Source organism: Pseudonaja textilis, chromosome 11 (assembly GCF_049901715.1).
Source record: "Pseudonaja textilis isolate UNSWEBS1 chromosome 11, rPseTex1.2, whole genome shotgun sequence".
NCBI lineage: Eukaryota > Metazoa > Chordata > Lepidosauria > Squamata > Elapidae > Pseudonaja > Pseudonaja textilis.
The window spans coordinates 13088793-13375453 of record NC_142000.1 but is presented as its reverse complement, the minus strand read 5'-3'; the positions used below and the strand labels follow the sequence as shown (position 1 = coordinate 13375453).

General features: G+C 40.9%; 13 protein-coding genes and 1 non-coding gene across 18 annotated transcripts in view; 10 read left to right on the top strand and 4 right to left on the bottom strand.

Annotated features, from left to right (window-relative positions):
- DPY19L3 (dpy-19 like C-mannosyltransferase 3) overlaps positions 1 to 7452 on the top strand; it is a 28132-nt gene extending 20680 nt beyond the window's left edge. For all 3 annotated transcript variants that reach the window (XM_026719073.2, XM_087940645.1, XM_026719075.2), the window contains exons 17-19: positions 3438 to 3570; positions 5105 to 5263; positions 6169 to 7452. In XM_026719073.2, the coding sequence (XP_026574858.1) occupies positions 3438 to 3570; positions 5105 to 5263; positions 6169 to 6339 (463 nt within the window). In that variant the 3' untranslated portion in view covers positions 6340 to 7452. The remainder of the gene's footprint in view (positions 1 to 3437; positions 3571 to 5104; positions 5264 to 6168) is intronic.
- A 14213-nt stretch (positions 7453 to 21665) lies between these two features.
- On the top strand, positions 21666 to 28356 carry PDCD5 (programmed cell death 5). Its single transcript, XM_026719040.2, has 6 exons — positions 21666 to 21837; positions 23721 to 23761; positions 24513 to 24574; positions 25592 to 25683; positions 26384 to 26455; positions 27134 to 28356. Exons 1-6 carry the CDS (start codon positions 21772 to 21774, stop codon positions 27173 to 27175), a joined length of 375 nt encoding a protein of 124 aa, XP_026574825.1. The 5' UTR covers positions 21666 to 21771; the 3' UTR covers positions 27176 to 28356.
- A 371-nt stretch (positions 28357 to 28727) lies between these two features.
- On the bottom strand, positions 28728 to 73765 carry ANKRD27 (ankyrin repeat domain 27). 3 transcript variants are annotated; one of them, XM_087940642.1, is made up of 29 exons: positions 73211 to 73765; positions 68323 to 68463; positions 67244 to 67354; positions 66513 to 66669; positions 65846 to 66000; positions 64270 to 64329; positions 64120 to 64173; positions 63964 to 64029; positions 62845 to 62921; positions 62142 to 62263; positions 60911 to 60989; positions 58737 to 58869; positions 52785 to 52877; positions 51904 to 52031; positions 51256 to 51338; positions 49276 to 49391; positions 46794 to 46886; positions 43600 to 43797; positions 42612 to 42671; positions 42370 to 42495; positions 41410 to 41454; positions 37586 to 37708; positions 36749 to 36946; positions 35773 to 35892; positions 34971 to 35132; positions 33906 to 34005; positions 32300 to 32381; positions 30863 to 30935; positions 28728 to 30209 (listed from the first exon to the last, which is right to left on the bottom strand). In XM_087940642.1, exons 1-29 carry the CDS (start codon positions 73763 to 73765, stop codon positions 29952 to 29954), a joined length of 3768 nt encoding a protein of 1255 aa, XP_087796768.1. In that variant the 3' UTR covers positions 28728 to 29951. The 3 variants fall into 3 exon arrangements, with proteins under 3 accessions (XP_087796768.1, XP_087796770.1, XP_087796769.1); XM_087940644.1 differs by lacking the exon at positions 73211 to 73765 and adding an exon at positions 73019 to 73147; XM_087940643.1 differs by lacking the exon at positions 73211 to 73765 and adding an exon at positions 72668 to 72959.
- On the top strand, positions 73764 to 79307 carry RGS9BP (regulator of G protein signaling 9 binding protein). Its single transcript, XM_026719035.2, has one exon. The coding sequence runs from the start codon at positions 73764 to 73766 to the stop codon at positions 74475 to 74477; it is 714 nt and encodes a 237-aa protein (XP_026574820.1). The 3' UTR covers positions 74478 to 79307.
- Positions 79308 to 88267: 8960 nt separating this feature from the next.
- NUDT19 (nudix hydrolase 19) lies at positions 88268 to 92455 on the top strand. Its single transcript, XM_026719034.2, has 3 exons — positions 88268 to 89139; positions 90300 to 90507; positions 91080 to 92455. Exons 1-3 carry the CDS (start codon positions 88474 to 88476, stop codon positions 91283 to 91285), a joined length of 1080 nt encoding a protein of 359 aa, XP_026574819.2. The 5' UTR covers positions 88268 to 88473; the 3' UTR covers positions 91286 to 92455.
- A 3185-nt stretch (positions 92456 to 95640) lies between these two features.
- On the top strand, positions 95641 to 123364 carry TDRD12 (tudor domain containing 12). The gene is made up of 32 exons (XM_087940649.1): positions 95641 to 95784; positions 95870 to 96028; positions 96726 to 96862; positions 97289 to 97408; positions 97761 to 97816; positions 99468 to 99553; positions 99913 to 100093; positions 100344 to 100361; positions 101229 to 101311; positions 102271 to 102344; positions 103095 to 103166; positions 104373 to 104430; positions 104745 to 104852; positions 106066 to 106248; positions 107084 to 107240; positions 108000 to 108127; positions 108780 to 108971; positions 109774 to 109902; positions 110162 to 110279; positions 111127 to 111266; positions 111525 to 111745; positions 112589 to 112688; positions 113076 to 113263; positions 114186 to 114396; positions 114814 to 114906; positions 115958 to 116127; positions 119099 to 119283; positions 119751 to 119805; positions 120854 to 120967; positions 121051 to 121204; positions 121289 to 121355; positions 122054 to 123364. The coding sequence occupies exons 1-32, from the start codon at positions 95761 to 95763 to the stop codon at positions 122167 to 122169; spliced, it is 3897 nt and encodes a 1298-aa protein (XP_087796775.1). The 5' UTR covers positions 95641 to 95760; the 3' UTR covers positions 122170 to 123364.
- On the bottom strand, positions 123320 to 143462 carry SLC7A9 (solute carrier family 7 member 9). The gene is made up of 13 exons (XM_026719004.2): positions 143204 to 143462; positions 139440 to 139580; positions 137347 to 137494; positions 136341 to 136583; positions 135422 to 135547; positions 133989 to 134088; positions 132580 to 132624; positions 131092 to 131215; positions 129600 to 129703; positions 127727 to 127823; positions 126119 to 126268; positions 125828 to 126002; positions 123320 to 124592 (listed from the first exon to the last, which is right to left on the bottom strand). The coding sequence occupies exons 2-13, from the start codon at positions 139536 to 139538 to the stop codon at positions 124528 to 124530; spliced, it is 1476 nt and encodes a 491-aa protein (XP_026574789.1). The 5' UTR covers positions 139539 to 139580; positions 143204 to 143462; the 3' UTR covers positions 123320 to 124527.
- An 8095-nt stretch (positions 143463 to 151557) lies between these two features.
- On the bottom strand, positions 151558 to 180908 carry CEP89 (centrosomal protein 89). The gene is made up of 19 exons (XM_026718987.2): positions 180760 to 180908; positions 179182 to 179288; positions 177373 to 177534; positions 176566 to 176761; positions 175330 to 175423; positions 174861 to 174889; positions 174595 to 174646; positions 173766 to 173981; positions 172389 to 172531; positions 171223 to 171273; positions 170927 to 171010; positions 169910 to 170019; positions 169313 to 169428; positions 168501 to 168681; positions 168013 to 168180; positions 166838 to 166979; positions 166320 to 166409; positions 158896 to 159065; positions 151558 to 154740 (listed from the first exon to the last, which is right to left on the bottom strand). Exons 1-19 carry the CDS (start codon positions 180796 to 180798, stop codon positions 154506 to 154508), a joined length of 2385 nt encoding a protein of 794 aa, XP_026574772.2. The 5' UTR covers positions 180799 to 180908; the 3' UTR covers positions 151558 to 154505.
- On the top strand, positions 159089 to 162524 carry LOC113448335 (E3 ubiquitin-protein ligase RNF182-like). Its single transcript, XM_026718988.2, has 2 exons — positions 159089 to 159226; positions 161657 to 162524. The coding sequence occupies exon 2, from the start codon at positions 161673 to 161675 to the stop codon at positions 162396 to 162398; it is 726 nt and encodes a 241-aa protein (XP_026574773.1). The 5' UTR covers positions 159089 to 159226; positions 161657 to 161672; the 3' UTR covers positions 162399 to 162524.
- Positions 180909 to 181160: 252 nt separating the features above from the next.
- On the top strand, positions 181161 to 185596 carry FAAP24 (FA core complex associated protein 24). Its single transcript, XM_026718991.2, has 5 exons — positions 181161 to 181320; positions 182536 to 182680; positions 183439 to 183578; positions 184206 to 184358; positions 185216 to 185596. The coding sequence occupies exons 2-5, from the start codon at positions 182572 to 182574 to the stop codon at positions 185456 to 185458; spliced, it is 645 nt and encodes a 214-aa protein (XP_026574776.2). The 5' UTR covers positions 181161 to 181320; positions 182536 to 182571; the 3' UTR covers positions 185459 to 185596.
- A 3913-nt stretch (positions 185597 to 189509) lies between these two features.
- RHPN2 (rhophilin Rho GTPase binding protein 2) lies at positions 189510 to 231686 on the bottom strand. Its single transcript, XM_026719051.2, has 15 exons — positions 231366 to 231686; positions 217114 to 217229; positions 214887 to 215015; positions 210074 to 210149; positions 208178 to 208255; positions 206104 to 206228; positions 204915 to 205081; positions 199553 to 199740; positions 198330 to 198486; positions 197501 to 197620; positions 196355 to 196549; positions 195680 to 195750; positions 194248 to 194394; positions 193346 to 193501; positions 189510 to 192252 (listed from the first exon to the last, which is right to left on the bottom strand). Exons 1-15 carry the CDS (start codon positions 231432 to 231434, stop codon positions 191998 to 192000), a joined length of 2049 nt encoding a protein of 682 aa, XP_026574836.1. The 5' UTR covers positions 231435 to 231686; the 3' UTR covers positions 189510 to 191997.
- Positions 231687 to 237839: 6153 nt separating this feature from the next.
- GPATCH1 (G-patch domain containing 1) lies at positions 237840 to 259493 on the top strand. The gene is made up of 20 exons (XM_026718999.2): positions 237840 to 238004; positions 239324 to 239458; positions 240197 to 240282; positions 240651 to 240811; positions 241923 to 242020; positions 242625 to 242680; positions 243674 to 243913; positions 245350 to 245497; positions 245603 to 245682; positions 247070 to 247274; positions 248143 to 248430; positions 249230 to 249408; positions 249753 to 249880; positions 251102 to 251241; positions 251556 to 251722; positions 253059 to 253278; positions 254508 to 254612; positions 256160 to 256245; positions 256991 to 257136; positions 259206 to 259493. The coding sequence occupies exons 1-20, from the start codon at positions 237929 to 237931 to the stop codon at positions 259234 to 259236; spliced, it is 2775 nt and encodes a 924-aa protein (XP_026574784.2). The 5' UTR covers positions 237840 to 237928; the 3' UTR covers positions 259237 to 259493.
- A 3965-nt stretch (positions 259494 to 263458) lies between these two features.
- WDR88 (WD repeat domain 88) lies at positions 263459 to 278202 on the top strand. Its single transcript, XM_087940629.1, has 11 exons — positions 263459 to 263647; positions 265044 to 265154; positions 265567 to 265655; positions 266598 to 266661; positions 269991 to 270129; positions 271256 to 271385; positions 272333 to 272517; positions 274323 to 274405; positions 275890 to 275958; positions 277243 to 277335; positions 277958 to 278202. Exons 1-11 carry the CDS (start codon positions 263558 to 263560, stop codon positions 278093 to 278095), a joined length of 1191 nt encoding a protein of 396 aa, XP_087796755.1. The 5' UTR covers positions 263459 to 263557; the 3' UTR covers positions 278096 to 278202.
- Positions 278203 to 282663: 4461 nt separating this feature from the next.
- On the top strand, positions 282664 to 282737 carry TRNAT-AGU (transfer RNA threonine (anticodon AGU)). The gene has a single exon. It is a non-coding gene; the product is annotated as a tRNA-Thr (tRNA).
- The last annotated feature ends 3924 nt before the right edge of the window (positions 282738 to 286661 follow it).

Genomic DNA, 286661 nt, shown 5'->3' with positions numbered 1-286661 from the left:
AGGAATAACAGTTGGCAACCAATTTACGCCTCTGACCTGAAGTTGGGAGTCAGACTTAATAAGATCTCAGTAATTCAGTAGCACAGGTAGTAAAATCTTTTCTGCGGCAGTCGTTAAGAGAAGGCAGTAGTTGTATAGTGGCCACTGTGGTTGTAAAAGGGGTCAAAAAGCAAGCCCATGATTCATTCCGGGCGCGGTTTTGCCCAAAACTGGAAATAAGTGGTAGTTTTCATAATTGTTACAAAACAAGGTCAGGTGAGTGTGGGAGGTTGCAGATGTCTGTAAATGCCACCATGTTGCCAAGAGCTAAGAGATTTAGTCACGTGGTCGTGGAAGGGTCCTGACCGTGGGAACTTTGGCGCTGCTTGTAAGTAGACCATGTTCAAGGTAGGTCTGTCATAACTTCGAATGCTCACTAATCAAGCCCGTCATAAGTCGAGGAGTGCCAGTATTTCATCATATTCAACAGCTTGACTCTTTAAAAAGAGACTGTGCATCCACTTGTCTGAAATGGTATAGGGATTGGACTGAGCAGCAGGTTGGACTACATGACCTCCAAGGTCCCTTCCAGCTCTATCCCAATTCATATAAGTTTCAGTCTGACTTTGCCTTGTCTCATTCAGCATTTCTGTACACAATCCTTTGACTTCTGACATGCAGTTTTTCTATCTTCCCAGGTGTGTTTTTTCCCTTCTTTTTTTAAAAATCAAAAGCTTAAGCTTCTTAAACAGTTTTTTTTTTCCTTTTAGGTATGTCCTAGGCTAAGCTTCATATACAGCATTTTTTTGTTCTTATGCACCATCAGGAAACATTCAATCTGTGTCAAAGTAATGCCAAATTAGGAGAGTTTAGGGTTGCAGTACCTGCATTTGTAACACTGGCGATTAAATATTGTCAAATGAGCACAGAAATACTGCCTTCTTTCCTCTAATGTTGAAATGAATCTTTATTTTTGAAAAGATCCAAAGGAAGGGAAAACTCTGTCTTTTCCCCCAAATTCCTGTACTTCCCATTGAAGCTTTCTGTTGCAAATGAGTTATTTTATAATAATTCTACAATACTGGAAAGTGTAGATAAAACAGAGGCTCCCATTTTACATTATACTCTGCTCAGCTTACCCCCCATTAGTTTAACAGTAATTAACTTGTTGAAGCTTGGAGCTTCCAAAATAAATGAGATTATTTGTTCAAAATGCCATCAGGTCTGCTTGGAGTGACATTTAAATTACATAATGTAAATCAGTTTGACCTCTAAGTCCTTGTCATTATTTAGTGACATTTCTTGCAGAATAAATTGCATGAGGGTTGAGCAGCCTGGATATGAAGCTTGGCAGAAACCTATAAAAACAAATTATCCTTTCATTTTATACATCATTTATCCAGACATTTGTAAAAATTGCTTCGTCTTTCTGTAATGGGAAACTGCCGTTTGGTCGTTTGAAGCACATTAGCTGAGGAAGGCTGGAGTAGAGCATTTGAGGGGCTGCTTCAGGGTGAAAGATTTGAGGAGTAGGGGACAACCTGTGTCAGCAATGCTTGATCTGAAGCAATTTTGTTTATTTGGTTATTTACATCCCACCTTTCCAGCTACTCTGATGTAACTCTCCGTGTCGTTCTTGGTCCCTTGGTCCCGACAACTGGTTTTAGAAAAGACTGGCCGTTGGCAATATCCAGAAGGCCACGCAACCGACAACCCCTGCTATGCCTTCTTTCATAACAAATGCTGTCCTTCAAGATCACATAGTCTGTGCCAAAAGATCTGAGGATCTTATGAACATCTTTGGGTGACCTTTTGGCATACACCGGATAAACCTGAGTGAAAGAATTGAGTTGAATTGCTTTATTAATTCATTAAATGTGGGAATAAAACATGACTAAAGGATGGGACACGGGGGCTCAGTGGCTAAGACGCTGAGCTTGTTGATCAGAAAGGTCAGCAGGCCGGCGGTTTGAATCCCTAGCACCGCGTAACAGAGTGAGTTCCCGCTGCTTGTCCCAGCTTCTCCCAACCTAGCAGTTCAAAAGCATGTAAAAAGTGCAAGTAGAAAAATAGAGACCCCTTTGGTGGGAAGGGAACAGTGTTCTGTGTGCCTTCAGTGTTTAGCCATGCCGGCCACAGGACCACAGAGACGTCTTCGGACAGCGCTGGCTCTTCGTCTTTGTAATGGAGATGAGCACCGCCCCCTAGAGCCGGAAACGAGTAGCACGGATGTGCGAGGGGAACCTTTATTTTTCACTTTACCTACCCAAGGGCTATGCATCAGATCATCTGGAGAACATCTCCAGTAGATGATTATGAAGTGGCTACCTGGGGGCAATGCTTTAGTACAGGTGGTCCTCGACTTACAACAGTTCCTTTAGTGACCACTCAAGGTTACAGCGTCGCTGAAAAAGGTGACTTATGACCGTTTTCCACATTTAGGACCATGGCAGCATCCTCATGACCATGGCAGCAGGACGATAAAAGAGGTGTACTGTGCCTGGTTATTTGGCAAGATTGCCCTTCAGGAGTTTCCCCACGTCAGACAGGGTTTTGGAAGGACAACGTGTCTGTTTTTCTGTGTGCAAAAAAGCTTTGATGAGACGAAATGTCAAACAGATGGCCAGGCTGTGTGTCTGTCTTTCAAGTGCATTTTTTCCCCTGGAAGGAAGAACGCGGAGACAGAAAGATAACTCTTTTCATTTCAATCAGAATAGAGCTGGACGGGACCATGGAGGTCTTCTAGTCCAACCCACAGGTCAAGCAGGAGACCCTATCCCATTTCAGGCAAGCGGCTGTCCGGTCTCTCCTTAAAAACTTCCTGTGATGAAACACCCACAACACCTGAAGGCAAAGCTATTCCACTGGTTAATTGTCCTCACTATTAAGAAGTTCCTCCACAATCCCAGGTTGCTTCTCTCTCCTTGATTAGTTTCCACCCGTTGGTTCTTGTCCTGCCTCCAGGTGCTTAGGAGAATAGCCTGACCCCCTTTTCTTTGTAGCAGCCCCTCAAATTTATGTTCCTTTATAGAAGAATATCTATCCACTGCTTCCCTATAGATTTCCAGACTAACTGAATTTAATAAGTGGTCGTAGAGGTGACATCTTGAGATCTCATCATTGCAAGTGAACCCTGATTTATTTTTTTTTGTTAATCATTTGATTTTTGCCTGAAAAAACTTGCCAGCCCTTGCTGTAAACTGTCTAGTGACCTGAATTTCCTTGAACCAACTTGGGAAGTAGGCATGGAACTTTGTTGATCTCAACCGTCTGGATTTTGATGGTTTCTGGTCTCCTTCATGACTGCAATCTTCGTAGGTTGTACTGATAAAGGCCGTAGTAAATCCAAAATTCGATATTATACCATTATCTGCTCCTGGATCGTAAGCTGGTCAAAGTAGCAAAGAGGTGAATCCTATCACTGTGCCCTTCTGAAGTGAATCTCAATGTTCCTTCAGGTCCAACACTCCAAAGGAAGCAGTGATTGCAGGAAGTATGCAGCTCTTAGCCGGGGTTAAGCTTTGCACTGGAAGAATTTTAACCAATCACCCCCATTATGAAGACAAGAGTCTGCGAGAAAGAACAAAGCAGGTAAGAGGATCTGACCTTCGCCAGCTTCTTGGGTTGTCCTTGTTTTTTAGCAATGGTGGATAACAGTTCTATTTTTTTCCCTCCTCCCTCAAACAAATATCACCAACATAATTTTCCTTCCTTTCTTTCATGCTCATTGCAATGAAGACAAATTTTATAATATAAAACTTATTAACATTGGTGTATTTACCGAGGTGTTAGAAACATTTTGGCCCCTAAAATCCAGAGTCAACACAATTTTTCCTAAAACAGATGAAGCACACACACACACTATATATATATATATATACACACATATATATATATATACACACACACATACATACATACATACATACTGTATATTTGCCTTTTTTTTCAATTATCCAGCATGCATCAGCAATAATATCCCATCTTCCTCAGCTTTCTCTAAAGCCACCCCGAACATCTCACCTTGCTTTTTAACATGTAATCTGCATTCGAGGATCCAAAACAGTATTTTTCTAGCAGGTGATATTAAGGCTATCGATCGGGGGTGGGCATTTAATTTTCCCAAGGGGCCCTATGAGAAATTGGGACTGTTGGGGAGAGTTGATGCCCTGTCCCCAGTCATCAACATTGTGCCAATGTCCTGCCAGTGGTGGGATTCAGCCGGTTGGCAGCGGTTCGAATGAACCAGTTGTTAAATTACCCACTCATCTGCTATCAAAGTGGATCCTACGTACTGTGCTGCAATGGAGAAATGGGCAACGGAGCAGCTGGTGCAAGGGAAGGAGACGGCCGCTTTCCCTCTTTCTTCTCCATACTCCTCCTCCTCCCCTCGTGCCGGCTGCTCCGTTTCCTGTTCCTCCATGGCAGCGCAGCGCCTAGGATCCACTTTGATGGCGGTGGGGGGTGCAATTGTACAACCGGTTCATCCAGGGTCAGGTTGACCATCGCAGGAGGCTTATCCCACATGTGTGGCAGAGCTGGAGGATGGAGATGGGTCATGCCTCCCACAACAGCCAAACTTACCCTGGGCAAATTGGTTGCTAAATTATTTTCATCCCATCCTCTGCGATGCCACCCCGCCCCCTCCGCTGATGCCACACCGATGTTCCAATCCCATAAGACTATTGTGACTAAACTTGACTGATCTCCATGTGTGTATAGCTTGTTCCCATCCTTTAAAGGTTCCCCTCGCACATACCTGCTAATCGTTTCTGGCTCTAGGGGGCGGGTGTCATGTCCGTTACAAAGCCGAAGAACCAGCGCTGTCCGAAGACATTTCTGTGGTCATGTGACCGGCATGACTAAACGCCACAGGTTTACAGAACGCTGTTACCCTCCCACCAAAGTGGTCCCTATTTTTCTACTTGCATTTTTTACATGCTTTTGAACTGCTAGGTTGGCAGAAGCTGGGACAAGTAACAGGAGCTCACTCCGTTATGCAGCACTAGGGATTCAAACTGCCAACCTTTCCAATCGACGGGCCACCACATCCCGTCCTTTAGTCATGTTTTATTCCCACATCTAATGAATTAATAAAGCAATTCAACTCAATTCTTTCACTCAGGTTTATCAGGTGTATGCCAAAAGGTCACCCGAAGATGTTCATAGGATCCTCAGATCTTTTGGCACGGACTTTGTGATCTTGGAGGACAGCATTTGTTATGAAAGAAGGCACAACCGGGGTTGTCGGTTGCGTGACCTTCTGGATATTGCCAACGGCCACGTAAGTCTTTTCCAAAGCCAGTTGTCTAGTTGCTAGGGTGGGTCCACCTTCGCCCTTTTCCTGCATAACAAAGATTCCAAGCGTTTTGTCTTTTTGCTCCGTGGGACTCCAAATCTGGACTAGATTCCACCAACATCAGTGCTCCGAATTGCATTTAAGTAACTCCAAGAATTCAATTATTCTTTTACGTGTCCCTGGAATACCCTTTATGAAATCCTTCGTGAACCAGGAAACAAAGCAATTACATACGGAGTCCCCAACCTTTTTGGCCTGGTAGACACATTTGAAATTCGGAAAACAGGCGAGCGCTGTTGCAGGATGGATGTGGGAAACCAATCCAGTAGCGGCATATTTGTTTAATAAATAAATAAATAAAACTAATAAATAATCAGGTGGTTGGAAGGTTGACATAGTATACTATTTTAGTTTCCTTGCTTGATCTAAATGAGCCAGTTTGGTCTAATAATGTAGATACCAGGCTAGATGACTAGAAACAGTGAATTCTAGTCCCACCTTAGCCATGAAAGCAAGCGGGGTGACTCTGGGCCAATCACCAGAAGACAATGAGTTATAATCCCACCTTAGGAAAGCTGGCTGGGTGACTTTGGGCCAATCACCAGGAGACAGAGAGTTCTAGTCCCACCTTAGGCACAAAGGTCAGCTAGATGAATTTGGGCCTCTCTGTCTCTCTCTCTCTGTCCCTCGCTCCCTCTCTCTGTCCCTTCCTTCCCCCCGCCCTCTCGTGCATGTGTATACGCGCCAATTCACCTTGCAGGTGTAGTACGGAAAATAGGAGGAGGAAGGTGTGTTAGATATATTCACCACCTTGAGTTATTTGTAAAAATAATAAAACAGGATACAAATAAATAAAATAAAAATGAACACCCTTGCACTTTCTGTTACAGATGATGGATGGTCCAGGAGAAGATGATCTTGATCTCAAACCTTCACCGTTCCCTCGATTCTGTGAGGAAATCAAAAGAAACCTGCCCTCGTACACGATGTATTTTACTAAAGTCTTTCACAACAAAACATTCCATGTTTACAAACTGGCTCGACATCAAAACATCACATAGCTTTTGCTGCAGCAAGTCACAGAAAGCGCTAGTTTATAAAAATGGCTTTTTTTTAAAAAGGGAAATTGTTTTCAATTGGTTGAAACTGTTTACTTTTTAATTACTCTGACAACGCAAGAACGTTCCCTTTTGTAAACATTTTTACATGTCCCATAATCTATGTAAGTTATCAAAAACTAGTTGACAGAGGCCGCTGATATATATAGAACAGAGATCACGAAAGGCAAATATTTCATAAATTCTACCCCAATATTCTATGATTTTAAAAAAAGATCTAAAGATGGGGAAGGGTCTTTTAGGGCAATACCACCCCCTACTCATCTACATCCCATGCATTAAGGGCCTCTGTGAGTCTTCTCTTCCCATTTAGTCTTTAGGGAATTCTGTCACAGTTTGATGTACTCGTGAGCCTTATAAGTTGGAAGTCTTTTCGACCTTTTACAATTCCCTATCCTTGTTAAGGACTGAGAATAGGAATGGACTATTTAGAGCAGTGTTTCTCAACCTTGGGAAATTTTAAAATATCTCGACTTCAACTTCCAGAATTCTCCTGGCTGCCTGGGGAATTCTGGGAGTTGAAGTCCACATGTCTTAAAGTTGACATGGTTGGGAAAGACTATTATAGAAGGAAACTCTCTCGGTTCCTTGGTCTTCAGTATCAGCTGTAGTAGATGGATCCATTTTCATCAAAGCTTTAGCAGGGGAAGCGTTATTAACAATTAAACACTCAATCCAGCAAAAAAAATTTCAGGAACACCCAAGTGCTTGTGGTCACTGCACTCCTACCCATTTTCAGTGTCTGTGGTTCTTCAAACCATTATTACTAGCAGGGCTTTTTACACCGTATGTCAAGTCTATGAGTAGCAATTTGCTTTCTTTCCTTTCATGCTTAATTGTTGATTTGTCTAGGCATAGAATGTTGTAATTGAGATTTGATAGAGTGCAGTAAAATACAATGACCTATATTTCGAGGAGTTCAAGAATCTGTTCACATGAAAATGCTCTGATATAAAACCATGTTCAGTTTCTGTATTCTGCTTCCACCTCATTTTGAGTGTGTAACGTCCTAAGGAGGATAAAGAAATACTATAAAGAATTATCCTAAAAAAGCCACATACTTGGTTTTTAATGGAAAATATGATTTTGTGGTTCCAAAGACTCATCCATACGCCACTCAGCACAAACCTTTTGTGAATCATTGATGTACGAGAAGGTCTTATTTGGGCACCTTTTGAAGTTTAATGAAGTCATCGATCTTGGGTCCTTGGTGGACTCTGAGTTTAGTTGCTTTCCTGCAGATATTTCATTACCCAACTAAGTAACGTCATCAGTGCTTACAAGGAGTGGGATTTGCTATCTGTTTATGTACAAGTAGCTTGTCCTGTCAGTATTGGTAGAGTATTCCTGGTGTTTCCTTGATTAAGCTATTGTTTACTGTTAGATTGTCTGAGCTGGTAGTTCCTTGGCTGGGATATCGTTCCTTAGTTGGGTAATGAAATATCTACAAGAAAATAAGCAAGAATACAGCAAGGACCCCACAGTGCAACCGTGACCTGTAAACATTTTCTATTTTACCATCAATTTTGTAATGCGTTATTTTTAAGAAAGTCGTTGGAATTATCGCTAATTTGAACATTGCATACAGAACTGAAGAAAAGAGTTTGCTTGATGCAGAACTTCTCCAGGTTTTGAGTAGCCGCCCATCCGCTGTGGGCACAACTTCTCTCAGGATGTCCTCGTAAGCAAACCCTATTGAAATGGATGGTAAGTAAAGAAGGCAACGATCTCTCTGCCTTCCTAATTTAAGCACTAAAAGTAACTCCCAGTGGAACGCAGCCGGTGTTACAAATTGTGGTGGCTGCCATATGCCTTTGGAAAGCCATCAAGGGGATCCTTAGGGGTATCTTTGCCCGATTTGAGTAATTCATGAAAGAAAATTGCTACAATTAATTTCTAAATACAAGAAACTCACAGGGTTTAGACTAGCACCTCCCAGATTTAATTAAATGAAGATGGGTAATGAGATTAAAGCTCCCCAACAAAGCTATCTTCCATTTCCCAATTAATGAAAAGGTTTCCTCTTTGCAATTGTCCTTGGGAATATCCTTGGGATAGTTGCGATTGTGTCAATCCCACACCAAATTCAGGTAGGCGGGAAGTTCTGCAACGAAAAAGAACAAGGTTATAAGTCAAAGGTGTATCTGGACTGTGCTTTTTGTTTTAAGAGTGTGAAAATCCCTTAATAATTTCTCTCCTTTCCCTTAATGAGGTTGGAGTCCCCTGCCAGTTCAGCAGAATTCAGTAATAAAGTGTTTCAGTAAAGTACTAAAACTTTAATTAAGCCTACAGGGATGCACGCTTGATCTTGCCAAGAAAACAGTCTCTAGATTGGTCAATGGGAAAGGTAAAATTTAATTCCTGCTAAATTCATAGGGTAGCTGACTCAGTGATGCCTACATTTCTCCCAAGTTGCCTACACAGATAAAGGTCAGCTCGGCAGAGTTCACATAATACATTTAACCCCATTTACTAAAAAAAACCCATTTTCTAGCTTCTCAAGAGAGAGCTATCATTTGGACTACCAGTTCTGTGGGTGTGGCTAGGTGGGTGTGGCCATATGATTGAGTGGGCGTGGCTTCTTTTGGGGTGTGCAGCACACACGCGCACTCCATTGGAGCAAAATCTGAGGCCCAGGAGGCTTCCCTGAGGCCCAGGAAGGCAACAAACAGTGCAGTGGGGGTGTGCAAGATTCCTGGGTAAGCGGTAAGACAGCGAGGGGGATCCCGGCACAGCTGATTGTCATAACAGCTGATCACTGGGAGGAAAAAAAAAATTACCAGTTCCCTTGAACTGGTAGCTGTTTTTTTACTACCAGTTCGCCCGAACCGGTAGAATCCCACTACTGATTTCGCTCACTACTCACTCACTCAACATAACTGCGGTTCAGTGAGTTTATTAATATTCCCTAGCAATTCCTTTCACCAAAACCCAGAACTGTCCCAATTAAGTCCAGCCACGAGCAGACCAAGGTTAGTCCACAGAGTGATGGCCCAATAGTCCACACAGCACTTGAAAGTCGTTCAAACAAAATTAACTCCCCCAAACAAATCCACCAGGCAAAACAAAAATCCACGCACAGGAGAGCTCACCAGGGAAGAAAAGTCCAGAGTTCCCAAGGCATGATTTGATTCTAAACATGGTGTCAGTCCAGAGTGAGGCAGGAATCACGAGTAGAAAACATTCTTCCCGGCCACATCTCCATCTGTCTGCTGTGATAAATAGCCAGCTTTCCAGTGCAGCCCATCAAGATGGAGAGAGCTTTCTCGTCTCCAGTAGTCTAGCTGACCTTCTCTCCTCCTGTCTTTTTCTTTGCGCTACATGTTCTCGGATTAGGTACAGAAGGCAGTTCCTCCTCCTCTTCGCTGGCCACCTGCCACTGCAAGCTTTCCCCGGCTGGAATCTCAGCCAAATCCCTTCCAGAGGGCCGTTGAGAGCCATCAATCAACTCGGTCTTCCACAAAGCTTTTAGGGTGGCCAATGACGGCTTGAACTTTTAACTAGTACATGTCTGCTGTCATTGATCAAAAGTAATACTTTGTTTTGTTTTTGTTTTCTTTTTGACAGGAAAAAAAAGTGGTATGGAATATTGCTTAATTAAAAACAGGCATGAAAACAAGCAGTTGTCCTGGAAAAACACCTCCCCAATTGACTAACAGGGGTCCTTGAATAAAATCCCTTTCAGGAAACATTCCGTTAAATCCTTGAGCATATACTTTAACCAACAATGCAGAGGAATTTTAAAAATGCAAATCCATCTTTCATCTGCTTTGTGGAGGACACACAGAATTTGTGTAATAGCTGTGCCAAATGTGAAAGAAAGCTCTGTATACCTGCTTTGTTACAATCAATCCTGTCCCAAATCTTAGAAAGGCAATTGGAATTTAAACCCAGCAGCAAAAACTGGTCACTACTGTGAAACACAACTGATGGTTGAACCTCGAGCACACATCATGGATGCAAAATACAAATTTAAAAAGAAAACCCAACTACAATCCCATCTTTGTACATATAATACAAACAAGGGCTTTTGTTTAAAAAAAAAAACAATTACAGACACATAAATATTAACTATTACTCCAGCTGACACCAATATACTCTTTATTTGTGCATTTTTCTTTCCAAGGCAAATGTTTTATTGTCCCAGTCATCCTGATCGGCCACAAAAACTTCCCCAAGCGCTAACCGTTGACTGGGGTTTTTTTCCCTGCTAAAATAAATTATAATAAATCTGCATTAATTTCTCTCCTTTTTTCAAAGAGCTTTATATTCTGCAGGATTTATCGCCACACTTATCATTTTTATTGCGGCTTAGCGTTTCTCAAAGGTTATGATCCAAGCCGTTTTCAGCAATGCTGCAAACAAAATCCCGGCTTTTTTATGTTGTTGTTGTTGTTTTTTGTTTTAACCAAAGTAGAGCTAAAATTGAGGTCACAAATACCATGCGCAGAATTGCCTTAAATAAAGAAAAATAGCTACGCCCGTGATTTATTTGAGAAATTCTGCCCCAGGAAAAGTTGACTTCTGAATACATTACATTGCTGAAGATGAGGAGAAATGCAGGCATTTTCTAGCCTTGTCTGGATTTTTTTTTTTCTGTCTTCCAATAAAACGAGCAATTCCCATGTTCGTACATCAATACCTGATGTCTCCAATTAAAAAGAATCTTACAGATGCTAGGAAAGATACCTACATAATCTCTAGAGAGATGCTCCAAGCTTCACGAGAAGTTCCTGTCGACATGTTGGCTTCCCTTCCATTGTTTTCCTAAGATGTTATTTAAAAAAAAAAGATTGTATTGAAGTTTATCTTAGTGTAAAATACAAATTGAAATAAAGGCCGGGAAAGTGAAGTAGGAAAAGGAAAGGGAAAAGAGATGTTGATAGGAAGAAAAAAAGAAAAAAGTAGTAACTTCCAAGTTTTTTCAGTGCAGTAAATTACAAAGTAAAAAATTGCAGTCTCCACTTTTTACTTTCGTATAATTAGTAGCTACTAGCCGTTTGTATAACAACAAGTTAAGCTCATCATCCAAACCCCAAAGCCAGGGTTAGCAGGACAAATTTTCTTAAGATAGTTTACTTTTGCCATGTCTGATAATTCGATCACATTTCCCCATCCATCTGTTGTGGGAACTGACATATCTTTCCATATCGGCACATATAAAATTCTCGCCGCACCTGGTTTTGCTAAGATGTCAGATGACTGCATGGACTGAGCTGAAAGGATTCTTAACGAGCCTGTCTAGGTCTGTGTTGATAACAGTATTTTAGTTTTTCTTACATGCATCCAAGGAGAATTGGAGGGGCAAGATCTTTTCTGTAATTCCCCCTGTAAACATCTCAAAAGTTTGTCTTCTCCAAGTCAAACCAACATTATAGCGTAATAGAGGGATATCTGTAACTGAAATGTGAAGATTGGGAACACCAGGCACATCTCTTATATTCTATCATATTTAATAAGTGAAAAAGTTATTCACCGCTAACAGAGGTGGCATTCAGCAGGTTCTGACCAGTTCTGCAGAACTGGTAGCGGAAATTTTGAGTAGCTTGGAATACCACCTCTGACTGCTCCTGCCCCCATCTATTCTCTGCCTCCCATTGAGTCCCAGCTGATCAGCTGGGTCTTGTTTTGTTGCCCTGCACAGGAGAACGGAGCTGGAAAGCAGGTTAGTGGGTGGGGAGAGATGGGGATTTTGCAGTAACCTTCCCCTGGAGTTGGGTAGAATGGAGATTTTACAGTATCCTTCCCCTGCCACGCCCACCAAGACACACCCACAGAACCAGTAGTAAAAAGTTTTTAATTCCACCACTAACCGCTAACCCTAACCTAGCCCTAACCCTCCCATTGTCTATCAGAACCCAACAGTCATAATCCAACTGTGCTTTCTCATGATCAAATTCATGACTTGTAAACCGTTTTTACATGTTAAATAACAGATGGTTAATAGAGGGATTTGATTAGTGTAACATTTAGCCTAACCTGTTGATGTACGTACATACGTATGTATTATGATTAGATCTTGGGTTGATTTGATTATCACATATGGAATATTTCTTATTTAACATAATATTCTTGTTAAATAGGGATGGGAAAGCTTATAACTATTTGTAGACTTGTTATGTAAAGGGGAGGAGAATTCATCGTTGCTTTTTTTTCAGCACCCAGCAGGAGTGGATTCTATATGTTTAATGTTAAATTTATTTGATACTTGGGTCATTTTGTTGTTGTTGCTGTTAGTGCTGGAGGTATTTTTTGTTGTTGTTTTTCTATTTTCCATTTTATTTTTGTTGATAAAACAAAATCAATATGTATTTAAAATCAATTCACGAATCATGAAGGAGTGGTGCAGAGGTGGAGCTCTTGCCTCTCACGATCAGGAAGCTGTGAGTTTGATCCTAGGTCGCGGCAGATATTTCTCTCTCTGGGCACAATGACAATATATCTGCTGAACGAAACTCCGCATTGGTGACAGGAAGGGCATCCAGCCAGTAAACACCCAGCTCCATTCAGTTTCCCCGACTCCATCCCGATGTAAGGGATTATGGGGTCATTAAAAGACAAAAAAAATATATTCATGAATCGTGAAGATGACCCCTGTTTCTAATTTCAATTTCAAAGACTCCTCCAATGTTTTCACTTTGTTAGGCAGAACTTTGATTTTGTATTGATTCCTGAAACTGAGGAAATGGGAAAAATACATTTTACACCTGGGGAGTGTTGTGACTATATGAGTAGATACAGTTACTTGTTTTAGAGATTTTTAAGGATATGCAGAAGCAAACAATGTCTTGTGGAAAAGGAGAGGAATCTGATTATTAGTAATCAATATAATTATTAGCACTTATAATCAACAATCTACATTAATTCAGACAATACATTTCTGTACTTATTAAAGCACTTGTCTATATTAATGAAGTTTTATTTAATTTCCAAAGATGTATTGATTGGCTGTCAGGAGGTCATAACAGATCTCTTAATAGTGGGCTGAATGTATTGATCTACTTAATCATTCAATAAATATATGCGCTACCCCCATCCACATAGCTCTCCGCTGCTTACAAAAATGCAGAATCACAGAAAATGGTTTAACTAACCTGGAACCCTTTTGATGCTTTCATTTTCCATAAATATTTTATAATTGAATTATAGTAAGAGACAAGCTGACCAATTTCCATAGCTTTAACAGCAAATGAGTATTCACCATTGAAGAGATTTATCTGAGATAGCATCTGAGTGGTGCCAAGAAGTGGAGCTCTCATCTCACAATTAGGAGGCTGTGAGTTCGATCCTAGGCAGTATTTCTCTCTCTGCATACCATGAATATATTATCTGCTGCAAACTCTGCATTGGTGACAGGAAGGGCATCCGGCAAGTAAATGCTCAGCTTCATTCAGTTGCCCCAACGTTACACCAATGCAAGGGATTATGGGGACATTAAAAGACAAATAAAATAAAATAAAGAGACAGCATCTCAAGAAATGGCTGAAATCTCTGGGGAGGTGAATTTTGATGTGAATGGACTGTGGGAAAGGAGTGAGAAAGAAATGTGTATCAGGTTTTACAAACTTGGTGGTTACCATCGCATTTTCAGACCAGGTGAGTTCTGGATCAGGATCAATATATATTGTATCTGCCAGCATCCTTCCAGAAAGATCTAAGGTTTCCCTCTCTGGTAGACCTTAATATATGCACCAATGGGATCACTGCCCAGCTCAAAACTTGCTTAATGCATAGTCTGTATAATTCAGAGGTGACTATACAGGTAACCCTTGGCTTTTGACTGTAATGGAGACTGCCTAGAATGGTTGTAAGTCATGACAGTCGTAAAGCAGGTCACCCACCTGACCAACCCTATTTTACAATCGTTTTCGCAACTGATATTAAGGAAACACAGTGGACATTAAGTGAACCCATTGTTTGCTACGGGGCGTTTTTTCCCCAAACTGGAAGTATATCCAAGTCTTCAGGAAATATATATATATATATATATATATATATATATGGATTTTTGGTTGTTCGGGTTTTCTCCCGCGTAAGATTCAAAGTGTCTAGGCAACGTTTCGATGAAGTCTCATTCATCATCATCAGGCCTCTGTCTTTGGCTCTTGCTTTTCAGAGTGATGTGAGGTTGCAGCTGCTTTTTTCTTTCTAACTGTCAGTGGGGTGGGATTTGAATGGGTGGGGGCTTGGCTGTGTTCTGATTGGGTGGGGGTGTCTTCTCATTGGTGGGGGCCTGGCTGTGTTTTGATTGGTTGGGGGTTGGCCGTGTTCTGATTGGCTGGATTTCTTGCTGCCCGGCTTCTGAGTTCCGAGGTCGCGCTGCATCTCCATAGTTGGTGTCGGCTTGCTTCATGTATGGCTCGGAGGGGTTTGGAGTGGGCAGTGGTGAGGTTGCAGGTATTCGTCTGTTCATGAGGGCGGGTTTCCAAATGGCTGGGAGGCGGGAGGTGTCATCTCGTTTGTTCATGCTGTGTGGGCGTTTTTCTATTTCTATGGCTTCTCTGATTATTCTGCTGTTGAAGTGTTCGGTTTTGGCAATAGTTCTGTATTTTTAAAGTTAATTTTATGTCCTGTGGCTTTGAGGTGTTGGACCAGGGAAGAGGTCGTTTCTTCTTTTTTGATTGAGTTCTTATGTTCTTCAATGCGTGCACTAATTCTTCTGTTAGTCTGTCCAATGTATGTGGCAGGGCAGGCAGTGCAGGGATTTCGTATACTCCTTGGTTTTCTAATTCGACTCTGTCTTTGGGGTTTCTTAGGATGGTGGATATTTTCTGTTTGTGCAGAATGCTGTTTTAATATTGTGTTTTTGGAGGATCTTGCTGATTCTGTCTGTAGTGCCTTTTATATATGGGAGGAGGGCTTTGCCGTTTTCTTGTTCTCTGTCTTGGATTTTGGTTGGGGTTTCTTTTTGGATTAGGTGGGTAATCTTGTGTCTTTGGAATCCATTGGCTGTAAAGTACGTTGGTGAGGGTGTGTAGTTCGGCTTTTTGGTGTTGTTCATCGGCTAAGCATTTTGTTCTGGAGATGAGTGTTTTGGCTACGGAATTGATCTGTGCTGGGTGGTGGTGTGAGAGTGCATGTAGATAGCGGTTTGTATGTGTTTTCTTTTGGTAGATGGTGTGTCCTAGGGAGCCATTGGATCTTTTGTATACCAAGACATCTAGGAAGGGAAGTTGGTTGTTGGTTTCTGTTTCCATGGTGAATTGTATCTTGGGGTGTAGGCTGTTGAGGTGTGTGAGGAACTTGTTTAGTTTTTCTTTCCCATGTGGCCAGATTATGAAGGTGTCATCTACGTATCTGAGCCAGAGTTTGGGTTTGTGGTCGTATTTTTCTAGAGCTTGTGTTTCAAAGTGTTCCATGTAGAGGTTTGCGATGACAGGTGAGAGGGGTGATCCCATGGGTGCTCCTTCTATTTGTTTGTATTTTTGTCCATTGTAGGTGAAGTATGTATTGGATAGGCAGTGGTTGGTCAGATCTAGGATGTGCTTGGGGGGGTTGTATTTGTTTTGGATGGCTGTCAAGGCTTCTTTTATTGTTGCCTAGACACTTTGAATCTTACGCGGGAGAAAACCCGAACAACCAAAAATCCACGTACAAATACCCGCGAGAACCTCAGAAAACAAATATATATATATATATATATATATCATGGTCACATGACTGCAAGACATTGCAAATGGTTGTAAACGCAGGCTGGATGCCAAGCACTCAGAAAATGCAGTCACACCATCATGAGGAGGGGTAGTTGTTGTAATGTTTGGAACCGGGTTGTAAGTATCTTTCGGGGAGGGGGTTGGTCGTAACTTCAACCCGTCACTAAATGAGCAGTCATAAGTCAAGGACAATCTATAGGGCATGATAAAAAAGACGGACATGGTAACTCAAAGTTCGACCTATTTTTATGAACGTTACGGTTGGTGCAAAGAAAGCCCACTCATCTTTTTGTGTGGGGAAAAAAACGATGGCTGCACTGCACTTGCCTTTTTTTGACCCCTCCCTGCAGATGCACACACACACACACACACGATAGAAACGTATGATTCTCTAACCATAATCCCTCACAGGCCTCTTATAAAACCAACATTTACAAGCTGTCAAGCTGAAGAGAGAGAGAGAAAAACGCCTTTAGATATAAAAGCAGAGCGAGAGAGTCATTTTTCTCTCCCTTCCTGGCGCTCCTAAAATATGATCTTCCGAACTCTTTGAAAAATTATTTCATTAATATTTCAAATGGCGCCCTCGAAAGCATCCCCTGTCTCTTCATCATTAACACTGACAGCCGCAACAATAAAAGCTACCTCTTAATTCTTCATCCTGATCATCGGAGATGCTCTTCCCCAGACACGTCAGCTGTCACTCACATGATAAAAACATGCTCCTGGGCGGCATCTAGAGAGACAAGGAACAGGAGATTAAAATACTCGAGTGTGGAATTTGCGTCGGCTGCAATTCCTTAAACTGTCTTCTCGCCCGTTAAATGAAGACGAATCACTCAGGTGATACCAAAACAAACTCTTTATAATCCTAAGATCACTCCAAAAAAAAAAAAATAACCCACCCAACCTCCAACCCTTTTTGATATCAAGTCATGTCACGTTAAATTTGTTCAAGCAGGTAATATCTGAATAACAAATGACCAACGCTGCTACACTACAACGGATTGTAACTTTACTATCTTGTTCTTCCTTTCCAGGCCTTGAGCTGGTACCTAAGGCTGGTGGTGTGGGAAAAATCAGTTATTTGATGAGTGCAAGGGATGAAATTGAGATATATATATATAAAAATGAAAATACCACTCACACATCATTACAAAATCTCCAAAACCGTAAAGCCTACAAACTTGAAATTTGGCATTTATGTTCCTCTTGACTTCTAGGTGCTCACTAAGAAAGGATTTTTCAAAATGACCATCGGAGTATTAGTATTTAGCATATTATTATTAACATGCTCTGATGCTAAGGAGTTTTAATCCCCCTCCCCACCTGAAAAGAAATCTGTTCCAAATGCAAAACACAAGCAGAGGAGGGGAGTTTCAGTTTTAGTTTCACAGCACCAAGCAGTTTTAGTACAGAACAGCTGAGCTAAGCCACGCCCAGGCTCCTTGCTGTTTCCTTCTTGCTCACAGAGCAAATACTGTTGCAGTTTCCAAATGGTCCTCAACTCTCACACATTGACAAGACGCTAACCAGATGAATACCGATGGATCTTGGTAGGCAGAGGCAGAATTTTCCCCTTATTTTCCTCCCCCAAAACTAAGCCCGACCACATAGTTTTGTAACAAAGCACGGCTATCGAGCTAGTAGAGATATACGGCCAAAGTTTGTTATCTTATTAGAACAATTCCATAGAGTCGCAATAGGATTTTTTTTTTCTTACTCCCTGACATTCGCTTATGGCTCCTTCCTCCTGATGTATGGGAGATGTTTTCCTCCCTGTTTGATTGCATTATAGGTAGTCCTCGACTTACGACTACAATTCAGCCCAACATTTTTGTTGCTAAGTGAATCAGTTGTTAACCAGGTTTTGCTCCATTTTATGAACTTTCTTGCCACCATTGTTAAGTGAATCACTGCAGTTGTTAAGTTAGTAAGTGAATCTGACTTCCCCATTGACTTTCCTTGTCAGAAGGTCGTAAAAGGGAATCACGTAACCCTGAGACGCTGCAACTGGCATAATTATGACCCAGTTGCCAAGCGCCCACAAATCTCGTTCCCATGACCATGGGGCTGTTGCACCGGTCGTAAGGGTGGGGAAACGGTCATAGGTCACTTTTTTTCAGCGCTGCAACTTTGAGCCGTCAGTCAGTGAACCATTGTAAGTCAAGGATTACCCGCATTTTGTTTTTTGAAGGAAAACAGCCACGGGAGCTAATCTCAGCTCCCATTCATCAGGAGGAGGAAGCAGTTAGGGAACATCAGGCACTAAGGAAAAAAATATCCTATTGCCAATCTATGGAATTGTTCTTAATAAGATAACAAACTTCGGGCTTATATCTCTCTATATATCAGTTTAATCCCTTCCACTCATCTGAGAACTAGGAGGAGTGCGATGGCCCAGAGGTGGAACCCTCACCTCACAGTCAGGAGGCTGTGAGTTCAATCCTAGGTAGAGGCAGATATTTCTCTCTCTGGACATGATCAGAATATATCTGCCGAACAAAACTCCGCATTGGCGACAGGAAAGGCATCCGGCCCTTAAACACTGCTAGCTCCATTCAGTTGCCCAGGCTCCACCCTGCAAGGGATTATGGGGTCATTAAAAGATTATGATGATGATGATGATGATGGAACTGATTTTTTCCCACGCCACCAGCTTTAGTTCAAGCCCTGGAAAGGAAGAATGGAATAGTAAAGTTACAACCAAGTGTAGTGCAGCAGCATTGGGCATCTGTTCTTCAGATATTATCTGCTTGAACAAATTTAAACATTGAACATTGACTTGATATCAAAAAAGGATTAGAGGCTGTTGTTGTTTTTGAGTGACATTAGAATTATAAATAGCCCGAAGAGTTTGTTTTGGTTCAATCAGAGTTATTCGTCTTCAGTTCAACTTCACTTCAACTTTTAGCAGTCAAGAACTAACTTGTATTCCTCCCTTTTTGGTTTTTGAAGGAAAACAGCCCCAGCAGCTAATCTCAGCTCTATTACCTATAGCAACTTGCAATCCTTCTTCCCCCTTCCCTCCCCACCACCTCGTATCCCCCGCTTCTCCCCCACCAACTCCATTTCAGCCTTCCTCTCGCCCCTCTACCTGCCTTCTCCGGGATCCAGCTCGCCTAGCCAGTTGCGCAGTCCCTCTCAGGTGCCTCGAGAACTGCCAGGAGAGCTTGGAAGGGCGCAGGGTCCATCCTAAACGGGGGGGGAGGGGCAGCAAGGGGGCACTCCAGCCGCGCAGGCGACAGGATCGCGGTCCCAAAGCCCAGCGCTGGTTTTTGGGGGGGCAGAGCGGGGATCGCGCCTTTAGCCGGGAGTGGAGGAGGGAGGGGTCAAAGCTGCAGCTCCGAGCGTCCTGGATTCCCCCGAGCGCACCAAGGATGCTGAAACCGCTCGCCCCTTTAAAGGCAATTTTCCGCCCCAATTTCAGCCACGATTCAAGATGCGCCTTAACCGAGGTGAGGTGAAAGAGAGTGGGAGGGGCCCTGGGGGCGGAGCGTTGGGTGGGAGATCGACCAATCAGCGGCCAGGCGGGCGGCTTCAATGAACGCGCACCTGGCTCATCGGCCATTCATGAGAATCGTCGCCTAAGTGTGCGGTGTAGGACGTACCTGGCGAGATGGGGATGATGGTTTGTTGGGTCGGGAAAGGAAAAGGGGAAGGTAAGACGGGTCTCTAGGAGGAGGAGCAAACTATATACATGGTTCATGAATATTTTTAGAAATGTACTTCTACAGTTCTTATGTCTGGGGTTCAATTGCAATGTATTGACTCGCATGTAATTCCAAGATCCTTAAACACAAGTTTATTTCTGATTAATGTTTCCCTGGCAGGGAAAGGGCTAAAACGATAGGATAAAGGTTTGTCTCAAAGATGAGTGGCTGTACTAAATCTGTCATTTTATTTACAAGCAAAACAAATCTCAGTCGTACACAGGTTTGCAGCTCAGCTGAACTCCTAGAGTCCTTAGGTGAAGGGGTTTTTTTTTATTTTAAAACCCTGATCTGCTATGTCCTGCCTATATTTCTGATATCTTGATTGGGATCCCTATGGTAACTGTAAGATGGGCACTACATAAAAGTGTATGTAACAGGGCCAGGGGTTGGATCTCCAGCCTTGAATAAACCCAGCATAATAGAAATTTAAGTTCTTATAAAACTTGGAAGAAACCTCAATAGCACTGAAGGAGATGTGAAGCTATACTTCTGGAACAAAATGCCAAGACCACTGCTGCGTGTTCAGGGAGAATCAGAGCATAGGGCCACATCCTCAAACTCCCACTCCTTTAACCTTAAACTATCTACTATTGAGCTCACCCCATAACTAAGAGGGCCTGTAAGGGGCGTGCATAAGTGCACAATCGTGCCTACCGACCCTGTCCTACTGTCCCCATTTATTCGTACCTATTTCCTGCATTCATACTTATGTTTATTCTTATATCTTTTATCTTGTAAACAATTGATGAATCAGATAAATAAGGGAGCCTCATAGATTTACAGCCTCAGAAATGCCTGCTGCCTAACAGCACAAAAACAGGGATAAATTGCATTTGGTTCCTTCTTATTCCACAGCACAAAAATAATAATTTTGGATAGAGCCGGGGCTCCCTCTGGTGGCCAGTACCTGGCCATTTCAACAGACAGGTTATAAAATTTGGGAGGGGGGGGTTTCTACCAGACCAAACAATACATAAGGATTTTTTTTGGGGGGGGGCACTCCGCAATCTAACAGTTTCCCATCCAATCGTTCATCTTGAAGGTTTTTTGGCAATACTTTAAAATAATTTAAAATGCAAGAAAATGCCTGTTAGCTAGCCTGTGCAACAATACTGCAAAAAAAAACAACAACACCATATTGCAAGTATTACAAAGTCCATCTCTCCTGGCCCTCTCCCTGCTTGGTTTGCCAAGATCAACGAGGCGCGCTCACCTGCTACCCTCTATAACAGAAGTCTCTAAACTTGGCAACTTTAAGATTTGTGGACTTCAACTCCCAAAATTCTCCAGCCAGCAAAAGCTGTTCCATCGGTTGATTGTTCTCACTGTCAGAAAGTTTCTCCTTATTTCCAGGTTGAATCTCTCCTTGTTCAGTTTCCATCCATTATTCCTTGTCTGGCCTTCAGGCGCTTTGGAAAATAACTTGACCCCCTCCTCTGAATATTTCTTTCAGTGTTTTTCTCCCTGTATTTTTATGTTTTATCTCTTTTCGTATCTTTAAAGTATATACCTGTGTGATTTTTGGTTGGGCTTATGTAATTTTTTTTAAAGGATAATTCTTACTTAAAACTAATTCCTATTGGGCAATATAGTAATGTACTGTATGTTACTACAGCAATAAACAGAGCATTTATAAATACTGCTATGCTGGCTGAGGAATTGTGGGAGTTGAAGTCCACCAGTCTAAAAGTTGCCAAGTTTGGGGAGCCTTGCTCTGAAATGTAATATCCGAGCCTTCTTTAATTCCAGGATTCTGGTGATGGGTGATCGAGCCGTTAGGCCTGGCAAGCGGAACCCTCGTCCTGTTCGAGGTCCGTCGCCGCCCGTGTGCGCGCTCGGCGTTCGACTCTTGGGGTCTAGTAGAAGGCGGTCCGCGCAGGCGCAAAGGAGGCGGCCTGACAGGCGGGACAGAAGCGGCGGGCGCGGTCGTCGCTGCTGCTGCTTCTCCTCCTTCTCCCCTCACGCGCCGCGGGGCTGCTCCGGCCCGTCTCCCTGCCTCCGAGGCGATGGCGGACGAGGAGCTGGAGGCGCTGCGCAAGCAGAGGCTGGCCGAGCTGCAGTCCAAGCATGGGGTGAGGCGAGGTTTCCCGGCCGACCCGCGCGGAGCTTTTCTCCTCACGACGCCCCCCACTTCAGCCTCCCCTGAGGGGATCGCGCGTCTCGTCAGAACGGGGCCCCGCAGCTCCCCAACAGGGAGGGGGAAGAGGCCTAGGCCTGCCTGCCTGCCTATCTATTTATTCATTATTACTATTTTATTTATTTGTTTTATTTTTATGCCTCCCATCCCCCCCCCCCAAATCATAATGCGCATGGACTGGAGTGCACAAAAAAGAACCCCTCCCGGTGTTCCCCTCATACATTTCTTCACACACACACACACAAATTGTCGGTTCGCACAACCTCCTGACCCGCGTGTATGGTTTATGACTCGGAGCGAACGCCGAACATGCCATAAAATTGAGGGATCCGGGTTTAGCTTGTCGGGTGGGAAACTGGGGCCTCTGATTTTGGCCTCTTCTCCTACCAAGCTGCGATTTGCCTTAAGGTGGTTCGGGGGAATAAACCACGTTTGGGGTCCCCTGGCTACCAAGCTGAGCCTAAGTAAGCTTTGCAGGGATGTAATATGTCTATATATATAAAAGGGAAGAGAATAATCTTCTTCCAGAGGCTTCTCTTCCTTCTTACTCGTGGCTGTTATTAATTTTTATCCTGCCTTTTTAAAATACAGGCAGTCCTTGATTTACAACCGCAGTGGAGACCAAAATTTCTGTCGCTAAGCAGGAGTTTTGCTCCATTTTACCCCCTTGCTTGCCACATTTGTTAAGTGAATCACTGCAGTTGTTAAGTTAGTCATATGGTTGTTAAGGGAATCTGGCTTCCCCATTGACTTTGCTTATCAGAAGGTATCAAAAAGTGACCCCGGGACACTGCAACCGTCATAAATATGAGTCAGTTGCCAATCAATCTGAATTTTGATCACATGACAGCTGGGGATGCTGCAATGGTCCTAAGTGTAAAAAATGGTCGTAAGCCATTGTTTTATTGCTTGATCACTAACACAGAAGTTGTAAGTTGAGGACCACCTATATATAACTAAAGGCAGCAAACAGATTTAATTGTCCTACCTTTTCTTCTCCGTACAAGAATTAACCCTGTAAGATCAGGTGGGCCAAGAAAAAGTGACTGGCCCAAAGTCACCCAGCTGGCACTTATTTATATTTTTCTTTATTCTGCCTCAAAGGTGCCAAATGTATTTCATTCTTTTCCTCCTCCTGTTTTCTTCACCACAACCCAATGAGGTGGGTTGGGCTGAGAGAGGGAATGGCCCAAGCCACCTAGTCGGCTTTCATACAGAGAAAGGACTAGAACTCACCATCTTCTGGATTCTAGGCCAGTGTCTTCACCACTATACCAAATTAGCCCTGAATGGAGAAACTGCATTGTTTTGTTTTCCAATAAAGGAGATTTAGTTTGCTAGTTTATTTTTCAGTTTCTGTGTAGGAAAAGCCAGCATCTTTCTGGGCTACCCCATTTCAGAGAAATACTAAACTTAGATGATTTTCCAGTTGGAAAGTACAAAATATTTGCAGATAAACTAAGAATTGAGTATATACAGTAGTTTTGTTTCTGTACAAAACATGAAACTACTTTTGACATAGAAGCACTGAAGATTGCATATATTTGCAGTTTATATGTTCTAAAAGGGATAGACACTGGCTGATTAAAACACCCAAATAAAATGTACCTTCCTTTGACCCTTAAATTCTTTCTTGTTAAGACGCTAATATTTGTGCATATAAGCGTCAATTGATGTTGAGCAATTCTATCCTTGAAACTCTTGTAATATTAAGGCGATAGCATGCATGATTTAGCATTTTGCCAATCAGGGCTCAGAACAAACATCTTCAGTTTATTGTTTCAGTTATCAATAACCTGATTATTTCTAACCTTTTAGGATCCTTCCAGTGAAATTGCACAACAAGAATCAAAACAGAGGTATTGCTGTGTTATTTCAGAACTTGTTTCTAGAACTTATTCTCTTTCTCTAACAACGGGGCATATCCCAAACTTAGGACAACAGCTTATGAACATTCAGTTTAAATTCTTGTGGCTTTAAGAATATTTAGATCATATAAACATGATTTTGTATGCTTTTGCAAACATTTCATGATAGAGTATATATTTTCTTTCAAAAAATGCATTGCAGCATTTTAAATGGCATATTATTGAACGTTTGGAAAATCTTTAGGAAAGAGAAAGTTGTAATGGGTGTGAACTAACTTTTATGATTCTCTACAAACAGTGGAATCAATGGTTTCTGTTCTCTTGTTTAAAATTTCTCCAGTATTCTGTTGTTAATACATTTTACTTTTCAATGCTAAAAGATATATTCATGATCAAGCTGGTAATGGATGTTATGTTTTACCAGTTAACTTATTATTAGGATATGAGCTTTCTGGGATAATTTGTAATGTCATCCTGTTTTAAAAAATTGCTCTAGCAATTACTTATAAATGGAAAACTGATTTGATTTTCAGTTTTTGAAGAATTGTAAAAAATAAACATATGTTAATGTTAAAAATTAATATGCTGGAATAATTAATGGAAAATTCCAAAAAATGATATAATAACTAAGTCATGCATTGCTTTATAAAATTAACAGATATAATTAACATTTTATCAGAAAGCAAAAGTCTTTGGAGCAATTTTTTATTTTCTGCTGTGTAAAATTATTTCATTATTACAGGGAAGTTGAAATGCGAAATAATATTTTGGCTCAGGTTTTGGATCAAGCAGCACGTGCCAGATGTAAGTATTTATTTAACATTGTTTGACTTGCTGTATATGACCATTCAGTTTGCAGAAAGCAATTTTGGGTGACATTTGTAAGAGATTCAAATAAGGGACTAGAAAACAGAATACAATAAACTCTTGAATGGAAGAGAAATAAACAGAGCAACAAAACTAACAAAATTCACAGGCCAATCACAGTTTCAATCAAGATGGATACATCCAACATTCATGCCCAATGCCCAGGGAAGAACCAGGTTTTCAAGAAAGACAGAAGAATCTTGGTATAGACCTCTAGGTTAAAAGTCTTATTTCATTGCAAGGAAGTGTCATGGGCTTGTAATACCATCCATGCCTAAATGGTACTGACATTGTATGCATACTCCGAATTTCATGGGTCAGCAGTCCTCCACTTCCTCACCAGCTTTTTGCTACTGGTGTCATACAGTATGCTATATTTAATATCCTTAATTATAGCAATATTTATATACTACCTGTAGGTATTTCATTTTGTCTTGATTTTGGCATCTGAATATTTGCGGCAATTACTTGATCTCGTTACTTGAAAAAGTGGTGCATGTATAACTAAAGCAAACATTGTAGAGTTGTCCTAAGATCAGTTAAAATACAAACTACTCCTTGAACCTCTATACCATTCCCTAGTCGGTCAGCTTTTACAAATAGATTTTATTTAAACAACAGTAAGTATAAGGGTTGCCCTTCTTAATTCAAGATTAAGGTGAAAAGACTGGGATGGATGTAATAAATCTTTTTGTTCCTGAATATAGAGTTGTGAGAGCCAGCATGGTACTTAAAGTATTGGACTAGGGCTGGAGAGATCAGATTCAAGTCATATCAACATTGGAAATTTACTTGGTGATTTTGGGCCTCCACCAAGCCAAGGCCAGTTTTGCTGTGGGGTTAAAATGAAGGGAAGATTTTCTTGTAGTCTTTAGCTCTTAAGAGAGCAACCCAGATATATCTCTAACAAATGAATGACGTTTAATTTGCCAAGTACCTGTTTTCTTCTTGCAGTAAGCAATTTAGCACTTGTAAAGCCAGAAAAGGCAAAGGCGGTTGAAAATTATCTTATACAGATGGCAAGATTTGGACAGCTAGGTGGAAAAGTAAGTTTATTTCTTGTTCTTAGTCCCTTGCAATATTGCTCTCTAGCAAAGTGTTCAAAGTAATAGAGTTAGGGCACTATATGCTCCCCAAAAACCTGATTATTTTTTTCCTATTTGGAATTTGGATGGTATAACGGCCTGCCAAAAATTTTTTTAAAAAAATGTTCACTGCTATTAGGGTGGTCCTTTATCTGTCTCCCTGGGTAACATCCTCTCTGGTTTCAGAGAAGAAGAAGCTGTTTATATTCATATAAAGGAGGATATAGATGGATCACTTGCTCCAAGAGAACTTCTGCTGGCGATGTTGCTAAACAGGAATGTTTCCTACCTTCTCTAGAACTTGCTTCAGTGGTGGAAGAAGCAGCCTGTCTCCTAAGCCCCCTGAGCATTCTGGAGAATGAAGAGATTAGTGACTTGAACAACTAATATAACTAGTAAAGCAAGCAGTTAGCTATTCATAATATTTTGATGGTATCCCCACCTTTTCTTCTGCTTCTGTTCTTTGCTACTATGCTATTGTATGTGGAGGACAAAGTCGTAAATATAGTACAGTTGATTGTTGCTATTCGTAGCTTAATAAATAAGGAACCAATAATTCAAAATGAGAGCTGTAAATATTTTAAAACCATGCATTTTTCAGCAAGAGCTCTGTGTACCATACTACCAAGTAAATATTCTTTCTATTCTCCTGACTTCTTAGGTATCAGAACAAGGGTTGATAGAAATACTTGAAAAAGTGAGTCAGCAAATGGACAAAAAAACAACAGTAAAGGTAAGAGGTCTTAAAACTAATTTAAACTAATTATATCTGCTTCGTACAGAAAAGAAGAAATGCAGAAGACACATCATAGCTGGCATTGGGTATTTGATGTAGGTCTTTATGTAGAATAGAGCAAATTACATCACTGAAACTGGCAAGAGATTATTTACAGATATATACATTGCAGATTTTTTCTTTGCCCTTTTTTAATGTTTTCCCTCTTTACTCTTCATCTTTGAATTGTTCCCGCTCTTAATATTCCAGAAACTGACTGTTCTTTCAAGTTTAGGGTTAGGATGGTGGTTGACCATTTGTATGTTTTGTTTTTGCTATTTGGTTCTTTGGATTTTGACCCTGGTCAGTTGTCTTTTTTCCTCTTTTTGACTTGCCTTGTTATCTTTTATCTGCAAACTGTCCAGATTCTTCCTTCTGCCTCCTTCCCCACCCCCCTGCTTAGATGCTATGAAGGATTTAAGTAGATAAGTTTTAAAAGTACATTTTCATTTTGTGCACCTTCAAAATTGTATGGAAGACTAGCAAGTAATCATATGGGATTACACATCAGTGCTAGAATTGCTGTACATGTGTGTGTCCCATAAACATTCGATATTGTTACTGTAAATCAACTACTGACAATTTAGCCTCAAACTATTTAAGCCTGATTTCACCTATATTCTATCATTCTTCTAGTTCAATAGAAGAAAAGTGTTGGATTCTGATGAGGAAGATTAATTGATGAAATATGAAGACAGTTGCCAACTGCTAATCACCTGGAATATGTCAAGGAAAGTATGTTCTATCATAGACGAAAGTTTACAAAACGTTCTGTATACATTTTTATAAAAAGTAAAACCAATAAGCTTGCCTTCTATACAATTAAGTGAAATTGTTTTCTTAGATAAGTTTTATATAATGAGTTTTCAGCTTTCCTTTGACAATGTGTGGTTAAATTTACTGTGCAACTGACAGATGTGAAAATATGTTTGCCTCTCCTATAGGTGCTTCATGTCCCATAGGAAATGAAATTCTACCTTGCCAACAAATACCAATTTAAGTCTGCAGGCTAAATTACAAATTGGAAAGAGAATTTTGTTTTTATATTTAAATGGGGGGGAATACATTATAGCCACACAATCTTAATTTCTTAAACCATGAATAAAAAGTTGAGGAGCAGCCATCAAGTTTATTCTTTCCCCCCCAAGTAGAAATTATCACCTACTTTTCAATTATTTTAACTCTGATTAATGCCAAATAGGATTCCCTGACAGTTATGTTTTTGAAACTGGCTTTGAAGCCTGATTAGCATTACTATGGTTTCAAAGAATCACAAATATTATGTGTACGTTACATGTCAGAACCCTTCCTAAAGTTTTGCTAAACTTGGTTTGGAACCAAGCAAGACAGGATTGTTCACAAAAAATATGGCTGTGTAATGTATTGTTGACTGATTTGCTGTATTGCAAATTCAGGATGCTTTGCTTAGAACATCATGAAATTTAATTAAAGTCTGCTTGGGAAAAGAAAACCTTCAGCACGTAGTTTTTATACAGAAGCGGATTAATAAATGCTTCAATTTTTGAACATAATTTAGCCAAAGTTAATTTTAAAAAGGAGATTTTGTTGAAATCAATTAAAGGCTGGTTTCTGGATTTCGTCTTGGTGCAATCCACCACCACATAAACACATTCACTTCTGAAATTATTTCCCATTTTCAGAGTTGTAAGGCAGCTCAAAGATCATCTTTCATGCATGATGCCACTGTAAACAATGTTATGCCTTTATGTTACTGAACATAAGTGTTTGATCCATGCATACAATCTATCCTATGTAAGTCAGAGTGTTAAAAGACAAATTCTTTTTCTGGCTTGTATGGGCTCTGAAATCTATTAAAATCTTTCCATTGAGCAAAGTTAGCCATGACCAATTCTTGTCTATTCCTGTTCCACAAAGTGTTTTTTTCTTAATACATGTTTTGTACAACATTGGAAGTCCTCTATCTCTCTAGGATGGTATCTGTAAATATGCAGAGTTCTCCATGTAGTTTTGAGGGGCAGCTGTAGCTGTATTCATAGATTGTGTTGAGACAATTTGATTAGCTTGTTGAATAAGCCATTATAGTTGGGTTTACATAAAACATTAAAGTGAATCCAAGCATAACCAAGCAGGTGAGATTTCATCCTATGTTCAAGTATCACACTGCTCCTCAAGAAATACCTTGTGTTCCAAATATATGGGCATCAGCAACATTCTGAACATTTAAGGAAACTGCTTTGACACACATAGATTAGCTTACAATTGTAATTTTGAATTAGAGTCAGATATAAGAACACAGAACTGTTAATTTTTACTACTATAGTTTACATTATTTGGCACAAGTCCAAGGCACATATGAAAATTAAGTGAATTACTTAGTAGAAAAATAAAGTTTTTCAGCAGCAAGCTAAGGCTCAGTTTTTAAACCGTATATTAGTGAACAGAGAAATTCTAAGACAACCTTAACTACCTAAAACAAGTTAAGACATATTAAACCAATTTAAAAAGCACACAAATTTGTATACAAACGTTATATAAACACAAATATGAAATGAAACTATTGCGCTATTCACCATAATAGACTTGAATGTTCACCTAAAGTTGACATTCCATTTCTAAAAGTGCACAACAGACTAGAAGTGCCTTTGAAAGTACGGGCAATAAAGCTGCTTTTCAAAAATTGCAACTTAAATGTGTTCTGCTTAACTAGGCTCATTTTAAGTAGTCCTGTTTTGTGTGCCACAAATACATAATTTAAAATAGCAAATGTGGTTGGGCTGCTCAGTTATGTGGGCATTTTGTAGAATACAAATATGTTCTGAATAGAAGTTTCAACTCTACTCACAGAGGGAATTCTCTTTTTAATTGGGTGTCTACTCTCTTTCACAAGGTATAATGTACCTTTTGTTAAAAGCTATTACTCTTAATTTCCCTGTTCCAACCTTCATTGCAATCAATTTAGTGAGCACTAAACGAGCTATACAATTTTGCCTCTTTTAACTTTTAAACACACCTCGTACTGTTGGGAGTACTGTAAGCATTCAATCAAACTCCAGTTCAATTAAAACCACTGCTTTTTCAGAATAAAAATAGAATAATCCTTCAAAATTCCATAAAACATTTTGCTCTCACATACCTATTATTACTAAAATTGATTAGAGAGTGCAATACTATAGAATATAGATTCTGACATCTCAATACATTTCTAGTTTGTTTGTTTTTTTAAATATTGATCTACTGTACAGGATTTTAATGATTTATTCTATAAAATAAACAGGAGTGTCAGTCTCCAGAAGTGCAAACTCCATGACAAGTCAGAGGGGGAAGCGTCTCTTCCTGCTGAACGTCCAATGTAATTTTGAAAACATTAATCCCAAGTAGTCTCTTCAATGCTGAATGGAAAAACCACTCTGTCTGAATCTCATGTTCCTTGTTTAAGACACCCAGATTTCCTTATTCATCTTGTTTTAGAGCATCAATCTTCCGGACAGCTGTCAGTGGAAGCAGCACTTGCATCTCTGGGCAAACTGTAGAAGTCACTGCTATCTGTTGTTGAAAGTGCCACGCTAATAGTGTGACTCCGATGTACTTCTCTTTTTCTCAAAGGCACTATCCCTGCATCACCTTCAACTGTTACAGGTCCATCACAGCTGTTGGCATCAAGATTATGAGTCTGGATTTTCTCTAACACATCCACTGGGTTCTGCTTGTTATTACAGTTCTTGATAGCTAGCTTAAAGAAGAAAGGGAGGGAAGGATGGCAGGGTTTATCTTGTTGAAATGCAAAGAATTCCATCTCAAAAAAAAAAAAAAACCCAGCCATTCTGACTGTTTCATGTCCTGCAAAACAGCATTCATTTCGTACTTGTTTTATAGATTTCCAACCTATCTCTCCTTTTCAAAGAGTTTTGTTTCAAATTGCTATTGTTTCTTACTACTACCGTAAAATCTTTTGAAAAGGTGTTACATTTTGTTCCAAGCTTGAAATGATTGCATGCCCTAATTGGAGATACATTTAGAATCCCTGGTTGGAGAATATCAATCCCTGGTTGGAGAATATCAATGCCTTGATAAGATTTCACAAGGCTGAAATTAAAATTGTATGTTGAAAGAGAATTAAATCTTCGCTGCTAATGCTGTTCATTTCCCCTTTTTTTCTGCAGTAAAGAGAACATTGGCAAATCTTACTCTAGGTCCTGACAGCCAGAAAGGTTTTTGCCTTAGCTATACAAACATCTTTCCCTTTTACTTTTTCCTCTTCTACCCCAAATGTTCATGTTTTTATTCTATAAAAAAGAGCTAAACGTTTTATCCCATGCAGAATTTATTCGTGTTTTTAAAAACAAACAGAACTGCAGTGGTATGAAACTCTTACTGTATGCTTACCTGGTGCAATAATTCTTCATCAAAGTTAGGCACACTTTTATCTTTTGTTATGGCTTTGCGCAGGTCTCTTGATCTAAGGGAACACAAGATGAAAATTAAGTTACTCCATGCTTCAGTCTATGTCACTAGGTTCCTCAGGCCAGCCGCCAGATGGCAATATTTCAATAAGGACGAGCCTTGCTTTCACTTCTAATGCTTGAGCTTTCTTGAAAATAAATGTCAGGACATCCCCTTTGAAGTTTGTAAACTTAAAGCTCTGAAACCAAACAATTTAAAGGTATTTTCTGGACTATAAGCCATTCCTCCAATTGTCTAAATTAGAGATAGCTAACTTGCATTTTATATGTCAGAAGCACTTACGACCAGTCTTAACATGTACCAGCTGTCACAGCATTCCTGTGGTTGCATGATCAAAATTTGAGCATTTAGTTGGCATGTATTAATGATGGTTGCAGTGTCCCAGAGTCACAGCAGTGCTATTTGTGACCGTTCCAGATGGCGCTCAAGAAGCCAAATCCATGAGGAAACCAGGATTCATTTAACTACCATATGATTCACTTAACGGCTGTGTCAAAAAGCCTATAATATTGGGCACAATCTAAGTTGAAGACTACCGGTAATTCCCACAGAAGTTAATAACTGATACGCTATAACATGTCCCCATAATTCAGGGAAGATCATCAAAAGATTCAGTCCTTACTAGATGCCAATATCTGAGGTAACGTCAGTGTTCTGACCAAGGCTTCCTGAGACAATAACAATCACATGCTTAGTCCCCAAAACCCTCTTTATTTCAATGGCTGTGGATTATATTCATTCATAGCCCGTAATGAGTCCAAACAGTTTGTGAATAGTCCAACAGAAGTCTCCCACAGTCTTTTTAGGATAAGGCTGATAAGCACCCACCTTTATCTCCCTCAAAATGCTGCCAATGATTAAATTGCCAATTAGCTGTACAAGGCCAAACGGAGCACAAAGTCAGCATGAAGCTTCAGAGTTTAAACTGACCAGAACGAACAAAGTTGCTTCCTGCAAAGGCTCATGTCACTTTAGTCTTTTATGTCTTATGGGAGGGGCCAATCATCTCCAAGCCTTACTCCTGAGTCACCCCTTTTGTCTTAACTGTTCTCATCTTCTGGCAGCTCTGCACATGCGCGTGCTGGGAACTGGCTCCCCTTGTTCCTCTGCCTCCCTGATGTCAGATTCTGGAGGCTCCGTAGTCAGCACACAACTCCCAGATGGCCCTGGCCCCATCTCTGGGTCGGATGCAGATCCCTCATCCGAGCCCTCCCCAGACTCCCGGACTGGCCCATGTTCTTCTCCAATGTCCGGCTCTGCAGGCCGCTGGCAGACCACAACGGTCAGCTCTTCTCATTTACTCTGGCAATATTTTTTAGTATCGGCATTTTAAATACCTCACGAAAAGTTGAAGCTTACTTGTTAAATCGGTGGATTGACTCGAGTAGTTGAGGGTGCTGGGCAATGATGTCATCCGTTGTCTCAGGAGTCTTAAAACTGACTGTAGATTTAAAGCACAAAAATTCATGAAATGGGCAGTATTCTTGACCACTTGACTAGGCAGTCCTCAGTTAAAATGAACCATCAGCGTAATCTCTTTTTTTGACAAGCAAAAGAAAGGCCTAAGTAGGTTCAGCGTCATGGTGACACTGCACCTTGTAAAGCTGAATGGGTTATGGATGGATCAATACTTCAGGCAGAATGAGATCTGGAACAGACTATATAATTTTCAGCAGCAAGTACAGGATATGTTTGGATGCTCACTTTACAAATAATAAAACTTCCATTGCGTATAGAAAACAAACTACAGTTAGTCCTCATTTAGCAACACAATTGAGACCCATAACTTGGTTATTAAGTGAAATGGCTGCAAAGTAAAACCACAACTTGTGCTTAATCATCTCCAGCTTTCTTTTGCTTAACCTGCAGAGGTCATAATGCAAAGACAGTTTTACTTTATCACTGTCCTAACTGCAAATGGTTACTAAAAGAGTCAAGCCACTAACTGTAGAGGTTTCTCACCGTTACGTACACCTGCAGTTGTAGGTATGTACAGGCACAAAGATCACTGCTATGGGAAACAGTTTTAAATACCACAGCTCTGTAGGCCAAAGAATTTTTAATGCTAGCTTTGCCATTTACGTTTTGTTAGGTGCAAGCTGAAAATAATGCCCTGTGGAAGTTTTCTGTAGAAATCACAACAGTCCAAGGACGGTCTACCTTGAGATAGGACCCCAGACAAGAACAGCTGTGTAAGGATTGTAACTTTTCTACAAAGTTCTTCCAGGCTATGTAAGAGAAGAGTCACTGGAATAAATGGACTTTCAATCTGATTTACAGCAAGGAATTTTTAAGGAGGATGAATTCCTTAATCCACCAATCAGGGGTAGAAAGCACCCGTCTTAGAGACCCATTTGCAGGATGAACGAGGGTGGTCAATTGCTCTCATTCTGAGTAACGAAAGCCAATGAGATGCAATTTGTAATCTATGTTGCAAGTCAGTTGTGAAGAGAAAGGTAACTCTTCGCCATTTCCATTTCTAGATTCTCAGAGTGGGTGTCGTTTTAAAGCTAGGAATAAAAACCAAGGGTAACAACCTTGCTTGCACAATGAGAAAATAAAAAGGTTTAGCTTCTCTAGAGCCAAGTTCACCCTTGGTCCTGGCCCAAACTCCACCAATTAACATTTCAACATTACTGCACTATTCAACAACTCGGCATTAAGCAAAAAAAAAAAAAAAAGTTTGAGGCCAAAGATTTAAGACCCAAAATCGCTGCTCTTCATTTCTATTTCAAAGTAATCGGCAGCCTTGCTGAATTGCACACACTTAAATATCATCATTTGGAAAAACTCCAGCAACAGTCAGACAAACACTGACAGCCAGCTATCCTCTTGCACACACATGTCAAAACATACCAGCAAAGAGACAAGATACTTTTGTTTGTTCAGGAATCAAAACAATATTCCTGTGTTCTAGCTGCTCTTATTCTCCGTAAGCTTTTACTAATCACAATGGAACACTCACTTTTTTTCCTGATCTTTCGTGTCATGTGAGTTTTGCAGAGCGTCTGTCTGGCTTCCTCCTCGGATGCTGCAGCCTGAAGAAGCTTGAGGAGGCCTGAATTCTTTAAACAAGGTGGAAGAGAAAGGATAAACGGGAGGATTTGCTCTTATTAAAAAGATTACTGAATCCCACTGATGTTGCATATGTCACCCAACCATGCCGTCTTGAGATTAAATTGAAACCCGTTGTCCCGTCTTTAAATCTGATCGTGCTGTGTTAAAGCAGAAGAGGAAAAGACTGCACTAAGTGAACCAAGACCAAGTTTGCAGGCAAGCTCAGCATCTCCAAGCTTACGGGATGAACTGGTGGTTTCTGATGTACTGATTGGATCACAATGGATTGATTTTGTGGGACATATCTATCAACACGGGTTTAAAAAATTCAGCCGGTGGGATCATACAACAAATAAAGGCATGAATTGAGCATAAAGAGCAACCCAGTCATTCTAAGCAATCCTAAAACAATGGCCTGATTTGAACTAGGACATTTTTATCTCCACAGATAGTCCTCACTTACAGGATCATACATGGGATTGATGTTTTCATTAAGCAATGAGGTTGTAGAGCATAATGTCAGATGATCAGCTGCTTAGCAACAGTAATTCTAGTAGTTCTGGTTACCATGCCTTAAATAAATCGCTGCAAGTTGTTAAGTGTGTGTCTTCAATTTGCTGCTGGTTTCCCCACTGTCTTGGCTCATGGGAAGCCAGCAGGAAGGACTGCAAATCGCAATTACATGACTGTGGATACTTGGCCAGAAATCCAGGCCAGTTGCTGAACACCCAGATCATGATCACGAAGGGGCCACAAGAGCAGAACTTCAAGGATTGGTTATAATTATCAATATTATTCAGCGCCTTCATAATTTTGAACAGCATTAAGCAGGACCATCTGTATAGGTTCTATCAACCAACTCATGCCTTGTTGCTTTAGGACGTATCAAGGGCTGGGAAACATTGTGAGCCCTATGAAGATTTAAGCATTTTTTGGCATAGATAATGATTCTGAGACTTCACACAACACTTACAGGTTCAGCATAGTCAATAGGGGTGCATTGCCTGTTGTTCCTAAGGTGCACCAATGCGCCATTCTGCAGCAGCAACTGAACCACAGCATCATAATTTCCTATCACCGCTTTGTGAAGAGGTGTGTTCCCTTGGTTATTGGGAAGGTTAACTGAGGCTCCATGCTAGAAAAGGAAAAACAGGAAAAAAGAACATTTCTTTTACAAGCCACGCTTGCAAATTTCAAAGCCTTCAAACTCCATTCATTCATGGGCAATATTGTTTAATCTATCAGGGTCCTGCAAAAAAAATTCAAAGAAAATATACGTACATTCCTTGGTATTCAAGAGTCATAAGCATTAAGTTCTCACTTTTCTTAGAATATCTCCTAAAAAAGTTTCTCTAGCAGTTTTTTATTGAAGTCTGAAGAAAAGGCTTTTCCTATGTGTGCTATCTTATCTTTTCAACTGGAAATGCATAAAATGATCTTTTCTGCAAGGTTACCATACAGCTAAGCTGAGTTCCACCCCAATCCTTTATTTTCACACATTTCTTCCCTCAGATTTAAGAGATGATATACACATTTCTGTGCCTTCTCTTCAACACAGTCGTAAAAGACAAAGTGAGAAAACAGCTTGCTTGTTTAAACAAACCCCATATTTCTATAACTACCAAATGTGAGAAACAAGCTTCAGTAAAAATGAAAACAAATATTTTAGATCTCAATTCTTATGATCATGAAAAAGGAGTAATTGATTTATGACTGCTAAGGCAAAAAGAATAGAAAAACAGGTGAAAAAAACTATTGAATAACGATCTTCTCACCTGTAATAAAATGGCTGCTATCTCCTGATAGCCGTTCAAGCAAGCATACATTAAGGGGGTATTTCCATAAATGTCCCTTCTGTTTTGCTTAGCTCTGCACTCTATCAGATATTTCACTACCTGTTGGAAAAAGGGCATTGCAACTAGTGAGTTTCAACACAAAAACAACAAAAACTTTTCACTGTCACACATTCTGGGGGAGAAACGTATGAAATATTCTGCTTTTAATTAATTATTCTGATTATGTGCCATCAAGTTGATATTGATTCGTAGTGGCCACACAGATAAGATTTTCTCCATGACTAACCTGGTCTTTTGGGGTCTTCCAATGGTGCCCTCCTCACTACTGCAACTGAATCTATTCCACCCTTTTCCCTTCCACCCTTCCCTGCAACAGAGTGCCAGGTCCCAAGTAATGCAGCCATCATTAAATTGCTTCAGAGGCATTTCTATTCCTCAAAGAACTATTTTATTTGATTACACATCTTGGAACTAACTGGTGGAAACCAGCACTGAAAGTTTCCTGGGCTTCCACACAACTAAAAGGTTCTCATTTTTCCAAAACAATTAGTCACATTGTCCAACCAGGATATGGAATAGTTTCCTGGCAAATTTGCTCCTCCTTCCTCTGACCGAGCAGCAGTTGGAATGCAGCTGACTCATCGCCCAGCTATGTTGTTTTGGCTGGAGCTTAATCCACCTCAGGCCTCTCCTTCCAGTCTTCAGGTGTGTCAAACTGAATTCATACAATTCCGCCACCAAATTAAATTCAGGCTTGACACAGAGACTTTTCCAGAGAGCTAGGTCTTTACATAATATGTCCAAAGTAGGTTAATGTGAACATGATCAATTAGTGCTTCAAGTGACACCTCTGGACTGAGCTTTACTTATTAACATTGTGAGCACAGGTGGTGCCACGGGTTGCCTAACCATGATCCAAAGGCCAATGTATTCATCTGTCCATCTGGGGGCTCACCTGAAAATGGCCATTCTGGCAGGCAAAGTGGAGAGGTCCTGCTTGGTTCACATCTTTGGCTTCAATGTTTGCTCCATGTTTCAGTAAGAGGGCTACCAAGTCCACATGCCCATGTAGAGCAGCAACATGCAGTGACATCAGACCAGTTTGGTTGGTAACGTTCACTCCGAGGCCATTCGAAGGCAGCCTGAAGAATTTCTGTTGGGAGAAATAAAAGCACATGGGACATCAGCTCAGCATTTCTGCACAATCTATCCCCCAACCACCTGAGACCAAGACGTAACAATCACCAAACGCGCTATGTTTTTATTTCAAACTTCCTAAGGGTTACTATGAGTGGAGCAATGCCAAATGCACCAATGTGAAATTATATTAAGACTAAGGAGGACTTTTCAGACACTGAGAACAATTAATCAAACTCAAAGAAAGAGGCCCTTGATCTACAAATTTGCAGATTTAAAATGGCAATTCTAGATACCATGGGAGAGAAAAAAAAAAGACAAGAAAGACACCAGACACCAATATCTTCCTTTCCCTGCTGGGAAAGGAAGATATTGGCTTACTTGCATAGGTACAGAACTTTGCTGAAGCAGAAGATGAGACAACAAGCCGTAGAAGAGACAGCTGAGTCAAGGCCATAAAGCCACCTCCTTTGGAAAACCTTCTACTCCTTTCCTCAGCAGTGAAATGAATTTCCCTTGATCCTTACAACAGCCCACTTAGTGAGGAAAGCAGCTCATGCGAACATCTTTAGAAGACAAGTGCGATTACTAATCACAGACTTCTTACAAGCCAAGTCAGAACATACATGCCAACCTGGTAGGAGCATCCACCAACCTTTTGCACAGGACTGCATTTAGAACACTGACACAAAGGATGACATAATTCTGGGGTCCCCATATTGCTTGCTTCCTTGGGATCTTCCAGGTCATCATCTCCCCATTCCAAGAGATAACGCACCTAGGATAGATGCAGAGGGTTGGAAAACACATGGGTTTTTCAGATCTCATTCTCTACAGCGATCCATCTTTATAAGCTCTGCACCCTCTCGTAAGGAGCCTCACAGGTTTCCTAATTAAAAATTCACCTAACAGAAGAAGCTTAGACTAAAACATTTGGCCTTTGGAAATCTAGTTTTCGGCCTGAAAGGATTTTTGCCCACCTGGGCACACAGAAGCATTTTGAAATCTTATCACTCTGCAGGTTTGCTATTCTTCAGCCCGAGGGTAAAGATGTCATTTGAGCAAGAACAGAACAGCTGTCTGGTATTCCCCCAGAAACGGGCAAATTAAATGAGACATGCCAGAAGACATAATGTGGCCCCTCGTGACATTTCATTTCCTACCAGGCAAGTGATAGAACAGTTAAATGTTCTCGCTGCCAAGATGAATTTGCAAAGGAGATGTGATCTAAATTAGAAAAGACAGCCCCCTCTTAATCTAGACTTTGATGTTCTCCTCTGTTCAATCCTTTTAGCTGGGATTGCTAGAGATTAAAAGCCAGAAGGCTTTGCACAGAATATCTGTCTTTCCTCGGCTCTTTCTGCTATTTTGTTGATCTTTTCAACATGCTTCATATTTGAAGACAGAATGCTAATTTTTACCTAGAAGAAATACACTTTGTTTGCAAAAATAGGCACTTTGCTCCCACAGTCAAAAATGAGGGAAGCATGGTTATGAGCATTGTACAAAGGAAAAGGTTTTTGTTTTTTTTAACAAACAGTTCTGTTTAAAACCCCAGCATGTGCTCCATCTAGATCTAGAGGAAAAATTCTGCTGGACCAGATGTTTAGTGCCCCTTCATCTCTGGCCAGGAATCCACCTCCTCCTTGGCACTTTAAGTGATATAACCTACTTGCATGCCTCCTCTTTTAGGTCCAGTCAACACCTAAAGCAGGGACTCGTTGTCTACATCACATCACAGTTTGCTGTAAACCTACATCATACATGGTTACAGAGAAACTATAGTGGTTGTGTTCATATAATTGTGAAGCCAACCCAGCCCAACCCAACCCAACCCAATCATGTATAGACCAAAGCAAAGCGATGTGTGAGAACTATAACTCTAAATCGGGTGTCCAGCCCTGGCAGCTTTAAGACTTAAAATCCACCAGACAAAAGTACAAGTATAATGACTAGAAAGATATAGAAATTTAGAAAAAGATATGTAATTGAATTAGAAAGGAATGAGACAATCATAAAGTAAGGGAAGGGAAAAATTATTGAGAAATTGATAAAATAGTGACAAGATATGAAATTGAATATATAATATGAATATGTAACTGAGATTATGTCTGTATGGAGATGTGATAACCTGGAATCATGCTGTTCTCCAAAAAAAGATATTTTGTTTTCATTATGTTTTGTGAAAACCCAAATAAAACTTTTACCCCCCCCAAAAAAAGAGTTAAAGTCCACAAGTCTTAAAAGTTGCCACATTAAGACCCCCACACTCTAAATATCCACCTTTTAGCTTCTATCCCAAAGATAATTGATCTGATGTTGGAAACTGTTCATTTCTCACAACAAAACCTAGAAGCAGACACAAACCTTTTCTGTGTAATTGCTTTGTATGACAATTTGGCTGGGTTTTAGATTAACAAAAGAGATCATCTTCAAGACCCAGTAAGTACACTCTCCCACTATATAAAATTGGGGCTATCTAGGATTAGATTTTGATTGACTTAACACATTGCACAAATTCCGCGATTAACAGTTTCACTAATCAAGCAGACTATGTACTCAGTCAGCATCCGCCATTTTGCAAAAAAAAAGATATTATGGGAAGAGGAGGAGATGGAAGCTATCCGGGGAAGCTTTGAAAATGGGACAGAGTGGTGGCATCATCCTGGCTTCACCTTAAATTACAAAACATCTTAAGAGAGTTCTTTATCTTCTTAGCCCTTCTCTTTTGAGATACAAGAATTCCTGGCAGGGCAGCAAAAGCTCTTACTGATTGCTAATCCACCATTTATACTGTTCAATCCTTGGATTCATGCCATATTTAGGTTCTCAATTTCCAATCCTGGCAGAGGGAAAGATCATCTATAATGCCTGACCATGGTTTACTGCATAAGCAAAACTGGCTGGATTTGCATAACACAATAAAGAAGAATATTTGTTTGGGTTGAAATGAGGGGTCCTTGATGCTTGGTTGTTTTCTTGCAGACTTTTCATTACCCAAACTATGTAACATAGCTAGTTGCATAACACAATCCATGGAAAATAAAGTTATTCCCCAGATTTAATATAATAGGAGAATGCACCTGCTGGGTCTTGAAAATTATGTGTTTTGTCCACAACCAGCCAAGTTGTCATATAAAACAAATGCACCTTAAAGCTTATGCATGAATTACTTAAGATAGCAAACCGATATGTGGTTGTATTCTGTGGTCATTAGGTCTCCATTGGGCCACATTTTATCATCTTTTGCATTAACCACATCTGGCCAATAAAGAATTCTATTAACATTTTTTAATTCTACATACATCAAAACTACAAATGGTATAATTTGCCTTGTTGATGAGTGTCACAACTATAAAGGCTTCCAGAGAGTAAAATTGCTATATCCATTTTTCTATCATCCCTGGAGACAGTAAATAATGCCCACTATAGGATGGAATAGAATCACCAAGTTCTGTAGCTCTGTAGAAAAAAAACATTTTTGAAAAGCAAAACTTTGCTTTTTATCTCGTATATCTATAAAAATTGCAGCTCTGTTACTACCATTAGGCCTTCCATGTCTTCTCGCTCAGAGCTGATACTGCTATTATAGAACAATGAAGCCTGTTTTTATTCAAAATCTACTTTTCTGGTGTAAAATAATGGTCCCAGGTATCAAAAATTCAATGCAAGAACATTACATCAACCAGGAATCATCATCATTTAATGACCCCATAATTCCTTGCGGGATGGAGTTTGGGCAAATGAATGGAGCTCGCAGTGTTTTAATGGCCAGATGCCCTTCCTGTCGCCAATGCAGAGTTTTGTTCAGCAGATATATTGTCATTGGGCCCAGAGAGAGAAATATCTGCCTCTACCTAGGATCAAACTCACAGCTTCCTGATTGAGGCGAGAGCTCCACCTCTAGGCTACTGCACCATATCTTACTACATCAACCAAAAATGGCATTTTTAAAAATGGCACAGGAAAAACTATATAAATACACTCTATGCCTACACAATGGACACATGTAAGTGGAACCGCCACAGTTTAAGTTGTCACATGGAATAGTCCTACTCAAGACTCTGAAGTGGACTTGTCTTGCAAAGTCCACCCTATTGTCCTCCTTCCCTGTAGAAAACCGATGAAGCAACTCAAACCCACCGAACATTTGAGGACCCTCATTTGGATGCGTTTGTAATTGTTGCTTATTGTTATGGTGACTGAAAACTTCAGGATCACCCCGCAACATTTTGCTATTCCCATTACCAGAATGGTGGGCAACTAGAACAGGCTGATGTTTTCCAGCCTGCCCCACAAGAAGAGTTGAGAGTACAATTCTAAATATGCTCATTATGCAATTGACCATCTATTTCCACTTGAATTTTCTTTAAGAACTGCTGGCTTATAGTGGGACACTCTACTTAGCACCATCATCAATATATGCACCCACCATCATCTACAGTCTTGCAAAGCATGGATCCAATGAACTGCTCTTACCATCTCCAAATCTCCGTCAGCAACTGCTCTTAAAAGTTTGTCCACCTACAGAATGAACAACACCAGAAAAAAGAAAGCGTGTTTACCTGAATTGGCATCTATTACAGAACTGATATACAGTATTGCAAAGGAGGTTTTTTGCTCTTATGACCAGCCCAAAAGCTGCAGCACATACAGAACAAGCTATGAACATGTGAAATGGTTGCTGAAGCTGAAGGTTTTATTTGACATAAAAGGACTCTGAAATTTAGACACCGGGATAGAAAGCCAATTTGGTCTAATGAATAAGACACCACACTAAAAAGTGGGATACTGGGAGTTTTCAAGCCCCACCTTAGTCATGAAAGCCAACTGGGTGACCTTGGGCCAGTCACTGCCTCTCAGCTCAAACCTCCTCACAGGGTTATTATGAAGAAAATAAGAGGAGGAAGGTGTATTGAATATGTTCACGGCTTTGAATTATTTGTAAAAATAATAAAGGCAGGGTACAAATGAATGAGTGGATGAATGAACTAACAAGCAAACATCTCACAGATGTCCTTTACTGTCACAAATCTAGTTGATTGCTAAGTGTAAGAACTATGCACTATCTATCTTGTAAGCAGACTTATTAGTAGCAGCCCTTTCATTCTGAAATGCTCTCTCTTCTAAAATTTATGAGATGCCTAACAATTTTGATCCTTTAAGCTCCCGTTAAAAAGATCATCCTCTTCCCCCTTCCCCAGTATACATCTGTGCATCTTTCATCTTCTGTATTTCATCTTCTATATTCATCTACTTCAATCTTCCTTCTGAAATCTGAAGTTAGCAACACATAAGGGGCATGTTATGTATTCTCGGCCTCCTGAATCTTCCAATCAAACGGACGGAGCCTGATGCTATTTAAGAAGGAGCGACAAAACGGGAGTTATATTCGAGCTTGGGCTGCCCTGCCAAATGCTCACTAGTTAATCAGCTTACCTCTTTATAATTAGATTTGGTTTCTTCTGGTGTCACTGTTGTCACTGGTATTATGAAAGATAAACTGGAGGTGGATGATACTTGGCTGATGGTGTCTTCACAAGACGAGGAAGATCGGACAGGTGACTATTGGACCCCATAAAGAAATCAAAAGGAGAAAGTTGGCTGCATTCCTCATTTATTTAACAGCTGATCAGGAGGATATTTTTAAGCTAAGAGTTGGGACCAATTCTTTGAATTACCTGAGAAGCATGTTGTCCTTTTTCAAAAGTGAGGTAGTTCAGTTCCATTAAGGAAACAATCTGCAGAGAGATTAAAACCCAATGAGCAAGAAGTGCAGATCTCAAGAAATTAACCACCTGGATATCATATATGCTACCAGCAAATAAATAAACTAGGTTCACAGATGGTGCTAAATTACAATAAAGTCTGTTTTCAGAAAACTTAAGAGAAGCTAGTCAAATGCATTTCAAAAGTCACACAGTTTGTTTATAGCTTCACAACATAAATTTAGGCAAAGTTAAGCCAAGCAGAATGGTAATAAACTTGAACTGCTTAGGTTTTTAAGATGTCACAAGACTGCTTGTTTTTATTAATTTGTATTGAAGATGCTAAAAAAAACAAAGAGGAAAACTTTGAGGACTTTTACTGTGCATAAAAGCAAATATAAGAGTACATAGATGGAGATTCTATAGTTCTCTTTTAGCTCTTCTGTGTGTATGAGTATGTATAAAACACAACTACGACCTTTCTCCAACATTAGCAATCAGAAGCTACTTTCAAATGGCGGTGCAAAGCTGTTTCTTTTTTAAAAATAAGTTCTCCTTAAAAACCAGAACAAAATATGTCTAAAGAAAGAACAGATCATGTGGGGGGCACTACAAAAGTTGTGGCCCACGACCCAAGGGTTGGAGCACCCTGCTTTATAGCACTCTCTGGGCAGTTTACACTGTCAGCATATTTCCCCCAACATCTGGGTTCTCATTTTACCAACTTCGGATGGATAGAAGGCTAGACTAACTTTGAGCCAGTCAGGATTGACCTTCAGGCTGTAGGCAGAGTCAGCCTGCAATACTGCATTCTAACCAGTGTGTCACTTTGGCTCTTTTATTTAATTATTGTTGTAGTACCCGCTAAGGACTCTGCCCTCTCTGCAATTAAACAGTGAGAATATGCAGGATGTCTTGGCTTCAAAGCATCCTAAGAACATTCTAGTTGGTTAAAAAGTACCGTTGAATTTAATGCACATTGCACAGGTGTCTCTTTCATCCGGTTCAGAATGCCTGGGTTGGCTCCATTCTGCAGGAGGACTTCGATGATCCCTTGGTAGCCCCAGCGAGCAGCTATGTGAAGAGGAGTGTCTCCTTTTTCATTACCAATATCTAACTTGCAAGAATGGACATCGTAATAAACCAGAGCCTTGACGCACTACGAAGTTAAAAAAGAACAGCCAAGATAAGAACTTTGCATGAAAGCCATGGCTTATACACAGCCCGATGGAAGCTGCTGCTTTGCATTTTATCCATCCAGAGATTTATTTATCCAGGGATTAATCCTGCTGTGCCATGAATGCTTCCTCTCAGACAACACACACACACACACACAACAAGCTTAAGCACACCATGCACACAATTCACACATTTTTTCCATATAACAAAAGAGCAAGGAGGTTGCCTGTTCTAAACATTTCCCTCAAGATTTTGACTTTCAAAGAACCACAACAGCAACAAACCCACTGTCAAAAGACACCCATGTCTTCATCCAGACTATCTTTGGATTTTTTACCCCCATGGAATGTTCTTTTTTTAAAATAAAGTTTTATTTGGGTTTTCACACATACACAATACAACTAAAACATCTTTTTTGAAAATAGCATGGTCCCGGGTTGAACTTCTTTATACAGACACAAAACTCAATTTTATGCTCCTTTTTGTGTTCTATCTATTCCATATCTTATACTATTTTACATTTTCTATATAGTTTTTCCCCTCTTTTAATTTTCTCAATTTTATTTTAATTATCTCATCTCAATTCAAATCATTGTATTTATACTTTTGTCTGTTCTGTTTCAATTTCATATTATCTTTTCTCATTAAACAAATTTTCTCCTGTAGTTACTAATTGGAATATGACACCTTTATATCATTTAATTACATCCATTCAACTCTTATTTAAATTTCAATATATACCTTAAATTTATGACCTTCAATATAATACATAATACATAACTTCCAATCGAATTCTGCTTAGTACATTCTTATAATACACACTATATTCTTTTTTTAAAAAAGAAAGATTGTAAATATATGTAATTATAAATCCTCATTCCATTCCAGTTCAGTTTTTTTCATTAATAATCATTAAAATCTTAACATCTTTAACACTTCTTTTCAATTAAATATCATACTTCCTTAAAAACATATATAATCTCCATAATTAATTTTTCCCTTATTTCTCTTCACATATGTTTTATAAATCATTAAATATACCTTTCATTACAATTATTCATTGACAAGCATTCCACTGAATCACGATAGCTATTTTATCAGACATTTTAATCATACACTGTTTCATATTTTCTAAAATTATTTCTGCTTCTAATATAACCATACTATCTTATGTACCTTTGCAGAATTCCTTTTTCCATTAAGTTTTCACCCATTATCTCTAAATAGGCCCTGTTTCTCTATGTTTTGCTTCTGTCCTTTATAACTTCTTTTCCTTTCTTTCTTCCCTCTCATCTTCTCCCTCCCCTTTTTACCCCCTTGTCTCTCTAGTTCTAATTCTCTCTTCTGCATTTCCCTCTTCTGTTGCTTTCTGATTTTATACTTATTTTTCACTCTTTTTTATTTTTTTTGGAGTTGTTTTTCCCAATCTTAAACTTTCCATTCTCTTTCCCCCCTTTCCTTTTTTCCCCCCACCTAAGATTACTTGTTCATTAAAGATGGCTTCTTCTTTGTCGCAATCTTCTTGTTCTGCAGGCATTTCTTGTTGTTTCTCATAATTCCAAATCTCCATTTCTAAAAACTGAAATATGAAGCCAAAATAACCTCTCCCTTCTTGTGCATCTTCTTTGTACTTTTTAAGTTCCATTTTCAGTTCTTCTAAAAGTGGAGCCATTTTAAACAGTTTTAAACAACCACCCGATTGATTTTTGTCATTCAAAACAATAACCAAGAATCTAGAAATCATCAAGTAATCCAGATAGTCCCGAGTTATATCTTCTTATTTCTTTTTCGACTTTCTCTTCCTGGGGTTTTTGTTGCGATATTTCAGTTAGAATGTATCTTTTGGAAGTCTTGTTGAGATTTTGCTATAAGTTCTTTTTTAATTCCAGGCAGTCTCCTCCCTTCCAGATCCTACCCTTTTATTCTTTTTCTCTCCTTTCCTGTTTTCAAAAGCTTTTAATTATCCAGAAATCTTTATTATCCCTTTGACTTTTTATTTTCAGCATTAAATGCCTATTGATGTCAAAGTGGATTTTTTTCCAATTTCTTGCTTAGGTCTCTCAGCTGTCAGTATAGGAAAAGGAAAAAACCAAATCTTTTCCCTTTTCTCTCTCCTTCGCAGCTTAAAAATCTTCTTAGGGAACAATGTTATTGTTTTTTAACAGTTTCAATTCCAGGGTACCTTATTTGTTGCTTTTTACTGTTTGACCCAGTCAACCAAAACTTTCTTTTCTATTCTTCCTCCTGCACATTCTTTTCCTGTCGAGTTCTTCTTTGTGTTGGCCATTTCTGACCACCGCTGTAACTGCCTTTGGAAAAGGGAGTAATGGCCAGCTGGGGAGGAGAGATGCTGCTCTCCTCAACCCTGCTGGCAGTCTCCCCCCTCTTCACCACCTCTACGGGGTGGCTTAGCCCCGAAACCAGCCGGCTCGGGGCGCTCCAGCGGCGAGCACGGATCGAAGCCTCGCAGAAACGAGGTTTCGGTCTGTCGCTGAAGAAGCTCAAACCGGAAGGCCCCCATGGAATGTTTTAATTACTGCAATTTTGTGTTAGCATGCATTGGATTTAATGTGTTTCAGAGAAATCTTGAACAGCTAGTAGTGATGTCTTGAGCACAGGAAATGGAGAAAGAATGGTGTAAAAATAATTTAAATCAATTAATAGCCTATTTTTATGTTTTGTATCTGCAAGAATAACTGAACACTTGATAGGAGAAGAAACTAAAACATTTGGAATTTGCTTGCCCCTCAAATGAGATGGAAAAGAAAGTTATGGTCCAAATGACACTTATTAGCTTCAGCGGGCGACTTCAATCTTGACAATTTTAAGACTTTCAGATTTCAACTCTCAGAATTCCTCAGCCAGGAATTCTGAGAGTTGAAGTCCACTAGTCTTAAAGTTGACAAGACTGGAGACCCTTGAATTGCAGAACAGAAGGACACCTATAAGAACTGCTGTTTTAAATGATCTACTTACGTCCTCATGCCCATAAATGCAGGCTAAATGGAGTGCAGTGTTGCCATTATTATCCTGGGCTTCCGTGCTTGATTTATAATGTAACAAGAGGAGCTGAAAATAAAAGGAAAAAGCCAATGTTATCCAGAGAAGAAGTCATAACAGGCTGGTATCTACTGGGCATCTTATCATTTCTGAAATCAAATGAAATGACTAATTCCCATCTTCCCTTTCAGCTACCTTTTTTTGACCGAGTTGCAAACTGGCATGAAAACATCTCATTTTGCACTACTGAAAAACCAAGGTAGAGTTACTACCGAGCTACCCAGACCTCCCTACCAATAGCTAAACACTTCTTAGCACTTCAAAGAACAGCTACAGAAAATAAAAATTCCTTAAGCTAAGTTAATCAGTGGAACAACTTATCTCCAGACATTGTGGGTTTTCCGTCACTGGAGGTTTTTAAGAGGCTGGATAGCCATTTGTCTGAAATGGTATGTACAGAATTTCCAGCCTGAGCAGAGGATTGGACTAGAAGAGGCCCCTTCCAACTTCGTTATTCTGTTAAATTAATACATAATTTCTGGCAAAAAGGGACTTCACTGCTTTCCTTCAAAAAGTCACCTTAAATAATGCTTAGCACCAACTCAAGAGATTTCAAGCTACTCTGTAATTTTGCATCCAACTGTTCCAAGAATGGGTTTCATGCATGGCCTTTGCCTTTTACATCCTCTTTCCATTTTTCACACCTCCATCCACACTCACTTCCAAAGAATCTTGCACGCTACTTTTGCCAACTAGAATAATGCCACAAGATGAAGAAGCTCACCCAAGAGCTACCACCTCCTGCAAAATTCACAGGTTATTATGGATGATAACGATGATGAAATTTCCAGGATCCAGTCTAATTGAGGTACAGCCCCTGAGCTGCCTATTTGTGCATCTAGAAGGCACAGGCACAAAATGGCTGACTCATGTCAGCCATTCAAGGGTTGCCAAAGGAGAAATGATGAGTGCCAAGACTTCCGTTTACTAAATAAATAAGTCCTTCTACAGTGTTCTTCACCATATCAGTGAAGGCCCAATGACACTGTTGCCAATAAAAATGATTCTGAAAGCTGGCATTTTGCTCTGATGCAGCTTTCTCTTTTATTAAAAGAACTTTTAAGTTAAGAGCATCAAGAAACCTGACGGTGGTCAAGAGCAGAGGTAGCTGGAACAATTCGGTAATGAATGACTTTGGAAACATCTGAAGCACTTTTCATGGAATGTACATTATACAACAATGAACTGTTTTCTCCAGTCTACCTCCCCAGCCCCCCAATTCCTGAATCCCCCAAAATGGTAGAAGATGCAGCTTCATCAATCAAAATGTTTTATTTGTGTCTGGCTATTTATGGAAATGTTATTGCATTCCCTGCAAAAGATAAGAGGAAGCGAGCACAGAAGAAGTGAAGGCCAAATGCATCCGTTCTTTGGGCTGCAGGCCAGCGTCAGCATGAAAGCATTTTTTTTTCCATATGCAGGGCCAACACTTCCATTAGGTAAACTGGGGCCACCAACTGTTAAGAGGATAGGCAAGGACAGGGAATAGAAGCCAACGGTTAGCAAAGAATTCCTCAGTTAATATGAACATATTATGAGGACTCTGGGAGGGATAGTCCACCCAGCTGAGACTGAAGAAAGTGAGGGTCAGATTAGGGCTTGAAGTTAAAACAGCACTGAAAAATGGGGCTTACGACCGTTTTCCACACTTAGGACTGTGATAGCATCCCCGTGGTCATGTGATCAAAGTTCAGATGCTTGGCAACTGGCATGTATTTATGACGGTTGCAGTGTCATGGAGTCACGTGATCCCCTTTTGCGACCTTTTAACCAGCCAAGTCCACAGGGGAGCCAAATTCACTTAACAACTATTTATTTAGGGTATGGCACGTGTTAGCCAGCGATCACCCAAGGTAGCTGACTCCCTCTGTGGAAAGAATTTTTTCGGGCAGTGTTATCTTTACCCGCGGGATGCCTGAATGCCGGTAGGCATTCAGGGGAGGCTCCTTTCTTATCCCTGCGCAGATTATTCACTCACGGGAATCAAACCTCCAAGCTGCCGACTTCAGCAGCGTGCAAGCCACTGTCTTACCATGTGAGCCACCACGGCCCCACTTAACAAGTGTGTTACAAGTCTTGCTTAGCCACAGAAAATTTGGGCTCAATTACTGCCGTAAGTCGAGGACTACTTGTATTTAGAATAGAATAGAATAGAATAGAATAGAATAGAATAGAATAGAATAGAATAGAATAGAATAGAATAGAATAGAATAGAATAGAATTCCTTCTTGGCCTAGTTGATTAGACAAAAAAGCCATCATTCCACTATTAAAGCAACTGAGCCCAGATTTTGCTTTCAAGTGAAAAACACCTACGTAGATGTTCTTTTGTGTCTGTCTGTAAATAAACATGAAGTTACACATAGCACAACAGGATTCACAAACGGTTTGTTGCTTACTGTAACATTCTGATATCCCTTTTGACAGGCGAGATGAAGGGGTGTTGACCCGTGGTAATCCGTGGCAGTGACAACAGCTCCTTTGGAGACCAACAAGTCAATTAACGGGGCTTGTCCTGGGGAGGAAAGAAATTTGCTCATTATCACCCAAAGGAGAGCATGCGGCTGTGTTTTTTGTTTTTTAAAAAGCACGTTGCATTTTCAGAATCGGTCTGAGAGCGTAAGGATTTTCTCCTTATCCTTCCTGTGCAGACTGTGTGATACAGGTAGTCCTCAACGACCACAATGGAGGCCAAACTTTACGTTGCAAAGCAAGAAATTGGTTGAGGGAGCTCTGCCACCATTCCATGGCTTTTCTTGTCGCATTTGTTAACTGAATCGCGGCAGCGGTTAAATTAGTCACCCGGCTGTCAAGTGAACCTGGCTTCCCACATTGGCTTTGCTGGTTCAGAAGATCGCAAAAGAGGATTGCATGACTCCCCAGGACGCTGCAGCCGTCGTAAAATGTGACTCAGCAGTCAAACATCCGAATATAAAAACCGTGGGGATGCTGCAATGGCTATAAATGTGAACAAATGGTCATAAGTCGCTTTGCATGGTCACTAAATGAACTGCTGTAAGTCAAGAACTACCTGTAACTCTCCAAGTTTTAGCAATTATTAGATTCAGAGCTGAGCAAGAGAATGTCCAGCAATAATAAACGAGGTTGTTGCCTTATTCCTGAGGGTCAGAGATGAATATCAACAGAAAGCACACAGCAAGGACCATCCTTTATTTAGGAACTTGGGGGAAAACTAACCAAGCAACTTCCAAGGAAGGAATTTGCCCTCAAATGTTCAAACATTGATGACTTGATATTGCCAAGAGCATCAATGTAAATTTGTAGAATAAGGCTCACACTTCCTCAAGGTAAGGCAAGGAACTGAAGGAGCCAAAATGATTTTAAAACCTGTTCACTGCCAAGTCAAAAACCAAGATAACCTACTATCTATTTCCTTCTGGAAAAAAACTCAAATAATCACAAGCTGCAGTTCAGAGAAAAGCTATGTTGCCTTGAAATTTGCTTCATACCCCTGGGCGAACTGTGGCCTTTGTAACATTGCTTCATCACGTCTCCGAGAGTTCTCCATCATCCCAGCTGCCTAGCCACTTGACACCACAGTATCTCATAATTTTTCCATATCCTCCTTAATTTTTCCTAGCTCTTAATGTAAATTGGTTAATCTTTTTTTAAACGCAAATCATCCTTTCCCTGGTCAGATACAGTGGTCGGATGTAGGTTTTTAAAATGCAAATTCTCCTTTTCCAAGTTCACTTTTTATATGTCACTCCTGTCGTTTACCCCAGGGGTCTCCAACCTTGGCAACTTTAAGCCAGGTGGACTTCAACTCCCAGAATTCCACAGCCAGCTTTGCTTGAAAGTCCACCAGGCTTAAAGTTACCAAGGTTGGAGACCCCTGGTTTACACAGAATGTATTATTAATTCTTAAATAGCATTTAAAATATTTTATTTAAATATTGGTATGCCTATTTTTATTGAAGAAAGTGAAATAGAGATGGTCTCGGTACTGGCTTCCAAAGCAGCTGGTAGTTTTATATCCCCATTCATTTCCAACAAAAATATTCCTTAATGAAGGAATTTATTTTTTTTTGTAATGCTGCTTTTTTCTTCTCTTTCTTTATTTTGCAAATGTATATGGTTACCCATTTCAGTAAAGTAAGTCTGGGCGGCCAACCAAACATAAAGCAAAACCAAACATGTAACAGTATTAAAAATAAACAACAAAAAAAGACCAAGCAATAATGTTTCAAACATTATAAAGAAAAACATAAGAGACTGGGGTCTGCTGGGCTCTTTGCTCTAAAGGGATTGAAACTTTCAAGATACCTAACTAACAGAGCTAAAGGATTTCTGACTGGATTGGAAAAGGCTATGCCACAACATTTGAAAAATGAAAAAAAAAAAATTGCAGCGCTCACCATAAATAGCAGCTACATGGAGTGGAGTAAATCCTTGATCGTCTCTAGAAAATGGTGTAACAATCGAAGGATCATTCAGCTTCCTTAAAGCAATGATAAAAGACACGATCAAACTCAAGCAGAATACCAGTGTTTTAATATCCTCACGGCTTTTTTTGTCCACAAGAAGCACTATAACATGGGACACGGTGGTTGCAAGGCCACCCATTATAATTCTGCTGTCCTCTGAACTTGCTCTTCGATCAGCTTCAATTCTTTCCTCCTAAAAATAATGGCATCACCATCGGCATTGACAAATTCACCATCTGTCAATTGCAAAAGGCAGCTTTACTTGGAACAGCTTACATCCTGTGACCGATACCTCTAACACCATCAAACACCCACACCTGGATCCTAGGTCTTCAGGAAGGACTCGATAGGTGGATAAAAATGGCAAATCCAGTCTGAACTCTACGACATAATACTGGCATATCTTACTAAGCCTTAGGAAGATGACTGAATGAATTCCTAAATAATCCTGATGCACATGCAGACCAAAATCTGGCATTAAATCTGAATTAAGCCACTGAAGGCAGAATCAAATGTCTTAACTTTCATTCTGAATCACTGGGGATAAACTCTTGGAGAGAGAGAAAAAAATACTCTTACCCAGAAACTAGCTTCTCACATTTGTCACAAAAGCAGAGCGGATGGCACATGTTTTGCAAAGCATCTTTATCGCTGTCTCCTTGACTCAATAACCGTTCTATTTCTTCTTGGTTGCCTGAAGCAACATGCTGCAAAGAAGAATGAGAAAGAGACACATCTGGGCAGGCTCAAAACCCAAAACTCAAACAGAGAAAACACCAGAAGGGGAGAAAGTCCTTGGAGAACCATAACTTTTGTTATTCTGTTATTTCTGATAAAAAACATATTTAATGTTATTAACATGACTTACTACCCCAGAACGGGTTAACCAACCCTTTCTTAGGATCACATAACTTCATTTGAAAACGTGGATGGAAGTGTGGATTCATCTCTCCATTTATAACATTCCCAAAGAAGCAGATTAAAAAATAAAAATCCTACATACAACTTCAACAGCAATAAAAGGATAACATCAAACTGATTCATCAACTTCTCTCCGCCAGCAAAGCCATAATCAGCTCCAAACAAACTCTCAACACATGAAAGTTTAAACGTTTAACTAAAAAAAGGAACTTTAATAATGTGCCCACAGAGATCACTCCTAGGAAAGCTTCCAGCCTCCTCTTCCCAGTGGAAGATAATTAAGTAGAAGGAGAAATCACACAGACACTGTTTTGAAAAATATATATAATTAAAGCCATATTCCACCAAGAGTGATGCTACTCTGATTAAAGCATCCATAATGGCACATAATAAAAATGGCACAGGAAAGATAATTCCAAAACGCCCAATTTTAGTCCACAGATAGCCGTGGTGGAGATAGCCCTCCAGCCCGTTGCTGAGAAAAGCATAATATTTAGCTAGTTTTTGCTGAGCTAATCCAACAGCTATGCAATCCAAACCTTAAACAAGCAGTCTATCGGGGTGGTGGACAGTTGAGAAAGAAGATTCATTCTTTGTCTTAAGAACAGCTTTTCATTAAATCCTTCAGATCCCTACAAAAGGAAAAGAGAGAGAAGCTATTAGCTATTAGAAATATATAACTAAAAACAGGTATTTGCAAAACCTGTTTTTTTCCACTGATTTAACAGATGTCAGGTCTGTTTAAACTGGTGAATTCCATTTTAAAGCCTAACTCTCAAAATTGAACACTAGCCATTTTCTTGCACTGAAGGGTGGGTTTTCAGTTTTAATCTAACCAATGAATAAATGAATTCCATCTTTCAACCAAAAGCTTACGGATATGTAGAATCCTAAAAAAAAAGTGAGCATTAAGAAAAATAAAATCACCACCGAAGAGAGGGCCGCAATGTCATCAGAGGAAACTTCTGTTCTTTTACCAACTATGTTATTGTTTAGATGTATATCCTGGCTCTTTTAGAGAAGTTCAAAGTGACATACTGAAGGAATCCTTTTATCTTACAGTGCAATTCTGAAGGGTGTGTGGCAGCCTGAGGTTGCCAAGCATTCTTCTGCAGTAGGCAAGGGCCTGCTGCTTGTTGTCCAACATCTTAACCACTACCCTGCATTGTCTCCAGTTTTATATTAAAAGTTTGAGCAGCATCTGCACGTCAGAACCTCGTTTAAAAATCAGACTGCTGGAACATAGCCTTCCTTGCATCAAAACGGTCCTATTTCTAATTTTGTATCAGTAGGGATTTATTTGTGGCCACAGATGAAAGTTTTATTGACAGTAACCATTCTCAGACAGGAATTGTAATTAAATTTTCTCATTTAACAGTCCTCTTGCAACAGAGTTTTTAATCAGTTACGTTCATACTATTTTTTACAGAGTACAAAAATAGATACAGGTAATCCTTAACTTTACAAGGAGCAATGGTAGCACGGTGGTTAGAATGCAGTATTGCAGGCTAATTCTGCTGACTGCCAGCAGTTCGATCCTGACCATCTCAAAGTTGATTCAGCTTCCAACTTTCTGATGTGGTAAAATGAGGACCCGAATTGTTGGGGGCAAGAAGATGACTCTGTAAACCGCTTAGAGAGGGCTGTAAAGCACTGTGAAGTGGTATATGTCTAAGTGCTATTGCTCCAACCACAATTGGAACCAGAATTTCTTTGGCTAACCAGGGCAGTTAAAATAAATCACAGCCAAATTTACAAACTTTTTTGCCATGGTTGTTAAGCAAATCATTGCAGTTGTTAATTTAGCTTCCTCCATTGACTGCTCAATGGAAGCTGTGTGAAAAGGTTGCAAAAGGTGATCACACGACCTGGGATGCTGCAACTGCCATAAATACATACCAGTTCCCAAGCACCCAAATTTTGATCATGTGACAGTGGAGAAGCTGTGAGTGTTTTGTGAAAACTGGTAGTAAGTCACTTTTTAAATGCCATTTTAACTTCCTTACTACCGCTAATAGGTTTGCCATGCCCTTGTCTACTGCTTCTTATTTTATTATAAAATTTGTTTTCATTTGTTTGGTCAACCATGTTGAGTAATTCTGTCCCAAGAAGGTAAAAATACAGCGAATCAACTGTGAAATGATATGTTGAACAGGTAAGAGAACGAGCTGTAACAGTGGTAGAAAGTCCCTTTCATGCCAGATGGAAGAAAGAACTAAGTTTACATTTTAGATTAGTATATCATGTGTCAACTTACTTGGCTTGGAAACCATCATTTCTAGTTACCATGAAGTCTGAACTTGGCCACAGTGATTCATTTAAGGCTCAGCATGTATTTTGTAATCAACTGTGCTCTAATGACACCATTCACCTCTATACTAAGCTAATAGCTGGCCTATGTCTATAAGAAAGGTTTGATTTGATTTGTGCTAAACGCAAATGAGATGCTTTTGTGCTCATCACATTGTGCTAGTGTTGATCTAGATGATGATCTCATCTGCTGAAGATTTCTCACCCATGTTTCAGATTAGAACAAGCCACCTGGTGACCTCTGGGTATTTCAGCTAGCTATTCTAGAAATCCTTAGAGGTGGAGCTCTCGCCTCATACTCAGGAAGCTGTGAGTGCGATCCTAGGTAGAGGTGGATATTTTTCTCTCTGGATACGATGAGAATATATTTGCTGAATATAATTCCGCAGTGGCAACAAGAAGGGCATCTGGCCAGTAAACACTCAGCTCCATTCAGTTGCCCAGACTTCACTCCACAAGGGATTATGGGGTCATTAAAAGGAGATGATGATTCCAGAAATCCTTGGGTATATGCTCAACAAAACATAGGAGTCAAGGATGAGAAACTTGGTCCTTCTAGGTGTGTCATTAACTAACAAATCCTGACAGCACAGCTCATGAACAGCTGAAGTCCAACATCTTTGGTGTATACTTGGCTGGAGAAGACAGCCTTCACACTTTATAGCCCAGGGGATTATATGCCTGTCTTTTCCCCACTTCAAATCTCTGGAAAAATTGCAGCCTGAATCAAGACCAATTGCAGACCAGTTTGTAATAAAGCGACATTAGCAAGTCAGCTTAGATCAATTCTAGTTGATAAAGAATATTACTCATTTCCTTTTCTTATACCACCCCAATCTAGTTCAACTTTCAGATTGAGATATATACAATACTTTGCTAAATCATTGTGGCGTAATCTGACTCCTCACAAGATTTAAGTTATTTTCAAACAATAAAGGGGTAGAAACTAGCATCGCAAGCTCCCAGCATATATTTGACCAAACGTTTTCCTTACTTCCTACGTTTAGTTTAGTTTGATTTATTGTCATTGAGCAGATAGATTGAATAAACTACAGTTCAGTTATCATGACTACATCTGTCATGTAAGCACAGCATTGAGGATTTAAATGCAAGTTAGGCCAAAGAGGATGAAGCATGAAACTCATGGAATTGGCACACTACAAATCCAGATCTTCTGCAAAGAAACATAGCCATTCATGATTTGCCCTTCAGGGGTTCTATGTTCTAACGTCCAAAATAAGTTTTAAAAACTGAGGTTTAGATAGTTGCGTTTAGGCAAAAATACCACCCCCTCAAAAAAATTAAACAAGTATTGGGAAACTGGGTATGTTTTATTGACTAGTTTTACTTTAAAGAACTGCACACATTCTCAAATTTATCAATGTATTTTATTTTACAGAAGGCAGCAAACCCCTTCACCATCCCAACACATTTTTGTCTTAAACTTCTTCAGAAGTTAACAGAGTAACAAGTTGTGAACGATCATCAAACTAGCCGCAGGCAAACTATTAATAAGTGCAACCATTCAACTCTGTTCCACACATCTTTTCCACTCCCCCTTTTTTTTATTTAACATGGCTCTGAGATCTAACAAGCAACATTTGTGATCCACCTCTGCCATTTTAGAAAGGGAATGACAAGCAGCGCAAGTTTGCTTGAAAAGATATCCCACCAAGAAACAAAGTGAAAGTGTTGCAAAAGTGATTTAGGGTGCAGAAGAGGAGTGAAGGAGTTTGCCAGAAAAGATCCCCAGGCCTTCAGCATCAAGTGATCCAAAAACCAAGCCGTTAAACCCCTAAGTTCCATTCTTTGTAGATGGCTCACAACCGCAGCTTCCATTCAGGGATCACGTCCACCTCCTCCAGCTTCGATTCAGATCAGGAGCACCTAAGGTTTTGGAAGTTTCTCTTGTCATCATCAACTTTGTAGTAACTGTATTGTCTAAAGCAGAAATGAGGAACTTGTGGCTCTTCAAAAATTGACGAGCTACAATTTCCAACATACGTATTTTTGACCATGGAAGAGAGTCTTGAAGACCTTTCGCTTCGTGACATGGAAAATTCAACACTAGCTTAGAGTCCAGAATGCTAAATTATCTAACATTCAGAGCGATTAGATTCAACAGGCATTCTAAGTTAGGAGGGCACTACACTAACTGGCTTCAGGAACAAGATATAAGCCATGTTCTAACAGCAGGCAGTTCCAGAACCCATCTGAGGAGGACATTTCAGTAATACTGAAAATTTGCCTTAAACCTCCACGTGATTTAAGACATATGTTTTATTCTGCAAACACCCTAACAAGTACAAAAAAAGGAGCAGGAGGTAATGATTTTATGACTGTAAGAATATTTCCAGTCTCAAAAAGGAATAGTAACAGGTCAGTTAAATCCCTGGTCCATTAAGGGAAAATTATGGCCACTCAGAGTTCTTGATTGAGATAGGCAGGCATAGAAATTGAAGGAATAAATTAACTTCACTATGCCTTAAATACTGTGAAAGAGTTCCTTTATAACACTGCATCCAACTTTCAGCTTTAATGCAGCTAAAACTGCTAGATTTTTATTATATGGCATAAACTGAAAGAAAAGACAGGATGACCTATAGTAATGAAATATCTAGCAACGCTTTGAAGATAAAAAATAACCACCACTATGGTTAAAATCTGCCAGCTACCTCTGTTCCAGAAAATACCTGGAATTGCTTACCTTATCCATCAGCTTTTTTAAAAAAATATCTTCAGAGTGCCTTTCAAAAGCATGAGTGCTTTCTAAAATATCTCTGCAATATCTGCTATGGTTTTAGTGACATGGGACCACAACTTCTACAAGCAAAACCATTTATTGCTGGCAGAAAATCACTGTAACTCAGCTGTATGTCTTGACACACAAAGGTTGTGGATTTTAGCACTTCAACTCTCCCTCGCTCAGCCCAGAATGTACAGCTGTTCAAATATATTACACTTAATTCATCGGCAAGGCTCTAAATGATTTGACTAAGCCCAGAAAGCTGAAAACTAAAAGTGACTGTTTTTTAACTCTTAAAAAAGGACTTCTCCCAACTACTGTAATCCTAAATCAATGGTACTTTTAAATCCATCTCTGAAAAGCCTTCCATGAACTGTTGACATAGGCCAGAGGTCTCCAAACTTGGCAACTTTAAGACTTGCGGACTTCAACTCCCAGAATTCTCCAGCCAGCTATGCAGTTGAAGTCTACAAGTCTTAAAGTTGCCAAGTTTGTGGACCCCTGACATAGGCTACTTTTTAGTGTAACAGAAGGTGACACATTTATTAAATACATGGCAGATTATCATCCCAGCAACGTATCAAATTAAATTTCATTCCATATATTCAATCAAAACATTCTGTCTTTCCCCCCACCAGGTAATCCTTGACTTACAACCACTTGTTGAATTTACAACGGCCCTGAAAAGTGACTTATAATCGTTTTTTCACACTTAGGATTGTCGTAAGATTCCCCATGGTCACCTGATCAAAATTCAAACACCCGGCAACTGGCATATATTTAAGACCATTGCAGGGTCCCCTTTTGTGATCTCCTGACAAGCAAAGCCAATGGGGAAGCCAGATTCACTTAACAACTGTGTTATCAACTTAACTGCTGCAGCGACTCACTTAACAACAGCGGCAAGAAAGGTCGTAAAAGGTAGCAAAGCTCACTGAACAGGCGTCTCACTGAGCAAACAAATTTGGGGCTCAATTGTAGCCGTAAGCCAAGGACTACCTGAACTGCTATGCTGTGCAAAAAAATAATAATTAAAAAAACAGCTCCTGTCTTGGGGCATGATTTGCGCTAAGCAAATAAAATCCTGCACATAAAAGTGAATATGCATGGAAAAGCCAAGCCATGTTTCTGCAGCGTGCAATTTTCAGTTTGGGTTTGTCCTTCATGCTCTTTTGTAAGCACAAGATCAAAGACGGATTTTTTTATATATATATATCAGCCTTTATAATTCACCAGCCTAAGGCTCCAGTTGCTAAAATGCTTGAGCGGCCTACGCAGGATAATAACCTGGCTTTGACAAATGAAATGTGTTTCTGAGCTAGCTCTCCAGATTCCGGTTACATGATGGCTAGAATCCTGCAGACCTACAAAAAGGGAACACTGTTAAGAGAGATTTTGAGGCTGGGATAGGATAGACGGCATTACAGGGACTTACCGGTGTCCTGTCAGACAGGTTTCCTTGACGGATATATTCTATTGCAGCCTCAACTGAGGTCAAGCAATATCCCAGTTCATCCTTTGCTGAGCTGCAAAATCTGAAGTTTTTGATGTAGCTCAGGTTTGCCATCCTAGACAGGGAATAAAAACTACATAAGTAATTTTCAGGAAGCAAAAAAAAAAGAAACAATTTGTGCAACTGGATCCAATTTCTATTCATTAAACAAACCTAGACGTTTTCTGATACTTGTTTTTAATTCTGCTCGAGTCTTCAGTTATAAACAAGTATTATATTTCGACTTGGATAAGTTCTGAGCTTACTCATTGCAAGGAACCAGACAGTTCTTATTTCTGTTTTATAAGGTCCATCCTGATTATCACGGTGATCCAAGAAAAACTTAAGATAGGTTCACCCATGGCACAAAGCCATGATATTCTTAAATCAGTCTTACTGGCTGGACTTGCACATTTTGCTAAGCTCTATTTACTAACCATAACAACTGAGTTTGTACAACATACAAGGCCAAAACCAAATCACGCTATTCAAATTTGATACGCCTTTCAGCAATTTTTACTAAATAGTTGGGTTAACCCAATGGTTTCATCCAATGCTTTAACCTATATATCACAGGTCTCAACCATAAGCTTCCCAGAACACACTGTGTCACACACACAAAAAAGTAAACCACACTATGGCTTAATAGAGTATGTGAACTCATTCAGAATGCAAGAATTCAAAATGGCGCCTGAAGTTTTATCTATCATCAACATTTGGGATGTACTTCAAACATTTGTGCCCAGATTCACCAGGATATGAAATGGTAGAGTAATAGAATTTGTCTAACCATGAAAAACCAAACCAGGATTCAAGCACTTACCACATTTCTGCATATTTTGATTATATAATCCATTCAAGAAAATATGGTCCAATAACATTTAGCTATTGAGCTTTAGTTTTGCCTAGTGTCACCTTGCTATAAAGCTCGTCCCAATGTATTTAGTACAAAACTCTGAAGAAGTACCACCACTGGGTACTGTGTGGTGCGCACGTACGAAAATGTGTGAGCTTTTAATCCTTGGTTTTGACAGTCAAAGGCACAAAGAATTAAAAATCAGCTTTAAGTTATAACTGACATCCAAGAACCTGAGTATATTTCTAATGCACATAATCCATGTAATCCATGGAAAGACAGCAGTTAAGCAGCAGATGTTTCGTTTCTATCTGCATATCGCGCCAAATAATGGTCAAGGTCTCTTTCATAACACCCTGTGCACATTTCAAAATCTGCACCCAAAAACACATGTTTAAGCTGCAGGAGTTGCTGATTTTCTGAACCAGCAAAAAAAAAAAAGTATACTGTTTAGTCTTCAAAAGATATTGGCATTTTTGGATGCTGCTGCTCCTATTATATTACTGTTTTTATCCTTGGAATGGATGACATTATATCATCAGTGCTACATCATCATCAGAGGTGGTATTCAGCAGATTCTCACCAGTTCTGGAAGAACCAGTAGTGGAAATTTTGAGCAGTTGTGAGTACCGGCAAACACCACCTCTGACTGGCCCCTCCCCCGTCTATTCTCTGCCTCCCGAGTCCCAGCTGATTGGCTGGGTCTTCTTTGGTTGCCCTGCACAGGAGAACGGAGCTGGAAAGCAGGTTATGGGGTGGGGAGGGAATGGAGATTTTGCAGTGACCTTCCCCTGCCACTCCCACCAAGCCACACCCACAGAACAGGTAGTAAAAAAAATTGAATCCCACCACTGATCATCATCATCATCATCTAGCACTGATGATGTTACTTAGTTTCGGCAATGAAATGTCTACAAGGAAACAATCGAGCTCAGAGACCACCAAGGACCCCTCATTCTGGGTCATTTGAAGCTTCTGAGTGGCTTTCAAGAACATCCCCATGTAGAAGCTTCTGCAATACTTGAGCTCTGAGTTCAGTGAGAATATTATTTTAGTCAGTGTGCCTTTAATGTCCTGTTCAAGGAGGATTCTCTAATGATGTTTTATCAGAGCACTGATGATGTTACTTAGTTTGGGTAATGAAAGATCTGCAATAAAACAATCAAGCTCAGAGAGCACCAAGGACCCCTCATTTCAACCTGGAGCTACAAATATTCTTCTTTATAGAATTCTTTGAAACGAGGGGAAGCAGGTTACGTACCAATTAGGAATTTCTGTTTTCACAAGGAGATAGAGCAACACAGAAAGAAGATCATCGGCACACATAGTTTCCATGTTAACTGAGGGGGAAAGAGAGAAGAAAAGAAAGGCACCCTATTTAGAAAAAAAAAGTATCTCAATTTAGGCACTTAGAAACATGTTAGGAGATTTCCTATAGAGCGACAATGCCAAACCTCAATAAAATTATAAATTAGTGCCTAGTCTAAGAATACAGTAATTCGTAGCAGTTTGGAAATGGCTTAAGAGCTCTGTTCTCCCATGAAGCCACCCACAGTGGCGCAGTGGTTAGAATGGAGTACTGCAGCTAATTCTGCTGACTGCCGGCTGCCAGCAGTTTGGCAGCTCGAGTCTCACCGGCTCAAGGTGGACTCAGCCTTCCATCTTTTCGAGGTGGGTAAAATGAGGATGCAGATTGTTGGGGTCAATAGGCTGACTCTGTAAACTGCTTAGAGAGGGCTGTAAAGCACTGTAAAGCGGTATATAAGTTCTGTTGCTAGCATGACCCTGTAAAACATTGTTTCTCAGCCTTAGCAATTTGAAAATGAGTGCACTTCAACTCCTAGAATTCCCCAATTATTCCAACTGTCACCCTTGGGTCAAGGATTAAGAGGATTTGAAAACACCAAGTCCAGAGGTTCAATGTCTATGGAGATTCTCCGTAACCCAGGTCACGGTTGTCACAAAGATGTTTTTTTTTTCAGGAGTCAACTGGACTTTCTGGTTTTTCTTTGAAGATGTTTTGCTTCTCATCCAAGAAGCTTCTTCAGCTCCTATTACGTAGTGGGGAAATGGAAGGATTTATATCCTTGCATACAGCTGGTCATTCGCATTCACCTGGATCAGGACGACACAGATAAATATCCAGGTGGCCTTAAAAGAATGCAAATGACAAGCTGTCTGCAAGGAGTATAAATCCTCCCATTCCCCACCATCCAGAGCCGAAGAAACATCTTGGACGAGAAGCGAAACGTTCAAAGAAACTCCAGAGGTTCAAGCACTACTAGCGAATTGTAATTTTTATTTCCGCACTGCATTTCTCCGTACAGGGAAAAGATATTTCCATGCGAAAGTTAAGTCGCGGCCTCGGTTTTCCGAAGTAATGCAAAGCAAAATCTGGACCCTGATTCAAAAGCTCGTGGAGGAGGGTGCTTTCAAGAGCACAGAGAAGCACCTCCTTGAAACTTCAAGACTTCCTCCCCGCAGTCACGCACCTCTTTGACTTGGAGACTGCATGATGATGTGGACCACTTTGCGCAAGCAGTGGAGCTTCTGTTGTGGAGAGGTGCACTTGTTCAGCTGCCCCAGTTCCCGCTTGGCCCGTGGGATATTGAAACTGAAACCAGCACCGTCAGAAAGAAAAAAACAGCTTAGACCGCAACAGGGGCAAAATAAAAAGAAATAACTTCTCAAAAAGGTACCCAGGTTATTATCCTTAACTCACGGCTGAAATCGAGCCTGCATTTAAGCGGGTCGTCATGTCATCATGCCTGATTTTTATAACCTTTTAGCAGTGGTCATTAAGTGAAGTTGGCAGTTGCTAAGCAAACCCTTTTGTTCCCAATGGGATATTTCTTGCCGGAAACTAAAAGTAAATGCTGGTGTACGCATCAGGTTCAGGGTTCATATATCCAAAGTGAATTAACAGCCCAAAGGCAGCCATGAGCGAAAGGTTAGGCCAAGACTTATTTTAAGCAGGACTAGCAAATTGCATCCTTTGGGTTACATAATGAGATCCAGTGAAAGCCTCTAATAAAAAGACGTGAACCCTTCCCTTCTTTTTTTGAAGAAGCAAGAAGAAGTTGGCTGTCTCTGTTTTCCCGAGTTTATCTATCCATTCTTTCTTTGCTCTTCCCAGGAAGAAAATGAAACAAAACTGTGCTATGAAAACCCTTTAAAAAGTAGTGGAGAACTCACCTGAACTCAGGCTTGATACCCAGGTCTTTCTGCTGCAGGTCTTGTAAACTTCGGGTGATTTTGTTAAAAGCCGCATCCTAAGCAGGGAAGACATCACTGTAAATCCTGGCAGAAGAGGCTTTTAACAGAACTTCATTTACCAACTTAGCACCCCTGAGCAACCGGAGCTCCCGTGACTCTACTAGTCAACCTCTGTTTTTTGGGGATTTTTTTAAAAAAGAAGCTAATATAATCCAAAGCCTCAAGCAGAAACAGTACTAATATATCACCAAGGCTGGTACAGCAGCTCCACCCCACTGCTTTGAAAGCAAGCTACCTTCTAAGCAAATCTTTTAAAATTTATTTTATTTATTTATTTAGTCAAACGCTTACAATACAATAGAAATAAGAATAAACGTAAGTTTAAATACATGAAAAAGGAACTAATAATTGGGGACAATAGGACAGGGACGGTAGGCATGGTTGTGCACTGATGCACACCCCTTACAGACCTCTTAGGAATGGGGTGAGGTCAATAGAGGTTAGTTTGAGGGTAAAGGGGTGGGGGTTTGAACAGGTGACAACAGGTAGTGAGTTCCAAACATTGACCATTCTGTTGCTGAAATCGTACTTCCTGTAATCAAGTTTGGAGTGGCTTATATTTAGTTCGTATCTGTTGTGTAATGACAAAAAAAAATGACAAAGCTATTCCTCCATGGCTTGAAAAGCTGGTAGATGGGCATCTTTGGGCAATGGATGCGTTACCACCTTCTTGCAAGAATTAAATTGTACACTGGCCAGAGCTACTCTCCAAGGGAGATGGTTAGGAAATGTGAACTATATAAATAAGAATGCCGTCCTTTCTAACTTCTAGGACTTCTTGGAGAAAGCTTCTAAGAGATCCAGGGCAATACTTTAGATCAGGTTGACCCCTTTAATTCTAGGAACTTTTCACCCTAGTTTACCAAGTTCTCGTGCAGAAGTTGTCAAATTAAGAATCGCACACGGGAGTTTTGCAAGGAATGTCCATTCGACGCCATCTGGACCCTCCCTAACGATGCAATGATTCTTACATCCCCAGCATTGGGGACCACCCGTGTTTCCCAACATAACTTTGGCAAGGCACGTCTGGGAACCTACCTCACTGGCTTCAATGGTCCCCACGTATTTGAAGATGACGTCATAGAGAGAGTGATGGACATACATCTGTACCCAGAAATGAAAAGCAAAGAAAGCATTCTGTAGGTCTACTCAAGAGGGGGAACCCAGATCCTAACAACCATCCAGGATACTCACATCCACAGCTTGTTTCATCAGGTTCATCTGAAGCTCCTGCTTTGCAAGCATCCTCTGAATTATTCGGGAGAAAAGAAAGCAGAATGAACACACAGGCTTGCCTAAGAAAGACACAGCCACGCATGTCTACATGCACACGTCTGTACTTACAAGGTGGGAATCTCTCAACAGCTGCTGGATGCATTTGGTGTAGAGGGCGTTCACCGAATCCTGAAGATCAAAGCAAAGTGCATGGAGAAAATTGGGGTGGGAGCTAGAAATAATCAAGCCTTTAAAAATAACAGCCACGTCTTATTGGGATAATTACACAGAGTAATAGGAGAGGTATAAAAGAACATTGCAACTATGCACATCAGTGGTTCTCAATCATTTCTTCACCATGGATCCCTTTTGTGGCCACAGACCAGCTACGGACCACCAAGACTTAATTCAAGATTTAAATCACAACATTTCTTCAAGCCTTCATGGACTTCATGAAAACATCACGGAACATCAGGAATCTGTGGACCACAGGTTGAGAACCACTGGTGTGCATTACAGGTAGTCAAGTGACAAGTTTGTTTAGCGGCTGTTCGAAGTTGCAACAGCATGGACAAATGTGATTTATGACCATTTTTCACGCTTATGACCGTTGCAGCATCCCCATGGTCACCAGTTGCTTGACAACTAGTTCATATTTATGATGGTTGCAGTGTCCCCCGGGGTCATGTGATGACCTCTTGAGATGTTGAGACTCCAGAAAAAGTACAGAGAACAGCAGCTAGGATGATTAGGGGACTGGAGACTAAGACATATGAAGAACGGTTACAGGAACTGGGCATGGCCAGTCTAGGGAAGAGAAGGACCAGGGGGAGACAGGATAGTAGCCTTCCAATATTTGAGGGACTGCCACAGAGAGGAGTGGGGGGGTCAAGCTATTTTCCAAAGCCCCCGAAGGCCAGACAAGGAATAATGGATAAGGAGAGATTCAACGTGGAAATAAAGAGAAACTTTCTGACAGTGAGAACAATCAACCAAAGGAACAGCTTTTGCCTTTGGAAGTTGTGGGAGCGCCATCACTTGAGACTTTCAAAAAGAGATTGGGCTGCCATTTGTCAGAATGGTGTAGGGTCTCCCGCTTGGGTGAGGGGTTGGTCTAGATGACCTATAAGGTCCCTTCCAACTCTGATCATCTGTTACCCGTTACCTTCTGACTAGCAAAGTCAAGGGGAAGCCAGATTCACTTAACAACTGTGCCACTAATTTAACAACGGCAGTGATTCACCTAACAAATCTGGCAAAAAAGTCATAAAAATGACTCAACAAAATTTCCCACTTAGCAACATAATTCTGGGCTCAATTGTAGTCATAACTCGAGGACAAACTGCATTCAGTGATACATCTGAGGCACTCTCAAAAAGCTACCCAGAGTCATTTTTCAGAGTGAGATAGATAGATCAATTTAATAAATATGAAACATGGTGGTAACACTTAAAGCTATACCCCGACTCAAATGCTTTGTAAACAAAAGTCTTGCAGGATCGTTCCACTTACACAAGCCAACACATGACTGATTCATTTCCAAAGAAAGCAACATACTTTAGGTGACACGAATATGCCATGGCCAGAATTTCCACATACCTCCTTCCCCACATAGAAAAGATTCGGGAAAATGTTAATTTAATGGTTTTAATCCTTTTGTCATATGCAGTTAAGTATTAAATCTATTGGAAGTGGAAATACTAACTATATAGTGCCGCAGGATTTTCCTGTCATGCTCCTTGAAAGTCCTGTGGAAAGATGCAATGGCTTTATCAAATTTTTCTGCATGCCTTCCCAAGAATTCTTTCACATCTTCCATGTTTTTCAAGGAGTAAGAGTTGGACGTCGTTGAGGATGGTTCTGAAATGGGAAAGCACTGGTCAGCAGACAGAAAAGCTCTTTTGCTCCCTCCAAGAACCAGAGGACAATTCACACAGTGAAATTCATAGGGGCAGGCATTAAAGGAAGGTTTATAAACGAAGATGGTTCTACTGCCAAATTTCTTCCTGGAGTCTGCTGGTTCTGTGACTTGTTGACACATTACCCAAAGTCATGGTTTGCTTAAACATGGTTGACTAAGCCACAATTAGCTGGATTTCCACAGCACCAAACAAAATTTAGAAACCAAGATGGCCGGGTTCATTCAAGACGCCAAGCCAAAACTCAATGAAACCATAATATGATTGAATGCAGTGGGTGAACCTAGCTGCAGATAAATTGTTCCTCACAAGCGTGTAGAGAATTTAAGCTTCATTCCTGCAGGTTCATTATTATTACTTTTAGGATTCTCTTTCAGGCTGAAAAAGTAGTTTACTCATATAGAGAGAGGAGGCATTCAAGCACCTATGGCCAATGCTGAGAAAAACCTTTACCTTTATTTTCATGTTTTTCTAGAGGATGAGCTATGCAAAGGATGTTAAAGCTCTCTTCCCTGTCATTATAAAACGTTTCCTCAAAGAGAATAGGTATGGAGCAACGCTGGTTAAATTCACCCCCAAGGATGATCATGTTTCCTTGTATAAAGACTTCCTATATAGGGAAAGAGAGAGAAAGAAAAATTCAATAACTAAGTAGAGCAAAAAGTAAAAACACCACCATAAGCAACATAAGACCTGCAGGCTCAGAGGCGCCAACAATATTCCCAAAATAGTATCTATAGATGTCCAAAATTAAATCAAGATTTAAAAATAGACAAAGTCTACCAGATCATTTACTCTCATGAGGAGAAATAACTGCTAAAATCTCATTAGATTACGATTAAGAAGATTGATATCACGATGGCTATCATACCTGGTCTGCAATTGTTCAGGCAGCCACTAAATATAGCAAAATATACCAAAAACACAATCTTTTTTTACTATCACATAGACTTTCAGAATTTTACAGCTGAAATATCTTAGCCCTGAAAATCACCAGCCGTGGAAATTACCATCCTTCCAGACAAACATGTCTAGGTAATGCAGCCTAAAACAGATTACTAAATTCTCTAATTGAATCTTTATAGTTTGTCGCATTTCTCAGAGCATCACGAATGAATTTGTTTACAGCCGAAACACTATTCATCCAAGTCTGAACTGGCTCCCATTATTTCCGTTGTCCGTACCTTTCCATTCAAAGTGTGGAAATTGTTGTCTGCTGCTTTAAGAATGTAAGAGTCAAACTGGCAAGCTGAAATGATGCTGCTTGAAAGACTGCCTTTACAAGGTACCAGTATCTAGGGAAAAAGTTAAGAGGATGTTACTGCACATACAGCTGGATCCCAAATCCATCACATTTTTGCTACAGCATTAGAAATTAAACCATGGCATAGGGTTTCCTGCTTGAGCAAACGGTTGGACTAGAAGACCTCCAAAGTCCCTTCCAACTCTGTTATTTAACTATGAAAAATAAGCAGGGCCTAGTAACCTACTGGTTTATCTCCAATTTCCGCAAAAACTGAAAGAGAAAATAAAAGGCTGAGTGCACGTTCTCCAAGAGAACAAAGGAATATATACCAATTATTTTTAGATTATCAATCAGTCGACCATTATTGCGGTCAAAGACCAGCATATATTAGATTTGTGTTTGTCCACCTTGGTATCTTGCAGATATGTGGGCTTCAATTCCCAGAATGGTAAGTTGGCTAGGGAATTCTGGGACTTGAAGTCCACAGATCTTCAAGTGGCCAAGGTTGAACATAGATTAGATTATACTGTACTGAATTAATCCGAGTGTCTTTTAATTGCTCCATAGCAGAGTTGCTAAAGAAGCTTCTCAAAATTATTCTAATCATAGAAGCTATGTTTAACAGCCCTGTGATACCTCAGTTACACAGAGTGTCACCTGCCCAGTCCTTTCACCATGGAGATCAGACACAAAAGTACCCTTTTGACGTTACAGTGGGAAATGGTACAGAAGTATTTTAAATAAACTTGTCCCTAGATCACTTCCCTTACTGGCCAGGGGAATTCTGGGAGTTGAAGTTCACACAGCTGCTAAGGTTGAGAAATATTGTCCTAGATCAGGAGTCTCCAACCTGGGCCACTGGAGGACTTCAACTCCCAGAAGTCCCCAGCTAGCAAAGGAGTTGAAGTCCTCCAGGCTTAAAGTGGCCAAGGTTGGAGACCCCTGTCCTAGATGAAACCCAGGCTCTCTCTTGGCCCTTTTAGAAGAGAATCTTGGGAGCCATCCTAATCTACTTACCATCCCATGGAATTCGGCAACTTTCTTGCAGAGATCCGGTCGTCGTTTCTGCATGGTTAAGTAGAAGGGGTTCCTCAAGATATCTTCATCATACATAGCCATAGGTGCCACCAAAATATCCAGTCCAACAACTTTCTGTAACTTAATCCATAACCCCCAACCCCAAAAACAATCAAATTCAAAGCAACATAATCAAAGGAAAATTGTTACCAAAATGAGAATTTACTATCTTTTAAAGAAGTTATTTATTCTAGTATTATGCAGCATCTGCTTTCTTTTATCCAAAATATGTTATGCTACAGCATGTCATTGGTAGTAGGTAAATATAATGACTTCCTTGAAGCAAATCCAATTTCTCAATTTCAACTGACAATACATTCACGCAGGGTTCTTTGGTAATACAGAAGCTCCTGCTTCCGAGTCATGTTTTTTCCTCCAATTTCTCAGTCCATTCTCGAACTTCAGGATTTTCTGGTAGTTTCCCAACTTATAACCAGATCCAACTCTTAATATTTTTTTAATTAGTCAAGTTGCTAGGTGTTGCCTCCTACTTCAAGAGTGATCTTCTCTTTGAGGATTGTACCATTACTGTTTGGTGGCATTTCTTGCATTGCCACAGAGAAAATTATTGCGGCAATTGCTCCACTAACATGGTACCTACACAATTTCCTGTAGAAGCTTTCCCATTACAAGAAAATGTTGGTGGATCAGGATTCTTTCTCTCTTCCTTTCATGGGGTAGACTTTGATTCTAAGCCAGAGGTCTCCAAACTTGACAACTTTAAGACTTGTGGACTTCAACTCCCAGCATAGCTGGCTGAGGAATTCTGGAAGTTGAAGTCCACAAGTCTTAAAGTTGCCAAGTTTCGGGATCCCTGTTCTAAGTTCTCCAACTTTGTGTCCTGATGTCAGCCCTCCCAGATAAACAGGAAGCACAATTAGATGGACTACTTCTATTTTATTGCAAGGCTTAACAAAATCTTGCCAGTCTGAAGACACAAACTTCTCATCACCATTTTTAACAGGGCAGGGCAGGACTTTCCTAAGTTTTTTTTCCTCTGACCATTAAGTCACTAGGGGCTCCTGCCTCTCTTCTCTGTTTCCAAGGCAACATCTCTTCTACTCTTACCCCAAAATCATTTACATATTCCATTACCCCTTCAAATCTATTTGACTAGCTTCAATCATCTCGGCCAACATGGGCCATTTTTGTTCCCTGGAGGCAATGGGAATTATGGTCCAAAACACCTGGAGAAAACCAAAATTGAACTAAACTCAAGGATGCAGAACCCGATGCTCCGAAGTTTATACATGGCTTTCAAAGCCCCTCAAAAAAGTGGCTATAGAATTGCAATGTTAATGATTGTAGGGGGAACAGTTTTATATCTATGGTTTTTATAATAAGCTGCCCAGAGTCACTTTGCAGAGTGAGATAGGCGGCATATAAAGGTAACAAATATATAAAAATAAACTATGCACTTAGTGGCTGTTAGACAGCATTAATAGCCAGCAAACATAAATTACATCAATATCAATTTTTGCTCTTGTCCCAATCGTTTCTTTGCCTTGTTGGAGTATAAGACTCGCCACGGTAACATCACGGTTCCTTAGCCTTAGAAATATTGCGCTGCATCCTTGGAATACATGGAAAAAATAGTTTAACCTTCTATTCTATGGGCTTTCTACACAGAACGAGGCTGGCTTGGCAAACATGACCACAAGCCCTTTGAAGTTTTAAAGCACAAGAAGCACAATATTACAAAATCTCTTTGGTCGCATGCTGGTTATCATCACCGCACCTTCCAATTCTTCATGAGAAGAGTCACAAAACATCAAGCAGGTTTGTTTACAATCAACTCCTCTGTCCTGGATGCTCTCCACGTGCAAAGAATACTGTTTTAATTCCAAATTATGAAGGAGTCATTTGCTTTCAGAAGTTTCATTACCCAACTAGGGTAACATCATCGTGGTACCTAGCTGAGTAATAAAGCATCTGCAAGCAAGATCAGAGAGCACCAAGGAGTCCGTAATAAGAACTAGAACACAATGAAAACTTTGCTCAGCCCGTAAGGTCTGAATCCAAAGGGAGGAATAATTTTCTGTTTAAAAACCCACAAAACTATGCCGCCCCCCCCCCAAGAAAGTTTTCTTTGAGGGAACTTCTCTTTGGGGAAACTTTCAACCAATGTGACCCTCTCATGCAGCAGAACGACTTTAATTTGGAGAAGACACACATGAGCAAAAATTTAAGCTTTTGCTGATTAGAGCCAATTAATATGAGATGACAGATAATCTGTTTATTGTAGCTGGATAAGATAGGGAAGAAACAATGACTCTCCACCAGTTAAGATAAGTTGTATAAATATTTTGACCTTGAGCACTTAGAGTATTTTGCACACTACTTTCCTTAGATAAAAAAGTGGACACTCCTGCATTCATTAAAAGTTGGTAATAACAGGCCAGCTTTTAAACTCAGGCTGTAACTGCAATTAAGTCTGGTTAGTACATAGAAGGAAAATCACTTGACTGGGATTTTTTCTGTGTTGTATGCAAGATCAAATCTAGTTAGGTGTTTGCTAACTTTAGCAGTTTTAAGATATCTGGACTTCAACTCCCAACACTAATCTAGTTGCTCCGTAGTAATGTCAGTTCCAAAGTTATCTATAGCACTTGCAAAGTCACCACTGTAAATCTGTGTTTCTCAACGTTGGTAGCTCGAAGATGTGTAAATTTCAACTCCTAGAATTCTCCAGACAGCTGTGTCAAGGTTGAGAAATAAAGCTGTAAGCAATGGCTACTTAAATAAATGTGTTCATCGTGCAGCTAGCACTATTGTGGCATAGCTTCAAACTTAACTGTCAACATCTCTGCCCAAGGAAGTTAGCTGATAAAATACAGTGCCATGCTGTTTGCATATACCACAAGCACATGACTTGATACAATTTAGATATCAAGAAGTATCCTGGGATGTTTGTATGTCCACTTGAACAAGTCTGAGTTGCTGAATATCTACATCTAGAGTCTGCATAGTTCCCTTCCCAGGAATGCGTCCTTTACAAGACACAGTTTTGACATTATTTCTATCTGCCTAATCAAATCAAACTGGGTGCATCGGAAAATTAAACATTACCCAGAGATAATGCGCAAGAAACAGAAACTAGGCCAAAACTTCGCAATAAACAGAAAAGAGGAAACATGCAAGCAAATGACACACTGGGTGGGTCAAGTTAATGCAACATTTTGGGCCTTTTGTAAAAAGGGGTTTTCATGCTTGGGTTCCTTGCAATTTGAACAGAATCCTGAGGAATAACTAAAAACATTGTAATTAATATTGTCACTCAGAGAACCAAGCACCACTCAGCCTAACACTCACCATACTCAATCAGTGGGGATTAAATCATGCGCTACATGATTGGGTCGAGTTCCAGCAATTTGGGGTCTTTATTAGAATTCAGCCCTTTAAGTGAAGCGAAAACTAATTTGAAAAGTCCAGTGGGGTCCCATTCTTAGATCAGTGTTTTTCCAGCCTGGGCAACTTTTAAGTTGTATGGCCTTCAACTCCCAGAATTCCCCACCAAGCATAGGATTCTGGGAGTTGAAGTCCACCAAGTTAAAATTTGCCCTGGTCAAAAAACACTTATGAATTATGTTATATTACTGTACCGAATTAATCCGAGTGTCTTTAGCTGCTCCATGTGGGAGTTGCTAAAGGAACTTTTAAAAAAAATTATTCCCAGTGCACTCCTGAAAAACACCCCACTAGATAGTCATTTAAAGTCACTTCCTGGGTCGGCCAGCCTGAACTCCTGTATCATTTACTTTTGAGTTAGTTAAGTACACACAACCGCAGGTTCAATTAGTGAGGAAAGGCCAGGATACCGATGCTGCATCGCAGCGTCCGAGACACACCGCCGTTTACTTCCACGTGCAAACTTCCTCGTTTCCTGCCCCGAATACAAGCTGCCCCACACAGTGGCCACGCGCGGGCCTTCCTCTTCTCCCTCCCCCCCGTCTAAAGAGGAAACCGAGGCATGCACAGGAAAAAGAAAGGCATGCACCGGGCGAGGAAAAACCACGCAGCGCAACGACCCCTCGCATCCAACCCGGGAGAGTCCTCCCCGGCAGGAACCAGCCCGGAACCTCCCCCGCGGCCGCGTCTCCTTTGCAAAGGGGAAGGCCAAGGGTTTCGACGTTTCGCTCCCTCCTCGCCCGCCCTGGTGGAGACCCTCCGCCGCCCCCCCACCCTCCGGCCGTCGGGGAAAGCCTGCCCTAGAGGGCTTCTCAGGCCCCGGATACCCCGCCACCCACCCCGGGCACTGCAGCAGGCAAGGCAGCCCCCTCCGGACCTTCGCTGCTCCCGACGTGCAGGCAACCTGGCTAACTTGCAAACTCCGCTCCCGTCGGGGAAAGCGGCACTTTCTGGGGCCAGGGGCTCCGAGCCATTGCACGCTTCGGGGAAGGGCCACGGAGGCCTGCAGGCAGGCAGGGAAGGAAGGAAGGAGGGAGGCTGGCTTGCTGGCAGCCCCGGGACGCCTCCCCTCTCCGCCGCCCCGTGCAAGACCCATCCTCCGGAGGGGAGGGGGGCTTCCCGGGACGCCCCCCCCCGACTCCTCAACGAGGCACCCCGATCTCTTGCAACCCGGGCCTCCCTCGCCCCCCCCCCCGGCCCCCGGCCCAAGCGGGCGCTCAAGGCTCACTTTCCGGCGAAGCTCCCGAGGGTCTCCCTTGCGCCCCTTCCCCACGGCGGTGGCGGCAGCAGCAGCAGCCACGGCGGCATCCCCTCTCCTGCGCCCCTCCTCCCCCGCAACCTCTCCTCTTCGCAGCCTTCTCCCCCCGCCTTCCCCACAAGCGCCGCCCGTTCCTAGTCCGGGCCCCGAGGCGGATCCTACCCAGCAGGCGAGCCAATGAGCCCCGGCTTTGTCGCAACCGCCCCGGCGCGTCTGCTTGGCTGGGCAGGCGGCGAAGGTGGAGCTTGGGAGGCGGCAGCGGCGGGGCGGGGACCGAGCCGACCCAGCGGCGGCGGCGGCGGCGGCAGCAGCAGCGGCAGAAGGAGACTCCCCTCTCCGGGATGGTCCCGCCGACGCCAGCTGCGCGCTATTTAACCCTAAGCGCCCGGACCGCGCCCAGCCCGGAGCTTCCCAGGCGGGCTTAAAGGAGACGGTCGCCGCCGCGCCTGGGAAGCTGCATTCGGGCTCTTTCTCTCTCTCTCTCTCTCTCTCTGGTGTTTTTCCCCGGGGATGCGCGCAGGGCGAGGAAGGGCGCCTCGCTTTGCCCGGAGTGCGCGCAGGGCCGGTAAGGAGGCGGAGGCGCCCCCGGACTCCCCACGGGGAGGGCGGCAGCAGCAGCAGCAGCGAGGCGGGCTGCTCCGGACTCCGGCCATGCGCGCCCCGTCCGGCGGGCAAGGTTGCTCGGAGCGCTCTTGAGCCCGACGCCCGGCCGGCCATGGCCAAAGAGGAGTGCAAGGCGCTGCTGGACGCGCTCAGCAAAGTCACGGCTTGCTACCGGCACTTGGTGCTGACCGTCGGCGGCGCGGCGGACTCGCAGGAGCTGCGCGAGGAGCTGAAGAAGAGCCGGCGGAAGGCGCAGGAGCTGGCCGGCGTGACGCGGACCAAGCTGACGGCCGCCCTGCGGGACAAGGCGCTGAGCCGGGAGGAGCGGCCCGAGTTCGAGCGCCTCTGGGTCATCTTCTCGGCCTGCTTGGAGATCTTGGAGAGCGACATGCGGCGCGCCCTGGAGCTGGGCCAGGCCTTCCCGCTCCACGTGCCCAAGAAGCCGCTCATCCAGACGGGGCTGAGCGGCAGCACCTCCGGCGTGGCGGCGCGGGCCATGAGCGTCCAGAACATGAAGTACGAAGCCGAAGCCAACATCGACGTGCTGGACCTGACGGACCTGGAGCAGGAGATCGGCCAGGTGGGCGAGATGATCTACGAGATGGAGATGAAGGTCAACGTGCCCCGCTGGACGGTCGAGGCCAAGCAAGACCCGGGCGCCGAGCTGAATTCCAACCTCAGCGGGGGCGCCTCTTCCCTGGGCGGCGTCTCGGGGGTCGAGAACAAAAGCCTTTGCGATCCTAGCAGGGTCCTGGCCGGGATCATTTTCACCGCCGTCCTCCTGATGGCCATCGCCCTGGCGGTCTGTGTGGCCAAGCTCTCCTAAGGCTGGACGGAGAGAGGGGGGATCGGTTCCTTGCAACCGGGGGGGGGGGGCGGGGGAAGTTGCTACCTTTTCTGCATCTGCAGCAGCCACGACGGGGATGGGGACTGAGATGGGTGCTTTTTCTAAAAGAGAAAAAAGCTCCGGAACTGTCGATCCAAGATCTTTCTCTCTCTGTGTGTGTGTATGTGTGTATGTGTTTCTTAAGTTTTCGCGGGTACTTACATGTATGGTATTCAGTTTTGTTGGGGTATTTTCCCACTTGAACACTAGAAGACCTTTTTATAATGACTAGAAGTCATTATAGTTGTGCTTTTAAAGTTGCAGCAACGTTTCGGCAGAATCTCATCTGCCATCAGGCTTCTGTATTGTGTTCATCATATATGCACATAAATATATGCATATATATACATACACACACATGCACACATGTTTTCGTAGATTTTCACGGGTACAGGTATGCAAGTTTTGGTGTATTCAGGTCTTTTCCCCGTGTAAGATTGAGAGTATCTTGGCGAACGTTTTGACAAGGTCCCACTCGCCATCTTCAGGCTGGTGCTTTCGGCTTCGTGCTTGTGCTCCGATAACGCTTTGCTCGCACAAGCACGAAGCCGAAAGCACCAGCCTGAAGATGGCGAGTGGGACCTCGTCGAAACATCACCAAGATACTCTCAATCTTACACAGGAAAAGACCCGAACACGCCAAAACCTGCATACACACACACTCACACACGGGAGAGTATTTTATTTTTTTAAAAGCCTGCTGGCTGGGCCTTTCAGGGTTAATAATGTGCGGGTATTATAAACTACCACGGTAGGGTAGGGATTTGACTGCTATTTATAGAAGACCCGTTCTCAGGAACTGGGACGGAAATATGGTTTGTGATTTAAGCTGGGAGGAGAGGGGAGGTGTGTTTCATGTTTACAAAAATGGGTAATAATAATTCCCGATGTGGAAGAGGCTGTGAACCGGAGGTCAGGATGGGAGGGGGGGTATATGTGGGTTGCAAATATAAACGGGCATTAACTCTGCAGCTGAAGGAGGGCAGTAACTTTTTCCCCTAAACCAAGTGGTGCAGCCTCCAGGCACAGAAACTTGTCTTTGTTAAAGATTGAACTGAAAAGTTGCGTCTGTTAACCACGTGCAGTATTTTAAAAAATCCAGATTTGCAGAAGAAAACTTTCAGCGGCATTTAGGGAAAGATACGGAGTTGTTTTCAACTCACTACTGTTTCAGGTTTGTTTTGAAGCGGACTGGAAGGGGGGGAAAAACCCTTATCAGGTTCTTAGTAGCCAACTTTGAACAACTTTACACATAAGTGCAAACCATTGTTTCCCTTCTTGAAGTCTACTGCTGTAGCGCTGAATCCCATGGAAATCAGTGAGATTTAAATTCTAAACATGCATCAGATGACAATGTGGTTTCTTTCGGCTTACTTTTTTTGCAGACACTGGGTTTCGTGTTGTGTTTAAACTAAAATATGACAAGATCTTCAGCGAGTTCAGAAATTTAGACAGGACTTTTTCCTCTGGGTTTAGAGACTTAATCCTAAAGGGAAATAAATTTAAACCTCCCATCTCTTTGTTTTCAGATATTGAAAACTCTTTTAACTTCTTTCTAAAACAGAGAAGTAAGGTTTTAATAACTTCGCCAGCATGCTTATTCATTAATACACGAGAAAACTATGGGACTCTTGAGTAAACTTGTTTCTATAGTTGTATAGGTGGAATTAATTTGAAAGATTTACAGCTTGAAAATTGAAGCAGTACCAATCAGTGAAAACACAAACCTTAAGATTAACCTAAAATCTCTTGTGTTTGGATGTCATGCCAATTATATGTAATCCGGCAACGAAGAGTAATCCATTATATCTAGGCTAAATTTGCAGGTTAACAACAGCCCTTCTACAGGTATGGACTACCTGCAAGTTGTTGTGTAATTATTAAGAGACAAACAGGAAAATAAATTTCTGTTCAGCAATCTGTTAAACCCATCATATTTTAGTTGTGCATGGCTTTAGGATCGGTGTACTGATCCCATTGAGTTCCTTGCAGTTGGACAGATGCATTCTTGTAAGCTTTACGAGAGAACTCCCCAGATTCAATAGGTGAATTTCTAAAAGCTGAGGTTCATTGGAATGAGTTGCTCTAACTTCCGAAAGGACGTTCAATTACGGAACTGAAACCCTATGGGTAATCTTTTTTAGAAATAAGATCTGTTACCAGGTCGTCCTCAGCTTACAATGGAGCTCAAAACTTCTGTTCTTAAGTGAGACATTGGTTAAGTGAGTTTTGCCCCATTTTACGACCTTTCTCGCCACCGCTGTTAAGGGAATCACTGCATGAGTTCATAAGTTGGTAACCCGGTTGTTAAGCAAGTCTGGTTTTCCCAGTGACTTCCCTTGTCAGAAGGTCACAAAAGGGGATCCGGTGACTTTGGGACACGTTAACGGTCATAAATATGAACCAGTTGCCAGGAATCAGAATTTTGATTACCTGATTGTGCAACAGTCGTAACTGAAAAATGGTCATTAGTCAATTTTTTTCAGGGCCGTAACTTTGGCCGGTCATTAAATGAACTGTTGCAAGTTGAGGACTACCTGTATTTAATACATTGGCCTTTTAGCACCTGGATCAATATACAAAAGAACAGGGCTGCAAGGCAAGAAAGACATAAATAATTAAATGTGCACTTTGAGTGGCTAGTACTAATGGACGCTGTGCGGTCAAAGCCAGATTCTGCATTTGCAACCAAGCAAATCTTCTAAGTATGTTACCTCAAAAATAAATAGTTCTGTGTTCAGTAAGCAAGAAAATACTGCATTCCCAGGTACTCTTAAGGCATCAATATATTTTGACCGTTGATTGTAAATATCTGCTTTTAAGAAAGTCCTAGGAACAGGGGCTGTGGGAGCCACAAGGATGTCAAAACTGTGTATTCCTTTTGGTGCTAAAGTACCCATCTCTTTATTGTAGCGCGATTCAAATGGCTGCTATTGTATTGTTCACTTCACTTGAAGAGAACATCCCTTGTTCATCGGAAGGACCCACGTTTGCTGTTGTAATTACGAGGCAGTCGAGTTGTTTGATCATGAACAACTGAATCATGATGATCTTTATTGGAGTCTAGTCTTGCATTTATACACATTTTTAATTATCCTCCATCATTGGTTAACTTTTGTTACTGTTTCGTTACTGTTTAGCACAGTAATTATCTCTAGTTAAAGTCTAACATAGGTTTACTTCCTCTCTCTAATCCTCCTTTAGTGACTTTGTTTACCTGAGTTGTATTTGCTTGGAAACATTCTTTATCTGAGGTTTGCCATCCGAGATTGGAACATTCCTGCAATTACAACTCTACAGTTTGCATGTTAACAAGGGCTAGAATAGTTCTCTTAAATACATCTCATATTTTATGGGAGAACATGTAGACTTAAAGTGCTCTTACATAGGCTGCATGCAACACTGTTATATAGGCTGGAAGGAAGAAGCTGCAGGAAAACAACTGCCTAGCTGGAATGCTCCCAAGACACCTTTTTAATTGGGAATTAAGGCGGTATTCTTTGCACTGTGAGAACTCAAGGCCAAGAACTATTGGTATGTATAAAATTGCCACCTCTCCGCTCTTGTTTTACAGGGTTTATTTTGCAAAATCCAGGTTAAAGTCATAAATACATCACTGCAAACTACTTATTTCCCTGAAAACTAAGTTATCTTTATGAAAGCATTTATGTTTAGGAAACAATTCTAATTCCAGTAAGATTTATTTTCCAATTCAGAAAGGTGTTGCTCATGTCTGTACAACCATTAACTGTCTCTGCATTACTTGTTTTTTCTCTAAGCTATTTCTAAATTACATCTCAAGTCCTGACACAGGATTGTCATCATCTGATTAATTAATCTCTTCTTTGCTCGGCTCTCATCACATCTGCTCAGCACCATTGACTGTGCGATATGGTTTAGGGATAGTTTTATCACGTGTGCAAAGCTGACCAGATGCAAAGGCGATCAAGATTGGTGCCACCTTTAATTAATACTGTGAAAGAAATATCTTCTTATAGGGGGGGTTTATGCGTACCAGATTGATATTCAGGAACCGATGGAATAATCAAAAACATGACATGCTTTTTGTTCATCCATAAAAATAATGCAGGAAGCCTGTTCACCTTCGCCTCTGCTCTAAGATTCACAAATGGTGTTTCATTCTGGAAGAAACTATCTCGAAGTCACATTTTTAAGTCATACAGAACCAGAAACATTAGCACAGAATTTTATTGCCGATAAAAGTCTGACCCACTGAGGTTTTCTTTTAGCTAGGTCTTAAAAAGCCTTCGGAGACTCTATAGAATCATTAACCCCACATCACGATTACGTGACATGATTTAAAACTATTTATTTCTTTAAAGTTTATTTAAAGCCAAGTTGTTTTGCTCTCTTAAAAACAAAAACATTGTTAACCGTCTTGTGTTTACAAGCCATAGGTGTTTTCATTGTAACAAAAGTGTACGTTTTCGTTGAAAAGAAAGGAAGCAAAGTCCCTTTGTAATAGAATTCTTTATTTTAAAAAGTCAAATTCTGCAATTTTGATGAAGTTGAGAATTATGACAGGAATGGTAATTTGAGGAATTATGAACTCTGAATGTTTGATTTTTTAAAAATAGTGTTGATTTGTTGCATTCCAACGAATGCTGGGTTCATGTTAAAACAATTGTTTCAGTATTAATGTGAAAGTATTATAAACTGGCATTCCGTGGTTCAAGAGTATTCTTTTATGCTCAGGATAAAACCTATTGCTATTATTTATTTAAAATAAAATCTCTTCTGTTAACTTGCCAGCCTTTTGAACAGATTGCTTTTAAAGACAAACTCCTAAACATACATGTGTGCATGTGAACTTCTTTAGCAATATTTACCTTTCGCATGTTTTCATAAAGTTATTTGGCCAGAATGCTGAATTTATAGGCCCTTAAATCTTTTCCTTCACTATATTTCTAAGCTCACAGTGCCAAGCTGGCACAAAAATGAATTTTTTGCTAAACTCGGCTGCAGTGTATCCCAAGTGGCCTGTTGTACTTATTAGGAATTCAAAATTCACTCCCAAATTAGGGTCCAATTGAAAACTGGCATTAAAAGAATGCCATTTTACACTTCGTTCCATTTTTGTCTTGTATTCCAGTAACTACAATTGGAGTTGGATTCTGCTTCACTGCTTAAGGCAGAAGAGATGCACATTAAAATTTTCATTGTCAAGAGTAATAGAAAGTATTCAAGCAAAGCAAATAATACAATCTTGGCTGTTCAGGTAAAATATTTGTGAACATCACTGTGTAGTGATGTAGTCAAGTAACCAAGGAAAGAATAAATCTAGAACTCCGGAAACAATTACTAAAAGTGAAAGCAATCAATGGACCAACTTGCATTCAGAAGTTGTGGGTACTCCATCACTGAAGGCTTTGAACAAGAGACTGGACAATCATTTATCTGAAATGGTCTAGGTCTCCTGCTCAAGCAGTGGGTTGGACTAGAGGACCTCCAAGGTCCCTTCCAACTCTGTTCTATGTTCTGAGTATTTATGATGCAGAAGACTATAACACACTTTCAAATTCTCCTTTGAAAAACTGCGAAGTGTTTTGTACATTAAAATTGTGAGGCATGTAGATTCCCTTGGATGTAAGCACAATTAATGATGGTGTGAGTGATTGAAGATTATTTTTTCAGAACTAAACCATGACATCCATGTTTCATAATAATTGCTCCGTTTAAACATTTCTTGCTTATGAAATAGCTACAAGATGTATGGGCAACACAACAATCTGCCTTTTTCATCTGCAGTATTTGAATTTACCAGAATGTCTCTGTGCTGAAAAATTAAAGGGTCATTTTCCCATATCTAACAGTACGTACTAAATAAGTTTTCTGGCCTTGAAAAACAGGCTCGTCACAGAACTGCAGTTTCCTTTTTTAATATCGGCTAGCCCAGGATAAACATTCATCTACTACTGATGAGTTGCGGGTCCCAGTACCAGGATGAATCAGCTGACGACCTGCACCCAGACAGACTGTCTGGGTGGGCTCCTCTTGATGGCAAAGATGACAGACACAAAGGTTTCTTTTGGTGAGAGGAAAAAGAGCCCAGAGCAAACTTTGCCCCTCTCTTTTATTGTGCAGCAAGCAGGGGGTGGGTTTAGGTTACATGAGGTTAGACAGGAACAGGAAACACTGCCATATATGGTTAATCCTTATGCTATAGCTGACTCAGGATTTTGTACAGGAACAGGAAACATTGCCATATATGGCTAATCCCTAGTGACTCAGGTTTTACACGTAGCTGTTCCTATAGTGTCACCCTATATATGTATTGTATGTGTATTGGGTTGTCTGTGTACGTGACTTCCTACTGATGTGTCATATCGCAACATCTCCTCTGTTTTTATCTTGTTTTTAGGGCTATTTACTCACTATCCTCACTGTTATGTCCAGTCTAGGTCCTCCGACTCATCCTGTCATAGGTTCATGAGAATTCGTGGTTCCCCTTTGGCAGCATCTTTGGTGAACTCGTTATCAGAGTCATCGGAATCTGAGGAGAATTGCAAGAGGGCCTTTTTCTCTATTAGCGCATTAATTTGTTTTTGTTTTGAGTATAAATCCAAATCAATTTGGCCAAATTTTCTTTTAAGGATTTCTAAGAATTTACCTATCACACATGGTCCAATGGTACATGCCAACAAGAGAAGGATAAGTGGACCAGCTATAGCAGATAACAATGTTGTTAACCATGGGGAAAGGTTAAATAGTCCTTGATACCAAGTATGTTGTGAAGTTCGTTCCCTTTCTCTTAATTTTAATCTGGTGTCTAGTTCTTTCATGGAATCTAGGACAACTCCTGAGCTATCAGCATAGAAACAACACTCTTCTTTAAGAGCAGCACATAGTCCCCCTTGTTTCAAAAACAAGAGGTCTAGGCCTCTGCGGTTTTGTAAGACCACCTCAGATAAAGAGGTAAGAGAAGTTTGCAAGGCAAGAATGGATTTTTCGACCCTTCTAAGATCTTCATCTATGGTGGCACTTAACTGGCGAAGATGCTGATCAGAAGTAACAAGGCCAGCTATACCTGTGGCCGTCCCAGAAGCCCCCAATCCCAGCAGTACAGTTAGCATCAAAGCAGTTACTACTTCTCTTTTGCCCTAAGGTTATATTGTCTAGGTTCTAGTAAAGAAACAAAATCTTCTGAGTTATATACATCAATTTTGGGAAACAATTGTACCTGAATACAAAATGATTTTTGTCAATAATACATAATCATTTCAGCAAAGTCAAAATGTAATTTGAGGAAATAGGAAGAAATCATGGTGTAATTAGTTGTAGAGTTGAGTATTTGTCCATAAGCGTCCTTGATGACCCATGTGATGTTGTGTGGTTTGTGGGCGTTAAGGCTGGTGGATGTCCCATCAGTCCAGCGAAGCGAACAGCCAAGCAGGAAGAAGAGGAGTGCTGTCATCTTTTTCGGATGATGGCTCCGCTGGTTGTGGGCGGTGATATGGGCGGACACACCTTGCAGGAACCCAAAAGTTTTGTCAGGAAGCTGGACCGCTGCGTAGCCTCGACCCCAGGTGATCAATTCGGCAGGTCCTTTCCACGCAGGATCAGGTAACTGTCTATAATAGACTAGTGGTCTCGAAGTGGGAACAGGTGGTTTAGTAAAGTGTCGAGACGCAGCAGACAGGGAGGGGTGCCAGTGAGATTGAGGAAGTTAGCGTATACAGACAAACATTCAAAATATTTTGTAATGCTGGGAGGCTAGGGGGCCCTTAAGGCCATTTGACCCCATGTATCGTTGCAATGCCAATTTTAAGGTTTGATGAGCCCTTTCAACAATAGCTTGCCCTGGCTATTGTAGGCAATCCCAAACTTGTGGATAATGGACCAGTGATAGCAGAACTCAGAGAATTGAGAGCTGATATAGGCTGGTCCATTATCTGTTTTTAGAATTTTTGGCGATCCCAGCACTACGAAGGTCCGAATACAATGATTAATAACATGCTTTGACGTTTCTCCCCTTTGAGGGGTTGCCATGATGAAACCTGAATAGGTGTCAATAGACACATGAAGGTATTTCAAGGGGCAAAAGGTGAGAATTGAGTGACATCCATTTGCCATGTCTCACAAGCCTCTATGCCCCTGGGATTAATCCCTTGAGGAAAAGTTTTTGCTTGCAAACTGCAGAGAAATGCCAAATTGTTTAACCAGAGCCTTTTTGTTTTGATGAAAATAACTATGACTTTCCCCTGCTAATAGAGGGGAAGGTTGAGGCATCTTAATTGTCAGTTGCTTGTGCCAGTTCATACCAGACACAAGCACCATGAGTTTTAGAGCCATCAGTTAAAACTGTGATGGCTAGGAGTGTGAGGGAGGTGAAGCCATTCGATGATGTATAGTTTTTTTGTTTTGGGGGCTGTTTGGAAGAGAATAGCTGTGAGGAGAGCAGGTGTGGGCAAGATAGCCAAAGATAGCAAACAGTTGGGGATGATGCGATCCACCCACACTTGCTTTAAGGTATTGTTGACTTGGGCTAGTGCCTCCAAGTGCTGTCTTGTAAGATGGACCACATCTGAAGGATGTTTCAAGCCCGTAAGGGCATGGAATAGAGGGGAAAGGGTTGCAGTAGTGACAGAAAGATAAGGCCGTGCCCAATTGAGCGTGCCAAGATATTGTTGAAGTTGTACAAGGGTTGGAGAGGAAGGGAGAGTCAGAGAAGGTAAGGCAGGAGTGGCAGCAGAAGACAGGAGTTTGTGACCAAGATATTGAAAGGGATAGTGAGATTGTATTTTTCAGGGGCTATGTGGAGGCCTGCTGTGGTCAAGAGTTTAGTGAGGATGGGAAGGGTTTTTGCAACTGTGCCTTTAGGGCCTTCAGCTGCGACCAAGATGTCATCCATGTAATGGTATACAAGAAAGGAGGGATATAGGTTGCGATATGGTTGGAGAGCCATGTCAACATAGTGCTGACACATAGTGGGAGAGTTTAGCATCCCTTGAGGAAGGACTTTCCACTGATACCTTTTGGTGGGTCTGGAGTTATTCAGTTCTGGGACAGTGAAAGCAAATAGAAGCCTATCTTGGGGTTGAAGAGGGATGGAAAAGAAGCAATCCTTAAGGTCAATAACTAGAAGGTCAAAATGCTGTGGGATAAGGTTTGGATTGGGAAGTCCACATTGCAGGGCACCCATTGGTTGAATGATAAAGTTCACGGCCCTTAAATCTTGAAGTAGACGAAATTTCCCAGATTTCTTTTTATAACAAAAACTGGGGTATTGTAGGGGCTGGTAGAAGGTTCAATATGACCAGCACTTAATTGTTCAGAGACAAGAGCAGTCAGAGCAAGCAGCTTCTCTTGGGGGAGTGGCCACTGATCTACCCATACAGGAATGGATGATTTAAGGGTAAGAGGGAGAGAAACAGACATGATGAGAATCATGAGGGAGGGGAAGAGGAAGTGGGGATGGAGGAGGGAGAATAATAAGAGTGGCTACGATAGTGTTAGCAGGTAATGAGAAAGGTCTATCACCTACTGCTGTAAGAGAGAGGCAGTTAAGAGCGGATGAGTCATAAAGAAAGGGGGCGGCGATCACCCCTTCCATGATCAAAGAGGAGTTTGGGATGAGCAAGATGGGCGTGTGAGGTGAGAGTGGGCGGGAAGTGTAACTGTGAGAGGGAGGGTAAAGACAGATCCAGGATCCTCATAGATGATAGCAGTTGCAAGCAGAACAGGGAAAGCTGATTGGGACGAAGTAGATGCAACCTTGGAGGCAGGGCTAGTTGCTGGCCCCGAAATTAGTTTCCCGAGGGGGCATTTGGAGAGGGATGTGGATTAGAGCGACATTGGCTAGCCCAATGGAAACCTTTACGACAGCGAGGGCAAACTGTTTTTGGCTTGACAGAGGAAGGAGGAGGTCCCCTTCCCTTGGGTGCACTGCCACCTCCTGGCGAACGGCACTGAGACTTAAAATGACCAGGTTTGCCACAGTTGAAACAATTCCCTGCACGGGGGTGGTCATGGCAAACGAGGAGGTAATGGCTGAGGCAAGGGCAGTGGCTTTATGCGCCTCAGTTCCCACGTTCTGACATGCTTTAATATAGTCAGCAAGGGTCTGATGTGGAATGGACTGAAGAGGTTTCAGGATTTGTTGGCAATCATCATTAGCATTAGTCACTGCAAGCTTTGAGAGAAGCTCAGCTTGCGCATGGGGTTTTCTATCTGCCGGTTGAGTGCATCTGATAGACGGTCAATGAAAGAGGTATAAGGTTCAGAAGGACCCTGAAGAATTTTATGAAAAGACAAAGAGGGTTGAGATGGGTCAGGAACCCTACGAAAGGCATTAAGAGCAGCATTACGCATGATAGGATAGCCCTCAGTAGCCATTTGAATCTCATCTTGTGGGGTGATCACAGCTCCTTGGCACAAAAGGTGATCCAAGGTGACACCCTGGGGAAGCCCTGCTGCTGCAGCCATGGAGACGGCCAAGCGGTAATCGTTGTGCCACGCTGCAAGCTGGGAGGACGTCAAAAGCATTGAAGCCATTGTTTGCCATTCAGAAAAGAGAATATTATGGTTGTTAGAGATATTCTCCAGCATGGCACGCACATAGGGTGACTTTAGACCATAGTTGGTGGTGGCAGATTTAAGATCTTTCATAAGATTCCATTCCATGGGGGCATACTGAGCAACTGGATTGCCTCCTGCCACTGGGGCTTGAAGGATCATGGGGAAGCAAGAAAGATCTTCTGCATTAATCTTCCCATTAGCTAAAGCTTCCTGAAAGGTGTTACGAAGCAAGGGGGGAGGGGTATTAGAGGGGAAGGAGTCAGGTTTTGTAAAGGAAGATTTTGAGGCTGAAATGCTGTAGGGAGGGGAGGGGGAAGGGGGAGAGGAATGCGAGGAATGTAAGGCTTTTGTTGAAGGGGAGGAGGGAGGGGGCGGGGGGCGTTTGGAGACAAAGAGTAGGTGGGTGGAGTTTCTGCTGGAAGAGGAGAGGGGGATTAAGGGGGAGGAAGGAGAGGAATGTAAGGCTTTTGTTGAAGGGGAGGAGGGAGGGGAGCGGGGGTGTTTGAAGACAAAGAGGAGATGGGTAAAGTTTCTGCTGAAAGAGCAGGGGGAATTAGACAAAGGAGCTGCTGAAAGAGCAGGGGGATTTGAAGAAGGAGGGAGGGAATCTTGTTGATTCAAAGTTGAATCAGGAGAAGGATAAAAAATATCAATCGCAGCCATGAGCGCTCTCCAGGTACAGAGAATATGTGGCGCTGCCCGAGGAGGTTGATGGATCCATTTCCCAATTTTCTCCCATGTGGAGCGTTTAAGAGTGCCATCCTCGGAATAGGCTGGGCAATGTTTTTGAAGATAGAGCAGAAAAGAGATTATAGCTTTCCTTGAAAGAGGAAAGACTGTCATGCCATTAGTTCTTTGCAGAGCATTGGCCTTCCTGACTAAAAAATGAAGTTCATCCACATGCTTGGACAGAACTTTGGAAAGTGGGGAGCCCATACTTACGAATGCGCTTGCTGTTGCCCAGTGGGTAGTGGGAGTCAGGGCGACGTCTCCCTAGAAAAGGAGCACGTTGTGAAATCACGTCGGGGTCACCAGTTGATGAGTTGCGGGTCCCAGTACCAGGATGAATCAGCTGACGACCTGCACCCAGACAGACTGTCTGGGTGGGCTCCTCTTGATGGCAAAGATGACAGACACAAAGGTTTCTTTTGGTGAGAGGAAAAAGAGCCCAGAGCAAACTTTGCCCCTCTCTTTTATTGTGCAGCAAGCAGGGGGGTGGGTTTAGGTTACATGAGGTTAGACAGGAACAGGAAACACTGCCATATATGGTTAATCCTTATGCTATAGCTGACTCAGGATTTTGTACAGGAACAGGAAACATTGCCATATATGGCTAATCCCTAGTGACTCAGGTTTTACACGTAGCTGTTCCTATAGTGTCACCCTATATATGTATTGTATGTGTATTGGGTTGTCTGTGTACGTGACTTCCTACTGATGTGTCATATCGCAACATACTACCTCTTCTGCATCCACATTTTTATTTAGCGGTTCTGTGAGGAATTAGGCTCACTTAACTTCACTTGTTTCAGTGACTTAAGGGTTGCATAAGATCAGCAGCAAGTTAATAGGCCAGGTTACATGACAAGCTTACCTACAATAATCTGAAAGTAAGCAACCCCAAGTTTGCCCGATTTAACAACACCCGTGTCAGCCCTGTAAGGTAGGCCAGCCCTGAGAATCAATTCCACGGGAAGACTAAAAATCAACTTTATTAAGACCAGCTACAACAAAACCGGGTAAGTTTGTTTGTGCTTTACCTCTTCTACCCTTCATTGAGGGAAAGACCAATATGATAAGGGTAAAGATAAAGGTATACGAGATGCTTCTAGGGTCATGTGGCCAGCATGTCTATATACTCCAAGGTGCACAGGTTGCTGCTACCTTCCATTTGCATGCTTTCAAAGTGCTAGGAGCTGGGACAAGTAATGGGAGCTCACCCCTTCGCGCTCAGTCTCGAACAAACAAACTCAGCCTCTTTAAGCTTTAACCCTCTGCGTCTTTATTGAGGGAGACGTCAATGTGAGTCTCTCCTAGTACCCTCTTTGTGGCCAGGCCTTGAGGAATGCTTGACAGTTTCTGACTCTTTCTTTTACAGCCCTTATAGGGCTCTCCGCAATCTCAATTTATATAGCATGATGCAGGCTAGTCTGCAACAAACCCCCCCAGAAGAAATGCAGCTAACTTCAGACTTGCACGCTGCGTAACTGCAGCTTCCAATCTGGAGATGGGAGCAGATGGATAAATGAGGTGGCAGCTGAAGTCTGCAGGGGTGGGGCCTTATCTCTGACCTTTGCTAGTCTATTAGCAAAGCTCTTGCAACAGCATGCCCAATGGTGCAACTCAGTAAGTCTGCCCTGGCTCGACCCTTCCACGCAATCCCCAAAAGATCATCCCTGCCCCCACCCCCAGTCTTGCCCTGGTTCCCCCCCACCCTCACAAAAAAAGCATTTCTCATCTTGACCACTTTAAAGTTGGGTGGACTTCGACTTCCCAAATTCCCCAGTCAGGATAGGGTAGCTGTCTATTTATGACTGGAATTCAGCCCAGAATTATGGTAAACAGTTGTGTAAGTTGTTAAATCAACAGGTCACTCCATGACCAAGGTCAAATTTTACAAACTTTTTTTTTTGGGGGGTTGTTAAGTGAACCTCACGGCCAATAAATGAATGCCTTAAGCACTAAGCAAAAATAGGGTAATCTTCCATTTATGACTGGAATTGAATCCAGAATACTGGTAATCCAGGTCACTCCATGACCACAGTCAAATTTTACAAACTTTTTTGGAGGGGGGGCAGTGGCCGTTAAGCCAAGCCAATAAACGAATGCCTCAGGCACTAACCAAAGATAGGGTTGTCCTCCATTTATGACCCAAATTAAACCGAGAATACTGGTCATCCCTTATGGAAGTCGTTAAGCAGGACCACAATCAAATGTTACAAACTTTGGTTTTTGGTGGTCGCTAAGCGGGGTCCGCTAACCCCACTGTGCCAAGAAACGAATGCCTCTACCAGGAAGCAAACCTAGCCCTCCCCTTCTGACCCTAACTGAGCCCGGAATTAGGACCCACCCGTAGTGGAGGTCATTAAGCAAGTCCCTCCAAGACCAGGGATCCAGTTTGCAAACTTGGCTCGCCCAACGACACCGCCCGTGCCAACCTCCCTTCCCAGCCCAGGAGGCGGCGCGTTCCCAGCCTGGGTGAAATCTCCCAAGGAGGCGGGAAAGGCCGAGTCGGCTTCTTCCCCACCGCAAAGCGACCTAGCCCGCAGGGCAGACTTGCAAAAGCGCCCTTGCCAAGCCGAGAGGGGAGAGGAGAGGCGGCCGCGGCCTCCGTCCCCGCGCCGAGCAAGGAAGCCAGCCGCCCTTCAGCCCCGCCGGGGCCCTTCTCCGCCCTGGCATGACCTCCAGGCCCTGGCGGGAGGCTGCCACGCTGATCCTGGCGGCGGGCGGCGGCGGCGGCGGCGGGCGGCCTCCGCGTCCCTCCGACTACCAGGTGCTGCTGCTGCAACGGAGCGCCCGGAGCGCCTTCCTGCCCCGCGCCCAAGTCTTCCCGGGCGGCGTGGCGGAGGCCGCCGACTTCTCGCCCGCCTGGCGGGAGCTGCTGCCCGAGGGGCCGCGCTGCGGGCTGGGCGCCGAGCCTCCCGCCCGGCCTCCGCTCTTCACCGCCCGCCGGCCCGAGCTGGGCGAAGCTGCCTTGCCGGCCGACGTGGCCTTCCGCATCTGCGCCATCCGGGAGACCTTCGAGGAGAGCGGGCTGCTCCTGGTGGTGCCGGCCGGGAGGGACCGGGGACCGGCGGCTCCCGCGCGGCTTCTGCCGGCCGGCCAGCTGGAAGAGTGGCGGCGGCAGGTGCAAGACGACCCGGGCAGCTTCCTGCGGCTCTGCCGCCGCCTGGGCTGCGCGCCCCACTTGCGGGCGCTGCACGAGTGGAGCAACTGGCTGACCCCCGTGGGGCGAAGCGGCCCGGCCGGCCGCCGTTACGACACCGCCTTCTACCTGTGTTGCTGCTTCGGGCAGGAGCCGCCCGCCGCCTCGCACGACCGGCGGGAGGTGGCCGATTGCAGGGTGAGGAGGAGGAGGAGGAAGAGGGCCCGGGAAAGGCCACTTGGCACGGTTTGCAAAGCTCGGGGCTCTGGGCGGGCTGCGAGCAGAGACTGGGCATAGAGAGGGGACTCTCCGACTTACAACGGTCCGTTTAGTGACTGTTCGAAGTTTCAAGGGCACTGAAAAAGGGGGCTTGGGACAGGGACGCCCCTTCCAGCCTTTTGGGCACCAGGGACCGATTCCATTTATTTATTTTTTATTTGTCAATTGCTTACAAGATAATAGGTATAAGTAAAGACATAGTTATGAATACATGGATACATATAAGAAAATATAACATACATACACACACACACACACACACACACACACACACATATCATCTGCCATCATCAGGCTTCTGTATTGTGTTCATCTGTGAGTCAGACTTTGAGATTCTGCTACAACTTTAAAAGCACAACTATAATGACGTGGCAAAATACCCAAACAAAGCTAAATAACATACATATAAGTACCTGCGAAAACTTAAGAAAACACACAGACACACACTCACACATATACACACACATACATATATACATATATACATCTTTAAAAAAACCAATAGGACGGATGATAGGCACGTTAGTGCGCTTATGCACGCCCCCTACAGACCTCTTAGGAAAGGGGTGAGGTCAATAGTAGACAGTCTAAGGTTAAATTTGGGGGGTTTGTGGAAGAAACCACAGAGTCAAGTAGAGTTTTCCAGACATTGACCCCTCTGTTGCTGAAGTCGTATTTCCTGCAATCAAGTTTGGTGCAGTTTGTCTTGAGTTTGTATCTATTGTGTGCTCTTTTACTGTTATGGTTGAAGCTCATTTCCATTTCTGGAAGATGGAGAGAGCAACCAGTGGTTATACAAGATGCTTCCATGGTCATGTGGCCAGTATGACTATACTCCAAGGTGCACAGAATGCTGCTACGTTCCACTGAAATGAATAGCTATTTATCTACTAGCATTTGCATGAGGAGCATAGGCTAGGAGCTGGAGCACATAATGGGAGTTCATCCCTTCACACTCAGTCTCGAACAAACAGGATAAAACAGTCACTGAAAACACCAGAATCCCTTCTACAGAATATCCCTTTAATTGGGAAATTACGTGGCTTGGAGATTGATCTTAATGCTTCATTCTTTTTCAGTGGTCAACCCCTTTAGAAGCTGTTGAACTTTTTAACTCAGGAAAAGTCTGGATAGCACCACCGCAGCTTTATGAGTTACATAGGCTCTGCCATTTTTCATCCCTTCATGATCTGGAGAGGTTTAGCTCAGAACGAGCTTTAGAAGGTTGTGAACGCTGGATGTCAGTTACGTTGACGGCTTCAGATGGCCACATGCAATTGTTGCCAGGTAGGTAAAAATGAAGGACTCTGGTTTATTGATGCACTGAACACTAAACAGAAGCTGCAACCTGAATCTACCTGTCTGAATAAGTGGCTCGCTGGGGTCATATGCCAAAAAGTGCTTAAGGCAAAAGCTAAATAATGAAATTAAAATTTCCTGATGTAAATTTCACCTAGTACACTTAGTAGGATTAATGAGCAGATATTCATTAGTCTTTTGTTATATGGAACATACAGTATACTCAACTATAATGCTACGTACTTGGTTGTAGAAGTGCTGTATACTGTGAAAGCAGTAATCGTGGTTTGTAAATCTTGGATCATTGCTTAACATGTTTATGAACCCAGTAAATAAAAAGTACAGTTTGATTGCATTTGTATTTTCCTGTGCATCCCTACTTTAATACTTCTGCTCTTGGTATGTTGAGACACAAACCTCTATTAAAAATAGTGTCTCCTAGTCAATATTTTGTCACAACTTTTCATACCACTATTTAGACTGAAGGTAATATTAGTATCAAAAATTCATATTTATACCTGTAACTCTGCATATAACTGAGAGAAATAATTATATTTTAGGTGACGATTTATATCCAAAAGACCCTGATTTTACTGGCGAAAGGAAACCTGTGTGGACCACAAATAAAAACATTGAAGAACTAATGAAAGAAGCAAGAAACCATCACCGGATAGTAATACGAAGCCGTAATAATATAACTATCCACATGAATATTGAATCTAAATATAAACATATAAATCCAGTTAGACTGGACTCTAAAATGTGAAATAATGTGGATTGCACCAGTCAGTTGTATTTCTCATACTGGAATTACTAAATTTTGAGAGATGTTGGAATAACAATGAATCACTATAATAGCACTGTGCCATTTTGTGGACATACCTCAATATAAATGTAAATTATTTAGGTTTCAAGTTGTGTTGATCAGTGTAATTATTCTTGTCATGCAAATGTGCCAATTCTGGAATAGAAACCTATCTTCTAAGAACCTGAATTTAATTTACTTGTTTGTTTACTTGTATGTTATAGCTAAACTGATATATCCTTAAAAAAAATTTAAGGTGATTTGCAACTTCATTATCATTCAGTACTGTAAACAAAAGACTATCACATTATATTTTAACACATTTGAATTATTATTACAGTTATTATAAATGATAAGTAGGCATCCAGAGTACATGGATTTGGGTCATGGCAGCGATTGCTTGCCTTGACGCTGATTTCAGAATAGTGGGTATGACCAAATGATTGAAGCTCCACCCCTTTTCAATATGCTTTTAGTGCATGCAACACATCTTAAAAGGAACAGAACTTTGGTCATCCAGGTGCATCTGCTGTTTTAAAGGCAGTGACCATTCCTGCAGGTGCCGCTGTTGACCAATAGGTCATTTGCCAAAATTGAAAAGAACTGAACAATTTGAATGTATGTAACAATATATTTTTCTCTATCTGGAAATCATATTCAAAATAAGTGCATTGCAGACTGTAAATGCATATATTCAGAACTACTTCTGGGAAGCACTTAAGTGCCATTAAAGGCCTGGACTTCTGTTCTTATTTTTATATATATATATATATATATATATATATATATATATATATATATATATATATATATATATATATATATATATATAATTTTTATTGGTTTCTAAAACAAACATAAACAAACAAAACATAAAAACATCAAATCATCTTCCATATATGTACATACAGTGTGCTGGTTGGTTTACAAATTGTTTTGTGCTTCCATTTCATAGTCTTCAATTATAATTACATTGTATATAATCTCGTATTTTCAGTCAATATATTAAATACATTAATATCATTATCAATCAATCATTTGACTATACTTTTGTTCATTCATGTTTTCCAAAAATGATCATTTTAATGGTTCTTTTATTCTTGCTAAATGAAATAAATACTTTTAGCAGTATTTTTAATGGTTCTTTTATTCTTGCTAAATGTCCCACAAATGGTCATTTCTCCTCAAATACTATAGGTTTAGAACTAGCTGGATTTTTACTTTTTAATATATCTGGGTGAAAACTCAAGATTGTGCAAGACAAGTCATTACACCCAGGGCCATAAAACATTGAAAATGTTTCTTAGCCATATATATAAAGCAGGGCTCTTCCAACTTAACAGCTTTAAGACTTGTGGACTTCAACTCCCAGAATCCCTCCTCCAGTCATGTTAGCTCAGGAATTCTGGGAGTTGAAGTCCACAAGTCTTAAACTTGCCGGGTTTTGAAGACCTTTGATCTAAAGGATCAGATGCCTTCTTTTCCCATAGTTAGTGCCCAGTGAATCCAATAAAACATGGAAATCCAGTAACAAACAGAAATCCATTAAACATGCCAATCAATGGGGCCTGTGTGTGTGGTTATGTATGTACACACACACACACACACATATATCTCCCATGGTTTTTCAGGTAGCTTTGGGTTGTGGCTGCAATGGGTTGCTCCTGTCTCCCTTTTTATACATTTTTAAAGATTTAGTCAATCAATTTCAATAGAATGGAATGTGTTAGCTTATTATAATCCTTCCTAGTCAATCAGTATGAACATCTTCCTCCTATGCAATCCTTCCTTCTTTTCATATGCTTAAAACGGACGTTTCCTTATCTATAATTACATGCATACTGTCTAGTCTCTTCTTAAAAACCTTCAGTGTTGGATCTGAAGGCAACTTCTGTTCCATTGGTTGATTGTCCTTACTGTTAGGAAATTTCTCCTTAATTCCAGATAGCTTCTCCTTTGATCAGTTTCCAACCATTGTTTCTTGTCCTGCCCCGTTTCTATATGTCTATACATAAAAGGGCATTTTATCATTCCTATACATATATCTTCCTATGCATAAGATGTATGTTTTCCTTTACATAAGTTTTACCGTGTATTTTATTTACAACGGCAGGAACCAGCCCTTTCTCCCGCCCCACCCCCACCCACGGCACCTTTGAGAAATAAAAAGATACACACACAGAAACAAAACTTCCGGGTCTGCGCAGACGGGCCGCGCGCTGGCCAAAACCCGACGGCAGAAGGGGGGGCTGCTGCGCATGCGTCATCGCCGCGGTTCCGCCCCCTGAGGCAAGACGGAGCATGCGTCAGGCCGCGTCGTCGCGGAGGGCGCAAGTGAGCATGCGCGGGTGGGTTCGAATGGCGCCTTTGGCGGGAGCCTCGTGCTTGGAGTTGGGTGGGGAAAGGGGGGGGGTCTTGGCTGTTGAGGAAGACGCGGAGGGTCGGGCGGAGGGAGTGGAGGCCTCAGGCTCTGGCCGTTGTCTCTCGGCAAGTCGCCCCCGTCCTTCCCAAACGGGAGGAATCCCCCTTAGGTTAAAAGCCAGCGTCTAGGTAGTCCTTGCATAGGTGGTAGTGGTGATGGTGGTGGATGGGAGGGCAATAATAATAATAATAATAATAATAATGAGGATGATAATAATAATAATAACAATAACAAGGATAATAATAATGAGGATAATAATAATAATACAATAATGAGGATAATAATATAATGATAATATAATAACGAGAATGAGGATGATAATAAAATAATAAAACAATGAGGATAATAATATAATAATAACGAGGATGAGGATAATAATAAAATAATGATGATGATGATGACAGGTTTTGTATGTTGGTTTTCAGCTCAGTGAGGTTCTCGTCTTGGATGAAGGACTTAAAAATCAGACTTCTTCATATTAAAACCATGATTTTTTAAAAACCGTAAACACACCTAAATCCTACATGTTTCATGGCGTTTGCTTATTTAATAGTCTAAATGTGGGAGGCGTCCAATTGGCATCACTCTTCAGAAGGAAGTGCTTTTTTTTAGGATGGGCTCCTTCAATTCATTTGTTTTCCCAATTTCCCACTAGCTGCCTGCTCTGGATTCCCCCGGGTTTCCTTTGCTTTATTGTAATTTCATTCCGTGTTTAATATTTATTTCCCTGATTAGCCCTCTGTTCTGGATTCTCCAGAGAGCTCACCCGTCCCAATTCTGGATAGCACTTCACCCCACACATCCCAGTTCTGAACAGCTGTAATTGAAATGGGGAAACTAAGTTTCTTGGAAAGAAAAAGAAAGCAGTTTAAGGATTTGGGAATAGCTATATCTATTTGGAGGGGGAAGACTTGCAGGGGCCAGTTGAACAGTATTGTGAAGTAAACACTTTTTTAAAAAACAGAATTGGGGGAGCTGCATGTTCAATGATAAATACTACAAGATTGATGGGGTTTTTTTATAAAAAAAACTTTTATCACTTCAAAATGCAGAAAAGGATGCCGCTAGCTATTAGCAGCTGTGATTAAAGGTAGGTCTGACATAAAAGAAATTGGACTGCAAGTTGCTCACCTAGGAAAACAGCTGGCTCAAATTGAGAAATCCATTTGCTGTGCTGACAAGACAGATTTACAGTTTTATGTTGCAATTCTGTCAATAGACACTCAAATACTATTGGCAGTTTTCGTATCTGCTAAACCATTCTTTTGTTAGTATGCCTTGCAGAATAAATCACAACTAGATTGCAATTTCAAACTACTATTTTGTTAATCATCTCTTGCAAAATAAATTGCAAATGCCGTTGTAATTTCAAACTAAACTGTAAATCATGGTTAATAGCCAAATGGCTTGGTTTATTATGTTAAGTAATGTGCTTTTAATGAGAGGTGTGTGTGTGTGTGTGTATGTGTATATGTGTGTTGGCTTAGAATGAGTTATGAATGAACGCACTGTGGTGTAGTGGTTTACACCAGAGGTCCCCAACCCTTGCGCCATGAACCAGCAAGGTTCCGCAGCATGCAAGAAATCGGACCGCACAAACAAGTGAAGCCCCATCCATGAGATGCAGGCAACATAAAGAAGCCATGTCCCCCTCCAGTCCATGGAAAAACCTACCTCCACAGAACTGGTCTCCAAAAGATTGGAGGCCGTTGGTTTACACCATTTGGGATATTGAGAGTTTCAGGTGTCCTGTTTGATTTTGTATCAACTAGATTTAGGGGGCCCTACCAGCAAAACTGTTGAAATTATTCTGGTATCTCTTCTCTGTTAATTTTTTCAAGTCGTATTGAAATTTTATGTATGCTTTTCTAAAATTGTGTCCTGGTCATTTCAGCTTCAAAATCACTTCAGGAATATTTTCATATGGAGTTTGATGGATGATCTGTTGCATTTTTAGAGGTGCAGATAAAGCTTGCAATTCTCCTTAAATGAAAAAAATCATCGGAGGAAAAAAATGATTGAAGTCATAATACTGAAGGTACTGTGATTAACTTTCTGTATATTAAAATACATTTGAGGCGATGTGAACGTATTTTAATATGGGTTTTATTATACTTATTTAGATTGAAAATCCAGATTGCTTTTGGGTCTACATAACAGGAGGCAGAAAAATTGTAGTCAATGAAATGGAATATGAAACACTTCAGACTGAAATGAATCAATTCTATAACAAACATTATCAATGTGTGGATGCCAAGCCTTGTGTACTAGAAGAAGGACAGGTGATTTTAATCTGATATTTTTGGCTATATCTGGGAGAAAAAACAAAACTTCCTTCCTATTTCTTGTTTATATGTTTAAAGATAGCAAACCTTCTAAAAATACTTAAATGCAGTGCATTTATAATAATAATAAATATTAGACAATTCTGGAATCATCATAGCAATGGCTTAGTGAGGTGGTAAGGTAAGGGTTAAGAAAGCTTTTCTGGTGGTGAAAGAGAATATTAAAAGGTTATACTTGTTAATATTAGGACGCAAGATTTGCTTTTTATGACAGTGATGAAAATACATCGTACTGTCTTTTAATCTTGGATAGAAAACAGGCACATCTTTTGCAAAATCCATATGCTAGATAATATTTAAATAATTGATTTTGGCATGAAAGCCAGCTGAGTGACTGGGCCACTCATGTACCCTGAACCCATGATCAAGGTCCTACGACAAGCCAGTAGATCCATTTCTGTTGCAACCAATGGTTCAATGCTTGCAGACACTGCATTTGTGGAAAAATACTAGGAAGAAGAAAATGTAAATAAGTAATTTAAATACCTGTTGAAGAATGCCTGAAAAAAACATAGAAATCTCTGATTCTTGTCTGATATGTATTCTATCACACATGTATTTACTCTGCCAATTATCTGTTATCAAACAAACAACATAGATTGTATAACATTAAACATTCATGTGCCTTTCTTAGGTTTGTGCTGTTTACTGTGAGGAACTGAAATCTTGGTGCAGAGCTGTTGTTAATTCAATCATATCATACACGGATTATTACATTGCAGAATGTTTCCTTGTGGACTATGCCAAAACTATTCCTGTGAACACTGAAAAGTATGTGTTTATAATCTGTAAAGTCATTCAGTAAAGGATTGGACCAAGAATTGAAACATTTTGGTCATAATGTTACCTGTCTGCCCAATCATATGGGCCTGCTGTGTTGGTTTGATCCAACTGATACGTTAGTATAAGACTATAGGCATAGCTGGACATTTTTGGATTCATTCAAAGCCTAGGATTCTTTTAGAAAATTTGGGTTGACTGGTTAGTAAATTTAAAAACTGAGAACAGAAATAGATTTGTCATAAGGTTCTGAAGAATATAAATTTATGCTCATTTTACTGGTTTTGCCTGTAAAGCAACAGCACTTTCCTGTAAATAGAAGTTATTATAATCTGAAGTTTGAACACTAAATCTACTGGTATGAAAATTATTGGTAGAAATTTGTAATTGTGTGTTGTGAAACCTATTTTCTTTCAGGATCTGTGTGGTCATAAAACCATTTGTGAGGCTGCCTTATAGAGCTACAAAGTTTAGGTTGTACTGTGTCAAACCAGTAACACTACGTGTCAACTATTACAATGACAATTCTGAGATAGTGTAAGTATGGCTGCTGAAAGATGAGGTTAAATATTCTAAGAAAACCTTCCACTAACTTCAGAGAGGATCTTTTCTGCATAACTGTTAGGTGATTTTGGGCCAGTCCCTCTCTCTCAGCCAAATTCTCCCCACAGAGTGATAGTTGTGGGGAAAATAGAAGGAAAAATATTACTGCCTTGACTTGTTTATAAAAGTAATAAAGGTGGGATGAAAACAAATCAGTAAAAATAACTTTATAGTCAACTTATTGTTTTATACCTGCTTGTACAAATGCCATTTGCCGGATTTTTGTATGTTTTCTTTTATTTTGCTGCAGTGTAATACATTAAAAGCTTCTTGTGTTTCTTTCTAGGCCTGCTAACAAATGGGATATTGCAGCAATCCAGTACTTCCAAAACCTCCTGAATGGTAAAGAAAAACTAGAATAACCTCTTATATAATTTCAGTTTTTTGACAAGCCTATTTTATAAAATTTTCATAAAATAATGGACTTAGGAGACTTATATTTAAATTGAGAGTTGTATAGAATTCATCTTAGCAGCAACGCACATTCCTCTTTTTAACTGTAAACAAGCAAATGTCCCAAAGATGGTTTGTTTGTTTTTTCAAGGGGCAACTGGACTTCTGGTTTTTATTTGAAGATGTTTTACTTCTGATCCAAGAAGCTTCTTCAGCTCTGAAGAAACTTCTTGGATGGGGAAGTGAAACATCTTCAAATAAAAACCAGAAAGTCCAGTTGCCTCTTGAAAAAAAAAAAGCACATGTGTACATTTTGGACACAATTTATCTCATAAACTCCCCCCCCCCTCCCCGCCTTCCCTTTGGTCCCCATGACCTACAACCATTGTAAATACAGGTAGTACTTGACTTAAAGCGGTTCATTTAGTAAACTGTTCAAATTTACAACGGCACTGAAAAATGTGACAATACCATTTTTTACAGTGATGACCTTTGCAGCACCCCCCATGATCATGTGATCAAAATTCAGACACTTGGCAACTGGCTCGTATTGATGGCTGTTGCTGTGTCCCAAGGTCATGTGATTTCCTTTTGTATCCTTCTGACTGTCATGCCCTTGTTGGAGTCTGATTCTGAGGGGGAGATTGAGCAGCTGACAGGGAGTGGGAGTGTGGATCCGGTGGCTGTGGAAGAAACGGGGGAAGGGCTATCCCCTCTTCATCCTAGGGCATGCAGGGAGGAACGGAGAAGGGAGCAACATGGCTTACAGGAGAGAAAAAGGTCCTGATCTCCTTCATGGGCTGCAGCTAGGAAGACTGTTTAAAAGGGCAAACTGCGTATGGCAAAGTTGCTGGAAGCAAAGTGTGTATTATCTTTGTCGAGGCTTATCTGGGTTTTGGCGTCCTCCCAACCGTGGGTGCTGCATTATCTTTTGGAAGTCTGCGATTTATCATCCTGGCCTGTCGTGTTAAGTACTTCAGCGTGGTTTGTGTTGGTTTTTTTATTTCTAATTATCTTTACTTTGGATTCGGATTGCATTTCTTCCTTTCATAGACTGATTTTGGAAAAGTTTGATCTCCAGACGAGGATAACTGAACATTGGGGGCCAAGTTGGAGGCATTAAAGGGAATTTATCTACTTTGGTGATTTTGTTATTATTGTGCCACGCCCCCAGTCATCACATTGACGAGCAAAGTCAATGGGGAAGCCAGATTCACTTACCAACTGGGTTACTAACTTATCAACTGCAGTGAATCATTTAACAACTGTGGCAAGAAAGGTTGTAAAATGGGGCAAAACCCACTTAACAACAGAAATTTTGGGCTCAACTCTAGTCATAAGTCAAGAACTGCCTGTACATGCAGGTTGCCAAGTACCCAAAATACAATCAGTGACCCGGGGACGGCGTGTCCGTCATAACTTCAAGGACCAGTCATAAGACACTTGTTTCAATGCCATCATAACTACAAATGGTCGTTAACAAGAGGTCAGTTGTAAGTTGAGAACTGCTTGTACTTTGGTCAATATCCAGTATAAAGAATTGATATTAAAACAAAAACTTACTGCTATGGTAATCTAATAAGCCTCATTTTAATCATAGAAGCCACTCAAGTGGAAGCCAAGATATGTGCTGTTGAAGAGGATAATTTTGCTGTCTATCTTTATGTCACAATAAAAGGTGAAAAGGTAATGTTTACAAATTACATACAGTCTTTTAAATTGAGTGTTGGCTTCCTGGCCATGTTAATCCTGTGCAGGGAGTAGAAAACAATATCCTCTTCTATGCAGTGCTTCTATGGAATGGACCTTGGAGGTCTTCTAGTCCAGCCCCCTGCTCATTTAATATAGTTTAGATTAAATATTGCAGTGCTGTTTTCTGCCGCTCTTAATGTGATATTTTGACAAAATTCCTTAAACGCCAGAAATGCCTCGTTACCTAACTATGTCACATTAATCATTTCTAATATATAACCATAAAAACTCTCGTGTATTTTCATTTATCCGCCTCTTTAATCTTCACATGCAAAACACTGCTTTTGTCACAGGTGTGTGTGAACGATGCTCTTGTTGCAAAGAACTATGCTTGCTATGAACTTGAAGAAACAAACCAGAAACGAGATTCAGAAGGTGGCAAATCTCGTTCAGAGGAGAAGAATCCTGTAAGGCTGCTGTGGCCAATGTTACTACGAGAATCTAAGGTTTCTGAGATGGGTAAGTATGAGATATATGAGCTGCGGTAGCGCAATGGTTAGAATGCAGTCCTGCAGGCTACTTCTGCTGACTGCCGGCTGCCTGCAATTTGGCAGTTTGAATCTCACCACTCAAGGTTGACTCAGCCTTCCATCCTTCCAAGGTGGGTAAAATGAGGACCCAGATTGTTGCGGGGCAAGAGGCTGACTCTGTAAACCGCTTAGAGAGGGCTGTAAAAGCACTGTAAAGCGCTATATAAGTCCAAGTGCTATTGCTATGGCTGAACCCGTCCCTCAAGGAATAGGTCAGTGGTGATAGCAGCTGAGATGAAGCGTCTTCTGGAATACACTCTGCCTGCACACTACAGCAGGATTCTCCAACTGCCAGGAATGGCTAGCAGGCTATTCCAATGTTCTGTGATTAGAATGCAGTAGTAGGGGTGAAATTGGCAGGGCAATGAGACCTGGAGGTGTTGGAGGCACAAGCACTGTGCTTTTCAGGGCTGAAGAAGCTGCAGAAAACTGGGAGGAAGTGGATGATTCTTCCTGGCTGCAGAGTTGTTGAAAACAAAAAAAAAAGGCAAGACACAGAAAGATAAATGACAGCTGCTTGGAGTCGTCCTATAACCTACCCTAGAGCAAGGATGTCCAACTCGAGGCCCAGGGCTGAATCCACCCTGCCGGGTGCTTAAATGTGGCCTGTGGGACCGGCCTGGAAATAACAAAGGACCGACCCGCGGTGCCTCTGGCAGCCAAAACAGGGGGCACACAGCTGCTCCGCGGCCTGTTTCACCCAGCAGCATGCTGCAGGAGGCGTCAGTCTTGTTTTCCCTCCCCCCCACCACCCCGGCACTAAAGTATCTGCCATGAATTATTCCCAATCAAAAAAAGAGGAAAAACGAAGGGGCACACTTTGGTTCATTGCACACTGAATTCGACCAATGTTTACCACTACACCAAAACTGGGAGTTCTAGAGTGCGCTGTGTTCTATATTTTGTATTGTTTTTACCTGTGGTAGCCCACCCAGAGTCACTATATAAGATGGGTTTTTATACTAATGAAAATTGTACTTTATTTTAATTTTGTTTTTTATTATTTTATTTCCAAGAGATGGCCTTTAGAAGATGCATTTTAACATTTTAGTAAAAAGTCACTTGCACGTTTCTTTTAGGTGCTGCTCCTATTTGTGATAATTCTGAGATAGCAGAGTTGACACATTTCCCAGAAATTAACTTACATAAACCAAAACAGCCTGTAAGTACTAAATGCATTCTTTTTGCCTTCTTGGTTTTCACATGTCAAGCATTGCTGAACTGTTAAAACATCCAAAACTTGGGGAAAAGCTCTATTCAATTTTCGAATGGTTTATTCTAAATATCACACTACTAACTAGAGCATACAAAAGATTTGCTAGACCAATACTCGAATACAGCTCATCAGTCTGGAACCCACATTACGTATCTGATATTAACACACTTGAGAAAGTCCAGAAATATTTCACAAGAAGAATTCTCCACTCCTCTACTCGTTGCAGAACACCTTATGCCACCAGATTTGAAACTCTAGACCTAGAAAACCTTGAATTACGCTGCCTCCAGTCCGATCTAAATATAGTATATAAAATCATACATTGCAATGTCCTACCTGTCAATGAATACTTCAGCTTCAATCATAACAATACAAGAGCACACAGTAGACACAAACTCAAGGTTAACCGCACCAAACTTGATTGCAGGAAATATGACTTCAGCAACAGAGTGGTCAATGTTTGGAATACTCTACCTGACTCTCTGGTTTCTTCCCCAAACCCCAAAAACTTTAGACTGTCTACTATTGACCTCACCCCCTTCCTAAGAGGCCTGTAGGAGGCGTGCATAAGTGCACCAATTGTGCCTACCATCCCTGTCCTATTGTTTTTTGCTTTTTCTTATAAGTATCTTATCTCATGTATTCAAAACTATATTTATTCTTATACCTGTATCTTGTAAGCAATTGACAAATCAAGTCAAGTGTAAAAATGTAAAATGTAAAAATAAACATTTACAGATTATGCAAAAGATAGCACATATCTAGTATTTAGCTGCTTTTAAGAAATATGATACCAGGTATCTTGCTTTTTATTCTGTAGTGAAATGCACTGTTACAAACGTAGACATGATCCTTTTTGTAGAGTCCTGAATAAAAATGTGAGATTCCTTTATTTGCCTGCTTAGGATGCAGTGGTGCCTGTTTCCCCTTTGAAGCAAGGAGTAACTTTTTCTGTACCATCAGACATGCAAACAGTCAGGTATATTTTAAATGTTTGCATTTCATTTCTGTTTCATTACTGGTAAGATACTATTTTCTTTTTTAAAAAAAACCAGAAAATTGTTGGTTGATATTATAAAGCAAAATTAATGTTTAAATTTAAATTTAAGCTGACTTAAATTGACTTCTAATAAGAGACTGAGGGATGTTTTAAAATATTAATATTATCTATGTTTTGTACAACAGAATATTGATCAAATTCATCTTAATAGCTCACTTCTTATGTATCTTATTCCCAGTTTTGAGATGGGCAATTAATATTCTCAAGGGGCCACATGAGTTCCTGGTCTGCTGGTGAGGGCTGTGGGGGTACACTCACCCAGAAGGCCATGCTTCAACCGAAATGGTGGTGGGTGGCTGAGCCCATATCCCCTCACACACTGTCTGCTACTGCCATCTGAGGCTGCTCCAGGATTTGGTTTATAATTTCCAATTGCCCTCACATGGTCCAGGAAGCCAAATGGTCAGATGTGGCCCAGCAACCGTAAAATACCCAGGTCTGTTCCTATTTTTATTTTTCATCCTTAGCTGGGATCCACACACACACACACACACACACAAAAAAAACCTGTCAGCAGAGGACACATTCCCATTTCTCCCCATGCTGTTTTTCAGGGAGAATAAGAATCCCAGAATTTAGAAAAAATCCTGATACATGTGTGCAATCTCTCAGCAGTTATGTTTACAGATATTACTAAGATTTTTCTCAAACCATTGTGCTTCATTTTAGCAACTTGCCTAAGACGAGTACCAAATTACAGGAAAGGGAGAATGATCTCTACGAGAACAACCTTGGGGTGAAGTAAGCTTTTTCTCATTGTGACAACCAATATTTATGAAGTCCAAGCCATTAATATGCTTTGTATAAAGAACAGGCAGGTGCATTTACACCTCTTCCTTAAATAGGTTTGATTCTGCGTGTTCCAGGAAAGGACACTGCTGGTACTGCATCTCTTTCAAAAACGAAGGTGGCTTCTTGTTATAAACTCAGAGCCTCTGATTTGAGCTGGCCTTAATATTTAGCTGAAAAGTGTGATTACCAGTAATTCGTAATTTTCCTGCAACAGCCCAATCTTGACCATGATGATATATGCTTCAAAAAAGATGAGCTCCCTGCCTGGATTTCAGAAAAGCAGTGTCTTGTGCTCAACTACTCTTAGAAAAAGGCAGCCCTTTTCTCTGAATTAGTACTTGGAGAGGCTCAGAAAACAACTAAAAGGCATTTAATTGCTTCTTGAGCCTTTCCAAAATCAAAGTGAAGTGGTGAACTTTATCCAGGAAAAGAATGGAAAGCTTGCCAGTTTAAAAAAAAAAACATGCTTGTTATTGGTGAGTTGATCAGTACCTTTGTTAATTATATTTTTAGCTATTAAACTACTGGAAAAGTATGTACTGAACTGGAGTATTGGGGTTAATCCTCAAGCCATGGGGTGATCCATGTCCTGTTTATTTCAGACACCATATATAGTTGCTAAACAGCAGTTTATTTCCTACCATGATGGAATAAAACTTTAATATAAGGAATTAAATGTGGTAAACAAAAAAAAAGTTATATTGTAGAGTTCCGGAGAGCTTCTGCACAGGAGAAAATTTCCTGTATGCCTAATTACACTTGGTTAAATTAAGTGTTCTATTTTGTTCTATTTCTTGCAAGCAGTATCTAACCATTGCTTTTCTTTTCCAGGATGTTGTGTTTTTAACAGCTGAATAAGTCTTTCTTTATAACATCTATCATTAGTTTAAATTAAGAAACATTCTAATTTGGGATTTGGATTGCTGAGACTTGGGGCCAAAATTTGTTAAGTGAATGAACCAGCAAATACAACCCAAAACAGCAAGAAGCTGTATATTATTATTACATTTATTGTCAGAGTACAACATGTGTACAATGAGATTGGCTGAGCCTCCCTCATATTTGACCCTCAACTGTTTGTAAAGCTTAGAAAAACAAAGGCTGAATGAATGAACTTTTAATGGATACTTAAAAAATCAACTTGTGTGTTTTCAGGCTTCTACAGTTTTTAAACCCTGATCCTCTGAAAATTGCCACTGAACAAGAAACTGAGGTAATTCAAAAAACAAGTTAACTTTTAATGTTTTAATTTGTGTGAACGTTTTTCCGAAAGGAGAAAAGTTTTAACGTTTCATGTTTTAATGAAGGCATAAGAAACTGAATCTTCAGATTTGCACTGTCTTAGAAGTTTCTTGGATATTACAGGATCCAATTAACCTGGGACCTGTATATTTGTCTTTATTTTTGGGGTGTTTTTGTTTATTTTGTAAAAAAAGAAATAAACAAGGTAGAAAACACTTGTGTCAAGTTGAACACTCAAAAAGATTATATGTGGCCTTTTAGCCTTTCGTTGGTGTTTATTTTTAGGAGCTTAAGCTGAATATCACCACTACGTGTCTTCCTGTTGTGCTGAGTAATAAAATCGAACCTTGTTCATCTCTAGAAACCGCACCACTGTTTCCAGCTTTAAAAAAGGTAGTATTTACAATCTTCAATAGGATATAATTTACCATATTGCAGAAAAGCATATTGGTGATGCCTTGATCAAATTCCTTAAATAGCAGTGACTATACATCATTCTGAACAAAAGCATTTGAATAATCCTTCATGGTTATTTTAATTTTTTTTTGCAACATTCAGCATAGTGATATTAGAAGTTAACAACAATTAATAGCCCATGCTTCTGGGACTACCAAAACCGTCCCAGGCTCGTTTAGCTAAATTATTTGCATTTTGGTGGTGGCGTATCAGAAAAGGGAGGAAGGGCATTGTATAGTTTTATTTAATGACAGTTTAATCTTGATTCCTTCAATAGTTGAGTCCTTCAAATTTTGGGGTTCTGTAATCTCCCATGATTTGAAATGGACACCTAACTTAGAAGTATAACTAAAAAGGCACAACAGAAAAGAATGTTCTTCCTGTGTCAACTTAGGCAGTTCAACCTGCCCAAGGAACGGTACAGTTCTACAGAGAAAGTATTGAGTCTGTCAGTTATACTCCAAGAACATTCTGGTTTGGTACAGCAGCGAACAGGAGAGGTACAGACTGCAAAAAAAAAAATTTCTACCAGGCTGCCTTCCATTGAGGACCCGTACATTTCACGAGCCAGAAAGAGGGCTGAGAAAATATCTATACAGTCCAGTGGTGACATTCAGTCACCTTGCACCACCTCAGGAGAGGTGGTAGGGGACAATTTGAATCAGTTGTCCCCACCCACACCCACCCACCTTCTTCCTTTTAGAGACTGGGTCCCACCAAGCCACACCCACAGAGCCGGTAGGGAAAAATTTTGAATTTCACTCCTGCTACAGACCCCTCGAATTCTGGATATAAATTGTTTCAACTCCTCCCCTCAGGGGGGGCCAAAACAATTAGACACAGGGACAGTTTTTTCCCTTGTGCCGTGACTGCTGAATACCTAATCTTCACGGTATTGTTCAACATCTAAGTATGTTTACCAGTGTTGCATGACTGTAGTATTATCCTTCTCGTCTTCTCTACTACCCCCTCTTACTATATAATCATTACGATGGTTATTACTCTGTTGCTTTGCAAGTACATTGAGAGCTTCTGCACAGGAGAAAATTTCCTGTATGCCTAATTACACTTGGTTAAATTAAGTGTTGTATTCTGTTCTATTTCTTGCAAGCAATATCTTACCAACTATTCTTTGTTCCTTTTCTGAAAGGAGCTTTTAAGAAAGCAATTCCAAGGACCTAATCATGTACAGTCTTACTCCTGGCCTGCAATAGCACGTGGATATGATTCGCTTATTATCTCTTCTGAAAGTGACCCACTTTCATATCTTCTGCCAATCATTACATTTTTGCAGTCAAGAAATTGCTACATATCGTTATCACCTAGACAAGGTGTAAGTGGAATGTTCAATTAATACTTCACAATTCCCTTAACTACTGGCAAGTACTTAAAATGGGCTACAGTGAGGTTATTATTGTTCCTAGTTCTCCTGTTGCATTTTTTAACATGTTTTTTTAATGAAATTCTTTGCATAGAAGGAAAAATGATTTTGGAAAGATGGCAGTGATTTAAAGATAGCAATAATAAAACATGCAGTGGTACTCAAACTCGTAAAATACCAATTTATAACAACTTGGTAAGGCCACACTTGGAATACTGCATTCAGTTTTGGTTGCCAAGATGTAAAAAGGATGTTGAGAGTAGAAAGAGTTCAGAGAAGAGCAACAGTGATTATTAGGGGATTGGAGACTAAAACATGAAGAACAGTTGCAGAAACTGGGTATGTCTAATTTGATGAAAAGAAGGACTAGGGGAGACATGATAGTAGTGTTCCAATATCTGAGGGGCTGCCCCAAAGAAGAGGGAGTCAAGCTATTCTCCAAAGCACCTGAAGGCAGGACAAGAAGCAATGGGTGGAAACTAATCAAGGAGAGAAGCAACTTAGAACAATTAATCAGTGGAATAACTTGCCTCCAAAAGTTGTGAACGCTCCAACACTGGAGGTTTTTAAAAAGATGTTGGATAACCATTTGTCTGAAGTGGTGTAGGGTTTCCTACCTAAGCAGGTGGTGGGACTAGAAGACCTCCAAGGTCCCTTCCAACTCTGTAATTCTGTTCTTAAAAATGTTTGGGTCTCTGCACAAGTTTGTATTGTTTGTAATGGCTTTTTTAAGAAGTATGATCTACATATTTCTGATTCATCTCTGTATATTGTTTTGTATATGTAGCCAGTAGCATTAGTCATATGCCCAGGCCAGAGGAGAGCAGAACTGGTATTTGAGCACCTGAAAATGTACAGCCATTGCTCCAGGCCTCTCCACCCAATGTTGCTTTTCCTGGGAATGAAAAAGGAAGAAATCAAGAGTGTAAGAATTCCAAGAGGATGTAAGCAAAACTTGATTAATTGTATTGCCCACGGGAAAAAAATGAGCAGATAAAGGCACAACAAAAATGTAAAGGGAACCCTAAGCATGTGGCAAAGAATTTTAGAATAATGCTGCTGCCTCTTAAAACGTTTTAACTGTAACTACAGGCAGTCCTCGACTTACAGCAGTTCATTGAGTGACCATTTGGTTACAGCGTCACTGAATAAAGTGGCTTACAACCGTTTTCCACGCTTACGACCATTGCAGCATCCCCAAGGTCATGATCAGAGTTTAGCAATCGATTCATATTTATGGCGATTAGAGCATCTCAGGGTCATGTGGTTCCTCCTTTTGCGACCTGACAACCAAAGTTGGGGAAGCCAGATTCACTTAACAACCATGTTATTAACTTAACAGCCACCGGTGATTCACTTAACTGGGACAAGGAAAGGTAAAATTAGGCAAAACTCACTCAACAACTGTCTGGCTTAGAAACAGAAATGTTGGCCTCCATTGTAGTCATAAGCTGAGGATTACCTGTATCGATAGCCAAAACAAATGAAAGCTTTCTTTGTTTCAGGTAATGAGGTAAAAGACATAACTCTAAGCCCTAAAGCATAACAAATTACCTCAGAATTCCCCTTTTCCTCCAGGCTAGAGTGCCCTTCAAAGGTACAGCTAGTGTCAGTGTATTTGAACAGTTAAGTTAATAATGTTTTATTTCCACTTTCGAACCCAATGAGCTCGTTTCAGTGATGCATTCCTTTTCATTTGACAGGTGAAATCGTGGTAACAACCCCACCTATCTTTTTGCGGCTGCTTGAGCATCATAGTTTACTCTTCCTTAGGTTGTGTCATCTGGTGTTTGATGAAGTTGATGTATTGTTCTCTGATGCCAAGGAGCAGGTGAGTTTGTGCTTGGAAGCACTGTTTGGCCTCTGATGAAGGAATAGACTTATATACCACTTCACAGCCCTGTCTAAGAAGTTTTTACAGAGTCAGCATAATTGCCCCCAACAATCTGGGTCCTTATTTTACTTACCTCGGAAGGACGGAAGGCTGAGTCAACCTTGAGCCTGATGAGATTCAAACTGCCAAACTGCAGGCAGCTGGCAGTCAGCAGAAGTAGCCTGCAATACTGCACTCTAACCACTATGTCACTATAGCTCTTAATTGGAAGAAAAGATTTTTTCCCTTCTGCCAAAAAATAAAAATCAGCTGTACTTTTATATTGTTCCCTATAAATAAAACGTTTCATTGGGATGCAGAGAGCTTGAACTTGATTTAATGGAATGGAAAGAAAAACAGAACAAGTAAATATCTAACAGTACGTATACCAAAATCCCAGTTCATTTCAAAAGAGCAGCTAGTAAGAAGTTGCTTTCTGGTCCCATCATTTCCATTCATAATCTCCTGAATTAGCAATTCTCTATTGTAAAGGCAGAAGATAATTATGAAACGGTGAAAATTGTGGAAAAAAAGGCTGAAAAACTAATTTTGTTATACGAGGTGCAATGACAAAGTATAAACTAAACTAAACTTTAATCCCTTTTTACAGATACTTACTATTTTACAATACTACAAATCTAACTTGAGCGTTGAAGAAAAGGAGTTTGTGCCACAGCAGATTGTTGCTGTTGGAAACCACTGGGACAAAAATATAGAAGTTTTAACAAAAGAATTCATGAATGATCCATATATTATAATCACCTCCATGGGAGAAGCTGCCATATATGGGAAAGTGCAACAGGTAAAAGGTTTTTTTTATATATCTCTTGTCTATATAATAGCAGGTTTGGATTTGGCGAAGGCACCAAATGAGGTAGCTCTTAGTAGGTAAAAGCATAAAAAATAAATCATAAAAATTGTCAGATTTCTGTGCTGCTCAGCTCGTGGCATATAAGAGTATCCAGGTGGTAAAAGATTCCTCTGTGCAAAAAAAAAATGTGTTATGGCATCTCTAGAATTCAGTACAGGTAGTCCTTGGCTTACAGCAGTTCATTTAGTGACTATTCAAAGTTACAGCGGCACTGAAAACAGTGACTTACGACTGTTTTTCACACTTAATGACCGTTGCAGCATCCCCAAGATCATGTGATCAAAATTCAGAGGCTCAGCAACTGATTCCTATTTAGGACGGGGGTCATGTGATCATCTTTTGCCACAATTTGGGGAAGCCAAATTCTTTTAACAACCATGATCTGCAGTGATTCACTCAACGGCCGTGGCAAGAAAAGTCGTAAAATGGGGCAACATTCACTTGAGAAATGTTTCACTTGGCAGTAGAAAATTTAAGCTCAATTGCAGTTGCAAGTCAAGGACTACCTACTTTGTTCACTCAGAACAAAGGATCAAATTGAGTGTCAGCTGGACCATTGGGGATTTCTATCTTTTGGTCCTTGACTGTGTATAAAAAAAACATTTGTGGATTCTGCCTAAGAAAATAATCCTGATGGGGTTAGGTTTGCATCTCTAAATCGCTTGCCAAAAGGCTTTTTTAAAATGAGGAACTATTTACATTCTAACACATTTGAATAACATGTAAATTTCAGGTTGTGCAGCTCTGCCTTGAGTGTGACCGGATCTCTACTTTACTTCAAACCTTAGATTTTACCCCTACAGATGCTCAGAAGACGCTGATTTTTACAAGTTGTGTGGAAGAAAGAGACATGGTATACAAGGTATCTCCTTCCCTAAAACTTGCCACGGTTTGGATGCCCCTGTGTTAGAACCTGCGTTTAAAGAAAGCTAAGAAAGGATGTGAGGCCTGGTTTGTTCAGGGCATTGTAATAGAAAACTAAGTAATAATGGATGGACTCTGATCCAAATAAATGAATCACATTGTATGACTCAGTTATTTTCTGTCAACCCAGCTTTTAACAAAGATTCTCTTATATTGCATATTATATAACTTGATTGCGTCCTCATTTTTATGATCAGGCAGTAGAGAGCATTTCAATCTTTTGCTTGAAAATGAACCCGGGAATTGGATTTCACGCTGATTATATTGTAGAGCAGTGGAACAAAACAATCAGCCCTGGAACCCATGTTGTATTGGGTAAGTATCTTCTCTAGGCTCTTTCTCCAAAACCAATTGACTCTTTAGCTCTCTACTTGTGGTTTTATAGTCTAATTTATGAAGCATTTTTCAATTTTGGATTAAGACCGGCATCAATTCTTTTGTGATCAGCTATAATGATGGCCTCATTAATCCTTAGGGTAGGAGTTAATCCTATAATGAAGAACAAGAGATGGAATTAGTAAGAACAGTATTTATTCTCGATGCTTCTATTAACCCATCTTGTCTACCTGCTCCAGGTGGTTTTCTGCCTATAAAGGATGTGGTTTGCCTTATTTGTAAGCTTCCTCCCAAGTAACTAATTAGTAGTCTGAAAGCGATATGCAGGAACATTAATTTAAGAATCAGCAGATGAGTCTTTATGTTAGAACTAAGCTTACAGAATCCTGTGGGGGTTTGTGCCAGTGGTGCGATTCAAAATTTTTTACTACTAGTTCTTTGGGCGTGGTGTGGCTTGGTGGGTGTGGCAGGGGAAGGATACTGAAAAATCTTCATTCCCTCCCCGCCCCACGAACCTGCTTTCCAGCTCTGTTCTCCTGTGCAGGGCAACCAAAGAAGACCCAGCCAATCAGCTGGGACTCAATGGGAGGCAGAAAATAGATGGGGGCGGGGCCAGTCAGAGGTGGTGTTTGCCGGTTCTCCGAACTACTCAAAATTTCCACTACCGGTTCTCCAGAACTGGTCAGAACCTTCTGAACACCACCTCTGATTTGTGCTGATTATAAAGTGAGCTAGATGTATCTAGAAATACGGATTTTCTTTCCAGTTTTTGACAGCACGTAAAAAGAGGCTTTTGCATTATGGACCTTCTGTTTTTTGTTTCCAGTTTTAACCGATGACTGCACAGTAGCTGCAAAATTTACAGACGCGACCCGTGTCATTCATTTCAGCTTTCCACCAACTCCAAGAATCTTTGGTGCCCGCTTACATGGCCTGTCTGCCAACTTCCAAAATTCAGTAGAAAAGGTCTGAGTAAATCCTAATAAATTGTCAGCATGAAATACAGTTTTGCAATTTCAAATAGAAAAGCTCTCCCTGGGTCTCTTTTCTCTCTAATACACTCCAGTAGCCATTGAGTCTCTCGCTCTACCAAAAACTACTTATTAATTCCTTCCTCCCCCCTCAAAAAAAATTTGAATTTATGCCTGGAATTTTCTGTCCAACTCACAATGTAATACTTCTCTTCTTCTGTTCTTCTGACATTTTCCTTCCCTCCGTGCAAAGAGTCCATCACTGGGAAAAGAACAGAGCAAAGCCAAATCCATCTTGCTGTTGACAGAGAAAAATGCCTGCCATGTAGTTGGAGTGTTGAATTATTTGGAACGGGCAGAAGCTTTCATCCCCCCTGACCTGTACAACTTTACCAGGGGAGTGTTGGAAGCCAAAGAGGAAAAGAGAAGCGGGCAGCCGTTTTGTTCTTCCATTAAGGCCTATGGAATATGCAAGTAAGGAAATGCCAAGGCCATTTTATGTTTATGGAGATTCTCGTCCATCCAAGTCATGGTTGTCCCAAAGCTGCTTTTTCGAAAGGCAACTGGACTTTGTTTTCCTCAAAGACATTTCGCTTCTCATCCAAGAAGCTTCTTTCGTCAGTTCAGCTTCCTGCATGAGAACCAAAACCTCTTTCAAGGTGCCTTTCGAAAAGCACCTTTGGGCCAAGGTCATTAGTTTCAGCAGTTGTTTACCTTGTTCTCCTGCTATGAGGGGATCACTTAGCAAAACATACAGACAGCAATCTAATGGCAGCAGTTTGGGAGAATTTTTCTGGCTGCTAATACATATTATCCTTTGATGAGGTGAAACACCCGATCTATTCAAGTAGCAGAGGAAGGAAGTGTAAAATCTGGCTTTTTTTCAAAGCAACTTGTTAAGGAATGGAGAACAGCAGCATCAAATCATGGATTTGCCGTAGCAACTTCTGATCTTTCACATTAGGCAAGGCTAATGTGTTGCAAAACATTGTGTTGTATCACTGTGATGCAGCCTTTTGCTTGATTCCTTTAGTGAACTGTTCGGGAATGCAGGGACACCCTCTGTGGCTCTCACCTGGGATTCACAGAACCTTCGATTTATTCCCCATAGCAATCTGCGGTGCTCCAGTGACACGTTTGTAAACTATTGTTTTGTGGACGTTTCTTCCCCCGTGTTCTCCATGCAAGCTGTGATGGTATCGATTCCTTTTCCGCCACTGCTTGCTTTGTTCCATGATTCCAAACAGTGCGATATTTTGGAATTGCTACCCTAATATTCCTTTGTTGTTTTAACCCTGTCTCCTTACGATCATACAGAAATAAAAACCGCTGTCCAGATCGCCATCGCATTAACCTTCAAATTGATGCGCCCTCAAAAGTAGCTGAGGAAGCTCTGCAAACAGGTGGAATTATAACAGTGAGTCTACAAAACACCTTCGGTTTCTAAATCGGTTCAGATTGGGATGCTTGTTCCAACTTTCTCACAGAAAACACCTTTCCTGCTGTCTCATCTTGATCCTACTAGATACCTCTCTCTGCAACTGGATGTCACCTCAACTGCACGATGCCTTCCATTATTTTAGAAGATCTTGCAGAATTGCTTCAGTTTCCTATTCTTTGTGTGCTAGCTTCCACCCCTCCCCTCCCAAAAAAGCCTCGTACAAGAAAGAGAATGGGGAGAAAACAGTTAAAACAGATGCATTTTTAATGGACATTTACAGTAAATCTAATTACTGGTAGAAATCTTCCTTTGTTGACTTCCGGGAAATATGCAGTGCTTTTTACGTGTGTTTTCTATTTTCAGATACTGCCTCTTTTCATTGTGGATGCCACAAACTACTTAGGCCGTGTGGTAGGGAAATGGGGTAATCTCTACGCAGCTCTTGAAACAGAGATGAAGGACTATTATCAGGAATCTAGCAATTGTACCCCAGTGGACAAAGTGGAGAAGCTGGCAATGTATGGACTGCGGGAAGAAAATTCTTTCCACAGGTAGGATACTCGGAGCGTTGTAGAAATAAATTAATTTAGCCGTCACTAAGCAGGGCAGTCATAAAGCACAGTGCCAAAGGACCGCACCACATGGCAAGAGCAGTCCCAGCTGCCCCCATAACTTCAAAATGTGACGAGTGTTAAGGGGTGCAGGATGAGGAGTGCACAGCAGTGGGGGGGATGCCACAGGCTGCGAGAGGGCAGGGCAGAAACAATGCAGTTGCAGGAGGACGGAGACAGGCTGCAGAGAAAGCAGGAGCAACTCACCAGAGCAATTTGCAAATGGGATCACGCGACTTCAGCTCCCTGCAATGTCACAACTGCGAGCAGAGCGCCCAGATTCCAATTCTAGGGGTGCAGCAACGGCTGGAACATCAACAACCAAATGTACCTCCATTTATTTATTTTTTAGCACTATCACAATTTCCACAACGGCCACTAAATGAGTGGACACAATCAGAGGATTATCTGTGTAATGACTGGTACAGTGATGGTCTAAATCAGAAATAGAAGCAGACCGTGCTGTTTCTCCGAATGGCACCGTGCCCATGGATTCACTCTTGGTGGGGTCTGCCTTTATTACTACTAGGGCAACGAATAGGACCATAACTGGGCCCTATGCAGGGATAGCCAGGCTCCTTGTGGGCTATAGAAAACTCACCCTTAAAGTTATCTCCCCAAACAGGATAGTTTGAGCAGCAGAATCTTTTTTTTATTATTTGTTTATTCATGAGCAGCGGAATCTTAAGGGGCCAAAGATGATTGCAGGTTGTAAGCATAGGGAATATGAACTGAATGCGTAGTTCTCTTTGTTGCGCCGAATCATACGCTCTGGTAGGTTGTACACGTACATACAAGGCCAATTTGTACATATTTTAATAGTTGGAAATTCCTGATGTCTTTCTCCTGCGTTCTCTTAAAGGGTCCAAGTGCTAGACGTGGAACAAAAAGAAGAGCCCGGTGCGTTTTACAACGTTGACATCAAGTACATAGATGAAGGCAGAACTGGCTATGTTCAAAATCAACACTTGCTTAGTTTACCGGAACAATTTCAAGCGTTGCCTCCTCAGGCTGTGGAATTCATCGTTTGTAGGGTTAAACCCATTGATAACGAAGCCGAATGGCACCCAAAAGTAAGTTGAGAAAATTTGGAGTTGGTTTGATTTAGTTTTTGATCTTTGCAAACAGTGAATACTTTTTTTCTTACTAATCCCAGATGTAATCTTTTCCAGATGTTTTGATGAACTATCACACTAAATGGTGCCTAGTGCCTGATTTTAAACAAGAAACAGCCAATTTGGTTCTCTCTCTCCCTCCCCTCTTGGTTTTAGTTTTAATTCTTTCATTGTGCCAAACAATGACTGGGATACACTGAATTCCTTAAGAGTTAATTAATATATTCAATAGGCACCTGTTCATATAATTGCTTGCCCTATGGCTACACTACGCTACTGCAGTAAGCTTCTGTTAAAAAGAATGCTATTTAGTCATTGAAAAGGAACACTGTCTGTTTTCTGAAGATTGCCTTTGTTTCTTGTTTTTTTTGTTAGGTATCCAGATGTATTAATGACAAAATCAGAGGAAAACCACATGAAGCCAAAGTAGCCCTTGTCCTGGGAAATACAATTTGGGTAGATCCGGTGGTATGTAATGCAGAATTCAACCGTTCCTTATTTCCTTTCTTTGAAAATGCAGGTAGTCCTCAAGTTATGACCACAGTTGAGCCCCAGATTTATGTTGCTAAGTGAAACGTTTGTTATGTGAATGTTGTCCCGTTTTACGACTTTCCTTGCCGCATTTGTTAAATGAATCACTGCCATTGTCACTTTTTTCAGTGCCATTGTCACTTTGAACAGTCGCTAAATGAACTGCTGTAAGTCAAGGACTACCTGCAATAGATGTAGCCCTTGACTTAAGACCACAGTTGAGGCCAGAACTTCCATTGCTAAGCAAAGCAGTTCTCAAGCAAGCCACGCCTGATTCTTACAGCCTTTTTTTTTTTTTTTCGTCACGTGGAAGTGAACCACTGCAGTGGTTGTTGAGTGAATCACGTGGTGGTTAAACAACTCCAGCTTCTCCCATCGACTTGGCTTGTCAGAAGACAACTGGGAAGGTCATAAATGGCAATCACGTGACTCTGGGATGTTGTAAATATGGGCTGGTTGCCAAGCATACCCTAATTTCGATCACATGGCCATGGGGGCGGGGAGGAATGCTACAGTAATTATAAGTGCAAGGATTGGTTGTAAGTCATCTTTATCACTTGTGCTGTAACTTTAAACAGTCACTTAATGAATGGTTGTAAGTCAACTACCCATTTTGAAAGTTTTCCCAGGTTTTGAAATTAGAGTGAACAGGTAGTTTCTTCTGAGTAATAGATACGATCAGTAGCTTGTAATTCTAATTTTCAGCAAAAAAATTGCTTTCTTTTTGTATTGGGTTTTTTTTTTTACATTATTGAAACTTAAATCTTAGAACCAAGAGAAGGACAGTAAGATCTGGCTCGGTCTAGGAATGTCCAAAATTTAAAATGCAGTCTCTGTAGATACTCATCTTCTAAGAGAATGAATAAAACAATAAAAGGATGAGATTGTGGCCATAAGTAGGACCAAGAGTCAAGCAATAATTTGGATCCTCAAAGAATAAGCCTGCAAAAAAAAAAGTCCCTTGTTTGTTTGTTATTTTAAATTCTAGATTCGAGTCACTAAACTTCAAGACCTGAAAACTTCAATCAACGAATATAATATTCGCTCTGAAATTCTATCTACTGGATTGGGAGTGGACAATCCCGAGCATATACAGGAACTTGAGAAATTATTTAATGAGGCTGAAATACCCCATGAGAAAAAAGAAAAGCCTGCATTGTAAGATATATTTTATGGATACTGGGTGCATGCACTAAAACTGAATGGTGGCTATTCAGAATCATGTTGCGATCATACTAGTTAAAGAACTACATTGGTATATAGTTTCACGCCCTATAATATGGTTGTGGGAGGTAAGGATAAAATTCATGAGGTTAAGCTGGATATTTATAGCTGTGATATGTGTTGATCTGTCTCTGTTTCAGGAAATAAGTAGTCCCTTGAATGCATGGTTGACATTAGGTTACTCCAGACACCAAGGAGTAAGGATATGGCACTCCCCCAGTTCTGCAAATACAGCCATGGGTTTCCTACCTACCACCCACTGTTGGTGACACACACACTTTGGCCTGGCGTAATAACAAGCACAGTCCTTATGTAAAGAACCACATCAAAAGACATTTTTATTTTATAAGAGATTAATAGGTCAAGAACCCCGATAGCTTTAAAACTTTAGAAATGATAGCTTTAGACTTGAAAGCATCCTTTCTTTGTTCTTCTGTTTCAAAGACTTTAATTATTTGCTCATGTTATAGGGAATCGTTTAATTAAAGTCACTGCTTTGAGGTAGTTTGTGAAATCTCAGTGCCTTCTCCCCTGTGTTGCTCTTAGACTTTTCATATCACTTCATAAAGAGGAGAGCAACACTTCTTTTGAGCACATGTGTGGTGGGCCCAAATCAAGGGAGATGTTAGGGATACACCCTAGCAGAATCTGCACGGCAGGCAGGCAGGCAGGCAAAATATGTGAGATAAACGTTTTTGTAGCTTACACTCAGTAAAACAGATACACTGTGCTAGTTAAATAGTTTATTCCAGTAAGAGTTATAGCATAGTCAAACAGTCCATATATCATTCACTAATTCAGTCCACTCGGGGATTATTCAGTTGCAAATTCCAGTGTCGAAAAAGAGAGATCAGTAAACTTACAAATATCAGTCCAGTAATATATCTCCTCGCAGTAGAGATATGAAGTCAAACCTCCTTTCTTCCTTCAACATTCAGCAACTCAGTAGTAGGGAAACACGCAGTTTAACAAACCATCAATCCATCAAACCAGCAATCGTCAGGAATCGTCAGGTTCTCTTGCTCCCTCTTATGGCAGTTTCACACCGCACCCAAAATTACGTGCTTTGCAGTTTAAAGTGACACATACTTAAACTTACTATCATAGTTTATGTATATTATTTTACCCAAACTACATTAGGTAACCTTGTTATTCCTAACAGGAGAGAAAATGACTCTTGTGTATTTTCAGGAGACCTTCTCCTACGAATCATCCTGCCTCCCATCTCAGGGCACAGATGATCATGGTTGGAAGCTCCACATTTCCATTTTCCTGCCAGAAAGCTCCATTCGTGTCTACAAACTTCCACAAAAATTTAAACCTTGCTACCCACTAGGGGGTGGCAAAGAACCAAGAATAAAGCTCAACTCTTTCCAACTGGCTAGAGAATGGCTTTCTAGCGAAACGTTTTTGTCCTTATTAGATAAAAAGTCTTTCAATGTTTGCACATTCTTTTTTTAAAAAATAAAAGAGGTATTGTTAAACAGCGCAGCTGATCAGCTGGAGAAAGGGTAAAAATGTTTCTATTAAAAAAAATGATATGTGTTAGGATCTTTTTCCTTCCTAAATTTCAGAAAAGGAGAGCACGTATTTTTGCTGGACAAAATATCTCGATATATGATCAATAGTGTGTTCTTAAGAAACTTGGCATGCGTTGCCCTGAAATACTGGATAAAAGCACAGCAGCTGATAATGTTAAATCCATGGCAAAACGAAGAATTTGTGTATTTGCGCTAAGCAAGGCAGTGGTTAAGTGAGTTGAGCCTCCATTTACGGAATTTTGCCATAATTAAGCGAATCGCTGTGTTGTTAAGTGAATCACATGACCATTAAGTCAATATGGCTTCCCCCATCGACTTGGCTTGTCAAAAGACAGCTGGGAAGGTTACAAACGGTGAGATCACAAGACCAGAGGACAGTGCAACAGTCATAAATACACGACAGGTGTCAAACACCTGAGTTTGGATCACGTGTCCATGCGGATGGTGCAATGGCCATAAGTGTAAAAATTGGTCATAAGTCACTTCTTTCAGTGCTGTTGTAACATCGAAGGTCACTAAACAAATGTTGTAAGTTGAGAACTACCTGTATTCTAATGGCTTAATGCTTGTTTTGACTGAAGGTTTCTCCTAAGACTGAAGCCCAGGTAGGTTCAGATTTTTCTGGGAGATTCTTCTCAATTTTTTAGTCTTGCTGGGTGACTATAATAGATCTCCCGGGAACAGATAGACATTTCAGTGTTTGTGCATTTCCCTTTTATTCTGGTATGTTTTTATGAATTACCAAAGAAAAACTACAGTGCATTTTGAGTGGTTGGCCTCCCTCCTTAATGTCTTTGGAAAAACCTACAGCAGCTGATGGAAAGATTTTTGACAGGAGTCGTGGTATGTGCTTCCTTTCATAGCACGCTGGCTTCCCTGCCACCAAATTCTTGCAGTCAGACCACTTGAGAGTATCTCTCTTTGAATATTTTATTAATGCATCAAAATACGAAATGCAAAGAAAAATTAAAATAGGGAAAATAAAAGGGGGAAAGGGAAAAACGTGTAGGAGAAAGGGGAAAAGGAAAGCATTGACTTCCAATTCCTTTTGGTGCAGTAGAATAAAGTAGTAACATGAAACTCAACTTTCTACTCTTATACTGGCCATTTCTATAACAACAAACCTGTCTAATCAGCAAAACCCAAGGCTATTTGAGAGCATCAACGTTGTAGCGTTGTTGTTTTTTCTCCTGTCGCTAGCAGCAAAATAGAAGACAGGTGCTTCTTTGGCATTAGCAAAAAAATAAATAAAAGGATGTGAGAATTTTAAAACATATGCCGTTTGAAGCTAAATCTGTTTTCTCTTGGCTGGAAAAACTCTGCTGATTCAACATTTCGGCCACGAAATTCTCTGTCCACTTCAGATTAAATCCCTCCACGGATGAAAGAAATGAGGAGGCTGAACCTCTTGAGCAGAATGTCTCAAATCCTGCAACTCTGAGCTCAGAGACCTCAAGCAAAGAGCCCTTGCCCCTTGTACAGAAATCGCAGCACAGCCAAGATATCATCCATGATGGTTATTCTCAAGTATCTTTAGAAAATCACTGTGGTAAGTACGATGTAGCAAATGAACGGGTGGAATAGGGTAAATACCCACAGGAGGAATTTTGTTCTGAGAAACTGGAAAGATAACAGGGTCCCTTCTAACTGTATTAGTTTATGTTCTGTGAAAAAAAAATCTGATTCCTAATGATAAGACTGCGGAAGATTAATTAAAATATGTATGCAAACTTCTCTCTCTCTCTCTCTCTCTCTCTCTCTCTCTCTGTGTGTTTTGTGTGTGTATATATATGTGTGTGTGTGTGTGTGTGTGTGCTTCAGCAATAATAGTGCTGATGGTTGCCATTTGAAATATACTGAGATACGGACTATTTTTCTTTTGTGAGGTATCTTTACCTTGAAACCACTTTTCTAATTAATTTAAATGCAGTTGGTACATTGTGTTCAGTTTTACCCATTGAAATCTGGTAAAGAGAGATGCCATGCGAATTTAACTTGTTTTATTTCTTAATGTAGACGAAACGGTGCAAAATAAGAACAACGAAGACATCCTGCAGATTTCGCCTAAATGGTATCAACCTTTATTTGATGGGACTCATATAACGTGCCTTAGTTCTATGAAGAAGGGTGGAGGGTAATGTTTTTCTTGCGCTCTCCTTGTCTATCCTGGGTTCAAAGGGCTGCTTTTAGAAGGCTCCTGGCAGATCTCCCAACTGCAGAGTTTTAAAACTTCTCAGAGAAAGTCCAAAGTTAGGGTTGTTTGAGCAGTGGGTGAAAAATGTCTAATTTGACACGTAAATCATGTGCTCTTTTGAAGAACTAGAAGAGGTAGCAAACTTATCATAGCAAAATTATTTCCAGGAAAAGTTGTGGAAGAATGAAAGGCAAGCAGGCAAAAATTCTCTTTCCCTCCTTTCCTCTTCTCTCTCTCTCTTTCTCTTTTTTTCTCTCTCTCTTTCTTTCTTTTTCTCTCTCTTTTTTCTCTCTTTTTCTCTCTTTCTCTTTCTCTCTCTCTCTCACACACATACACACACATAAACACAACCACAAACTGCAAATTCCCCAAAATTGATTTCCTTTTTTCTTTTTTTGCTTCACGCATTATGCATATTGTTTTGTGGCTGCATGGCTTTGGATTCAAATAATGTTTATTTTTCCACACATGGGATTTCAAAAAATAATAATTCTTTTTTAATATTTTACTCTTCCAATTTCAATATGTAATTATTTTTTCCTTAAATGTTTTTTCCCTACTTGTATATTTCAGGGCATATTTATTTTTAGTTTTATAATGTAAAGCTTGAACAGTTACATCTATCTGTGCAAAATGCAATTACATATCTAACTGGTAGGGTAAAGCAGTTCAACTGTTGGATTGCGGGTCAGGGCCAAGATCTCAGTCAATGAATAAATATTCGGCTTTTCAGTTGGATCCTTTGTTTTGCTGATTTTGGGGTGGGGCGGGACAGAAGAGACCAATTTGATTGAGATTATTTCATGGAAGAGTAACAAGCTCTGCTCATAAGCTAAGTTACTTCATGAGTATTTCATCTAACTTCGCATACGAGCAGCATTCATATTTGAAAACTCCACTTTAACGCACTGTTTTAACATTTCAGCTTCCATCCAACCATAAAATGGTTTGATAAGCAAGACGCCGTTGTTGTAAAGGTAAAATTGCAAAATATTAGTAACTACGACTGCAGGATTTTTGAACAGAGGATCGCTTTCAGGTAGATCGATCTGTAGGGTCAAAATCTTTTCGAAGCCCGGTTTTATCGCTTTCTGACAAACACATATTTTAACATTTGTGCAGCGCTTCGGCAAACGGCAAATTTTATTTGGCCGATATGGAGCTGCAGAGAAGCATCCTCAGAGAGGAGTCAACGTGTGTCCTTAAGGGTGACGAGCCCACCATACTCCTTGTAAAAGTGAAGAAGGAACCTTGGTGCAGCTTGCTAAAAGAGAAAGTGAGTTGTAAATAGTAAAAGAGAGAGAGAGATTGTTTCTAAAGCATTTGCATGGTGTAATGAGGCATTTAAATTTGCCAACAGAACCATCATGTATCATTTGACTTCGATTACTTGGATGATAATGAGGAAAGAAGCCCATTCTGCATAGGTAAGCAGTTCATTGTTTTATGTGCAGTATCTTCACGTCTAAAAGGGATGGGAAGCCCTTCTGTATTTTTTGCAAACTCTTCTGGGGAAGACAGGTAGCCACATTTCATTTTACCACACTGGAGATGGAGATGCAGGTAGTCCTCAACTTACGCCCACCATTGAGCCCAAATTTCTGTTTGCTAAGCAAGACAGTGAAGTGAATACATCCCGTTTTGCAACCTTTTGAATCTAGATTCCCTCATTGACTATTCCTGTCGGAAGCCAGCTTGGGAAGATTATAAATGGGGGGTTATATGACTCGGGACACTGCAGCTGTCATAAGTACATGCCAGTTGCCAAAGCATCCAAATTTTGATCACATGACTAGGGGGTGCTGTAAAGATCCTAAATATGAAAAGCTGCCATAACTCGATTTTTTTCAGTGCCGTTGTAAGTTGATCGATCACTTAACAAAAGGTACGTTGGGAACGGCCTGTAATTAGATCGGATAGGTCTCTTCCATGAGCCTCTGTATCTTGCCCATAGAACTCAATCGAGGACACAGGCCAATTCACGCTTGCATAGCACTAATGCAGGGATCTGTTTGCAGATTATACTGTGTATTTCATGGTGAAGTTGGAAACTGGCTTATAAATGTATTCTTAAAAAGTCTGTGTTCATACATTTGTATAACAACACTGTGATTTTCTCTATCAGCATCAAGTCCTAAGAAAGTGTATCAGATTCCTATAGGGGTGTGCGAAGAAGAAGAGGAGGAGGAAGAAGAATCTTCAAAAGACAGTGATTCAGAGAGTGATTTATCCTCTTGTTAATTATACCTTGGCCTTTAGTCTTTGATCCCCTACAAGGTTAAAGGATCTAAAATAGATAGTACAAAACCCCTCGCATGTGCATCGGATGCCTTTTTCATAGTGATACAGTCTCAGCATTTTATTAAAAATGTTGACAATGGGACTTCTATGGGGTGCCACATTTGCTATTTATTGACAGAATTCTAAGCATGCTCGTTGCAAACGAATCTTAACAGCTTTGAGTGAAATTTAATTTGATAAACAAGTTGATAATTACATCAAATTTAACAATTAGACCAGGATAGGTACAGTATTGAAAATTGCTTTTCAGTTCCAGTTATACCAAAATACTCCACAAAGGAGCATGTTTGGTTTTTTTTTTTTTTTGCTTTTTTAAAAAAAATGCAATAAAATTTTGAGTTTTGTGTTTTGTAATGCTATAAGGTGCTAACAGGATAGGCTGACCATTTATTGTGACTCGGTTCTTAAGGAATGTAAAATGGGTAATGCTAATTCAGTCTAGTTGCTATGATGAGATAATTTTCCTTTACCTTTGTGAAAGGTAAAGCAGTAATATAACATTACAAACGAATAACTTTTGGTTCTTTTTTCACAATAGTTTCAAATACACAATGTTTTGTATATTTGTTTCGGAAAATGTTCAGATACCTGGTTTTGCTTTCAAGTGTTTAGCTTTGTTGTGGCATTGCAATATATCAGCTGGGTCAACCAAAACACCACATATTTCTTCCTTGAGCAGAAGAAAATAAAAGCGTATCACGTATCATATCATTTATTAGAAAATCTGAATACAGAAAACCTGTAATTATAGATGCAACTTACACAGAATAGGAAGTTTTGCAAAAGGTTATTGACAGTGTGCTTCTCAACCCCAGCAATTTTAAGATGTATGGACTTCAACTCCCAAAATTCCTCAGCCAGCAAAGTTATAAAGGTTGAGAAATTGTGTTAGAATATACAAGCTAGTTCTCTGAAAATCTATAGTTACTGTACAATCCAATTGTTCTACTTCTGTAGCTGTGCAAAGTTTATCAAAACAACAAAGGAAGCACAAGTCTACAAACAACCTAAGTTTATAATTTTGCATTCAGATAAATCCAATATTTGGCCCTTCTCTGAATTAATATTGGTCCTGTTAACCGTTAGTTGTCTTTCTGTGAAAAAAAAAAAGTGTTCATTAAAATTTAAAATGATTAGCCTCTGTTTTGTAAAATCTTTTATTATTTGTGGCTTGAAACTACTATAGAGTCAAAATAGTCCCAGAGGCTAATATTGAAACAGCAACCTTTAGGGAGCAGTTCTGAAAGAGAGAGTCTTGGATTTTATAAAAGCCCCTGAGTAATTTTCAAAAATTAATATTCAATAACGGTAAAAAAGTCTGTGGTTCCAGCTATGATATGGCCCTGGATTCTCCCATACTTGGTATTTTCTAAAAAGAAAATGATACCATTCGTGCATGTTTGGAGGAGTGACATCCTAACCCTAACAGGTTTTCAAAATTGCAGTAATAAATCTCACCAGTCTTTTTTAAATGCTACAAACTCCTTTGTTATCTTTCAATTGTAGTTTGATAATTAGATTTTGGGGTGCGATGCGGTTGCCCTCGTTTCTTAAACATCCAACACTGAAAAGTCCAGAAGGTAACACTCTGCATCAACCTCATAGTTAAAGCTCCCCAGGAGTGAAAATAACAGGCTTGGATGTCACCGGAGGAAAAGTGTAGACAATTCCTGTCTAGGCTGTGAGGATTAGACCGCATGCCAGGCCAATAAACCCCTATTATCCCACCCACTGATCTTGCAAAATGCTTTTAATACAGAGAAAGCATTGCACTGTCTCAAGCTCTCTTGAGGCCAAGGATAGACTTGTTGACTTCCTCTGGTTTTAGAGGTAAACATCTCTATCCTTCTTGCTTCTCCTTGACATTTGGATATGGCTCTCTAGCCTATTTGATGCAGGAGTTGGCCTCTTCTGTTGTGTTGGTTAACAGGTAGCTCAGACACATTGTCCTATGAGATTGCCCAGAAGGTAATTCTCAGTTGTTAAATGCTTTTCGTTTTGAAATTTAGTAGTGGAAACTCCCTGTTTCCATTCTTGATTTTCCCACACTTGGCTATAAATCTTTAAACCATAACAGATGCAAAAAATATCCCCCTTCCTCAATAAGTCAGGGTAAATATGAAAAAAAATATATCTTTGTTAAGATCTTTACCATCTCATACATGTTGTAAGATCTTTGCTGTCTCGTGCATATTCCGTAAACCACCAGCACTAAATTTTGCTTGGGCAAAATGGAACTAGTTTGGGGATTCTGTTTTTGCCCTGTTTCAGAAGGAAAAATAGAATCTTTTTTTTTTTTCATTCAATAATTTCTTCCGATGGAACGACTTCCAGCAGCATCTGAAGATACAGGGTGATAGGCTCTGAAATACAGAGGTTATCAGAGTTAAAGATAGTCTATTACTTTAATATTTTCTCTTTTCTGGAGACGTTTCCAATCAGGATTGACTGCATGAGCCTGGTTGTGATCAAGCTAACAAGATCCATTTAGAGATCTCTTCACAAATCCTTGTGCCCTCAGCATTCTACATTAACGGTATATTGCTGTCTGATGTTAGCAGAGGGTAAATGCTGAACTGAAGTCATCTTAAACTAAAACTCAATGTAGTTTTCTTCCCAACTTCACTGTCTGCTGGTTCCAGAATCACTGACCACCACCCCTATAAAACCACCCCATTAGTAGAGAAACCGTTTTTTCCACTGAAATTCAATTCCATGGCATGCTTTTCAATTCAGCAAAGCCTTTAACTTAAGAAAATTAAGTCCCGATTTAGCATCGTAACTAACCAGCAGAGGCCTAAAGAGGCATCCTTGCCTGGTGTTTCGGGCACAATTCTTGATCTTTGATACATGTGAAGGAATACTTAGGAAGCTGTCATCAAAAAGAACAAATGGGACTTTATCACTTCACATTTCCAACTTTTCAAATTCCATTCTGACAAGACAAACATTTGTAAGCAGGTACCCACAAGTGCCACCAGTTTTAAAAAAAGGAAAGTCTTCAAAAACATTCTGAAGGAAGAAGTTGGAATTCATTTTTTTTTCCTATTCTAGGAAAGAGATTATAAAAGGGTTGACCTAGGATTTCTATGATGCTTTAAAAGGCGCAGCTGGGTACCAATAAAGGCCGAGGTTGAAATGAGTCTTTGGTCCTCTTTCAGTTTGGTTGTTTTTTGTTTACAAATGTTTTGTTATCCAAACTAGATAACATCATCAGTGCATAAATGAAGTTTCAGGGAAGGAGAATGAGCTGGCAATTGAAAGCGAAATCCACCTTTATTTGGATTTCAGAACTTAGCAGACTTGCTAATGATTCCCCAGCGGCTTCCATTTGCAATAAAGTTCAGTGAGGTTATTTATAAAACCTCCATTCTTGGGTAGTTCCAAAGCTGAATTAACTTTCATTGCTTTATTGATGCTCGCTTTGCTCAATTCCATTCACCCCTATCACCTCTTTTAATGAATATTTTAAGGACTGCATTCATTCTATTGCTTCCTTGGGAACAGGAAAATGGGCTAAACTTTTCTTTCTGTTTTTTTAAAAGGAAAACCTCTTCCATTTAAGGTGGAAACCATCCGCATAAAACCATGCACTTACCTGAGATTTTTTGAGCCCAGCCAAACTTATAATGGACGAAAAGAACGTAAAAAATAAGTCCGCTAAAAATAAATAGGACACAGTACAAATATGCAAGCTCAGGCTGACTGATAATAGGTGCCAGAACCAGAAAGATGGCCACTAGCACCACAACAAAAGGGATGATCAGCGGTATCTGTAGGAGAAAGCAAAAATATCGTTAGGGAACTGGATGTAATTTGGCAAAGTTTGCTTGCACGGGAAGGCGAGGTATGGTGGCCCAATGAAACCCTTCTCTGGGCTGATACTTACTCTGATAGGCCTTTCCAGATCTTTTCTGGTGTAGCGCATCACAATCAGTCCCAAGACAGTTAAGCCATAGAAGAACCAGACTGCAAAGCTGAAGTAGTTAATGAGGGTATCGATGTCTCCTGGGAGGACATAAAAAAACGCTACCATCCCCTGAAAAATACGGAAGAAAACAGGAAGATGTGTGACAGGAAGGAGCTGCCGAGAAAATGCAGGCTTCACGGACTTGGAGAAGAGACACAACTGCAGTGGCCAGTTCTTTATTCCACGTGTTCCATTCACAGCTTAATGACCACAATCGAGGTCAATCGAAATTTATGATGCTAAGCGAGATACTGGCTAAGTGAGTTTTGCCGCATTTTGCCACCTTCCTCATCACATTCGTTAAGTGAATTGCTGCAGTTCTTCAATGAGAAGCACTGTTGTTAAGTGAATCATGTCAGAAGGTCGCAAAAGGGGATCATATGACTCCAGGACACTGCAACCATCACAATGTGAGTCGGTTGTCAAGCATCCAAATGTTAATCACATGACTGCAACGGTCATAAGTGCGAAAAATGGCCGTAAGTCACTTTTTTTCAGTGCTGTTGTAACTTCAGTCACTAAATGAACTGTTCTAAGTTGAGGACTACCTGTCTGTTATTTTCAGGGAAGCATCAGCTGTAACAGACACGATTAGTTATGAAAGATCGACTCTTAAAACTGTTTTCCAACGTGCAGTTCTCTTTGCTATTTCTTAATACATGATCGCTAGAGAGACCTCTAGAAGAATAAGAATGAATATAAATAAGGAATAGCGTGAGATTTCAAGCATCCTTCAAGAAAATGTGTCTGAAGTGGAATAGGGTTGGTCTAGGACAGTGGTCGGAGGTTGGTTTAGAAGAGTGGTCGCCAACCAGTGGGCTGGGGACCACGGGGTCCACGAGAAAATTTTGGTGGTCCACAGAATCACCCCTAAAGCAACCCAGGCTGCGTGGGAACACAAGGCTTGGGTCGCATTGTGAACAACACGAGGTAGTGAGGGGAGGTGGAAGAAAGGGCAGAGAGGGGGGAACTTGCCCCATGCGCCTTGCCTGGCCATCGGGCTGCTTCTTTCAGCTTCATTCTTTTGCTTTTGGCTGCCTGCAAGGAAAGCAGCAAAAGTCTTTCATTCTCTTCCCCCAAACTCTGCCCTGCAAGGCCTCCTGCTCCAAGAGGCTGTGACAAATCTCACAAAGACTCATTTCTGGTGGAGTTTGGGCGAGAGAAAGAAAAGCTTCTGCTGCTTTCCTTGCATGAAGCCAAAAGTCTCTCCCCGCCCCCTCCCCCCCGAGAACGCAGCTGGAGACAGTATCCTGCAATCCCAAATAAAGAATGACCAATCGGTAGGAAAACGGGGTTGTGGAACTTTTCTGCAGACTTTTGGGGGGATTTTCCCAGGGTCCCTGGTCCATGGGATTTTAAATTATGAGTTTGGTGGTCCCTGAGGTCCAAAAGGTTGGCGACCCCTGCAATAGGAGACCTCCAAACTCATTGTTCTATTCAAATTAAATTATAGAGCCAAATTTGATAGATTTTTTTTTTATTTGAAGCTGGAAACTTTAATTTTGCTATCTGAGATATTATACTTACATAAAATATAACCGAAGGTGCCGGCGTTAAACGTTTAACGCTGATGTAGGATAATACCTTTAACATGTGCCCTTCACGTCCTGCGACGTAAGCAAGCCTAGAAAAATCAAAGTGTGATATTCTCTAGTTTAGTAATGACATACCTGCAAGAAAACAACCAAGCTCTGAATACAGGTAGTCCTCGAGTCACGACCACAATTGAGCCCAAAATGTATTCTGCTAAGGGAAACATTCGGGAAGTGAGTTACGACTTTTCTTGCCACGATTGTTAAACGAATCACTGCACTTGCTAAGTTAGTAAGCCGGTTGTTAAGTGAATCTGGCTTCCCCATTGACTTTGCTTGTCAGAAGGTCACAAAAGGGGATCACACACACACACCCCGGACACTGCAATACCGTCATAAATATGAGCCGGTGGCCAAGCAATCTGAATTTTGATCAGGTGACCATGGGGATGTTGCAACTATCCTGTGAAAAACGCTCGTAAGTCACTTTTTTTCATTGCCATTGTAACTTTGAATGGTCACAAAGGCTATTCCACTGCATCGAAGATCAATCTGTTACAATGTCAACAGTTTTGTAAAAAAAGAAAGAAAGACAGAAAAGGGCTTCAGGGCAGTGTTGCTTGACACGGAAAGGTAAGAAAAGCTGCCCAAGCTGAACAAAATGTTCTCTTCTAGCTATCTATATTCATGCTCGGAAAGAACAAAAAAAAGAAGTCAATGCAGCAAGAACACATCATGATTCTCAGAACATTTGGTATGCAACATTTAAGATTTGGAGGCAGGAACAGAAAAATGGCATTTGGTTTGATCAAAGCAGTTGACAATGAATCTCGCATCTCCAATGCGTTAAGATCTTTTATTTTATTTTATTTGGCTCCTTCGAGGCCGTGTTGACTCCTGGCAATCACCTGGACAAGTCTCTGCTGTTTTCTTGGCAAGATTGTGAAAACCAAAAACGCCACTTCTTCCTTTTTAGGGCTGAAAGAAAGTGTCTGGCCCAAGGCCCTGCTTTGTGCCTTGGGTAGGACTGTAACTCATGATCCTTTGGTTTCTAGCCTGATGCCTTAACCATCGCACCAAACTGATTCTCCAACTAGCCTGTGCTACAATAAGCAAGAGTGAAAAAGTCAGATTTAAGCTTCTTGGGCTGATATCCTCTGCCCCTCAAATTTTCCCCTAGGAACCGAACAAAATATAAAAGACTTTTTTTTTTTAGTCATCCTAGCGTACCAGGACCCTTTTACCAGGAGCATTGGTGAGGTATGAATGGATGTTGCCAAGTCCTCTTTCGCACCATTAAATTTGCACAATTCTTTAAGAAAATGCTGCAACAGCAGTTGCCATGTCTTAAAATCTATCGCATGAATTAAAGACGACACCCAAGAAGCACAGAACCACTCCATTGAGAAACGAGACTGCTAATCGACCGTGAAATTTGTCTCTAGCTTTGCGGTCTGACCCCAAAATTCTCTCCTCACTCGCTACAGAAAAATCACCAAAAGACGCCCTTTTCCATCACGGATGAGATTTCAGCATCAGCCTGACAGAAAATAGTTCTTGTGTTTGCATGGGGGCTGCGGATTTTTTTAAAAAGCAGCGCCGATGAATGAAATCCAGACAGGGGGGAAAGCCAGGAATATTTCAAATTCAATCTCTATAGATTTTACCTTACGAATTACAGCTTTTCCAAGGCTTCACCTGATGACAGAATGAATTAGCTTCTGCAGTCTGTTTTGACGGCATATCTAGTGCCTTTAAAGCAAAGGCATGAATTTCTAGCTAAGCAGAAGGACCATGTATTTATTGGTCATGAAAGATACAGCAATTTCGATTATTAAAACATCTGGCTAGGCTGGTCTGAGTTTTACCTGCCAGACGTGAAGCAAGTCCCATTGGCCGCCCCCAGGGCTGAAAGGGCCACGAAAAGAGGAACAATCCAAGAAGCAGGGTAAAGGACTCGATCCCCAAACGTCTGCAGAAGTGGGAGGGAAAAAACACATTTAAAACTTTTAAGACTTTAAACATGCTTTAAAATGTGAAGATCGTAAGGCTGGCTGTTAAAAAAAATATATTATAAATGCAAGGGGTTTGGAAAAAAAATCTGTGGAATCCTTTTCCAGTTTCTGAACAAGATTGTTTTTTCTCAATGAAATGCACAGGGGTCTCCTTTACAGATTGTCCTCAACTTACGACCGCAGCTGATCCCAAATTTTTTGTTGTTAAATGAAGACAGTTGTTAATTCCACCACCCCACTCACTCACATTGAGGCACGCATCTCCTCGCCTGGGTCTCATGACTGTGGCGATGCTGCAACAGTCATAAGTCTGAAAAATGGTCATAAGTCACTTTTTTCAGTGCCATTGTAACTTTGAATGGTCACTCCACACAAGCAAAGTACCAGAAAAGGAGGGGGGGGAAAACTCCAGAGAAGTTCCTGAGGCAGGAAGTCTAGTCCTGCCAAGAATGTAATAAGGGTTAATGGAGAGGCAGTTTCTGTAAGCAACACCAGAATGTTTCCTTCCTGCCTTCCTTACAGGATTAGGCCAGTAATTTCTTCTAACAACTGGTTCTCCGAACTGCTTAGAATGTTAACAACCGGTTCTAGTGAATAGGTGCGAACTGGTAGAATCCCACCCCTGGGTATAAGTCACCTTTTTCAGTGACGCTGTAACATTGAGCGGTCACTAAATGAACTGTTGTAAGTCAAGGACCACCTGTACTAAAACATTGCCCCCAGATAGCCACTTCATAATCATCTATTGGAGATGTTCTCCAGATGATCTGATGCATAGTCCTTGGATATAAATAGATAAAGTAAAAAATAAAAGTTCCTCTCGCACATACATCATTTCTGGCTCTAGGGGGCAGTGCTCATCTCCGTTCCAAACCAAAGAGCCAGCGCTGTCCAAAGACATCTCCATGGTCATGGGGCTGGCATGACTAAACACCAAAGGCACATAGAACTCTGTTCCCTTCCCACCAAAGGGGTTCCTATTTTTCTACTTGCATTTCTTTTTACATGCTTTTGAACTGCTAGGTTGGCAGAAACTGGGACAAGTAACAGGAGCTCACTCCGTTACGCGGCGCTAGGGATTCGAACCGCCAAACTGACAACCTTTCTGATCAACAAGCTCAGTGTCTCAGCCACTGAGCCACCGCATCCCTGATTACATATAAATACAAGACATTATATCTTGGATCAAGTTTGACTACCGGAAAGATTGTTTTTTGGGAGAGTCCACACAGCTCAGTTTGAAAGTGTGGCCATGTTGTATCTTGACCAAAAAGAATCACACCTACACAACAGATAGCTATGAAGACTACAAATTTGTGTCCATGCAATTCCCTGTGATACTTACCACTGCAACTGCTTGAGACTGCAACAGTTCCGTGGCTGTCATGACCGTGAAATAAGAAACATTGATCAAAATATAACACACCGTGACCAGGGGGATTCCAATTATTATAGACCACGGCAGATTTCTAAACAATGTGAAAATACATGGCGTTAATTCATGTGTATATTAAAGCTTAGTAGTTACTTATACCTCCACATCTTTGCAGCTGAACAAACTATTTATAAAGAAAAGGAGCTTGGTTTATAGATAACGCTCTGCACTGTTCAGGGATCTTGATAAGGTTTGTCTTTAGATGATGCTCAAATATTGCTATTTTGGAAAAGGAGTTCCTACTTCACGTTTTCATACCCTCCAAGATTATCAATTTAGCCACTCCAGAAAATCCAAAGATGCCGTCTTCCTGCTAGGTGTCAGCGTTCCAGAAAACCTCCATTCCAACCAATAACTCCGAGACAGGCATCTTCTCAAAAGTTCTTTTTATTTGGATAGTAAACTGGCACATCTGAAAAATCCCAAATCTGAAAGTTCCGCGTTTCTCTTCAGTAAGTTAAAAAATTACAAATCCACCCCCTGCACCCGTCATTCCATCATATGCCCCAATCACCATCCGTTCCAACTTGAGACGTCCCCTCAACCACTCCTCAGGCAGGTGCAGAAACAACATGACCTTGACTTAGAAAAAGAATGCTATTATGTCTAACCACATATGCTCCAAGAAATTCCCCCCTCTCCTTTTCCCAGGCTCAAGAATGTGGCAGTGTGAAAGCGTCTGGTGCTAATATGGCTTCCAAAGCTGATGCTAGGTTTTTCTCATCTTTGATGGGTTGAATTCTTCATAAATTTATTAATTACTTTTCATTAAAAGTAATTCCAAAGTAGGAAGTTGGGTTTATCTGATTCAAAAGATACATCAAGTCCCTTGAGGCAATCCTCACAGTCTTGCAGATAACAATACAATAGCACTATATACCGCTTCATGGTCCTTTTACATCCCTCTCTAAGCAGTTTACAGAGTCAGCTTATCGCCCTCAACAATCTCATTTTACCAACCTTGGAAAGATGGAAGACTCAGTCAACCTTGAGCCGGTCAGGATCGAACTACTGGCAGTCGGCAGAATTAACCTGCATTCTAGCCACTGTGCCACTCTGGCTCTTTGATTCAGAGTATGTAGATTTATTGTCATGAAAAAGAGGTTGGAACACAGAATGTTCACACCAGCTATGTGGCCCACCTTGCAAGTATTTACTTCCTCGATGTTTACAGCTGCCCTAAATGGCATGCAACTTATTTCACCGGCTCAAATTTGACTCTGCCTTCCATCCTTCTGAAGTCAGACCCTGATTGTTGGGAGCAATAGGCTGACTCTATTAACTGCTTAGAGACAGCTGAAGAGCACTGTGAACCAGTATATAAGACTAAGTGCTATTGCTACCGCTATTATTTCAAAGCAGGTGGAAATGTCCATTTTTTGCTCTCTCCTACCTTACCTGTAAGGGTCTTTAAGCTCTTCTGTGATATAATTAAGTTGATTCCTGGAAGAAGAAAAAAATACCAGTAGTTACTCTGTCCAACTGCAATCCTAAATCATGCAAATTTAGAAGGAAACCCCTACAGAATCTGCTGGGAATTAAGAAACCACAGCAGGCTATAGAGTGAAGTATTGATGATAGTCACAGTGATGCTGTGGAATGTCCTATTCAAGTATCTCAGACAAGCCAGCTGGAAATGCCACCTAAACTTCTATCCATGCTGGTTAACCAGTAGGAAACCCATGTTCAAGATATAGTTCCCACCTGCATTCCTTCCTCCAATATCGGTGTAACCGATTATTCTATTGATGGTAGTTTGTCCATTGTGAATTTATTCAATTCTCTTTACAAGCTATCAAAGTTTAGTCATTCTTTCCTTTGGCAATAGATTTTTCCAATGGAAAAATTACTGGGAAACCAATAAGATGCCGTCAGTTCTGCAGGTTGTTATAAAATCTTCCCCATTAACTAGACCCTCCCTGCTACATGTTTAAGACACAACATTATCTCTATGTTTTATAGAAAATAACATTCGCTATATAATTTTGATGGCACTGCAGAAGGAAATAACGTGTTTCCTGATGCCTTCCCCAGGCACAGAAAGTCACAAGTTGCAATCAAATGATGCCTCCCTTAACAACTGAGGCAAAAAAAGGTTGTAAAGATCAGTTGTGATCATGTGATGCCCCACTTAATAACTGCTTTATTTCATGACAAATTTTCTGATCATAAGTTGAGAACTTACGTGGCACTTCAGCTGAAATGCAGTTCCTAGTATTTCACATGGCTGGTCTTGGAACAATGGGAATTGGGGTTTAGCAACAATGCAAGGAGAACCAGTTCTCTATGCCCGCCTTCAATAGCACTAGCACTTAGACTTATATACTGCTTTACAGTATTTTTACAGCCCTCTCTAAGGGGTTTACAGAGTCAGCATCTTGCCCCCAACAATCTGGGTCGTCATTTTACCCACCTCGGAAGGATGGAAAGCTGAGTCAACCTTGAGCCTGGTGAGATTTGAACTGCCAAATTGCAGGCAGCCGGCAGGCGGCAGAAGGAGCCTGCAGTACTGCACTCTAACCACTGCGCCACCGTGGCTCAAGGTTCTCTTTGCCATGGCCATCATGTTCTAAAGCTTTTACAGAAACCATCTAAAATAGCAGCCACTCCCAGCTGAAACTTGAGATTCTGTAGCTGCCTGTGCTTAAGTCTGTCTAGAGGAGAAGGGAATTTCACCTTGATTGTTCATCTCTACAAAACCTCAAAAAAATCAGTTCAGCTGCTGCTGTTTTCAGGTGTCATGCTTCAGAATTAATCTACCAGTGGGAACGATTTAATTGGAAACCAGGAAAATGTAAATAAGTTACCATCCATCATAGGCCCAGAGTCCACTGTAAAATGCCAGGCTTATGCTTCCCACGGAAATGGAGGAACTGTCAAAAGAATTGTTAAAATTTTTTGTGTTTCCTGAAAAACAAAACAAATCCTATATGAATATTCTATGCAGCAGATGATCCGAAGAGCACCCTACAAAAATTTCCCAACAACAAATCACCAACCTCTAGGATGCCATGGAGGCATTCTTTAGACTGAGCAATAAGATATAAATTATTTAAAAGCAATGCAATAAATATTTTTAAAGTGTGTTTCCCATTACTTATGCTGTAGAAGGAAAAGAGTCGCTGTCTTTCTCTTTCTTTTCTCTCTCTCATTCTTTCACTCTTTTTTTCTCTCTTTTTCCTTCTCTCTCTCTCTCTCTCTCTCTCTCACACACACACACACACAGAGAGAGACACAGACACACACACACACACACATGCAAGCACAACAAACACTCTTCCATTTTAAGTTTCAGTAACAGTTATGAGGTGTTTTTCTTCATTTGCAAGGAAGTTTATGAGACGAGCATTTCTCCAAGAAAAACATTATACAGGAAGTTCTCCACTTGCGACTGGTTGCTTAGTGACGTTCCAAATTACAACAGACCCCCCAAAAGATACTTACGACCCAGTTCCAAAATTCTGAAAGCCCAAATCCGCCTCACGGTCACCTGCATTTTGAGCACTTAGCAACCTTCCTGCATTTAGAGCCCTTTGCAGGGTCCTGAAGTCAAATGAGTGTGTTTTACAACAATTTTGCCGAAAAAATTTTTTACTTCCAGTTTTGGGGGAAAACACTGTATAACGAACAATGGGTTGACTTAACGACAGCCGCAAAAAAGGTAGTAAAATCAGGTTGATCACATGGGTGATCTGTTTTATGACCATCATGACTTATGATCATAATTGACAGGCTTCCTTACAGGCACAAGCTGAGACTAGACTGGCTTATAAACCCAGTCTTTGCAGTGGGACCCAAGGTCTAGATCAGCCTTTTTCAATCAATCAATCAAGCACAATAGAGTTGGAAAGGACCTTGGAGGTCTTCTAGTCCAACCCCCTGCTCAAAGCAAGAGGCCCTATACAATTTGAAACACGTCTCTTCTTAAAACCCTCCAGTGATGAAGCACCCACAATATGAAGAAAGGGCTGTAGGAATTGGGTATGCCCAGTCTACAGAAAAAAAGGACTGGAGTGACATATATATTCCAGTGTTCCAGTATTTGAGGGGTTTTCCATAAAGAAGACGGCATCATTTGGGGGACCATTTCCATTTAGCATTCCCCAGATCTACTGGATTTCTACTCCAAAAATCCCCTATGGCCAGGCTAGCTTGGAATTCTGCATTTTGCAGAGCTACTCTGTCTATTTGCTGACAATATAAGGGGGTTTATGTATCTTTATAAGCTACCAGAACATACCTTTGGCCAAGAGAACGATGCCACTCACAATGATAATTATGACAATTATCATTTTAGTAGCAGTTAAAATGTTCTGAACATAGCTCGTCCATTTCACACTCAGTGAATTCAGGACTGTAATGGCCACTGCAAGACAAAGAAAGGGTGATAAAATAGTTAAAACATTGGTTTTTCCCCGCATTTAGTTTTGAGCTTAGTCTGAAAATATAGAAGGCATGCAGGGGGGTACAATCGCTCTGTTTCGTTTGTGGCCTTTTATAGAAGGTTGAGGCATCAATGTCATCTTTCATTAAAACCTTCCCAGGTTTTTCCATCATTCTTCTATATTTATTTTGATAACCAGAAAATATTCTTTAAGGAAAAGAAGTATGATGTTCAGATCTTTCCAGAAGTGTCCACTAAAATTGTAAATAGGACAGAAGGGTAAAATTACTGCATTCGGCACATTGTTCATAGATTTTCTTCACTGTGGAGGGAAATCAATCTACAAAACATTTATATCTATCTATCTATCATTTGTATCCCACCTTTATTATTTTTACAAATAACCCAAGGTGGTGAATATATCCAATACCCCTTCCTCTTTCTATTTCCCTCCCAGTGACGTTCCTGTGAAGTAGGTTGGGCTGAGAGATCACTCTGGCCCAAAGTGAAGCTGACTTCACAGCTAAATTCAGGATTTGAACTCATGGCCCTCTGCTTTCTAGCCTGGTGCCTTAACCACTAGACCAAGCCGGCTCAATTAGGCCACCTGGAGAGCCACCATCTCTTTCCAGCTGTATAACACTGGCAAAGGTCGTCTTCCAGGTCTATGGAGATTCTCAGTCATCCAGGTCAGGGGTGCAGCCCCCCAATCCTCCAGATCTACTCCCGCTTCCATTTCTAACTTGGCTTCCCTCCTTTAAGGCCAAAGACTCACCAATGGTTACTGTAGCCAAGCACTTAATGACCAGCACAGGAGGGTCACATCCTGGGTAAAATGGAGCTGACACGTACTCTGCGAAACTGAGGCAGATAATGGCGAAGGCGCTGGGCTTGATGACCATGAGACTAGACCAGGAAAACAAGAAGGCTGGAATGGGCCCAAAGGCTTCGAGCAGGTAAGGATATTCCGCTCCTGATTTGGGGATCATTGTGCCGAGCTCAGCAAAGCAGAGTGCCCCTGAAAGTGGATTAGTTTCAGCATTAATACGGATGGTCGGGTGGGATTCAACCAGGGTAACAACTGGTTTGGTGAGCGCGCAGGCGCAGTGTTTACAACTCACGTGCTGCTGCAAGCCCTATGTGTAAAACGGCTGATGTGCAGCAATCCGCTGTGCCATGAGATCAGCTGAGCTGGGAAACCCAGAAATAAAGCACAGACTAGACCCGGGGCAGGTGGGCAGGCCCAACAGCTAATCTGATCTTCAGAGTTACCGGTTCACCCGAACCAGGCTGAACCGATAGAACCTCACCCCTGCTGATGGTCATACCTGCCTTAATTAGGGCTTCTAAATAAAAATGACCCGTAACACCCTTTGTTGAGAAAGGTATAGTTTACTAGGTATTGTAGGTGTAGTTTACTAAAAATCAAGTGTTTTTTTTTAACCCTGCAGATACCTGATGAGCAGAATGTCAGTAGACATTTCCCCATGGCTAACCTGCCACTGCAACCACTACACCCTACCACCAGAAGTAAGCAATGCTCTCTTGATTGAGCAGAGCAAGACTTGCAGAGGAGAAACAGACACCAAAAAGAGGAATCAAATAGGTTCGTGTGATAAGCCACCTTTTTCATAACCCATCAGCAGTCCCCGAAGTTTGGGGATGCCAAATTTATATTCCATCAGCACAGAGCAATGGAGGAAAGGGTGTGGAAAAGTTGCTTGGCTTGGCTTTCTGTAAAAAAAGAAAGAAAGTAATGGAGAACACGAGCAACGGTTTACCTAAAGTGGCCAACACTCCGCAGGCTGCCCAGATAACCAAGCAAGGTCCGATTGCTCCAATATTAGCCAGGACAGACTTGGGAGAAATAAAAATTCCCGAACCTATCACAGTTCCGACAATGACACAGATTCCACTGATCAGACCCACCTAAGGAGGGAGGGGGGAGGGGAAGCAAACAAATTTGAGATGGTTTGTTTGTTTACAATGTATTTACATTTTACAACGGGTGATTGTTTTTATGATATTTACATGGTATCATCGTCAGAAGTGGACCCGCTACCATTGGTCAGATGGAAGAAACGAGTACAGTAATACATTATTTAAAATAATACATTATTTTATTCTGTGACTCTGACCCACTTGCAACTTTGGTCTACAATGCAACACAAGAGACAACAACAAGCAATGCTTATTGCTCATACCGCCGCTTTGACTCTTCCTTCCTCAAGGAATTCAAGTAGCATTCTGGAAAGTCACGTTGATTTCAGAAAACTCACATCTTCTCATTTAGGAAGCTCATTCTGACTTCAAGCCTATCACTGGATATCAGGCATGGTAAGATATGGAGGGTTTTGTATCGATGCCGGCACCCATGCTAATCCATCCTCTAACTCCGTTGTAACTCCTTAGTAATGAATCTAACTGTAAGAGTGTAAAGTCCCACTTTGGAGGAGATATCTTTCGCAGCCATTTCCTCCAAGTCTGCTGGGTACCTCCTGAGCTGTTCTACTAGTGGAGGATCCGCGAGGTTTCTGAAGATCAATGACTCTCTACCTACCGCCATGTTTCAGGAGTGATTTTTGTAGTGAAGGGCTTTTTTCTTTTCATCCACTTTACATCTAGCTTTGTTTTGGGGAGGAAGGACTGATGGAGCTTGGCCAGTTGTAAGAGGCCAATCCAACTTCCTGCTCAGTGCACCAGCCTGAATTAAAGCATCCCATACATTGGGCATTCATTGATAATATGGCTGCAGTAACTACAAGGGGGCTGGAAGGATTTCATTGTTTGGAAAGAAAATCCCACTGTTAGATGTATCTTTGACCTAATAGAATAGCACTTTTGATATACTTTGAACTAAATAGTTCCAAAACAGTTTTTAAAAATATCTTTTGTTCTAGCTGTGTGTTGCTATATCTGGATGGGTTCTCTCAGCCATCAGAAACAGCAAGCGGGTATTCTGAAGATATCTTCTCCAGGAAGGTTTTTAGCCTTCTGACACAATCACGATTCTCTAAATGTTCAAGAAGAAAAGCCAATTCATTCCATATTTCCAGGATCAAATATATGGGTAGCTCATTTACCTTCAACCAAGTGTGTTTCTGCTGGTAAAGTAGTTCGGCTCTTTCCTATTTTTCCTAGCACCAACCATTGATGTATTGTTTCAGATCCTCAAGTCCGATTCTTTATCTAATTCTCCTGTCTGATACCCAAACCCACCAAATAATCAGACAGCAAAAAGCACACGCCTAAATCAGACTCCTGTCCCTTTCAACAGTGCAAATGAACAGCTTGGGCTACGATGCAAAACATTAACCCAACATTCCAGGGAGCAGAAGATTTTAAAAAGTTTTTGTGAACTTTGTTAACCTATTCTACAATCCCTGTTCTACTAATTAATGTGTTAACACATAGAGGGGAGAGGCCGTGCTTGGCTGGCTCTTTTGACCCCTTAGAAATGAAACTGTTCCCCTTGGATGTTCACTTTGATTCACATCATATCTGAAACAAGAAATCACACCGCAGCTCAATAAAGCTCTTGTGATCACATGGCTTCCTGATCACTGTAATTGATGCTTTTTGCTTGCTTCTTCCTTCTGTACCAGATTTCCTGGAAATATGTTGAGCCTCTCCTGGGTTTTGTTTTCGTTTTGTCCAATTTGAACCTCAGGTGGGAAAATGCTATACCTGGAATCTCTCATTGTTATGAAAGATAATATTATCTGCTAAACCAATAAAGGGGAAATGGTACCTAACAGTGTTGCCCCCAAAGGGAAAAAATCAACTAGATCTGTAAACTTCTCGCAAGGCGAGCCACAAAATCACACGTCTAAGGATATTTAATTGTTTAAAGATTATATTATACAAATCTTGCCTCTTTCTGTAAGTTTGTGGATTTAGGTTTCTTGCTTGTAACAGATATATCATCAAGAGCCTGGTTTCCATTTTGTTTTCTGTGTCTTACTTTCTCCATCACCTTTCTGAGTGTTGACAAACCTGCCAATATTAGCAATCTCTGCAAACAACACAAAAGTTAACAATAATTATATTAATACTAAACGTTAAATGTAGATGCTACATTATAATTTGTTTGCTCCCTTCAATCCTTTGATTTTAATCGAATGAAGACAAATAGCCTGGTTATATAATGAAAACTAAGTAATTATCTGTGGACGGATGGAATACAGCAATTAAAAACTCCAAATTCACCAGGATCTGAAAGCGCTTTTGATAAGTCATCCTTTTCAAATAATCATTCAGAAAGTTTGTGAATGAAATCCTCTCGCTTTCAGACCGAGGGCAGAAAACACTTTCATCACTCTGAAATGTTTCTGTACAGAAATTTCACTTAGCGACAGAAATTTGGAGCTCAGTTGAGGTCGTAAGCAGAGAATTACTATGTATTAAAACCCATTAAAACAGAGCCCTGTTCTTTTTTCTTTTTCTTCCTGCATTACTGTACCTGCTGACAAACAGGAGCAAAAATGGAAGATCATGATAAAACAAAGCCCAAACAAAATATTGGTTAATCTCAGTCTCTCAATGTTTACATCCAAATATTGTCTGGCAAAAACTGAAATGCTTTTACCACAATTTATTACTGAAATGTGCTTCAGTAATGTGAACTGTGTGACCACAATTCAACACATCAGAAAGTTCAGCGCCTGAACTTTGGAATTGCAGCTTGCTGTTTTCTTCTTGAGGACAAGACATGACTCACAGAAAGGATCTCATTGGATGAGAAGAAAAATGGCCATAAAAAAGTTTATTGTGGGTTTTAAATGCTGTTTATTGGATAATTTACTAGAAAGTATTCACCTGATTATTTTAGTTTTTTTTTTTATGTTGTAAATTTTATGGATGGTTTTATGTTTTAATCTGTGTGGTTTACTTTCTAACAAAAAAAAAAAACGAGTCGGTGTTGTTGTTTTTTAAATCTGTTCTACTCAGCAGCGACCAGAAGTTATAAGCGTTGAAATGTCAAATGTCAAAATCCACATTTTAGGAAAGAATGTGACATTTTATGAAGCACTTCGGCTTTTTATCAAGCCTGGGGCTCAGCAAAGAGAATTATTTTACACAAATGGAAGTAAATGTGTACTCCTCCTGTTGAGAAATAAATTCAAGGTATGTGTCCTTTTTAAAAATGTTTTTATGTTCCAAAGATGAGAAGATGAAAGAGTTTGTTCCTAAATGGCCAGTATTCTATTTCAAGCTATAGAATATAAATGGATCATGCTTGAATATTCACAATGGAAACAACCATACTTGAAAAATAATGAGCACCTTTGGCAATTCATTAAAGCAGCCAAATCTGCTCTTAGAATCCTTTGTTGCTCTGAAGTCTGTGTCTGTCCTGTGTCTGGTTTGGTTCTGCAACCCAACAGGACAGACACAGACTTCAGAGGATAATTAGGACTGCAGAAAAAACAATTACTACCCACCTGCTTTCAATTGAGGACCTGTATTCTGCACGAGTCAAAAAGAGGGCGGTGAAAATATTTACAGACTCCTCACATCCCGGACATAAACTGTTCCAACTCCTACCCTCAAAATGACGCTATAGAGCACTGCACACCAGAACACTAGACATAAGGACAGTTTTTCCCCGAACACCATCACTCTGCTAAACAAATAATTCCCTCAACACTGTCCAACTATTCACTAAGCCTGCACTACTATTACTGTTAATCTTCTCATCACTCCTTATCACCCATCCCCTCTCACTTGTGATTGTGGGACTGTAACTTTGTCGCTTGTATCCTTAAGATTTATAGTGACAGTTTCCTAGTATGATTTGATTGCTGATTGTACCTTATGACTATCATTAAGTGTTGTATGTTATGATTCCTGATTCTTAATGAATGTATCTTTTCTTTATGTATACTGAGAGTATTTACACCAAGACAAATTCCTTGTGTGTCCAATCATACTTGGCTAATATTCTATTCTATTCTATTCTATTCTATTCTATTCTATTCTATTCTATTCTATTCTATTCTCCATTCTCCTGGAAATGCACATAACTGCTTTAATGAACCATTGAGAGGTTCAACATTTATAGTTCAAAGCGACGTTTTAGACCTGAATCCAAAATTTTTGTTCATGTGCTTTTGTGGAAATTGGGCATGAAAACAGCAGGGAATCCTAGCGCCAATTTTCAATTGTCACCAAATATTGGACACCCAAGTAGTCTAGGCAGGACTTTCAAAGCTTAAAAGACTTTTGCTTCAAGACTCCAACAATTTCTTCAGTTACCGGTGAATATGCATTTTAAAATAGGTGATTTCTAAGTCTGGGTTAAATAGGAAGGCTTCGGATGAGGGAAATGAAACTTTTTAGGGAAAAAATATATAAGAAATATATATAGAAAAAAACTGAGAAAATGGTGAGCTCTGGACATTATTGCTTCAGGTATGACAATAATCGTTTTCTCATTCCCCAATGCATTTTCCATGACAAATGGATTGTTTCATCACCACCACCCCACACATCCATAATCTAATGCAAATATTTATGGGTTTTAATATTTAACTTACTTGAGCTTTTTTGAATATATACTTTGCCAAAAAAAGGTGTGTGGGGGGGTTGCTTTACTGTGGTTTTTTTCGCTGTTCACTATATTTTGTACTGATTACCAGAAACAAACTTCTGTTTGTTTTTATTTATAGCTTGATCCTCGGAAGTGCCTTATTTGCACTCTAAATAGATAGATCAACATCTTAAAAAGCTCATCTAGAAGATTACACATAGATGCAGATACTTCAACTTTGAACAGTTCATTTAGTGACTGTTCGAAATGACAACGGCACTGAGGAATGTGACATGTCCATTTTTCACCTTTACGTCTGTTGCCCTTGGTCACGTGATCAAAATTCAAACCCTTGGCAACTGACTCATGACAGTTGCAGCATCCCAGTTGCTATTTCCCCGTTTTCAACCTTCTGACAGGCAAAGTCAGCGGCGAAGCCAGATTTACTGAACTACCCCGTTAGTAACTGCAATATCCACTTAACAACCATGGCAAGAAAGGCAAATAAAATAGGGCTACGTAACAATTCACGAAACAACTGTCTCCCTTACCAACATAAATTTTGGGGCTCAGATGTGGTCGTAAACGAAGGACTTTCTATATTCTGTGTATCTGCTAGAAGAAGCATGGTTGTTATTCCTGAACAAGGGTTCAGAGAGTTGAAGTTCTAAAGCAGTGGTTCCCAACCTTTTTTTCACCCCGTACCCCTAAAGAAATTTCACTCGAACCTCGCACCCCCTGAAATTTATATTTTGCTCAGTTAAGTTAATCCATTGCAAAAGAAAATAAAAATGCCAACATATAGCCAATATCCTATTATTTACCTGGACTTTTCTCGCCCCCACTGGAATATCATCTCACACCCCCAGCGGGTACGAGCACCCCAGGTTGGGAACCCCTGTTCTAAAGATTTCCCTTTGAGTGGCACAGGTAGAAATTTAATCACAAAGTTCCAGGACAATCCTAATTTCTTTTTACAGGTAATAAGTCTATTTTGTTATTTTTAAAAAATTACTTTGAGCTTTCTATTCACAATTTGGGGGCTGTTAAGGCCAGTTCATAAATAATCCCCTTTGTTTCAGCAGGGAACCAAGATTGTCACTTACTGTAGTCGGTTTTGTGCCTATGTCATCCAAAGAATCCTCCAGTCCGTCTTTCCTTTCCCTTCTTTCTCAAGTGCTTTTCCTTGCAATTCAGCGTCATGAATACCCACGTCTGAACAAAGAAGAAGAGAGTGGGAAATTGCTGTGGCTACTTAAGCCCAGTGGTTATAAAAAAAGATAATAATTAAACCAGCATGCTTGTAAAGAAGCATTAAGGGCCCAATTAATTCATGCTGAACTGTGTGCGTGTGTTTGGTGGATTAGCAAACCGGCAGGGAAGAAGAAGAAGAAAGGGAAGGAGTTGCGCAAATGGAACGAAAGAGTCAAATGGTGCAGCCGGCGTATGACTGGAGGCACCAGTAAATTTCAGGTTACCATGACTGTATATAAAACATCAAAGTCATGCAGGCTTCATTAGAGAAAACAAACAAACACACACAGCTTCTTTTTGGTGGAGAGGGAAAGCCGGTTTTCCATGGTTGTAATTCCAATTAAATGCCGGTAGTATTTTTTTTTTTTTCTCCAGGTTTGGGAAAATCCTCTTGCAAAGTTGCCAGTACCTGTTTTATCTAATGCTCACAGCAAGAACAATACAGAGTTACATCCTGAATATCTTCACTTGTCTTACTTTTTAGAGCCCTGAATTCACTCTCGGCCAATGACATTTTTGCTGGGTATTTAAAAAAATAGCCTAACCATGTTATTGTTGTTATTTCCAGTCGGTTGTTTTCCGACGAGGTAAGGCTTGCAAGAATATGAATTGCTGATTGATTTCTATATCTGTTTTCTCGGTTATTATTTCTTCCGTTTGCCTTTTATCTCACAAGAAATTCAGTGAGAGCCATTACTTGATTATAAGCACTTGATGCCTATTAAAAAACAGTTTAGGATTCCAAGATAGGTGTGCCCGTATCTTTATAACTCTATTGAACATAATGATAATAGAAGCTGTTATCGGCTTAGGTAAACCAATGTTCACCTTCAACTCAGTTTCACTTAGATGCCATTGAGTCATAAAAGTATCTTGCTGAGTGTTCCTGTTAAAAACCACAGTGCAGCCTGCAAGTGATGGTGTGTCAGCACAATCTTGGAATAGAACAGAAGAGAATAATAGAAGTTGGAAGGGACCTTGGAGGTCTTCTAGTCCAACCCCCACTCAAGCAGGAAACCCTACACCATTTCAGACAAATGGTTATCCAATCTCTTCTTAAAAACTTCCAGTGTTGGAGCATTTACAACTTCTGGAGGCAAGTTGTTCCACTGGTTAATTGTTCTGACTGTCAGGAAATTCCTCCTTAGTTCTAGGTTGCTTCTCTCCTTGGTTATTAGTTTCCATCCGTTGTATCTTGCCCTTAACAATAGCAGATAATCAGAGTTGGAAGGGACCTTGTAGATCATCTAGTCCAACCCCTACCCAAGCAGACCCTACAGCATTTTTGACAGAAGGCAGTCCAGTCTCTTCTTGAAAGCTTCCAGTGATGAAGCTCCCACAACTTCCAAAGGCAACTTCTGTTCCATGGGTTGATTATTCCCACTGTCAAAAAGTTTCTCCTTATCTCCAGGTTGAATCTCTCCTTGATCAGTTTCCATCCATTGTTCCTTGTTTGGCCTACAGGCACTTTAGAAAATAGCTTGACCCCCTGTTCTCTGTGGAGGCCCCCCAAATATAGGAACACTGTTATCCTGTCTCCCCTGGTCCTTCTCTTCACTAGACTAGCAGGCCCAGTTCCTGCAACCGTTCTTCATATGTTCTACCCTCCAATCCCCTAATCATCCTGGTTTCTCTTCTCTGTACTTTTTCAGTACATCAGCCCTGCCTTAGATGTTTTGGAGAATAGGTTGACCTATTTTTGAGAATCACAAATCATTATTTCAAGGCCCGGGATATCCAATATATGAAAAGACCTTCACAGAAGTTTCCACTGGATTTGCTTTCCCAGGTAACAGGTGTTGTGGCTTCAGAGCCATGGTAGAGGCTGAGGAAGCCCTGGGCAGGTTCAGCCTCCTTAGATCTGCTGGGTCATGGGGGTTCAATCTTGGCAACTTTGAGACTTGTGGACTTTAATGTTGGCTGGGGAATTCTGGGAAGCAGCCATAATAATATATATTATTGGGGAGAAAACAGACTAAGGCAAGTTATTCTTCTTTTAAGGTAAATAGAACCTGAATTTGTTAAGGCTAAGGAGGTAGAAGGGCATCTTAGGTGTGTACTTGCACTGTCAAATATTATCTGTTGGTTCACTGACAGATTTGAGATGGGGTTATGTAATTAAGCATTCTGTCATTATGCAAATTCAGGTCACATCTCTACTTTTTAATGCACAGAGGATTTTTAATTATGCATGGGAGAAAACGAAACCCCGCTGTTCTCTCCCATTGGAGACTCCAGCCTTGCTAATTGCTACTGTTTTGTCCTCATTTGTCACTGGGTTTTTCAAAAGAAAACAAAAAAGATGTAATTTACTTCTTTAGGCAAATGAGCAAAATTCCTTGTAGATTTTTCCTTGTGGCTGATCAGTGGAAACATCCTGTTGATGTGCTTTAATTTGAAACATTTATCAAGAGTTATGGATTCGCTTGGCATCTTCCAAGCATCAAGCCTGTTTTTCAAATGGCAAGCAACTTTCTTTTTGCCTGCTGTTTTTTTCCTGTCTTTTTTCCTGCTTCTTGAGAGGTAAAGAAGTCTGACCTAGCTACCACCCTAAGCTAGTTGCTTAATTATTTAAAATGTCTTTAATTTTAGGGTGACATGATAGCAGTATTTCAGTACTTGAGAGGCTGCTACAAAGAAGAGGGGGTCCAATTATTCTCCAAAGCACCAGAAGGCAAAGGCAAGAAACAATGGATGGAAACTAATCAAGGAGAGAGAAGCAGTCTGGCATTGAGAAACTTCCTAACAGTGAGGACAATTAACCAGTGGAACAGCTTGCCACCAGAAGTTGGGTTGCTCCATCACCAGAGGTTTTTAAGAAGAGACTGGACAGCCACTTTTTATTTTATTTGGTTTGTCAATTGCTTACAAGATAATACGCACAAGTAAAAACATAGTTATGAATACATGGATACATATAAGAAAAATAAAAGAAACAATCGGACTGGGACGGTAGGCAGGTTGGTGCGTTTATGCACGCCCCTTACAGATCTTTTAGGAAAGGGGTCAATAGTAGAAAGTATTGTCTGAGATTATAGAAGTTCTCCTACTTGAGCAGGGGGCTGGACTAGAAGACGTCCAAGGTCCCTTCCAGCTTCTATTCTATTCTATTCTATTCTATTCTATTCTATTCTATTCTATTCTATTCTATTCTATTCTATTCTATTCTCTCCTCTCCTCTCCTCTCCTCTCCTCTACATTCTATTCTATTCTATTCTATTCTATTCTATTCTATTCTATTCTATTCTCTCCTCTCCTCTCCCCTCTCCTCTCCTTTCTACTCTACTCTACTCTACTCTACTCTACTCTACTCTGTTCTGAATTCTATTCTATTCTATTCTATTCTATTCTATTCTATTCTATTCTATTCTATTCTATTCCAAATGCACTCTAGATTAATTAAGCAAGAGAGTCCTCTGTGATTAATGTAATTGTTGGGTTTGGGTCAGTGTTTCTCAATTTGGCCAACATTAAGGTGTATCGGCTACAACTTCCAGAATTCCCCAGCCAGCATGGCTAGCTAGAGAATTCTGGGACTTGATATCCATGCTATCTGAGCTTGGCTGTTTTCTTGCAGACCTTTCATTGCCGTACTAGATAACCCGATCAGTGCTAGTAGGGAATGAGGTTGGATCTTATTTTATATTCTTGCCCTGTCAGTGTCGGTGGGGATAGTTTTAGAGATTCTTCGGTTGGGCTGTTTACTGTTTAGCATGTTTGGCAGTTCCTTGATTGGGGCATTTTTACTTCTTGATTGTTGGGTAATGAAAGGTCTGCAAGAAACAACCAGGCTCAGAGAGTATCAAGGATCCTCCAATCCTTTATTTATTTATTTATTGGTTGATTTGATTTGATTTGATTTGTCAGTTGCTTACAAGATACAGGTATAAAAATAAACATAGTTTTGAATACATGAGATAGATACTTATAAGAAAAATAAAAACAATAGGACATGGACGGTAGGCACGATTGGTGCGTTTATGCATGCCCCCTACAGGCCTCTTAGGAAGGGGGTGAGGTCAATAGCAGACAGTCTAAGGTTAAAGTTTTTGGGGTTTGGGGAAGAAACCACAGAGTCAGGTAGAGTATTCCAGACATTGACTGCTCTGTTGCTGAAGTTGTATTTTCTGCAGTCAAGTTTGGTGCTGTTAACCTTGAGTTTGTATCTATTGTTTGCTCTTGTGTTGTTATGGTTGAAGCGGAAGTATTCATTGACAGGTAGGACATTGCAATGTATGATTTTATGTACTATACTTAGATCGGACCAGAGGCGGCGTAGTTCTAGGTTTTCTAGGTCTAGAGTTTCAAGTCTGGTGGCATAAGATATTCTGCAACGAGTAGAGGAGCGGAGAACTCTTCTTGTGAAATATTTCTGGACTTTCTCAATTGTATTAATATCAGATACATGATATGGGTTCCAGACTGATGAGCTATATTCAAGTATAGGTCTAGCAAATGTTTTGTATGCTCTAGTTAGTAGTGTGATATTGCCAGAGAAGAAGCTACGTAGGATTAGATTGACAACTCTTAATGCCTTTTTGGCTATGTAGTTACAGTGGGCTCTAGCACTTAGTTCATTAGCGATGAGTATTCCAAGGTCCTTGACAGAGTTTGGATACTCAACAAGGTCTTGACTATTCAGCTTGTATTTTATTTTCTGATTTTTTTTTGCCAATAAGTAAGACAGAGCATTTATGTGTTGAGATTTGAAGTTGCCATTTGTTTGACCATTCTGATACATAGTCAAGGACTTTTTGGAGGGTAGTAGTATTGTCTGTGGTGTTGAATAGCTTGAATGTTGAATGTTGAATAATCCTCCTCCTCCTCCTCCTCCTCCTCCTCCTCCTCCTCCTGTTTCGACATCCTGAACTTTCAGTTGTAAGCTTGCAAACACATCACACTTTTTAAATGACAGCCTTAATGTTTCCTTTGGCTAAATCCTTAGATGATAAGCTTCTTCCGGATAAAGCTGATTGCATTCTTTCTGGGGGTTTATAAAATGCTGCAAATGGAGGTGGTGCCATAGGAACAAAACACAAGATGGCAAAGAAGATTAGGTGGTTTCCTATTGGAGAAACATTGACAACAGGTCAATTAAACCTAAATCAATTTCAGATAAAGGTCTGACATTCCTTTAAGGCTCAAATTGACAGTTCAGGAACTCAGAAGGCTGATTTAGGAAAGAATTAAATATAGTGGAGCAATTAGAAAGCGACTTGAAAAAGATGTTGAGACTCTAGATAAAGAGTGCAGAAAAGACCAACAAAGATGATTAGAGGACTGGAGGCAAAAACATATAAAGAACGGTTGCTGGAACTGGGTGTGTCTAGTCTAATGAAGAGAAGGACCAGGGGAGACATGATAGCAGTGTTGTCCTTGAGCCCTTATTTTTGAACATGTTTCTGACCAGTCTCTACATGGACCATGGACCATTCTTCAGTTCCTCCCTCTTGATTCAAACTATCTCCCATGTCAAATAAAGCAGATATTTCTGTTCCTTTTATTACTTCAGAGGTGGTATTCAGCCTATTCTGATCAGTTCTGGAGAACCGGTAGTGGAAATTTTGAGTAGGTCGCAGAACTGGCAAATCCCACCTCTGACTGGCCCCGCCCCCATCTATTCTCTGGCTCCCATTGAGTCCCAGCTGATCGGCTGGGTCTTCTTTGGTTGGCCCTGCACAGGAGAACGGAGCTGGAAAGCAGGTTAGTGGCGTGGGGAGGGAATGGGGATTTTGCAGTATCCTTCCCCTTCCATGCCCACCAAGCCACGCCACACCCACCAAGCTACACCCTAGAACCGGAAATTAAAAAAAAAAAATTGAATCCCACCACTGCCTTAAGCCATAGTTCAAAATTTAGACCATTTGCCAGCCAGCCAGCTAAATCATCAAACATGCTGCATGCCAGCTCCCTATGTAGATTCTAAGGCACTCATGCAAATAATGCAGCTATATTGCTGGACGTGCCAAAGGCACAAAGGCTGGCTAGATAAGAAAGATGTTCTCTACTCCCTGGTTTAAAGGAGCCATAAAACTTGCCAGGAGGGTAAAGAGAGAGGGGGAAATTCTAGCGAGATCCAATGGTTAATTACAATTCCTAGAGAATTCCTTTGCATCCCCAAAAGTTGTTTTTTTTTTTCCTTTTCCTAATTGGGCATCTAAAAAAACAATGTCCAACCGAGGGTAGAAAGGAGGGATGGACAAACTGAAAACTAACAAGTCACAGTAGCTCTTGTAATGTCCTTCTGGGTCTAAAACCATGAAATTGCTCAGCTATTAACTGAAATATGTAACTGGGCTCACAAATCATCCCTTTTTTCCGATGGCCTGGAAGATGGCCAGGCTAACACCAATCTTTGAAAAGAGGATCCTGGGAATTACAAACCTGTTAACCAGGCTTTTTTTGTAAGATAATACTGATAAGAAAGTTAAAAGCCAGGCTGGGGAATTGGAGAAAAATGCCCGGGCTATGTAATCTTGGATGGAGTCTTGGATGGCATCTGGAAAAGAATCTTGTCTTGCTAAACATTCAGAACTTTTAAAAGCTCTGAACAAACTTGTCTCTTAATTTGCTTTCAAAGACATGTTTGTCTTCGCCAAGCGCCTCCCCAGAGGTTCTTAAGAAACATTTGCAAGACCCAAGAAGAGTCCTGCAGATCATTAACCAGGAAAAGAAGGAAGGAAAATAAGAATACTGCATTCACTCTGGAGATAAGCAGAATTCCTTCGCTCTTTTATCAGTCTGAACCTGTGGCTTTTCAACATCGAAGATCTACCCAGAATAGAAACTGGCGTCTTAGTGGCGCAGATAAGATGGACGGCAGATAAATCTAATAAATAAATAAAATAAATAAATAAGAGAGGATGAAAGCTACAAAGCAGACCCTCAGTTTAAAAGTGACCGTACTTTAAAATATCAGCATGTTTGCACTGGGAACATTTAACGCATTTCACCTTTTATAACATCAAACATTAATCTCCAGAGGCTATTTTTGATTTGAAGGTTGGGGATGGAAGAAATTATCCTCTGGCCTCAAAAGGAGCATTCTGATTTATAATACTTACATCTCCTCTGTCCCAAAATATATAAAAGTGCTTCCGTTATATATGAGCCTCATATGAAAACCACCGAAAAAGCTAAAATTGTAATGGTTAAACTAAGGACAAACTAATACCAATGTCCCAGATTTCCCTGCAATTTTTTATTCTTGGAATTACATGACTACCTCCTAATTTAAAAACCTTTGCTAAAAATCACCATATCTAGGGATTCTGTTGATAATTTCTCTAGCTCCTTGTCACTAAGCCAAAATATTCCCTCCCTTACTCTTTATAAACATTGTTTCATTTCTCCATTGTTTCTAAATTCTGGATAAACTGGATAATTTATACGAGCAATTATTTTGAACGTTGCTAGAAGAAATTGTATACAACCTCGTGGACGGATCTAATGTTGCCTATTCAAGTCTGCTCTCAGTTAAACATCTCTTAAAATATTGAGAAAAAGAATAAAAGCAATCCATAAAATTGACAATTATTAGAAAAGGTGTTAACAGCAGGGGAAGGCCAAAATACATTGGGATTGAGAACTCCATGAGCTAGTACCTTGCAATGTGTTATAAATGCAGAAATAATCATCTAATATTAATTTTGGCAGGCCATAAATATTGTAGATAATGCTCTTTTTTCTGGAGGGTGAAAATAACATGGGAAGTATTGCCTCTGTGTATATATTCAATTAAGTCTGCTGCCAATTCAGCCTTAATAGAAAATTGATTTTTTTTTAAAAAAAGGATCAAGTATTTTTTTAAAAAAAGGTGAGGGAGAAGGCCATTTCCTTTGATGAGCTGCAGGAGATCTCCCAGTTGGAAAAAACACTTCTAATCATTAATTCTGTGTATTTATCTCCTCTTTTATATCCAGAGCTGTGGGGAACACCCTGACAGTGATTCTCCACAATTTCTCTTTAATCTCAGACAGCATCCGTGATTCTTGGAGATTTGCTCTTTAAAAGTCCAATTAGCCACGAATAAATCAGCATCAACCATTCCGCTGTTATTCTGCATCTTTGCCAGCATTTCATAGGATGATATTGAATTTCAAATGACGGGCGTCTTGCAGACTAGGGGCTCTTTCATGTCCTAAATATTCAGGGTTCCCTTTAGACAATTGCTCTAGCAAGAAAAAAAAATAGCATATGAACTCTGTGCCCTTTAAAATAAGTATTTTATTATTATAAAAAATACATAATTGGAAACCATCCAAAGCTGTAAATAGTATGCAACTGTCAGCATTTATGAAATTACAGATTTATCCAACCAATCATTAGGACAAATTAAAAACAGTGGGGGAGGAAGGGAGAGACAGAGGAGTTTAGTAGACAGCAGATAAGAGTGCAAAATCTCCCTTTTATGTTTGAATTGCCATGAGAGAACCCTATTTATGGCTTGAAAGATAACATTCAGACAGTAATATGCTTTGTGCGGACCGAGCTCCAGGGCGTCGCAAGTAACTGTTCAGAATTGCCCAGCCCAATAAAGAATCAGTGCTTAAAGGGACATACCAAAACGGAATTTATTATTTATTTATTGGTTAAATCTATTTGCCACCTATTTCCCCGTGGGGCTACACTCTAGACAGCTGACAACAACAAAAAGGAAGGAATTAAAACAGTGTGAACAGAAGTAAGATGATAGCGCAATAAGATAAACAATGCAAAAGAGTGCAACGCTGTAGTTTATGCACAGGTAAACACAATCTGGGTTTAGGCGCAGACCCTGACAATGGACACCCTCTATGTAGTTCTAAAGAAGAGAGTTCAGCATATTCCAAGATGCTCACAAGAGTGGCTCAGCCAGAAAAACCAAAGAAATAAGGGAAATTGGTCGAAACCAGTTATGGCTTTTGCAAAGTAAGAACTCAGCCAGCACCTTGGATAGTACTCTGAACGTTGAATTCAAAAGCCGCGGTGTGCTGGTTAGACAGAGTTAGCCTTGCTTCTCCTGTGCCTGTATGGCTCTATCAGTGAAGTTATACGACTGGTTAAAATAATGTCCCAGGAGTTTCTTTTGCTGCATATGCCAATGAGATGGTTGATAGTGTGTATGTACATGAACTACATCTCCATGAGGCATTAACTACGTTTCCCATGATGCATTTCCTTAAGGGGACAGCTCCCATTCCCAACGAACTATATACTGTCTAACCAGCACACGTGGAATAGCTTCAGAAGCGACTCTTGTGCCAAAGGGGAGCTTAGGATAAAAGTACTTGCTTCCGTTTGCAGAACTGTCAAACCAAAGCAAGTCACGGTAATTCCTGAGCGAGGAGGGAACGTAAAAGCATCTTTTTGAAAATGTTTTATAAGAACCAGCTAAAGCGTGGATGGAGAACGTTCTCCGCTCTGAGGTGTTCCATCCCGCTTGGTACCCCAGACCATGTAAAAAAAAGAAAAGAAAAGAAAAGAAAAAAAAAGGAAGGGCTGCCGAGTTCTAGGAAAGAAGGAAGGGGGAGAAAAAGAAATGTCAAGTGTCCACCTGGTCCCAGCAACCTGGTGCAGGCGGGTTTCCGCTGCTGTTACAAGGAGGGCGCTGCAACCTGTGCCCATCCCTCAGAAGGAAAGAGCAAGGGATGCAGCTGGAGCATGGAAGCATTTAGGGAACCTTTCAGATTTTTTTCCCCCCATGATTGGATAAATAATGGCCGATTATTTGATAAGCTTGAAAGACACTGATATGTTACAAAAGGATAGAAAGAAGGAAAACCTGGAATTACCAGCTTAGAGAGTTGGATGATTTAGAAAAGACAGGGAATGAGGTCTTGCTTTTAACAGTTTTATCAATACATATTTTTTTTAAAAAAATCTGGCTTTGCCCAAGTCTTGTACATTTGTAAAATATGGATATGGACAAGTTTTTTGTGCTTTCTTATTAATTGCCTCCGGTAAGAGACTCCCTGAAATGTAACAATTCTGATGGAAATTTAATGATGTAGCTACCTACATTCAAACAATCAAATAAGGCTACTGCCTCCATGATATATGAGGAACCATAAGTTATAATTTTAGTTCTACATATTTTAAATTTCAAAGTATTCATCTTTTCTCCTAATTAGTCATGTTGCTGTACATATATGTTCTTTCCTTATATTGCTTTTATTTATTGCTTATACTTTTCAATTCTTTATTTTCAAACAGTCCTTTATACATATAAAAATCAACTAAATTTTGTCTCCAACTGAAATGACATGTAACTTTTAAAAACAAGAATTTCTCAGCTCTTCAGTAAAAGACTATATAATATATATTCTTATCCTTTTTGTCCATACCTTTATAAAAGTTCAGCTAAATCAAGTTCAGCCATTTCACTCCCACATCTCTAGTTGCTTAATAGAGAGTGCAAGGGATTATATAAAATCTATTCAAATTCAGTTTTTCTTTGGTTTAAGCATCTAAATGTTGTATTGGCAACACTATTCAAACTCTGGCTTCCATTAAATACTATATTTAATGGGGCTTCTTCTAGGAAGGTGTTCGTTCTCAGAATAGGTAAAAGGGGCCATCCGGAAACCCTAAGAGAGGCAGAGTTGGTCCTGAAAGAAGGATCTGCCCTGCCTATCAAGTAGAAGCTTTGTTGAGAGACCTCCCCCTTTTTGAAGTACTAAATCTGTACAGTGGTACCTTGGTACTCAACTACTTTGAAACCCATTGAATTTAGCATTCAACGCATTTCAACACGAAAATTTCACCCCGGTGCTCATCATTTGTTCGGTACTTAACACATAAGCTGGAAATTGTCAGAGTTGGCAGCCTTGTGACTCAGTACCTTATTCCTTATGGGAAAAAATTTGTTTGGTACTTGTTATTTTTGGTACTCATTGCGCTTCCCGGTACCAATTAATGATGAGTAACGAGGTACCACTGTATGTTCTTTGTAACCGTCAAGGCAAGAAACATGCTTTTCTGCATGAAAGCTGCTTCTTGGGGCTTTGAAAGGTCCCTTATCATACAATGCTCATCACGTCCGTGAAGATCTCTCTCAACCCAACGGCTAAATCATACTTCGCTTCCGACTAGGTTCCCTTTTGCCCTTTTATATTTGCTTCTTCCAATCCTGCTTTGCCTTGGAGGAAGCAGGGACGACCACTTCCTTAATATTTAGTCTTCTTCTTCCTTCGGAGCTCGAGGGGATGAGGACCCTTCCACATCGCAGTAGCTAAAACTGTATCTGCCCAGCAGGACTTTCTGAGAAAGGTCAGTTAATGGCGATTCATAAGCAGCGTTGACCGAATTCTGTACGTTCTTCTCCAGAGATTTATGCAAGAGTTCCTTCATCCTCTGGTTTTCTTTGGCGGTTGACTCCCAAATTATTTCAAGTTCACTTTCCATTTCTCTGAGAAGAAAGAAAAAGAAGAAGGATGCGCTGGGTTTGCATGCTCCTCGCCCTCCATGTTTAAGCGGCACTCTGGAGGTGAGCGATCAATCAGCATAGTCAGAACAATTGCATTAATTTTAATATCTTGCCTGATGGTAAAGGTACACCCTGTACTCTGAACAAGAATGATTAAGGATCTCTAAGCTAATGTTCAATAAAATGTTCTCATATCTTCATTCTCTTATCTGCAGCTAGTTCAGGGAAACATCACAAAGAATTACTTTAACTTTCCTTTCTCTTATTAATGACAGCATGGATCAATGAATGAGCAAGGGTTAAGGATTCTCTATGCAGTTCATTTTTTCTTTTGAATGACCCATTTTGTTAGGCGTTAACATCTGTCGGAGATGCGACCCGACCTCCAATTTGTGATGCCCAAATGTACTGAATTATGGGAGCTGCGGCCCAACAAAACTGGAGACCACCAATTTGGGATAAGGTGAGCTGTATTATCTCAAGGGTTCACGTATGCAAAGACAGGGATTTTTTCCTGTTAAAATTCTTATAAATACGATTATCAAGATCCAGGGATGCAGTCACGTCCTTTCTTATTTAGGAATATAAAAGAATCTTGGCTGAAGCCCCAAATTTCCCTTGATAAGCAGGACAATTGTTAAGTGAGCTTTGCTCTAGTTTACAACCTTGTTTGCCACCATTGTTAAGTGAATCACGGCAGTTGTTAAGTGAATCATGTGGTCATTAAACAAATCTGGCTTCCCTTATTGACTTTACTTGTTGGAAATTGGCTGGGAAGGTTACAAATGGTGATCATAAGACCCCGGGACAGGGCAACTGTCATAAGTACATGCCAGTTGCCAAGCACGAAAATTTGGATCACACAACTGTTAAAGCCGGTCATAAGTCACTTTTTTCAGTGCCGTTGTAACTTCAAACAGTGACTAAATGAATGGTTACTTGTCAAGGACTATCTGTAGTTTAAAAAAAGACATGAGCCATCACAGAAGAAAAAAAAAAACTTCTTATAGGGCAGTAGAGAACAATATGTAGCTCCTAACTACCTCTTCTGCTCACTAATGTTTAAATTATTTGTCAGAATTCAGACATTTTAAGATTTTTTTTAAAATGGGAACTATATCAAATTCCCCATAGCCTATGAGAAAAAAATATAAAAAATATAAAATCTTGAATTGTTTTAGGACAAGAGACTTATTTGTCTGTTATAGGGTACTAAGGTTTACGTGTGCAATTACTTTTCCCTTCTGAAGGCAATTCAATCTTTTTACCATCGTGTCCCTAAAACTGACTTTCACCTGGCGGCAAGATCTACAAAGTGAGTGGGACAGTCAAGACCACCTACTGGCTAAAATTGACTTACTTCCCGGAGGCCTTAGCTCCCTTGAGCCTACTAGAACTTTTCATTCAAGATGGAAGACTTAACAGACAAATGACCGTATATGAAGTTGTCATTCATTCCCATTCACTTTACAGTTCTTGAGATTCCTCAAAGCAAATGAGGTTGTAAGATAGCAAATAACAAGAAATTGATTTGCTGTACAGACAGATAAATGACAACATTTCTTTTTTTTTTCTTGAAGAATGGAAAACTTAAAAAGCAAAGCCTGGCTAAATTTCTCCGTAACCTTGAAGAAATGGCACGGCTTTCACCTTAGCTGGTTTCTTTTGTCTTCAACTTTGCCTCTTCTCCTCACAGAGAGAGAAGAATCATTCAAGATCAGTCAAAACAAGATGGCAACAGCAATAGCACGTAGACTTATATACCTCTTCGTAGTGCTTTACAGCACTTTCTAAAACAGCGGCCCCCAACTTTTTGGGCACCAGGGACGGGTTCCATGGACAGAAGCTTTTTTCCCGCAGACCAGAGGGGGCATAGTTTCACAGACTGCCTGCATCCCACGGATGGGGCTTCGCTTGTTTGTGTGGCCCAGTTACTGGCATGCCGTAGCCCAGTGCCAGTCCATGGACCGGGAGTTGGGGATCCCCTCTCTAAGTGATTTACAGAGTCAGCCTCTTGTCCCCAACAATCTTGGTCCTCATTTTACCCACCTCGGAAGGATGGAAGGCTGAGTCAATCTTGAGCCAGTCAGGATCGAACGCCTGACAATGGGCAGCTCTAAGTAGCCTGCAATACTGCCTTCTAATCACTGTACAATATCCATGGTGCAGGACATGATCAATATGCTATTATACAGACAGCATACTATCAATTTTATAATGATCCTGACTGCTTTCAAATAAATTCGAAGAAGGTTTCCAGGTACACTAAATACATTTTATGTCAAAGTACTCCAGGCACATTCCAACAGTGACAGTACTTTGTCAAATTCTGTTTTAGATCCTGTGTTATTAGGGAACAAATGAGGAATCCTGGTAAGTTCTTTTATTTTATTTCAAATTGTTTTATTAGAGTGTTATAAGAAGACTGTGAAATCTTTCGGTTGGCTAAGAGCTAGCGGGAGGAGGAGGAAGGAGGAGGAGGGAGGAGGAGGAGAACAGAGGGTTAAGGCTGTCTGTTTCCTGACATTAGTTTTAATGTGTTGCTGAAATTTCTATCTGTTGGGAACAATTTCCCAGACAACACATGTTGTCCTTAAGTAAGCTGGTGGGAACAAATCAACAACAACATTATAAATTAGCCCAGCACTCCAGATTCTCGTTGCCAAGCTACAGATGCTTCAGAACAACCCCACCACCAATCAATAATTCCCTCTTTCTGCTATTCTTCGAACAAGGGCAGTGGGGGTGGAAGGCTTTCACAGATCAAAAGCCAGATAGCTGACCCGAGAGTCGAGAAATCTGTTTTTTGCATGACAGGCTGTAACATAAAAGAAAACATTAAAGCAATTTCAGATTTCAGAAGAACTGCAAGTGGAACTCAATCCAACACTGAAGGAATCTGGCTTCAGTAAAGCCTTTCGACCACATTGTCCTACAATCTTTTCTTGTATATCACATTTTAAAAAATAATAAATAAACATAGTCACCGTAGTTAGATGTTTAACCATTTACAGAATGATTAATTCATTATAATCCATTTTACCAGGCTGCATCAGAGGGAGGAAAGATGGAAAAGATTATTTTTATTCTTTTTAAATGATCTTGTAAGAGGCTGGCGTTTGTGTTTCCTGCACATTGGGGGCATGGATGCACCGAACACATCCTGTGCACCTCCTCCCCCCTCCACTGTAAGGCACATAGCAAACAAGGAGGTGATACATTGCGCACTGTGGCACAGGTGGTTTCCTTCACAGGGTGCACACTTTGTGAAGAAATCAGCAGTGGGTCTGATCATGCAATTTACCCTGTAATGGGCGAGTGGTTATTGTAGACACAGATGGCACACGGCTTGAATTGTGACTTCCATTATTTTATCAAACAATGGTTGGAGATGATCTGCAAAGAATATTGCTCAATTAACCATCTCCTGTGTTGCTTAAAAATAACCATAGTCATCAAAACGTTCTCTGACACCTTCCTTCCCACCCACAGTGGGGGAAATTAAAAAAAAAGCATCACACTTTACGAATTACTCTAACACAGAAAACCTTCCTTCAGCCAAGAGTTGGCCAATTCTTGGCTTGTTACCTGTGTCTTCGCTGTGAGAATCCTCCCCATTCAGGAAACATTTTGCTAAGCCTCCTTAACCAACCTCCCAGGTTGGTTTCTAAGAAGAACTGACCACCTGGGACTGATCAGTCCCTTGCTGGTGGGGTGGGGGTGGGGGGTGGGATCCCTGTGAAACCAGCCGACGTAGGACCACAGATTCACTCTGGAGAGGATTGAAAACCGAATTCAAAAACTTAATCGCTCCTGCCTGTCTTGCGTCTCTTCGGGAAGACGCGACAAGCAGCCGGCAGGATTTGTTAAGCTGGTTGTTGTCACCCCTTGCAATCAATTACTTCCTTCAAGGTTTCGTTAGGCTGAGGGGGGAGGCAGGGAGGGGGAAGGAGGGAGACTGGCATTTTCATAATCCCAAAGAAGAGCGAATGCAGGCAGAGCACACCAGGTGGGGCTCTTTCAGCAAGTTCTGCATTCTGTGTCCGCTCCCCCCCCCTCCACCCTGTCCTCCCTCCCCTTTTCTAACCAATGGGATGCAATTCGTTTCGGGGGAAGGAGGCTCGCGTGTTAACTTACCTCTTCTGCTGCAGAGCTTCATCGAGGGATTCCTGCTTCTCTTGCAGCAGCCGCTGGAGGTGTTTCATTTCTCGCTGGTACTGAGCCGTCTTCCCTGCGAAGTCCTTCTCTTGCTCGGTCACTTTGAGGTTGATGTCTCCCAGCTTGCCTGCCGCAGTCTTTTTATACACCTGTGAGAGTTGGAAGAGAATCAACTCAGCTCAAAAGCCCGGCTTTGAGGCTACTGCAGGGGCATAGATGGACCCTAACCGGCTACGAGGGGAGATGGGTCCTTCTCGCGGCTGCTCCTTCGTCCTGAGTCACGGGACGCCCGGTTCGGAGAACAAATCAGGTAGGTGGGATTGAAGAGAGACAATCGGGTCATCTTTCTTCAAGCATTTTTTGTTTTTGTTTTTTTAAACTAGCGTGCAGCTTGCCAACGAAGACGGCAAAGATGTCACTGCCTTGGCGGACTGTGTGGTCTCGTTCTAGGTTTTTGTCTCCTAGAAAGGCAATAGGCTTCAAAGCCCAATGTTGGTTTGACTAGACAGGATGAGCAGCTAGACTTTAAACACACCTGCTGCTCTACAAGATCAACAGTCAAGTTTTAAGGATCCCTGTCCAGGTAACGACAAAAGAGATGGGCCTCTACGTTATGGGTTGCCCTTTAATCTAAGCACCAGAATGGGAAAAGAAACAACCTCAGCTTTGCAAATTGATGCTTCCGTGACCAGGATGGCTAGGTATTTGTTTTCATTCTAGATCCTGGAATTTAACTCCTTTTTCCTTTCTCTCGCACTTCATATGCCTTCTTTTGAAAAAGGCTGATGGGCAGATGGAGCTATATTGGTACAAACATGGCATTAGACTCTGAATAATCAAAATTAATCAGAAGGCTTCATTAGACAAGCACCTCTGTCATCAAGTCTATTGCTTATAACAAGTATTTTCCTGCCAACAAATGCAGATTGACCGGGTTAACAACAACTCTGAGGGTGAAGGCTATATTCCTGCTTCAAGTCTATGGTTGGAGAATCAGCTCTCTGCAGTGATTTTCATGAATAAAACAAAATGAAGTAACATTGAATTAGGCAGCCTGTAAAATTTCACATAGGAGTCTATACATAAATACCGAAGCAGATTTCAATAGCATTTGGATGTGTTGCCCATTTCATCTCTCGGCGCTTGAAACTTTCACGGGAATCTAGCACTCAGAGTATGAAGACCTTGCTTATTACAAGGAATGTGAGTGTAGTTGTCATTTAGGGCTTTGAGGGTGTTTGAGTTTCATGGGGACAGGCTCACATATAGTACATTTACTCCAAGGCATTCCTTGGCTAAAGCTCCCTGCAAAAGATAAGATAGCCAAGAGGGGATCAGATGGAATAGTTTCACCCGTTACATCTTCCATGTTCGAAACTGATGCCAGTTAAGCGTTTGAAAATGTGATCAGATCATACTAGCCCATCTACTTTAAGTCAGTCCAGAGATGCATCCTTAGAAGCTTTTCTGTTTGTTTATTTATTTATTTGTAGCTGGTTATGATACACATTGTTTTACTTTTGTTGTTTAATCTAATCTGGATAAAAACGTAGATTCTATTAAACTTTAGTCAGACCAGAGTCTAGATCACACTTGATTCCATTCTGAAGGCTCATAGGGTAGTAAAACACCTGATCCAGTAATAGCTTGATGCATATAGCTGCACTGCTCAAATGGACTTCCTGAATGTTAGTAGTGTCTACGAGGACTTTTTATCCGTTAATAAAGTAAATGAGGAAGCTTCCTTTCTTTTGTTTATTTCTTTCACTGGATATTAATCCAGTTTAAAAAAAAATACTTGTTTGGATAAAAATAACTTATTCTGTAAACATTATTTTAAAAGCATGTAGGACTTCACCTTTAATCTGGTGCAGATACTATACAATGTCACCCAAATAATCAGTTAAGATGGATAGAAGACAACGTAATGTTCCAATGAAAGTTTCCAGGATACAAGATAAAATGGAAAGTCAAATGTTTGCCACCTATATCAGCTCATATTGGGCTCGCCTCTTTCTCTAACTTCTCAGCATCACGTAAGGATACATCTGAGGAAGTCCCACAGTGGTTTAAGCACTGTTTTTTAAAAATTTCATAGATTATTACTCTAGTTTAGTGTTTCTCAACCTTGAGAAATTTAAGCTGTGTGTACGTCAACTTCCAGAATTGAAGCTGGTCTTCAATCGCCATTTCCAGCTAGAAGTTTTTCACAGTCCTATCTGAAATCCTGGAAAACTTACTGCCATTACAGTAGAGTAAATAATACAACTGTGAAAGGACCAATAATATCATGGCAGCAATAAGATAGCTTTCCACGTGTCTAAATATTTTGGCTTCGGAAACAACAGGAAGCAAGACTAGTTTCTCATCAACTTTTGAGTTAATAAATTACAGTTGTACTTTGAAGAAAATGACGCTAGAAGATAATCTGAGGAAAAGTTGTAAATGGTGCTCAAACAGTCAAGAAAAGGTTGAATATGTCCCAAAATCAGTTGTTGGAAACACAACTTCCAGGAGATTTTATGACACAAGAGGTAAAAAAAAAACCCTATGTAAAATTATATGAAATTAAACACATTCATAATGAGAAATTTAATGAGAATGGATTTAATCAATTTTAATGTATCTCCTCTTCCAGCAAACAAATAAATGCAACTACAGAAATACTACACCATTACGAAAAAGGCCCGATTTAAAAAAAGAAAGAGTAGGGAAACTCACGGCTGTTCTCTTTTGACAGTGTGCCAAACAGGAAGATGAATTATCCTCAAACTGACGGGGAAGAAAAAGTGCTGAACGAGGAGCTGGAGTGCAAAATCTGTTACCAGAAATTCACCCTCCAGAGCCGCAAGCCCAAACTCCTGGACTGCCTCCACCGAGTGTGCGCAAAATGCCTAACTAAAATCCTTCAGGTAGGAAGCGGCTCACTTCGCATTAGCTGCCCTTTCTGCCGGCATGAAACGGAGCTGCGGGAAGAAGAAGTAGAAGGGCTCCCCGATGACTTAAATATCTTGTCCAGACTGGTGACCAGAGACAAGTCGACATGGAATTCAGAGTGCAAGGAAGTCCTCCTGACCCCAAAGAACTTGGCTTCGTCAAGTCCTTCGCGCGGCTCCTCCAACTGCCTGGTGATAACCATCATGGAAGTCCAGAGAGATGCCAGCTGGACTCCCAGTCAAAACAGCCTCTCGGATTATTACACAGATCACAGCCTGGACTCAGAATCTGTCAATTCCACCAACCAGCTGGACCAAGACGTTTTCTCCAAGCTCTGTAATCATGTTCCCAGAATACTAGTGTGGCTGCTTGGGTTTTTTTACTTCGGTTCTTTGCCCCTTGGCATCTATTTATTAGTGATTCAGAAAGTCACTCTGGGAATTGTCTGTGTCAGTCTCGTGCCATCCAGTCTGACCGTGTGTCTTGTGTACGGTTTTTGTCAGTGCCTCTGCCAGGGGATGTGCGACTGTTCTTCTAGAAATTGATGCCAAACGCAAAAGGATATTTTGAGACAGCTCAAAGTCTACACCAGGGGTCTTCAAATGTGACAGCTTTAAGCCTTGTGGACTTCAGCTCCCAGAATTCCTCCTCCAGTCACGTTAGCTCAGGAATTCTGGGAGTTGAAGTCCACAGGTCTTAAACTTGCCAAGTTTGAAGACCCTTGTTCTACACGATGGATTTTTATTTATTTATTTATATATATATATATATATATATATATATATATATATATATATATACACACACACAACTATATATATATAATGTGACTGTAAGTAAAAGGAAGAAGGACATCTGTCTATGAACTGGTGTTTTCAACATTCCATTCTTCTGACTACAGAGATGAATAAAGATGATCTTTCTAGAAAGATAAAATCTTTATGTGGGAGAAGTTTGGCATCTTGAAAATGCAACATTGCCTCTAAGCAATTACTACAAAGTAGGAGAAATTGAGCTGAGGTCTCTGAATGCAGCCTTTTAATATATTTTGAAGGCTGCCTCTTACTCAATCACAAATTGGACCAGAATCTAGTGGGAAGAATGCTTTCCCCTGAAGACGCAGCCTGGAGTTATTTTCCTTACTCCCCAGACTGTTACGTCAACGGGGGGCGGAATAAAAGAAGAAAAATTGCTTTGTTAAACTAGAGCCCTGTTTAGTTTGATTCAGGGCTTTGTTGAAGAAAGCAGAAGTGAATTTATCTCTTGCTCTGCAAAGGAGGCAGGAGACATCAAGGACTGCAATTTTTGAACTCTTCACGCGCTATCAAATTGGACAGCACTTTAGCCAATGTTTAATTTTAAAAAATACAGCTATATGTGCTCTATATGAAAAATAAACTAGACTATTTCTGGCAAGGTAGACTTCTTTGATAAAGTTTAGATATCACTTATACATCGATGCTAAATTAAAACAGGTTTTATGTATATGGTTATGGACCCATAAATTGTATATGGTTATGAAGCTGGTTCTCTAAAAAAAATAAGAGAGTTCTGTTTTATTGTATGCCCCGTCTTACTCTGCAACAGACAATTCTATCGACTGAAAAAGGAGCACGCCCCAACATTTTTGGCAAAACATACTAATTTTTGAACCCTGCTGCTTTACAATGGAGAAGAAAAATTGTTTCTGGAAATCATGCCAGAATTCATGACATAACTGTCTTGTTTAAAATCCTGTCTAAAAGTCAGCAGGGACCGTTTGTAATTTGATTAGAGTAATTTGGTGTCACCCATCTTTACCTGAAAATAATAGCTATTCCAAGCAGCTGGCACATGTTTCAGAAACCTCTAGGTGCCAAAATTACTGCTGAAGCCAATTCAACACGCAAAAGCTACATCCCCCTAAATAAAACATGGGTTTCCTAGGGCTGGAAGGGAACTCAGAGATCTTCCAGTCTAGCTTCCTGCTCAAGGCAGGATTTCTCCAGCTTTGTCTGAGGAATCCTGGCTGCCTGGATGAACTCAATGGACTTCATCAGCAGTGACATGCAACCTTCTTGGAAGCTACCCCTTCTCAGGAGGTTATGGGGAGTGTAACGGGTGATATTGGGCAAGGCTTTCGTTTCTGATCCTTTCAGGGGACTAAATGGGGTGGTAGGGCTCATAGTACCGACTGGTTATTCTATTAACGACCTAATGCCTCTGCCCCCTTGGTTTTTTGCCAGAGTGAAAAAAACTGGGAGGGGAAGAATTTAACCAATGAAACAAATGCTTCTAGGAGCAACCATTTTGCTCCTTTAATCTGCCAAAATGGTTTCTGCCTGGCATAAATCTGATTGATTGAGAGATAATTTCACCAAAGGTTTGTAAATCACCAGCTTTATATGACCTGGATGAAACCGATCCCGTCCTGTTAGCTTTACATACACTGGGATGAATAAAAACATACGACAGAATTGGGCTTCTGCAAACTTGCGACTGGGTTCCAGCTGCTAAGGCTAAACTGACCACTGTAATACAATCCCCAAAGCTTCAAAAACCTCCTTTGAGCAACCTGCTTAACCCACAGCATCCCTGAAATCTAGAAATCTCTCCCTCTTGCTTCTTACTATTAGAAGACTCTCGCTTGTCTTTGGGTTACTAAAGGCATGACGCAAATATTTTGAGTCAAACCTACATCATGTTGAATGCTATTTACTTCTTTAACGGAGAAGTAACCACAGGAAGCAGTCAATGCCTAGGTCAAGATTTGGATAAAGCAATTATTTTGCCACAATATTTAGGATGAACAGAATGTTTACTGAAGGCACTTTTAGCAAAAAGCGGTTTTGAAGGAATGGGGGGAAAGAGGGTTAAAGTAAATCGTCAAAATGTATTTGTTTGAGTTGAGTGAGCAGAAACCGCAAGGACAATTGGACCTGAAAGCAGATGAAGAAAGAAAGGAGGCACAGATATCCCCTGAGCCCAACAGTTACTTCTCAGCATCCGAGAATTGCCAAGAAAGCAATAAACTTGTTAAACAGATGTTTTAAAAAAAGCACACACAAGAGATTCAACCAGCAACAGTGTTTCAAGATCTCATTGGTCCCTTTGAGACCCCGCACCAAGCCTGACGGCAAAGCCAGGTATGGAGACACTTTTAATCAAATATTTATTTTAAGGCTAAGAAAAAGAAAGAGAATATAGACAACTGACTTCTAAAACTGAAAAGGCAACGCTTTATGTAATGTGATGTTAAAAGGTTATGAAGTTTATCATTACAATAACTGCTGCAGAAAAATTACAATGACAGGCCTTTGCAAGCACACATTTACTGGGGAACTGTTTTTGCTGTCATATAAAAATGTGTAAGCTGGAAATTGCACTCGCAAATGTGATTAACTGATTAACCAGTGTGGAGTTTGTTTTTTATATGTAAGGAAGTGACACTCTTGCTCGAAATGTGTCCTCGTGGCAAATGTAAAGATCTTAAGGTTAAGAATAGTAGGATTCCTCAACAATGATTGGTATAAGAGTACTTTTTATAACCGCTTTTTAAATGAAATTAAAATCCAAAAGAAAGCTTTGGTCAAGCAGGTCATATTTCCCGAAGGGAGGAACGAGTTAGCAATCACAGGAGGAGATATTTGAAATAATTCGATAGGTAGGTTTGCTGGAAAGCAACAAGATCACAGGATGATGCATTCCATGTATTCTGCTTGTGATTCCCTAAAAGCATCTGACTGAGCTCTGTGGCAATGCTGAACTAAACAGATTTCTGGTTCTCATGTTCAAGACACTAAATGGATTTCAGAAATAATTTTTTTGGCTGCAGGGTCCATCATAGGAAAACAACAGTGCAAAACCTGCATTGGCCTGTGTTCAAAACTACCATAATCATTAGCAGAAGAATGGATAAACATGACTGTATGGATTGAAATCCAATCAAGCAACGTTATATTGTTAGGGGCAATGGAAAAAGGGCACATCTTTCTTCTTTGTCAAAGCAGCTGAAGCATCATTCAGAACTCAAATACTCAAATTCGTCTTGTTCTACTAATAGTAATGTAAAGTTTGGCATTGTTTCACATGATTCGTTAGTAAGTAGCCATGTCTTGATAAACTGGGAATAGATGTATATCTAAATACAATTAAAACCCCAGCACTGTCAATTTCCAGCCTTGGGAAATAAAGAGTGTTTGTTATGGATACAGATGTGCAAAATTCATTCTATTCCAGGCCATGCTGAGCCCACTTCTGGACTACATCGTTCCAGGGAAGATTTGGCAATTTCCAGAATTGTAAAAAAAAAAAAAAATGTTTGAGAGGTTCCAAGGATGATCTGGCCACAAAATAGCCTGTTTTGTTCAGAGTGTCATGTTCTAATCTATCCTACTTCCATGTTTTCGTAAAAACTTACATTTCTGATTCCGCTCTGAATGGATACCGTATTATATATATCCAGCAAATATTTAAGATGTGCTTACCTTGACTTTCTCTTCTAATTTTCCTAGACGTACATTTCCTTCTATTATTTTGTTGAGAACGCCATGCTTCTCTTTCTCCAAACAACTGGCCTAGGGAAATCAGAAAAGCCACTGGTGAGTTCTCAAAAGATTTTCCCCTTTAGAGGGGAAAGTTTGTTCTACTAAATTTTAAGTTCCCAGGTAAGTTCAGAGACTGGATAAGAACCTACTTTAAATCACAATCCTCTACCCAGTATTATGTAGCTGACAAAAGGTTCCTAGGATATTATGCAGAGGTCCTTCATAAAACCAGCTTCTTGAGATCCTTTTAGACAATATAACATATATTTCTTTATTTATATCCTGCCTTTATTATTTTTACAAATAACTCAAGGCGGTGAACACACTTCTTTCTCTTCCTATTTTCCTTGCAACAACCCCGTGAGGTAAATTGGGCTGAGAGAGAGTGAGAGTGACTGGCCTAGAGTCACCCATGCTTTTGCTTCTATATTAAACATATCTCTGATTCCTCTGATTACCAGGTTTAAAAGCTGATCACGTTCTTGAGTTATATTTTCTGCCAAGCTGATCATATTCACTAGATATTGGTGGGCAGCCATCTCCTTTTCCATTGTTTCTTCCAAGTGCTGCTTCAAAAGACCGATCTTCTTCTGTGACCGCCTGCATGGTTTGGCAGAAAGCAGAAAATCTCTTAGGGAGCAATTCAATTTTATTTTAATTCAATATTGGGATTCAACTCACAAAGGAGTTGCAAAAAATTATATTTGGGTTAGCACCTCAACCAAACGATTAAAAGAATCAGTCATCAAATGCCCACTGAAACAGCATACTTTTATTTTTACAGGATTTAATATAACTAAAAGTCATTGTATAGGTTTTTTTTTAATGAATTACCATAAAGAAACTATCTAACCGGTTAAAATAATAGCACCTTTAACCATTCTTTGGTACTAATAAAAGTACCAGTAGTAGGCTTTGGGAAAAGGCTGCAAGGAAAGTACCAGGCTTACTACAGGTAGTTCTCCACTTATGATCACAATTGAGCCCGAAATTTATGTTGCTAAATGAGACATTTAAGTGAGTTTTGCTCCATTTTACGACCTTTCTTGCCACAGTTGTTAAGCCAATCACCGCGGTTGTTAAGTTAGTAACACAACCTGAGAGTGAATCTGGCTCCCCATTGACTTTTCCTGTCAGAAGATCTCAAAAAGTGACCGCATGGCCTCAGGACACACTGCAACCCGTCATGAATATGAGTCAGTTGCCAAGCAGCCGAATTTGGATCCTATGACTATGGAGATGCTGCAGCGGTCATAAGGGTGAAAAACGGTCATAAGTCACTTTTTTTCAGTGCCACTCTAACTTTGGAACGGGTCAGTAAACAATCACTTGTAAGTCGAGGACTACCTGTGTAAGGGAAGAAAAAGTAGTGGACCAAGGTGACAAAGATGAGAAAGATGACAAGAGAAAGAGGACAACATTTTAAAACATTTTTCTCAGCTATGATGACCACGAAGATGAACCCAATTTAAAACAAGTCTTAGCTTTATTTTGATTATTGCATCATATGCAGTCTTAAAAAGCTTTCAGTATTTTAAAAGAAGCAGGCCACCTGCACACCCAGTGACCAAAAACTGTCTTTCTGAGAGGCTGCAAAAGGGAGCCAAAAGCATAAGAACAAAAATAAGTAAACCTTTTAGTCTTCTGGGCCATTTCCAGCTCAGCTTCTAGAGCCTTGTTTTCTGCCACCAGGTCATTTTTCTCAAGAAACAGGCTCTTTGTTTCCGCTTGAACAGAGGCGAGTTTTTTCACCAGTTCCTGGGTCTCCATCTCTCTCTTTTCCTGTTCTATCTGCAATTGGCTAGAGAAATAATAATGAAAACCAGGCAGCAAACCAAGGCATCCATCTTCATAACTTGTAGAAACGAACAGATCAATTATGGTTGATTCAGTAGTGAAAGAAATAAATATTTCTGACGACATGGCAATCGCTGCAAATGTTAACAGCTTGCAGCTACAATAACCAAGGCACTTCATTAAAACATTTGGCATACAGTAAGAACCCACTTCAGAAAGTCTAAAGCTGTAGACATAAAAATGTAGACATAAAAATGGCAAAGTATTGTAAAAAGTACATAAAACACACTGGCAGGAATGGGACTTTTATAATCAGACGCTTACTTTTTAAATTTATTTTCCAAGGCAATGTGCTCCTCTGCTCTTACGTAATCAGTAACGCTGGCCTTTAATTCTTTGTATGCAGAGCGTAATTCTTCCAGCTTTTTCTGACAATCTTTCAATTCCACTTCTTGGTTTTGTTTTTCGGTTTCCAGAGTAATGAGCTGTTTGGTCAGTTTGGAAACTAAACCAAAATTATGGATTGCCCAAAATTCAAAACATTTGGGGGGGAAAAAGAGAAAATTAGATTACAATTTTTGTTCATATGGATACTTTCCAATTTCAATCTAGTGATTCTTACATGTTAATTTGCAGTACTACTATTAGCTATAAATCTTCCTTTTTTACAATTCTGTAATATCAGTGCAATTGTTCAGCTGCTGTCAAATATGCCATTACATCTGTAAATATTAGCAGGACCAGCAACTACAGTGAAAAAAATAACTCTAACTCTAAATTTTATTTTGTCTCTTTTATATTGCTGATGACACTGACTTGAAATGAATACAAACGTACGTATGACACAATGTTATTTATTTTAGATTTTCATATTCTGGTTTATAGCCATGTTTCATTTTACCATGATGAAACTTGAATGTGTACCATATTAAAATTAAATAATCAACTACTGCAAAGTTTTACTAAGTATTACAAACCAAAACAAAACTGAAAAGGTTTCATGGCTGAATTGATAGTAGTCACTGATTATCAACACCAGTAATTCTAAACAGGCTTACAAAACTTTTACCTTTGGAGGTAAAATTGATATCTCTCTCTATTCACATTTGTTGGGTGCAGAGATAAATTTATTTCACCTTCTTTAACATGTTGGTTGATGGTGTCGTTTACTTTGGTTTCTTGTATTTTAAGCTGCTCCATTAACACTCTATTTTCTTCCAGGACAAGCTTGGCTTGACTTTGCAAATGCTGCCTGTAAAAGAACATTGATTTGAAATTTGAAATAGCACTGAAACCTTCCTCCAAAGAGTTCAAAATAATATATAGTAATAATAAAATAAACCAAAATGCATTTAGAATATATGTGTCCTATGGGAGAAATCTCTGTATAGATGTTATATTGTGAATAATTACATTTTTCTAGGCAAAATCTGGTATTTCTCTTAGGACAGCATTCTTGGCATGTGCTGTTTCCGCTATCAAATATTCACTAAATATTCACAAATTTTCACTAAGAAATATAACCACTTAATAATAACCAAATAGCAATAGTTATTTTAAGCTTAAAAATAAGTTTAATATAATACAATGTATACTGATCATATTATTTCTGCTTATTTAAACATTGTTGAATTTTTACAGGATTTAATATAACTAAAAGTCATTGGGTAGGTTTTTATAAACAAATTACAATAAAGAAACAATCTAACAGGTTCAAATCATAGTACCCTTACCATTCTTTGGTACTAATAAAAGTACCAATATTTTTAGTTAATTTTTGGTGTAACTGCTCGTTTTCCTTCACTACTTCTTCCACTTGTACTTTGAACATCTTCATGCTTTCCTGAAGGAAAAGCAAAACAAAACATATATTCACCATGGTAAATTCAACAAATACAATTTGATTTTATGATGAAGAAGATGATCCTTATGGGATTCATTAAATTGAGTCATTATTGTCTTTTAAATATCCCAACAGATAATCACACTGCTCTACTCCAATCAAAGTTTATATTATAAATATAATGTGGACTTTAGCAGAGACGAAATTGTCAATTTTTTAAAAAATGGTAAGGGACTGAGGATGGGAAATAAGGTTCGTTTGTATAAAATTTAAGAGTAGGTGAGAGGCCTAGAAGTGAAGCTCTTGCCTCACAATCAGGAGGCTGTGAAGTAGTAGGTATTAGCAGAAATTTCTTTCTTTGGGCAGAAAGAGAAAATATCTGCTGTGAGCTGTGCGTAGGCATCAGGAAGGGAATCCAGCCAGTAAATGCTTGGTTCCATTCAGTCACCCCGACTCAAGGGATTATAGGGTCATGTATATATATAGCAATAGCACTTAGACATAGACCTCTTCACGGTGCTTTACAGCCCTTAGTGGTTTACAGAGTCAGCACATTGTCCTCAACAATCTGGGTCCTCATTTTACCAACCTCACAAGGATGGAAGGCTGAGTCAACCTTGCACCTACTCTTGTAATTTAAGAGTAGTCCCTCTTAAACAGCAGATTAGGTGAAAGTTCTCCTAAAGTGAAAGAAAACAGCCTGACATTTTCCTTGACCACTTAGTTTTTATGTGTAAGAATCATATCTTTTATTTTTTTAAACTTATTGTGTATTTGAACACTTGGCAGCACTGATTTGCAAAAATCCATTATTTCCAAAGATATGTTAGACTGAATTGTATTATACAGACACTTTCCTAGTCAAAAGGCATTGCACAGATTTTAAAATACAGAGCTGTTAACTTGCCTCATGCTCTTGAATCAACTCTTCCTTTTCTTTCATTCTGTCTTCATATGCCAACAGAAGAGGAGATAAATATTTCATGTCAAGCTGAACAAAATAAAGAAGGAATCTTCAACCCATTAAAATGTATAGCAGCATTAGACTTAAAACATTTTAGTGAAGATTATCTAATCAGATAACAATATTTTAAGATTTTATTTTAAGATGTCAATAAGATAATTAATCATCTACAATTTGGAAACAGATAACGGTGAACATATCAGATGCTATAAAATGAAAAATGTTAACTTATTACTTACCAGCCATGGGGGTATTGGTTTTTTCATTGGCAGACTTCCAATCTTCACACTCTTAAGATAGTAAAAATATAAGCCACATTAGTACCAACAATCTCCTGTACCTATGCATTAAGGAAGTATATTTTTTTTAAAAAATCACTATCAGACTAATATAACCAAAACCTCAGACACCTATTAAAATTGAAAGTGGAAAGGAACTATAATGAATAATCTTGATTAAATAAATAAACAAGGATGCAACCAGGAAGAGTATATATGCTTTGTAAATAATTTGATAGAAATAGCTGAGTGGTCAAGCAAGCATAGCATCTCCCCTGTTTGTTAAAGTAGAGAATCCTTTTTCAGACTTTCATCTGAAAAAAGATACTACTGCTTTAAAGAGTCAAGACATAATGAGGATGAGCAATAAACAGGGTACATGGGAACTGCTATCATCATTGCACTCTGCTTTGGTCACCAACTTTGTGAACCAGAATGCCATATTCTAGTTCCATGAGGACAGGATCTCTCTGTGATGGCAGTGAACTCTGGGATTGGAATGGTACATGTGCTTGGGAGACAGGGCAAAAAAGACACAGCCAAGGGACCAGTCAGATAAAAGGCAGCGGAGCTCACGGTAAGAATTCAGGCACAGCAAGAGGCTCAGCTGCCTTTCATCTGACATAGGTCATTCTCACATACCATTACAGGAATGCTCTCTCTTCATGAAAGGCTTCAAAACTATAGTACATAGTTGGTACTATAACTAAACTTTGAGGCACCTGCTAAAGATGTACCACTTTTCTGTGTTAATGTTGCAATAAAGATTGGTGTTTGGTTACATTTTTCTTCTCTTCACTATTTTAATGACTCTGTTAAATTTATACATTGTTAGTTTTATTGTGCGGGTGATGGAAGTAACTGTTCTGTTGTAAATGGCTATAAAAATTACAATAAGGGGAAAAGGTATTATCAAAATAACAGCAACTATCACTAACAATAACAACAACACGGAGGAAAATTTTGAAAGCCTTTCTTGTGGTCACATTGGAAAAGAGAATATATGATACCCAAGCTAGAACATTGCTGTTAAAGAGAGGTGAATGTCTTTTTTACTAGAACCAATAAGCTGGGAATGCTTAAACACTAAAGATACTATATTCTAAACAATCTTGAGAGAACATTACCTCATTGGGGGAAATTGGTCTGTACTTTGTTTGATAACGACTTAGTTCTGCATTTAAGCGATGAACAGTCATTTTCAAACTATCATTTTCATCTACTAGTTCCTGGGCTTGTTGTCTTAATAACAGCAATTCTGCGCCTTCCTCTGGATTAATACAAAAAAAAAAAACAGATTAAATTTTATAACCAGGTGCATATTACTAAAACATCTCCAGAATCTAACTGAAGCTGAATGCTGTATGATCAAATTGAACTTCTTTAAAGATATGGCGATTCCATAAAACTATTTAAAATTCACATGTACAACTAGGAATCCCCAAACAAAATGCAATTCAGGAGCTATATATGGCAATTTAATACGCCTATTTTGCTGCTAGCCTGAGATTGTATAAATGAGAAGATTCATGGGCAGGAATAAATCGTGAAAGCTAAAAAATTGTGCAGGCTATAAAATATAACGCAAATCCAAAGGACCGCATGACAAAATCTATGCATGTAACTTGGGACCACTGGTCAATGGCAAGAGCAGATACTTTATATGAAGAAGATACTAGGTAGAGCCAATTAAAGGACCAGGCAGCAGATGATGGGGGTGGAAATTCTGCGTAAGACCCCTAAAAACCCACACCCCTAGGGGTCCAGAAGATCAAACCTGCCTGGATGGATATTACGTAATTTTGGAAATTACGTTTAAAAAAATAGCCTAAATCTAAATCAGGTGAGAATAAGGAGCAGAGTGTTCCATTGCAACTGACATGTGATGATGATGTCCTCATTTTGGGAAGGATGAAACCATCAAAGGCAACCTGCTCAAATGTCCTTGATATTTTATGACATGCTTCAAAGAATCCTATCCCGAGGGGGGGAACTGGAATGACAAGTTAAATCAGTGTATTTCAAATGCCAGCCTTAAGATCTGAGGAAGTGCATAAAAGCACTTTCAAAGTGGATCTAAAACAACAACAACAACAACAAAACCTGGACCCAGCAGAGGAACCCACAGCAAAATGGAAAAAATTTTCCCAAACAATCCAATTGACCTGCTCATTCAGAAATGCATTTCTTGGGACATAAATTCTGGAAGAGGAGAGTCATAGGACAAACATTGGGTTACTAACTCAGTTAATTTTCAAGGTGCTTTCTTAAATATGATACAAAACATTACCATTTGTTTTTATCATCTCAATTAGTTCCAGTTAAATACATTCTAACTTATCATTTCCCCCATATCTTTCCTAAGTTTGCCAGATATATTAAGTAATGGTACATGTAGAATGATAAAGTTCAACCATTCTTCCCTTGATTCCCACATATATAGTTTTATTCTCTCCCACATGAACACCATAAATTATATTTAAAGAAAATAGGTTCCTTTGCACCTTCACTGTGTGAATTCTGCTTTTCCTTAAACTGTCTGTTCTCTTTTTCCAATTTCATAATTTTTAATTGGAGTTCCTTGATTAACTGCTTTGACTGTTCAAGTTCGGAAAACAAGGTCTGGTTTGCATTGTTTAGATGCCAATGTTGTTCTTTTAATTTCTGGAACTTCTCTCTGGGGAGAACCATCTGTTCCTGTTTTCTGTGGAGGACTGCATCTACCCAAGAAATGAAATAAAATATTTATCAGTCACATAAATATATGCAAACCTTTTGGTAAAACGCCTGTACTCTAAGAATCTTTATTTAGAAGCAGGCATTTTGCATTTATGAAAAGGCTTCTGTCTCAACTTAATCCACTCCAGTAGCTTGAAGATACTTATAACATTAATAATTATTAAAGTTACACAAGACGTATCTTAATTCAATTGTAAACTGCAATAGATTTTTATGTTTTTATTTTGTGGGAAACAATTTACTGTCTCTTCAACCTCTAAAAATCTTATGGTGAGACCGGATGTACATTGAGACTGGGGCTATTATTAATACAAAATATACAGAGTGCAGTACTTTGGAGTTAAAGCAGAAAACAAAAGATGCAGGGAACATACAGTATTTTTCTAGCATACACAGCAACCTCCATTTCCATTTTAGATTCCACGGTTTAGCATTTTACCCAAATCTCAACAATAGCTTATGTTAACAACACAGGGAAATAAACAAGTCCCAAATTCTTGTTAGATTAAATTATGGCTCAGAACTACACTCAATCTATTACGTAGAATCCAACACAACTCATTTACATTAAACTTAAATTTAGAGAGTTTGTACCTGAAGACGAAGGTGGTATTTTATTCAGGGGAGTTTCACCTGAGTTGTCTCCCTAGAAATGGAAGAAAATATTTGACCTAATTTCTTGTAGGACTCCTCATTTCTCCCCACAAAATATCAGCAACTATTCCAAAAGGTATACACTGAACATTTAAAATTGATGTTCTTTAGTTCTAACCTGGAAAGTTCTTTAAAATTTTTTTTTTAAAAATTCTAGATTCAATCGCTTAAATAAAAATGGAACATAATTTTTATGCTGTTCTTACCTTAAACCTCACTCCAGGATGTTCAATTTCTGTAATATAAAAATGTATTTGTTTTGAGGTATAAAAGAGAAATCTATCAAATGTTCCTAATCAAGCTTGAGCTTTCATGATCTGTCTAGTTTCATCTCATTTAGTTTCTATTTTTTTCCACCTTTATCTTAAATAAATATCTTGGCAAGTGTAAAAGGTTAGGAAAACAGAGGTTTGTGCAATGAGGGTTTTTATAAAATGCTATTTTTTGCTCTATTCACGGAAAAAGGTGAAAAGAAATATATGTTAAGATATAGTCACTCTTGTCCTGTTCATTTGGATTCAGGTTCTCTCTCACTGTCAACTATGCAGTCTTTCCCCACATGGAGGGAAAAATTATCAGAGTCTGAACTACAGTACTAAATCAAACAACACTAAAGGTGGGAAACAGATGGTAGAAATATTTATTTTCTCCTTAATCCTAATGCTCATTTCTCACCTTCAATCTGAACATTTGGCTGGATGAGACAACTTGGTTCGCAGACAAAAGAATCTTCTTCACCATTGGCACTAGAAGATACTTGGAGATTTTCCTAAATAAAATTTTTGCAATACATTATAGAAACTGATGTTACCAAAAGGTTCTAGGCAGCTGACGATGTCATTAAAAAAACAGAACATTGATTAAAAAGAGGAAAACCCAAAACACATGAAAGGACAAATTGTGGGTGTAATGTACAGTACGTGCTTGAACGCACATTAAACAAGACATAACAAACTGCAGCCTCCTGAGCCTTTTATGTCCTGTGAAAGCATCCCTCATGCTCAAATTGAACCATGAAACAACAGACCCTATGATTTCCTCACAGTTTTTAATGGATAGTGAAAGGAAATAGGAGCTGTGGAGGCACAGTGATTGGAATGCACTATTGCAATACTAAATCCCGCCCACAGCCAGGAGTTTGATCCTGACCAGCTCAAGGTTGACTTAGCCTTCCATGCTTCCGAGGTTGGTAAAATGAGGACGTAGATTGTTGGGGGCAATAGGCTGATTCTGTAAAGCACTAGGAAAAGGTATATAAGCCTAAGTGCTATTGATAAATAAATATTTAAAAACTCTTGCTGGGTTAGGGTACCTCTTAATATTAAAAAAAATTACTCCTGTCCACCTTAGAGATTCCCTATCCCAAGCAAATACTGAAACCTGAGTACGAAGAGACTATCTGTTGAAGGTCCTTTTCTATATGGGACACCACTTATGGGATGTAGGTGGCTCTTCTAGTTGGCTGCTCCTTTGTTTTGGAACAGCTCGGACTCCTCTACAAGAATGCCCTAATCTCTTTGTGCAAGTTAAACACAATGACAACACTGTTAACAGAGGGCTTTGAAGTTTAGTGTGCTAACTGTCTTTCTTTATATATACAGCAGATAGGTGAGAGGTCAACTGGTTGCAGATAGATGTGCAGGAGTTTAGAAGGCTTCTTTTGCAAGGGAGGGAAGCTACTCTTATTTACACCAATACATCGATCAGTCTTTTTTAATGCACGTTTTGTCTTTGTAATTTTTTTTCGAAGTTTATATTTTAATTTCTTGAATAAAATAAAAATGATTATTTAAAAAAAAGAACGCTACAATCTCTTAAGGACCACATAATAGAAATTTTGCAGGGAAAACAAGGATGGGGAATCTTATAATTTATGCTCAGGTAGCTAAAAGAAAAATGTTGAAAGCTTACGTGTTTGATTTTATGTGGCATGGCATACATAATCTCATGACTCCTGTTTTTTTTTTTATTAATAATCTGACGGTCGGGATCTGATTCTTTTTCTGTGTCAGAAGTGAATGTATCCATGTCATCCTCACAACAACTCGCAGGCGCTTCCAAAGTTTGCACAGCATTCCTTTCACCACCATCATTCTTCCAATTTGGACTATAAACAGAAAATACTAAAAGTGTAATCCAATATATGTATTTAACAAATAATAATTGTATTAAGTACTCAATGTTTTTTTAAAAAGAATATAGGGTTTTTTTTTAAACTGAGCTTTTCTGTGTGATATACTTTCTAGTCAACAAAACAAAAGAAATGCTACTTTACAGGCAATTAAAAATTCACAGTGCTTCTCATATTAATGCTTTTACTAGTCAGACATTTCTTCTGAATATTTGCCAATCTCAAACCAGAAGTGCTTTTCAAAGAAAGCTTGTTTATGGTGTTTTAAAAAATACACAACTACAACTGGCTACAATATTCAGAATTTGGGAAATCGGTTTATTCTGACACTTTCTTTTTTTAAAGTGCAGTTTCCAAGATTTAGACCTGCTAAAAGTTGTTATTTTTAGAATCATTTTGTAGCAGAAAAAGGGAAGAAAGAAAAATGTATAAAAGTGGCAGTCACATAGACTGCAGTTTACACTTGACCTGTTGGAACTTTGTTGTCCAACTTGTTCCAACAAGTTGGAACTTCGGACTTCCTTGCTAGAGAATAAATTATTTTATACCATTGGATTAGGTGTGCCGAAATGTGCAATATTTTTTACCTCATTCGTAGCTCAGTGACAGTGGCATATGGTTCAATACAGTCTTCCTGATCTTGCAAGTAGCTAGCATCACTTTCCGAAAGAGATCGCTGACGAGGCTGAGGGATGGCAATAGTTCGTCCAGTTAAGGTCGTTGCAAGAATAGCGGCTGCTAAAGCAGACCTGGAAAAAAATCATTTTAAAAAAATCACGGATCAGAAGGATGGGATAAGATAAGTAAAACACTTAATCGTAATGAGTTCAAAATATAAGTTAAATTAAATAAAACATACATCTTAATACAATTGCTTCCTGAATCTAGTGTTTTCTTTCAACAGCTCTGGGAAAAGAGCCAGCTTTATATATAGCTACTCACATATTTTTCAACAGGCTATAAGACTATTTACATGGAAGGTCCAGGTTGTACATTCATATGTATATGAATGTTAAAACATGACATGGTTTCAACTATCTGAAATAATGGAGGAAACACCCACAACGCACACACACACAAAAGAAGAAATGTTTCTCTACAATAGAAAAGTATGGCAAACTGTGTTAAGTGTTGCATGTGCTGCTGATCACCTATATTGGATCTATTAAATCCACTGCTGGATTTAATCAATTCAACCCAATAATACCGTATCATTTTTCTAAATTCTTATAGGAGTAATCAAAACAATTCACTTAGTTTATTATTTTTAATCTTAGTAAGCTAAATTCTAATCTCAACCACAATGCAAAGTTTATTACACAGGAAGCCACATTTCCTACTTTCAGCTGCACTGGCATTTATACTCAGGGGTGGGATTCTACCAGTTCGCACCTATTCGCTAGAACCAGTTGTTAACATTCTAAGCAGTTCAGAGAACCAGTTGTTAGAAGAAATTACTGGCCTAATCCTGTAAAGAAGGCAGGAAGGAAACATTCTGGTGTTGCTTACAGAAACTGCCTCTCCGTTAATCCTTATTACATTCTTGGCAGGACTAGACTTCCTGTCTCAGGAACGTCTCTGGGTTTTTTTTTTCCCTTCCTTTGCTGGTACTTTGCTTGTGTGGAGGGACCATTCAAAGTTACAATGGCACTGAAAAAAGTGACTTATGACCATTTTTCACACTTATGACTGTTGCAGCATCCCCACAGTCATGAGAGGCCAGGCAAGGAGATGCATGCCTCGATGTAAGTGATATTGAGTTGGCCACGCCCAGCCAGTCACATGACCACCAAGCCATGCCCACCAACTAAGCCATGCCCACAGAACTGATTGTTAAAAATTTTGAATCCCACCGCTGTTTATACTCTATCTCCATCTGCATTTTATTGTATATGCACGTGCTCCACAATGCTCCCATGCAAAGAAGGATTCCAGCTGAAGCAACAGTGGGCCAATATACAATCACCTTTCAAAAGTGCCAAATATTTGGATAGCAATGGAGGCATAATTGCTATCTACAGTAATAAAACAACATTTGTCAGTGATGGAAGGAGTCTGAATCTTTCCAAAAATAATAAGAACATAGCTGCAGCCCATATGATAATATTAAGCTGGCTATGATCTATACATTTTTGGAAGAAAGTCTGTTTTGTTTTTGTATTTCAAAGACCAGCTAACATTTGTACTATCAAGTAGACTGTGTTCAAAGCTGCCGAAAACCTCTTTAAATTATATAACATGCAAATATGAGGTACCCGTTTGTCTTTCAAATGTAATCATACATTTGTCTGGCATATAAAAATGTACAGGCAAGATAAACCATACTAAATATTCAGATATCAATTAATAATATTAATTCTATTACATGACTGCAAACCAAGAGATGAAAAACCTACCTGGGCCTTTCTGGAGAAGGGTTTGGACTACGAGGGGGAGGGGTGCGGGGGACAGCAGGTTTAGGAGCTATGGTAGCTGCAGGGATCAGGCCATGAGCTATATGTTTCTAGACAATTTAAAATAAAGTTAGTTGGCAATGATTGAACTAACACAATGGAGAAACACAAAAGTGTACATGCACAAGGATGAATAACATGAAAGGAACATGAACATGCAAATCAATGTATGCGGTAAGCCTAAATGGTTTTGAATGTGATTCGCAAAACAACCATATTGCCATAAAAATAATAGTTATCCTGTGGCTACCGACTATAACTTTTATTATAGATTCTATGCATTTATTTTCCTACACACTTGATTCTTGGATTACAATGTAATTTTTGAAATGTTCATTCTTAGTAGAAAATATCATACCCCAATAAAACAGCTATTCTGTTTCAGAAATCAAAATTACTGGTGATGTTTATATACGGTAATTTCCCTAGATTCAGATGACAATCTTTCTATAAGAATCTCCATGAAAGCTAATAGCTATCTTTTCCTCCTTCTACCAAATGCAGTTAACATACCTAGTCAGTTTCATCATTTATTTATCAAGACATGCAAATCAAGAACTCTATCTTACCTCTTGGAACAACCAGAGTCAACGTTTAGTTTTGTCATCTAACTTTGGCTTGGTCAGAGAGGAGTAACCCAAGGATTGAGGTGGATTGGATAGGCATGTGGGGGGGAGGGGCAATGCGGGTTGGGGAGGGTGCCTAAGAATGCATGAGAGGTTGTGTGCGGGTCAGAGAAAGCATTGGGGGAGGGGCAGCATGGGTCGGAAAGGCTGCGAGTTGAGGAGGACACACAAAGGTCCATGAAAAGTACCATGAGTCGGGAAGAATGGATCAGGGAGAATGCATAAAGGTGTCCAAGTGGTGCTGCATAGGACAGAGAAGGTATCCCGGGGAGGTAGCACATGTCAGGTAAGTGCATTAAGGTACAGAGAAGAAGTCACGGGGCTTACGAAAGGCACCCAGGGTGATGGTGTGTGTCAGGAAAGATGCATGGGTGTTCTTCCCTCCCTTCCTCCCATTCCCTTCCTGTCCCACCAGGAAGATGACAACTGCCAGGTGGGAGAGGGAGCAAGGGATTGCACAAGTGACTGGGAAACTGTCACAGCACATTGGCAATGGGAGTCATTGTCACCAGGCCAAAAAAAGGTGAACTTTTCCCAACTGCCTCCCTTGAATCATAGGGGTGGAAGGGACCTTGGAGGTCTTCTAGTCCATCCCTCTGCCCACGGCAGAAGAAATCCTCCCACCATGCTGGACAAATGACTGCCCAGCATTCAACCACCAGCGACGGAGCCCCTGCAACTCCAAGAGGCAGGCTGTTCCATTGCTCCCTTTCTGGTCCCTCCTTCCAGATCCAACCTGGGATGCTCGGGAGGAGCCAGCCCCCTGGTTGCCATGGGAACCGGAGCCACGCTTTCCCATCAGGGACCGCCGGCTCATCCTCCGCGCTTTTTCTCCTCTGACTTTCCCTCCCCCTTGAACCATTAATTCCACTTCCACCCCCAGGGAAATACTCACAAACAGGCCTCTCCGGCCCCTCCTGAAATAAAACGGCATGAGGGCGAAAAGGCGGAGGAAAAAAAACCGAACAAAAACAAACGAGAACGAAGCTGGGAGCCACAACCGGCCAGAGGGAGCGGCTGCCCCCTCCCCTCCCGAAGATGCAGACGCTTCCCCTCGCAACCACTCCGCAATTAGCCGCAAGGCGATTGGTTGCTCCGTCCCGCTTTATCCAATCGACACCCGCATTACTGAGGCCCCCTTCGCCTTAGCAACCCGCGTCCGTTAGGAATCGACAAGCTCCTGGCGAGCTATTCTTTTTTTCCCCGGGAGGGGCTGGAGGAAAAGAGAGGAGGGTTTTGATTGGCTGGCGGCAGCAAGTACGTCATGGCTGCCGCGCGCTGTTGGAAAAAGGCGGAAGTAGGAACTACTCACTATAGCTGGTTCTTCCAGCTATGAATGGGAGCCTCTCTTGGTTTGCGTTCGCGGGTTTGCTTGCGTGTATGTGCACGTTCGCACGTGTATTTTAAGGCATTATAGGTTCTTGGACATTGCTGTGCAGGATCTTTAAATGAAAAGGTAAGAAGAATGCTTTGCATTGATTCACATGTACATGTGAATTATTTATCAGCAATAAACTGGTCTTTGTCCATAGTCCCCAAGAGATTGGCTGTTATTCACGGAACGGAATGCAGAATAACGGAGTTGGAAGGGACCCTGGAGGTCTTCTAGTCCAACCATTTGAGAGGCGGCCACAAAGAGTCAATTTATTTTCCAAAGCACCAGAAGGCAAGACAAGAAACAATGGATGGAAACTAATCAAGGGGGGAAGCAATCCTTGGAATTGAAGAGACACTTACTAACAGGGAGGACAATAAACTAGTGGAACAGCTTGCCTTCAGAAGTTGTGGATGGAGGCTTTTAAGAAGAGACTAGACAGTCACTTGTCTGAAATGGCATAGGCTCTCCTGCTTGAGCAGGAGGCTGGACTAGAAGACCTTCCAAGGCCCCTTCCGGCTCTATTCTATTCTATTCTAAAATTCTAAACCCCCTGCTGAAGCAGGAGACCCTGGCCTATACCATTCTGGACAAATGGCTGTCCAGTCTCTTCTTGAAGACCTCCAGCGATGGAAAATCCACAACTTTTAGGATGCAAGAATTCCACTGATTAATTGTTCTCACTATCAAGTTCAAGGTTGCTTCTCTCCTTGATGAGTTTCCAACCTTACTCAGTTTCAGCACCTGAGTCCAAGCTGACTTTAGCCAACTCACACTGCAAAGCAGTATAAACACTGAAATCTACAGTAAACAGATGGTGGATCCAATCAGCATATAAAACAAATTTCATGTAACCAGCAGGGCCCCCAATCTGGTGGGATTCAAAAAATTTTTACTACCAGTTCTGTGGTTGTGGCTTGGTTGGTATGGCAGGGGGAAGGATACTGCAGAATCCCCATTTCCTCCCCGCTCCTCTAACCTGCTTTCCAGCTCCGTTCTCCTGTGCAGAGCAACAAAAGAAGACCCAGCCGATCAGCTGGGAGCTTGGGAGGCAGAGAATAGATGGGGGCACGGCCAGTCAGTACTCCGAATTACTCAAAATTTCTGCTACCGGCTCCCCAGAACCTGATGAATGCTACCTCTGGCCCCAATACTCCATCTCAGAGGCTGGGAAAACAGCCCTCTGGAAAGTCTTCATCTGGAAGTCACCTGGATTTCATGGGCAATCCCTGGTTAATGAGAAATGTATAGTTTTTGCATTTTCACAATGACAGGTTAATGGTTTCTTTTGCACAGGACAAATAACCTTACACGTGTGAAGGAAGTTTAATAATGGCAAATGATGGCACCCCAGTCCGAGCAGGAGCTATAAATGTTCCTTTGGGCCATGTGATTGGCCACGAGAAATGGAAGGGCTCCCAGGTTGCTCAGGAGATGCAAGGTAAATTGTACTTTGATAAAATTACAGAATTTTGCTTACCATCAGATCATCCTAAAATCTGAAAATTAAACCAACATATTTATTTAAATATATTGGTCACCCAACTCTTTTTATTTTGTAAAAGGAAACTGATAGATGCATTGCCTGTTTTTAGATGTTCAGTATAGTTTAGTGGGGGTTTTTTTGAACTAGGATAGTGAAGTGAATGGCTTTCATCAAATCAAAGTATCAATTAATATCTTGGTTTGGTCTGGAGCTCTTAATTATAGTTTTTCTAACATCCAAAAGGTAAATAGGTTATCTAAACAGCCAGAAAAATTAGGATGTCTTATTTTATTAAGCTAGGATAATCTGAAGATATCACTAGATCACAAGGACTATTTTATTATTTTTACCAGATCATTTTAATTCTCATTAACTTGAATGCCAGCGCTATATACTATAAATGGAATATGACAAGCCAGGTGTTAAAGTCTGATTTAAATGCATACTTTCACTCTGTAGGGCTAAACATATTTGGAAATGATCACTCTTGAAACCATTGGCATTTTCTTCTGAATTACTTACTTAGAACTTGGAGATAAAACAACAGTTTGATTTTCAGAGTGTGTTCGGGCATTATTTGTTTAAACATAGAATTGGTTGGGTTCACACAATATGTTAAAATCAAACTTAGGAAGATACATAAACGCAGCCAGAATTGTGTACCTACAATAGTTGTGCCACTAGTAAAGTTTCCATGCTTCTCATTTTTCAAGGGAAAGTTAAGCTTATTCTAGAAGATGGCCTGGGTCTCGTGGACTTTCATCTTTCAAACAGGTGCTGCATCCTTTACATTTCTGAAGCAGATCTGGTGGCAGGAAATGGCTTCAAAAGAAGACTTGTTCGTTTTAGAAATGTAAGCACACATACTCTTGAAAGTATCGTTTGGATCATCCTTTTCAGGAACAGAATGTCAGCAAAACATTAGATCAATTCATCACAATTCAAGGAGAATCTAATCTTTAGTACCATGCACTGTGATTTAGTAATTATACCAGCAACCCAAATCCGCCATTTTAAGAAGTATTTTTTTAAATTCTTAATCCAAGGATTCTATGCGTTTTTTCCTTCCTTGCGTTGCTATTTCCTTTTTGAAATGATCCGATTTTGCTTTAGGAACAAAAATATATTTTGCCTAGGCATAGCTTTGTATTTATCTTCAGCTTATAGAAAGCTCTAACTGGTTCATCTGTACCTAATTGGCTGTTGCAGGAAAAGTTTAGGAATTAATGGCCGTTATATGGTGTATTATGGTTCTCTTATGCACTGATCTGAATGATGTCAACCCAGCCATTTCCATTCTCATATCTCAGGAAAGAACAGTCTTTAACCAGTGATTTTAAGCAGCATGACTGAGTGGATTGAAGGGGAGAAAGAGTGAAGAAATCACATTTTTTAAAACTTTCCCAGTTGCTCCTAATTGAGCTGTTGGTTTGTCCCTGTCATTAATACCTGTTACTCTCATTGTTCCTACTTGTTCCAGACTTGCAATCTTCAAGGGATTGTATTTGTTGAAAAAACCCAAATAAGTAACCAGTATTTTCCAGAAGTGCAGAAATTTGTCGTCCTGGAACTTGGAATGACATTACTTCCGGTGGCCAGCCAAAAAGAAGCAGCTCAACTCATTGCTCAATTGGTAAGTACCTTCAAGAGCTGTTTGTACTGCTATCAGGCTGTAAAGCGGTGCTTTTCAAAGTTGACAATTTTATGAAGGGTGGACTTCAGATTAGAATTGCTGTACAAGAGCTTCTCATGTTTTAAGTGGCTCTGCAGGAAACAGAGTTCTGGACTAGACAGGCCTCGATTTGAGGCGGCAAAATAATTTCAAAACTAGGGATGTTTGACTCCTATTAGATTTGGAGGAAGTACCTCAAAATGCTCAGAACCTTGAGTGCGATACCTGTGACTCATTAAACTAGCTACATTTATTTCCAATAAAAAGATGAAGACTGCTGCTCTATGATCCTGCCCAGCCCAAAATGCCACATTTCATTCTGCCGCCGAAGCGCTGACCATCCTATAACCAACAATCTTTCTGAATTACAGGTAGGCCTCGACCTACAGCAATTCATTTAGTGACTGTTCAAAGTTACAACGGCATTGGGAAAAAAAGTGACTTACGACCGTTTTTCACACGAGTATTGCAGCACCCCATGGTCACATGATCAAAATTGAGATGCTTAACAACTGGTTCATATTTATGACGTTTGCTGTATCCCAAGGTCTCATGATCCCCCTTTGCAGTCTTCTGACAAGCCAAGTCAATGGGGAAGCCAGATTCACTTAACAACCAGGTTACCAGCTTACCAACTACAACGATTCACTTAACAATCATGGCAAGAAAAGTCGTAAAATGCAGCAAAACTCTTTTAACAAAGGTTTCCCTTAGCAACATACATTTTAGGCTTAATTGTCAGTCCAGACATGCTTGTAAATATTTATCACCGAAAACCACAAGAGGGCAGCCAGACTAAATTTGACTTTCCATTTCAGGTGCACGAGCAAACGAAAGCCAGTAATCCTTTCCAAAGTAAGAAATGTACCAGGTTATTGGAACCGTCTGTGCTCCATACAGTCCAGCAGATTCCAGGAGTTGGAAAGACCAAGGCACTTCTTCTTCTGGAAAACTTTGGAAATATCCACCAGCTTTGCAACGCTTCTCTCCAGGAGCTTGAAGGAGTAGTTGGCCGCAGCCTAGCTCAGCAAATCCATGCATTCTTCACCCAGGCAAAATAATGTGTGTTTTCCAACATCAAGCTTTTTGAAAGTCTGGAAGTTCCCTTACGCACACGGTCAGATTTCAGTTGGTATGAAACTCAAGAGAGCCTTCATTCCCATTGAGGAGCAAATAAAACAGGATATATTTTTTTAAGCCCCGAGTTTGTTCCATCTGGGCTTTGTAGGGCATGCTTTTGGCTTTGAACTGCATACAGCTGGATGCGATGTCACCTTTTTGGAATAGCACTATGAACACTTTTTCTTGGAGAATTTAGCTGCAGGACTAAATTTGGCTTATTTGATTGTCCCTTTAAGAAGCAGCTGAGATTGCCATGAAAAAAGAATGTATTTAAGAAAGTATTAATAAACTAACAAGAACTATTTAAAGGAAGACCTTTGCCTTTCTTTAAATAGTTCTTGTTTTTAATACTTTCTTAAGTTCATTCTTTTTCATGTCAGTCTCAGCTGCTTATAAAAGGAACAGTCAAATAAGACAGATTTCATCTCTGTTAACTCTGTTGAAAAAACTGAGTTTTTAGACTGAAAAAGAGCAGGTTGTCCAGTGTAAATGAATTTTACTTTCGTTCAGTGGACCGTCCTGATTGTCATATTGTTTTGGATGCAGGAGAAACCTAATCCATCTACCTGACTTTTGCTTACCATTCATAACTTGTTTGTGTAGAAGTTAAGAATTCTGAGCATCAGAACTGCCCTGAACAGACCATTTACTGACTGTTGGGAACTGTTATTTAATGTGCTTGATTTTTGTATCCGTTAAAATCAGGGGCCAGTTCCCTGTTGAGTAATACTGAGATAATAGAGGAGTTCCTGGATGGGTCATCATTTAAGAAACTTGTTCTCACATCAGATTGGCCCAAGGAACTCACTTTGGGTACTTAAACAAAAACATCCAGGAATGAACCTTGTTTCTTTCCGGCACTGGGTATAATTCTGGAAATTCTTATTTATAGGTCTCATCTAGGCTTTCCTCCATTCTTGATCTACATTTCTCTGGATTTACATTCCTCTAATCAGCCAGTTATGACGAGAACCTATAGCGGAAATTTTGAGTAGTTCAGAGAACTGGCAAATACCACCTCTGACTGGCCCCCATCTATTCTTTGCCTCTGGAGTCCCAGCTGATCGGCTGGGTCTTCTTTGGTTTCCCTGCACAAGAGAACAGAGCTGGAAAGCAGGTTACTGAGGTGGGGAGAGAATGGGGATTTTGCAGTATCCTTCCTCGTCACACCCACCAAGCCACACCATGCCCCAGAACTGGTAGTAAAAAATTTCTAATCCCACCACTGATCTGCTCTTATCAAAAACATTGTTTGACAGGTGGGCCCGGTAGGAAACAGCCGTAGGAGTGGAACCTGAACATTACTTTGCAGGAAGGCCGCCAAACTGAAATTAGGAAGGCGTATCAAGAGTGAAAAGAAGGAATGAGTCATCTTTCTCAGTCTACCCCGAGGGCTTCTGTATCACTTCCAGCAAAGTTATGCTTCCGTGGAGCTTAAAGGTTGTAACCTGGTCTTTTCAACCAAAACTCCCACATGTCTTTCAAAGAAAGAGCACATACCTCACATTAAATAGAACCAGCTAGAGTTACCCTTTCGGCATTTGGCTGCACGCAGCCTGGTTTTACAGACAGCCTTGGGCCACGGGCTGCTTTTGAGAGGATGGGATAGAGAGATAAAGGAGGCATTCAGGCTTGGTTCTGGGCACCTGCATCCCTACAGTTTTCTTGGACATGATACTGGATGGCTTCCCATGGCTGCCTTCCAGCATTTACTTCTTTTCAAATCAGGCTGGTAACTCCAGCATTCCTCCGTGTTGTCCCATCTGCGTATTATTTCTGAAAGTAGCTAAGACCGAATAGGTACCGCCACCTAACTGGGCAGAGAAGGCGGCTAAGGCTGTTTTGGACTCTTGGACAATATTACAGGCATCCTTTTTGTGACTGGTTGACTTTGTTTTAAGCTAAGGATGGACTATTTTTTTTTTTCATGACTGGATGCCAGAGTTAACAGCAGGCAGAAAGGCGAAATGGGTTAATGCAGCACTTTTGCTAAAGGCCAGGTGGTTTAGGCCAGGGCTGTTCAGAAGCAGGTGTTGCAATTTGACAGGGAAGATGTTGCAGATACAAGCAGGAAAACATAGTGTTAAAATGACTGAGATTCTTTCCTTCAATGCCCTCTGAGTCAAAAGGGCAAAACCATTAAGGAAATTTTGCCTTTTATGAAAGATAATAAAAGGCGCCCTCGGGTATCTCTCTTTCTCCAGGGAGTTCAGCGGTGGTCATTTAATCTTGCATTATTATTTTTTAAAAAGGAGTAGTAACGTTCTTAATCTCATTTTTCCCCTGCTACCTATTGAAAGGTAACCCTGCAGATTTACAAGGTTTCAGTCCAAGGTTATTTTTTTAAAGAAAAAAAAAAGACAGTAAATCAATGCTTGGTAATCTTGGAAATACTTGGGAGAAGCAAGGAAAGGAAGATCATGTTTTGGTCATTGAGATGTTTTTGCTGTGTGCATATGATTATAGCTTCCTCTACACCTGGCAGGTCTCTTAAGCGGTTTTACAGAGCCAGCATATTTCCTCCAACAATCTGGCTCCTCATTTTACCAACCTCGGAAGGATGGAAGATTGAGTCAACCTTGAGACGGTCAGGATCGAACTGCTGGCAGACAGCAGAATTAGCCTGCAATACTGCATTCTAACCACTGTGCTGCCAGGGCTCTAATCAAAAGCATGAAGCTAGCATTTCACAAAGCGCTACATGCTAGTTTGCAACAATGCCTTTAAAGCAGTGGTCCCCAATCTTTTTTGTGCCACGACCCGGTACCGGCATCACAAAATGATCGGCGGCCCGGTACCGGCATCAGCACACATGACAAGGCAAGGCGAGCCGAGCGACTGGCCAGCCAGCCGTCCCCCGCTTCTCCCCGCCACCTTCAACTCCTCCTTTGTACCTTTGTTAATGGGCTTCGCTTCAGGACGGCTTCGGGATGGTCGCTCAGCTCGCCTTGCCTTAGGTGCTGAAAGAATCCTCGTGCCTTAGTTTTGTTTGAAGCCCCCCCCCCTCCCGTCGATGAAACTAAGGCGCGAGGATTCCTTCAGGACCCAAACGCCGCTTTCCAGCCGGAAAAGCTCACCCGGAAGCACTTTCTTGTCAAACAAGATGGCAGCGCCCAGCAAACCGGCGGCCCGGTAGGAAATGTTCCACGGACCGGGACCGGTCTGCGGCCTGGTGGTTGGGGACCCCTGCTTTAAAGTCCCCAAAGATCCCACTGGGAGGGTAGAGAGGATTCTGGAAGGCTGGCCATCCTGCCTACAAATGGGTATTTTGTGATCTGCTATGCCTACTTGGATGGGCATTTTGTGAGGGCACCAACCATATGATGTGCCCTGCATCAAAAGGTTTTCCTACTTCTGCTTCAGTGTTGAATCCAGCTAACTATGGCTTAACCAACCATGGCATATTATAGCATACATATTCGGTTACTATACATTATCTGGAGAACCCAGAAAATCAAAAGTGGAATATGATGGCAGATGAGATTCTGCCGAAACGTTGCTACAACTTTAAAAGCACAACTATAATGACGTGGGAAAACACCCGAACAAAGCTGAATACCGTGTGTGTGTGTGTGTGTACGCACACACACACACACACACACACACACACGGATCTTTGGTTATTCGGGTTTTCTCCCGCATAAAATTGCAAGTATCTTGGTGACGTTTCGATGAGATCTCATTCGTCATCTTCAGGCTTGTGTCTCCAGCTTTGTGCAGCTGCTTCCTTTTAACTGCTAGTAGGGGTGTGACTTGATTGGGTGGGGGTTTGGCTGTGTTCTGATTGGGTGGGAGTGTGTTCTCATTGGTTGAAGGTTTGGCTGTGTTCTGATTGGTTGGGGGGTTGGCTGTGTTCTGATTGGCTGGGGGTGTGTTCTGTTCAGGTGGGGGCTTGGTTGTGCTCAGGTTAGTCTTAGTTGCTGGGGGATTTTTATATAATGTATGTATATAAAATATATCACAGATGAGATATAAATGAACAAGTCAACCTTCCTCCAACCTACATTTTATTATGTACTAGGATTAATTCCACAGCATTGATTGACTATTGCACAATATGAATAAGCAGCCACTATATCTTTCTTTTAAAAAAACAGACCTTCATTCTGAACAACAGTTAAGAAAAATTAAACATTTTTTATGTCATTCATAGTTGCAGTGAAAAGTTGTTCATCGTCACATATGTCAGGACTCATTCTTAAATAGTTTAAAATGTATATATTTACATCTACTGGGTAGAAACATTAAAAAAAACAAAATAATAATAAAATGGCATTGATCTACCAGCCTTCCCCATTTTTCTTCTTATATTCCAGTGTTTCTCAATCTCAAATAACGAAAGATATATGGACTTCAACTTCCAGAATTCCCTAGACAACAATTCTGGGAGTTGAAGTCCACATATCTTAAAGTTGTCAAGTTGGAAACACTGTTCTATTCCAATTTCTTCTTTAAAAAATTCTCAAGCTTCTTGTAATGGATTCAATGAATTTCAATAGGAATTTAGATTTCCGTTCTTTAAATTTTTAGCCAATCATTGTTAAGATCTACCCTGTTAGCAATATTTCAGCTTAATCGACAACTATTGTTTATTAGCCTTTAGAGAGTGACAATAAAACTCCAAGCAACAACTATTTTACCAGTTGGGCATGTTCTTTAGTGCACTGAACTCCTAAATTTCACTCAAGGCATAGTTAAATTACTTTATCAACCCTTTGGAATGCATCTTTCAAGTGGCACTCAAAAAAAAAAAAAACCCTTGATATCCTTCTCAAAATAGCATTACTGAGCTATGTATCTGCGTGCTGGCAGAGGAATTCTGAGAGTTGAAGTCTACATATCTTCAAGTTGCTGAGATTAAGAAATACTGATCTGAAGTGAAACCTGGCAGGTGCTAAGTACAACCAAGCTGGCTGATCTCTTCTACCCTCTTGTTTACATTAGCATATTTCTCTACACGTTCTGTATTAGGAAATCTCCATCTTTGCTGTAATGCTTGGCAGGTGCAGAAAACGATACCCAGTTACATCAGACCTTGCAAAACAAGAAGCTGTTTTTCAGTGGATCCATTCTGTGTTACTTAGAAGTTGCCAGGGTTGGTTTCAAGGTTGTCCTTGGGAGATTTATTTCCACCACACGTCGGGTGCCATGACAGTGGATGGCTTCTTTTGGTCGTTGGCGAGATGCTGTCATTCAGTGAGGGAAATTCTGGAAACTGCCATCCTGTTCCATGTGGAATGCCAGAAAATGCAAAATCCGGTTCCCCTAGATAACCCTGCGTTGCATCTGTGGAAGGCTTCAATCAATCATCATCTTCATCTTTTAATGACCCCATAATCCCTTGCGGGGTGTAGTCTTGGGCAACTGAATGCAGCTGAGTGTTTACTGGCCAGATGCCCTTCCTGTCACTAATGCGGAGTTTTGTTTAGCAGATATATTCTCATTGTGCCCAGAGAGAAAAATATCGGCCTCTACCTAGAATTGAACTCACAGCCTCCTGATTGTGAGGTGAGATCTCCACCTCTAGGCCACCGCACCATTCCCATGGAAGGCTTCAATGATAGGCCAAAATGCTGTTGTTTGAAAATCTTTTGTGCAAATCTTCGATCTGGGTTATAGAACAAATGTCAGAATTCTTTTCTCTCAGTGTCTGCCATCCACCTTGTTCCCAATCCTGAGCCCAAGGTGATGTTATTTATCTTTTAAAAAATGTTCCGTTTATTTAAACCAGGGGTCTCCACACGTGGCAACTTTAAGACCTGTGGACTTTCAATTGTCAGAATTCTGGGAACTGCAGTCCACAAGTCTTAAAATTGCCGTGTTTGGAAACCACCAAACGCAGAATAGAAAATAGGATTTTAAAACCTTGACATGTAGCCTTGCCACTACCACACCCTGTTAGATTTATTCATTTACACCCTGTTTCCTTTCCATCACCTGGCCATTCAAAAATTTAAGAATTTGGTTCTGTCCAGCTGTGTAGGCTGTCAACTCACAGAAGGTTACTAACTGGCCTATAATTTGTTTCTCATTCGAGTTTTAAATTAATTAGCAAGTAAATCTCCTTGATCCTGCACCATTATGGCCAACAGTTCTATTTACTTCTCCCCTCAACGTAGGTGAGATGGTCAACCATGTGGCATTATTGTGCTACATGTTCACATTTTTAAAAACAAAAATAAAAATAAAAAATCCTCAGTCTTTGCAGAAACCATTCTGTTCTTTCTCAGGATAGATCATAACGAAGCCAGAATCCGGGCAGAAGTTTGAAAGCACTCCACAAACATATAGACATATGACACATTCTTCCAAAACTTTCTGGTCCTTGCAAAGTGAACAGTTGACGCCAGATTTGAATGGGTAGTTGTTGACTGCAAGTCGGGGCTACTCAGCCCTGGGTTCTTAAAGGCTACATTGTGAACTCACAACATCCATTCTGAGGCCCTTTGTGGGTGAGACCGCCCTTGGTCACCAGGCCCTAGTACAATGAACTATCGGTGTTGAAAAGTGTGAATGGGGTTGTCAGTTTCTTCTTCATGGCAGAGGTCCCACTTACAGCCGAAGGAAGGCAGAGCGTGCTGGCAGCTTTCTGCCTGTTTTTGGTTCCCCAACTCAAGAAGGACAATTTAGGCGTCACCTTCTTGGTTTTGTCGGTTCTCTCATCTTCCATCGCCAGACATATAAGGGAGTATGTTTTCTGCATCCCCGCTGAGTAAGTGGCACATTTGTTATGCTGTGGGGGAAGGAAGGAGAGAGTTATGAGCATTAAAAAAAAAAAAGATTTAGTCAATGCAAAGTGGAAAGCAATGTTTGAACTACACAAGTAATCCTCGATTTACAATCAAATTTTTGCTCTTTATCACTGCAGTTGTTAACTTAGTGACAGGGTTGTTAAGTGAACCCAGCTTCCCATTGGCTTTTGCTTGTCAGAAAGTCACAAAAGGGGATCCCATGACCACGGGATTTTGCCTGAATTTTGTTCACGTGACCATGAGGAGGCTGCAATGGTCGTAAGGGTGAAGAAAGGTTCCAAGTCACTTTTTTCAGTGCCGTTGTAATTTTGAACATCACTAAATGAACTGTTGTAAGTCAAGGACTACCTGTATTCTGTGATGGGAGGATGCTGTTCTTCTGCATTCATTAAATTCTCTCTGGGCTAGCCTCCAAGTTTATGTAGGTCGACTTTCAAAAAAATTGGCTTATTATTAAATCTGGGTCTGAGATTTGACTTCTCGTAATATTGTTTCTGAACAGGTTCCTTTGCCCAAAGTAAAATGTCCAAAACCCAGAGTTGCAGTTAGCAACAATCTCATCTTTGCAAAAACAATAGGGTCATTTTTTCTAGAAAATTCTGTGCCGGTGACTAGAAAAATGTATATATTGCAAGCAAAAGCTATTTGCTATTTTTAAAAAGCAATTAAAAGTTGCAAAGATTTGAAATGCTGAAGGAATAGACATTTTCTTTCTACCAGTTCCCAGTTTATTTAAATCTTTTTTAAATGGAAACCCACACTATTAGCATTTAATTATTTGCTATGGCAATTGGGGTTAAGAGGATGGGTGAGTTGAGAACTATAATAACAACGGAGAATGAATCTCAGCTTGCCTTTCCTTAGAACACAATTCCATTTTCACCTTCATTTAATACAAATTCAGAGGCCATCCGACTCCAAACAAGCTTAGATGGCTGACACTTTTTAAAAAAAACCCAGGAACAATTAAACAATAAAGATGCATCATACGGGTCCAGATTATTGCTTAAACATAATAAATATCTTGCAATTCTGATGGTCTTGTAGTGAAATTCTGCTCCCAGCTTTACTTACCAAGGAAGGTGCATTATCTTGACAGCTGATCACTTGGATCTCAATCTCCCGTTCGCTCAAATTCTGGAGTTTTTCCAAGACGTCACTCACCCCCAACCATTTGCAATCCGTGTCTTCAACAGCAATCACAGTGTCTCCTTCTTTCAAACCTGCCAACTAAAAAAAAACATCAGCTATAAAGCCAGGCAGAATCTGGTAGACTTTCCTTACCAACCTTAATTGTCCAACTTCACCATGGAAGCCAGATTAAAATAATAAAGGTTTTAAGCTACCCGCCTATCTCTAATCACATAGGATCTGTTGATTTCAATGGGGTATTAAGCCCAATCACTCAACCAATCATGTAGCAATAAACTCCACGATGCCTAGTGGGACTGAATTCTGAATCAACAGATTATGATTTTATTAATAAATAATCTTGGTGATGGGCTTCCTCACTGTGCTGTTAAATCCTAAATTTTCTTCCCTTAGATTTGGCTTAGCATACTAAGTGGATCTAGCCAATTGGGATTTATTTGCTACTCCGAGGTTAAGCAATCTATGGTTTACTGCAATGTATAAACTCAGTCTTGAAGAAATTAACAAAGGAAAAAGATGGATTATTACTTTCATTGTCTACAAGTAAGGTGCATTAGGCAATGTTTAAATTGGACCAATCCAAAGTGTTAGGAAGAATCCCAGCCTTCTTCTGGATTACAGCTTAAAATAAACTCTACTTTTCAAAGTCATTCGGTAACAGCATTATCAGGGAAGGCATGTCAAATAGCAAAATAAAAGCCCATCAAAGAAAGCGAGTTACGTTTCTGATGGACTCCAATGCATTCTTTTCTTGTGGGAATTAACCCTATCCACTCTGAACAACTCTACCAAGAGGAACCCCTGGATCTAAAAGGTCCACTTACTGCTGCAGGAGAAGCTGGGTCGATGCAGTCAACCTGTACCGGCGGGCCACCTTTGAGAGTGAACCCCAACTGGCCATCTTCACAGTAGAAACGAATGAAGCGAGGGGGTGACCACCTCTGCTTGGCTGAAAAGACCGCAGGTGGGCCCTGAGACACAGAGAGCAGTAGAGCTAAATTATTCAATCCATCTTTTGCAAAATGTTTGTGTGGAGAGAGCTTCTCTCCCTGCAGGTATTCCCCTAGACCAGGGAGTCTTCAAACTTGATAGCTTTAGGACTTGTGGATTTCAACTCCCAGAATTCCTCCTCCATGAATGTTAGCTCAGGAATTCTGGGAGTTGAAGTCCACTGGTCCAGGTCTTAAAGTCCAGGTCTTAAACTTGGCAAGTTTGAAGACCCTCGATCTATTCTATCTATCTATCCTATCTCTTTCTTTCTCTCTATTCTACCTCATTCTCTATATATCTATTCCATCTGTCCTATCTTTCGATCTCTCTCCCTCCATCTATCTATTCTATTCTATCTTTCTTTCTTTCTATCTCTCTATTCTGCCTCTCTTTCTCTATCTATCTCTTCCAGGGGTCTTCAAACTTGACAGCTTTAGGACTTGTGGATTTCAACTCCCAGAATTCCTCCTCCAGTCATGTTAGCTCAGGAATTCCGGGAGTTGAAGTCCACAAGTCTTAAACTTGCCAAGTTTGAAGACCCTTGCCCTAAATTCTATGTTTTCTTCTAGAAGCGTCTGTGCAACTGCACAGCAGTTAGTAATTTACATGTTATTCTTCCTAAGCGCAATCAAGACCCCACACACATGGTACCTTAACAATGAAAAGCTTTAGAGGGAATTGTGTCCAGTCCATAACAGAGGTGGTATTTAGCCAGTTCTGACCACTTCTGGAGAACCGGTAGCGGAAATTTTGAGTAGTTCGGAGAACTGGCAAATCCCACCTCTGACTGGAGATTGTACAGTATCCTTTCCCTGCCACGCCCACCAAACCACGCCCACAGAACCGGTAGTAAATTTTTTTGAATCCCACCACCGGTCCATAACTGTCACCATCATACTTGGATCAATTTATAGCATGGTTTCTTGAGTAAGTCCCCCTCCCTGGCTTCACACAGCATACTAAAGCATTAAATTTTTTTAAAAGCCTGGGTTTTATTCAGCAGTTGAAACTGCAAAGCAAAATAATCTATATATGTGGGCCTACTTAAACCGCCTCTAGCCTTAACTGTAAACCTTAACCTCACATTCATCGGTAGACACGACACACTGCTATTTTGCAGCGAGAAGCCCTCCCAAGCGATAGATTTACGTTTCAAGAAGCAGAACCTTATTTTCATAATTATTTTAATTCTGATGCAAGAAGGCAATCATACATATTAAGGGCAATGTGTCATAGTGACAGGAGAGCAGGTAGCTTCAGACGTACCAGTCTTTCGAAGAGGTCTCTCACGTTAGAGAACAGAGGAGGAATCAGTTCTATTTTGTGATTTGTGTGGGCTGGAATAAAAGCAAAGCAAATAGATTTATTTTTTTTGTTAACCACTTCTTGGAAGCTCAGAGCAACACATTTTCTGTTCATACCCCTCACCCTCTGTCACAGCAGCTGGGTGAAGTAGCTGAGCTCAAGATTACCTCAACATCTTAAATCTTCTAAGGGTTTTTTTCTTCATAGCTTTAGAAGCCCAGAAATCTATCCATTCCAATGGGACTATCCACTTTTAGAAACTCAACAGTGTCAACAAAAATTCTGAGATTAGATTGGAATGGGATTACTTGAGTTTTATGTATTTTATGATTTTTAAAAATTGCTTATAAAATATTTTTGTTTTTAAATGGTTTAAACGGTGGTGGCGGCGGCCTTTTTTCCTGTTTTTAATAAGCTGCCCATGGTTATACACTGTATATGAAATCGGTAGCTACATAAAGTTGGATGATAGATAAATGATAGATAGAGATAGATGGATGGATGGATAGATGATAGATATAGATGATAGATGCCAAGATGAGGTGTGAATCACCACATGTCATTCTCAGTGCTGGATCTGACAATCTATCTAAAAACTGATCCATTCCTGGTCATCCCAGGCAGAAAAGGACTTACGAAGGATATTGGGTGCCGACACCAAACTAAAGAAGTCATCTATTTGCTCCTGCTGGGTATATTTGAGAAGGGACCGCTTGTGTGCGACGGACAAAATCTCTTGAAGGATCTCTATATTCCGGAGCTTTGTGCATAAGCTACAAACCCTTAAGGCTTCTTTGTGATACAGGAGAGCTTTATGCAAATGAAGTCTTCCTGGAGAAGGAAAAAAAAATGAATGAATGAATGACTAAATAAATAGGATGGATTTCTGCATCATAAAAAATCCAGCATTTTTAAGGCACAACAGCTCTGCCTATCAAGAATCATACAAACCACATTACTTAGTGTGACTTGCTGTTCTGTGCGGGAACACAGTTATCCTAATCAAATCAAGGCTACCCAAATTAATTATGATTGTCTACTATGGCAGTGTTGTTTTAACCTCAACAACTTTTAAGTTGGGTGGGCTTCAACTCCTGGAATTGGAGCCCATGATGGCTGGGGAATTCTGGGAGTTTGAAGTCCTTAACCTTCTTAAATTTGATGACATTGAGAAACACTTAGTCCACACAAGCCTTTCTTCCCAAAAGCATAGATCCCACCAGTTTTGGGAAGATAAAACGACATATCCCGAAGCAAAGAAATACTTAATTTTATCAACCACGGCTAGTTGGATGATAAGCCTTAAAAAGAGTTCACCTCCTACCAGGGCTGGGCTGCTGGAGGTTCGCAGGCATTCGGGAGAGCCCCCTAGCTAAGATTCTGTGCACTTCGGAGTACCCCCAAATCCCAGTTCAGGTTGGACCCGTCCGCCCCTCCCCTCCCTGGTGTCCCCACACGGCCCCGTTTTGGATACAGGTAAGTGCAGGGCGCACGTGGAGGCTCGGGGAGGGAAATAAACAGGCCTCCCGAAAGTTCGGAAAGGCCTGAAACGGGCCCATTTCTGGCTTCCAGAGAGCCTCTGGAGCCCGGGGAGGCCATTTTGGCCCTCCAGGAGGCTCGAAGAAAGCATCCAGAGCCCAGGGAGGGCAAAAACACGCACACCCCGCCATGGTGCAGGAGGCCAAGTAGGCCACGCCCACCATGGCCACGCCCACTCAGCAACTGGGCAGAGGACCCGATGACCCATTGCTAACATTTTTGAAGCCCATCCCTGGCCCTTACCTAGTTGTTTACGCTGGCTTCTATCTCTTAAGACAGCTAAGGGTGTCATCCCCTCAGGCATGTGGTCGTACAGCTGGCCAAAAGCCTTTTCCTGTTGATCTTCATCATCGGCCTGATGTACTGGGGTTACCAGAACAAATACAAAGGAAAGAGAAGATAAACATTGGTTTACTTTCATTTACCATCCAGGTGAGATGCCTCCAGGCCTGAGGAACAAAGAGCAACACTTAATAGTAACCACCCGTTCCAGAACCTGCTTTTCTTCTGGGATTAGGGCTCCTCGTATTTCAGTCTGTTCCTAAAATTGTTGAACAATCAGTTGCCCAGAAGTGGTATTTCCATCAGCAGGTTAAAAGTCCATTTTCCAACATTGGTTGGACCAGAATGCCCCAAGAAAAATAGAACATCGGGGAAGGCTACTTGTGCCTAATTCCGATGTATTTCCTATTACGGGAGGGAACACGCACTGCTTTTTTAGCTTTTAACCCTTGAATTTTGACAGTGTGAACTTCAGGGAGAAGGGCTCCATGATTCACAAGCGTCGTGGGGCCTGTTTGTGCAGTGGTATCCCTGGGTGGGCTCGGTTCCATTTCTCCAATAAAGGAGAATATTTATAAGTCAGGGTTGAAATGAAGGAGTCTCTGAGCTTAACTGTTTTCTTGCTGGCATTTCACTGCTCAAGCATTACCATGCATGGATGATGTTACCTAGTCTGGGTAACGAAAGGTCTGCAAGAAAACAACCAAACTCAGAGGGCACCATGGACACTTCATTTCTTGGTCCATTGATAGGGAGGCCAATGAGTGTACGAATCTGACAATCTTCTTACATTGGTGGTCGCACAGCATCGTGGCAACAAAATAATGCGCCAAAGCTCTAAAATGATCCGATTTGACTTGGGCCAGTTTTGACCAAGAGTAAGGGATGTTCTCCTTGACTGGTGCTTGATTCATCGCGGTGTCCACAAGCATGTACATCTCTCCAACCTTTAAAACAAAGCACAAGACCCGCGTATGAGCTACTGACTCTTTATATTAAAAGTTCATTCAAGGCACTCCATATTGGCGCTGATCAACACTTATTGGAGTCTATACTTAAAGATGCACATTGTTCTCACAAAGGATTAAAAAAGAGAGAAAGAACTTCAGCAATAACAACAGATCTTGTTTTCCTCACAGAGGGTTAACGTCATTGCACTCCAGAGGGTCAACGTCATTGCCCAGAAGATCATTGGTTTTATAGCTCCTACTGCCTTAAGAAAGTTCAAAACATTCTCAAAGATCCATCTCACCCTGGGCACCCTTTTCTTTTGAACTATTATCATCTGGAAGACAGTACAGGATAATAAAAACAAGGGCAAATAGGCTAAAAAACAGCTTCTATCCCAGGGCAGCAGCTCTGTTGAATCCTACTGTATAGTGCAGTGTTGGGGGTTTTTGGTTCATGTGGAATATAAAGGATGTGTGTTTGTGTTTATTTTCATGGTCATGATGTGCATTGAAAATGGTGTTTGATTTCATTGTATGAGGTGCAATGACAAACTAAACTAAACTAAACTAAACTAAACTAAACTAAACTGATGTTCATCATCGAATCTAAAAGGCTGAGAATAACTTCCAGAAAGAAAAGCAGCTTTCTAGTCAATCAATCAATCAGAATAGAATTGGAAGGGACCTTGAAGGTCTTCTAGTCCAGCCCCCCTGCTCAAGCAAGAGAACCTATACCACCTCAGACAAGTGACTGTCCAGTCTCTTCTTAAAAACCTCCAGTGATGGAGCAACCACAACTTCTGAAGGCAAAGCTGCTCCACTAGTTAATTGTCTTCACTGTCATTCTTCACTGTTGAAACAAGCTTTGATCTTTTGATCATCCATAGAGGGGAGGTCCATTGGAACATTACAAGACCCTCTTCTGCCTCCCTAGCATCCCATAATAGGAAAAGCACCGTCTCTTTTGATCCTTGGAAGAGCTACGTCACAGGCAACTATCGTATTGTCCCAATGTCAGCAAATGATAAAGGTATGCGTACCGTTCTGCTCTCGTGCGGCTTACCTTCGCAACTTCCTGGGCCATTTTTATAAGCGTGAAAAATTCATTCCGTATGCCAGGAAGGCAGATCTGTTCAAAGATGCACTCCTGAACTTGAGCGAGCATCATCTTGATCAGCACACTCAACATGGCAGGGCTCATGTCGTAACTTGGAGTGTGAGTAAAAGTTTCTTTTAGATAGTTTAGAACTCCTGAAATTGGGGGAGAAGAAGGAAAGAGGATTCCTAGAGCATCAGTTCCACAACTGCATTTATCCATTCATTTCTCAGTTTAGATGTACATGTTTTGGGTCATCAAACGTTATTGAGGTAAGTCAAAGTTTGTCTTCAGTACTATTACTTTAATATAAAAATTGTTTGGAGGACTCCAGTAGAGTATTTCCCAAACTTACCAACATTAAGGTGTGTGGATTTCATCTCCTGGGATTCCCCAGTCACCATGCTGGAGGAATTCTGGGAGTTGAAGTCCACCTATCTTAGAGTTGTCACACTTGAAAAACACTGCTCTGTAAGATGCCGTAAGATGTCCGGTTTTCTAACCTACTCCCAACAACACACAAACATGGGAACAAGAATCACCTGCAGTTCTATAAGGCACTTTCAATGGTTTTTATGTAATTATTTATTTAATTGGTTTGCTGCCCATCTCTCCATTAGGGGCAAGATATAGAATCTTGGAAAGAGCCAATTTCCAGACTTACTAATGACTTGATTAAGGAGGATCTTCTCAACTCCTTAAACCCCTTCTAGCCTCAATGGTACTGTCATTTATGAGATAAGCTACTCACAAACTCTACTCTTGATCTCTTGGTTGTTTTATGTTCAACATTCCTTCTATTGCTTTCCCAGCCTCTTCACAGTCTTTCACACATTCCCCTAGGGGTGTAATCCTTGGCTGTCTAACCACAACATGGCATTCAAAGTTAGGAACTAAAGGACTTTAAAAGAAATCGATCCTACATGTGTACAAGGTGATTCATTGATATTTGATTATATAACAATAGCCCTTAGACTTACATATAGCAATTAGACTTACATACTGCCTCACACTGCTTTACAGCCCTCTTTAAGTGGGTTACAGAGTCAGAATATTGCCCCCAACAATCTGGGTCCTCGTTTTACTGACTTTGGAAGGGTGGAAGGCTGACTCAATCTTGAGCCAGTCAGGATCGAACTGCTGGCAGTTGGCAGAATTAGCCTGCAATACTATTTTCTAATCTCCGTGCCTCTTATAAATTGAGTTATTTCTTTTAAACACAGCCCATGCCCACAGCTAACAAAGTATAAAGCTACATTTGAAAGGACTTCAGCTGGCAGGGAAAACCCTTCAGAATAAAATTATTTATCCTTGGATTTCCGGCTCAAGCATCGAAGGCTCTTAATGACAGGTTGGAAAAGGTAAAACACTTTTTTTTAATGTAGCCAAGTTGAACATGTGCAAAAAGAATAAGGTGCACATAACTATATAATTCAGGTGACGTGCTCTTCCCAATAAGGAACACTCTATTCTAAGCAAGCATCAAAAACAAAAAAAGGGCAAATGATGTTGGTAAATAAATTCTAAGATATTTTCCTCCTCATCTCACTAGAATGCCGTGTTTATTATTCATGTTATATGATCCAATGCATTTTAATAAGAGAAAGCTTAGAGCCCAAACAGGGCAGATAATGCGTGTGTGAAGATCTCAATTGTTTTCAAATTCTTTGAAAGCGATTGCAAAGGTTCCACTTCAAATTATGAAAGATGGGGACCACATCTCTCTCTCTTTTTAAAAAATCTATATTTTCTATTATGAAGCTGGCAGAACAATTTCCCTCCTGATCCTCTCCCTCCACCTAGTTTCACCTCCAGGATTGGGAAGCATGAAATATATGTATTTTTAATCCATCAATTCCATCGTCAGGACAATTGAGAGGAAGAAACAAAAACAGAGGGGCATTTGGGAAAGCTCTGAGCAACTCTTGTCAACCTACACTCACCGTTCCCCTACAGGGGAACTAAAAACACACTCAGGGCTGTGACAAGACGACAAATCTGTCAACAGGAAAACTTTGCCAGACCGAACCAAGTTGGACCTCGTTCAAGAAAATGCCACACACAAACCAATTCTTTGGAAAGCTGAAAAACAAACATTTGCTGAAGCTTCAAATCCTTAGTGGCATTCGGCAGGGCTGAGATCTGATCATCAAAAAAATGCATTGTTCCCAACTGGTTTGTCAACTTTTATCGGCAAGTTTTAATTGCACAAAAAATGGATGGTTGCCCTGAAGCCTGTCTGCAAAGTCCCTCTCTTTCTCAACCCCCCACCCCTCCTCCACATTTCGCTACCTCTTTGAAATTACTGTGAAATGCAAACTCCAGGCAATGTCAAATCTTTTAAGGAAACCTACCATGCCACACTCCAGCCCTTTCTGTCAAATACTCACGCATGCAAACAAACAGCGGGTTGTTGGGAAAAAGGGAGAGGTTGAAACCTTAGTGAGACTGCATTGTTTCCTATTCCAGACAAAATGGAGCCTTGTTTGTTGTGAAAGAATTTCTGTTGGAGATATTAAAGAGGAGGTAGGTTGGATTGACCTACCAAGATAAGTAATAAATGGAATACAGAGCTGGAAGGGACCTTGGTGATCTTCTAGTCCCCTGCGCAAGAAGAAGACTGTCAGGCTAACAGAACTTTTTCCCATTCAATTAGCAAGAATGAACTTCTGAGAACCAAACGTATCAAAAGGAATCCTTTATTGAGACAATTCATGTAGGGGGTCAAAGCAGCGTCTCAGGTCCCTCAGGCATACAGGGATACATAAGGGAGTTTAGAACCCCTCCCCTTATCTCGATGTGTATTTCGAGAATCAAAACCCAGTATGTTAATTCCCCTCCCGCCCCTTCTGTAGGAAGGATCTTTCTCACAGTTTCCCAGGACATACCTAATTTCCCCCCACCCCCTTTCTAGAATGAACTTTTTCCAGAGATTCCCTAGATACATCTCACTGGAATTTTTATGATCTTCTCATCTCCTGGCTGTGCCTCTCGGTGGTGATAGGTTCTGGCCATCTGGCTTTTCTCCCTCCATTGTATCATGTGTGGGTTATACAAATTTGATATAAGGTTAAATATATTCAGGTTACATCAAGAAAGGATTTATCAGCCTCCCCACCCGCTTTTCTTCTTCCACTGAAGAAATGACAGATACACGGATCTGACAAAGACTCTATACCAGTGGTGGCAAACCTTTTTGGCACTGATTGCCAAAACAGGAGCACACGCGCACTGGCAAATGGAGGAGCAGCTCCCTGGTGCACCAAACGGGAGCGCTGGAAACAGGAAGCTCGGTTTCCCAGCGTGCCACCTGGCCTTCTGGTTTCTAACACACATGTGTGTGCGAAGACCAACTGGCCAGTGTGCATGCATGCACCAGAACCTAGAAGAGCAACGGGCGACAGTTGGCGTGCCTGGAGATGGTGCCGCATGCCACTTCCTGCACGTGTCATAGGTTTGCCATCACGCCTCTATACCATCCATTCAAACGACTGCCTTATTATAAACCTCCAGTGGTGGGAGCGCCTACAACGTTGGGAGGTAAACCATTCATTCTACTGGTTAATTGTCCTCATTGTTAGGAAAATTCTCCTTAGTTGTAGGTTGGTTCTTTCCTTGATTAGTTTCCATCCATTGCTTCTTGTCCTGCCTTCAGGTGCTTTGGAAAATAACTTGACCCCTTCCTCTCTGTGGCAGGCCCTGAGATATTGCAACACTGCTATCATGCCTCCCCTGGTCCTTCTTTTCATTAAACTAGACATGCCCAATTCCAGCAACCATTCTTCGTATGTTTTAGCTTCCAGTCCCCTAATCAGCTTTGTCACTCTTTTCCTCACTCTTTTCATTCTCCAGTTACCGTTGTAATCTGCAAACCCTGGTTTGCAAATTACAATGGGTAAGGTTCACCTGACGTGCTAAGTTACACTTGGACAAAATAGGAGTAAAACAATTAGAATCCGATCAGCGATTGGGGATGTTTGCAAATATGGGTAGCCTTATTAGAAAGATCGCCAGATGTTATGCGCTGTTTTTTATATCACAACTCCAACAAAATGTGGTTAAAAATCCCAGAGGAAAAAAAAGTCAGGAACCTCAGATAACATTTAACCAATTCCACTATTTCTTAAGGATTTGAGAAATGTTTCTTTTGTTAGTCAGAGAGTCTATAAAAGAACATTTGTTCTTGCGCCATCTGCTCTTTGGCAAGGCCTTCCCGTATGTTATGTATGCTCAGGGTTGTGTTTATAGGTGAAAATCTTAGCAACAATCTTTCATTCTGTCCACAAAGGTACGTGGGCAGGGTTTGAATGATATTGTATTGCCTTTATGAGAACTGAATTCTCAACCGTATCCCATTGTTCAAAAATTCCTGAAATGTTTTCTCCAAACTCTTGTTTTTCCTTCAAAAAATTACTAATTGTTTTTCATTAAAGATTATGGGGGAGGTTACTGCAAAATCTCCATTCCCACCCCACTAACCTGCTTTCCAGCTCTGTGCAGGGCAACCAAAGAAGACCCAGCCGATCAACTGGGACTCAATAGGAGGCAGAGAATAGATGGGGGCGGGGCCAGTCAAGGTGGCATTTGCTGGTCCTCCCAACGACTCAAAATTTCCGCTACCGGTTCTCCAGAACTGGACAGAACCGGCTGAATATCCCCTCTGAAACGCACACATATTGCTGAAAATCCATAAAGGCATTGAGGCCACTGGGTAAGATTGCACAGTAACGTTCCAGAGCAGAAAAAAGGTTTACAGATGCCTGCAAATAGCAGTGGGGAGAGGTGAAAGGTTTGATTGCAAAGAATGGAAAGCAGTTAAATGACAGACCAAAAATTGTCCAGGATTTCGAACTGTAAGTCACTAATTCCCAACAACAACACTGACTCTGGCTAAACGGCCTTCTTAAGGGGCTTCCATAAATTCTCAAATTTTATTCATATCCATTTTATATATTAATAATCATGTTTATACTCATACCTGTTATCTAGTACATGCTGGACAAAATAATAATAAATAAAAAATAAATAAATCTGACAGGGTGGAGGCAGAAGGAGTTAATAAGTTTTGGAAAGAATGTTTTCACTAAACAAAACAAAAATCCCTTGCTATTCTTGCTTACAGTTCTTTGGGTGTTAATTCTGCCTGCATTGGGCATCCAAAGAGTGTGAAAATTAAGCTCAAGACAATTCCAGGACCCAGAACAGAAACAAACCAGAGGAAATCACAATTGCAAACAAGAGGGTTAAAGCTATGCAATCTCCAGGCATTTCTTTAAGGGAGAGGCTCGGGGGCGGGGGGGGAGCCCCACCGCCTCCTTCTCGTTCCTACCTGCTGCCTTCTGAAAAGCACTGATGGCCTTTTGGAGCCCGGCTGCCGTTTGCCGATTGCATTTTGTACCGATCTGCGTGTAGAGGGCTCCGATGTTAAATAAAATGCTGGCTTTTTCCAGCAACAAATTCTTCTGGCAAACGGGGACACCCGTGAAAGAGTCATACCTTCAATTAAAAAAAATAAAAAAGCAAAGAGAACATCAATGTTAACGACCCAGCGAAGAAACAAAAACGGGGAGAAATGAATTGATTCGCTTTCACAAACATTCTTTCTTATTCATCTCAATTTAGACCCAAACGTAGGTTTGCATGCCAATTGGTTCAGAAGCTGCTCTCCGATTCATCTCAGTTACAGACCGGTTTCCATAATGGACTAAGCCAGAGGTGGGATGCAAATATTTTTACTGCTGGTTCTGTGGGCGTAGCTAGGTGGGCATGGCCACGTGGCTGGGTGGGCGTGGCTTCTTTTTTGCAGCAACCCCCCCCCATGCTCCGGGGGGGGGGTTGCCTCCTGGCACAGCTGATCGTCAGGAGGAGAAAAAAATATATTTTTTTACTACCAGTTCAGCCGAACGGTAGCATTTTTTTACTACCGGTTCAGTTGAACAGGGCCAAACCGGTAGAATACCACCACTGGACTAAGCCATCCTTGGTTTAACTAGGGTGGGCTGAATAAAATGGTCGACGCAACCCATTAATTCACAGATAAATAAATCACTTTGTGAATTAGCATGATGTGTGAACCAGACCAGGTTCACACAGGTGCTTTTTCAAAAGGCAACTGGACTTCGTTTTTTAATCAATCAATCAATCAGAATAGAGTTGAAAGGGACCTTGGAGGTCTTCTAGTCCAACCTCAAGCAGGAAACCATATGCCATTTCAGACAAGTGACTGTCCAGTCACTTCTTAAAAACCTCCAGTGTTGTAGCACCCACAACTTCTTGTGCCGAGCTGGTCCACTGGTTTATTATTCTCACTGTCAAGAAATTTCTCCTTAATTCCAGGTTGCTTCTCTCCATGATAAGCTTCCATCCATTATTTCTTGACTTCTGGTGCTTTGGAGAATAGATTAACACCCCCCCCTTCTTTGTAGCAGCCCCTTAGATATTGGAACACTGCTGTTGTATCACCCCTAGTCCTTCTTTTCATGAAACTAGACAATGTTCAATTTCAAGAAAGATCTTACCAAGTATACAAAATGCCCAGATTTCTACTGGGTGAGAAGAACCGATTCTCTACAAAGCCAAGCTGTACGTAATAGCTCATCAGCATCTCAACTCCAGATTCATCTCTGCTAGGTGTCCGGCAGGCCTTTGAAAATATAAGGATAGGTATTAGCTATAAAGTTGATGTGTGGCCCCTATGAATGCTCTTAACTGATTGGGATTCAGGAAATATAAACAAAGCTATTTAAGGGGGTCTTTGGCAATAGCGCTGACACTTATATACCACTTCACAGGGTTTTACAGCCTTCTCTAAGCAGTTTACGGAACCAACCTATGGCCCCCCAACAATCTGGGTCCTCATTTTACCCACCATGGAAGAATGGAAGATTGAGTCAACCCTGAGCTTGGTTGAATCAAACTCCTGGCAGTAAGCAGAATTCACCTGCAATACTGCACTCTAATCACATATCAGTGTGACATCTATTTAATGGTCTTCTAAGGCCAGCTGTAGCTTAATTATAGTATGTTTATTATATAAATTATATAAAATTATTTTATATTATATTTGTATATTATACACATACAGACACACATACGTATACAGGTAGTTCTTGACTTACAACCACAATTGAGCCCAATATTCCCGTTGCTAAGCGAGACAGTGGTTAAGTGAGTTTTGACCCATTTCACCACTTTCCTTGCCCCAGTTCTTAAGTGAATCACTGCAGTTATTAAGTTAGTAATATGTTACAGGAATCTGCCTTCCCCATTGACTTTCCTATCAGAAGGTCGCAAAGTGTGATCCCATGACCTCAGAACACTGCAGTCATCATAAGTATGAGTCAGGTGTGCCAAGCATCTGAATTTTGATCACGTGACCATGGGGATACTGCAACAGTTGTAAGCATGAAAAACTGAATGGTCACTAAATGAACTGTTGTAAGTGAAGGTCTATCTGTGCATGTCATGCCCCCATCAGAGTCTGAATCCGAGGCGGAAGATGAACAGCCGAGAGAGAGGCTCCGTTGGCTGTGGAGGAAACTGGGGAAGGGCAAAGTCAGGCTGGGCAGAGATAGAACAAGGGAGAGGGAATTCAGATGAAGACCAAAGCCCACCCCCTCTTCATCCTAGGGAACGCAGGGAAGAACAGAGAAGAGAACAACATGAGTTGCATGGCTTACAGGGGAGGAAAGGGCCCTGATTCCCTTCACAAGGCACAGTTGGGGAGGGTGTTTAAAGGCGAGGCAGTTGGGAGAGGCATTTTTGGGGAACAAATGTTGAGTTTATCTAATGTTGGCTACTGTTATGTGAGTTCCTGGCATCCTCCCAACTGGTTGGATTTACTGCCGTGTTACTTCACTTCTGCCGGATTTATTACCTTATCTTGCTTTGTTGGATTTATAGTTTAAAGTTTTCTGTGTACAGTTTTGGATTGGAATAGCTGCAGCCAAGGGCAGTTGCAGGTTTCTGGGAGAGCTTTTCTCCAGACCGGAAGATAACCAGGTCATTGGGAGCAAAATTGCGGCTACTAAAGGGACCTCTACTTATTATCTGGCTGAGTTGCCTTTATGCCATGCCCGGGGTCATCACAGTATGTATTCAATACACAGTGTGTATTCAAATATCATCTCTATTAAATTATTGATACAATCCTAGATATTTTTCTCTTGTTCCAATTATGATCTTTTCTTGTTCAGATTATGATTTTGGCAAGTTTAAAACAGTTGTTTTGAGTATAACATTCCTGTTTCCCATTCAAAACACACTTTGGATGCTGAAAAGTTTGTTTTCAGCTATCAAGGTCAAAAGAGCCTGAAAGGGAAAAGAGAGAAGTAATAACTATTTATTTGTGTATTACATTTGTATGCCACCTGGCTCCCAATGACTGTGGGAGGTTCACAACAAATAAAATCATTATAACAGAATTAATTAAAGGAAAAGGAGAAGGAGTGGTGGCCTGAAAACTAAATGCACTAGAGATTGGTACTGTTATTTCCCTTTTATTATGTTTAATTAAATGAGAATAAAACAAGGACAGGCTCTTTCCCTTTTCCCCCAAGACTGAAAATCAAACAGAACCTTCTTAAAACTTACCTGTCTTAAATCCATAAGATCTGCAATTTCATTTTCATATTCTGCACCATCTTCATTGTAATGTTCCAGAATAAAGTCCTGAAAATAATCAAAATAATCCATTAAAAATTTATTTTTTAAAAAAAGTCTCCAAATTGTGTATTTATTTCATTCAGGCACAGACATAAATTAAAATATCCAGCATTCTGCCAAGAGGGACTGAAGAAATCTACCTAAAAGGTTTACCCAGAATGATACCTGGAGTTGACAAGATGGAATTAAATGTAAACTGAGTTTCTTTCAAAAGATTCTATTCCATTAAAGTTCATTGCACTATAGACCCTCAAACTTGATTTATATATCTGGACAATCACTGCTGCTTTTTTTTGTCACAACTATGTCAGAGACTAAACCTTGTTTCTGAATGTAAGAGAGAAGATAGAAAAATGGAGAGCTTAGATTGGAAAAATATATCTATAACCTGATATTGAGAAAGTTTCCATATCCAATGGTATCAAAGTGATTTGTATTAAAAGTCGCTATATGTCATTAAAAGTTTCCCAGGAAATTTACATGACAAAGTTTATAGGAAGCTAGGTTCCTAAATTCTACAATGGAAGCTGTGAATGAAATGCGTATTTTCTCCCACCCCGCTTAGTTTAAAAATGAATTTTAAAAGCCAAGATGAGACAGAACACTATCTCATCAATACAGAGAATAAACTGGACCGTTTACACTAACCTGCTCATGTGACTGGATGCTCTTTTGATCTGATTAACGAAGCTATTGCTTAAGTTAGATACAGATATTCAGAGTTGGAATGGACCTTGTAGCTCATCTAGTCCAACCCTCCGCCTAAGCAGAATATTCTTATAGAAATTCTGATTTATAGCCTATATTGCAGGCAAACTCTGCCCATAGCCTGCAGTTCAATCCTGTCCGGGCTCAGGCCTGACTCAAGATGGTTGCAAATAATGCTTACGTTGTAAACTACCCAGAGTGTGCTATAAATCACTAACGGACCATATACAAGTCTAAGGTGTTATTGCTATTATACTGAAATTCCTTGGCACAAGTGTTTCTTAAGCTTGGCCACACCCTCCAGCTGTTGTGAACCTCAACTCTCAGAATTTCCCAACCAACATGGTCATCATTGATGAAAATTCTTAGAGTTGACAAACGTTGTTTACCTCCACAATTGGCCAGGGGAAAAGGGGATCATCCCAAATTCCAAAGTCTGCTGGACTTGTTTGCTTGCTAGACAGATGACTAGCAGGCCTGTCCTATCATTAGGAGAATGAGGCTCAAAGGGCTTTAGCAAACTAGCTTGCACAGCTAATTTTGAGGCTTCCTGGCCCTTCTAAAAAAAAAAAAAAAATGGGCTGCTGGACTTTAGATCTCTTTCACTGTCTATCTCAAAGCACAAAGTTTTGGTGTGATCTCTGATTTTTAAAAGCAAGAGAGTGAGGCTTGGGGTAGAATCAAAAGAATAAAGTCCATTAAGTCAGACATATCCAACAGTTAGAGGAGAAGGAACTCAGAAAAAGGCATGGAGAAAGAACTAATTTAATGCGCAGTATATAAATATTTGTATAGCTACTGGTCAGCAGCTTCTGGATAAATCTAACAACAACAAAAAGGGGAGTTTTGAAATACAAAGAAGCAATTTTAGGAAAGGGATTCCTATGAGGCTCTGCCTCTCTGTCCAAATTAAATTAGATCCAGTTTCTATTGTAATTTGTTAGTTATTTTATTCCTAGGAAAAAGCTTAAGGGGAGAGCTATTATCAGGAGAACGTTGGCAATTTACTTTTTTTTTTTGAGCAAATATTTCTTTTAACATGTTTTTAATTGTTATTTATGAGCAAACAGCCTTAATTAACAGCCTTAGGGCTGCTGCTTGGGGAAAAAAAAATACCTTAAGCGGTGCTGCGAAGTCGACATCTTTAGTCTCTTTCAGGCCAAGCGGTATCAGAGGAATGCTGAAGGTTTCCCTGCATTAAAAGAAGAAATGCACATTAATATCTTTGATTTATAAGAGTTGGTGGCTGAGAAATTGTTATATATAAATCACTGGTTTCATTTGGACTTCCTCATCCGACTCAGCGCACGGAATGGGACACACCTGTTCCCTGTGGCTTAAAAAAAGCACAACTTTTCCAGGCCAAAGGCCACTCTTGACCTTTAAATGGCACAGTGGAGCCCATATTCTGAAACATATATAGTTCCCGGTGCGGAATAAAGCAAAGGAAGGCTTAAAACTCAGTTTGCTCTGATTTAGTTTATACTCAGTTTATTGAGAAATAAATTCCAATAATGGCATGCGCTTCGTGCTATCCTTCCTTATGATTTAGTCACCGTTTTAAACAGATTTAAACAGATAATCAGAGTTGGAAGGGACTTTGTAGGGACCTTGTAGGTCATCTAGTTTAACCCTCTGCCCAAGTAGGAGACCCTACATCATTTCTGACAGATGGGAGTCCAATCTCTTCTTGAAAGCCTCAAGTGATGGCGCTCCCACAACTTCCGAGGGCAACTTCTGTTCCATTGGTTGATTGTTCTCACTGTCAGAAAGTTTCTCTTTATTTCCAGGTTAAATCTCTCCTTGTTCAGTTTCCATCTATTGTTCCTTGTCTGGCCTTGGAAAATAGCCTGACGCCCTCCTCCTCTCTGTGGCAGCCCCTCAAATATTGGAAGACTGCTCTCATGTCTCCCCTTGTTCTTCTCTTTACTGAACTAGCCATGCCCAGTTCCTGTTTTGCTGTTGTCATCAATATCCATCAATACTGAAGGCAAGTTTTGCAGAAGTTCTTGGAGCCATAGCAAGAATTTGAGGGCTAGGTGTAACCTGGGCCCACTTCCCACTGCCCCATGTTTAATTAGCTGGAGCTAATTAAACTATAACCTGGAGCCAGCATATCTAAGATAAAAGGATTCCTACAGATCCTCCCAGAGTTTATAGTTTTGTTTACCTGCCTAACCATCTTAGAAGTCCTGGTCCTTGTATCCTGCAATCTAGTTATTTAGTTTACAGGTATAATCTCCTCCAACTCCCCAGAAAACCACCAAATTGTAGGCACTTAAGTCAGAAGACTTAAGTTTGCCAGTGGAAATACTCACAGGAAAGGGAAATAATTAATCACAGTGAGGTGGACTTAGGAAGATGTTCAATCACAACAAGGCTGAGGAGTATTATGGTCAATTAGCATGAACAGCAGGAGAAACTGAGCCCTGGAGACTTCTGGTTCTCCAAAGACATGGTGTAGCCTCAAACAACAAAGAGTAGTCAGGCTACTAGGAGGAGTATTCCTGGAATCTATTCTAAGTCAACCCTCCTTAACTGTTCTTTTGTAAGCACAGATCACTTATCTTGCATTATAGTAATGTGTTCCATATACCAGGGGGTCCAATCTTGGCAACTTTAGGGTTGGTGGACTTCAACTTCCAGAATTCCCTAGCCAGCATAGTAAATTGTGGGAGTTGAAGTCCACAGGTCTTAAATGTTGCCAAAGTTGGACATTCCCTGTCACATACTAAGAGATCCAACTGTTCTAGCAAAAATAAGCAGAAATTCTAAGCATAAAACCATCGCCATCATTTGCACAGGAATATTCCAACCTAATGTTGCCCTTCCACTATTTTCTCCTGGTCCTCCTTTGCCATTGTCAAGAACAAACCCAACAGCCATCCCAACAGGAGCCATCTACTGCTATTATTTTGAGGCAGCCTGCATTTGGAGGGAACCGAGAAACAGAAACAAAGCTTTCCTTTGGATTTTCAATGTCCCTCTCAAGATCATTTTTATAAAGCTGCCAAGGCTTTTGCACATAGCTTTCTAAGTCCACCAGTGCTCTTGCCAATACTCGTGCTGAATGTAGAGTGGCATTCAGTTCCTCCTTCTGACTCTCTTGAAATGCCAAACTCACAGGGAAAAAATAGTAGAAGTCCTTCTAAATATTCAACCAAGCCAGAAACAACCGAACTCAGAGAACTCAGAGAACACCAAGGGCCCCTCATTTCAACTCTGAGCTATAAATATTCTTGTTTATCGGTGAAAACTGGCAAAATATTGAACACTTCAATCTCTGGATGGATTAATGCATCATTTATGATCAATAGATGGGTTAAAATCCTAGTGACAGCAAAACCCAAGCATATGCATAACACTCTGTGTGTGTGTGTGTGTGTGTGTGTGTATGGTATTCTGCTTTAAGAAAACATGTGTGTGTGTGTTCTATTCTAGCAATTGCTTCATGACTGGGCAATTTTCTTCCCCATAACAACATCCTGTGAGGTCAGTTGGGCAGAGTGACCAGACCCAGGTCACCCACGAAGCTTCCTTAGCTGAGGTTCAACCTGAGTTTCCCCAGGACCAGTTAAACACCTTTACCAATTAAATCACATTAATACCTTGATTCACACCTGTTTTTGTTAACTTTAAACCTGGGCATCTACTACGACAAGGTGGAATAAGGACAGGGGGGTGTCATCTGTCTTTGTGGGTATGTTAAAATTCAAGTTCCGTGTATTGATATTGCTTACATACAATAGCAATAGCACTTATACTTATATACCGCTTTATAGTGCTTTAACTATAACTAAACCCTCTTTAAGGGTTTACAGGGTCAGCATCTTGCACCCCAACAATCTGGGTCCTCATTTTACCATCCTCAGAAAGATGGAAGGCTAAGGCAACCTTGAGCCTGGTGGGATCCGAACTGCCAAATTGCAGGCAGCTGATAGTCAGCAGAAGTGGCCTGCAGTTCAGCACTCTAACCATTGCACCACCAAGGTATACATAAGGATATACCTCTTCAATTTTGTCCCACCCACCTTTTACATGGTTCTTATGACTCCCTTTTACAGTGAAGCTCCTGATATGATGATGGATGGCCATGTTTGCAGGCCTCTCAATCCAGTAAAAAATGTCTAACACTGTGAATAATCCTGTTTTGTAAACTCTAGTGTCTCTGTTTGACAACAACCCATGCCAAAATGCCATCTTAATTATCTTAAAGTAATCTAAGAATCTAAGCCAGCATCTGCTTGCCTATCTATTTGGGATGGAAGATTTTTTTCCCCCAGAATGCTCCTGTGAACCATTGAGACACTGTCCATTTACTTGGAGCCAAGCCGCACTAAAAGCCTCCAATACAGGAAACCAGCCAATCAAGACAAAAAAAGCTACAAAACAGACAGAAGATATTAGAAACACCAATCAAGCAGAACACAGCAAACTCCAAGACCAATAAACACAGACCAAGACTCCCAATCAATCAGAATGAAGAAAAAACCATTCTGGCACAGCAGTAGGCTAGCACCAAATTTAAAACAAAAACAGCTGTGAAAGTTTGACTCACAGACAAACACAATACAGAAGCCTGATGATGGCAGATGAGATTCTGCCGAAATGTTGCTACAACTTTAAAAGCACAACTATAATGACGTGGGAAAATACCCGAACAAAGCTGAATACCATACATACATACATACATACATACATACATACATACATACATACACAAATATTAATCACTGTCCATTTTGAATGCATATTGGAAAGAGGAAACTTGAAAGTTTGCAAGGTTGATGCACAAAACTGTGACTGAATCTACTGTAGATGTTCTTGTGATGACCTGCGGCAATACAGTCAAATAAGCAAGAAAAGTCCCTTTATTATCTCCAATTTTGCCCCCAATGTCCAGGTTACCTTCAGTTGGAGAAAAAACTCTCCCAAGAACAGTCTTTAAGTGGAGGAAATTTAGTCTGAAAACGAAGTACATACAAACTGTAACTAAAAATCCAAACAAACCATGCTGCAGTAATTAACTTGACAGAGCAGGAGAAGGAATTGCAGACTTGAAAGCACCTCAAAACACACAGTTGGGAAGATGCCAGGAACATAGATAAGCCTAGACAATACCAGATAATTCACGATTTGCTCCCAACAACTTGCTGTGCGCAGCTTCCCTTTTTAAACACTGTGTTCCCAGCTGCAGCTATTGAAGGGAATCAGGGCCCTTTCCTCCCCCGTAAGTCACACAACTTACGTTGCTCCCTTCTCTGCTCCTTCCTGCATGCCCTAGGATGAAAAGGGGGTGGGTCTGGGTCTTCCTCCGAATTCCCTCTGCCTTGCTCTACCTCTCCCCTGCTCTGCCCAGCTGGAGTTTGCCCTTCCCCAGTTTCTTCCACAGCCAACGGAGCCACACTCCCACTCCCTGTCAACTGTTCAGCCTCCCGCTACGAATCAGACAGGGGCATAACAGTTCTGCTTTGGATATCATGAAGCTTCTTCCCAGAAGGTAACAAGGAAAACAGCCTGTGAAGAGAAGGCGTATTGCCCCAAACAATACTGTGGACCCTGCTCAAGCATCACTTCTATGCTATGTCTTAAGCATGTTCACTCTCTGTTTTTCCTGTTTGCTTCCAGGGGATTTAAGGGGATTAAAATAAGGGGAAGAATTGCCTCTGCCTTTCTCACTGCCACCCAAACCACCTCGTTGGCAGTATTAATTACTCTGAATACTTTTCCCAGAAGCAATTTAAAAGGTCTCCCTTAATCCTTGAGCACAGCAGGGCCATTTCGGTAATACAGCTTGTTCTTTTGTCATTTTTCTTAAAAAGAAGAATTCTTTCTTCAGTTTTACATTCTCTGGCTTGTTTGTTTTTAAATTAGTTAGCAAAAAGAAGAGAGCATCACTGCAATCAATTCCCCCCCCCCCTTCACTTACTCTGTGTTCTGGTACACCTCCACGGAAATATTGAGCCCTTCTAACTCTTCCTTGAGGATCTGGAGGTTGGAATTGACATAGCTGAGTTCCAGCAACACCTGTTCTCGGATTTTGGGGCTGGTCGTTGCACTGCCAAAGGAAAAATAAATAAACACATGTTTGGAGAACAATCACTTAATAATAGAATGAGCCTAACCATCATTTTTCTCTATTTTTCAAATTATTTCCATATATATAAATATATATATATTTCTTTTTACAACCCTGTAATCCCTTTTATCCGGATGGAGTTGGGGCAACTCAGCATTTACTGTCTGAATGCCCTTCATGACACCTATGTGAAGTTCACAGCAGATATTTTATCTTGGCAGCTGGATAAGAAATGTCTGTGGTTGCCTTGGATTGAACTCTCAACTTTCCAAGTGGAAGGCAAGGGCCTTCGCCTCTAGCGCACCATGCCGCTCAATTTCCTTATAATATTTTCCTTGCCTATTTTCTCTATTCTTCAGATTATTCCCACACCGACATAAATAGGTAGTCCTCAGCTTAGAACTTGGCATTGAAAAAAGTAACTCATGACAGTTTTTCACACCTGCGACCGTTGCAGCGTCCCCGTAGTCACGTGATCAAAATTCAGGTGCTCAACAAGTATTTACGACAGTGTCAACTCATAAAATATTTATCTGGTCTTTTTAGAGTTGCCAACAGAAAGGGTGGGTGGGGGGAGCAGTGCAGCAGCTTGCAAAACTGAAACTGCATTCCATAAATGTTTTCAAAGATAGTAACTAGGTGACTAAAGTTTCTGCCTTGCAAAAATCTAACTGGAGAGCATGATTGATGACTCTTGGCTATGGATGTGTCCCATTGGAGAATATGAATTACGATACACCCAGGGGTTGGGGGAAAACCAGGGCCAAGGGTGACAAGGAATGATGTGTCTCAGAGTTGGCTACACCCAGGCAGTGCCAGCATGTTAACTCCCGATAAATCCTTTTTAAGTTTTGGAAGTGTAGCTTGAGACTCATGATTTAAATGGGGGTAACTGCTGGAATCCTGACAGACAGTTGCAGCATCCTGGGATCCCCTTTTGCAAATTTCTGACAAAAAAAAAATTCATGGGAAAGCCCAATTCACTTCATGTGATGACCCGGGAAGCAGCACACACATAATAAATTCCCAAACCTAAATAAATTTCCTTTAATGCCTCCAACTTGGCCTCACTGTGCAATTGTTCGCAGTTGGAGATTAAACTCTTTCCAAAATAGTCTCCAAATGAAAGAAATACAGTCCTAACTCAAAGAACAGATAACGGAGAAATAAAAAACCAAAACAAACCGCACTGAAGGAATTTTTATGACAGACCAGGATAATTAATTACAAACTTCAAGAAGATAACAAGGCACAGTCCGTTGGAAGATCGCCAACCAAGATAAACCTCAGCCAGAAATAAAACACACTTTGCTTCTAGCAACGCTGTGTTTTAAACGCCCCTCCTTTATACTATTCCCCCCAGCTGCAGCCAATGAGGGGGATCATGGCCGCTTCCTTTCCCATAAGCCAAGTTGTTCCCTTCTCTGTTCCTCTCTGTGTGCCCTAGGATGGGGAGGGGATGGGCCTGGGTCTTCCTCTGACTGCCCAGCTGGCCTCTGCCCTTCACCAGTCTCCTCCACAACCTCCGGAGCCATACCTTCACTCCCTGTCAGCTGTTCCTCCTCTCCCTCAGAGTCAGTCTCCACCAGGGGCATGACACTTCACAGCCATGTTATTAGATTAACAACTGAAGGCAAAAACTTAACAACTGTGGCAAGAACCATTGCAGAATGGGGCAAAACTCACTGAACAGCCGTCTTGCTTAGCAAGAGAAATTTGGGGCTCAATTGTGATCATAAGTCGACAACTACTTTAAACTCTAGAATAACGATGTGGTTAAAACCATCCCGTTGCATCCAACGGCCCAGAGAAAAAGGGTTATTGTTTTGAAAGGAACCCATATAGAAAGAAAAGCAGGAGAGGGTTGGTGGAACTGCAGATAGCCTCCTTTGAGGGGGGAACAGTGAAAACATTATGTAAATCGGCATGCCAAGCTCCGCCTTCTATTTATTTTCAATAAGGTGTTGGAGCGAACGGGCTGCTGGCTGGGAAGTGAGAGGGTGTTCCTGTTGAGAAGGACAAAGGCTGCATTTTGTGACTGTGGGCAGAAAAGGAGCGGGGACTCGTGGGAACATACCGGAGGAGGTTTTCTGCGCCAGCTCTCATCCTCACTGCTTTCAGAATCTGCTGGTTCAGGACAGCTCTCCGATTTTGCAATTTGCTCCGCCCAGTTTCTGCAAGGGGGTTGCATCCCTGAATAACAGAAAAGATATCCATTATCAAAAGGACAGACCACAGAAAGAGAGAAGGAAGGTCGATTCCTCTCCCCACCCTGAAAAAAATAAAGCCTATCCCTGCATTTTAGAAACGAAACTTTGACAAGAACGAAACTTTTGATTGTGGGTTTCACAGATCAGACTGATAAAGATTCTTGTAGACATGACTGGTTTATACTATTATGGTAAAAACAAAAAGTTGTGATTGTTGTTAATGCCCTATTCTACTGTAACAGATAGTTGAAAGTCAACGCTTCTTTTTCTTTTTCTCCCTTTCACTGTCCTTTTATTTGCTTTGGTATTTTACATTTTATAAAACTTTATAACTTAATAAACCCGGATAAGAAATGGCGGAGTTGTTGCAGAAAAATAGTTCTCGGTCTTCTTGAGAAAGAAGATGTGATAAGGGACAGCACCCGAAATCTTGCATCTGTGGCAAGAGGGGGAACTCCAGAGGAGGGAGAATTCCAGATGTTGCGGACTTACCGCTCCCAGCAGCCCCTGCCAGGATGGCCAAAGGTGAGGGATGCTGGGAACTGTGGTGCAGAAATTGTCTGAATAGATTCAAAATCAGTCTCCTGTCTTTCTGGAACTTTTTGGAAGAGTTTCCACAAATGGGTTCTGCAGCAATCACTTAAAATATGTTTGTCAATTTCCTTCCTTTCCGATTTACTTTTTCTCCCAATAATCAGCTTTTCCAACCAGTCTTGTCATGTGGGCATTTTGCTTCTAGGTGGCTTGTGGGTTTATTCCTAGCACAGAACTTCTGCTCAAATTTCCTATTACTTCCCACTAATATTTCTTTGATGTTGACCATGGAAACATGTGCATCTGGAGAACTGACATATCCATCACTTGAATAATGGTTTTAAATATGAAGAACTTTTAAGAATTATAATGCTATTTTCTTTCTTTCCTCCAGATTTTATGGGAACAATAAGCTCCAAATGTCCTGTGGTTTGAGAAGTTGCCCTTCAGGTGGTCCCCATTTAACAGCCAATGACCATTTAAGATACAATGGACTTCCCCAGAGCTACTTAAGTTCTATGGATGTATTACTACTACTACTACTACTACTATTATTATTATTATTATTATTATTATTATTATTCCTATCTTCTTTAGCAATAGCACTTAGACTTATGCACTGCTTCACAGTGCTTATACAGCCCTCTCTGGGTGGTTTACAGAATCAGCCTACTGCCCCAACAATCTGGGTCCTCATTTTACCAACCTAGGAAAAATGGAAGGCAGAGTCAACTTTGAGCTTGGTGAGATTCGAACTGCCAAACTGCAGGCAGCCGGCAGTCAGCAGAAGTAGCCTGCATTCTAACCACTGCATTTTAACCACTGTGCCACCATGGTTCATTTCTATCCCCTCTTATTGGTATCATCATTATGATCATTATTACTCTCCTGCTTTGCACATACACTGGGAGCATTTGCGCCAGAGACAAATTTCTTGTGTGCTGAATTAAACTTGGCCAATAAAGTATTCTATTTTCTTATGACCCATTTTCGAAGTTCCACCAGCCATGCTCACATACCCCTGCACATGCTGTCCTTGATGGAAGGTATCATGCTGTCTCACAAGGATTGGGTTTTCACATCTCATGAAACCAAGATGAATTTCATCATTTGGCACCGAATTATAAGCTACCATTGGCTGAATCTACTCCTTGTGTTGTGCCATAAACATGGTACACAAAGTGCAACAGCTGGCACATCACAATGATGCCAGCACCAACAAAACCATGATGAGGCGAAGCTAATGGTAGCTCCATTGCCAGCAAACTGGCCCATCCAATCCAGTCTTCAAGATCTGGAAACCGTCGAAGTCCTCATATGTAATTTAGGATGACAGAGGTTGAATCTGTGAGGCTCTTTAAACAAGCCACATCCTGAAAACTGACCTGTGGGTTGTGGTCCTTCAAAAGGAAGTGTTGCCTTCAAATGACCCGGTGTTTCATTTCATTCAAGAGATGCTATCAAACCACACTGGCGTACCACAAATCACCTTTGATTGTGTTTTTCATCAACCAGAGTAGAAACAGATCAAAACAGCAGATAGTCGACCTTAAAATAAAATAAAAAACCCCTGTCCAAATGTAAGGCTGTCATCTTGGTATGTGAAAATATTTCACTTTTATGTCATGTTTCAATCCACAAACAGGAATTCCAAGCATTTTTCTCCCCTAGCCCAGGATATCTGGATATCTGAAAGCCCAAAGACCCTTACAAAGACATTATAATGACCAAAGTTGCTGGGAGGGATTTCCTTAAGTTTCTTTTAGAAACCATTGCTTGGGTCCAAAGCCTCATCTTCATTCATGACAAGATCTCACACAAAGCAAATTAGAAAAAGGTTGCACTTCTGCTGTGTGTGTTTCTTTTTTCTTTTCTTTTCTTAAAAAAAAAAGAAGAAACTGTTTTATTTTGTGGCTACTCTCTTACTGAAAGATAAGAAATTCAAATATGACTAGGACTGCAGAACAGGTTAAACAGTTTGCTTAACTGGAACAAACATCGTACTAAGGGCAGTAAAGCTTTAAAATCAAGGAAAGATCAAAAGCCAAGGCCATCAAAACTGGCAGACCCAGCTAATTCCTCAAAACCTGGTTCCAAATATCTAAAAATCTGCCACAAAGAAGGAGGGAAATCAACCTATTCTCCAAAGCACCCGAAGGCAGGACAAGAAGCCAGGAACGGAAACCAATCAAGGAGAGAAGCAACCTAGGAGTAAAGAGAATTTTTCTGACAGTGACAACAATTAACCAGCTCAATGGCTTTTTCCAGAAGTCGCGGGCGCTCCGTCACTGGAGCAGAGGTGGGTATTCAGCAGGTTCTGACCAGTTCTGGAGAACCGGTAGCAGAAATTTTGTGTAGTTCGGAGAACCGGCCAATACCACCTCTGACTGGCCCCGCCCCCATCTATTCTCTACCTCCCAAGTCCCAGCTGATTGGCTGGGTCTCTTTTGGTTGCCCTGCACAGGAGAACAGAGCTGGAAAGCAGGTTAGTGGGGTGGGGAGGGAATGGAGATTTTGCAGTAACCGTCCCTCCTGGAGTGGGGAGGGAATGGGGATTTTGCAGTATTCTTCCCACACCGTGCCCACCAAGCCATGCCCACAGAATCGGTAGTAAAAAAAATTGGAAACCCACCACTGTATTACTTGCACGGCTGAAATACAGGCAGCAGATCAAGCTGTTGTTTTGTGGTTACCTGTTTTCTGTTCAAAGCAGGGGAAGGTAAAAAAAAAAAAGTTGGCTTAAAAAAAGATTTTATGAAAAGCACAGATGTCCCTTGAGGTACCTTTGAGAAAAGAATGGTGTTCTGCTTGCATGGAGGCTGGTGAAAGAGAGAGAGTTAATGTCTCCATTGGAAGTTAATGACTTGCATCGGGAGCATAGTAAAAAGAGAGCTGGACAAATATTAACCAGTATATAAAAGGAGACTTCCTGTTCTCCTCCTTAAAATGTCTCTTGGAGAAAAAGCTATCCAGTGTCTTAAAGGCCTGAAGAATAAGATATGAGTCTGACATGACAATTTTATTTCTAAGAAATGAACAATAGAAGCAAGAAAGCTAATATGTTGCCTGGCTAGCCATAAATACTTGCCTCCCATTTGAATAAAGCCCAATTTATTTTTTCTTTCTTTTGCGGGGGTGGGATGGAGGTGGGGACAAAGGTCCATGTTGCAGACTTGCATTCATAAACCAGTCAAGCTGTTGTCTGCAAGACTTCAGAAATAAAAATAGCTTGATATCGAAATCTCTATAGAGCCTCAATCAATATTCACAGTTAGCAACTGAACTAAATCTTTATGCAATCAAGGTGCCAGCAACCCACTTTTTAAAACTTCTATTCATTTTTATTTTATAGTTTACAATAATTCCATCTTTCATTTCAATCCTCTGTCGACTGGGTACATATATCTTGCACTTACAATTATAATTAATACTTCACTTACCAATATAACAATAATCACATTTTCTTATAGCTATTATTTAATATATGTATTATTATTTTTAACAAACTTATTTTATTGCTCTATATATTCATCTGGTCCATTTTAATTTATTTTATTTTCCAACCATTGATAAAATAAATCTCATATCATACAATATTCTGTTTCTTCTTTTTCTTTGATTACCAATGTTAACCTATTCATTTCTGCACATTCAAATATTTTCTCAATTACTTTTCCCTTTATTGGTATCTTATAACTTTTCCAATTCTGAGCAAATACAATTCTGGCTGCTCCACTTTTTAAAACTTCTGATAATGAAACCATTGGGAAAAAAAATGGAGAACTGGGATCTCCTTCAGACAATTGGACTGATTGATTCTATTGAAATGTTGATTGATGGAACCTAGGACTGAGGGAAATGCAGAATATACTCCATTAGGGTGTGTTTTGCAACAGATATGCCAACAAAAAGAAAAATTAGCCTTTCAATGAATGCAGATCTCAATTTAAAAAAAACTTCCTAATGTATTATACTGAAAGAATGGAGATGTTTATGGCCTACTTCAATAGAAAAAATTCCTAATGCATCATATTGGAAGAATGGAGAGTTTGTGGCCTGCCTAAGATCTATTTACATGGAGTATGTTCCTTCTCTAGAAACTGAATTTCATTTCCCTGGAGCTGCCATCATTGAATACGTTATATTTTATTATTGATTATATTGTAGAAACAATTACTGTTCCTTTAACAAATGGGCAGAACATTTTGAGGACACAGGGCTGCACCTAACCTTTGAATCAAATATTGAAGAATTCGGCGGGGCAAAGACAAACACAAAGCCGTATGGGGTGAAATGCAGCAAGGTATTAATTAAATATAGTCAAGAGGATTATTTATCAAGTGTTCCCTCCTTGCTGCATTAAAAATAAGAATCTGGGAGGCATCTCTAGAGACTTCAGTGGAGCTGCATGCAATTCTGGGGCCGCAGCCTGCACACCACAGGCTTAATATTGAATTTGAGTGCAACAATTACAGAGGAAATTTCCCATCTCTGACACCTATTGTCTTCCACTGCTTTAACAATCCAACCCATTTGGTTAAAGGCTGTCTGGAAAAACCAAAACTTTTGTGCAATCTGTCCTCAGCAGTTGAAAGAGGACTTTAATTGCCAGGGAACTGTCAATCAAGCCTCAGTAAAGTCCTATACTTAGGCAAGAAAAACCAAAACTACGCATACAGACTGGGTGAAACCAGGCTGAATAGCAGTAACTGTGGGAGGGATCCTGGAGTCTTAGTGGATAGTCTTTGCGGACAATATGAGCCAGCAGTGTGCAGTGGCAACCAAAAAAGCTAATGCAATCCTAAATTGCATTAACAGAGAGATACAATCGAGATTAAGTGAGGTACGAATACCACTCTATAAAGCCTTAGTAAGACCACACCTAGAGTACTGGTCACCACACTATAAAAAAGATGTTAAGACTCTAGAAAAAGTACAGAGAAGAGAAACCAGGATGATTAGGGGACTGGAGACTAAAACATAGGAAGAACGGTTGCAGGAACTAGGCCTGGCTAGTCTAGTGAAGGGAAGGACCAGGGAAGACAGGATAGCAGTCTTCCAATATTTGAGGGGTGCCCCAGAGAGGAAGAGGGGGTCAAGCTATTTTCTAAAGCACCTGTAGGCCAGACAAGGAACAATGGATAGAAACTGACCAAGGAGAAATTCAACCTGAAAATAAGGAGAAACTTTCTGACAGTGAGAACAATCAACCAATGGAACAGAAGTTGCCCTCAGAAGTTGTGGGAGCATCATCACTTGAGACTTTCAAGAAGAGATTGGACTGCCATTTGTCAGAAATGGTGTGGGGTCTCCCACTTGGGCAGGGGGGGGGGTTGGACTAGATGACCTACAAGGTCCTTTCTAACTCTGATTGTCTGTGTGTATCTCAGTGGGCATTTTGGAGTGTTCAGTGGCTCGTATATTTGTCACAAGGTACATTTGCTATCCTGGACCAAGAGATGTCATTGCTTCAGTTTTGAAGAGGAGGAAGCTCCCCAAATGTAGCAACACACACAAGCAATATTTTAAAACATCAGGGAAACAAGATTATTGAGGTCTTTGGTGCTCCCTGAACTTGGTGGTCTTCTTGCAGACGTTTCATTACCACACTAGGTAACATCAACAAATAGGATTAGGGCCATTCTTTCCACACAGGTTCCATACACATAACATATACGGTCTATGTATTATTTGAAATTTTAAACTCAAGAATAAGGCTAATACAAATAGATCTAGAGCTGCCCAGCCGTGATATTATTTGAGGGAGGAAAATGGATATTGTTGCAATAACCAAGCAGACGGGAAATACCTTCAGCTAGTTGAATGTCAATTTGCTTTTTCCATAAACAGTTCTGAATTCCGAAATCAGATCTCCTGAGTGACAGAAATACATTTCCAAAGGTTCAACTGTTCTGTAGAAAAAGTTATTTGGGCTTGACGCCAGCAGGAATTGTGTATGTGTGCATGGGTGTCATTTCATCTGTTGTTGTGTGTTTCAAGTGATAAGCCAACAACAGGGAGCATAGCCTACATTGGGCTCACTGCAAGATAAGGCAAAACTGAAGGTGGATTTGGCCCTGTGATTTCCATGACTTCTGAAATGCCACCAGTGTTATTGTCTCCCCACCAAAGCAAACAAAAGATTGAAAAAAAACACTAATTGCTTCTCTGAGCACATTCGACTACTTAGAAAACACTAACACAGTCTATTCACTTTTTTTGCTTGCAAAAGGGAGGATCTCTCACATTCTTCCCAAGCCCCTGGATTTACATACTTCACCACTCAAAATCTTCAAACAAGGTCTGGCAGTTCTCTGTCAAGAAACATTCTTATACTTGTTGGCCTACATTAAATCAAGCAAGTGGATTAGATGGACCCCCTTCTATTCTGTCATTCACTATTCTGACATTACACTAACCCAGCTCTGGGTCAATAGGCTGGATTTGCAAAGCTAAGCCAAAGAAACCAAAGGAACCATTATTTAATGTGTGTTAACGGAATCCAACCTGTGTTTATATCAACTTGCAAATTCAATAGAGCAGAACAGGACTTTCTCTGAAGAGCAGAATTTGGGGAGGAAAAATGAGAAAGGACTGTATTTTTCATGCTTAGTGAACCATATTAATCCTATATCTGTCTCTGAAAGACTAAATGATGATACAGATTTCTGCAAAACTAGCAACTATATAGAGTAGATCAGTTTTCCCCAACTTGGATGCAGTCCAGGCTGGCTGGACTTCAATTCTCAGAATTCCTCAGCCAGCTTGAAAATTCTGAATCAAGATCTGGGGAAGGCTGACATAGAAACACTCATAAAGGAAGCTCCTGTAGCCTAAAGCAGCATTTCTCAACTTGGCAACTTTAAGGTCAACTTCCAGAATTCCTCAGTCCTCTCCCCCACACTAATGGCTGGAGAATTCTGGGAGTTGAAGTCCACACATCTTAAATTTGCCAAGTTTGAGAAAGGCTGCCCTGAAGATTCATGAAGCTAACTTCAAACAGTTCCTTCTTCACCCAGCTCTTTAATAATTTGTACAGATAACTCACTGCCACAAAAGGAAGGAGTAGCTTCCATCTAAATAAAAATCAGAAATAGTCAAAGGATTATAGGTCAACTAATGGTCATCAGTCAGGACATAAAGCAATTTATACAATTGGAAATCTGTTGTAGTATTTTACAGATGAAAAGCCATGTTTTATCCAAAGCTGTCTAATTAATCTCGGAGTTGAACTGAAGAAGCTTCTTGGATAAGAACTGAAATGTTTTCAAGAAAACACCAAGAAAATCCAGTTGCCTTTTGGAAAGGAAAAAAAAAGGCACCTTTGGGACTGTATCAAACACAAGTAACTGGAAATGAACAGAACAGCTTTTTCTTCTTGTTATAGAATATTATAACAAGTTGTCAGCTTTGCCCATTTGAGCTCCACGAAAGCACATTTTTTGTTCACGTTTGTGAAATGATTCCTTCCTTCCACGTTTCCTCTCTCTCTCTCTTTTCAATTTCAGGCTGATATAGGAAATCCAACTGTACCTTCTCTTTGCAATGCAACTTTGCCTTTGAAAATGTTGTCTCTGGCCAACTTCAAAAACCCTAGCACTGCCCTCACCTAGCTTAAGCCAATGCAAAAGGGCCAGGAAATTGCAAAGACACAAGCACGCGTCTTGGAAATGGAAATAAGAATCAGAGATGCTGAGATGAGGGGAAAAATTAAAAGCTTACCAAACCACTAATGGCTTTTGCAATGACGTGATTCTAAGACCCATCCATGCAGGCAGAAAGAAAGAAAGAAAGAAAGAAAGAAATAAGGCAGATAGCTCATCAATAGAATCAGGTATCTTTACTAGAAGAGAAATAAGAAAGTAAAAAAAAAGAATAAGAGCCAAGGGTGCCCTGAAGGGATGGGCTATTTCTTATCTTATCTGCATACATTTGCTTTGTAAAAAAATGGGCTATAAATATTTCTACTGCCTTTCTGTTTGCCAAAGTCAATCTTTCTCTTTCCCATCTTACTGTAAGCCTAAGGCTGGGTTCTTAATCATCAAGTGAACAACCTGCGCCATTTTCTGGCACATTTGGCTAAGACGCTCCTGCAGCCCTGTCACAGGAGCGTGACTAATGCCTTAGCTATCTGCTTTATGAAGGGGAGTAGGAATGATAAGGTAAATTTAAACTTTCCACCACTGGAAACCTGCCTCTACGGTTAATCAGCCTTTAAGTATGTTTATTTATCCATGAAATATATAGAGCCACCCGTCTCACAGAAAAGTGACGCAGGGTGCGACAAGACTATAAAGCAATTAACAGGTTAAAAAAAGCTATTGTTGAAACATTTAAAAATCACAAAGGCTAAGAGAGAACAGCAGATGTTAACAACAATGGAGATACCTCAGCATTTCCAGGAGACCCTGGAGCCCTGAAGCTTGATGGCACAACCAGATTTTGAGGGACTTTCGGAAAATCAAAAGGGATAGAGGGAGTTTTACCTCAGGGCTGGGTGTGTTCGTGCTTGTCATAATCTTTCCCCTTGGAGGGACCAACTGAGGTGTTCTGGGTACTTTCTGAAGTTTGGGAAGGATTGAGAAGCATAGGAGAAATCTAACCCTATGATCCCTAGTCAACCTCTATGGAGAAGATACTTCCTCCCAATGTTTTCCTTCTCCATTAGATACCTTTGACACCCCAATCCTTTTGAACCCATCACCCCCCTAAAAGGGGTGGCAAAAGAAGAAGAGGGCAATCACAGCAGCAGAATTGAAGCTCCACATCTTTTGTGCTTGCCCCAACCTAGCCCAAACAACATACAAAATGGTGGGGCATTGATTGCACCCCTGTAACCATTGTTGTGTCTTACGCTTTTTGACAATCCATACAATGGGTTAGTGGTGCATATAACAGGGGTCTTCAAACTTGGCAGCTTTAAGACTTGTGAACTTCAAGTCCCAGAACTTCTCCTCCAGTCATGTTAGCTAAGGAATTCTGGGAGTTGAAGTCCACAAGTCTTAAACTTGCCAAGTTTGAAGACCCTGGGCATATAATTTCTCTCCCTCCTTCATTTTTGGACCCAAACGAACTTCTAATCAACGAGAAAAACTCTATGCCTCTACTTGCGGAAGAAGTGCGGTGTTTAGAAGACAGGAGGGTGACATATTTTGGTGGTCAGTAGAAAGCTTGAGTTCCTACAGCCCATTGATGCAAACTGTGGCTTGTTTGGTTTCGGCTTAATGAGTTTTACATGGAGCCAGTTATGCTTTAGTCAATAAGCCACGTCAGGCAGATCGTGGTTTGGTGCAATGTAAGAACCCACTTTAAAGCTGTTCATCATGCGCCTACAGATGCTACATCTGCTTCCAAATAATGGGCTGTACCATGGAAAAATTGTTGTTTACTTCTTCTGTTCTCCCCACTCTTCCTCTAAGGAATTAAGGGTAGTTAAAAATAGGATCTCTGATTTAATGTTTTAGCCCCCCTCCCCTCAATGTAAATAAGATGCAGACAGAAGCTGGCTTTGTAGCTGAAGAGACACCCGAACTCTGCTCTTCCAGGTCAAATTCTAATACAGGAAGTCCTCGACTTACAACAGTCCATTTAGTGACCATTGAAAATCACAAGGGCACTGAAAGAAGTAACTTCTTTCCACACTTGTGACTGTTGCAGCATCTCCATGGTCCCATGATCAAAATTCAGAGGCTTGGCAACTGACTCATATTTATGATGGCTGCTGTGTCCTGGGGTTATGTGAGACTCCCTTTCTGTCAACCAGAATCAAGGAGGTAGCCACATTCCCTTAACAACTTTAGTGATTCACTTAACAACTATAGCAAGAAAGGTCACAAAATGGGGCAACACTCACTTAACTGTCTCGCTTAGCAACAGAAATTTTGGGCTCAATTGTGGTCATAAGTTGAGGCCTATGTGTACGTGTATATACACGTATGTATGTACCGTATGAATATGTATATGTACACACAAACACACATATACACCCCAGAAGACTGTACTCAGATTCTACAACTTTCATGTGGAAATAACCTTTTCTGCCCTCAAAACAGCTGGACTCCTGCTTTCTTCTGTTGGCTGCTAAATGCAATGTTACAAGCCACCCTCGTTAGAAAAAAATTATCTGTCCAGAACCACAGTGGACATATAGGCCTTCTGTAGGTTGGTTACACTATTTAAAACTCTCCACTTACTTGGATTATCTAAGGCTAAACTTTCACTTCACTCAATCATAATTGGGTGGAGAGTTTAGCCAGGCATGGATATATATTTGAGAGAGAGAGGGAGGGAAGGAGAGAGATAAGGAAAAAGATACTCTCAGTAATATTTGCACAACTTTCCAATGAAGTTGACACCTGTTGATGCCAGGCGCTCTCAAATGAGCTGCCGACCTGCCAATGTTGCTGAGGAAGTGCCCTAAATTTAACCTGGTAATCTAATACAGGCAGAAACTTTGCCAACTTGTTAGCTCTCACCTGAGGCTAACTCCTCTGTTGTCACATTCCTAGCTGGCGGAAAATGCAAACCCCAGATCTGACATACCTTATTAGATTTCCTTCCTTTCGAATACCAACAACAGCAACAACAAAAAACCCAACCCCAGCCCCCAACAATCCCAAACCCTTCAGACAAACAATGACAATTGCCTTAATCCATAAAGGAGAAAAATCCATCATCAGGAGAATCAATAATTGGGAAAAAAAAACTTGGAGGGAGGAGCTTTAATTAACTTAATTAGGGTTAACCAAGATCAGACAAATATACCTAGCAGTTGTTGAGAAAGGTTGCACATCTTTAAGTGTCATTTTGGTTGGTCCACATATTGTTTTTTAAAAAAACAATTTCCTTTCATTATGGCAGGACATCAACCTTTCATTAGAGTTTTGTAGCTGAAGGAAATACTTCCATACAACTCTGAAGAAAACAACAGCCCTTGTATCATGAGAAGCTGAGCTTAATCTACATGAGTCTTGACTTTTCAAACTTAAGTTTTGATAACCCATCATTAGAGAGTAAATGTGAAGGATGGGAAGAGAGAGATCTGATCATTAACTGATTTCTCATAACTCACTAAGCCTTGATATATCTTGTTTGATTTATGGCTCAAGAAGTTCATTGCACTTGCTTATAATTCTATAATCGTTCAAAATCTAAATTTTAACATTTTAATTCTCATATACTGTTTTATATTTCGCTACTGTACTGTATACCATATACTGATTGAGACAGGTGGTCCAGAAATGCAAAATAATAAATTAACAAACAAACAAACACAAGCCCAGCTAAAGTGGCTTCTTCGACAAATAAACTTTTCAGGATCCAGTCTGGGACATGTATATTCGCCATCATTGGTAAATCAACTATTATTTTTATTTATTTTTTAAAAACATCTTGTTTTTTTACAATGCATGAACCGAGAGAGAGGCTGTACTGCAATGTTTGAGTTTTGTCAAACACTTGCTCTAAAGCTCTGCCTAATTTTAGTTAGTGGAACAACCCACTGGGTTTGGCCCAAACACTGCAGTTATCAGTGACTGATTTAGTATGACTGATAGTAAGTCAAAGGAACAGAAAGTTCTCCTATCTCTGGGAAATCCGGTGAAGTCAATTGTTTGCAAGGGATTATAATTTTTAAAAGGTCTGCAATTCTTATCTGGAAGTGTATGAAAAGTAGGAAGCAGAAGTTGCTTCTGAAGGAATGTTAAATATATAACACCACCAAGAGCAGAAAAGGCTTCAGCGGAACACGAAAAATGCATCATACCACCCCATTTAGACAAGTGGTTATTTCTTACACAGATGTAGCAGATGCTGGTATATATTAAATGAGCATGCAATGCTACGTAATTAAGTTGCACCGCCTAACTGCTATAATGAACACTTCCGTACTTTAAAATAGGATTTTACAAAACTAAAGGTATAACTTTTATAAAGACATTTTTGTATCCTGGACATTTAGACAATCTTTTTTTTTGTCTGTTTGTTTGTTCACATAGCAGACATTTAAAAGTGTGAAGTCACACTCTTACAGCCAAGGGTTAAGCCATTTGATTCTGGGAGCATTACTTCCAAAGACACATGTACACATTTCAAGGAAGGAGTTGATTCTGCTCTAACATGGAGGTGTCCAGCTTGCGATCCACCAACAGATACCCTCCAAATCTGGAAGGGTAGCCTCAGAAACCCCTTTAAAAGTTGCCCAGAATTCCTACGTTCAAAGACAAAAATGATTCACTTTATTCCTGCTCACTGAACATTATCAATCCAATGTCAAGTAAGTTGAATTGTTTGTCTGCTTTATGCTGTAACAAGAGGTTCGTGGACATCAAAGCACAATTGTAACCCAGCAGAAATTAAAGGAAACTAATGAACTTTACCCTTTGGTAGATATTAACCAAACAGTAATTGGGGAACACAATCCTAGATCTTCCCTTATGGATTCAACACATAGGTACCCCCTAAGACTGCGTTCTCAAGTAAATCTAGCAAGAATTTGAATAAAACAGCATAAAATTAGTAAGTTCCCATCAGAGTTTAATGGCCAGAGAATAAACTGGCTATGTTCACTGTTGGGTTATAGAATCAATCGGTTTTGTGAGTTCATTCAGTACAGGGTTGGGTTTTTGTTTTTAAGTTCATCCAATATTGTACCTTGAACAAGAAGCTGATAATCAAAGGTTTTGCATTTAATTCCTCGATCAAGGCATGCGCCAAGCATCCTTAACCGTGATGGTCTCACAGAAAGCCAAAACCAGACCCCCTTTCCCATAGAGGTCACAAGCCTGGCACCACGCAGGGAAAAAAAAAATCTCAGTTTCTTCCAGCAAATTCTACCCACCCCAGATGCCACTCTACCCTACTGCCCAGTTTATTGCCATCCAGAAAGAGATGCCAAGGCGTTGTGCCTGTTTCTGATCCGTAAATGTATCCCATAGCATGCATCAGGTGGGGTGGGGGCGAAGGCAACAGGTACCCAAGGAGCCAAGTGAATTTCTGGGTGAGGGTCAGTGTCTCCACCCCCCACTCCACGCCACCACTCCCTCCCCCAATTCGGTTTTCACCCACCAGGCAGAGTTTACACTCGTTTCACCGTTTATATAAGGGGAGTGGGGGGGAACCGCAGGACTTTTCGCGAGGTTTTCACTTCGCCAAGAAGGAAGGGAGGTGGCTGGAAGAAGTGGGGAGGGGCGGGCGCTGGGGTAAGGTTTCTCTCTCTCTCCCCGGACCCTCCTCGGAAGGCAAAACTCCAATTCACACACACACACACACAACCTGCCCAATCCTCACAAGTCTTTTCCTCCAACTTCACATCAAGGAGGCTCCGAATCGGCGGAGAAAATACCTGTTACGCAGGCGGGATTTTTTTTTAAATTTTAATTTATTTTTGCTTTGCTTTGCTTAACCAGACGAGAACAGAACTAATCGGAGCCGGGGGTGAAGGGGAAGCAAAGCTCCCCTCCCTTAAATTCCCGAGGAACCTCGCCAAGAGTCGGTAGACATCCGCCCCCCCCCCCGCCCTCCTTCCAAGAGCGCAAAGGGGCTCCCGCGCCAGGAGGGTCCCCTGTCCGTCCTGCCTCGAGCTCACCTTGCGAAAATAGCAGGAGCCTCTCTGGTCCGCGGCCGGACAGCCGTTGGGCAGCAGCGTCTCCGTCATCTCCAGCCGCTTGGTGACCGGGGCCGGGGATGGGGTCGCCCGCTGCCTCCGTGGCCAACTCCCCGAGTGAGTCCTCGCCTCCACCGCCTCGCTTGAGCGCCCGGGCGCAGCACCAACTGCGGTCTGGCTGCTCTGCAAGCTCCTCCCCTTCTACCTGGGAAACCCGCGGGGAGGGAGTGGAGGAGGAGGAGGAGGGAGGAGGAAGCGCTTCCTTGGGCTGGTGCCTCGTGGATTCGGGCCGCGGTCCCGCCCAGCAGCGGCTGTGCAAAGGATTAGAAGCAGAGTAGAGCTGGAAGGAAGTCAGTCAATCAGAACAGAGCTGGATGGGGCCTTGGAGGTCTTCTAGTCCAACCCCCTGCTTAAGCATCCTCTCAGACAAGTGGCTGATCTCCAGTCTCTTCTTAAAGACCTCCAGTGATGGAGCGACCACAACTTCTGGTGGCAAGCTGTTCCACTGGTTAATTGTCCTTGCTGTCAGGGAGTTTCTCCTTAATTTCAGGTTGTTTCCTCTCTCCTTGATTAGCTTCCATCCATCAAGGAGAGGAGCAACCTGGAATTCAGAGCGGTGAGGTCAACCCAAACCGGGGGTGCATTTCTCCCACCCGTCCCCAGGCTCCTGGTCAAAGGACGAGCTGCCCAGGACTGCGGGTTTAGCGAGGAACAGAGGTGGTATTCAGCGGGTTCTGACCAGTTCCGTTGAACCGGTAGCAGACATTCGGAGTAGTTTGGAGAACCGCTAAATCCCACCTGACTGGCCCCGCCCCCCATTCTATGCTCCGCCTCCTGAGTCCCAGCTGATTGGCTGGGTCTCCTTTGGTTGCCCTGCACAGGAGAACGGAACTGGAAAGCAGGTTAGTCGGGTGGGGAGGGAATGGGGATTTTGCAGTAATCTTCCCCTGCTACGCCCACAGAACCGGTAGTAAAAATATTTGAATCCCACCACTGGACAGGAAGATCAGTTCCCAGGATCCGTGGCTCTGTACCTAATCGAGAGGCAGATCCTATCCCTACCCTGAGCAGATCGAAGGGTCAATTGATCCTGCTAAGGGCGGGAATGGGATCTGCTTCTGGATTAGGTCTATCCACTCACCCTTAGGAGGATCCCTAGCTTTGTGTTAAACCTTCGTTTGCTTTAGTTTAACTGTCAGATTCACAAAATAGGCAGGCATAAACCACGGTTTGTTTATACATGGGTGGCTTCACTCATTAGAACGATTAGATGACATGCCACTGCTTGTCCTTGATTTACGACCGTTTGCTCTGCAACTGTTTGAAGTTACAGTGGTGTAGGAAAAGTGTCTTACAACCGGTCTTCCCCAGTTACGACCATCACAGCATCCCTACAGTCACCTGATCAAAATTCAGGCGCTTGGCAACGGATGTGTAGTTAGAACAGCTGCAGCATCACGATCTGCCACCTACCTTGCACAGTTTTCGACAAGCAAAGTCAATGCAGATTCACTTAACAACCAGGGCAAAAAAGATGCTAAAATCAGACGTGATTCACTTAATAAGCACCTCGCTTAGCAACAAAAATTCTGATTACGATTGCGGTCATAAGTCAAGGACTACCTGCACTGTAATTCAGCTAGGTTTGACCTGAATTGTTGCTTCTCCCAGCCCAGCCGATTGGCAAAGTGCACCATAGAGCTAGTTTTCTGGCAAATGCATAAAAGAGGTGGCCCTTTGTTAGTCTTAAACCACAGCCTCAAGTTTCCTTATCCAATTGGTTTTGTCAGTTGTTTACGTTTGTTTAGAATAAATAATGGTAGGAATAGAAATATACAACTTTTTAAAAAAGCATTGTCTTTCCTTTAATGCCATGCAATGTTTTCTGTGTCTCTGCAGAAAAGGATTTGGTTGCCAAGAAACTGGGTCCCAATGGAATCTTATCTTTTTGTCCTCGGAGTCTTTCAACTTCTTTTTTGGTCTTTAGTTCTAGTGAGGCGTTTTCTTTTTCTTTTCTTTCTTCCTCTTGTCTCTCCTTTGCTATCCCAAGGGGATCATGTGGGTAGGATGGTCCTCTCCTTTGGGAATAATTCCTCGGTGGGGGTAGAGATCTCTTTCTGAAATGCTTTTTCTTTCAAGAACCAGAGAGATTTGGTACAAATCACAGTAGATTTTCCCCATCACCACACACACACACACATACCACACTTCTGGGGCATTGAGGGAAGTTGCCAGTTCGTGAGCATTGCTCGCTGTAAAAGTAGAAACAACTGATAGATTGTTTTACAGCCACAAAGCAAAAATGTGGAGTGGCAGGTTTGGAATGCGATTATCGAACTTTTAAGACTGCTATTTCCAATGTGGTAAAATGAATTGTCCCTGAAATACAGGGCAAAGTGAAAAGTTCTTTCTCCATTAGGTGTTTCCCAGGAAAGAGTATCTTTAAACTTTCAGATCCGCACTGAAGCGTCCCTGAAGGACCGGAGTTGTTTTGGAATATGTAATATGAATTTAAATTAGACAATTATATCATGAGCATACTGTTAATTGTCAACAAAACAATCTATCAACACCTCGCTTGTTTTTCTTGTCAGGATTCAATACAGATACACGTCAATGGGAAAGCAGAATAGTGTTCGAGGTTCTCATTTTATGGCTAAGAAGGGTCTTCTTTAAGGCTTTCTGCCTTTAAAATCAAAAGCTTTTATGTTTCGACCAACTGGTTTTACTTCCTTGAATAAAACTATTGATCCTTTTGATAATCTGAAATATGGAATTGTATTTTTATTAGATGTCCTTCCTCTACACGCAACTGATCGCTTTCAAAATGCCCAGAGATCATCTCTGAAAGTATTGTACATATAATATTCCTTCCTCCACATTGAATAACTGCATTAAACCCACATGGGAAGAGAAACAAGAATAAAAACAACGAAGAGTTTCAATGCCCAATAAATGTTCTGATCAGATATTAAAAGGAATGTGTATTGAGATGGGATATATTTAATCAACTCAGCTCCAGAGAGGGTGTGTGATGTAAATAATATATATTTATAAAAAATTCAAATGACGAAAGTTTCAAAGGTCAGGCAGAGATATCTTGAACATGTCCAACTTATTCAGCAAAAGGAATGCAAGTGAGTCAGTGAGATTTTCTTTTTTTACTTTTGTCCTCTACTTTGTTTGTGTGTGTGTGTGTGTCTGTGCATTTGTGCATGCGTGTGTGATGATTCTCCTGTGCTTTTGAAAAGCAACTCATTTCCCAGAATAGGAACAAAAAGGAAGAATGCCTCTGAGATGCCTTAAAAGAAGACAAAATCTGTAAACATGCCTTATTTTTGTTTGTTAACTTGTTTCTAAAAAAATAAATTGAAAGGAAACATTTTGAAATGTGCTGCTGTGTTTTAATACTTCCAGTATCTGGAAGGATGGTAGCATGTAAGTTAGATGGTAGCATCTAAGTAAGCTTAGTTTTAAAAACTAAGCAGGATCAGGCCTGGTTGTATATTAATGGGAGACCAGAATCTTGGGTGAGCAGGCTGGGAAATTAAAGGAATTGGCAATACAATATACTGACAGTCTATTATGGAAAAATGGCACATCAGTAAAAGCAAAAAGAAATTAGATTAAAGATAAAGACACACTATTCAGTGTTTCTCAAATATGGCAGCCTTAAGTAGGAGGACTTAAACTCCCAGAATTCCCCAGCCAGCTATGATGCTGGCTAGGGAATTCTGGGAATTGAAGTCCACATGTTACCAAGTTTGAGAAACATTGTACTATATCTTTATCGATATTTTATTGCTTTTTTAAATTAAAGATCCTTATGGCAGGATATAAAGATTGAATCATAGAGTTGGAAGGAATCATAGAACACATCTACTCCAACCCCTATCATAATTTCTCAATGTGAACTGTATGATCTCTCCAGGATGCCCTACTATATTTTAGGGGGTCATAGGGAGCTATCCTGGCAGGATAGACTTTGCAATAAGTACTTTAACGGTGACTATGAGTGGGTGGGTGTCACCCAGAAGTAAATAGGGCTCCAAAAGCCATAAAAAGGTTGAGAACATCTGTATTAGGGCATAATGTGATATATATATATATACAAACCCTATATATAACAATAACATTTTTCAGAGCAACAACTCAAAATGCAAATTGTAACATCCCACAGATATATACATACCAGGTGTGCACACACATAGTCTTCAAGCATTGTGGATAAATAATAATCTTGGTTTAACCTCCAGTTCCAGATAGTCTTCTGCCAATCATGCATTCAGGAATTTCTAGCAAATCCTGATTTTCCGCAAGGCATAACCTCAGCAACTTACAAATCAGACATCATTGGCTTTCTATGATTTTCACCCAATTTTCTTATTTTATTCACTGAGGGGGTGGGGGAGGGTATTTGCATGCTGCAAAGAACTTGTGAGTTTCATCTTTGTTTCCAAAAAGGCTTTTGCAGCCCATGTAGGCTTCAACGGCATTCTCAGAAAATAAATTTCTGACTGCACCACGAATATGCATGTCATATGCCTAGGGGGAAAAAAAATACACGTGAAGGTGCCAAAGAATATCCAGGTATTGTACCAATGTTTATTCAGTGCAAGTAATAGTGAAGCTTTGATCATTCATGCAGAGGAAGGAGTATTGGATACGTTCGCCGCCTTGACTTATTTATAAAAATAAACAAAGGTGGCATTAAAAATACCTGAAAATAAAAATGCAATAGGCAATGAATGCATTAGAAATTATTATGCCCTCTGCTCTTTTTCTATTGAGTAATCATCATCGTAAGCTTTTCCCCAAATGTTTTGTCTTTTTCAGTTTCCAAATCCTGAAACTGTCAATTTCATAACCTCATTTGCGTGGTGGCGTCACTGCAAGCATGTCATTATTTTGACATCACAGCATTTCCTGCAGATGCCAAGGCTGTGATTCATTCTGAAAGTTGTGGACTCACACCCATTAATTTTTTTTTAAAAAAAATAACCTCTCTAGATCACCGTTTCTCAAGTTTGACAAGTTTTAAGATCTATGGGCTTCAAACTCCCAGAATCCCACACATGCCAGCTGGGGAATTCTGGGAGTCGAAGTCCACAGCATCTTAAAAGTTGTCAAGCTTGAGAAAACACTGTTCTCAGTTAAAACGTTCAGAGGCACATAAACCCACAGCAGTTTACTCACACTGACCTCTTCTGGTCAAATTAGCCCTGCTGATGGTCGTACAGGTGCGCATAGCCCCACCTCCCTGCCAGGTAAAGATAGGTTCACTTTCAAATGCTTCTGAAAATGAGATTTTCTCCATCCAGGCTACACCCCGCAATCTTTTTAAGCTACCACATCCTGGTCCCCCCACCCCCGTGCACACATATGCACCCCAGCTGCCTTTTCACTACAGGAGAATATTGGTAGCTCAGGGCTGAAATGAGGGCTCCTTGGTGCTCTCTGAGTTTGTTTTCTTGCAGATCTTTATTACCCTTAACTAGCTAACATACTGATGATGTTAGCTGGTTAAGGGTAATAAAGGTCTTCAAGAAAACAAGCAAGCTCAGAGAGCACCAAGGACCCCGCCTGCCTTTTCACTGTTCATCTTTAAGAGACAATAGGATTCGAACAGCGAGGACAATCCACCAGTGGAACAGCTTGTCTCCAGAAGTTGTAAGTGCTTCATCAATGGAGGTTTTTAAGAAGAGACTGGACAGCCACTTGTCTGAGATGGTATAGGATCTCCTGCTTGAGCAGGGGGTTGGACTAGAAGACCTCCAAGGTCCCTTCCAACTCTACTGTAAACGATTCTGCTAAACAAATAATTCCCTCAACCCTGTTCAAAGTCTGCACTACTATTATCTTGTCATCACTCCTTATCACTCATCCCCTCCCACTTGTGAGGTATGACTATAACTTTGTTGCTTTATACAATTTATACTGACTGTTTCCTAGTATGGTTATTTGTACCCTACAACTATTATTAAGTGTTGTACCTTATGATTCTCGACTCCTGACGAATGTATCTTTTCTTTTATGTATACTGTATTTGCACCAAGACAAATTCCTTATGTGTCCAATCACACTTGGCCAATAAAGTATTCTATTCTATTCTATTCTATTCTATTCTATTGAACTGCATTGCATTCGTTTCCCACCACCAAAAGAACGAAAAAACATTTATTTTACATAGATCAGGATTTATTTAGATCGGAGGTAAAAACTTTATTTTGAGATAATTCCGGGGTACGTTCAGCCCTGCCCATCGGGCAATATCAACCAACTGAACGGGGCTCACACAACAAACTCAGACGCCCAAAACCCCTTTGCAAAAAAAACCCATTGCCAAAAGCTGGCTGGAAGCGCGCGCGCATGCGCAAACGAAACCAAACGCGGCGCGCTTCTTCCCCCTCCCCTTTCCTTCTGGGGATAGCCGCGCCTCCTTCTCGGGCTGCGCGCGCCACCGGTGGGAGGTGGGAGGGGGCGGGCGATGGCTGGCCGACCAGGCCCCGCCTCCCGCCCCGCCTCCTTCACAGACCTGTCCCAAGATGGCGGCTGGCAGTAGCGACGAGGAGGACGAGGAGCTGGTGACCGTCGGGACCCCGCTGGAGCTGCTGGAAGAAGGTAAATCCGCCTACTCGGTCCCTTTCCCTCTGGACCTCTTGTTTTTTTTTGTTTTTTGCGGGGAGAGGCGAAACAAAGGAGGGATGGTCTCCCTACCGACTCTTTTTTTGAGAAACAGCCTGGACCCCTACAGAGGTTGTTCCCCAAGTAGGTCATAATCGTCAATGCTGATGGGGATCTATGCACTGATGATGTTCCCTGGTGGATCTGTGGGGTCCTTGGTGCTGCTCTGTGAACTTGGTGGGCTTTTTTTTTTTTTTTGGCAGACGTTTCATTACCTTACTAGGTAACATCATCAGTGCTGGAAGAAAGGAGGGTTTGCAGGGGTGGAGAAGGATTGTGGGGTCTTTGGTGCTCTCTGAGCTTGGCTGCTCTTTTTTTTGCAGACATTTCATTACCAGACTAGACTCAGAATAATTTTATTGTCACTTTAACATGTAGACGAATCGACATACATTAAAATAAAACTTGGTTGCATGCAGCTCTCAAAGGGTCACCACCTCGAATATACATTATATAAACATGACAAAAATATAAACAAAACATAAAAAAATTATGCACTAGGTAACATCATCAGTGACATCAAAAATTATGAGTAGGTGTAGAAGAAAAGGGGGTGTGCAGGGAGGGGGGGGAACTGTGTGGTTTTCTGTACTCTCTGAGCTTGCTTAGTTTTTTTTTTTTTTTTGCAGACGTTTCATTACCAGATTAGGTAACATAATCAGTACTAGAGGGGGTGGGGTTTTCTCCACCTTTCTATGCAGTAATTAACCCTACTGGTGGAGTGTAGTCTTTTCCTTGATTGTTTCTTGATTAGGGAATTGCTTCCTGCTTGATTGTTGTCTCTCGTGTTGGCACCTGTGCCCTCCTACAGCTTCTGGAGTGGCAGGGCCTCCCTCTTCCCTTCTGCCTGGGCCAAGGAGTTGTAGTGTGGGGCAGTTGGGGGAGCCCCAGATTGGGGAAAGTCTGTTGCATGGGATTCTCAAGATCCTCCTGGAAGCTCTTTGCCAATTGGGGAGGAAGGAGGCTGGGAGAGGGGAAAAATGAGGCATAAGGAGAATTGGGAGAGGGGGCTGCTTCTCTGCAGCTTTGGAGTCAGTTTGGTGTAAGTGAAAGTGCCATCTTAGAAACTAGGAGATGGTGAGTTCTAGTTGCATCTTAGACATGAAAGCTGATCTAACATTTCATCTGTTCATCTAACCTACCTACCTACCTACCTACCTACTTCCTTCCTTCCTTCTTTCCTTCCTTCCTTCTTTCCTTCCTTCCTTCCTTCCTTCCTTCCTTCCTTCCTTCCTTCCTTCCTTCCTTCCTTCCAGGTGAGCGCATTAAGAAGCCAGTTCCACTCCAAGACCAGACGGTCAAAGATGAGAAGGGGCGGTATAAACGATTTCATGGTGCGTTCAGTGGTGGTTTCTCAGCTGGCTATTTTAACACTGTCGGATCCAAAGAAGGTTAGTAAGAATCTATGTCTGAAATTTATTTGGTTCCTCTTGGCATAAAGCTGGATTATTTTTTTAAAAAAGTGTCCAAGATGGTAACATCTTGGTTAGTTGTACACACTGTGTGAAGTTACATGGCTCAATGTATACGGTGACTCTGTTGCGGCTTCTAAATGATTGTGAAAGTGCTGGATCACGGGAATGCATCTTATTTATATAATTTAATAATAGTTTAAACTGTATAAAGTAGACTGTCAAACAGAGACTACTAGAGATAGACACACATTGTGCTGATTCATAATGCAGTACTTTCATGTTAAACTTTGCATGCTTTGTGAGTCTGTGTGAACTTTGCTGACAGTTTATGGCTTGTCAGTGCTGTTTATTTGGGATCCCAGCTGACTGGCATGTTCAGCAAAGGTGATAAAAACAAGTTAGTGTCTTAGTGCTATGCTTGAGCCTAGCAAAAGGGACAAGACGATCAAGTAAACACTTTAAAAATTAAAACGATCACAGTGTATTGCCTTAAGCGAGGAAATCATACGTAAAATCATTTGTCATGCAGTTTGTATAATGTCCAACACAGTTCTACACAAATGTTCACTCGGACATAGTAAGTCAGTTATTTAGTTATAGTAAGTCAGTGAAAGAAGTCCAGAGTGAGTGGGTATAGTAATTGCAGTTTTAATTGGAAACTCAGTCTTTCTCAATCCTGCTATAAACTCACATAACAATGCTTTGTCTTCCAAGGATGGGCACCATCAGCCTTTGTGTCATCTCGCCAAAACAGAGCAGAAACGAAAGTTCTCGAGCCAGAAGATTTTATGGATGAAGAAGTAAGATGATGGAGATTATTGCATTTATATAATTCCAGAAATCTATTTATATATGATGTCTATGTGGTACATAGATATATAAATATTGTTATGTATATAGTTGTACATCATCCAAAGTCACTTCGGTGAGATGGACAGCCATGTAAATGATAAATATAAGCCTGGTTTTTTTTTTATACAATCTTTTACTGCATGGTTAACAGACATGATTAAATAGCTTTGTTTAAATAAAGAACAGCGATTTTTGTACAAAGGAAGTGCACCTCCTGTTTTGTTTCAAAGTTACTGTTCAAATTTGTGGACTTGGAAAGAAAATATTCTGACCCTCCCCCCTCTCAAAAAAATAATAATCTTATTTTCCCTGGAAGGATCTTGGTGAACATGGCATTGCACCAAAGGAAATTACAATCACGGATGCATTTGCTTCCCAAAGCAAAGACAAAATCCAGGAGAAGGCCAGACAGCTAGCAGGAATAGTTGCACCTATCCCTGGAGCTACAGTATTGGATGAATTCATCACACCTGCAAAGTAAGTATTGAAAAATAACCTGCTACTTGTGGATAATTGCATATGTTATATGTTTGATTTCTGGAACGCCTGAAGGACTCTGAGTCATTTTTGCCAGAAGTAAACAGGCAGGATTTCTTCTTCCTCCATAAACAAGCGTTCCTGATGCTAAATCTAGGACAGTTACAGAATTCATTTATTTTATTTGTATAACTGCCCATCTCCCTTTTGCCTGACTCTAGGTGGCTTTAGACAATCAAATATGTAAAATGTGTAATGTAAAAAAAAACACATGGGAGCTGGGCATAATCTAATTCAGCATTTCTGAACTTGGCAATGTTAATAGCAATAACACTTAGTCTTACATATCACTTTATAGTTACTCTTACATATCACTTTACAGTGCTTTACAGCCCTCTTTAAGCAGTTTACAGAGTCAGCCTATTGCCCCCAACAATTTGGGTCCTCGTTTTACCCATCTTGGAAGGATGGAAGGCTGAGTTAACCTTGAGCCTGGTGAGATTTTAACTGCCAAATTGCAGACAGCTGGAAGTCAGCAGAAGCAGCCTGCAGTACTGCACTCTAACCACTGTGCCACCATGGTTCTTCGCATTAAGATGCATGGACATCAACTTCTAGAATTCCCCAGCCAGCACATTCATCGAACCAATCATCCCCATAATCAGAAGATGGGCTATATATCCTACTCCCAGAATCAGGCACAACAGTTAAATTTTCAAGGCCTTACAAAAGGCCAAGAGAGATAAGAACTGTCAAATCTCAGAGGGATGAGTCTGCATCTAGTTTCTGTTTCTACTATTGTTTGAGTGCATTTGTTTAGGGTTCTAGTTGGATTCTAGTTAGTTCATATTTATGACGATTGCAGTGATTGTGTGATCAGCTTTTACGACTTTACGACAAGCAAAATCAACGGGGAAGCCAAATTCACTGAACAACCGGGTTACTAACTTAACTGCAATGCTTCACTTAACAACTGGGACAAGGGAGGTCGTAAAACTCACTTAAGAAATGTCTCATTTAGCAACATAAATTTTGGTTTCCATTGTGGTCAGAAGTCGAGGACTACCTGTAGTTATAACTTGTTTATCCGTTTCTTTTTTTTTCCTTCCAGAATAACAATTGGGATTGACTTGTTGCGAAAAATGGGCTGGAAAGAAGGACAGGGTGTTGGTCCCCGAGTAAAGAGGAAGCCACGGAAGCAAAAACCTGGTACATTCCCCTGAATCTATTGTTTTGCAACAAGATCAGAATAAAATGAATTATCTAGTTCAGGTAATTATGTCCCTGCTTAATAAGGCCTTTGCTTCTCACCTTGAAGTACAAACAAGCAAAGCAGGAATGACCCAATCGTATTTTCCCATTTTTGTCCAAATTAGGAAAACACTGTGATTTCGACCTCAGAATGTTGAACCGTTGTTTGTAATTATACAATATTCTGACTTGTTTCAAAACAGATAAATATTGTTTTCTGGTTTGGGCAAAATATGAAATCAGAGTTCTTAAAAGATTTCCTAATCTGTTTGCTTGTGCTACAAGGGGAGAAGCACCATACTGCAAAATAACTTGTTCCTATCTTCATATTTAAGATATGGCTGCCTATTAATATATCAGTTTTGATCTATTTTTATATATATATAACTGGTTAGTATATAGTATAACGTTTGCTATTGCATAATTCATTACTCGTATACTGGAGTAATTTAAATTACTTCGAATTTAGTGGGATCGTAGCAGCATAACTTGTTTCTTACTTCAATAAAAGTAATGAAAAAATATGGCATTTTAACCCGTGGTTGTCGCTATTTGGTTACAGAGCCTGGAGTAAAAATATATGGCTGCGCTTTGCCTCCGGGATCTGAAGAGTCAGAGGTAATTGTACAGCATTTGTTGGGAATTTTAACTTTTTTTAAAAAAATACGGAATTGGAATTATTCAATAAATACCAACTCTTTGCGGTTACAATAAGGAGTATTACAATAATTCTTTTAACATCTTAATGCCTTGTAATTTTCAATAAGTGAAGAAACATCGGCCCTTGTCTTTGCAGAAAAGGCATCTTGTAACATCATGAAAGCTTTTCATATAAACAGTTCCATGCCCTGGATAGTTTTCATGTAAATTATTTACATGCAGACAATGACTATATAAATAAAGTGGCAAGGAGTAAAAACAATGGTTCTTGATTACTAATTGCTGCAATTAGTGACAATGGGAAATACAACAGTGATGAAAAAATAATTTTGGGACCAAAATACCTAAAAACAACAACAACAAAACCTTCAGTGGGAAACTGATTACTGTCTGGTCAGTTTCAGGCAGAGCTTCTGGTTGCTGGGCTGAACTTATTAAGGCATTTAGCACTTTGTAAGGAAGTACCGCGTTAGAAAAACAGCTCAGAAAGAGATAGCTTGTTTAGGCAGCTTCTCTGCCCTGCAAGGAGGCGAAAGAAAAACAGAAAAACACTGAGTCAGGCACAGGATACTATAGAAGAGAACATTTTCAGAATGAAATGGCACCAACCAGCGATTTCACGCTGACCCGATTTTCTTAATGACTATTTTGTCGGAACCAATCCCAGTCACTAATCAAGGACTACCTGTAAAATGCTGCTCTATGGCGGAAGCAGAAAGCGTAGGAGAATAGAACTCTGTGATGTTCTCCATTTTAACTATTCTTTTGTTAGAATCTGAAATAACCACATCAATTGCTGAAGCAAACCTTAGACATAGTAAAAGTCCACGGATTGCTGCTGCATAGAATTACCAACACAGGCCGCTTCAAAGAATTGCCAGTGAGAAAGGAAGCCAGGGCTTAAAAATTTGGCCAACTTACAAAAAAGAACCTATATTTTATTTTATAAAGGAAGAAGAGGATGAATACCAGCCGGAAAATGTGACCTTTGCCCCCAAAGATGTGATGCCGGTAGATCTGACTCCGAAAGAAAACCTCCATGGCCTGGGTTACAAAGGGCTGGATCCCAACAAAGCTTTATTTGGCACTTCAGAAGAACCTTTCAATCTTTTCAGCCTCGGCCCTGGAAATTTGAGTCATCTTGGGGATGTACGGCATGGTAAAGGACGGAAACTGGGCATTTCAGGACAGGTAAAATACGATGCAGGTTAAAATTTTGGACTAGGCTTTGAGAAAAGAGCAGGTGAAATGTAAAAAACCGTGATTGCGGCACCCGGACCCCCCTCTGTGGGCACACATCTCCCCAGCTTAGCTCCACCATGCATGTGTCTGCCTCCTGCCGGCCAGATGGCCTTCCGGTCTCTGTTGAGCATGCGTGTGGGGTGTGCATATGCATTGGGGGGCATGTGGGGGGGGCACACCTTGCATTTTGGGTATGTATGTTTGTGCACGTGCACACCCTTTGGGCACTCAGGGGCCCAAAGGGTTCACCTTCACTGTGTAAGGCATCCAGAAAGTATCCATGATATCAATCACTCCGAGATGTTATCTCTTCAATTAATTTATTAGAAACAGATCTGGCATGTCAAAAGCAATTTCCCAAGTGAAAGCTTTTTCCCGCATTACACAGAATCCACCTCCTCTCCTCCCTCCTCTCCTCCCACTTCTACACTTCATAAATCACGAGAACCAATTAACTGCAACTGGAAATTCTTAATACGACATACAGAATAACCTTGAACTTTTCAACTCCTCTAAAACTCTAAAAAAAAGTGGCAGCTGAATTTCAAAGCTGACACACTGGTGTAATATATACTTCAGAACAGTTATGATTTATTCACGTATAAGTACAGTCTGCTATGGGGAATGGCAAGTTGGGAACTCCTTTGTTACAGCCCGTTCAAGCAAGTGGCCCCTTTTTCCTCATTCCACCTGATACAGAGATAGGTAGCCATCAAGGTACGACCACAAGCAGCATTTCTGTTGCTAAGCAGAAAGACAGTTGTTAGCTGAGTTTTGCTCTATTTTACGGCCTTCCTCACCACAGTTGTTAAAGCGAACCACTGCAGTCGTTAAGACAGTAACACGGTGAGTATGTGAACCTGGCTTCCCCGTTGACTTTAGCAATAGCACTTAGACTTATATACCGCTTTATAGTGCTTTGCAGCCCTTTGCAGCCCTCTCTAAGTGGTTTACAGAGTCAGCCTCTTGCCCCCAACAATCTGGCTCCTCATTTTATCCACCTCGGAAAGACCAGAAGACTGAGTTCACCTTGAGCCTGGTGGGATTCGAACTGCCAAATTGTAGGCAGGCAGCCAGCAATCAGCAGAAGTAGCCTGCAGTACACACTCTAACCACTGCGCCACCAAGACTTTGCTTGTCAAAGGGCGCTGCAACCATCATAAATAGGAGTCAGTGGCCAGACGCCTGAATTCCAATCACTTGCGGGGAATGCCACAATGGTCGTAAGTCTCAAAAATGGCCATAAGTCCCTTTTCTGAGCGCCCCCGCAACTTTGAACGGTCACTAAATGCACTGTTGTAAATCGAGGACTGCCTGTGCAGTTATCAGGCTATTTAAAATAGTGAAGACAACATCTAACTCTAATGCTGTGCTTCTTCTTTTAGGCCTTTGGGGTTGGTGCTTTGGAAGAGGAAGATGAAGATATTTATACAGTCGAATCCCTTTCCAAATATGACAGCGTTTTGAAAGACGAAGAGCCAGGAGACGGGTTATATGGTTGGACAGCCCCCCAGCCTTATAAAAGCAAACCAGGTCTGGAAGCCTCTGAATATTTTGTCATTGGTTGAGGCCTTTTAGCAAGTGCTCCCCTATTGGTTTATTTTGAAAGTGCTAATGAATTTGTCGATTATTTTATAGGAAGAGAGAAAGAAAAGAAGTATCTCGGGAAAATTTTGGATGGCTTCTACTTGGCTTCTAAATCAGTAACTCCTGCCAAGGTTAGTTAGCTTTCCTTTTTGCAAATATCTCTGCTGTGGTTCGCCGGCAGTCTGTGCAGACGACAGTGGGAAAGAAAGGGGATCAGTCAGGGAGTCTGGAGAGGACTTGGACGAGGGTCCTGCGTCCGATGCAGAGATGTGGCCAGGACCATCTGGGAGGAGGGTAATGACTCCGGAGCCTTCGGAGTCTGGCAGCAGCGAGGCAGAGGACCCAGGGGAGCCTGTTCCCAGTGCACATGTGCGCAGAGCTGCTAGAAGGCGAGAGCAGCTGAAACAAAAGGGGTGACTCGGGAGCAAGGCTGGGAGGTGATTGCCCCTCCCATAAAGTATAAAAGTCAGGCCAAGATGACGAAGCCTTTGCAGGAAGCAAAGTCATTCGTTCGGTTCAGATTCATTCTTGAAGCTCTTTGTACTTCAGTTGGTTTTTTGTCTAGTTCCTTTGACACTTCTGTTATTGGCAGCACTTCACAGGAAAGAAAGGTGGGTGCTTATCTCGAGGGACTGTTTGAGATTCATTACTGGCTGGGAATGCAAATAATTCCCAGCCTTGCAATAAAACAAGGCTTGTTTTTAAAATAAGCATGTGCATAATTACGGTCTTGGAAACCTTGGTCAGAACAATATCTGCCAGTACATGTATGAAGATACACTGGATTCACCACAAGACCTCCAAGTGTATAAAATCGATTCTTCAATCTGCTTTATCATTTGAAACATTGTAGATTTTTTTTAATAACCCATGACATGTTTTGTTGCTACTGTTTTGTTTTTATTCTATTCCAAAAGGCAACAAGAGAGAATATCAACTTTCACTGCCCTAAACCTGATCTTTGGAATATCGAGGGATTTTTATTTATTTTTTCAAATCAAATATGCCCTCTGCCGTGTTTTGCTAATAAAGAATCTGCTATGGCAATCATTTTACAATGCATAAGAGTAGGATACTTTTGTTAAGGTTGGCAAAATAGTAAAAAACAACAAACCACAACAGTGCATGTATTGGGGGCAACGGGAAACAACTGGTGTTATGAGGTGATTGGATTTCAAGGTTGATAGCTGCTAGACTTCTGCAACAAATAGTCCCAATATTTTTTTAAAAATTTTTTAATGCCATTGTTATTGGTTTATATCAGTCTTTGTCAACCTTGGCAACTTAAAAGATGATGTGTGGACTTCACCTTGTAGAATTCTTTGCCGGCTGGGGGATTCTGGGAGTTGAAGTCCACACATCATCTTCAAGCTGAAAAACTGGTTGAAAAACACAGGTTTACACACTTGAGTTCAGATTTAATTTTGTGTATTTCCCAATGCCCAGCATGTAATGACTCTCTTATCTGCACGCAAGACAAACGTTTTGTCATCTCTTGGGTTTTTTTTCCCCCTAAAGACTTACCCTCCACCAGACCTGCCAAGAGACTACAGACCAATCCATTACTTTCGACCTGTGATAAAAGCTACCGCTGAAAACTCCCACTTACTGCAAGCCTTGGCAGAATCCACAGGGAAGCTTCTGAGCGACACAGCAATCCAGAGTAGACACCAGAAAACCGCTTCCGAGAGAAGGGAAGTGCTGGGCGAAACTGCTCTGAAAGGTATCCCAATATCCTGATAGTACTTTCTGCACGATGCATGCCCTCTAACTCAGGGGTCCCAACCATGGATCATCACCGGGCTGTGGCATGCCAGAAACAGGGCTGTGCAAATAAGCGAATCTTCCTTGGTGGGATGCAGGCAACGCGTGAAACCATGCGCCCTCCCCTCCGGTCCATGGAAAAACCTCTCCACGGAACCTGTCCCTGGTGCCCCGAAGGTTGTGGGGCACTGCTGTAGCTGGAATCTGCAATCATTTTGTTCTGACTTATTTTTTTTTTGTAGGCATTTTTGATTGTCTTTTTAAATTTATATCTATCTATCTATTTCTCTTATCTTTCTATCTCTACCTATCATCTATATCAATCATCTCTCTGTCTCTCTCTAATCTATCTAAATTGAAATATAACCTTAAACATGTATATTTTTAATTTATGGAAAATGGGGGCTTTTTGCAAATGTCTTGTTTAAACAAGGCAATACATTCTTGATTACGATCACTATTAATTTTCTCATCCTTCCTTTCACCCATCTCTTCCCACTTGTGACTGTATAACTAACTTTGTTGCTTGTATCCTTACAATTTATATTGACTGTTTCCTAGTATGATTCAATTGCTTATTGTACCCTATGACTATCATTAAGTATTGTATCTTAGGATTCCTGAAGAATGTATCTTTTCTTTTTATGTACTCTGAGAGCATTTGCACCAAAGACAAATTCCTTGTGTGTCTAATCACAGTTGGCCAATAAAGAATTCATTCATTCATTCATTCATTCATTCATTCATTCATTTATTCATTCCACTATGTCCTGAACTAAACTAAAAAAACATTAGTTATGTATCATGATTCTTCTCTTCTTGTTTAGGCCCAACCACTTCTGTTTTAGAATATTTGTCAGATAAAGACAAAGAAAGGATCCAAGAAGTGAAACAGGCAATACAACCACAACGGAAAGCTGACACCGTGCCACAACAATCTCCCTATAACAAATTCCACGCTCCTCCTGCCTCTGATGTGCCACGTAAGTGGCAATTGATGCTGGGGTCGCAGTTATCTACAACTGGCTCAACCGACTTCAAACCGTTTGCCAGCAACCCAGAAAAGCAAAAGAGATATGAACATTACTTGGAAAATCTTGCATGTGGGAAGAAAGGCAAGTAGCAAACATTTCCCCCGCTCTTTTCTCCCTTCATCTAGCACTTTTTCATTTTAGTTCAAGTATTCTACAGCAAACAGAATTTAAGCAGGCAGCATCCAAATCTGAAGAAGCAAAAGAGGCAATGTATAAGTTGTCATCATGAGATAGACATTTATTCCAATGCTTAATATGTCCAGCATTTTAAAACGTCATCTTTGGTAGCCAGCACATCAAGTATAATCTTGTTCATTATTTCTCTATAGTTTGTTATGATTGATTCAAATCCTGGTTTGTAAGGGATGTTAAAACATCCTTGCTTCCACTGTTAATATTTCTTTCATGTGTAATCTGCTAGAAATACTAGTCTAAAAACACCAGGAAACCCTGGTTCGTGGTTTGTGTAATGGAACATCCAAAGCAGGAATTATGGCTTGCGCCTACCAAAATAACAGGGCAAGAACAAACTCTGGTTTATGATTCTGCTTGCTAGGAGATCCGCAAGAAATGTTTGTGTACTGGGCTGTACTTTGACATAGGTTTTTTTTTAAAGATTTTCCTTTTGACTTTTCTATTGTGTAATTCTTTTTTTTAATGAGCTATTTAGTTAAGGTGGGTGGCCATAAATTTTTTTTAGAAGATTCTCTTTGATTTTTTTCATACTTCGGTTGAGACTATTTTCTGTCATGCTTGGCTTTACTTTTGCTGGAAATCTGTGCACTTATAAACTGTTTCGTTCTTTTCTCTTCAACATTATTGAGCCAGTATTATTGATTTTGCATTTTTCCTTACTTTTAAATTTTTCTTGTCCTAACAGATGTGCCAGAAAGCTGTCTAGATGCCAGTATGACGGAGTGGGAGCGCGGTAGAGAACGGGAAGAATTCTCTCGTGCTGCTGCCTTCTACAAAACCTCCAGCTCGATTTTGTCTTCAAGGTTTACTCCTGCAAAGTTGGAGGACGATACTGATAAAGTAGACGTTCCTCGCGATGAAGAGGTATGTCCCAAACTCATGCAGAAACTGTTGAACCGGGTTGATTTGCAGGAATCCTCAGAGCACCAATTCCTTTCAAAAGAATCTCCAAACAAAATGCTAAGAGTTCTCACAACGCGTGCAGTAGCTAAGCCATAACGCAGTTTGTTTCATTCTATCTGAACACAGCTTGTGGTTTATATATTAAATATAAAGCCACGGTGAAAATTAGTTTAGTGGAAATGTGAACCTGGCCAATTTTTTTAAAAAAAGACCGTCGGAAAGTTATGCTTAATCCTCGTCAGTTATTGCCAAAATACATGTGCGATAATAGCTGTAACAAACTGAGAACCACATTGTTATTTTAGACTAACGTTGACGACAAAGCAGCCGCTGCTAAGATGAAGATGTTTGGAAAACTGACAAGGGAAAAATTCGAGTGGCACCCAGATAAGCTTTTGTGCAAAAGGTTTAATATTCCTGATCCCTATGCAGAGTAAGTTGGTTGAGTACATTAGCATTTTCTAACAAGTACTTTGGGGGTGATAACTTTATGGTTGGCCAATAGAAGTAGTCAAATCTAATAACTATTGTTTAGACCAGAGTTCCCCAACCTTTCTGGGTTGGCGGCCTGGAGTGGGGGGAGGGAGGGAATGAGGGGGTGGTTTTGTGGGAGGGGCATGCAAATGCGTGGACACCCGCTGCTCACACAAGTGGAGCCATGAACGCCCCGTGACAATGCTCGTGTGAGTAGGGCCACGAGCGTCTGCAACACTTATGTGAATGGGCTGCGAGTGGCTGTGCGTCTGGAGCTGTGTGTGCACAGGGGCACACACTAGCCAGCTACCCACATGGCCCAATAGCCAAAAGGCTGTGGCCCACAAATGTTGTGGTTCGCCGGCAGCAATCAGGAGGACATTCCCGAGAAGCCTGTGCTGGGTGTGAGTGAGAGCAGGATGATTCATGTAAGAGCACCACAGGTGACTCGGGAGTAAGATGCTAATTAATGGCCCCTCCCTCAAGGGAATATAAGCCTGGTTTCAAATGGCTTTTGCCTTTGCAAAAGGCAAAAGTTCGAAAGAGTTAGTGTGATGATTACAGACTCTGATTTATTAGACTAATTTGCTGCAAGCCATCTGTTATCTACAAAGAGGGTTATTTGTGGAATAAAGCCGTGAACTTTCAGTTTTGGAGTTTATCTGTGTTTGCTTTCGGAAACTTGGGAACAACAGGTTGGGAACTCTGGTGTAGACCACCTTGGTTCCTTAATTATATTTTTGACTTATACACCATAATTCCTTAAGAGTAAATTTTAAAATTCTGGTTTATTTCTATACTTGTGACCTATTTTAACACATACATTTCTGAAACAGAAAAATTATCCAAAGTTAGATGTAGAAACTCTGAAAACAGCACAGTGGCCTAGAGGTGGTGCTCTCATCTCACAATCAAGAGGCCGTGGGTTCGATCTCAGGTAGCAGCAAGTACTTCTCTCTCTCTTGGTGCAAAGAGAAAACATATACTGTGAATTCCATGTAGGCGTCAGGAAGGGAATCTGGCCAGTAAATGCTCTAGCTCCATTCAGTCATTCCAACTCCACCATGATGTAAGGGCTTGCAGGCTCATTAAAAGATAGATAGATAGATAGATAGATAGACAGACAGACAGACAGACAGACAGACAGACACATACACACACTGCTTTTATTTTTCTTCAGGTCATGTATTGTTGGATTGCCGACAGTGAAACGTGATAAGTATTCTGTGTTCAACTTCTTGACCGTTGCTTCAGAGTCCGCGTCAGGGATACGAAATCAACCAACGAAAACAGGAGTGCAACAAGATAATGTTCCTAACAGTAAGGTTTTTAATTTATCAGAAGAAGATGAATATCTCTTCAAGACCTGAATCATAGATAACTTAGCCAGTCAAAGTGTAGAGGACAATAAAAGAGTAAAAACCATTTGTGGGGCTGACACACAATCCCAGGCTAACTGGGAGAAGTACGTGAGTGTCTAGGTTGACGTTTGTTCCTATTTGTTGACATTTAAAATTCTGAATGATCAAAGACAGTTTTTTCTTAAAACTGGATGTATACAAGGAAAAAAAAACCTTGCTTGAATTCATCAAGAAAGGGTGATGACCCCTTGGAACTATGTTCATCTCTTTCAGAGCCAAAGAAGTCTTCCAGATGGGATGTGCCTGACAAGGAGAAGAAGAAGGATACCATCAGTGAATTTATAAGTTTGGCTCGATCAAAAATTGATGTTCCGGAGCAACTCCCCAAAGCAATTGAAGAGAAGGCCAAACACGGGACTAGGGACCTTGTCCCCACTCAGGTAGAAGGGTTTTGGTGCTTCTGTTATTGTTGTGGTCCGTCGGCAGCCTGCAGAGACGGCAGCAGTCGGACAGTGGGGAGGAACGTGGGCCAGTCCGGGAGTCTGGGGAGGACTCGGACGAGGGTCCTGCGTCTGATACAGAGATGAGAGTTATGTGCTGACTCTGTAGCCTCCAGAATCTGACAGCAGCGAGGCAGAGGAACAAGGGGAGCCTGTTCCCAGTACGGGTGTGCACAGAGCTGCCAGAAGGCAAGAACAGTTAAGACAAAAGGGGCGACTCGGGAGTAAGGCTTGGAGGTGATTGGCCCCTCCCATAAGACATAAAGGAGGAGCAAAGGGACAGGAAGCAGCGTTGTTTGCTCTGTTCAGATTAAACTTTGAAGCTCTGTGTGGACTTTGTACTCCGTTTAGCTTTTTGCAGTTAATTTGGCACTTTGGTTGTTGGCAACAATTCAAAGTTGATAAAGGTGGGTGCTTATCTTGAGAGACTGTTTGGGACTCATTATGGGCTGGGAATGAACATAATTCACAGCCGTTGAAAGGAAAAGGGGGTTGTTTGGACTCGGCATGTGATTAACTACGGTCTCAGGAAGCCTTGGTCAGAACAGTTACGTTGAAGGAGTGGTGGGCACTTTCAGGCATATACCAAATGGATGTAGGATGAACAAATTGGTAGCTACAATATTCTCAGGAAATGCGATCAAGCTATCCTCATGCATTTCTCCAAAATGGAAGCTCTGGAGACTCCGGTGACAATTTACTAGAGGGATGTAGTGCAGGATTAATTTTACATGTATTATTAGAAATGTCTTTGGTGCCACATTTTGCATGTAAGAATTAAAACAACCACATTTTAGAAGTGCAGAATGCATGTTTTAATTTGCCCTGAAGTTGAAACTGGGTGAATGAAATGTATATTTGTCATAGTTTTGTTTTGCATACTCTCTGAAAAGCATGAAATGGTATAATGTGGTGTTCATTCCACCTGGCCATGGGTTAGTTAACCACACTACATAATAAATCTTGAAAGAGTTTTATCATCCTTCGCTCTTTATCCCCCTGTAGAGCAGCAGATAGAATACAGAACCTGCAGTTACTTAAAATAAAATACAAGAGAAAAGATGTTTGTGTGTGTATGTGTAAATACATACTAGGATATCTAGGAGTGGCCAGAATCAGTCCTACAGCGTAAAGTGCAGATAACTAAGTGATATTTTGCTATTTTGCAAGAGAGTTTAGGTGGAAAGAGAAATCTTCCAACAGTTTGCTCCAGATTATGGCTTAACTTGACGGAGAGGTGCATTGTTTCTTTTCCACTTTTTCCTTTGTGGTTCAGCCATCAGGCCTACCCAGTGGCCCAAGTGAAGCTGCCGTGGAAGAAGAAAGCCGGCCATCCATGGATTTATTTAAAGCCATCTTTGCCAGTTCCTCGGATGAGAATTCCTCTTCTGAAGAAGAGAGTGAGGGAGAGGAGCCAGCTGCGACAGCCCTGGAAGGAGAGTCCAAAAACCCAAAGCTCTGCGACTCACCTGAGGTTCCATTACCTGTTGCTCAAGGTATTTATTCCTGGTTTGGTTCAGACAAAATGCTCTCTCTCTCCCCCAACCTCATTAAAAACCAGCCGAATCCTCTAATATACAATGCTTCGCATAACCCCTGCCTTTAACTGTAGAAAATTCAGTCCAAAACAAGGTACACCCAAGCTATAACTTAAAATCCAAACAAACCAAGGTGAAGTCATTAACTTGACAGGGCAGGAGAAGGAATTGCAGACGTGAAAGCGCAGCAAAACTCACACAGTTGGGAATACGCCAGGAACACAGATAAGCCACGACAAGACTAGATAATTTCACGTTTACTCCCAACAGCTTGGTGTGGGCAGCTTCCTCTTTTAAATACTGTGTTCCCAGTTGCAGCTAATGAAAGGAATCAGGGCCCTTTCCTCCCCCGTAAGCCATGCAACCCACGTTGCTCCCTTCTCTGTTCCTGTGTGCCCTAGGATGAAGAGGGGGTGGGCCTGGATCTTCCTCCGAATTCCCTCTCCCTTGCTCTACCTCTCCCCCGCTCTGCCCAGCCAGACTCTGCCTTTCCCCAGTTTCTTCCTCAGCCAACGGAGCCACACTCCCACTCCCTGTCAGCTGTTCGGCCTCCTCCGAATCAGATTCTGACAGGGGCATGACACCGCAGTCCCAGCGTCCTGTGGTCATGTGATCGCCATTTGCAGCCTCCTGCCACCTTCCCCATTGGCTGCTTGTTGGAAGGCAGCACCAAAACTCACAAACGGAGATCATGTGACTGCAGGGATACTGCAAATGTTGCAATTGCAAGAACCCCTCATAAGAACTCCTTATTCAGTGCCCTTTGGTTGCTGACCGGGTAGACATTACGCCGGGACCATCTGCCCCAACCAACCAATTTGCTTTTACAGCTTGTAATAGCCACAAAAGAGGCCATTGATGGACGTTCTTGAGGGAATTGGGGAGCCCAGTGCTCGTTCCAGCTGCATCACAGTGGCTTGATATTGTTGGAGCTTCTCCCCAAAAAAAGTTTGCATCAGTTTTATGAAATCCTTGATAAAAACCTGAGATATTTTTAATAAGGAAAAGTTGACGTGTTGTGGGAATAGGTTCATAGAAATATACCCTGACTTACAGCAGCCTTTGTGGTATGTCAGCCTTTAAGATGGACTTTGAAATGGACTATTAGGTCAGTGGGCTCTATAAAGTGATTTGTTATGTTGGCTTTTAAACACGATCTCCATATTTATTTATTTTTTTCCTCAAAGAAACTGAAGCTACACCTGAGATTTTTGATACTATAACTCCAACCTCAAAGGAAGTAGTTGATCAAGGAGAATTTGGACCAAGATTGCCTCCTGTTGCTTATTCTGGTAAAGACATTAATTAAATGTTGATTTCATATATATATATATCAACTCTTTCCATTTTAAAAGTATTGCATGCAGGGATCTATTGGCTGTTGGTCTTTTTTGTTCCATGGGGTACAGAAATACTGTAGAAGCAGACTAATCACATAGGGTATAATTTTTATTAAAATTCTTGATTTCATTAAGGCAGATCCCTAAAACATGCTCAATAGAATAGAATAAAATTCTTTATTGGCCAAGTGTGATTGGGCACACAAGGAATTTGTCTTGGTGCAAATGATCTCAGTGTACATAAAAGAAAAGATCCATTCATCAAGAGGCAAGAATCATCAGGTACAACACTTAATGATAGTCATAGGGTACAATAAGCAATCAAATCATACTAGGAAACAGTCAATATAAATCATTAGGATACAAGCAACAAAGTTACCGTCATACAGTCACAAGTGGGAGGGAATGGGCGATAAGGAGTGATGAGAAGATTAATAGTAATAGTAGTACAGACTTTGTAAATAGTTGGACAGTGTTGAGGGAATTATTTGTTGAGCAGAGTGATGGCTTTCGGGAAAAACTGTCCTTGTGTCTAGTTGTTCTGGTGTACAGTGCCCTACAGTGTCATTTTGAGGGAAGGAGTTAAAACAGTTTATGTCCAGGATGTGAGAGGTCTGTAAATATTTTCACAGCCCTCTTTTTGTCTTGTGCAGTATATAGGTTCTCGATTGAAGGCAGGTTGGTAGTAATTGTTTTTTCTGCAGTCCTAATTATCCTCTGAAGTCTGTGTCTGTCCTGTTGGGTTGCAGAACCGAACCAGACAGTTATAGAGGTGCAGATGATAGACTCAGGCCAATAAAAACTAATAGAAAAACAAGAAAGAAAGAAAAAAGATCAGCAAAAGTGCAAGGAAAAAAAGATGAAAAATAGAAGAGAAAAAAAATATTTAAAAATGGCTTCCCATCTTTTAGCACCCATATGTACAATTATAAATGTATCTTTTCTCTAAATTTATATCATAACTCTCTTTTTTCTATAATTATCCTGTCTAATCATCAAAGCCATTCATCACATTCACTTTTTTCATTTTCACACCAAAAATCCATCAGAGGCTTCTAGTCACCAATAAATAATAGATATCTTTTAAACTACCGATTCAAGCAATTTATAGTACGAGGAGTCTTCAGTGCTCTGAGCTTGGTGGATTTTCTGCAGTCGTTTCATTACCCAAACTAGGTAACATAATCAGTCACTAAGTACCCTTCATTTCAACCCTGAGCTACAAATATTCTCTATCAATTTCAGCAAATTCTGTTCCTCTCCACCAAGCGTCCCTCCAGAGTGGGTAGTATTAAATCTTTCCATCTCCTGTCTGTCTGTTGTTCCTGAGCATTCACTAAAAGTGCAGCCAGTGCTTGTATAAATAGATCAGGGGTTTGCATCAAGAAATTCAGAAAGATGCTATTCTCGAAGAATCTAAAATAATAACTCAGCAGCTTCTGCGTAGCTTTCAGTGCATCTTCCTTCCATGGTTCTTCTGTCTCTGATGAATGTTTCAGGCACAGCTGAAGTGGTGGCAGAACAGAAGCCCCCAAAGATCAAAGAAAAACACAAGAGAAAAGAACACAAACACAAAAAGGAAAAGGTAATTTTGATGTTCGTTTTTAACTTTTTCTCCCCAAAATCCTTGTTGGGTTCTCCTATAAAGCTTGTTTTCCCATCAGAGAAGGAGTTACTCTCCATTTTGCATTCTCTCCTCCTTTGTTTTAGAGTCACATATATGAAATGGGTGGCCAACTACCTTTGGATAATAAATGAATAAAAATATATTAAACATTACTTGAAAAGATGTTGAGACTTTAGAATCTTGGACAGGCACTATGGGATGCAGGCAGCATGTGAAACTACGCCGCCTCCGGTCCATGGTAAAAAACCCTCTGCGTGGAACTGGTCCCTGGTGCTGAAAAAGGGCAGAGAAGGGCAGCAAAGATGATCAGGAGACTGGAGGCTAAACACATAAGAACGGTTGCAGGAACTGGGTATGTCTAGTCTGATGAAAAGAAGGACTAGGGGCGACATGATAGCGGTGTTGCAGTATCTCAGGGGCTGCCACAAAGAAGAAAGAGACAAGCTATTCTCCAAAACAGCTGAAGAGCAGGACAAGAATCAAGGAAAGAAGCAACCTAGAAATAAGGAGAAATTTCCTGATATTTAGAACAATTAACCAGTGGAACAACTTGCCTCCAGAACTTGTGAAGGCTCCAACGTTGGATGTTTTTAAGAAGATACTGGACAACCATTTGTCTGAAGTTTAGGGTTTCCTGCCTAGGCAGGGGGTTGGACTAGAAGACCTCCAAGGTCCCTTCCAACTCTTGTTATTCTTTTTGCAGAAAAAGAAACACAAGAAATCCAAACACAAGGGCAAGCACAAGAACAAGAAATCTGAGAAGAACAGCAGCTCAGACACAGCTGAGAGCAGAGACAGCAGCAGCGAGGAAGGAAAGACGAATATATCACCCCAGGAACTTTTAAGAAGGTGAGCAGGCCAAGAGAGTCAATATTTCTAGTGCAATGCAGATTGACATCTTTTGTTTTTGTTTTAAAAAAGGAAACATAAAAGAAAAAGTGCCTATTGCTTCTACATCGTTTTTAATCTTCTGAACCGTCGGCTGGATTCTGGAGCCACAAGATCTAAATGTTTCTCGACCGTGGCCACGTAAACTTTTTTGAACTCCGGGAGTTGAAGTCTACAGAACTTTTAAGTGGCCATGGTTGAGAAACACTCGTCTCTGTCCTCTCTCTCTCCAGTTTGCCTACATTTCGGAAAAGTAGCTTTAAGCGGGGGGAAAAGAGTTCCCTGGTGCTGCTTTCCACCAAAAATGCTTTTTTGTGCTCATACCTGGAAATTCTAATTCAAAACAGGGTGCATCTGGGTTTACTCATCACACTGAAGCCCAACCTAATCATCACTTTTATGGTTTACTCCAACATGTGACTAGTGTCTTGCCACATGGATAGTTATCTAAGACAGAGCCATGGTGATCAAAATCTCCAGAAAACCTGGCTCATACTCCATGAGGAAATTTTTTATCTTTCTATATAAAAGCGAAATACCACTCACGCATCATCACAAAATCTCCAGAACCGTAAAGCCTACAAACTTGAAATTGGGCACCTATGTTCCTCTTGGCTTCTAGGTGCTCACTAAGAAAGGATTTTTCGAAATGACCATCAGAGCATCAGTATTTCCTATGTTATTATTATTAACACGCTCTGATGCTGAGGAGTTCTACTCCCCCTCCCCACCTGAAAAGAAATCTCTTCCAAACGCAAAACACAAGCAGAGGAGTTTCAGTTTTAGTTTCACAGCAGCAACCAGCTTTAGTACAGAACAGTTGAACTAAGCCATGCCCAGGCTCCTTGCTGTCTCCTTCTTGCTCACACAGCAAATACTGTTTCAGTTTCCAAACAGCCCTCAAGTCTCTCACACTCTGACAGGACACTAGCCAGATGAATACCGATGGATGCTGGTAGGCAGAAGCAGAATTCCCCCCCCCTTATTTTCCTCCCCAAAAAGCCCGACCACATCGTTTCGAAGCGAAGCACGGGTATCGAGCTAGTTTATCTTAAAACTCAGTGGCATCTGCTAGAGTGCTTTAAAAAGTGGAGGTCACAGCAGTGCAGATGAAGGATATATCAAGGGTCAGGACTTCAGTCATCCTGATGTCCAGTGCACGGTGTAAAAATTAAACAATGCTCCCATGATTGCCATCGTCATATTTTTTGATTCCCCGCTGGAGATCGTACTGTTCCCGAGGTTGAACATTATGGAGTTGTCAGTACACTGCTGATTCAACTCCCATTAATGTAGGAAGGTAATTTAAAGCCCTGGGGAATACAGCGGAATTGCCAAGAAGATGCCAATCTGGCTTGCAGTCTGAAGACAAGCTACAGATCCTTGAAATTTGCTTGAAATTGATCAGAGCAGGGAGATGGAATTCTTATATATAATATTATGTTCCAAGATCATCCTAATGGTGTCAAATCTACCTGATTTGATTATTTCATTTCTTTGGGGGATTGATTCTGAGTTAATTGCATATAAAGTGGTAGCCTAAAACAAACCATTTAAGGGAGTAAAATGTTTTAAACGTCATTATTATTAGATGAATTTTTAACTTTTGTTCTCTCATGTGAATGATATGATTTTTTTGGGTTGGTCATTTGGCTTTAATGAGACAATTTTTTTTTCATTCTTTTAACGATAATCAAATCAGTTGAGGGTGTCTAAACTTTTCAGGAAACTTGGAATGATAATCAGTTGAAAGCAGAGTGCTATAGGCATTCAGGTTATTTAGAGAAGCAAAATGGCCAGCAAATAAATCTAATAAATAGATAAATAAACTCAATATGTAATTATGGTTGACATTTTTTAAATTGCTCATTTAAAAATAATTAAGGTTTACATTTAGGATTTAAATGCCTTTTAATAATTGATAGAAAGGTTGTAGTTTGGTTTCCAGTTTGGATTTTTTTTTTTAATTGAAATTATTTTATTAACTAAAATATATTTATTTCTTCTCTTTATTCCTCTGTTTATTTTAGGATGAAGAATTTTCCACTTGTAAAGTGGTAGCTTGGGTTGCATTTTTGGACTCAAAACAGATCTCCTCTATGATGGCAGATCATCTATATAAAGCATTGTTAATGTCCTGTAAATACAGTATTTGTCTTGGATTTGTTTATTTCTTTTAATTTTGAAGTTTAAAAAGAAAAAACCAAAATTCTGCACAGTGCAAAAGATTCTATTCCGCGAGAGACAATGAAAATGCTGCATTTTAATGATAAAAAGCACGAGAAAAATTTAAATAAACTGCATTTACTGATCTTTCACGCAACATTGTCAAATATTTTGTTGAGAGAGCTGAAGTCACAACTCCTTCATAGCTGTAGAGGTGAGAGGGATCCTTTTTAGACTATGTTGGAGTGAGCAAACTAACGAACTCTTCTTGGCTGTGATGAGTTGTCCCACAGCAAGTTGGCCATCTAGCAATTTTGCCATGGTCAGTTGGCTGTGGCTAGTTGGCTGCAGCGAGTTTTCCCCATTCAGAGTTTGGCGGATGTGAGTGGCTATTGGTTGGGGTGCACAGCTGCTTTGCTGAGACAGAGATCCCAGCAGAAATGTTCATCCATTGAATGCCCAAGAAGATTCGTTGTTAGTTGCAAAGTCATGCCTGACCCATCGCGACTCCATGGACAATGTTCCTCCAGGCCTTCCTGGCCTCTACTAGCTTCTGGAGTACATTTAAGCTCATGCCAGCTGCTTCAGTGACTCTATCCAGCTCCCTCCTTCTCTGTCGTCCCCTTCTTCTATTGCCCTCAACTTTTCCCAGCTCTTCTCCAGTGAGTCCTTTCTTCTCATGAGATGGCCAGAGTCTTTGAGTTTCATCTTCAGGATCTGGCCTTCTGAAGAGCAGTCAGGGTTGATCTCTTCTAAGACTGTCCGGTTGGATCGCTGTCCATGCCCTGTTAGAATCTGACTCAGAGAGAGGAGGAACAGCCGACAGGTGGTTCCAGAGGTTGTGGAGGAAACTGAGGAAGGGCACAGGTCGGCTGGGCATTTAAAGAAAGACCCAGGCCCACCCCTTCTTCATCATAGGACACGCAGGGAGGAGCGGATAAGGGAGAAACGTGAATGGCGTGGTCTATGGGGGAGGAAAGGGCCTTGATCCCCTTCATGGGCTGCAGCTGTGAGCACTGTTTAAAAGGACAAACTACGCATGGGCCAGTGCTGGAAGCAAAGCATGAAATAATTTGTCAGTTCTTATCTGACTTCTGGTGTCCTTTCCAGTGTGTGCATTTCGATATCTGTGGACGTCTTCAAGCCCTTATCCTGCCTTGTCTCATTAATTGCTTCAGTGTGGTTTGTGTTGTTTTATTTCTATTTATGATTTATATGTATTTTGAGTTTGAACGAAATTTCTTCCTTTTCCCAACTGTTTGTGGGCGAGTTGTTTTCTCCCGTCAGTGATACTTGGACCTTTGAAGCCAAATTGAAGGAATTAAAGGGACTTCACCTGTTTTTGTGACTTTGTTGCAAGGTCATCCCAATCACCTTGCAGTCCAAGGGACTTGCAGGAGCCTTCTCCAGCACCATCGTTCAAAGGTCTCAACGGTACCAAATAAAAGGAGGTCAAAACATTGACCCCCCCCTAAGACAACTGAATGACATTGTGCATTTTGGGCAAAGAGAGCCGTCCGGAAACCCCGCAATAGCGATACAACCTACGCTCTCTTTGAACAGCCGACGTGGAAAAGTGTTCTTCCTACGTTCTGTGAAGACCCAGCCAATTCCAGATCTAAGGAGCGTCTCACCTTAACGTCTCCTAGATAATTCCGGTTCCGGCAGGACGGGAACACAAAAACAACACAAAACAAAGATGTCAGAGAAAAGGAACTCTGTGGGGAACAAAGAAGAAAAGAAGGCATTAATCATCCTTGCCAAAGGGCTGGGCGAAGAGCCAGTCTTTGGGGCCCTTTGAACTACCATCTGCAATTTGTGTTCACTGACCCAATTCCGGGGTGCCCGAGGAGGCCTCGGATTAATTTTCCTTTCCTCTCCCGAAGTTTCACCCTCAAATTTATCCCTTGCTGCTTTTGTCACATTCCCAGAGGCTCTTTATATAGGTGGTCCTCAACTTACAAACACAGCAGAGCCCAAAATTTGCTGTTGCTAAGCAAGACGTCTGTTAAAAAAAGAGCTGTGCTCTATTTGATGACCGTTCTGGCCACCGTTATTAAGTAAATCTCTCTGGTTGTTAGCTTACTCACACGGTTACTGAGTCCGGCTTCCTGGATTGACACTGGCTTCTCAGAAGGTCGCAAAAAGGGGAATCCGTGAGCCTGGGACATTGTAACCATCATAAATGCGAGGCAGCGGCCACTGGGCCTGAATTTGGATTCGCGCGACCATGGGGAAATGCTGCCCTGGGTCATTAAGTGTGAAAAACAGTCGCTGGTCACTTGTTTTTTTCTGCAGTCCTAATTTCTTTCAGACAAGGCTTCAGAGGATAATTAGGACTGCAGAAAAAACAGTTATACCAACCTCCCTTCCATCGAGGGCCTGTATACTGCATGAGTCAAAAAGAGGGCTGTGAAAATACCAACAGACCCCTCACATCCCTGACAAATCTGGTTCAACTCCTTCCCTCAAAATGACGCTATAGGGCACTGCACACCAGAACAACTAGACACAAGGACAGTTTTTCCCCAATGCCGTCACTCTGCTCAACAAATAATTCCCTCAACACTGTCCAACTATTTACAAAGTCTGCACTACTATTACTATTAATCTTCTTATCACTCCTTATCACCCATCCCCTCCCTCTTGTGACTGTAGGACTGGATCCTTACAATCTATATTGACTGTTTCCTAGTATGATTTGATTGCTTAATGTACCCTATGACTACCATTAAGTGTTGTACCTGATGATTCTTGACTCTTGACGAATGTATTTTTTTATTTTATGTACACTGAGATCATTTGCACCAAGACAAATTCCTTGTGTGTCCAATCACACTTGGCCAAGAAAGAATTCTATTTTTCATTGCTGTTGTAACTGGAAACAGCCGCTAAACGAACGATCCTTAAGATTTATTTTGTTGTTGTTTGTCTTTTTAAAATTATAAAAGATTACTAAAGTTTATTCAAAAAAAAAAACACAAACCATTGAACGATTGTTAAGTCGAGGGTTACCTGTATAGATGATTCATCTAACGATGGCAGCGATTTAATTTTAACTACCAGACGAAAAAGGTTGTAAAATGGGAGCTGGTACCCTTGACCAGGGCCTTGCTTAGCAACAGAAACGCCTATCCCAATTGTGGCCGTAAGTCAAGGCCTGCTTTTAAGAGCTAGCAACCCGGATGGCACAATGGGTTGGTTGGCACATATTAAATCCATGGCAATCCTTACCCTTGGCACCTGCCTGGCCCAAGAGGCTCGCTCTTTTTAACAGCCCCCCTCCCTTTGCTGGCTGGATAACCTCCCTCTATATAGAGACCCCGCTGGAGCTGGAGCAGGGGGGCTGGACTAGAAGACCTCGAAGATCCCTCCCAGCTCTATTCTGATTGATTGATTGAAGCCCAAATCGGGCGGATTCAAATAAGACCTCAAAGGAGGGAGCCCCCCCCCCCCGCCCAAGGCGAGCCCCCCAGAAAGCTCGGACTTGGCTTTGAAAAGCGTCGTTGGTTCCGTTCCTTTCCGCCTCGGAAGGTCAAGATGAAGCGACTCGCAGCCCCGCAACCTCCGCGGCCCCAACTTCGCCTAAAGTTACTGGAAGCCCCGAAATCGCCGCCGCCGCCGCCGCGCGCCCGTCCGCGGAGCTTGGTCGGTTGCTAAGATCCGAGCGAGCGAGCGAGCGAGCAGGCGGCGGCCTCTGAAGGCAGGAGGGGGAAAAAAGGAGAGAGGAGAAAAAGAAGGAGAAAGGAGAGAGCGGAGGAGAGGAGAGGAAGAGAAAGGGAAGAAGGGGAGGCAAGGAGCAGCCGGGGAAAGGGGAAAAGAGGAAGGGGGAAGGGAAGGGAAGAGGGAAAGAAAAGAGGAGGGGGAAGGGAAAGGGAAAGGGAAGGGGAGAGGAAAGAGGGAAGGGGAAAAGAGGAAGGGGGAAAGAGAAGAGAAAGGGTGAAGGGAAGGGAAGAGGGAAAGAAAAGAGGGAAGGGGAAAGGGAAGGGGAGAGGAAAGAGGGAAGGGGGAAAAGAGGAAGGGGGGAAGGGAAAGGAAGAGGGAAAGAAAGGAGGAGGGAAGGGGAAGGGAAAGGAAAGGGGAGAGGAAAGAGGGAAGGGGAAAAGAGGAAGGGGGAAGGGAAAGGCAGGGGGAAAGAAAAGGGAAGGGCGAAAGAGGAAGGGAAAGGGGAAAGGAAAGGAAAACCGGGGCTGGGGTCTCTCCTCTCTCCTCAGAGATGCCTCTGCAGTCACCCAGCTACGACCCCCTGGCCACCATGGGCCCAGAGGAGAAGGCCTGGGAAGGAGACCAAGAGAAATTGGCCAAGGTGGGGAAATAGGAGAGGTGTGTGTGTGTGTGTGTGCATGGGGGTCTTCCTTTCCTCCAGGGCGGGCGATGTTTGTAGGCGAGGCTCAAATCTAGAGCCCCTGCACTCCTGGGGGATGGTTGGACTACAGTTCCCATCATGCTTTCTACTGGCTGGGAAGAGTACGGAATTGTAGAGCCCCCATGCCTGGAGGGTGGCCAATTGGAGAAGGCCAGGAGATTGGAGATCTCCCTAAAAGTGGGGCTTATTCCTTTATTGCTTTGGGGGAAGGGGTTTCTATGTAAATTGACCCATCTCACATACCTGACTTGCAATAGAAGAGCCATAGAACGAATAAGAACAAAGAATTCAAAGCAGGAAAAGCTAGAAAACCATTAAAATGATAAAACAAATCCAGGTTAATTATATTTGGAGTGGGGTATGGGGCAGTAATTTCATGGATCATTTTGCTGCTCCCCCCCCCCTTCTCCTCCTGGGTTTGAGTTGGCTGGATGAGTTGCATTGGGGTTGGATATTAAGGTCCCTCTTGGAGAAGGACCTCTCCCTTCTCAACTCTGGCCCTCCTGACCTAAGGTTTTCCTTTTCTCTAACAACAGTCCTGCAGAGACAGCCAAATCGAAAGGGGTGGGACACAGACCAGGAGAATGGCCCTGCCCCCTTAATGAAGCTCCAGGATTGGTCCAGGATGGCTGGCATGCAAACTTCCAATTTGGTTAAAAAAACGATGAGCCGATGATAGCGACATCAGTGTGTGTCTCCTTAATGGATGTTTTCAACATCGTAGAATTCTTCTTTAATCATAAATATTGGGTAAAAGGCATAATGGTTCAAATTTTATTTATTATTTAGCAAACAAAAAATAGAGAGCCACCCAACTTGTATACAGCCCTTTTCTCCAACCAACAACTTTGCTACAAGACAGAATAGGACAATATAGAGATTTAGGCTGGGTTGTAGTAAGCCAAAAAAGAAGTAAATTACAAGGGTTCCTGCTGAAGCAGAGGGTTGGACTAGAAGACCTCCAAGGTTCCTTCCAACTCTTCTCTTCTCTTCTCTTCTCTTCTCTTCTGTTCTATTCTATTCTATTCTATTCTATTCTGTATTCTGTTCTAAATTCTCTTCTCTTCCACTCTACTCTACTCTACTCTACTCTACTCTACATTCTCCTCAATTCTATTCTATTCTATTCTATTCTATTCTATTCTGTTCTATTCTGTTCTGTTTTGTTCTGCTCTGCTCTATTCTATTCTATTCTATTCTATTCTATTCTATTCTATTCTATTCTATTCTATTCTATTTTCTCCTCTACATTCTATTCTTATTCCTATTCTGTTCCTATTCTTATTCCTATTCCTATTCTACAAGATAAAAATGAGCTATCTCGGTTTGTTCATAGATCCATTTCAAAATTTTAAAAGACCATACCGACGCTGTGACCTCCTGTCATTTTTGTTTTGACGATACCAAAATTATCTCAGGCTCTTTTGATACCACAGTGAAACTTTGGGTAAGTTTTGTTTTAAGTGCATTTGTTTTAAGTGCATAAGAATACAACTGCATGATCCCATAGCCCTCAAGTCTAAAAGATAATTTAATATAGGAAAACAACAATTACATTTTTCAAGACTGAAAATCCTTGCTGGAGTTTTATAATGTCTCCAAAGTATAAAGAAAAACTGTGAATATAGAATCAAAGAATTTAATTAAGTACCCAGAGCTAAACCAGATATTATTATACTTTTATTTCTGCCTTTTTCCTCTTTTGTTGGGCTAGTCCAATTCTTTGGGTTGGGGAATCAACTGGAAATATTAAGAATCCATACTTTGTTTTACTGGATGTGCCATTTAATTAGAATTAAATCATGTTTTTTCCCACTCTCGGTGTGCAATTTGATAACCCATTTTGTCTTGAATTGAAGGACATTGCCTGTTCTACTTGCATCCACACCTTTAAAGATGAGCATACTGGACCGGTTTCTGAATGTTGCCTGACTCCTGATAACCGAAGGTCAGTGGTGGGATTCAAATTTTTTTACTGCTGGTTCTGTGGGCGTGGCTTGGTGGGCGTGGCTTGGTGGGCATGGCAGGGGAACAATACTGCAAAATCCCCATTTCCTCCCCACCCCACTAACCTGCTTTCCAGCTCCTTTCTCCTTGCAGGGCAACTCAAAAAGACCCAGCCGATCAGCTGGGACTCGGGACGCAGGGGATAGATGGAGGCGGGGCCAGTCAGAGGTGGGATTGGCCGGTTCTCCGAACTACTCCAAATTTCTGCTACTGGTTCTCCAGAACCGGTCAGAACCTGCTGAATACCGAAAGTGATTATTCTATTGTATCTTATGCATGAGATTTAAGTGTATATTATTATTAGATATTCACCTGAATGGAACCTTGTAATAATGTCTTGGTTAGGACAATTGGAAAAGGCCAGGAAATTTCCAAGCGGAAAAAAATAATTTTAATGGGCATTTTTTTTATGCCTTCCCTTGAAGGGAAACAGTGACTAGATGATAAAGTTTCTCAGTCTGGTTCAGGAAAGATAATAAAGGAATTATCTGGATCATGATCCTTGGAGAGCTCAATTGGGGCTTGTTTTGTGCTGTATTTAGTTGCCAATGCTTGTTCCAAGTACCAGTTGGAGGTATTGTAAGATTTTTGTAAAATGCCCCAAAAGCCATGTGATTTATTTATTTATTCTTTTTTCCTTTTTTTCTTCCTTCCTCCTTCCCTCCCTCCCTCCCTCCCTCCCTACTTCTTTCTTCCTTCCTTTCTTTCTTTCTTTCTTTCTTTCTTTCTTTCTTTCTTTCTTTCTTTCTTTCTTTCTTTCTTTCTTTCTTTCTTCTTTCTTTCTTTTTCTTTCTTTCTTTCTCTCCTTCCTTCCTTTGATATTTAATGTCTTCAAAAGAGAGATCAGGTTCAGTTTCACCCTGTCAATCTGTTTAATTTTTAGGTTGATAACAGCATCATATGATAAAACCCTAAAGGCCTGGGACACTGAAACAGGAAAAATGCTCGTATGTATTGATTTTATTTCATGTTGTTTTCGAAGACCAGCTTAAGAACTGAAAAACTAGATTTCTGTTTAGCCAAATGTTTATCCATACCAACGTGTATCTCAGTTCCTGGTAGTCATTGATGAGAACTTTTATCTTGGCCATTGGCCAGTCAGCAAATACAGAAAAGCTGGAATATCATTCTTAAATTGAACGAATGAGCTTTTAATACAGTCTATACGCTTACATCAGCAGTGAGTGGTTTCGTTTCTGAACGGCAGGTTATATGTATACAGCCAATCCTCGACATACAACAGTTCATTTAGTGACCATTCAAAGTTATAACAGCATTGAAAAAATTGATATGATCGTTTTTCACAGTTACGACCCATTCCCATTGGTCACGTGATCAACCAATTTATATTTACGACGGTTGCTGTGTCCCAGGGTCACACGATTCCCAATGGGGAAGCCAGATTCACTTAACAACCAGGTTACTAACTTATCAGCTGCAGGGATTCACTTAACAATAGTGGTGACAAAGTTTGTAAAAATGGGGCAAGACCTGCTTAACAAATGTCTCTCTTAAACAACAGAAATGTCAGGCTCATTTGCGGTCGTAAGTCAAGGGCTTCCTATAAGTAATATTGCCACTGTTATAGTATATCTGAGTTCACATCTCAGGCAGCCTAAGGAAAAAGAATTGGTGGCAAATACATTTCCTCAGAAACATTTTCCAAATCCATTTTCCACGGACTGACTTTTCTTTAAAAAGATTTTCTTATAAGTATAGTTCTTGTGGTACTTTTCCAGTCTGCCCTTCAAACTAATGCCAAGGGTGACTTACTATATTGAAAAATAAATTCATAATTTGAATTCATTTAAACCATATCGTTTACGAAAATTCTGTCGGAGAGAGGCCAAAGGAGAAGGGGAAGGAGGAATAAATAGCAGAGACCATCAGAAAATCTGTTAAACAAAACCAAGACTTCACCTGAGGTCACAATAGTCCCCAAAAACTACTTAGAGACCTTCTGCCATGGAAATAAAAGCCCAGTCAGATTTAAGCAATTAAAAGGTGTAGGGGGGGAAGTAATAAAACATAGCAAGTTATTTGGGGAGGGGGGGTATTTGTATCAAATTTCTAAGCAGAGGGATCTTGGTTTAAAATAAAAAACCAAGATGGCGGCCAACATCACATGACTGAAACCCTTTGATCACGCAATATTGAATCGAATTGAACTGAATTCTTTATTGTCACTCTACATATATACACAGTATACACATACAATGAAATTCGCATAACACCCAGAGACCAGACCCAACACACACACACACATGACAATCCCCAAATACACACCCACCCGCCAAAATTCCCCGACCCCTAAAAACACACAAGCATCCACACAACAGACCAAGTAATACTGTCCAACAGCTCACTGATGGTGGTCCTTAAGTTCATTGTTAAGCGCAATTATAGCTCTGGTGTTAAAAACTGTTCAGAAAACGTGTGGTCTGAGTTTTAATTGTTCTGTATCTTTTGCCGGAAGATTCACAAAGATTGTGAGCAGGATGGGAAGAGTCTCTAATGTAATGTTATAATGTTGTGCGACTTCCTCAAACAGTGAGATGCAAAGATGTTGTCCAGGGCTGGTAGCTGGAGCCGGATGATATTCTGGGTAGTTTGAATGATTCTCTGTAGAGCTTTTTTGTCCGCTATGGAGCTGCTCCCATCCCATGCAAGAATATTGGCCCCAACCTTCATTTTTTGATCCTTTTTCCCTTGCAGATCCTCTTGAAGAGCAAAAATAAAATAACAATGGGAGAGACTTTTGATGGGGCATCATGCAAAGTCCACCAAGGAGAAAATTTAAATACAGCTAGCCCTGGACTTACAACAGTTCATTTAGTGACCAGTCAAAGTTACACGGCACTGAAAAGAATAACTTATAACCCTTTTTCACAACTGCAAGCTTTGTAACATCCCTCATGATCGGATGACCAAAATTCAGATGCTTGGCCACTGATTTATACTTATGACTGTTGCAGCGTCCTGGGGTTGCGACCTTCTTACAAGCAAAGTCAAGGGAAAAACCAAATTCACTTAACAACCATCTTGCTTAGCGACATAAATTTTGGGCTCAGTCAAGAACAACAGTCTCTGCAGTGTGTTTTTACTGCAATACAAGGGAGTGAAGAAAAGGGAGGCTCCGTAGTTTTCTCTAACGTCTCACTTTGTTTGACCCTAAGTGGAATTCATAATAATCTGATGATAATTAATTAATTTTCTTGAACACCATATGGCTCATGCTGCTTAAAGCTTAATCAGGTTAATTGCATTGAAACCAACGAGATGGATTACTTGCTATTCATATCTTTAAGTCAAACCCTCCTGGGAAAATGCTTATGATCAAGTAATTAAAGAAAAATAGTTGCGACTGGTTCAATATTTTAAAACAAAGGAGTCTTGAATATCCTTCATGTATGTATGTATGTATGTATGTGTATATATATATATATATATATATACCCATGAGAGCCACACAAGATGCCACCACCACACTTCCATGTAGAAAACAGACTCCCACCCATTCAGAAAATGAGAAACGACCATGGACCAGAAGCTGCACTGCAGCTGCATCACTACCCACTTCAAACCCCTCTGAGCCATACATGAAGCAAACCAACACACCCACTATGAAGATGCAGCAGGACCACGAACTAGAAGCCAAACAGCAAGATCACAACTCTCCAGCTCAAATCCCCAGCAACTAAAACTAACCTGAGCACAACCAAGCCCCTCCTGAACAGAACACGCCTCCAACCAATCAGAACACGGCTAACCCCCAACCAATCAGAACACAGCCAAACCCCTACCAATGAGAACACCCCCCACCCAATCAGAACACAGCCAAGCCCCCACCCAATCAAGTTCCACCCCCACTGGCAGTTAAAAGGAGGAAGCAGCTGCAATCTCCATTACTCTGAGAAGCACAGAGCTGGAGACAGAAGCCTGAAGATGATGAATGAGACTTCATCGAAACGTTGCCTAGATACTTCAAATCTTACGCGGAGAAAACCCGAACAACCAAAGATCTACATATATATATATATATATATATATATATATATATATATATATATGTATATATGTGTGTATGTATATGTATATGATGAATGAGACTTCATCGAAACGTTGCCTAGATACTTGAATCTTACGCGGGAGAAAACCCGAACAACCAAAGATCCACATACAAATACCCTGAGAACCTCAGAAAACAAATATATATATATATATATATATATATATATTTATTATATTTGGTGTTTTTTTTCCCCTCATTCTGTAGTGGTCTTTGAGTCAGGATGGCCTGGTAACTACATGCCATATTTCTCATGATGGCAAATATGTCGTCTCTGGCTCGGATATGGAGAATGCGTTATTGGTCTGCAATGTGGAAGATGGTGAACAGGTGGCATTCATCCGAGGTAGAGTTTCTGAACTTTGGTTGATATCCTTTTCTTTGGGTAAAAGGTGAAGGTCAGTAGCATCCCAAGTTGGGGTGGAGTGGGGTCAAAATGGGCAAGATGACATGTTCAGAATGGACAGGGGAAGAGGTGGAAATTCAGCAGGTTCTGACCAGTTCTGGAGAACCGGTAGTGGAAATGTTGAGTCGTTCAGAGAATCGGCAAATCCCGCTCCTGACTGGCCCCGCCTCCATCTATCCTCTGCCTCCCATTGAGTCCCAGCTGATCGGCTGGGTCTTTTGTTGTTGTCCTGCGCAGGAGAACAGAGCTGGAAAGCAGGTTAGTGGGGTGGGAATGGAGATTTTGCAGTATTCTTCCCCTGCCATGCCCACCAAGACACACCCACAGAACCGGTAGTAAAAAAATTTGAATCCCACCACTGGATAAGGGGTTGCTTACATCCAACTCTCTGTCCATCGTCTTGAAGGTTTTTGGCCTTCAACCCCATGGACACCACTAGATGAAGTATACCTGAGGTTGTAGAAGAACAGTTGCAGGAAATTGGTATGTCTAGTCTAATGAAAAGAAGTACTAGAGGTGACACGGAGTTCACAGAAGAGCAGTAAAGATAATTCAGGGACTGGAGGTTAAAGATATGTAGAGTGGTTGCAAGAATTGGATATGTATAGTCTAGTTAAAAGAAGGACGAGTGGTGACATGATAGCAGTCTTCCAATATCTAAGAGGCTGCCACAAAGAAGAGGGAGTCAAGCTATTCTCCAAAGCACCTGAAGGCAGGACAAGAAGCAATGGCTGGAAACTAACCAAGGAGAGAAGCAACCTGGAACTAAGGAGAAATTTCCTTATAGTGAGAAACGGTTAATCAGTGGAATTGGTTGCCTCTAGAAGTTCTGGGTGCTCTAACACTGGAGATTTTAAAAAAGAGATTGGACAATCATTTGTCTGAAATGCTATAGAGTCTCCTGCCTGAGCAGTGGGTTAGACTAGAAGACCTCCAAAGTCCCTTCCAACTCTGTTATTCTAATCGGTCAGACTTTGATCAGAGGAGTATCTGTATGAAGGACTACCTTTTGATGGTTGGAGGCCAAACCAGGTACCCCTTGATACCTGCAGAATCTTTCTTTCAGATTATCACAGAAGTACCATTCAAAGCTGCCGGTTTGATCCTGTCAACCAGAGAATTGCTACGGTGTCATCTGACATGTCTATAAAATTCTGGGATATCATCGCAAGGGCTACCACAGTCACCATTGAACGGTAAGAAACTAATGTAGTATGATTGTATTATGAATTCGTTGGATTTATCTAATATAGCATATTATATATTGATAATGTGTCATGCACCTGTTGGAGTCTGAATCCAAGGGAGAGGAGGAACAACCGACAGGGTGAGGGAGTGTGGCTCCAGAGGTTGTGGAGGAAACTGGGGAAGGGCACAGGTTGGCTGGGCATTCAGAGAAAGACCCAGGCCCATCCCCTCATCATCTTAGGGCATGCAGGGAGGAGCAGATAAGGGAGAAATGTGAATGGCATGGTCTACGGGGGAGGAAGGGGCCCTGATTCCCTTCATGGGCTGCAGCTGTGAGGACTGTTTATAAGGACAAACTGCGCATGGCCCAGTGCTGGAAGCAAAGCCTGAAATAATTCTAGTCTTTCAGTTCTTATCGGAGTTCTGGCGTCCTTCCCAGTGTGTGTATTTCGATATCTGTGGACGTCTTAAAGTCCTTATCCCTGCCTTGTCTCATTAACTGCTTCTGTGTGGTTTGTATTGTTTTTTCTATTTATAATTTATATGTATTTTGAGTTTGAACGAAATTTCTTCCTTTTCACAACTGTTTGTGGGGGAGTTTTTTTCTCCAGTCAATGATAATTGGAGCTTTGAACCCAAGTTGAAGGAATTAAAGGGACTTCACCTGTTTTTGTGACTTTGTTGCTTTTGTATCCCACTCTGGGTCATCACATAATGATTATCTATTTGCCTTTTGACTGGCTTCCATGAAATTCAAAACTCGCCCTGGACAATGCAAGATTGGTCTATTGTCCATTTTGTTCTAAATGTGGCTATTATACAAAAAGAAGAAGAAGGACTCAGAAGACCATTAATTGGTTCATTAATCTTCTCGGCAATTATACACCTATCGCCCTCTTATCCTTTAAATAACCACATCTCAGCCCATTAATGTGAAATGTCACGTTTTTTTCAGGGCCCACAACAACGCCATTGCAGATTGCTGCTTCTCTTTGGATGGTCATTATCTGTGCACAGCAGGGTGGGATGAAAATATCAAATTATGGGATGTCCGTACGGGAGAATTCCGGTCTCATGGGCCCATTACTTTGGATCAAGGTCACGTAGGCATTGTTGGTTGCTGTGATTTTAGCAAAGACGGTGAGTTATGCAGGATGAGTATTCTTTGGCACCAACAGTGAGAGAAGCTTATATAAGGTTGTCTCCCAGATTCACGTTTAAAACGCTTTCTTAGAGCGATTAAATTACTGCTTCTATAATTCGAACTAAATTGAATTTGCGTTGCCCTTTAATTAGCCTTATAAAACACTCTATAATTGAAGCAGTTATGATGATGTACTGCTTCCTTCTGTCTCGGGAATAAAATATTGTCCATCCGAAAAGTGTAGAATGGGGAAAATTGTGCTCAAATCACGATTTAGTCATTCAGTCTACCTCTCAAGTCTCCTGTGGAAATATGGTGGAATAAAGTATCTTCACAGAAAGATTTTTATTAGGAAAGCTGTTTTCCCCACATTAAGTTCAATATTTTTTCCCTCTGCTGATCTATCTACCTATCTATCATCTATCATTTATTGATCTATCAATCCATCATCAACTCTGTCTCTTATCTCTCTCTACATTTATCTCTTTCTCATCTCTCATATATTTATTTATCTCTATCTCTATCTATTAACTGTATCAGAGGTCTCCACAAGTCTTAAAGTTGCCAAGTTTGGGGACCCCTGATCTATATCATCTATCTATATCTCTCTATCTCTCTATATCTATCTATCTATCTATCTATCTATCTATCTATCTATCTATCTATCCATCCATCTATCTATCTATCTATCTCTATTCCAATCTATCTATCTATCATCAACTCTCTCTGTCTCTTATCTCTATATTTATCTATCATCTCTCATATATCTATTTATCTCTGTCTATTATTTATATCATCTATCTATCTCTATTATTTTCTATCTCTATTATTTCTATTATCCTTCTATCATCATAGTTTTTTTCTCATGTCTCCCTCCCTCCTCCTCCTCCCCATCTCTCAGTCTCTCCATCTCTATCTATCTATTTATCAGAATTTTTATTTAAGCATAAATAATAGGCTTCCAGGATTAATCTAGACTAGTGATATTGAGCCTTCTTTAAAGAAGACTCATGAGGTGAACACAGATAGGCAAGAAAACAAACCAATGGATAATTTAACAAATGTGACCAGAGTTTTCACACAAACGACCAGACTAAATTATCATTCTTTGCACACATTATGTAAAGACATAGTTCTCTGGAAAAGGTGGAAAGAAAAAGGACAATCAGCTACAAAGTGGATGGTTGATTACAGTGAAGATAGGTTGAAAGATCCGAGGAAGCAGGTTGGAGACAGATCATGCTGGAGTAAATCTATTTCATGTGGTTACTAGGGATCGACACTGATTCATTTGGCACAGAAATCAGCCAGTCCATCCATCCATCCATCAATCAGATTCCTTGTGTCCTAAAGATATTCATTTATATCACTAGTTGGTAGTGGATGAATTATTGTTCCACCAAAATCTGAATTCGTTGTTTTCCTATTTTAGTTAGGCGTTTATGACTACTTTGCATTTCTTATACATTTCAACTCAATTCCTGTTCCTTTCTTTTCTGTGACAAATTATTATTATTACTGTACTTTATCATATGGAAGTTTATTCGTGTGCCAGTCCCACCATATTTAATGTTTATAGTGTTCAGGATCAACAGAGCTGGTTTTTTTCTTCCTCCCAATAAATTTAGACAGACTCAGAATTTCTGCTTGCTTTAAAAAGAGCCCCAGAAAATACGCTGAAACATGATTAATATCCTTAATGCATCATCCGAATTATATTTCAGAATTTTTGTAGAACAGCTTTGGCTCTTTCCTAACAATAGAAGGGCATCACATGTAGTGTTATTGTGTTCTATTTCAGCCTCGTGCGTGGTGTCTGGAGGTTATGACAAAACCATAGGTGTGTGGGACATAGAAGAAGCATATCAAAAGATATCCTTGAAGGTAGTGAAAACAGCTCTTATTTGATCAAATGGGGATTAGAATAGAATAGAATAGAATATAGAATAGAATATAGAACAGAATATAGAATAGAATATAGAATAGAATAGAATTAGAAATAATAGAAATAGAATAGAATAGAATAGAATAGAATAGAAATAGAATAGAATAGAATAGAATAGAATAATGGAAGAGTTGGAAGGGACCTTGGAGGTCTTCTAGTCCAACCCCCTGCTTAGGCAGGAAACCCTACACTACTTCAGACAAATGGTTGTCCAACCTCTTCTTAGAAACTTCCAGTGTTGGAGCATTCAGAACTTCTGGAGCCAAGTTGTTTCACTGATGAATTGTTCTAGAAAGGAAATTTCTTATTAGTTCTCTAGATTGCGTCTCTCCTTCTAGGTTGGACTAGAAGACCTCCAAGGTCCCTTCCAACTCTGTTATTCTCTTATTCTGTTTTTATGTAGTAAAAAAAACCCCGGGTTGATATCTCCTTCATGTAGGTCATTTGAAGGTCCCAATGTCAATGTAGCTTGAAACGTTTCTCCCTCCCTCCTCTCTTTGTTCAGCATTCATACTAGTTGCTCTGGAAGCATGCTCCAAGAAGCCTTTGCCATGTTCTTAGCACCAGCCCTTGCTCAGTCATTTGTGAGAGCAATTGAAACAATTGAATTCTGGTTGCTAGGCAACTGGAACATCATTCTTCGGGTGATTCATGATCAACCGTTGTAATTATTTCAGCTGTAGCCCATGACACTCTTGAGATTGGAATCTGTTAACTCAAAGAAACCAGAATGTTTGTATCAACCAGAGTGGAACAAACTGAAATTCTCAAACGATAATATTCATTTTACTGGTACTGCATGAGGAGGACTTTATAAAAGCAGGCACTGCCTTCTTTGGGTATTGCTGCTATAATTTTAGAAAGGTATAACAGATGATGGAAATATATATATATATGTGTGTGTGTGTGTGTGTGTGTGTGTTTCTGAGGTTCTCATGGGTATTTGTATGTGGGTCTTTGGTTATTCGGGTTTTCTCCCGCGTGAGATTGGAAGTATCTAGGCAACGTTTCGATGAAGTCTCATTCATCATCTTCAGGCTTGTGTCTTCTGCTCTGTGCTTCTCAGAGTAATGTGAGCTTGCAGCTGCTCAGGACATTGGGAGCAAAGTTGGAGCAAATAAAGGGACTCCTACTTATTATTTGACTGTAGGGGTGCTGCAACAGTCATAAGTGTGTAAAAGGGTCATAAGTCATTTTTTCCAGTGCCATTGTAACTTTGAACAGTCATTCCACAAATGATTGTAAGTCAAGGACTACCTGTAGTGGAATGAAACAGAAATGAAACCTACCAGGGTAATCTTCAGCCTACTCCGCCAAATTAAATTGGATATTACAATTTTTCTCAGTAGCCTTAGATGTGTAGCTAGAAATCTGGCTAAGAATCTGCTTTATGTCTTACTGCTGATAAATTATGTTTCTGCAGGGTCACGCTGATTGGGTGACAGACGTGGCCATTAGCAAGGACAAGAAGCTGCTTGTATCCTCTTCAAAGGTAGTATCAAAAGTTATCAGTGAAGGCACTGAAATGTTTCAGCGCTCACAATGGGCCATTATCTTTGCGGGGATGAATCAGAGTTCCAAAATGGTTTTCAAGCTACAAAATTCTCAAAATGTTTTACAAGAGCATAGCTGAGCCCAACATTTCTGTTGTTAAGCAAAACGTCAACTCATCAAACAATTCTACGCCTGTTTTAGAGTTGCCATGAACTGCGGGGTGGAGGGGGGTGGTGGAAGAAATTTGAAAGAGCAGTGCAGCAGTTTAAAACCAAAAGTGCACTCCATTCTTATCTTGCAAGGAGAGTAACTAAGATATCAAAGTTTCTGCTCGTGAAAATCCCTAATTGGAGAACATGATTGATGACTCTCAGCTATGAATGTGTTTCGTTGGAGAATATGAATTATGACACACCCAGAGGGGTGGGGGTAAAACAGGGTGATAGGTGAGAGTAAATTACGTGTCTCAGAATCGGTTTCATACAGGTCATGCCGACATGTTTGCTCCTAATAAATCCTTTGAAGTTTTTGAAGCTTGGCTCGAGGCTCATGATTTAAGTTAGGGCAACTGCCGGAATCCTAACACAGAACAGTTGTTAAGTGAATCAATCTATTCTCCAAAGCACCTACAAGAAACTGAAAGGAAGCAATGGGTGGAAACTAAACAAGGAGAGAAGCAACCTAGAACTAAGGAGAAATTTCCTGACAGTTACAACAATTAATCTGTGGAACAACTTGCCTCCAGAAGTTGTAAACGCTCCAACACTGGAAGTTCTTAAGAAGAGATTAGACAACCATTTGACGGAAATGGCCTAGGGTTTCCTGAGCAGTGGAACATCAGGTTTTCTGAGCAAGGAGCTGGACTAGAAGGCCTCGAAGGTCCCGCTCAACTCTGTTACTTTGTAATGGGGGAAGCCAAATTTGCTTAACCATCACCTGATTCAGTTAATAATGGCAGTGATTCACTTAACAACCTTGGCAAAAGAAGGTCATAAAATCAGGTCCTATAACCACCCTGCTTAGCAATGGGAATTCTTTTCCCCTTTGTCGGCGTAGGTTGAGAACTACTTTGTTGCCTGCTCATTGGAAAGAACAAGCATATGTTGAGACAATGCAAACAGTTTGGCATGGCTGAGCCAATTAATTTTTTTAGGTTACTAAAGAATCCTTGCAACCAAGGAAACCAGGGGGAAAAAAACGCGGTTAGTCATCTCAAACTTCGAGCATTGTCTGGAAGAACTGCAGTTCCGTTCATTGATACAAAATTCTCCTAACATTGTAGGATCAGACAGTGAGGTTATGGGATATTAAAAATGCCAATGAAATCCCCATGGTGATTCATGCTGTGAAAACCAGAGGTTCCAAAATCTCCCAGGTGAGTATATTTAATAGAAGGGACAGATTTTCTGGGATGGGACAGGATGGGATGGGATGGGACAGGGGGTAACCCAGCAACCGGTTAGCTGCCCAGTTGCGGGATGGGTGTGGCCATGGTGGGCGTGGCCTACTGTTACTTCCGATTTGGATATTTTTTGCCTTCCCAAAGATCCAGAGGTTTCCCTCAGGCCTTCCCTGGGCTCTGGAGGCCCTCTGGAAGTCAGAAACAAGCTCGTTTCTGGACTTCCGGAAGGCCTGTTTTTCCCACTCTCAGAGCCTCCACGCAGACCCTGGACATACCTGCATCGAAAACGGGGCACGTGGAGACTTTGGGGAGGTGAGGGGTGGGCGGGGACAGCCAATTGGTTCAAATATCGGTTTGGCGAACCAGATGCAAATTTAACATCCAGTTCGCCCGAACCGGTACAAATCGGTAGAATCCCACCTGGGATGGAACAGAACAGAATAGAAAAATATTGAGAAACAGTGAGTTGCAACTTAAGTACATGTCAACGGCCAGATATTGGCCAATTTTTGGCATGGAAGAGTGCTCAGTTCCAGAAATAGATTGAGTATCAAGTGCCTATTTCAGTTGAATTTCTTTTAACACCAACATCCAGTGTGAAGCATGTCAAAAATCTTTCCTGATCTTCCGGAACAAAGAAGACATAATAGAAACCCGGTGTGTATTTTGTCGACTAGCATCTCCTGACGAAGTTGTTTTACCACAGCCCCCTGCTTTGCCTCCAGATCTCTAAAGGATTCAGCAGCGAGCTGATTTTAAAACATTTGTGAACATCACAATCTTTTTTTAAAAAAAGTTTTCCTGTAATGTTGTGTGGCAAATAAAATGAAATAAAAATTTCCACGCTGAATTTTACCTTCTGCTCAATTTCTGGGGTCTGATTAAAAAAATGACAAAGACAGAATCATTAAAAGAATTCAGTTCATCCTTCTCTTGGGCCGATCCAGGCTTACGACCAAAACTGAGCTCAAACTTTTGTTGTTAAGTGAGTTTTGTCCCATTTTATTGCCACAGTTGTTAAGTAAATCACTGCAGTTGTTAAGTTAGTAAAACAATTGTAAATTGAATCTGGCTTCCCCACTGACTTTGCTTGTCAGAAGATAGCAAAAGATGATCACATGACCCTGGGACAATGCAACCATCATAAATATGAATCAGTCTCTGACCATCTGAATTTTGATCATGTGGCCATGGAGATGCTGCAACGGTTGTAAGTCTGAAAAACGGTCCTTAACTCACTTTTTTCAGTGCCATTGTAACTTGGAACAGTCACTAAATGAACTGTTCACTAAATGAACTGTTATAAGTCGAGGACTAGTTCACCAATTTAAGTCTAGATAAGGACCCAAGGGAGGAATATAGGAAGCAAGTCAAAAAGAGAAGATGTGGAATTTCCAAGCGGATGAGAGATGACGGATAGGAAGGATTTTTTTATTAAAAAACAATTGGCTGTATTAATAGAATTCTTTATCGGCCAAGTATGATTGGACACACAAAGAATTTGTCTATACCCTCAGTATACATAAAAAGAAAAGATCTAGTTGTTATGGTGTGCAGTGCTCTATAGCGTTGTTTTGAGGGAAGGAGTTGAAATAGTTTATGTCCCGGATGTGAGGGGTCTGTAAACATTAGAATAGATGAAAAAATTAGAAATAGGGGGAATATTGTTATACATATATTTACTTAACATGTTTAAAGTGAATGTTAGAGGACAAGATCGGATTTCGAAAGAGGATCCTTGCTCAATAATTATGCTATTACTATTAGAAGAATGTAGCAAATATTGAATAATGGAAAAAGGAAGGACTATGTGTTAATACTGATATGTATAATAACATTAGATAATGTAAGTTCAATTAATGTGGCAATTTTTATCTTTATCAATACTACTTTTGTACCAAAATGAATGATACTCAGACCCTACACTTGTCCATGAAATGATATTGATGTATGTTTAAAAATAAAAAATAAAAATTACTGCAGAAGACAAGACTTTCACTATCAATTGATTACGACTGGTTCTCGTGAGTTATTGATAGGGAATTTCCAAACATCATAAATATGAGTGACATAAAAAGCAGGTATGATAAGGGAAAAACTGTTATGGATTACAGCACATTTGCGCAACAGCACGGATTCGATCCAATTCAAAATAATAAATTGCCTTATAGAATTTGAATACTTTTAGTTCACGGTAGGGGGAAAAATGGGTGTAGAGTCAGCCTGGACTGTAATAGCTTTTAGAGATAGTTGAATAATGGGATAAACCTTGAACTAATGTAAGAGTTTAAAGTGCTATGTTGTGTAAATGAAATTGCTCCTAATCCTACTGTATGTTTCCCCCCACTCCCAGATAAATTATACAGCATTGTAATAAAATGTCACTTTAGAAGGAAAAAACGTGTGTCGCATTCTGATGTGAACGCTTCAATAAATGTAACGGTGCTTTAATAAAAGCATTTTAAATACATTATCTGTCATTCTGGGCTTTCCTTTTCATAATATTATAAAGCCATGATGCATCGCTCCTGGAGTTCATTTTCCTGGTAATTATTATTGAACTGAATAATTCACGGATTTAGGGAGAAGGTTGGCTCTGATTTAATTAAACAATATTTTTCATTACAGGCAGTATTGTTTTTTTTTCCTTACTCTCGATTTCCCTCAAGAATAGGATTGTCCTTGAAGGCAAAAACCTGGCTGTTGAACAGAATTTCATCTGACATAGCGCCCCATGTATTTATTTATTTATGCATGAAGCAAATTCATATAGCCGCTCAATTCACACAAAGTAATTCCAGGCAGTGTACAGGTAATCCTCAACTTACGACCACAAGGGAGCCCAACATTTCTGTTGTTGAGCAAGGCATTTATTAAGTGAGTTTTGCCCCAGTTTATGTCCTATCTTGCTTCAGTTGTTAAGTAAATCGCTGCAGGTGTTAAGTTAATAACCTGGTTGTTAATTGAGTCTGGCTTCCCCATTGACTTTGTCTATCAGAAGGTCACAAAAGGGGATCACGTGACTATGAGCAACACTACAATGGTCATAAATATGAGTCAGTTGCCAAGCAACTGAATTTTGATCACATGACTATGGGGAAAGCATCAATGGTCCTAACTGAAAAACAGCCATAAGTTACTTTTCCGGTGACGTTATAACTTTGTACGTTCACTAAATGAACTGTTGTAAGACAAGGACTACGTAGGTGGATTCTGGGAGTTGAAGTCCACCTCTCTTAGACTTGCCCACCTGGATAAAACAAGGGTATAAATTGGTCTTCCAGTACTGCTCTGCTTTTCTGCGCTTTCTTGTCCACCTTGAGCGCTGCGCCCGGGAGAGAGTGGGGTCGCGTGCACCCATTTCCCATCGTGATTGCTTTGCAAACCGAGCATTGCGCTGGATTTACGACTTTCCAGCCTGATCCTGGAGAAGCCATAGGTTGCAATCGGAGGTGGCCGTGTTGCATACCCCAAAACTAAACATGGAATCCAGAGCCGGTGAAGGGGACGTTCCCATCAGACGCGCCCCTGAATCAGTGACGGTGGGAACACACTATAAACTTTATAGGAAACTGACCAGGAATATTTACGGTTGGTGGTTTGATTGACTTTTGATATTTATATAAGCCACTAAGAGTCACCTGTAAGCAAGATGGGCAGCAAGCAAATGTAAAATAAACCAGGGTTTTAAGCTAGAAAAAACCCAACCAACCACGTATTCTCAGTCCCATTCCCACCCCGCATCCAAGACTACACAACCAGACAAGCCATTTGATCAGCTCCAAATGGAGCCCCTGCAAGGCTGTTGACAACACCATCTCTTTAAGACCTTGTGAAACAGCAGCTGTTCTGACCTAGGCGTCCCAAAATCATGAAGCAGGCTCCTCGTCCCGATGAAACCCCTTTTAGTGAATTCCTCTCCAGCAAAGTCCCAGCAAACGGTCTTTGATGAGATTTCACAACTACAGACCTTTATCAGACTTGGAGAGCGGCCAGCTGCCGATACCTTCCAAATGTCATGCCGTAGCAGCAATTGCTTAGCCTGGAGTCAGAAACAGATCTTAAATAATTGGTCCTTCCAGATAAGGGAATAGGACCCCAAACCCCCACAAAAGTCAACACTGGAAATCAGGGGTTGTTGGTCACAACCCAGCCGAGCGCAACGTCCTTATTCTGAGTGTGAGCACAGCCATCCCCAACCGGGTGTCCTTCAGGGCAGGAAGGGACGGGGTTGGAGACCCATCTAATGGTTGACCAAGGTGGGCAGCGAAGGCCATCCTAGCTACAGTTACAGCTACAGGTACAACTTCGGAAGTTGTGGGAGCTTCACAGTGGTGGGAGTCCAAAAAAAATTAATACTGGTTCTGTGGGCGTGGCATGGCTTGGTGGGCGTGGCTTGGTGGGCGTGGCAGGGGAGGGTTACTGCAAAATCCCCCTTTCCCTCCCCACTCCACTAACCTGCTTTCCAGCTCCGTTCTCCTGTGCAGGGCAACCAAAGAAGACCCAGCCGATCAGCTGGGACTCAATGGGAGGCAGAGAATAGATGGGGTTGGCGGGGCCAGTCAGAGGTGGCATTTGCCGGTTCTCCGAACTACTCAAAATTTCCGCTACCGGTTCTCCAGAACTGGTCAGAACCTGCTGAATTCACCACCTCTGGAGCTTCATCACTGGAGGCTTTCAAGAAGAGATTTGGATTGCCTTTTGTCAGAAATGGTGTAGGGTCTCCTGCTTGGGTGGGTGGCGGGTTGGACTAGATGACCTACAAGGTCCCTTCCAACTCTGTTAACCTGATCTGATTAAGAGAACACCAGTTAGGAGAAACTTGAGGGACTGAACTGTAACTTAAAGGAACTTCAAAGTCCATCCTCATTTGACTCATTTGCAGTGTTGCTTTTCCTGGAGGCTGGGTTTTATTCGTTTATTGTTGTGGTTGTTGTTTTGTTTTTGTTTTTGTTGTTGTTGTTGTTGTTGTTGTAATAGAGGGCCTGAAATGACACATCCATTCCTAGCCCCTTGTGCTGAAAGAAAGTAAAGGAATGCAATTTTTTTTAAAATTGTAAATCCAAAGTAAACCATCCAGGTGGCTCCATGGGGCTGAGATCTCTCATTCGCTCTTGGATATTTCTAATGGCATCGTTGAATTATGATAGTTGCGCTGCTGTGCCCCATTTGGCCCCCAGAAGCATTTTGTAGCCACAGGTGCTCCTGCAAAACAAGATTTCTTCTCCAGCGAGGCTCTTGCAAAGCCAGACTTCCCCACTAAGACACATGAAGCCGGATCTGCGGCTGTGCTCAACAGCCGGCGCCGTGGCTTAGTTGGTTAAAGCGCCTGTCTAGTAAACAGGAGATCCTGGGTTCGAATCCCAGCGGTGCCTCTGGAGCGGCGACTTCCGTTTTGTGTCGGTCGGTGGGTGGGGGGAGAATATATATATATATTTATTGTTCCTTTTAATTCTCTTCGTTTCATTTGCACGGTGGGCTCCGTTGGCGTTTAACCTGCAGAAAAAGGCTCGCTTTTGTTTCCCCGGTTTCTCTTTCTCTGCAGATTTTCAAGGGGCCTGACAGTTTGACTCCCCCTGTTCTTAGAGACCCTTTTTTCCTGCAAAGAGTGGCTAAGGGTCTTTTGCATCTGGGGAGTCAAACTCCTCTTTCTGCAGTGCTTTTTACAAGAGTAGTGACCCCCATATATATGCATCTTGAAAAGAAGGAAAGAAGAAGGAAGGAAAGAGAGAAGGACAAGGGAAGAAATGGAGAAGGAAGAAAGGAAGGAAAGAAGGAAAGAAAAAGAAAGAAAGAAAGAAAGAAAGAAAGAAAGAAAGAAAGAAAGAAAGAAAGAAAGAAAGAAAGAAAGAAAGAAAGAAAGAAAGAAAGAAAGGAGGAAGGAAGGAAGAAAGAAAGAAAAGAAAGAAAGAAAGAAAAAGAAATGGGAGGGAGGAAGGGAAAAGAGGGAGGGGAGAAATGGGGAGGGAGGAGGAAAGAAATGGGGAAGGAAGGAAGGAAAGAAAGAAGGAAGGAAGGAAAGAAAAAAAGAAATGAATGAAATGAATGAAAGAAAGAAAAAGAAATGGCAGGGAGGGAAGGAGGAAAAAGAGGGAGGGAGGAGGGAAGAAATGGAGAAGGAAGAAAGGAAAGAAAAAAGGAAGGAAAGAAAAAAGAAAAAGAAAGAAAGAAAGAAAGAAAGAAAGAAAGAAAGAAAGAAAGAAAGAGAAAAAGAAATGGGAGGGAGGGAGGAAAAAGAGGGAGGGAGGGGAGAAATGGGGAGGGAGGAGGGAAGAAATAGGTAAGAAGGAAGGAAGGAAGGAAAAAGAGGAAGGGAGGGAAGAAACAAGGAGAGAGGCAGGAAGGAAGGAAGGAAGGAAGGAAGGAAGGAAGGAAGGAAGGAAGGAAGGAAAAAAGAGAAAGGAAGGGAAAAAAGAAAAAGAAAAGGAAGGAAACGCTAGAGTTAGGCTTAGGTGACACCATTCAAAGTGGATCATAGCTTTGTTCTCTAAAGAAGCAGCAAAGGTCTACGGGTCGAAGACAAAAAGAAAACCAGGGGGATATTCAGGAATTGCTATGAAAAACTTCAGGATCTGGCCTGCTGAAACATTAGGAAATTTGGTGACTCTTTCCAAATCAAATGACGTGCAGGATGTACAGAAAAGGAATGTTTGGGCGGAACAGAGCCAATCCATAGAAAAACATCTCATTAAAGATGCAACATTTTTAATGCCGAAAAATTACCTAAGTGAACGTGCCAAGCTGTCCCTGAAGGCGCAAGATGCCCGCAATAAGGAGCCCCTTTCCGTTATGAAAATATTTAGGAACAGAGCTCCTTCTCCTCTTCCTCCTTTCCTGTGTTTTTCTACCTGCTCAGCCTGTCCCTCTCCGCCTCTTCCTTCCAAATGATTTTTTTCTGTCTGTTTTTCTGAGGTGGCATTTGCAACCGCTGCTCCTATGGGCTTGGTTGGTGGAAAAACAAAGGCAAAACCTGCCTCCTTCCTGTGTAGTTGGAAGCAGAGACAGAAAACAATAAACACGGCCTGTTTAAACCAGTCCAGAATCGCTTCATATTGTGTCGTCATAAATCTTGGAGCAAGCTTTTTCAGACAAAATATGCAATCGCTCCATCCATCAGTTGGCTGGGAAGGTGTCAAGTGAAGAGAAGCTATCAGAAATTGGTACATTCATTCTCCAGCCTTCTTCTTCTTCTTCTTCTTCTTCTTCTTCTTCTTCTTCTTCTTCTTCTTCTTCTTCTTCTTCTTCTTCTTCTTCTTCTTCTTCTTCTTCTTCTTCTTCTTCTTCTTCTTCTTCTTCTTCTTCTTCTTCTTCCTCCTCCTCCTCCTCCTCCTCCTCCTCCTCCTCCTCCTTCTCCTTCTTCTTCTTCTTGAAGTGTTGGAGACGAATTGAAGAGCAAACCTGAATGTTAATCAGCTTGCTTTGTACCGCAACCGCATTTGGCTTCCAAGGAACTTCGCTGTAGAGGGGTGTGTGCACTTTGTGGCTTGGCTTCGGGGCATGATTTGAATCTGGCACATTTGGTTAGTACGCAATTCAATCTACTATTAAGTGCAGAGTCTTTCTGCAAACGCAGACATGACTGGAGTACAGATAGTCCTTGACTTTCAATGGTTCATTTAGTGACTCAAGTTACAATGGCACCGAAAAACATTTTTCCACACTTATGACCAAGGCAGCATCCCTGTGATCCCGTGACCAAAATTCAAACGCTTGATAACTGACTTGTATTTGTGACAGTTGCAGTGTTTCCCATAGAACAGAATATAGAATAGAATAGAATAGAATATGGAATGGAATGGAATAGAATGTAGAGGAGAGAATAGAATAGAATAGAATAGAATAGAATAGAATAGAATAGAATAGAATAGAATAGAATAGAATAGAATTTAGAGGAGAATAGAATATAGAATAGAATATAGAATAGAATAGAATAGGATGTAGAGAATAGAATAAAATAGCATGTAGAGAATAGAATATAGTAGAATAGAATAGAATAGAATAGAATAGAATAGAATAGAATAGCAATAGAATTCTTTTATTGACCAAGTGTGATTGGACACACAAGGAATTTGTCTTGGTGCAAATGCTCTCAGTGTACATAAAAGGAAAGACACATTCATCATGAATCAAGAATCATCAGATACAACACTTAATGATAGTCACGGGGTACAATAAGCAATAAGCTCACGGGATCCCCTTGACATGGAAATTCAATGGGGAAGTTAGATTCACTTAACAGCCGGATTACTTAATACCTGCAGTGATTCGCTTAACAACTGAGACAAGAAAGGTCATAAAATGGGGCAAAACTTACCTAAGGTTTGACTTAAGAACAGACATTTCAGGCCCAATTGTGGTCACAAGTCAAGGACTATCTATACCCTGCCCGAAACCACTTGGTGTGAATTGGGCGGCTATATAAATGTGTTTTGTGAATAAATAAACAAACGAACAAACAAATAAACCCCTACCTTAAGTGTTTATTTATTTGCTGGGGTCCAATGCACCCCAATATGATGATCTTAACAATCTGTTGGTTGTTGTTATTACTTTACAAGAAGCTGGCACTGCTTTGCATGGCGTTTGTGCTAATTAATGAAACTTCAGGGAAATTAATGAAGGCTGCTTGAAAGTTCAGGGAATTCTCTCCCACCTAGCTGTTTGCCTTAAAAAAAAAGCAATTAGTCACCCGAATCAGGTTTGGCGCTATAAAAAAATGCTTCGGTCAGGGCGTGGACATCATGCCTCATATCTTGCGGGAAGGAAAATTTTGACAGGACTCACTCTCTGCTCCCCTAGTTTGGAATTGGCTTGGTGTTGAGAAAAATGCCATCACGACATGCTTAAGTCAACCCAAAGTTCTCATTCAGAGCACAAATGACCAGGCTCAAATTATCTTATTTTGGACAAGTTAAGTGAAAACCTAACACTCTGCAAAAGGCTGCAATGTTATTTTATTTACGTATTTATTTATTTTATTTTTATTTAGTTTAATTTGTCAAGCATGTATGAGAAAACAAGTATAAGCATGAACATAATATATAAACATATAAGTATAAACAGATATAAGTTATATACATAATAGATGAGTACGAATAAATGGGAACAGTAGGACAGGGACAGTAGGTATGCTAGTTCGCCTATGCACGCCCCCTTATAGACCTCTTAGGAATGGAGTGAGGACCACAGTTGACAGTTTAAGGTTAAAGTTTTGGGGGGTTGAGGATGCAACAACAGAGTCCCGTAGTGAGTTCTAGGCATTGACTACTCTGTTGCTGAAGTCGTACTTTATACAATCA

Excerpts from the sequence above, each read along its gene's own strand:
- LOC113448335 (XM_026718988.2), top strand. The coding sequence starts at position 161,673 with ATGAATTATCCTCAAACTGACGGGGAAGAAAAAGTGCTGAACGAGGAG.
- SLC7A9 (XM_026719004.2), bottom strand. The coding sequence starts at position 139,538 with ATGGAGAAAGTAAGACACAGAAAACAAAATGGAAACCAGGCTCTTGAT. Across the intron at positions 126,003-126,118 it reads ATCTGGAAAGGCCTATCAGA|ATACCGCTGATCATCCCTTT; the intron begins GTAAGTATCAGC and ends TTTCTCCTACAG. Across the intron at positions 124,593-125,827 it reads CTGGGCTCAAAAAATCTCAG|AGCCTATCACCCTGTATCTT; the intron begins GTAAGTGCATGG and ends TCTGTATTTCAG.
- CEP89 (XM_026718987.2), bottom strand. The coding sequence starts at position 180,798 with ATGCCGTTTTATTTCAGGAGGGGCCGGAGAGGCCTGTTT. Across the intron at positions 177,535-179,181 it reads CCTTCTCCAGAAAGGCCCAG|GTCTGCTTTAGCAGCCGCTA; the intron begins GTAGGTTTTTCA and ends ATTTTTTTCCAG. Across the intron at positions 159,066-166,319 it reads AATTAGAAGAGAAAGTCAAG|GTGTATAAAAAGACTGCGGC; the intron begins GTAAGCACATCT and ends CAACTCTCACAG.
- PDCD5 (XM_026719040.2), top strand. The coding sequence starts at position 21,772 with ATGGCGGACGAGGAGCTGGAGGCGCTGCGCAAGCAGAGGCTGGCCGAG. Across the intron at positions 24,575-25,591 it reads TCAAGCAGCACGTGCCAGAT|TAAGCAATTTAGCACTTGTA; the intron begins GTAAGTATTTAT and ends TTCTTCTTGCAG. Across the intron at positions 26,456-27,133 it reads ACAAAAAAACAACAGTAAAG|TTCAATAGAAGAAAAGTGTT; the intron begins GTAAGAGGTCTT and ends TCATTCTTCTAG.
- ANKRD27 (XM_087940642.1), bottom strand. The coding sequence starts at position 73,765 with ATGGCCGGCCGGGCGTCGGGCTCAAGAGCGCTCCGAGCAACCTTGCCC. Across the intron at positions 49,392-51,255 it reads CCATGTAGCTGCTATTTATG|GACAAGCCCCGTTAATTGAC; the intron begins GTGAGCGCTGCA and ends TTTCCTCCCCAG. Across the intron at positions 43,798-46,793 it reads GCATTTATGGGCATGAGGAC|TGCGTCAAGGCTCTGGTTTA; the intron begins GTAAGTAGATCA and ends TTAACTTCGTAG.
- WDR88 (XM_087940629.1), top strand. The coding sequence starts at position 263,558 with ATGCCTCTGCAGTCACCCAGCTACGACCCCCTGGCCACCATGGGCCCA. Across the intron at positions 275,959-277,242 it reads TGCTTGTATCCTCTTCAAAG|GATCAGACAGTGAGGTTATG; the intron begins GTAGTATCAAAA and ends CTAACATTGTAG. Across the intron at positions 277,336-277,957 it reads GAGGTTCCAAAATCTCCCAG|TGTGAAGCATGTCAAAAATC; the intron begins GTGAGTATATTT and ends ACCAACATCCAG.
- TDRD12 (XM_087940649.1), top strand. The coding sequence starts at position 95,761 with ATGATTGAAGTCATAATACTGAAG. Across the intron at positions 96,029-96,725 it reads GTGTACTAGAAGAAGGACAG|GTTTGTGCTGTTTACTGTGA; the intron begins GTGATTTTAATC and ends TGCCTTTCTTAG. Across the intron at positions 101,312-102,270 it reads TACATAAACCAAAACAGCCT|GATGCAGTGGTGCCTGTTTC; the intron begins GTAAGTACTAAA and ends TTGCCTGCTTAG.
- GPATCH1 (XM_026718999.2), top strand. The coding sequence starts at position 237,929 with ATGGCGGCTGGCAGTAGCGACGAGGAGGACGAGGAGCTGGTGACCGTC. Across the intron at positions 240,812-241,922 it reads GAATTCATCACACCTGCAAA|AATAACAATTGGGATTGACT; the intron begins GTAAGTATTGAA and ends TTTTCCTTCCAG. Across the intron at positions 245,498-245,602 it reads GCCTTATAAAAGCAAACCAG|GAAGAGAGAAAGAAAAGAAG; the intron begins GTCTGGAAGCCT and ends ATTATTTTATAG.
- FAAP24 (XM_026718991.2), top strand. The coding sequence starts at position 182,572 with ATGGCAAATGATGGCACCCCAGTCCGAGCAGGAGCTATAAATGTTCCT. Across the intron at positions 182,681-183,438 it reads GGTTGCTCAGGAGATGCAAG|GGAAAGTTAAGCTTATTCTA; the intron begins GTAAATTGTACT and ends TCATTTTTCAAG. Across the intron at positions 184,359-185,215 it reads CTCAACTCATTGCTCAATTG|GTGCACGAGCAAACGAAAGC; the intron begins GTAAGTACCTTC and ends TTTCCATTTCAG.
- RGS9BP (XM_026719035.2), top strand. The coding sequence starts at position 73,764 with ATGGCCAAAGAGGAGTGCAAGGCGCTGCTGGACGCGCTCAGCAAAGTC.
- RHPN2 (XM_026719051.2), bottom strand. The coding sequence starts at position 231,434 with ATGACGGAGACGCTGCTGCCCAACGGCTGTCCGGCCGCGGACCAGAGA. Across the intron at positions 206,229-208,177 it reads ATCTTATGGATTTAAGACAG|GCCTGCCGGACACCTAGCAG; the intron begins GTAAGTTTTAAG and ends ATATTTTCAAAG. Across the intron at positions 196,550-197,500 it reads AAGCCAGCGTAAACAACTAG|GAAGACTTCATTTGCATAAA; the intron begins GTAAGGGCCAGG and ends TTCCTTCTCCAG.
- NUDT19 (XM_026719034.2), top strand. The coding sequence starts at position 88,474 with ATGACCTCCAGGCCCTGGCGGGAGGCTGCCACGCTGATCCTGGCGGCG. Across the intron at positions 89,140-90,299 it reads GGGAGGTGGCCGATTGCAGG|TGGTCAACCCCTTTAGAAGC; the intron begins GTGAGGAGGAGG and ends ATTCTTTTTCAG. Across the intron at positions 90,508-91,079 it reads CCACATGCAATTGTTGCCAG|GTGACGATTTATATCCAAAA; the intron begins GTAGGTAAAAAT and ends ATTATATTTTAG.